Here is a 277,757-nt window from a genome sequence, read left to right as displayed (position 1 = left end):
CCTACCTGCTTTGTGGGATATTGTTTCAGTTAGTGCCTATGTGCGCGCTGTACTTCACGTTCGTTGGATGTTGTGTTGTTTTTGTTGTTTCACTGTGAATTAAAATTATGTGGAACTCAACTCACGCTGCACCTTGGTCTGCTCTGTACGACGATCGTGACAGAATATCCCACCTCACAAGGACCAAGCAGCGTGTGACGGAGGTAAGGGAGTTTTGGACCTGGGAAGAAATCATGGGAGGACACGAGACCCTTCCTTAGCGGGAGTCGCAGAGGACTCAGGAAGGACAGCGACGACGCCGGGGACCGCGGCCACAGAAACCCCAAGATGTTTTGAGGGGGGGGCACGAGGGGTGGTTGGCCGAGCCAAGGAGAGAGCCAGAGCCCACCTGGGAGTCGATGGAGCAGTGTGACGAGGGATATCGGAGAATGATGTTGGCTAGAAGCGTGTTATCAGTCCGGTGCCACCTGTGGCGGCTCCACGCACCAGGCCTCCAGTGCGCCTCCCCAGCCCGGTACGTCCTGTGCCGGCTCCCCGCACTCGTCCTGAAGAGCCAGAGACCGTCAGGGAGGCGATTGAGAAGATGGGAGAGAGAGAGAGGAGAGAGATGTTGTGCAGGTGTGTTCTGCACAACATTCGACCTGAAGAGCCTGTCAGCAGTCTGGTGAGTCCTGTGCCAGCTCCCCACACTCACCCTGAAGTGCGTGTCACCAGTCCGGTGCCATCTGTGCCGGCTCCACGCACCAGGCCTCCAGTGCGCCTCCCCAGCCCTGTATGTCCTGTGCCGGCTCCACGCACTCGACCTGAGGAGCATGTCATCAGTCTGGTGCAACCTGCGCCGATACCCAGTCCAGGCACGGTGTCCAGTCCCGCTCCCTGGCAGGAGCATACGTCTGCGCTGGTGCCCAGTCCAGGCACAGCGTCCAGTCCCGCTCCATGGCAGGAACTCTCCTCTGCGCCGGTGCTCAGTCCAGGCACGGTGTCCAGTCCCGCTCCATGGCTGGAGCCTTCCTCTGCACCAATGTCCAGTCCAGGCACGGTGTCCTGTCCAGCTCCAAGGCCGGAGCCTTCCTCTGCGCCAGTGCCCAGTCCAGGCACGGCGTCCAACCCAGCTCCATGGCCGGAGCCCTCCTCTGCACCGGTGCCCAGTCCAGGCACGGCGTCCAACCCAGCTCCATGGCCGGAGCCCTGCTCTGCACCGGTGCCCAGTCCAGGCACAGCATCCAGTCACACTCCATGGCCGGAGCCCTCCTCTGCGCCGGTGCCCAGTCCAGGCACGGCATCCAGTACCGCTCCAAGGCCGGAGCCTTCCTCTGCGCCGATGCCCAGCCCAGGCACAGCGTTCAGCCCGGCGCCATGGCCGGATCCGGGGTCTGGGCGGGGGCTACGACCCGCACCGGAGCCGCCACCGACACTAGTCACCCCCCCTACCCTCCCCATCTGGTTTCAGGTTTTGCGGCCTTAGTCCGCACCTTTGATGAGGACCGCCACAGGAAAAGAAGACCCAGAGTTACCTCTGCTGAAGAGGATAAGTTCATTGGAGTTATCTGCACCTCAGATTGCAGCCCAAATAAATGCTTCACAGAGTTCAAGTAACTGTCACACCCTGACCATAGAGAGCCCTTGGTTCTCTATGGTGTTTAGGTCAGAGCGTGACTAGGGGGGTGTTCTAGTCATTCTATTTCTATGTTGGTGAGTTGTATGGTTCCCAATTAGAGGCAGCTGGTAATCGTTGCCTCTAATTGGGGATCATATTTAGGAAGCCCTTTCTCCCACCTGCTTTGTGGGATATTGTTTCAGTTAGTGCCTATGTGCGCGCTGTACTTCACGTTCGTTGGAATTTTTGTTATTTTTGTTGTTTCACTGTGAATTAAAATTATGTGGAACTCAACTCATGCTGCGCCAAGGACCGCTCTGTACGACGATTGTGACAGTAACAGATACATCTCAATATCAACTGTTCAGAGGAGACTGCGTGAATCAGGCCTTCCTGGTTGACTTGCTGGAAAGAAACCACTTCTAAAGGACACCAATAAGAAGAAAAGACTTGCTTGGGCCAAGAAACACGATCAACGGACGTTAGACCAGTGGAAATCTGTCCTTTGGTCTGATGAGTCCAAATTTGAGATTATTGGTTCAAACCGCCGTGTCTTTGTGAGACGTAGAGTAAGTGAACAGATGATCTCCGCGTGTGTGGTTGCCACCGTGAGCATGGATGAGGTGTGATGGTGTGGGGGTGCTTTGCTTATGATACTGTCTGTGATTTATTTAGAATTCAAGGCACACTTAACCAGCATGGCTACCACAGCATTCTACAGCGATACGTTTAGCGGGACTATCAATTGTTTATCAACAGGACAATGACCCAACACACCTCCAGGCTGTGTAAGGGCTATTTGACCAAGGAGAGTGATGGAGTGCTGCATCAGATGACCTGGCCTCCACAATCACCCAACCTTCAACCAATTGAGATGGTTTGGGATGAGTTGGACTGCAGAGTGAAGGAAAAGCAGCCAACAAGTGCTCAGCATATGTGGGAACTCCTTCAACACTGTTGGAAAAGCATTCCAAGTGAAGCTGTTTGAGAGAATGCCAAGAGTTTGCAAAGCTGTCATCAAGGCAAAGGGTGGCTACTTTGAAGAATCTAAAATCTAAAATATATTTTGATTTGTTTAACACTTTTTTGGTTACTACATGATTCTATATGTGTTATTTCATAGTTTTGATGTCTTCACTATTATTCTACAATGTAGAATATAGCTAAAATAAAGAAAAAGCCTTGAATGAGTAGGTGTGTCCAGGTTTTTGACTGGTATTGTACATTACAAGTGCATTAAATGTCCTTGAAACCAAGATGGTTTGGAGCAGGAATTGAAGTCCATATGTTAAGGTACATTTATACAGTCTATACAGTCCTGTATACCCTATATTATCAAAAGACATAAAGTATATACTCACAGGTGTTGTTTTTCTCTGGAGAACATGTAGGAGAGATGCTTAATATTTTGTGTCCTGTTATCCTCCACGTTGGGATAGAGAGGTTCTGTCACTTTGTTTACCAATGTGTTGATCTTCGCCCCAACACCCGTACTCTGCTTCATTTCATATACCTAAAATATAAAGATATACCTTCAGTTTATATAACTACAATATCTAGATATACCTTCAGTTCATATACCAACAATATAAAGATATACCTTCAGTTTATATAACTACAATATCTAGATATACCTTCAGTTTATATGCCTACAATATAAAGATATACCTTCAGTTTATATAACTACAATATCTAGATATACCTTCAGTTTATATACCTACAATATATAGTTAAACCTTCAGTTAATATACGTACAAAATCTAGATATACCTTCAGTTTATATACCTACAATATAAAGATACACCTTCAGTTTATATAACTACAATATCTAGATATACCTTCAGTTTATATACCTACAATATATAGTTAAACCTTCAGTTAATATACGTACAATATCTAGATATACCTTCAGTTTATATACCTACAATATAAAGATACACCTTCAGTTTATATAACTACAATACATAGATATACCTTCAGTTCATATACCTACAATATATAGATATACACTACATGACCAAAAGTATGTGGATACCTGCTCGTCAAACATCTAATTCCAAAATCATGGGCATTAATATGGAGTTGGTCCCTCCTTTGCTGCTATAACAGCCTCCACTCTTCTGGGAAGGCTTTCCACTAGATGATGGAACATTGCCAAAGGTGTTCAATGGGTTTGATGTCAGTGCTCTGTGCAGGCCAGTGAAGTTCTTCCACACCGATCTTGACAAACCATTTCTGTATGGACCTCACTTTGTGCACAGGAGCATTGCATTGCTGAAACAGGAAAGGGCCTTCCCCAAACTGTTGCCACAAAGTTGGGAGCACAGAATCGTCTAGAATATCATTGTTGTTTTTGTCGCACTGCTTTGCTTTATCTTGGCCAGGTCACAGTTGTAAACTGGCCTACCTGGTTAAATAAAGGTGAAATACATTTATTTAACAGCCCCAGATCATAATCCCTCCTCCACCAAACTTCACAATTGGCACAATGCTATCGGGCAGGTAGCATACTCCTGGCATCCGCCAAACCCAGATTCATTTGTCGGACTGCCAGATGGTGAAGTGTGATTCATCACTCTAGAGAACACATTTCCACTGTTCCAGAGTTCAATGGCAGCAAGCTTTACACCACACCAGCCGATTATTCGCATTGTGCATGGTGATCTTAGGCTTGTGTGCGGCTGCTGGGCCATAGAAACCCATTTCATGAAGCTCCCGACGAATAGTTCTTGTGCTGACGTTACTTCCAGCACTCGCGGTTCAGTTCTGTGAGCTTCTGTGGCCTACCATTTCGCGGCTGAGCCGTTGTTGCTCCTAGACTTTTGATCGGAGCAGCTCTAGCAGGGCAGAAATTTGACAAATTTACTTGTTGGAAAGGTGGCATCATATGACGGTGCCATGTTGAATGTCACTGAGCTCTTCAGTAAGGCCATTCTACTGCCAATGTTTGTCTATGGAGATTGCATGGTTTTGTGCTCAATTTTATACACCTGTCAGCAATGGGTGTGGCTGAAATAGCCAAATCACTTCTATGCTCGCTTTGAGGCAAGCAACACTGAGGCATGCATGAGAGCATCAGCTGTTCCGGACGACTGTGTGATCACGCTCTCCATAGTCGACGTGAGTAAGACCTTTAAACAGGTCAACGTACACAAGATGCGGGGCCAGACGGATTTCCAGGATGTGTGCTCCGGGCATGTGCTGACCAACTGGCAGGTGTCTTTACTGATATTTTCAACATGTCCTTGATTGAGTCTGTAATACCAACATGTTTCAAGCAGACCACCATAGTCCCTGTGCCCAAGAACACAAAGGCAAGCTGCCTAAATGACTACAGACCCGTAGCACCCACCTCCGTAGCCATGAAGTGCTTTGAAAGGCTGGTATTGGCTCACATCAGAACCATTATCCCAGAAACCCTAGACCCACTCCAATTTGCATACCGCCCAAACAGATCCACAGATGATGCAATCTTTATTGCACTCCACACTGCCCTTTCCCACCTGGACAAAAGGAACACTTATGTGAGAATGCTATTCATTGACTACAGCTCAGCGTTCAACACCATAGTAACCTCAAAGCTCATCACTAAGCTAAGGATCCTGGGACTAAACACCTCCCTCTGCAACTGGATTCTGGATTCTGGACTTCCTGACGGGCCGCCCCCAGGTGGTGAGGGTAGGTAGCAACAGATCTGCCACGCTGATCCTCAACACTGGAGCCCCCCCAGGGGTGCATGCTCAGTCCCCTACTGTACTCCCTGTTCACCCACGACTGCATTGCCAGGCACGACTCCAACACCATCATTAAGATTGCAGATGACACAACAGTGGTAGACCTGATCAGCCAAAAAACGACGAGACAGCCTATAGGGAGGAGGTCAGAGACCTGGCCGGGTGGTGCCAGAATAACAACCTATCCCTCAACGTAACCAAGAGTAAGGAGATGACTGTGGACTACAGGAAAAGAAGGACGCCCCCATTCTCATTGACAGGGCTGTAGTGGAGCAGGTTGAGAGCTTCAAGTTCCTTGGTGTCCACATCACCAACAAAATAGAATGGTCCAAACACACCAAGACAGTCGTGAAGAGGGCAGGAAACTAAAAAGATTTGGCATGGGTCCTGAGATCCTCAACATGTTCTACAGCTGCAACATCGAGAGCTTCCAGACTGGTTGCATCACTGCCTGGTACGGCAATTGCTCGGCCTCCGACCGCAAGGCACTACAGAGGGTAGTGCGTACGACCCAGTACATCACTGGGGCTAAGCTGCCTGCCATCCAGGACTTCTACACCAGGCGGTGTCAGAGGAAGGCCCTAAAAATTGTCAAAGACCCCAGCCACCCCAGTCATAGACTGTTCTCTCTACTACCGCATGGCAAGCGGTACCGGAGCACCAAGTCTAGGACCAAAAGGCTTCTCAACAGTTTTTACCCCCAAGTCATAAGACTTCTGAACAGGTAATCAAATGGCTACCCGGACTATCTGCATTGTGTCCCGCCACCCACCACCCGCCAACCCATCTTTACACTACTGCTACTCTCTGTTCGTCATATATGCATAGTCACTTTAACCATATCTACATGTACTGTACATACTACCTCAATCAGCCTGACTAACCGGTGTCTGTATGTAGCCTCACTACTTTTATAGCCTCGCTACTGATTTTCACTGTCTTTTTGTTGTTGTTTTTATTTCTTTACTTACCTATTGTTCACCTAATACCTTTTTTTGCACTACTGGATGGAGCCTGTAAGTAAGCATTTCACTGTAATAAATAAAAACAGTGTCCTGTACAGGGAATAGGGTGCCATTTCAGATGCACCCCTCTGTCTTGTATGTAACATGATGATTCAGGACTCTGTCTATGTTTTCTTTTCTTGTTTTTAATGTGTTGGTATGTGGATCATTAATTTAAAACATTTCTTAGCGAGGTATGGACAATGAATGGGGGAGTCAAGTGTGTGTATGTGTGAGAGAGACTGTTTTAAAGGGAGTGTGTGCGAATGAAAAATGAATAACAAAACTTGTAGATTGTAATACAGTATGTGTTCACTTCCTTTGTGAAACCATATAATTGTATAATTTCTGTGTATACTCTGAATGATTTTGCTTTCAATGCAGTATTCAGATAAAGCAATAAATGTTCACATTTTTGTGTGGTCATGCTTTCTTACCTGTGAGGCATCTGTTGTATTTGGCACACGTGACAAATAAACTTTGATTTGATTTGAATCCACTAATTTGAAGGGGTGTCCAAAAACTTTTGTATATATAGTGTACCTACAATATATAGATATACATTCAGGTCTACTACATGCTTCCATATGTGTTATTGATATACATGTGTGTGCCCAGGAGGTTAACCAGGGCACAAACAGGTCAGAGAGAATGAGAATGGCCAGCATCAGGTCTGTGTCTGAAAAGGTTACTAGCTGTCAAAACCTTGATTCCTCTGTCCTTGCTTCCTCTTCCCTTGCTTCCTCTGTCCTTATTTCCTCTGTATTTGTTTCCTCTGTCCTTGCTACCTCTGTCCTTGCTTCCTCTGTTCTTGTTTCCTCTGGTTCCTTGCCTCCCTCTCAAAGCTCATTAGAGAAGCTTAGAACCTTTACATGTCATTCAACAGTTAACTTACTTTTTTCGTGGGCATCTTGAGCTTCATAAACTCCGCCTCTCGACAGAGCACATGCCATGGAGCATGAATCTTCACAAAGCCCACACCTGGAGTTTTAGTCTGAAATAAACAAAAAACAGATTCATTTCATAAAATAAACTTAATTTTCTGAACAATAAAATGGAAGTTTAAGGTTTGGTTGGCAAGTATTGAATGCCCAACCCTTTGGGTATTATGTCCCTTTTTATGCTAGACCAACAACAGTATATGACATGCAGCATCAACATTAGAGGTATGTATAAAGGCAACAAACGAAAAGAATGAAAGAAATGCATGTGTTTATCTCTTGTCTTTAAGGAAAGCAATACATTCATCTGGATGACAGTTGGGTAAACAACGGTCTCCAAACAAATCCCTCTTCTATAGTCAGTTCAATCAAAACAATGTCTGGGAACTGAAGGCTACTTACTGTATGGCACAGAGACAAAGAGACACCATGGGAAATCATGAGAAGAATCAGCTACCCTTCTATAGAAACACGTCATCATCATTACAATGATAACGTAAGCATTTGAATCTAGGACAATGCCAAAAAAGTTCAAACTAGTACCAACACAAATAGTATTCCACAGTACTGTATGTACGTTAAACAACATCAACACAGGAATGATTCACTGTGAAGGCTTTGATGCTGCTGTCACCCAGTTACCCAGATATGACCCCCATGATATCATTTACATGGAATCAGTGGTTACTGAGATGCTCATTCACCCACTGACATGGTACAGCACAGAACATCTGTTCCAATGTGCAGCTCCTCCTGTGCGAAGACAAGCATGGCTAGCAGGGGATGGCCTCTAACGTGATCTCAAATTCTAAACAACCAACTGTTACACGCTATCTCAGTTTGTATTGTCTTCAATAGAGCTAAGACAAGCATCATTAGCAACAAGGGACGCAGAATCTTAAACAAAACACAGTCTCTAACTTTGATCTCAAACCCTTGAACAACCGACTGTCTTAACAGCCTTTGTCACTTTCTATCATCTATCAGCCAGCATCATGTTTGTTGTTGACACAGATCATCAGTCTTTGCATAACATCTTATAAAAGTACCTTGGACTTGACATGCCTCTGTACTGCGTACTGTATGTCAAGCGACAAATGTCACCATGTCTGAAACATTAGGAGTGACATTTTCAACAACTCAAGACGCGATGGTGTCAGTGCTATCTATAGGCTGAATCAGTTTGAGTACTCAGAGCTGCATTTAATCAGAAGTGATTTAGGAATGCAACAGCTCGTTTGTGAGAATGTGTCACGTATCCTGTTCCCACCATCACATTGTAAAACACACAGACCCCTCATGGACACAGTTAGAGGTTTTGATAGAGCCAGTCTTGGATCAAAATGTGGTTGTGTAACTAGCCTGATTAAAGGTGCGCGGTGGAGCAACCGTGTGTGCAGGTCCTACTTCCTTTATACTAGTTTTCTTCGGCCCAACAAACCTTAATAACAAGTGATGCTGCAACAAGTATTGAATTTAGCCGTGCAGATCTAAAAGACATCCAGTCAACTATAATGTAGTCTCGCACTGACAGACATCACATTGCATTCTTGTTCGAGAATCAGAGACAACTAGAATGTTCTAGAAACATAGAGGGTCAAGGTTAGTTCATATGGGTTTCCTAGCAGAATTTTCCATTAATCCCATCACTGTTTGAATCCCAAACATTGGCACTCATCCACATCCCATCACCACCTCTGCTTCCTTCCTTCCCACTTCAGTCCCGTCCCAGTGTCCCTCCCTCTATTAGATACAGATGTGAATTACTCCCACTTAAATGTCCTCTATAGACAGATTAGTGTAGTCAACAGCACTTTAATCATCTATAATATTTAGGGCGCCTATTTTAATCACCTAACTCCACAATGGACGGACGATGAGAGGAAATGATAAAATACCTAAACATTACTCCCCTCTCTCCGCTAAGATCATAGAACAGAGATTATTCTGTATGTCTTCCCCCACAGTGAACAGTCTGACACAATAACCACATGGGAAACACTTTGGTAATAGAATGATGGCTTGAATGCAATTTAGGGACAAAATGGAAAATTATACCCAGATGATTTATAACACAGTGAGTGTATGGCACCCAGAACCAAATATCGCGTGTACCCTGCCTTGTAACAAAAGTCCACAAAAATACTTGACATATGACATAATTTATATATCTCTTTCTCACACACTTCATTGAAAACATGAAAACACTCTGTATGTGTGAGAGTATGTGAGAGTGTGTGAGAGTTTGTACTGCTCTTAAAGAGTACAGTCAAGGTATTCTGAGTGATCTTCCAGCTGGCATTGCCACACATTGGTTGTACTGTCCGGGGGTATCGTCGGATGGGGCCACAGTGTCTCCTGACCCCTCCTGTCTCAGCCTCCAGTATTTATGCTGCAGTAGCTTATGTGTCGGGGGGCTAGGGCCAGTCTGCTATATCTGGAGTATTTCTCCTGTCTTATCCGGTGTCCTGGGTGAATTTATGTATGCTCTCTCTAATTCTCTCTTTCTCTCTTTCTTTCTTTCTCTCTCTCGGAGGACCTGAGCCCTAGGACCATGCCTCAGATCTACCTGACAAGATGACTCCTTGCTGTCCCCAGTCCACCTGGCCGTGCTGCTGCTCCAGTTTCAACTGTTCTGCCTGCGGCTATGGAACCCTGACCTGTTCACCGGACGTGCTACCTGTCCCAGACCTGCTGTTTTCAACTCTCTAGAGACAGCAGGAGCGGTAGAGATACTCTCAATGATCGGCTATGAAAAGCCAACTGACATTTACTCTTGAGGTGCTGACTTGTTGCACCCTCGACAACTGTGATTATTATTATTTGACCATGCTGGTAATTTATGAACATTTCAACATCTTGGCCATGTTCTGTCATAATCTCCACCCGGCACAGCCAGAAGAGGACTGGCCACCCCTCAAAGCCTGGTTCCTCTCTAGGTTTCTTCCTAGGTTTTGGCCTTTCTAGGGAGTTTTTCCTAGCCACCGTGCTTCTACACCTGCATTGCTTGCTGTTTGGGGTTTTAGGCTGGGTTTCTGTACAGCACTTTGAGATATCAGCTGATGTAAGAAGGGCTATATAAATACATTTGATTTGATTTTGGTTCGATTTCATTTGATTGGTTGCCTGGTGCTGTGTGTGTGATTGTGCGTGTGTGTTTGTGTGCGTGTGTGTTTGTGTGTGTCTGTGCATGGTGTGATCCTTCCACAGAGCCCTGCCCTGTCTATCCCTGACTTGGTAAAGAGATCTACCATGGCAGCTGTCATCTTGCCATCCTCAGCACTTGGACCGACTTAGTCTTATATTACTGGACTTCACCCTCATGACATCCTCAGGTCCTGTCCATGACAGGTTACTGTTGGTCAACGCACCAGACTACTACTAGAACTACATAGGGTTTCCTTATTTCATTCACTCTCATGACATCTAATCCAACAAGTTGATTCAATGCCTGCCATACTTTCTTCTTTTTTTTTTACAAGAGACTCGTCTTTTGATCCTGATCAGTGATTTTGAATTCAAAATGCATTGACTTTGAACAAGAAAAATAAAGCATAACACAGATACTACTTATGTAATGTTTAAAGGGGCAGTGCAGTTAAAAACGAGATTTTCCAATTTTGTTATGATATTTTCACACTATGAGGTCGAAATGACACTCTAAAACTATGAAAATTTGGATAATGGCCCAGATCATGACATCACAATCTGATCTGATTATTGTAACCGATGACCAGTCAGCTTTTATTTGCATATGTATCCTCCTATTTTGAAGGGTAGTCTCTAGAGTCTAAACCAGTGGTTCTCAAAAGGTTTTTCCTCTGGACCCAAATTGGCTTGCTAAAGTATTCACCCCCTTGGCATTTTTCCTATTTTGTTGCCTTACAGGAATTGAAAAGGACTTTTGGGGGGTTTGGATCATTTGATTTACAAAACATGCCTACCACCTTGAAGATGCAAAATATTTCTTATTGTGAAACAAACAAGAAATAAGACAAAAACTGAAAACTTGAGCGTGCATAACTATTCACCCCCCAAGTCAATACTTTGTAGAGCCACCATTTGCAGCAATTGCAGCTGCAAGTCTCTTGGGGTATGTCTCTATAAGCTTGGCACATCTAGCCACTGGGATTGTTGCCCATTCTTCAAGGCAAAACTGCTCCAGCTCCTTCAAGTTGGATGGGTTCCGCTGGTGTACAGCAAACTTTAAGTTATACCGCAGATTCTCTATTGGATTGAGCTCTGGGCTTTGACTAGGCCATTCCAAGACATTTAAATGTTTCCCCTTAAACCACTCAAGTGTTGCTTTACCAGTATGCTTAGGGTCATTGTCCTCCTGGAAGGTGAACCTCCGTCCCAGTCTCAAATCTCTGGAAGACTGAAACAGGTTTCCCTCAAGAATTTCCCTTTATTTATCGCCATCCATCATTCCTTCAATTCTGACCAGTTTCCCAGTCCCTGCCGAGGAAAACCATCCCCACAGCATGACGTTGCCACCACCATGCCTCACTGTGGGGATGGTGTCCTCGGGGTGATGAGAGGTGTTGGGTATGTGCCAGAAATAACGTTTTCTTGATTTTAGTCTCATCTGACCACAGTACCTTCTTTCATATGTTTGGGGAGTCTCCCACATGCCTTTCGGCAAACACCAAATGTGTTTGCTTATTTTTTTCGTTAAGCAATGGCTTTTTTCTGGCCACACTTCAGTAAAGCCCAGCTCTGTGGAGTGTACGGCTTAAAGTGGTCCTATGGACAGATACTCCAATCTCTGCTGTGGAGCATTGCAGCTACTTCAGGGTTATCTTTGGTCTCTTTTTTGCCTCTCTGATTAATGCCCTCCTTGCCTGGTCCGTGAGTTTCGGTGGGCGGCCCTCTGTTGGCAGGTTTGTTGTGGTGCCATATTCTTTAAAAAAATTTAATAATGGATTTAATGGTGCTCTGTGGGATGTTCAAAGTTTCTGATATTTTTTATAACCAAACCCTGATCTGTACTTCTCCACAACTTTGTCCTTGACCTGTTTGGAGAGCTCCTTGGTCTTCATGGTGCCGCTTGCTTGGTGGTGCCCCTTGCTTAGTGGGGTTGCAGACTCTGGGGCCTTTCAGAACAGGTGAATATATATTGAGATCATATGACAGATCATGTGACACTTAGATTGCACACAGGTGGACTTTATTTAACTCATTATGTGACTTCTGAAGGTAATTGGTTGCATCAGATCTTATTTAGGGGCTTCATAGCAAAGGGGGTGATTTTACATTTTTTGACATTTTTTGAAACAAGTTATTTTTTTCATTTCACTTCACCAATTTGGACTATTTTGTGTATGTCAATTACATGAAATCCAAATAAAAATCTATTTAAATTACAGGTTGTAATGCAACAAAATAGGAAAACGCCAAGGGGGATGAAAACTATTGCAAGGCACTGTATATCCAACAAACAAACAAACCAATGACAGTAGCCAGGCAGGTTAAAAGGTACCCCGGGTTACCCCAGTTACCCTGGTTACTGCTGCAAGTCCTGCTAGCCTTCTATAGGCCGGTTTCAGCTGGTGCTGTACCAAAGTACAATGTATCTTTTGTATACTGTTACATGGTGGGGGCTCCAAGCAAACTGGCTGACCTAAGCCCAAAGACAAAAATACCCCTGATCCACCAGCCAGCTGGAAAACAAAGACTGTAGAGTTGCAGCGGTGTTGGTTGTGTGGAATACTGTCCCCTCTCTGCCCTAAGCTAACTCACAGCTAACGCTAGACCTGGCTGGACATTGCTGATAATATCGTGTGGGTTTGGTCAAAAAGAACAGAACAGAGAAGCTGTAGAGAAGCAACTCACATCCTCATCCTTCTCCAGCTCCATGCCCATATCCCTCAGGTTGCCCTCAAACTCCTCCCGGTGAAGGCGCTTGTCGTCCACGTGGTAGTCCATGCTGTGGTCTTGGGAGGCCACCTCCGGGTCACCTCTGGGTTGAGGGGGTGGCGCTCGTCCCAGCCTGGCTGTCCCACGGCGGAGGCTCCGTGTGAAGGCGTTGTCAGTGAAGCGGGAGGACTGTCGGTTGGAGCGCGAGCTGCTGGGCTTTTTGATGTGGTAGGTGAGGATGTAGTCCACCCGTCTCTCTCCATCCTGGAAGTACAGGCCATGCTGACATCCTGTGTTCTCCTCAGGTGTCAGGCAGTTCAGGAGCTGGGGAGAGAGGGGAGGGCTATGCATTAGAGGGCTGCTTGGGCTAGTTGCCTAGCTGAATCATGTGCATGTGTGTATGTGTGTGTGCTGTGCAGCTTTTGCCATTTGTCGTGAGAGGCACAGCATGGTTAATGGGCCAGTTAGACTACAGGGGTCAAGGTGGGGTCAAGCTAGTCCCAATAGGGCTCCTAAGGAATTGTGTTCCCCTTGGGGAAGTGATCAGTCTCAGTGACTTAGAACCCGAATGCTGATTTGCAAGGCAAGCAGTATTGATAATTATTTGGTTAACTATTTACTTAAAAACATGTATTTCACATTTTTCTATCCAAAAAAAGGCTTGTGTTGCTACTCTGTGTGTGTACAAACGATTAAACAAATATTCCTGGTGCTATATTTTATGACATATCATTCATTTATATGAATACTGTCTATAGGTATAATGTTCAAATATATTATTGTACAAAATTTGATAGGATTTTCCTGAACATATATCACAGCAGAGAAGGTAGAAATACATTTTATAATCATAACAATCTGAGAACAAATGGAGAATAAAATATTGAAAAAATAAATGTAGGATTTTGACAATACTGTAATATAAGATTTGTCATCTACTGTCTCCCTGCAAACCAGAAAATACTAGACCAATGAGAGAAAGCTCTTCTTCACAAAGAATCCAATCTTATACTGTGGCTTGTTTAAAAGAAGGCGTCTTATATGGCCATTATAACATTGAACATTTTTACACGAAAAATCTAAATTCCTATATATCCACTTGGATATTTGTGTCATGATTATAACAAAATGTATGACATATTCATGGTTGATCCGGTTTCAGTTGGATATGTACAGTATATGGCTCGTTTTCAGAGGGATATAACAAACGCTGAAATCCAAGCTTGTTTGACCATTCATGTTTGAGTGACCAAAACTCTTTGCTTATTCCTGACCTGGTGGTCCAATATTGTTGCAATAGTCAGCATTATCATTATCATCACATCCAACAGTGTCATCTCTGCAACAGCACCTACAAAATTATAGATTTTTATTTTTTATTTTATGTGTTATAGGCTGATGAAGAAGTGCATATAACCCAATCTGCCACTATCAACATATTGTATTATTTACCCAAATGGCAGTTACATGGAGCAATGTCAAGGCCTTCCTGAACTACAGTAGCTCATTTCAGGTAAGAGTGCCAAAATTATTGATGGATGTTTGTGTGTGTGCAGACATGTGGGTGTTTCTTGTGTTTGGGTGAGCAAGGCTGACTGACAATGATCTTTAGCAATCTGGGTTGGTCTTATGACTTATCAGTTGTAATAATATTGTCCAATATTCCTGCAGACTATTTTGATAGCACTGACTGACCCAACAGATTTTCTATTTTTAATCACAATATGTAAGAAGTGGATTGTGGCCCGCCCCACATTAATACAATCACTTAATTCAATGACCTAATTTGACAATTCTACCCAATTCCATACTCTACCTCACATGCTCCCGAGTGGCGCAGCGGTCTAAGGCATGGCATCTCAGTGCTAGAGGTATCACTACAGACCCTGGTTTGATTCCAGGCTGTATCACAACCGGCCGTGATTGGAAGTCCCATAGGGCAGTGCACAATTGGCCCAGTGTCGTCTGGGTTAGGGTTTGGCCGGGGTAGGCCGTCATTGTAAATAAGAATTTGTTCTTAACTGACTTGCCTAGTTAAATAAAGGTCAAATAAATGATGAAATTCTAAGACACTGTTCCATTTGTACCACTGACTGGGAAGATTTTAGGAGGCACTTACTACTGATGTGGGTTATGTGAGGCTATGGGGAGAGTGGAGTAAGTTGAGACATTCAGTATCAATCCGTCAAGGGAAATATAGTATTCTTTCTAACAAAGACATTACACAAAAAATAAAAAAATGGCGGCGAAAGAGAGGGCTGCCTCGCTTCTAGCTCTTAGGAAACTTAGTTTTTTCACAAGCATTTCGCTACACCCGCAATAACATCTGATAAACAGATGCATGTGACCAAATTTTGTTTATTTGATACACTGAGAATAGAAAATATTAGGAACACCTTCCTCATATTGAGTTGCAACCCCAATTGCCCTCAGAACAGCCTCAAGTCGTCGGGGCATGGACTCTACAAGGTGTTGAAAGCATTCCACAGGGATGCTGGCCCATTTTGACTCTAATGCTTTCCACTGTTTCAAGTTGGCTGGATGTCCTTTGGGTGTGGTGGACAATTCTTAATACACACGGAAACTGTTGAGCATGAAAAACCCAGCAGTGTTGCAGTTCTTGACACACTCAAACCGGTGTGCTTGGCACCTACTGCCATACCCCATTCAAAGGCACTTAAATATTTTGTCTTGCCCATTCACTCTCTGAATGGTACAAATACACAATCCATGCCTCAATTGTCTCAAGGCTTAAAAATCCTATAATTAAAATCTCTCCTCCCCTTCATCTACACTGATTGAAGTGGATTTAAACAAGTGACATCAATAAGGGATCATAGCTTTCACCTGGATTCACCTGGTCAGTCTATGTCATTGAAAGAGCAGGTGTTCCTAATGTTTTGTCCACTCAGTGCATATTTCAGGATGTTGTGTGTCCCTGGAAATAATCAGAATTCATGTAAATATTACAGTTTTGTATTTTAATAATTTTAAGCATCTTTTAACATAGGCTTAACACCTAACAAACACTTTGTACGTTTTTAAAACACTTTTAACATAGGCCAGGCCCTGTTGTGACCTAATATCCCAGTGATAATGGCTTGCATTACGCATGGGAAGAAAACACTTCATTATGTACAACTTGACATTGGCTCAACTTACTCTATGGTCATTGGCTCAACTTACCCCAAGGCAAACATTTTGACTATATTAGTCCACACAGCTACAAGGATGCACTTTCTTGCTAGGTTTAGGACCTCATATTGAAGGTTATAGAGACTCCAACGGAAGTATAGAACAATATTAAAATGCTCTACTTTGGTTTAGATACAAGCATTACGAAACCTCTAACACAATAAATGTATTTGACTTGGTGAAAATTATTTTTGGGGACCTAACTTGCTTACCACTTTTTCCATGTGGTTTCTTCCTTCACATTCGCCATGACCTCTACCTAAATATTTGGTAAAATAATAGATTTTGTGTATGGTTTCCTAAAAACAAGGGGGCTCAACGTACCCCTTTGGCTCAAATTACCCCACTCTACTCTATCGCTGCTTTCATGACCAATTAGTTAAGTTGTCTGTGGCAGCTAGCCCGCCAGATGTAGAGTAGGGCTGCGTGTCATAAATTAGTTTGTTTTTGTTTACGTTCCCAAAAAGGTCCACTTTTCACAAACACACCTCTCTTTTGCATAGTTCAATTCTTCACAGAGCTGCATGTGTAACGTGGGACAAGCAGAAGCAGAGCTAGCATAGGGCAGGCCATGGGTGCAGCCATGGATGTAAGATCCTGCAGATTTTTTGAAAAACAAAAATGTCTATGGTCAGGTTTTGGCTATAGGCTACTTTGAAGCAAGGTAAGACATGCCTCGTAATAGGCTATGAAGTAAAACTTCCAGGTTTCAAACTATTAAGTAGGCCTACAGTATATGTTTTCAACATGCAGACTGCCTCCAGCAGTCCAGCATATGCCTGCACTCAAATGGCAGTTGCTTAATATTAAGAGGAGTTGAGAAATAAATAGCCTCTTTTTAACAGTGGATATCTGTTGCGTGTAGAAATGTTGCGCAGTGAGTGGGCTTATCAGAACACATGTTTGATCCTCAATACGGGGACCCCTCAGGGGTGCGTTCTTAGTCCCCTCCTGTTCACCCACGACTGCGTGGCCAAGCACGACTCCAACACCATCATTAAGTTGGCTGACGACACAACGATGAGACAGCCTATAGGGAGGAGGTCAGAGATCTGCCACTTTTCCCCCACAGGAGACTGAAAATATTTGTCATGGGTCCCCAGATCCTCAAAAGATTTACAGCCGCACCACGTGGTATGGCAACCACCTGGTATGGCAACTACTTGGCATCTGACCGTAAGGTGCTACAAAGGATAGTGTGTATGGCCCAGTACATCACTGGGATCAAGCTTCCTGCCATCCAGGGCCTATAAACTAGGCGGTGTCAGAGGAAAGCCCCAAAAATTGTCAAAGACTCCAGTCACCCAAGCCATAGACTGTTCTCTCTGCTATCGCATGGCAAGCGGTACCGGAGCGCCAAGTCTAGGTCCAAAAGGCTCCTTAACAGCTTCTACCCCCAAGCCATAAGACTGCTGAACAATTAATCAAATGGCCACCTGGACTATTTACATAGACATTTTACATTTGTTTTTACACTGCTGCTACTCGCTGTTTATTATCTATGCATAGTCACTTTACCCCTACCTACATGTACAAATTACCTCGACTAACCTGTACCCCCGCACATTGACTCAGTACCGGTACCCCCTGTATATAGCCTCATTACTAACCTGTACCCCCGCACATTGACTCGGTACCGGTACCCCCCTGTATATAACCCCGGTATTGTTATTTTATTGTGCTACTTTTTATACATTTTTTTACTTAAGTTTATTTTGTAAATATTTTCTTAACTCTATTTCTTGAACTGCATTGTTGGTGTTGGGCTCGTAAGTAAGCATTTCACGGTAAGGTCTACACCTGTTGTATTCCGCACATGTGACAAATAACATTTGATTTGATGTGCTGTGAGAGTGATCTCTCACTGTGCAACAGGTTATATTTCGCTCAAACTGGGCTCTGTATGAAAATACACACCAGCCAATTTAATTCCCAATAGACTGATGAGCATGACTGGTCACATTTATTTTTAGCGGCTGACTGCCTAACATGCTAATTTGCAATTTGCATTTATGATAGGCCGGATCAGCAATTCATTTGGTCAGACGGGCCCCTGGAGAACGCCCCGCCCCCTCTGTGCTGAGAGTAACTCCACGCCTGGGAACAAGACAGTACAGCGTGTCAGACGTCTACAGTAGATACTTGTTCTGTAATTAGCCTACATGATAATTATCTCTCTACACACTGCCAAACCAGGTCAAGCTATTTCTCAACTATATTGAGATAAAAACCTTACACAAAAGTTATAAAGAATGGATTAACATTAGGCAAAATAGTGTAAATGTAGTTGAAAAACATATTCAGGTTATTACTTAACCCACTTGATGTGTAAGTAGGTTTTTCAACTACATTTACACTAAACAAACATAAGTCAGACTTCCACCTATTATTTTCCAACAAATCAATCAAATCAAAATTGAAATAACTGCCAAACTTATCTTTACTATAAAAACATATAGCAAACTGTTATGTGATGAAGGTTTTCCCCCTGAGATAGTCTCAGTCTCCTAATATGTAAACACATTATGTAAATCCATACATACTGTATATCTTTGTCATTCTACTCACTTGAAATTTGCCATGAAAAATCACATCCTTTAAGAAGTGCCTGGGCTTGCTAGCTGTAGCCGCTGCGTCATGAAGCAGTGAAGTCCCTGAGCTCTCTGATGTTTCTCCAGCCATCTTCCCATCACTAGGCGAGCGCTGCCACATACTACTGCTATCAAACACAGCTCTCTCTCTCTTTCTCTCTCCCGCTCTCTCTGTCACCGTCCACAGCGTTGAACCAAGCCCAAAGTCTCCCTGCTACAAGACCTAGTACTTGTTACTTGAGAAGAGTCTGAGATGCCAAGTAGCTAATATTAGACTTGATCTGAATGCGACAAGGTGCCCTCTCATTTCCCAATCTCTCATTACATATCATAGGTATAAGAGATATTCTCATCTTCTTCAGGGTCTGCTAGTCATTCCGAGGCCAAGGTTAAGCTGCGTTACATTTCATTAGAATGTAAACATTGGCCCAACCAATACAAACATTCCCCTGAGAAGGTCCTCAGTGAGAGATTGTGTCAGCGCAACACAGCGACGGTGTACCACTTCAGATGTGGCACTGGATACGCGCTGTTGAACAAGGGGGGATTAAACACTTCTAATGCTGTGTATATTCACAAGATCAGTTGGAATAATAGAACCAACTACACAAAATATTACAGTGATTAACGATGTCAATTGGTACTTGTGTTATCAAGTGAAATTTTAAGTAAATTCCAACAGGTGGCGGGGACGGCCCCCACAATAAGTAGGGATTGATTGATGCTCAATGTTAAATTCAAATCTTCCTACCATCACATCTAAGCCAATACAACACCAATGTCAATGCTGTCATATTGTTTAACTCCAATAACTCTCTATTGGAGTAACACAACACACTCCCCGCATCTCGCCATGATCCGTTCAGCTGGTACCGAGAACCTATACAGGATTTTTGTCAGGGTCGATAGGAAAAAATAAAATGTCTTGCAACCAGCTAGCTCAAATTCTTGGCGTATGATTAAAACGAGTCTATAGCATCCATACCATTGGACTTACCATTTGTCGGACTGAATACGTTTGTAGGTACAACAGTTTTGATTAAATGTATAATTTATCGCTCTCATGTGCCAATAGAGAATCAGCGTTGCGCTAACTTTTTGTAGCATTTCTGTCAATGCTAACATCTTTTTCAGCCTAATCTCAGAGTTCTTAAACCCGGTCCAAATTACTTAAGTTGCTGTGCAACTGGTAGCTAGCTGGTAGCAGGTTTACTCTCAAGAACCCAAGGCAACCGAAAGCATTTTGTCTTATCCCAAGGGTTTTCAGCCATGTGAACTACAATGTTTTTAGAAATTTGTATAAATTAATAAAACATGAAAAGCTGAAATATCTTGAGTCAATAAGTATTCGACCCCTTTGTTATGGTAAGCCTAAAGTTCAAGAGTAAAAATCTGCCTAACAAATCAAATAATAATTTGCATGGACTGACTCTGTGTGCAATAATAGTGTTTAACATGATTTTTGAATGACTACATCAATCTCTATACCCCACACATACAGACCAATTATCTGTTAGGTCCCTCAGTCGAGCCGTGAATTTCAAACACAGATTCAACCACAAAGACCAGGGAAGTTTTCCAATGCCTCGCAGAGAAGGGCATCTATTGGTAGATTCATGTTTTTTTTTTAAAGCAGACATTGAAAATTCCCTTGAACATGGTTAAGTAATTCATTATACTTTGGATGGTGTGTTAATACACCCACTCACTACAAAGATACAGGCCTCCTTCCTAATTCAGTTGCCGGAGACGAAGGAAACCACTCAGGGAATTCACCATGAGGCCAATGGTGACTTTAAAAGTTACATAGTTTAATGGCTGTGATAGGAGAAAACTGAGGATGGATCAACAACATTGTAGTTACTCCACAATACTAACCTAAATGACAGAGTGAAGAGAAGGAAGCCTGTACATACAAAAACATATTCCAAAAGATGCATCCTGTTTGCAATAAAGCACTAAATTAAAACTGCAAAAAGAATGTGGCAAAAAAAAGCTATATGTCCTGAATACAGAATGTTATGTTTGGGGCAAATCCAACACAACACGTCACTGAGTACCACTCTTCATATTTTCAAGCATGGTGGTGGCTGCATCATGTTATGGGTATGATTGTCATCATAAAAAGAAACGGCATAGAGCTAAGCACAGGCAAAATCCTAGAGGAAAACCAGCTTCAGTCTACTTTCCAACAGACACTGGGAGACAAATTCACCTTTCAGCAGGACAATAACCTAAAACACAAAGCCAAATATAGACTGGGGTTGCTTACCAAGATGACATTGAATGTTCCTGAGTGGCATAGTTACAGTTTTGATTTAAATCTGCTTGAAAATCTATGGCAACACTTGAAAATGGTTGTCTAGCAATGATCAACAACCAATTTGACAGAGCTTGAAGAAGTAAAAAAATAATCATGTGCAAATATTGTACAATCCAGCTGTTCAAAGCTCTTTGAGACTTATCCAGAAAGACTCACAGCTGCCAAAGGTGATTCTAACATGTATTTACTCAGGGGTGTGAATACTTATGTTAACAAGATATATCTCTATTTCATTTTCAATACATTTGCAAACATTTCTAAAAACATGTTTTCACTTTGTCATTATGGGCTATTGTGTGTAGATAGGTGAGGATAAAAAATTAATTTTATCAATTTTGATATCAGGCTGTAACACAACAAAATATGGAATAAGTCAAGGGGTAAGAATACTTTCTGACGGCACTGTAAACATAAAGTATTGATCATTATGATCATATTACAGAATCAAAACGTACTGTAACAATAAACATAGTATGCAAAGGAAAATAAACAAAAAGAAGTGAGCCTCCACAGCCAACCTTCCACCTCATTCCCCCAACACCACCCATCCAACATGTCTCCATCAAACCACCCAACTCCTGCCCCCCACATGTCTATCACCACATCTCACCCCCCTAGCAACCAGGGCTCCTTGTGAGTTACTACCCCCCCCCTCCCGCCACACCGAACCCCCCCACCCCCCCATGTCCCAAAGGGCAAAGAAAATAAAAAATATATGGTACCGTTTGGACACATCTACTCATTCAAGGTTTTTCTTTATTTTTACTATTAAATACATTGTAGAATAATAGTGAAGACATCAACACTATGAAAGAACACATATAGAATCATGAAGCAACCAAAAAAAGTGTTCAACAAAACAAAATATATTTTTGATTTTAGATTCTTCAAAGTAGCCACCCTTTGCCTTGATGACAGCTTTGCACACTCTTGGCATTCTCTCAACCAGTTTCATGAGGAATGCTTTTCCGACTGTCTTGAAGAAGTTCCCACATATGCTTAGCACTTGTTGGCTGCTTTTCCTTCACTCTGCGGTCCAACTCATCCTAAAACCATCTCATTTGGGTTGAGGTCGGGTGATTGTGGAGGCCAGGTAATCTAATGCAGCACTCTCCTTGGTTAAATAGCCCATACACAGCCTGGAGGTGTGTTTTGGTTCATTGTTCTGTTAAAAAACAAATGATAGTCCCACTAAGCGCTAACCAGATGGGATGGCGTATCGTTGCAGAATGCTGTGGTAGCCATGCTGGTTAAGTGTGCCTTGAATTCGAAATAAATCAAAGACAGTGTCACCACAAATTGACTTTTAACAAGGCACACCCGTTAATTGAAATGCAATCCAGGTGACTACCTCAGGAAGCTTGTTGAGAGAATGCCAAGAGTGTGCAAAGCTGTCATCAAGGCAAAGGGTGGCTACTTTGAAGAATCTCAAATATAAAATATATTTTGATTTGTTTAATACTTTTTTGGTTACTACATGATTCCATATGTGTTATGTCACAGTTTTGATGTCTTCACTATTATTCTACAATGTAGAGAATTGTAAAAATAAAGAAAAACCCTTGAATGAGTAGGTGTGTCCAAACTTTTGACTGGTACTGTATATATACAGTATTTGTTTATTTGTATGTGTTGGGCTTTAGTTGAGATTATTCTTTACAGTGTGAAGTGTATTTGTTCAGGCCTCAATTGTTCCTTAACTAGCACTATTAATTCTCGTTGTCGATAATTCTAACGTTATAACTCTAATAGGAACTGTGTTTCCACTGGCAAATTGGGAGAGAGTGAGGCCGTATAAGAGGCAACATATTTTTTTGCAGCAGAATCGTGAAAAAATATTTCAAATAAAAAACTATACACTTACTGTAGCAGGCTTGCACAGATCCATACAGCTGTGTGCCTCCAGCCAACAAACTACACTTCCACTACACTTCCTCCCCAGTTATGCTTACGCACAGGTGTTAGAGCATGCTAGATAGCTAATTATTACAGGTGGTCGCCTCTGTCTATCTGTCTTCCGTAAACAAGTGCTGTAACATGGAGATATGGCCTTGTGGGAACATTAACTCTAACCCTATAAAGGTGTGTAGTAATTTAGCCTTTTGATTTTTGAAAATAATTTCTTGCTGATATGACAGTAAATAGTGGGCAGGGCACATCATTCTGGTCCACGGAAATTTTACATTGCGTAATTGTTTGTTTGTTTTGCAGGCGATCTAATCATTTGGTAAAAATGTTTATGAACATGCATATCACAATCTTGCATAATGGTCACCTACATTTTGGGATTTACATTAGAGATTAGTAATATTTTCATGGTTCTAGGTCAATTTTCAAGTATTATGAATGAAAGGCCTTTTGGGAGCCAAAAAATGCGACTCTTTTACGTGAACGGAGCCAAATGATGTTGCTCACCGAAAATACACAGTATGCCCATCATTACAGCAAATTCCAGCCATTACCTTATGATGCATTAATTCAGTACGCTCCTCTTCTATCAATGCAATTTTATTCATGACATTTTAAACCAAATTTGCTTTGACTGATCAACCGTGTCAAGTTATCTTTCAGTGTGTTCCCGAAAATCTGAAATAAAAAAAAATATTTCCTAATGCTTACTCAGCTAAATTATTCAGTACTTTGAGAGTCAATTACAGGAATTATTTTGCTTAACCCTAAAATTGCCAACATATTTTTATCTTAAAAGTACTAACTGGGGTAATGTTTACCGCAAAGGCAGCGCTGCTCTCAGATCAGCTTTCTCCATTCAAATCTTGCCTTAACATTATAACTATTTCACAGTACTGATGAAGGATCAGATATTAGAGAGATATTATGACCTATAGCTGCAAATATTGAGCAGGCTTATTCTAATGCTTACCCAATAATGCACTAAATGTTGTTACACATAATGAAATATATTGAGGCAAAAATTACAGATAGTAGCCTACAACTAGCAAAATAGAACTCAATTGCTTTTCATTTCAAGCATATTTTTTATAATTTGCTTGTTTGTCACAATTGCAAAGACATTGGCAACTTTGTATTTGTAGTTAACTTTGTTATGAAGTTATTGGCGGTCATAGAGAGACAGATAATCATTTTGATTCTATGTATAAAGTGTATTGTGAAGGCCAAAAAAGTATGTAACGACACACTTAGCTGTTCTACAAGTGGTCTGAGGCAGTCTGTAAATAGCAACCATTTTCAAGTGCAACTTTACTAACGCTAGTTTTGGGAAACCGGGTTTGGACAATAAATTATGTGAAACAAAAGCTGAAATTACATTTTTAAAAGGCACCGTTTGCATGTGGAAATGACAAATGTTTTATAATCATCTTCTGGTGTGAAAACCTTGGAAATTAGAAACAAAAAAATATATGTTTTAAATGAGAAGGAGGCATTGGTCTGAGGCCAAAAACAAAAGGAAATTCACATGAGCACCACAATGCCTACTTCACCCATGCTCGACTAAGGTTTTCCAGCACACAGCTTTGACCAACTACAGTAGCTATGTTGGTCTATTGTACTTCAAACATTGTGTAGGAAGGTTGCTTAGGATTTTAACCTTCTCAAATAGCCTAACTCATACTCTTAGAGGAGGTGCTCCCACAATAAGGTGATTTGTTAAAGTATTGGATTCTCCACACGACACTAAGACAACATCCCATTTCACTACATTTTCATGTTTTTTTAATTATTATTTAAAGCAAGTTTTGCTTTTATACTTACAATAGCATCAGGCTGGATTGAGTGAGCTGTTTTGTCCTGTAGTAATGTGGTGCCTACCTGTAATCAAATTTGATTTGATTTGCTTAAACCTTTATTTTAGCACTATCTTTTTTTGGTCAGTCGATGCTCAGCATAACAGGTGGTGGTGTGTTGGAAACAGTCAATTGCTGTGCAAATAAATAGACAGTTTATTACCAATGTCAAATTAATATGTAGTTTAAAGTTATGTTCGAAGTTGTATATATTTTTGCAATAAAGATGGTGATGTGACAATAATACACATTTACAATAGGCCTATATCTAAAAAATACATACAAAGGTTATTGGTCACACACATATTTAGCAGATGTTATTGGTCACAGACATATTTAGCAGATGTTATTGGTCACATACACATATTTAGCAGATGTTATTGCGGGTGTAGCGAAATGCTTCTATTCCTACAGTGGCTTGTGAAAGTATTTACCCCCCTTGGAATTTTTCCTACTTTGTTGTCTTACAACCTGGAATTAAAATGGATTTTTGAGGGGGGTTGTATCATTTGATTTACACAACATGTCAACCACTTTGAAGATGCAAAATATTTTTATTTATAGTGGTCCTATGGATAGATACCCAAATCTCTGTTGTGGAGCTTTGCAGTTCCTTCAGGGTTATCTTTGGTCTCTTTGTTGCCTCTCTGATTAATGCCCTCCTTGCCTGGTGCATGAGTTTTGGTGGGCAGCCCTCTCTTCGCAGGTTTATTGTTGTATCATATTCTTTCCATTTTTTATAATGGATGTAATGGTGCTCCGTGGGATGTTCAAAGTTTCAGATATTTGTTTATAACCCAACCCTAATCTGTACTTCTCCACAACTTTGTCCCTGACCTGTTTGGAGAACTCCTTGGTCTTCATGGTGCTGCTTGCTTGGTGGTGCCCCTTGCTTAGTGGGGTTGGAGACTCTGGGGCCTTTCAGAACAGGTGTTTATATACTGGGATCATGTGACAGATCATGTGACACTTAGATTGCACACAGGTGGTCTTTGTTTAACTCATTATGTGACTTCTGAAGGTAATTGGTTGCACCAGATCTTATTTAGGGGCTTCATAGCAAAGGGGATGAATACATATGCACCCACCACTTTTCCGTTTAGAATTTTTTTGAATTTTTTTAAACAAGTGATTTTTTTTCATTTCACTTCACCAATTTGGACTATTTTGTGTTTGTCCATCACATGGAATCCAAATAAAAATCTATTTAAATTACCGGTTGTAATGCAACAAAATAGGAAAAACGCCAAGAGGGATGAATACTTTTGCAAGGCACTGCACGTAGCTCCAACAGTGCAGTAGTATCTAACAATACACAACAATACACACAAATCTAAAAGTAAAATAATGGAATTAAGAAATATATTAATATTAGACCGAGTAATGTTGGAGTGGCATTAACTAAAATACAGTAGAATAGAATACAGTATGTACATATGAGATGAGTAAAGCAGTATGTAAACATAATTTAAACATTGTTAAAGTGACTAGGGTTTCATTATTAAAGTGGCCAGTGATTCCAAGTCTATCTATGTGGGGCAGCAGCCTCTAAGGTGCAGGGTTGCGTAACCGGGAGGAAGATGGCTAGTGATGGCTATTTAACAGTCTGATGGCCTTAAATAGAAGCTGTTTTTCAGTCTCTCGGTCCCAGCTTTGATGCACCTGTACTGACCTTGCCTTCTGGATGATAGAGGGGTGAACAGGCCGTGGATCGGGTGGTTGATGTCCTTGATGATCTTTTTGAACTTCCTGTGACATCGGGTGCTGTAGGAGTCCTGGAGGGCAGGTAGTTGATGCGTTGGGCAGACCGCACCACCCTCTGGAGAGCCCTGCGGTTGCGGGCGGTGCAGTTGCCTACCAGACGGTGATACAGCCTGATAGGAGGCTAACAAATGTGCATCTGTAAAAGTTTGTGAGGGTTTTAGGGGCCAAGCCAAATTTCTTCAGCCTCTCGAGGTTGAAGAGGCGCTGTTGCACCTTCTTCACCACACTGTTTGTGTGGGTGGACCATTTCAGATCGTCAGAGATTTGTACGCCGAGGAACTTGAAGCTTTCCACCTTTTCCACTGCAGTCCCGTCGATGTGGATAGGGGAGTGAACCCTCTGCTGTTTCCTGAAATCCACAATCAGCTTCTTTGTTTTGTTGACGTTGATTGAGAGGTTACTTTCCTGGCACCACTCTCCCAGGGCCCTCACCTCCTCCCTTAGGCTGTTTTGTCATTTTTGGTAATCAGGCCTACTAGCGTTGTGTCGTCTGCAAACTTGATGATTGAGTTAGAGGCGTGCATGGCCACTCAGTCATGGGTGAACAGGGAGTACAGGAGGGGGCTGAGCACGCAACCTTGAAGGGGCCCCTGTGTTGAGAATCAGCGAAGTGGAGGTGTTGTTTCCTAGCTTCACCACCTGGGGGCGGCCCATCAGGATGTCCAGGACCCAGTTCCACAGGGCAGGGTTCAGATCCAAGGCTCCAAGCTTAATAATGAGCTTGGAGGGTGCTATGGTGTTGAAGGCTGAGCTATAGTCAATGAACAGCATTCTTACATAGGTATTCCTCTTGTCCAGATGGGATAGGGAAGTGTGCAGTGTGATGGCGATTGCATCATCTGTGGATCTATTAGGGCGGTAAGCAAATAGAAGTGGGTCTTGTGTGTCAGGTAAGGTAGAGGTGATAGGATCCTTAACTAGCCTCTCAAAGCACTTCATGATGACAGAAGTGAGTGCTACAGGGCGATAGTGATTTAGTTCAGTTACCTTTGCTTTATTGGGTACAGGAACAGTGGTGGACATCTTGAAGCAAGTGGGGACAGCAGACTGGGATAGGGAGAGATTGAATATGTCCGTAAACACTCCAGCCAGCTGGTCTGCGCATGCTTTGAGGATGCCGTCTGGCTAGGGATGCCGTCTGAGCCGGCAGACGTCTTACTCGCGTCGGCCATGAGAAGGAGAGCCCACAGTCCTTGGTAGCAGGCCCCGTCGGTGGCACTGTGTTATCCTCAAAGTGGGCGAAGAAGGTGTTTAGCTTGTCCGGAAGCAAGATGTTGGTGTCCGCTATGTGGCTGGTTTTCCCTTTGTAATCTGTGATTGTCTGTAGACCCTGCCACATGTCTTGTGTCTGAGCCATTGCATTGCAACTCCACTTTCTCTCTGTACTGATGTTTTGCCTGTTTGATTGGTTTACAGAGGGGATAACTACACTGTTTGTATTCGGCCATATTCCCTATGTCATGACGTTGCCCTCTTTGAGTACAGGGAGGACAGTTGACCCCCTCCCCCTTGCACCATCCCCCAACCCACCCAGGCCCTGTGTGAAGGGGTGGTAAAATTCTAGAGGAGAATCTCCTGCCACATGGCCCAGTTGAGACACAGAGGGGTTTCATAGAGAGACACAGGCAATTCTTTCAACTCACAGAATTGGGGAACCGAACGTCATTTATGTTCTGGAGAAGGTATAAAAGATTGGTGAAGAATCCAGCTACGAACTGGTCCGCTTGGTACAATTTTGTGATACTCAGAAGAGACAATATAGCCATATTAACATAAAACTGTTTATATAATAGCCTCAGCTATGGGACTTGCATCTAAATGGTTGTATAAAATGTATTAATAAGGATAAAGCTATTTGTAATACGTTGAGATGCTATGTACTGATGTTAATGTGATAGAATGTATTTCTGTTCAAAGCTTAAATCAGTCATCGGCACGCCCCCCAGGGACACAGACAGGACCAGGTGTCATGTGACAAGCCTGTTCTATGTGACAAGCCTGTTCTCACCTATAAAACCCCACCCTGATTTACTTTCTTCAGACCAGCTTACCTCAGAAGAGAGAGCCAAGGTTTGACCATCCAATTCCTCTACTGAAAGTTACCTATACCACGTGGGTAAACTTTTAGACTATCGAGACCGACAGAATAATAACAAGTCTTTGATATTAATTAATAGTCTGCAGCTAGAAATTATATCATTGAACGCAAAGACCGACGAAACATCCATTCTATAACGACATTAATGAATGTCGCTTTGAAAGATCCATTCTAACCGAGAGAGAGAGAGAGAGAGAGAGAGAGAGAGCGAGAGAGAGAGAGAGAGAGAGAGAAAACTCTCCAACAGAACGACTCTCCAACAAGGATCCCGACGACACACTGAGCATAAATATATATTGATTGCAATTGTTCCCGAATGAGTGAGCGTTCATGTGCAAAGGATTAGCATATCAATTGTTAATATTAATGAACTCTGTGTGCCTCCTTCGCTGCCCTTTATGACCGTTTGTTTAACAAGACACCAGCCATGCCTGTTTAGCCCACTAGGGCACATTACTCTACCATTTCTTTGTAACTATAACTACTGTTTGCATGCTTTCTGTGAATTACTTAGTTTAGTAAATAAATGATTCTAAGACAATTGATGTATGGATGACTTTAGTAAAGGCTGGATTCGTGCAGATACAACAATTTACAACGTTTGGAATGAGACTGGATGCGAGGTAAAATACACCATTTAAACCAGAAGATAATCGGCCTATACTATAATATAATATAATATAATGTTATAATATAGGAAAGTTATATTAGGAAAATTATAACTTTGTAATCTGAATATTTTCCTTGGTGCCCCGATCTCCTAGTTAATTACAATTAAACGATTAATCAGTTTAATCGCGTGATAATAATTACAGGGAGTTATTTTGATAAACATGTCTTCAGTTTAATGGTGCCCCAAAGACACGACACCAGTTAACTTGCCATGGTTAAATGAGGTGGTTTGCGCTTTCAGTTTTGCGCGAATGCTGCCATCTATCCACAGTTTCTGGTTTGGGTAGGTTTTAAAAGTCACAGTGGGTACAACATCTCCTATACACTTGCTGATGAACTCAGTCACCGTATCCGCCAATGTTATTCTCAGAGGCTACCCAGAACATATCCCAGTCCGCGTGATCAAAACAATCTTGAAGCATTGATTCAGATTGGTCAGACTAGCATTGAATAGACCTTAGTATGGGTACTTCCTGTTTGAGTTTCTTCCTATAGAAAGGGAGGAGCAAAATGGAGTTGTGATCAGATTTTCCAAAGGGAGGGCGGGGGAGTGCCTTGTAGGCATTTTGAACAGTTGAGTAGCAGTGGTCCAATGTTTTACCAGTGCGAGTACTACAGTCAATGTGTTGGTAGAATTTCGGTAGCGTTTTCCTCAAATTTGCTTTGTTAAAATCCCCAGCTACAATAAATGCAGCCTCGGGATATGTGGTTTCCAGTTTGCATAAAGTCCAGTGTATATACAGGTAACTGCCTAAATAAATCAAACACTTGAGTAAATGATAAATGACACAAAGTGTATTGAAAGCAGGCGCTTCCACACAGTTGTGATTCCTGTGTTAATTAAGCAATTAACATCCCTGCATGCTTAGGGTCATGTATAAAAATGCTGTGCATGCCATTATTTTGGCTATGCCCCCATAGGATGACAATGCCCCCATCCACAGTGCACGAGTGGTCACTGAATGGTTTGATGAGCATGAAAACAATGTTAACCATATGCCATGGACGTCTCAGTCACCAGAGCGCAACCCAATTGAATATTTATGGAAAATTCTGGAGTGGCGCCAGAGACATCGTTTTCCACCACCATCAACAAAACATCAAATTATGGATTTTCTCATGGAAGAACGGTGACGCATTCATCCAATAGAGTTCCAGACACATAACACTGTGAATTTCATTATCCCTCTGAAGCAGTGGAGGCTCCTCAGAGGAGGAAGGGGAGGATCATCCTCCTCAGTGAATTTCATGAAATAAAATAAAAAGTAAAACATTTAAAAACGTATCCTTTCAAGATAAAACTAAATAAAATACATTCACATCACCAAATAATTGATTAAGACACACTTTTTTGCAATGAAGGTCTACAGTAGCCTCAACAGCACTCTGTAGGGTAGCACCATGGTGTAGCCGGAATACAGCTAGCTTCCATCCCCCTCTGGGTACATGACTTCAATACAAAACCTAGGAGACTTATAGTTCTCACCCCCTTCCATAGACTTACACAGTAAGTATAACTAGGGCTGTTGTGGTGACCGTTTTACCGCCACACCGGCGGTCATGAGTCATGAAGGCAGTCACATGACCGTTTAGTCAAGGTAATTAGGCTTCTCCAAGCTCTGATGCTGCTACTGGTCATTAGAACTCTATTGTCCCTCTAATTACTCTGAAATCAATTCAAATGTTTTGAAAATCTAATCAAACACTTCATGAGAGCCCATGAGCTCATGTTGCGCCACATTTCTATAGGCTATGCAATTGTGTGAGAAAACAGAGTGATGGCCGCTAATAAAAAGATGAGGATCTCAATAGCTTTCAATAGGCTAGGGCTACTATATTTATTTCTCAACTTTCCTAATGTTAAGCACATTACTTATATTTTCAACAGGAGTATAGCCTACCTGGCTGGCATGAAACAAAAACACTGGGAAAAGCGTCCTCCATTCGCTATTTAAGTGCATATATGACATGTATTTTTTCCCGCTGCCCCTGTTTTGATACAGGTGCATGATAATGGTCCATTCTAAATCAAAACAAATGTCACACATATATTATTTAGTATATGTGTCACGTCCTGACCATTGTAAGATGTTATTTTCTATGGTAGAGTAGGTCAGGGCGTGACAGGCGGTGTTTTGTGTTTTTCTATGTTTTCTATTTCTATGTTCTTAGGTTCTAGTTTTTGTATTTCTATGTTGGTTTGTTTGGGATGATCTTCAATTGGAGGCAGCTGGTCCTCGTTGTCTCTAATTGGAGATCATATGTAAGTAGGGGTTTTTCTTCCTGGGTTTTGTGGGTGATTATTTTTGAGTAGTGTTTGTTTCTCCTCTGCGTCACGGTTTGTTGTTTTGTCAATTCAGTTTATTTATGTATTGCAAAGTTTCACAGATTAAATAAAATGTGGAACTACACCTTGGTCCTCTCCTTTTGACAGCCGTGACACTATGTAAAGACAACGTTAACTCAAGAATAGTCTGATGGGTTTACAATATTAGCCTATTCCATGTGAATTATATATTATCACTTGTGAATGATGCCCAGCACAAGAAACAATGCCTTTTTTTGCAACTTTTTCAAATCATAGTCGCACACCTCACGTAGCCTAGCCCATAGGCCTATATGTTTCAATAAGGTTTGTAACACAACTAAAGTAGCCAAATAACCTCTTAAAATTAAGCACATTAATCCGCTTTACAAGGGGTGTAGAGCCTTCTAAGCAGCGTGTGACTTTCAGGTGCACCTTTATAATAAAAGCATTACATGTATAATCGCACTTGCGGTCACTTTTGATAATAGTGTCTTCTGCTAATGGAACATTCGGGCTTATAGCCTACTACCATGTGTGCATTGCTGCGCTTATAATGTGAAGAAATAGCCTAATAGTTTATCAACATATTTTAAGCTAAATGTTTTGATCTGTTGCATCATCCACATTGCATAAAATGTTTTTTTGATGCTAGTGGTTGTATTCATTTAGGATCTATTGCATCCCACAACTGTCCCAGACGATGTCTGGAATATTTATTTCTCACACAGAATAGAATAGGTGAACTTTTGTACTATGGGAGATAGTAGATTGACATAGGCTAGTCCTTTTGTTGTTCGTTGTGCCTACTCTTGTTGGCTTGTTGGCTTGATGGCTGATGAAAAGTAAATGTGGACAGTTCTTCCAATATCTTCAATATACACATCGGAATTGGTGCACCTCGGAATTGGATAAGGACGCGCACAGTTGCGTCCCCGATGTGTCTGTCTTCACTTGTAGCCATGTGACAGAGAGCCATGTGAGTGAGAGAAGCTTCGGATTGCACAGCATACTCAGGGAGAAGGGCACAATGCAGATCTCCGGGCCGCAAAAGGGTACATTAAGGTCACAAAGGGAATGCCGTTGTGAAATTCGAGGCATTATCAAGTACTTGTCAAATTGTGAATGAGAGACTATTGAAGTGTGTACAGCCTGCGCAAAAAAACAAAGCAGAGCTCATGTCTTTCAAGCAACTTTTTCAAATCATCATTAGAGTCGCATCATGCAGCCTTACAGTGTAATAAAAATCAAAACATATAGCCCAATGTTTGTAGAACAACTAAAGTTACATTAATTACTCTAAATTAAGCATATAGAAGAAGCTATTTCTTTGTTAACCGCTTAACATAGAATAGCCGCATGTGCGCACTCCCTCAAATCATTTGGAGAAAATATTTATATTTTATTCAGCTTTGTTCAATTGTAATTCTTCATACTATAAAATAATGCCACGGAATTAAAAGCAAATCTTGTCTGCTAAATGAACTAGTGTAGCCCGCAGCCATTTGGCATAGCCACATCAGGGCCTAACATGAGGACAACTCAGAGTATGTTATTATTTTCTTCTGAAATAGACAACATTTTCATCATATCATGCTTCTTTAGACCTGCCTAAAATAATTAATGGATTTATTGTGAAGGTGTAGGATATATTACATGGATTTTTCAAATGGCCTGTAGGCCATTTTGTGTGGCAGCCAGGAGATGCTAAATGTGTTTATGTTAATTAACGGTCAATTACCGTGAGACCGACGGTTATTTGCTTGACAATCACCGGCTGACGAAATTTTGTGACCTCCACAGCCCTAATTATGACAACTTCCGATAGACATCCAAACATCCTATCAGAGCTCTTGCAGCATGAACTGACATGTTGTCCACCCAATCAAAGGATCAGAGAATTAATCAAGTACTGAAAGCATAAAATACAGCTAGCTAACACTGCAGTGCATAAAATGTGGTGAGTAGTTGACTCAGACAGAGAAAGACTATAGTTGAACAATTTCTTCCAAAATGAAGGAGAAGCAAGAGAGCGATAGAAAGAGATTTCATAGTTTTTTACACTTTCAGTTTCGCTTAGCTAGCAAATTCAGCTAGCTAGTTTAGCCTACTCAAACACCCTGTTCAAACAGAGGGATGCTATGTTAGCTAGCTGGTTATATTCAACACAACATTAGAACTCTTCCAAGTCAAGGTAAGCTTTTGGTTTTAGTAATTAACTGCCATTGGGCCTGCCAGTGTAACTGCTAAACTGCTTACTGACTGTACACTGTAACGTTACTGCATGATTATAGCGGGTTTACTAACTCATTAGTTCTATTAGCTATGTTGACTATGATGTTACTTTAGCTAATATGGTGACAATGATGTAGGCTGTGTGTAGTAGTTATGATATGGTCTGGCTTGGAAAGTTTTTTTTCCTGGTCACATTCAGCTGATGTGTTCTGCATTGAAGTCCAAAAGTGAAGGGAAAAGTTGAGTAGAGGAGAATGCATATATGCGAGAAGGAATACAATGTGGCTGCTTTGAAAGTAAACTGTGTTTACGTGAGATCAGGGGTGCATTCATTCCGACGATTCTGTTGAAAAACGTTTCTTAAACAAAGGCAAACGGAACTAAATGGGGATAAACATACCTGAATTTGTCCAATAAAAACTATTGTTTGCAACAGTTGGACTAATGATTACACCCTAGATCAGCTAGACGCAGGCAAGAGTGTGCAAGGCTGTATTGAATGTGTCACTGTCTGTCCATGTGTCACTGTCTGTCGCCTCAAATTTTTATTTCGACCTATTTGCACCTATGTTGTAAACTTTCATTCATAGGCTAGGTTGTAGCAACCTCATGATGGGTATAAGGAAAATGTGAGTATCATGTAGTAGCCTAAACCTATCGCTGTTACATTGACCTGGGTGAATGGAATATGAATGACAGTCATCCAATATGCTGTAATAGAAAAAATAGGCCATGCTCATAAAAAAGAATGATCCTCCCTCATCTTAAATGGCACCGACCGACACCGCTCTGAAGAGTATGAATTAGGCTTTTTGAGAAGGTTTGAATCCTATGCAACCTGCCTACACAATGTTTGAAGTACAATAGACGAAGACAGCTACTGTAACAGGTCAAAGCTGTGTGCTGGAAATCCTTGATAGAGCATGGGAAAAGTAGGCAATGTGGTGCTCGTGAATGTCCTTACTTTTTCAGTTTCAGACCAAAGCGCACCTCTCACTCAAAACATATTTTTGTTTGTTTCTAATTTAACCTTTATTTTGACAGGGAGTCATGCTGAGACCAAGAATATTTTACAGATGAGCCCTGTTATTACAAAAACTAATTAAGGTTAGTAATTGAAGATAGCCAACAAAAGTAAAACTATATTTGTTAACTACTAGTTAATAGCCACAACAACAACAAAAATTCTGGACAGAATGTTAAAATGTTGTGACGTTGCATAACTCTGACAAATAGCCTCCAGGGACAGTTTATTTTTAGCTACTAAAAAAGTAAAATAAATACACAACTAACTAATAAACATAACAAGAGCAGCCTTGTAAACCAGCGAGTGGTCCCAGAGGAAAACATGTCTCAGTCTGCTCCACACAGGAAGCTGAGGCAAAGTTCACTTCTCACAGGTCTAGGGAACATAAGGATGTGGTCAGATCACCCCAATGCTTAGTGTTACTGTATACAGCTAGCCTAGGATACTCCCCATTTTTATTTATTTATTTTCCCAGGTATGTTGACTGAGAACACATTCTCATTTACAGCCACGACCTGGGGAATAGTTACAGCGGAGAGGAGGGGGGATGAATGAGCCAATTGTAAACTGGGGATGATTAGGTTGCCACAATAGTATGAAGGCCAGATTGGGAATTTAGCCAGGACATCAGGGTTAACACTCCTACTCTTACGAAAAGGGCCATGGGATCTTTAGTGACCACAGAGAGTCAGGACACCCGTTTAATGTCTCATCCAAAAGACGGCACCCTACACAGGGCAATGTCCCCAATCACTGCCCTGGGGTATTGGGATATTTTTTTTAGACCAGAGGAAAGGGTGCCTCCTACTGGCTCTCCAACACCACAGCATCTGGTCACCCATCCAGGGACTGACCAGAACCAACCCTACTTTGCGTCAGAAGCGAGCCAGCAGTGGGATGCAGGGTGTTATGCTGCTGGCAATGACCCAAGTGCTGTATACAGCTAGGAAAGTCCTTACAGCTACCTTAGGAAATTACTGTATACAGCTAGCCTATGACATTACTGTATACAGCTATCATAGGACATAATATGATTACAATCTTTTTTGCTGGTAACGTAACTGATTACCGTTTTTTTGTAATCAGATTACATGTAGCATGTAATCAGGTACTCCCCAACCCTGCCAATACATTTTCTCAATAATGACCGTAAAATGTCTAGCAAACCACCTGTAGGCCAAACAACTAATTAACTTCGGCCAGCATTTCCCAAAAGGCTTGTTACAGAACTGTTCCATGTCTACATCAACCCAAAATATCCAACACCTAGCAGACATCGTTTCATGTTATCAGTCAGTCAAGAGTTATAGACTTGTCACGGTGCGGAGTGTTACGTATGCAGACAGAGTAGAGAAATAGAGTACCAGTCAAAAGTGTGTGATTGGAAGACATACTGTATATAGTGATGTATATAATTCTTCAGAACAACGTATATGCCTTCAGCTATTTTTCTTGCCTGTCCTTAATGTGAGCGAACAGGCATATGCCACCACATGCCATATCATATGCCACTAGACATTTACAGTACCAGTCAAAAGTTTGGACACACCTACTCAGTCAAGGGTTTTTCTTTATTTTTACATCATTCTACATTGTAGAATAATAGTGAAGACATCAAAACTATGAAATAACACATCTGGAATCATGTAGTAAGCAAAAAAGTGTTAAACAAATCAAAATATATTTATATTTCTGTCACGTCCTGACCATGGTAAGCTGTTATTTTCTATGGTAGAGTAGGTCAGGGCGTGACAGGGGGGTTTTCTAGTTTTGTTTTTTCTATGTTGTTATGTTCTAGTTTTGTATTTCTATGTTGGGTTGTTCTAGTTTTTGTATTTCTATGTTGGGCTTTGTTTGAGATGATCTCCAATTAGAGGCAGCTGGTCATCATTGTCTCTAATTGGAGGTCATATTTAAGTTGGTGTTTGTCCCACCTGGGTTTGTGGGAGATTAATTTTGAGTAGTGTATGTTTCATCTCTGCGTCACGGTTTGTTGTTTTGTCATTCAGTTTATTTATGTATTGCATAGTTTCACAGAATAAATAAAATGTGGAACGACACACACGCTGCACTTTGGTCCGCTTCTCCTTTCGACAACCGTGACAATTTCAGTTTCTTCAAAATAGCCACCCTGTGCTGCTACGTTTTTTTCCAAAAACCACATGCTTTGCATGATGCTACAGTTTGCTATGTGCTTTGGGCTTTTATTTGTAAGTTGCTGAAAACTAAAGGTGACCGACTTACTATGGAATCCGGCTGAACATAGCCTATGTCCTCGATGCCCTTGATATTGATGATATCCACCTCTTTCTCTTTGCCAGGGACGGGGGTGGACCTCTCATTCCTCTCCATGGCTTCTCCAGACTACTGACCAGGCTCTTGGAGAGGGTCTTCTGATGGGTCTGGGTCGTGGGTCAGGTGGGCTCTACCTGGGGAGACAAACAGTAAGGTGCACCTCTCAAGTCTCAACACATCCATTCTGGGTTGGTTGAAAAGTACCGTAGATTATGAAAAAGCTATTCCGTAGGCTATAAAATAGGCCTATATGAGATCAAATGTATAGGCACATATAATATAGAGTATGTGTCTATTAAATGTTTCCGGTGCATATCTTTTATATATTGTATATCTTAAACTTGCCTTGACTGTGGTAAACCAATGGTATTCAAACTATTTCAGCGGGGACCCCATTTATTGCACCAGAACTCCTGGGGACCCCCAACCCACACACAACCTTAAAATTGATACATTTAGATTTTCACATCAACAAATAACCTTCAATGTATTACATTTTCATCTCTCTTAACAAAAATAAGAGAACTAATAAATACATTTACTCAATGAAAGTGTCTTTTTCTAAATATTTTTCTCAAAAACATTTGTATATTGTCCCATAAAATACAGTGCCTTGCAAAAGTATTCATCCCCCTTGGCGTTTTTCCTATTGTGTTGCATTACAACCTGTAATTTAAATTGATTTTTATTTGGATTTCATGTAATGGACATACACAAAATAGTCCATCTTGGTGAAGTGAAATTAAAAAAATCACTTGTTTCAAAAAATGTAACAAAAAAAACGGAAAAGTTGTGCGTGCATATGTATTCACACCCTTTGATATGAAGCCCCTAAATAAGATCTGGTGCAACCAATTAACTTCAGAAGTCACATAATGAGTTAAATAAAGTCCACCTGTGTGCAATCTAAGTGTCACATGATCTGTCACATGGTCTCAGTATATATACACCTGTTCTGAAAGGCCCCAGAGTCTGCAACACCACTAAGCAACAGGCACCACCAAGCAAGGGGCACCATGAAGACCAAGGAGCTCTCCAAACAGGTCAGGGACAAAGTTGTGGATAAGTATAAATCAGGTTTGGGTTATAAAAAAATATCTGAAACTTTGAACATCCCACAGAGCATCATTAAATCCATTATAATTTTTTTTAAAGAATATGGTACAACAATAAACCTGCCAAGAGAGGGCTGCCCACCAAAACTCATGCACCAGGCAAGGAGGGCATTAATCAGAGAGGCAACAAAGAGACAAAAGATAACCCTGAAGGCGCTGCAAAGCTTCACAGCAGAGATTGGAGTATCTGTCCATAGGACCACTTTAATCCGTACACTCCACAGAGCTGGGCTTTACGGAAGAGTGGCCAGAAAAAAGCCATTCTTTAAAGAAAAAAATAAGCAAACACATTTGGGGGGACTCCACAAACATATGGAAGAAGGTACTCTGGTCAGGTGAGACTAAAATTGAGCTTTTTGGCCATCAAGGAAAACGCTATGTCTGGGGCAAACCCAACACCTCTCATCACCCCGAGAACACAGTGAAGCATGGTGGTGGCAGCATCATGCTCTGGGGATGTTTTTCATCGGCAGGGACTTTGAAACTGTTCAGAATTGAAGGAATGATGGATGGCGCTAAATACAGGGAAATTCTTGAGGGAAACCTGTTTCAGTCTTCCAGAGATTTGAGACTGGGACGGAGGTTCACCTTCCAGCAGGACAATAACCGTAAGCATACTGCTAAAGCAACACTTGAATGGTTTAAGGGGAAACATTTAAATGTCTTGGAATGGCCTAGTCAAAGCCCAGACCTCAATCAAATTGATAATCTGTGGTATGACTTAAAGATTGCTGTACACCAGCGGAACCCATCCAACTTGAAGGAGCTGGAGCAGTTATGCCTTGAAAAATATTGACTTTGGTGGGGGTGAAAAGTTATGCACGCTCAAGATCTGTTTTTTGTCTTATTTCTTGTTTGTTGTACAATAAAAAATATTTTTTATCTTCAAAGTGGTAGGCATGTTGTGTTAATCAAATTATACACACCACGCCAAAAATCTATTTTAATATCAGGTTGTAAGGCTACAAAATAGGAAAAATGCCAAGGGGGTGTATACTTCGCACGCCACTGTATATGAAAATATTAAATAATGAATATTTACAATCACAGAAAATCTACATCTTGATGATTTTGTTAAGGTTGACCTAATTTATTACCATGTGGGGGAGTCAGAGAATACCTTCATGCAACATATCACATAAATAATTTTGTACATTAATATGCATGAATATCAAATAATGATTTACTGGCAAAATAATATAAATGAGCAAATTCTGGAAAACCATCTTCATCTTCAAGAAAGGTCTTTAATCCCCCTTTACACTTGTGTAATCCACATCTATGTAATAACAGAATGTTTAAAAGTGTTGCGTTTGTTTTCCATAGTCATCCAACTAAAGCTTCTAAAAGCAACATTTGTATCTGTGAGATCATCCCTCTTGGTCTTCCCGCTAGCTGCCCAGGCAGGCCAGGGTCTGAGGGAGATGACATCTGAGAGTTGTTTATTTTTTAGACATACTGCATGTGAATTGCTCCTTGGACTCTGTTGAACCTAACCCGGATGGTGCTTGTCCTCCACTCAAAGGAAAGATGTGCGTGCATCTTCACTAACATAAGCTACTGTCCAGCTGGTCTCCATCTAGTCCCTAACTATCTCTGACTCGGGGCTCACTTCTGTGCAACTTGAATTCCCTGTTAGCTTTAAAACATCGGGCTTCCATCCAGTTGTGTGTTTGGCAGTTTAAATAAGCAGACCCAAGTATTAGAAGGAGTCTCCGTGGGAATCATTGGTAAAAAAAAAAAAAAAGATAAGTTAAGCGGAAAAGAAAAAAGAAAAAAATTGACTTCCTCTTCTTCTAATATTAGAATGGTGTCTGTGGAATTTGGACACACTACACTTCAGTTAATATCAAGTTGCCCGTAGGTCAATATATCTACACAGGATACTACAAACTGCCTATCGGTCAAAATATATACACAGGATACTACAAAACGTTCTATAGGTCAATACATCATCACAGGATACTACAAAACTGTCTATAGGTCAATATATCAATATAAACTAAAATGGCGCCGAAGAAGAAGGCAGACGTTTTACCTGACCCCAACCGATTGTGCTTTTTTGCTCATTTATTTGCGTTGTTTGTAACTTTTTTTAACTTATTTTGTACATATTGTTGCCGCTACCGTCTCTTATGACCGAAAATAACTTCTGTACATCAGGACTGCGATTACTCACCACGGACTGGCAGAATCCTTTTTTTTCATCTAACGAGTCTGACGAGCCCGACGCTTTCTCGGGAACAGGCCCAGATCTACGTGATTTGCGTGAAGAGGAGGCGGAGAAAAAGGGGCAGGCTTCCTTCTGAGAATTTGTAGGCAATCGAATAAACCCCCATTCTGCTAGAAAATTAGCAATCTTTGGACAATAAAATAGATGACCTACGCGGAAGATTAAACTACCAACGGGACATTCAAAACTGTAATATCTTATGCTTCACGGAGTCGTGACTGAACTACGACACTATCATCAGACAGCTGGCTGGTTATACGCTGCACCGGCAGGATAGAACAGCGGCGTCTGGTAAGACAAAGGGCGGCAGACTATGTATTTTTGTAAATAACAGCTGGTGCACGATATCTAAGGAAGTCTTGAGCTATTGCTCGCCTGAGGTAGAGTATCTCATGATAAGCTGTAGACCACACTATCTACCTAGGGAGTTTTCATCTGTATTTTTCATAGCTGTTTACATACCATCACAGTCAGAGGCTGGCACTAAGATAGCATTGAATGAGCTGTATTCCGCCATAAGCAAACAAGAAAACGTTAAACCAGAGGCGGCGGTCCTAGTAGCCGGGGACTTTAATGCAGGGAAACTATAAATCCGTTTTACCAAATTTCTATCAGGATGTTAAATGTGCAACCAGAGGAAAAAAACTATGGACCACCTTTACTCCACACACAGAGAAGCATACAAAGCTCTCCCTCGTCCTCCATTTGGCAAATCTGACCATAATTCTATTCTCCTGATTCCTGCTTACAAGCAAAAATTAAAGCAGGAACCACGAGATCAGTAAAAAAGCGGTCAGATGAAGCAGATGCTAAGCTACAGGACTGTTTTGCTAGCACAGACTGAATATGTTCCGGGATTCCTCTGATGGCATTGGAGTACACCACATCGGTCATTGGCTTCATCAATAAGTGCATTGATGACGTCGTCCCCACAGTGACTGTACATACATACCCCAACCAGAAGCCATGGATTACAGGCAACGTCCGCACTGAGCTAAAGGCTAGAGCTGCCGCTTTCAAGGAGTGGAACTCTAACCCGGAAGCTTATGAGAAATCCCGCTATGCCCTCCGATGAACCATCAAACAGGCAAAGCCTCAATACAGGACTAAGATCGAATCGTACTACACCATCTCTGACGCTCGTCAGATGTGTCAGGCCTTGTAAAGCATTACAGACTACAAAGGGAAGCACAGCCGAGAGCTGCCCAGTGACACGAGCCTACCAGACGAGTTAAACTACTTCTATCCTCGCTTCGAGGCAAATAACACTGAAACATGCATGAGAGCATCAGCTGTTCCGGAAGACTGTGTGAATACGCTCTCCGCAGCCGATGTGAGTAAGACCTTTAAACCGGTGAACATTCACAAGGCCACAGGGTCAGACGGATTACCAGGACATGTACTGCGAGCTTGCGCTGACCATCTGGCAAGTGTCTTTACTGACATTTTCAACCTCTCCTTGTCCGAGTCTGTAATACCAACATGTTTCAAGCAGACCACCATAGTCTGTGCCCAAGAACACTAAGGTAACCTGCCTAAATGACTACCGACCCGTAGCACTCACGTGCTAGGCTGGTCATGGCTCACATCAACACCATTATCCCAGAAACCCTGGACCAACTCCAATTTCCATACCGCCCCAACAGATCCACAGAAGATGCAATCTCTATTGCACTCCACACTGCCCTTCCCACCTGGTAAAAAGGAACACCTATGTGAGAATGCTATTCATTGACTACAGCTCAGCGTTCAACACCATATTGCCCTCAAGGCTCATCAATATGCTAAGGACCCTGGGACATCTTCCTCTGCAAAACATCTTCCTCTGCAACTGGATCCTGGACTTCCTGACGGGCCACCCCCAAGTGGTAAGGGTAGGTAACAACACATGCGCCACGCTGATCCTCAACACAGGGGCCCCTCAGGGGTGAGTGCTCAGTCACCTCCTGTACTCCTTGTTCACTCATGACTGCACGGCCAGGCACGACTCCAACACCATCATTAAGTTTTCAGATGACACAACAGTGGTAGGCCTGATCACCAACAACTACGAGACAGCCTATAGGGAGGAAGTCAGAGACCTGGCCGTGTGGTGCCAGGACAACAAGCTCTCCCTCAACGGGATCAAGACAAAGGAGATGATTGTGGACTACAGGAAAAGGAGGACCGAGCACACACGACAAAACCTATTCCCCCTCAGGGGACTGAAAATATTTGCCATGGGTCCTCAGATCCTCAAAAGGTTCTACAGCTGCACCATCAAGTGTCACGCCCTGATCTCTTTCACCTGTCCATGTGCTTGTCTCCACCCCCTACAGGTGTCGCCCATCTTCCCTATCATCCCGTGTATTTATACCTGTGTTCTCTGTCTGTTTGTTGCCAGTTCGTCTTGTTCGTTCAAGCTAACCAGCGTTTTTCCAGTCAGCTCCTATCGTTTCCCAGCCTCTCTTTCCTCGTCCTCCTGGTTTTTGACCTTTGCCTGTCCTGAACCTGTACCTGCCTGACCTTGAGCCTGCCTGCCGTCCTGTACCTTTGCTCCACCTCTGGATTACTGAACTCTGCCTGTCCCTGACCCAGAGTCCGCCTGCCGTCCTGTACCTTTGCCTTACCCTGGATGTTCGACCCCTGCCTGCCTTGACCTGTCTTTGCCTGCCCCTGTGCTACAATAAACATTGTTACTTCGACAGTCTGGATCTGGGTCTTACCTTGATTCCTGATATCGAGAGCATCCTGACTGGTTGCATCACTGCCTGGTATGGCAACTGCTTGGCCTCCGACTCCAAGGCACTACAGAGGATAGTGCGAACGGCCCAGTACATCACAGGGGCCAAGCTTCCCGCCATCCAGGACCTCTATACCAGGCGGTGTCAGAGGAAGGCCCTAAATATTGTCAAAGACTCCAGCCACCGTAGTCATAGACTGTTCTCTCTGCTCCCGCATGGCAAGCGGTACCGGAGCGCCAAGTCTAGGTCCAAGAGGCTTCTAAACAGCTTCTACCCCCAAGCCTTATGACTCCTGAACACCTAATCAAATGGCTACCCAGACTATTTGTATTGCCCCCCCCCACCACCACCACCTTCATGTACATATTACCTCATCTAACCGATGCCCCAGCCATTGACTCTGTACCGGTACCCCCATGTATATAGTCTCTTTATTGTTATTTTACTGCTGCTCTTTAATTACTTGTATTTTTTTAAACTGCATTGTTGGTTAGGGGCTCGTAAGTAAGCATTTCACTGTAAGGTGAAATACAACACCTGTTGTATTCGGCGCATGTGACTAATACAATTAGATTTGATTTGATATATCTACAGAGGATACTACAAAACTGTCTGTAGGTCAATATATCTACACAGGATACTACACAGGATACTATATATCTACACAGGATTCCACTAAACAGTCTATAGGTCAATATATCTACACAGGATACCACTAAACTCTTTATAGGTAAATATATCTACACAGGATACCACTAAACTCTTTATAGGTAAATATATCTACACAGGATACCACTAAACTCTTTATAGGTAAATATATCTACACAGGATACCACTAAACTCTTTATAGGTAAATATATCTACACAGGATACCACTAAACTGTTGCATATAAGAGAAACCAAAGTAGCGTAAATTCATGATAAATGTTCAATCACCTAATGAAAATAAAATACATGTAATATTGAATTTATAAATCAGTATAAAGGAGAAAAAAATTATAAATATAATGGGTCCACAAAAATAGACACACACACACACACACACACACACACACACACACACACACACACACACACACACACACACACACACACACATAAATGCCTAAATATAGTACATTTTGGTGTTGTTTTGACAATGTAATTATGTTATAGGTTAACTATAAAATATTCAATATGATTTTACATAGACAATAAACTACATTGACAAATATTCTTAGTAATAAAATTAGTAAATTAATTGTCGTCATTGATTCTTTCTATTTATTTTGTTGTTGTGCCTGGCCCCATTCTCATCCATTCTGTGCTTCCTGAACTCTGAATCTACTCAACTCTAAAGTAAAGTTCTAAAACTCACACAGTCCTAAAACGACACCAGTTTTCTTGTTTTACCTGCTTTGAAAAAGTTTGACACTAACTTACTCAGAGGGAGAGAAAAAAGGATGAAAATAAATAAAATAAGGTTAAAAAATTGTTAAAAACCCCAAACATGCTTATTCAGCAGAAATCAGTATTACACTCAAAAGAGGTGTGCTGTTAGATCTCCCAGACCAGACCCGATGGGACTCCAATTAGAACTACCTTGCAAAGTCAACAGACCACAACAATCTTTGTGGACAGAGTCAGGTCTTTCCTCTCAAAACCCAAATTGTAATCCCACACCAAACTCAGTCCTACTCATAGTGATTGACTAGCTACTGGCTACATAAGTCTCTATAAGACAAGGGGAGGCGATATAGGAACAATTACATCGGACTAGAGATGACGTTTCAGTGGCCCTTAGTGTGATGGTCAGATATAGTGTACTGTTAACCTCTATCCAGTACAGTCGGAATCTGATAGACCACCACACTGCACCTTGTCCGAAAACTGCACCTTGTCTGATCACTAATCCTTGTCTGATCACTGCACCTTGTCCTATCTCTGCACCTTGTCCGATCACTGCACCTTGTCTGTTGACTGCACTTTGTCCTATCTCTGCACTTTGTCCTATCTCTGCACTTTGTCCTATCTCTGCACTTTGTCCTATCTCTGCACCTTGTCCGATCTCTGCACCTTGTCCGATCTCTGCACCTTGTCCGATCTCTGCACCTTGTCCGATCACTGCACCTTGTCCGGTCACTGCACCTTGTCCTATCTCTGCACCTTGTCCTAGCTCTGCACCTTGTCCGATCACTGCACCTTGTCCGGTCACTGCACCTTGTCCGGTCACTGCACCTTGTCCGATCACTGCACTTTGCCATCAACTCCCTTTTATTCTAATAACGGCACTATACTGCATTTACACTATGGACATCACTGTACCTGTATATGCTGTATTTGTCATGGCAGCATCCCTTCCTCTTCATGTATCGATATTTTCGCTCTGTAAATTGGACATCATCACCGTAAATCAGCTTTACTTCAGAGTTTTGTTTTAAGTTTTCTGTATTTATATAGTATATGCTGTATGTTGACTATGTTGACCTTGTGTCTTTATTATGTCTGTACATTGACTATTGCTGGCAGCACTTATTCACTAAGTATAATTCCAGGTATGTGCAAATGTACTTGGTGAATAAAGTGATTCTGAGCCTGGTTCCTCTCTAGGTTTCTTCCTTCTAGGAAGCACAATATTTTGGGTCTAGGTTACTGTAAAAGCACTTTGTGACAACTGCTGATGGAAAAAGGGCATTATACATTTGATTCATTGACTCAATGGGACTGCATATAGGTCATAGGACAACCTTGCAAGTGAATGTGACCCCAATGTGTTGACACTGTGTTGACATTCTACATCCCAAAAAGCATCTACCACATGACGGCCCCCAAGGCAGAGAGTGGAAGGGTGGTGTAGCAGTGAATCCTTCTAGGGACCCAGAGCTAATGACATTGCAGATTTCAGGGGCCCTACAGGTAAAGTAGTATGTGATGTGCGTAAACACCTAGTAATTCCATAGCAGATATTGACTTAAGGAATCTGACTGAACTTACGCAGTGTAACCATACCAAATTGTTTCAAATGCACTTTGACAGCACATGCATGTAGGACCCAGACCTAATGACACTTCAGATTTCAGGGGGCCCTTGAGCTTTAGAAAATGTCTAATGTGTGAGCAAATACATTATTAGCCAAACTGCACAGTCATTATTAAAGTAACTGTCCAGTGTTTCAATATTTCTATGAAATATAATCTATAATTACTTACAATGTGGGTGAAATAGTTTTCCTTTACACATTTTTTAATTAAGTGTTAAAAAGCAGTTTTTTTCTGTGTTGGAATGGTGTGGGCGTGCCTCAACAACAGAAGGTGTGGGTATATAACGGTCATTAAAAATAATGTGAGTAGATGATGATTTGCCGGCTCATCCTCTGCAGGAGTATGACATCATCCCCTATGAGGAAATAGCAAGAATTGTGGAAACTGTATGTGTAAGATACAACTTTTTGGTGTTTTTTTTAATTGTTTTTCGCCAGTTAATGCTTTCTCCACAAATACGGGTATACAGTAGGATGAGTCAGCAACATTATTTAGGTATGCGTTAACAGAATATTAACTTTTAAAATTGAGCTTTTCTATGGACAGTTACATTAACACAGCGTTCCCAAACCAAGGGTCGTCTGATATGAAAATTGGGTTGCCGGATAATTAACAAAATGTGGAGAAAAAATATATATACATACAAATATATATATATTATAATATAGTCGTTGTATCAAAATCACTGTAATGTGGTTAACCTTAACATTCTAAATGAAAATGATTTAAATCTAAAATATACAATTCAACCAGAGATCATGGAAAAAGTCTGCACTTGACCATTGCACTTGAATCATTCTTTGTCAGATAACACTGTTAAACGAATAATTTATGCTATTGCTAGCAATCAAAACGAAACTCTAACTGCTGAACGATTCAAAAACTCCCCAGTTTATGCTCTCCAAATTGACATTAGCTGTGAGGACCGAGATGCCCATGCATTGCATGTTGTTCGCTATACATGTCGGGGGATGCTATTCACGAGGACATCTTTTTCTGTCTCACGATTCCCGAGCATTCAACTGCACATGGGGATGTTCAGTGTGCTGCGTGGCCATATTGACCAAAAACAGATTCCATGGGATCGAATGGTGGGCTTTTGCACAGATGGGGCTCCATCTATGGCGGGACGGCGCGCGGGCATATGCTCTCTAGTTATGAATGTGTCTCCCTCTGTCATGTAGACGCATTGTATGGTTCACCGAGAGCAAATGTCCTCAAAATAGCTGAGCACAGAAGTCAGAGATATGCTACAGCAGGTAACTTTGATTGTAAACTACATCAAACCACATCCACTGCGCGCCCGCCTGTTCGCAAAACTATGTGAAGACACGGGATCAGAGCATGACAATGTTCTACTTCACACGGAGGCTTGGTGGTATCGAGGAGCGTTGGAAAGATTTTTCACATTGAGAGAGGAACTGCTGTCATTCACAATGGATATATAAATTAGACTTGGTTGACTTTATGTGTAATGAAAAAAATATATATCCTTGAACACAAGCATGCAGGAGACATAGAAAACGTTATACAGATTCAGAGGAAAGAATTCTTATTGGAAAGTCTTTCAAAAGCGAACCATGCCCCTTCCCTCGGCTGTGCATGTTTCTAACAGAAAACAGCATCTGTAAGTGTCCCACAGGAGTGATGACTGATCACCTTCAAGGCTTGGAAGAGCACATTAGGAACAAATTCCCAATCCGTTTGACTGTGCCCCTGGTTCAATTGACATGCCGGTAAGTGAAATCCAACAGCTGAACGAGCTGTCATGTGACCGAATGCATTCACTGGTCATACGGAGGAGTTTTGGTTGCTGACTCAACTGGAAGAATACCCTGCCGTCTCCCTCTGAGCATTAATGCCGCGTTCAAAACAACTGGGAACTCGGAAATCTCCGACTTCCAACTTCAGTGCGTTCAAGACAACTGGGAACTCTTTTTTTTTTGTTTTGTTTTTTTACTGTCAACCAACTCGGAATTCCAAACTCAGGAAATTGGGCCTCTTTCTAGAGCTTCCGACTTTCCGAACTGAACATCACGGACGTCATGATTTGACCTCGTATTTTTCCGAGTTCCCAGTTGTCTTGAAAGAACCATCAGCGCTCTCGTCTGTATTAAAACCAAATATCGATACAGGTTGGATGTGACAGCAGAGATAAGGTGCGCACTGTCGACCACGCCCCCTGACTTGAGACCTCTGACGCGACATGCATCAAGTACACCCATCTCATTAGTGGTGGTGAGATAAGACACATTATGTCAGACTAATTTCAAATTGACTGTCATAGCCCCACATTAAAAGTATGTGATGGGGAGTTGAGAAGACAATCATAAATACTTTTAGAATGTTTTTCAATTCACTGCCATAGCCCCAAATAAAAAAGTGAATTACATAATTATTTTCACATGGTTGGCATCGCAATAATTCAAATATCAAAATGGGGTCGTGGGCCTAACATGTTTGGAAACCCATGCATTAACAAGAATAATTAGTGCAAACCAAACAAAATTGCAAACCAAAATGCTATCAAACAACAGTTCACAAAAGGGGGTCTTGTCATTAGATAAACCCAATACATTTATCAGTTACAAGTCACACAAGTCTCACACTTACAGGGTGGATAGCCTCGGCCCACAATAACAACTCGATAGACCGAACACAACGCATGCAGCATTGACAAGATTACCTTCTGACAGCCGTGCAAAGTGCACACAGACCTGACTGACAAAGACAGGTGAGGGTTCCACGACAGGGAAAACTCTTCTGTCGCTCCTCGATTAGTACACATGACACCCTAGAATCAGAATGGGTTCCCCTCCTCAAACTCGGCTCTCATCACTAAATGATATCCGACAATAGGAAAGGTAAACGGGACGTTGTGGTCACTCTGCTATCAGGCATCGCTTCGGACAGAAACAATGCGCTCAGAGTCAGTCAGTGTAACTTAGAACTGACCTTTGTAGCTCCCTATTTTAAACTGTCAACGGATAGCTTAATGTTTGTCTACCAAATAATATACTCACATTTTGTACAGTTGCACTGTAACGGAAAACGGTATATTATACGGTAATTTGGGAGTATTAATAACAATACTCTGAAACGTTTTATTGCAGAATACTGTCATTTATGGTGCATTGTGGGAAAATTGTGAGGCCAGGGAAAGAATCCTGTCTCTCAAATAGGACTGTAATTCCATCCCACAGAATATAGTACCTATCTTTGGAACGCCAGAAACCTTTTGACCCCTAATGAGTGCATGTTATTGTTGTTTCTGGCTTATTACCATTTCTTTTAGGTGTGCCTTGTAAGATGCTTTATTTGTTACACCTGTGAGTGAGAATGCTGTACCAATTATTTTCCAATGTGCCTTGATTGGTTGAGCATCTTGCCATGTCCTTTTTGTCTGTTTTTCCCTGTAATCGCTGCCAGTTTGGAAGCCTTTGTTAAGGCCTCTAGATGTGCAAATGATATAAAACACAAACTATTCATTAATATACTGTAATGAGTAAACACTTTACCTAGCAGCCAACCTGCTTGCACCAATACCTTGTAATTACAGCATAATAGTCAATGTAACGGTATTGTACTGTGTGCCATTACACAAGTACTTGCTTCGATATCGTATTTATATTACAGTTAGGTGTACTGTAATATGAAATACAGAATTGTACTTGCCACCGAGCTGTCTGTAAACTTAAACTACTGTCTAATTCACTTTAACCATTTGTGTAGCTAGTTTCATGTCTGTACAGTACAACACAACTTTGTTAACGCTGGCTCAGACTCAAAACTATAACGTTATCAGCAGCTCTCTGAATTGCCTCTCACCTTGCCGGGTCCAACCAGTCCACATCACTGCAGCATGTAAACATGCTCTCTTTACACTTTAAGTTAAAGAAGCAAGAAACAAAGTAAAGAACTAGTTCACAACATTTTATATCAGAATCCAAATTTAAAACGTATATTTATTCACAAAACTTTCGAGAAAGAGATACACATCTCGTTTAATGTTTATTACATCGTTATTAAGCATGCATATTAAAGGGTTTTATTGTCCTACGTGAGAAATTGAGATGGCATGTATCATTTTGAAATATGCATTTAAACATACAAAATAATAGTTTACTGTGACAAGGCTAGTCATTGTTTCAACATCCCCACCGAGCCACAGACATGTACACTGAACAACATAATACAGAGATGTATCAGCCACTTTTTACCTGCAATGGATGAAATAGTGTAAGGATGTCCTGTCCAACCTGCTGATCCTGCTTACAGGTCATTTAAATCCATAACGACTAAGCAGTCAGCCTCTCGTTGTTTTGAGGACAGTCAGCGCACTGCGCTCTTGTCAACCAATTGCACAAGCCCTCCTTCCTCGAGTCGCGTAGAAAGTGTTCAGGCAGAGGTATGCATGAACATCTATGGCTGAGGCAGTCCCTGTGCGGTTGACGTCTCAGTCATATTTCTAATGGTGTACAACAAATTTAATTAACGTACCAAACAAGCCCAACTCAATAATTCAAGTTTGCCAATATATTTACGCAGGCCATCTGGGTTTTGATCCGTATGCAAGAGACATCCTACTTCACTTTGATGTGTAGGCGGGCATTATTCTCTGTTCCACAAATAATGCAACTAACTATAATAGCCTAACCAATCCACCTAAAAGCTAGGTACTCCACCATGTAAAATGGTGCACTGCAAGCAAATATGAACAGTGCCTGTGGTTTTTAGATATAAAATATATCTTAATCTGTAGTAGACATTGTGCAACCTACAAGAGAACCCAGACATACCGCAACCCTCACCTTTTGCTTTGATACCTCAACCTTTGTTGTGATAGAATCAACTACTTGCAATAACACTTTTAGTCATACATAATGATAACAATCAGATGGTAGCCTAATCATCATATGCTATGGCTTTAAGGTTGTCCTGTTTGGAGAGAATCTCGCTTGTTTACTGCTTGACACTAGTTACTATGTGAGATCACATCAAATGCTAAGCCAGAGCTTTTCTTTACATGACCAGGTAAAACTCTACCTGAGTATTTGAGTTGTTGTTGAACTCGCATGACTTCAAGCTGAAAAATAAGGGAGATTTCCTCCCAAAAATGTAATCCAAAGGTGAATGAAGCACAAGACATTATAGGCTTAAGATTTGGCCAACATTCTTACAATTAAATGCCAATTGAATAATTGGATTTGCCATCACATACGCAGTTCAAGCAAACAACAAACTCAAGTCACAAGTAAAATCAAATCAAATCACATTTTATTTGTCACATGCTTCATAAACAACAGGCGAAGACTAATGTAACAGTGTAGGTTCCGTCCCTCTCTTCGCCACAACCTGGGCTCGAACCAGGGACCCTTGCACACATCAACAACTGACACCCCACGAAGCATCGTTACCCATCGCTAACTAACTAGCCATTTCACATCGGTTACACTAACAGTGAAATGCTTCCTTACAGGTCCTTTTCAAACAATGCAGCATTGAAGATAAATATAAACAAATTATAATTAAACTACAAACAGTGACATGAGGAATAAATACACAGTAAATAATGAATAACAAAATTGAGTAAAAAATAACATGGCTATATAAAGGAACTACCAGTATCGAGTCAATGTGCAAGGTTACGAGGTCATTGAGGTAACTATGTACTGTAGGTATTCCTTTTGTCCAGGTGGGTGAGGGCAGTGTGGAGTGCAATAGAGATTGTGTCATCTGTGGATCTGTTGGGGCGGTAGGCAAATTGGATTAGGTCCAGGGTGTCTGGGATGATGGTGTTGATGTGAGCCATGACCAGCCTTTCAAAGCCCTTCATGGCCACCGATGTAAGTGCTACGGGGTGATAGTCATTTAGGCAGGCAGGCTACCTTGGCGTTCTTGGGCACAGGGACTATGGTGGTCTGCTTGAAACAAGTTGGTATTACAGATAGGGTCAGGGATAGCTTGAAAATGTTAGTGACGACACTTGCCAGCTAGTCAGCGCATGCTCTGAGTACATGTCCTAGTATTCCGTCTGGCCCTGTGGCTTTGCAAATGTTAACCTGTTTAAAGGTGTTACTCACATCGGCTATGGAGAGCGAGATGACATAGTCATCCGGAACAGCTGGTGCTCTCGTGCATGGTTCAGTGTTGCTTGCCTCAAAGCGAGCATAGAAGGCATTTATCTTGTCTGGTAGGCTGGGCAGCTTGTGGCTGGGTATCCCTTTGTAATCCGTGATAGTTTGCAAGCCATGCCACATCCATCGAGTGTCAGAGCCGGCGTGGTAGGATTCCATCTTAGTCCGGTATTGACGCTTTGCCTGTTTGATGTCTCATCTTAGGTCGTAGTGGGATTTCTTATTAGCATCGAGATAGGTGTCCCGTTCCTTGAAAGTGGTAGCTCTAGCCTTTAGCTCAGCACGGATGTTGCCAATGGCAACATGGCTCTGGTTGGGGTATGTACGTACGGTCACTGTGGGGACAACTTTGTCAATGAATTTATTAATGAAGCCGGTGACTGATGTTGTAAACTCCTCAATGTTATCAGCTGAATCCCAGAACATATTCCAAGTGAGCCATTAGAACAAGAACTCAGTGGCCATGCCACTTCAATATTATTAAAGACCATCCTGGATCTTTAATACTTGAGAGTGAAACAAACCCATTGTTTTTTTGTTCTTTAGTGCAATATTAAATAAGTGGTAATCAAATCAAGAGCCTAAGACTTTGAATTTAAAGCATTTCATTCCATTACAGAAAACTCTTTGGGTTGGTTGGTTTATGTAACCATCTAGCTTCTTGTGAGCTGATTTCCAGATAAGTTTCCTTTTCCTGCCTGCCTGCCTGCCTGCCTGCCTGCCTGCCTGCCTGCCTGCCTGCACAATTAAACGTCACACAGCAAGGCTCAAACGTCACACTGAGTGGCACAGTTGCGGATTGTTTCACAGCAGTTGAAAGTAAGAGCAATGCTATCAATTCATCCACATCCAGCATTCTATTTGACATTCATTCTTCTTTGAATCCCATGAGTGAGTTATGACAGACACACACACACCAGTGGAAGCTCCTTGGAGGACCATCCTACTCAGTGAATTTCAGAAAAATAAAAACAGTGAAACACTTAGTTATAATTTTTAGATAAAACTATACTAAATATATTCACGTCACCAAATAACTGATTAAAACAGACTGTTACAATGAAGGTCTACAGTTGCATCAACAACACTTTCTGGGGTAGCACCCTGGTTCAGCCGGAGGACAGCTATTTTTCATCCTCCTCTGGGTACATTGACTTCAATACAAAACCTAGGAGGCCCCTTCCATAGACTTACATATTAATTATGACGACTTCAGGAGGACATCCTCCAACCTATCAGAACTCAGCATGAACTGCATGAACTGACAATCACTGGCTGTGTAACGGCCGTCAAAGGGAGTAGACCAAGGCGCAGCGGGTGGAGTGCTCATTTTAACGTTTATTTTAATAAACTTGAACACGTAACAAAAACAAGAAAACAAATGACAGCTAAACAGTTTTGCAGGCTAACCCTAGTAGTGCAAAAACAACTTCCCACAAAACCCATTACAAAAACACCCCTCTATATAGGACCTTCAATCAGAGGCAACGAAGAACAGCTGCCTCCAATTGAAGGTCAAACCAATAACCCTAAACATAGAACTAGAAAGACTAGACCAGAACATAGAAATATACTAACATAGAACATAACCAAAAAACCCCAGAACACTTTAAACAAATACCCCCTGCCACGTCCTGACCAAACTACAATAACAAATAACCCCTTATACTGGTCAGGACGTGACAGGCTGACAATCACTGGCTGACGGAATTTCGTGACCGCCACAGCCCTAATTATGACAACTTCTGGTAGACATGCTCCAACCTATCAGAGCTCTTGCAGCATGTTGTCCACCCAATCAAAGGATCAGAGAATTAATCTAGTACTGGAAGCAGAAGCTACAGCTAGCTAGCACTGCAGTGCACTACGTGGCGAGTAGTTGACTCACAGAGAGAGAAAGCCAATTGTTGAACAGTTTTGAACAAATTAATTTCTTCCAAAATCAATGAGAAGCAGCAACGAGAGCTAACTATATTTCGCTTAAGTTTTTTCACTTTCACTTACTTAGCTAGCTAATGCAGCTAGCTAATTTAGCCTACTCAAACACCCAGCTCAAACACAGAGGAATGGTATTTATGTTATCTAGCTGGCTAAAGCTATCCAACACTGGAAATCTTCCAAGTCAAGGTACGCTTTCGGTTTTATTGCCAATGGGGCCCACCTGTGTAACTGCTAAACTACTTGCTGTACACTGTACTGCATGATTGTGTTGGGTTTACTAACACGGTAGTTCTAGTATCTATGTTGTTGACTATTACATTAGCTAACATGGTGACAATGATGTAGGCTGTGTGTAGCGGTTAGGGAAAGGTAAAGGGGATACCTAGTCAGTTGTACAACTGAATGCATTCAACTGAAATGTGACTTCCGCATTTAACCCAACCCCTCTAAATAAGAGAGGTGCAGGGGCCTGCCTTAATCGACATCCACATCATCGGCGCCCGGGGTTAGCAGTTATGGTTTGAAGGTTTGGCTTGGAGAGAGTGTGCAAGGTGGTATTGAATGTGTCACTGTCTGTCACCTTGATTACTCCAATTTGTCTTTCGACGAACATGTGCACCTACGTTATAAACTTTCATTTGTAAGCTAGGTTGTAGCAATGGGTATAGGGAAAATGTTTGTAACATGTATTAGCCTAATATCGAGCTTGAGCTGGGTGAATGGAATATGAATGACAGTCATCCAATATGCTGTGATAGAAATAAGGCCGTGCTCATTAAAAATATTAGCATCCTCCCTCATCTTAAACGGCACCGACCGCCACTGACACACAGAGAGGAAGAGACACACAGCAGCATCTGCTAAGCCAGAGGAAGAATGACATCGTGGGAAGTGGTGTCGGGGCGATGGTTTCCCATCCATATCTGTGGCAGTTCAGAACCACAGCTCCCCATGCAACAGAGCAGCAACAGCTCCCAGAAGGACCCTGTAGGCCTGTAGACCATTTCCTGCTTCTAATCAACAACACCTCATTGGATCGTTGTAGTCAAGGCCGTAAGGAAGTTAGATACATGATATATGGAAAAGAGTGACACTTAATTACATGATAGATACACTACCAAAATGGATGCAGTGTAAAGGAAATTAGACAATAAGGCAATCATTGGATCATTGTAGTCAAAGTTAGATACATGATTTATGGATAAGACTATAGGCTTTATAATAAATATGCTGCGTTCGTCTTTGAAGTTTAACAAAAATGTGAAATTAGACCAGCTAGGACTAGCAGGCAGGCACTTGTGTGTGAAGATATTCTCTTTAATCATAATCATCCTTCATATTTTAGTTGAGGAAGAACAGTGTAAGAACCACACATTGCTCTTTTCATGCAGTATATTTTGGACTTGTTTCTTAATTAATAAAATATTCCACCTTACCAAAATACTACCCAACACATTATTCTCCTCAATTCACCTCATGATATTGTAATAAATATTGTTTCCTGGGAAATGTAAAACATAGACTGAAAAGGGCTGAATGAGTCATCTGAATCAGGGGAGCATCATGACTGAGTATTTATCCTGTCTGATTGTTTACCACCAGTCTTTATTTCACTGCATGGGAATAGAAACACAGGATGCTATACATAAATGACTAATTACCCGTTTTCTTTTTTTACAGATAATAAAAAAACATCTGTTGTCTGAACTTGTGGCGTGGGATCACGTTTACCCCTGGTAGAGTATGTTCGGTTCAGCAATTTGTTTTAGAGATAGGTGAATATGACCCATATATTTCAATGTATATTTCAATGTACAGTATACTGAACAAAAATATAAATGCAACATACAACAATTTAAAATATTTTACTGAGTTACCGTTCATATAAGGAAATCTCTCAATTGAAATTAATTCATTAGGCCCTAATCTATGGATTTTCAATTTTACAGAGCGAATGTGATTGTTCCAAACGTATATCTACAATCAATCAATCAAATGTATTTATGAAGCCCTTCTTACATCAGCTGATGGCACAAAGTGCTGTACAGAAACCCAGCCTAAAACCCCAAACAGCAAGCAATGCAGGTGTAGAAGCACGGTGGCTAGGAAAAACTCCCTAGAAAGGCCAGAACCTAGGAAGAAACCTAGAGAGGAACCAGGCTATGAGGTGTGGCCAGTCCTCTTCTGGCTGTGCTGGGTGGAGATTATAACAGAACATGGCCAAGATGTTCAAATGTTCATAGATGACCAGCAGGGTGAAATAATAATAATCACAGTGGTTGTTGAGGGTGCAACAGGTCAGCACCTCAGGAGTAAATGTCTGTTGGCTTTTCATAGCCGATCATTCAGAGTATCTCTACCGCTCCTGCTGTCTCTAGAGAGTTGAAAACAGCAGGGCTGGGATAGGTAGCACGTCCGGTGAACAATTCAGAGTTCCATAGCCGCAGGCAGAACAGTTGAAACTGGAGCAGCAGCACGGCCAGGTGGACTGGGGACAGCAAGGAGTCATCAGGCCAGGTAGTCCTGAGGCATGGTCCTAGGGCTCAGGTCCTCCGAGAGAGAAAGAAAGAGAGAAAGAGAGATAGAAAAGAGAGAAGGAGAGAGAATTAGAGAGAGCATACTTAAATTCACACAGGACACCACACTTTATTGTTGGTGGGTGGGAATGTGCGAAGGGAGGGGGTGGGGGAGTTTTGGGGGCTGATATAACAAACAGGAAATGGAATCACAAGGAAGTTGCTCTAGTCACATTACTTTTCCTGATAATATTCATTTTTTGACTTATAGATCAATTTAGCCATGTTAGTCTTCAAGTAGTGTACATCTCAATGAACTCCCTGTTTACAGCCTACAGCCTTTTAAAGGCTTCTATGTTCCTGTCCTTGTCCCCAGGGGACCTCTGGGGAGGATGAGTTAGTGATGAAGATAGACCTTTGAAGCAGCTGGATGTGGATGCAAGAACACACAGAGTGATCTGGCAGAGTTCAGCCAGCCTCCAGAGACCGCCGGCCCAGCCTGGTCAAAGGTCACTGAGAATGACCAACGCTAGCATGACTCTGCGACCACGTCCTCATGCACATCATGGGCTGTGTTTTGACCAGGGCTCTTAGGGTGGAATAGTGTGCCATGTAGGGTGCCATATGTAGGGAACAGGGTGCCATGTAGGGTCCCATATGTGGGGAATAGGGTGCCATGTAGGGTGCCATATGTAGGGATTAGGGTGACATTTGGGACAAAGAACATGATAGGCTACAGCTCGCTCACCAAAACAAACCGAATGCGTTTTGCTATTTTTGTCCTGTCTATGGATCCTACAGTCAAACAGACTTTGCTTTCATGGAGTATAACATACCAGTAAAAGTCTTAACTGAATTTAAACCCATTGCTTTAAGGTGGAGGCTGCATCAGTAGCTTCTTTTAAATCAAAAATTGGACCACTGCTGTGTAATGCAGGTTCAAATTGGTTTTCCCTCCTCTTGTGTACAAACACATTACAGATTAGCCTTGCTAATAGGTTTCCTTTCCTCATCTGCAGTGTGTTTGTGTGGGTGTGTGTGCACCCCATCGGGTATATAAAGGCACTTTCTCACCATATCACAATGGGCGTCCAGTTTAATGATCCCCAGCTGGATGTGCAGCAGCAGTCCTTAGAGGCCTGAGGACCACTGAGGGACGCCTGGCCTGTAGGGTGTGTATGTGTGTGTGTGTGTGCCTCGCATACAGGGCAGGAGCCTGCAGCCGGCAGTGCCACTGACCAAGGACACTCCGGAACCTGCCCGGAACCCTTCTCGGAACCTTCCAATGGCCAAAGATGTTCTAACCAAAATACATTCATACTATAGGTTATAACTGTGTAATTACTATTTTACTAGATTGTACTTTCTAAATAAATACCTTGTGAGGAAATACATTATCCAATTCTTCAGTGTAGCTTACTGGCGACATCTTTCGGTAGGAGTGAGTCCATCGCTCCTATTTTGAGCAAAAATGGAATGATGTAAAAAGGACATTTAGAGCCATTGCTCAGAAACATGATAACCAGTAGAGGTCAGCATTCCCCAAATACAGTGCATTCGGAAAATATTCAGACCCTTTGACTTTTTCCAAATGTTGTTACTTACAGCCTTATTCTAAAATTGATTAAATCGTTTTTTCCACTCATCAATCTACAATAAATACCCCATAATGACAAAGGAAAAACAGATTTTTAGAAATGTTTGCAAAATTCTTAAAAATAAAAATTGGAAAAATCACATTTACATAAGTATTCAGACCCGTTACTCAGTACTTTGTTGAAGCACCTTTGACCACAATTATAGCCTCAAGTCTTCTTGGGTATTATGCTACAAGATTGGCACAACTGTATTTAAGGAGATTCTCCCATTTTTTCTGCAGATCCACTCAAGCTCTGTCAGGTTGGATGGGGAGTGTCGCTGCACAGATATTTTCAGGTCTCTCCAGAGATGTTTGATCAGGTTCATGTCCGGCCTCGGCCTGGGCCACTCAAGGACATTCAAAGACTTTTCCCAAAGCCACTCCTGTGTTGTCTTGGCTGTGTGCTTAGGGTCATTGTCCTGTCGGAAGGTGAACCTTCACCCCAGTCAGTTCCTGAGCGCTCTGGAGCAGGATCTCTGTACTTTGCACCGTTCATCTTTCCCTCGATCCTGACTAGTGTCCCCGTCCCTGCCGCTGAAAAACATCCCCACAGCATGATGCTGCCACCAGCATGCTTCACGGTAAGGATGGTGCCAGGTTTCATCCAGACGTGATGCTTGGCATTCAGGCCAAGGAGTTTCATCAGACCAGAGAATCTTGTTTCTCATGGTTGAGAGTCCTTTAGGTGCCTTTTGGCAAACGCCAAGCAGGCTGTCATGTACCTTTTACAGAGGAGTGGCTTCCGTCTGGCCATTCTACCATAAAGGCCTGATTGGTAGAGTGCTGCAGAGATGGTTGTCCTTCTGGAAGGTTCTCCCATCTCCACAGAGAAACTCTGGCGCTCTGCCAGATTGACCATCGGGTTCTTGGTCACCTCATAAGCTAGGCCCTGTAGTCCCCAATTGCTCAGTTTGGCTCTAGGAAGAGTCTTGGTGGTTCCAAACTTCTTCCATTTAAGAATAATGGAGGCCACTGTGTTATTGGGGACCTTCAATGCTGCAGAAATAATTTGGTACCCTTCCCCAAATCTGTGCCTCGACACAATCCTATCTTGAACCTCATGGCTTTGTTTATAGCTCTGACATGCACTGTCTACTGTGTGACCTTATATAGACAGGTGTGTGCCTTTCCAAATCATGTCCAATCAATTGAATTTACCACAGGTGGACTCCAATCAAGTTGTAGAAACATCTCAAGGATGATAAATGAAAAAAGGATGCACCTGAGCTCAATTTCAAGTCTCATAGCAAAGGGTCTGAATACTTATATGAATAAGGTATTTCTGTTTTTAATACATTTGCAAACATTTCTAAAATCCTGTTTTCAGATGGTTGTCTAGGTGCTCACTCACAGTAGTTATTGTTCTATAAAAATTACTATAAATCAACAAATAATATACCATCATGTCTAATACAGCTGAACAATATCAGATAACACACACACACACACACACACCTGCTGCCAAACTCTAGCTCAATATTGCATCAGAGAGTAATCCAGAGATTATTCAAAAAGAGATAAAGTCTTGTCTGGCAGAACCCTTGCTACAAATGCATTACATTTTTCATTGGTTGCTAGGGTTGTTGCTTCTGGTAAAATGTCCACCCCTGACACCCTCAACAATACCAGGAGGTGCTTGACCTCGCTATACCAGTCTGAGCTCAGAATATCTTTATTGGTACAGGACTTTGGGTCAGTGCTGTATATTGCACCTTTGATCAAGCGGTAAGGGTAGTGGAGATGACGACGTACAGTACCAGTCAAAAGTTTGGACACACCTACTCATTCCAGGGTTTGTCTTTATTTTTACTATTTTCTACATTGTAAAATAATAGTGAAGACATTAAAACTATGAAATAACACATATGGAATCATGTAGTAATCCACAAAGTTTTAAACAAATAACAATAATCACAAACTCCTTCAAGTTTGAGATTTTTGGTTCCAACAGCTGTGTCTTTGTGAGACACGGAGTAGGTGAACGGATGATCTCCGCATGTGTGGTCCCTGCCATGAAGCATGGAGGAGGAGGTGTGATGGTATGGGGGTGCTTTGCTCATCCCCACATTCTGCAGGGATACGACATCCCATCTGGTTTGCGCTTAGTGGGACTATAATTGTTTTTCAACAAGACAATGACTCAACACACCTCCAGGCTGTGTAAGGGCTATTTGACCAAGGAGAGTGCTGCATCAGATGACCTGGCCTCCACAATCACCCGACCTCAACCCAATTGAGATGGTTTGGGATGAGTTGGACCGCAGAGTGAAGGAAAAGCAGCCAGGAAGTGCTCAGCATGTGTGTGAACTCCTTCAAGACTGTTGGGAAAGCATTCCTCATGAAGCTGGTTGAGAGAATGCCAAGAGTGTGCAAAGCTGTCATCAAGGCAAAGGGTGGCTACTTTGAAGAATCTCAATTATAAAATATATTTAGATTTGTTTCACACTTTTTTGGTTACTACATTCCATATGTGTTATTTCATAGTTTTGATGTCTTCACTATTATTCTACAATGTAGAAAATTTTAAAAATAAATAAAAACCCTGGAATGAGTAGGTGTGTCCAAACTGTTGACTGATACTGTAGTCCAGACCTCCTGTGGATTGCATCATCATAAATTAATGGATAATTGGTATTCCCAGAACTCCGTTATTGAACACATCCATAGATCTCAATTATTAAACACGAGCCTGGTCCCAGATCTGTTTGTGCTTTCTTGCCAACTCCCATAATAATTTTCAAGCCAAACATTGAGGGATGCAAGAGGCCATAGGAGTCGCCGTGCGGGTTGGCAAGACAGCACAAACAGATCTTGAACCAGGCACATTCAACACATCTGTATAACTCTGGGCAACACCCAGTGCTATAGCTGTCAATGAAACATTGCCATTGGAAAACTCTTTACAAGACAAAAAAGGCAATATGACATCAATGTCATCAAATATTGTGTAATATATTTATTAACCTGCATAAAATGTTGTTTTCCATACAAGTATTGTGGATTTACAAATACTTTTCTTCCTGTGATCTCAATAATAATATTTTCATCTAAAAGTTAAATTAAACGATTCGTAGCACAAAATTACAGCAACATAGAAAGCATGAAAAGGAAGTTGACAAAAAAGGAGAGTGATTCTTTATCTGTGAAGAATAAAACAAGAGGACAAACATTTCGGATCTGACACCTGTTAACTGGAATTTACTGCATCTTAGCATGTCCCATGTAGCCTGGAATTCCAGACAGCATCATACTACAGTTCACTATTGTTTCACACTGAAACCTGAAATAGAGTTGTATTCATCCAGGATTTGTAGGCTATGTTCGATTGGAACCCTACGGGGCAAAGTAGCTTTTAAAACTTTGCCCATTAGGGGCCACGGTACAGTAGCACAGCCCAATCTGCTGATGAATTAACTTTCCTTCAAACTCTCTGCACTTCAGATGCCTTAGTATATAGGTCTAGTCAGCTTCACTATAATAGGTCTAGTCAGCTTCACTATAATAGACCTAGTCAGCTTCACTTCATAGGTCTGGTCAGCTTCACTACTAGGTTTAGTCAGCTTCACTACTAGGTCTAGTCAGCTTCACTACTAGGTCTAGTCAGCTTCACTAGATAGGTCTAGTCAGCTTCACTAGATAGGTCTAGTCAGCTTCACTAGATAGGTCTAGTCAGCTTCACTAGATAGGTCTAGTCAGCTTCACTAGATAGGTCTAGTCAGCTTCACTAGATAGGTCTAGTCAGCTTCACTACTAGGTCTAGTCAGCTTCACTACTAGGTCTAGTCAGCTTCACTACTAGGTCTAGTCAGCTTCACTAGATAGGTCTAGTCAGCTTCACTAGATAGGTCTAGTCAGCTTCACTAGATAGGTCTAGTCAGCTTCACTACTAGGTCTAGTCAGCTTCACTAGATAGGTCTAGTCAGCTTCAATATATGGGTCTAAGCTTCACTACTACGTCTAGTCAGCTTCCCGATATAGGTCTGGTCAGCTTCACTATATGTCTAGTCAGCTTCACTACAAGGTCTAGTCAGCTTCACTACTAAGTCTAGCCAGCTTCACTACTAGGTCTAGTCAGCTTCACTATACATGTCTAGTCATCTTCACTACTATGTCTAGTCAGCTTCACTACTATGTCTAGTCAGCTTCACTACTATGTCTAGTCAGCTTCACTATATATGTCTAGTCAGCTTCGCTACTAAGTCTAGTCAGCTTCGCTACTAAGTCTAGTCAGCTTCGCTACTAAGTCTAGTCAGCTTCGCTACTAAGTCTAGTCAGCTTCACTACTAAGTCTAGTCAGCTTCACTACTAGGTCTAGTCAGCTTCACTACTAGGTCTAGTCAGCTTCACTACTAGGTCTAGTCAGTTTCACTATATATCTAGTCAGCTTCACTATATGTCTAGTCAGCTTCACTTCTATGTCTAGTCAGCTTCACTTCTATGTCTAGTCAGCTTCACTACTATGTCTAGTCAGCTTCACTATATATGTCTAGTCAGCTTCACTATATGTCTAGTCAGCTTCACTACTATGTCTAGTCAGCTTCACTATATATGTCTAGTCAGCTTCACTACTAAGTCTAGTCAGCTTCACTACTATGTCTAGTCAGCTTCACTTCTATGTCTAGTCAGCTTCACTACTATGTCTAGTCAGCTTCACTTCTATGTCTAGTCAGCTTCACTACTAAGTCTTGTCAGCTTCACTATATATGTCTAGTCAGCTTCACTATATATGTCTAGTCAGCTTCACTATATATGTCTAGTCAGCTTCACTATAATAGGTCTGTGCATGGCCTCAGTGCAATGTGCAGCCATCAAATCTACTGTACATCAGCAGTCCCATTCAGTGGTGTGTTTTTCTCTTGGTCAAGTAACGTTTCCTATAGCAAATAGTGAAGACATGTACAGCCTGAGTATCTTCATAGTATACATACATGATGCACAAACTATGCAAATATCAATTTATATCAGCTTTTAATAATTAATAATTACAGAGGCTTAGTCAAAACGTGACTATCAATTGCTAAAAGATTTCAAATATGCTCTATAGGAATATGGATTATAACACAATTATTTATATCAATTTTAAAAATAGAGACTTGAAATCCTGTTACATGTATAATTATTCACCTGGAAAATAAAAATAACATCTACTTGAAACAGAATGTATATTATATTGCTTCTTAACCATATTTCGCTGCTTTTCGGAAAACCTAACCACACGTCAGGGTTGATATGGCGACTACACAGATAGGAATATACCCTCATGATAAATATCTCTACATCATCAAAAATACTGTGTTCCTTCCTGTTCCTGTGGTTCTTAACATAAGATCTCATCTCAAAGTGTGCCCTCAAGTCGACAGAGAGTACTGTCAAAGATGGTCGTAGTCATTACCATAGAAATATAATGAATTCTATTTCTACGGTTTCTGTGGACTATTTCTACGGACAAGAACTTTAATGCTGTGATGTCATGCATATCAGTCATCAGACATATCAAGGTCAGTTTTCCCCCTCTCAAACCAATAGATCCCACGCACATGTAGATCCAAAATAACCTTCCATAAATACTGTCATTGGGATTTTAGCTAGCACCCACATTTTGTTACTCGGGAAATTCAAATATCAAGAAGTTTAAACTGTTAAGGTCCGGAATATAAACCCAACGCAAACTGAGTGGAAAATACAACTTCAGCCCGTTTCAGACAAACTCAGTGGAAAGTGTAATAAACTACATTTTAAACTCATCCACGTTGTGATGAGTGAATCTCTGGCTTTATGGACTTACTGGTGATAGTATGAAGAGACCCTGTCTTGAAAACATGGAGGAAATTATGCTCAACTCAACCAAATGTAAAGTTTTGATTTACATTTGGTTGAGTTATCAACTAACATGAATTCAAATGTGAAAGTAAACATTCTTATCAAATTTATTCCTAGTGGTATCTGCGTCTCTCTTTGCTTGCCAAACCAGTTGAACTCTGCTCCTTCTGATACCAGGTTTAGTGTTTGTTCACCTACTTTTTCCCATATAGTGCATACACTTCTCTGATATCTGTCTTCAAAAGCATGCTTACTCTGCAGTGTTGGGGTAAATTCCTTTTCAATTCAGGAAGTAAACTGAAATTCCATTTCCAATTTTACACAATGCTTCACGTTGCAAAAATTGTAGAATTAGAAATTTAGTTTACTTCCAGAGTCCGCAAAATGACGTTGAGTGAGCAGCACCGCAGATATTGCAATGAGCAAGATGCAAGACTTCGCTCTCACACAGTATCTGTACATGTGCTCTGGTTCGATTCATGCACTTACAACGTGGTAGCCACAGGACCAAAACAGCAGAGAAGCTGAGCATCGCAATCTAACGCTCTAAGTTGTCGCATACAATTGACCCACTATGCTGTTTACTTTGTGCATCTATGTCATATCGCTGACTCTACCTTTAATTGAAATGGAATTGACCCAACCCTGTAACTCTGGGTCATTCATTCCTGATAGTGTCTTCAATCCTAAAGTCCTAAACATCAGTTCAGGGTATACAGTAATAACCTAATGTGATAATGTTTGTATTATTCCTCTCAGAGGACATAGAAGACTGAAAGAAAGGATGACGGTTGATGATAACGATTGGAAAGCCCTGACTGCCAGTGCCAAGCACTCTGCCATGTCATGTTCAGGAGACTACAGTAGGGGGAGCTGTTGGCACACAGTTCAGCTTCCTGTGGAAGACAGTATAATGATTTATGAACAATTTAATTTACATTTTCAATACTGTGTTTAAAACTCTCAAGTAAACATGACCAGTAGTAAAACAGCTATTGAAATAAGGTTGAAGGGCAACAACTTTGCTACTGTACCAATTTAGAAATTAATTTAATCTTTGATTTCCTTTCTGGGTATAAATGTCTGTGTCTGAGAATACACTGTACGCTCTCTCAAATTAACCTACAACCCAGTGAAAAGGGCGAGAGAGAAAGCTTAATTTCACAGGCAGAAGTGCACATACATACTGTAAATGTTTTCCACTTTTTCCTAAAAAGATATTCACCGCATCATTTCTAAATGAGAAACAGTAGGAAATGAAACCCCTACGAAGCTGGTTCTAGTTATGCATTTAAATGAGGTTGATTTCAGAAGTCCGTAAATCCCATAGCGATTAAGCTGCTGTGTTTGATAGTGTAGTATATTCCATATCACAGCCACATCCCGTGTATCTACTTTCTTCCTTCCTTCCTACTGACAGAGCAGCTCTGTCTCACCTGGGACCACTCTATCCCACTCTGGGGGGACCTTCTTGTTTATTCAGGAAACTGCAGTGCTGTTTCAAGTTGCAATTTCTTCAGGATACATGAGGATATTCCTAAATTTCAACAAAACAAGCATCATCATAGCAATTATACAGTAAGTATAGTTTAAATAAGTCAACATAAATAAAAATGATTGTTATGGACATAATTGATCATTAACTTCGCCTGTTGTGAAGTTGTAGTGTTGGAGACTCAGAGACCTCATCACCCTCCTCACTTCTCACCTGTCCATCAGAAGTTTCAAAGCTCTCTCTATGTTCATCCGATGTCCGACCCTGGTCACCCCTAGGTCTATGAGGTCGTCCTTCTGTAGGCTAGGCAGGTGGCTGCCCTCGATGTCGTTGTCCATGAAGGTGTCTCTGTGCTCAGCCAGGTTTAGGCTTTCCAGCCAGTCGGCCACGTCGTGTTTGCTCCACATCAGAACCGGCTTGGTGGCAAAAGGCTTGTTGGAGACGGCCTGGATGAGGGTGAGGGGGGAGGGTGAGCGGCTGCTCCCCGTGCCCAGGCTGAGAGGGGGGGTGGGCAGGCCGAACACGTCTGAAAGGGTGGGAGAGGTGGCAGGGAGTGAGGAGGCACAGCCGAGGCCTGAGTCTGGGGGAGAGAGGATGGGGCTGGGGGCTCTGTGGTGGGAGGGGCTCTCTGTCTGTTGGTTTGGAGATGGGGCAGGCACGTTCGGGGGGAGCTGGGCAGCAAAAGAGACTGTGGTATTCCGCTGTGTACCTGAGGAGAGGGACCCACTGTCCGGACCCCTACAGAAAGTACAGAACACATTAGGTTTGATGACAAGAGAGAGAGAGAGAGAGAGAAAAGAGAGAGTAGAGAACACACTAGGTTAGAGGACAAGAGAGAAAGAGGTGTTGCTTATCAGAAAAGAATGAGCTGAAACATTAGTCAGAGACCCTGAGTTAGCATGACAAACAAACTGAAATATTCCACAACTACACCTGGATGCAGTATAGACTCATCAACTAATCCAATGACTGTTCTAACTGGGCCAGTAAGAGACGGACACGTTGATGTCTCTCCTCCTGTGAGGAAAAGAAGAAGTAGTCCACCTGACCTGACAGACCTACTGGAGGATTAATACACTGACCTGACAAACCTACTGGAGGATTAATACACTGACCTGACAGACCTACTGGAGGATTAATACACTGACCTGACAGACCTACTGGAGGATTAATACACTGACCTGACAAACCTACTGGAGGATTAATACACTGACCTGACAGACCTACTGGAGGATTAATACACTGACCTGACAGATCTACTGGAGGATTAATACACTGACCTGACAGACCTACTGGAGGATTAATACACTGACCTGACAGAATATTAACTGACCTGACAGATCTACTGGAGGATTAATACACTGACCTGACAGATCTACTGGAGGATTAATACACTGACCTGACAGATCTACTGGAGGATTAATACACTGACCTGACAGATCTACTGGAGGATTAATACACTGACCTGACAAACCTACTGGAGGATTAATACACTGACCTGACAGACCTACTGGAGGATTAATACACTGACCTGACAGACCTACTGGAGGATTAATACACTGACCTGACAGACCTACTGGAGGATTATGACACTGACCTGACAGACCTACTGGAGGATTATGACACTGACCTGACAGACCTACTGGAGGATTAATCCACTGACCTGACAGATCTACTGGAGGATTAATACACTGACCTGACAGATCTACTGGAGGATTAATATACTCACCTGCCAGTCTTCCCTAAACAACACAAACTCCTTCAAAACTGCAGACTGGAAGGGGGCTTCCGTGTGTGTGCGTGTGTCCATGAGTGTGTATGTCCATGTGTGTGTGTGTCCGTGTGTCTGTGTGTGATTATGTTTGTGTGTACCTGTGGGTGTGTGTGTACCCGTGTGTGTGTGAGTGTGTGTCCTTGTGTGTGTGTGTTTATGTCCATGTGTGTGTGTGTCCGTGTGTGTGTGTCCGTGCGTGCATGTGTCCCTGTGTGTGTGTTTGTGTCCGTGTGTGTGTGTGTGTGTTTGTGTCAGATGAGAGTGAAGAATAAGAACAAGTATAAAAAGGATCTATTCTTTCCATTGGAAGTTAGAATTTGGAAGTGGGGAATTCATTCTAAATACAAAGAAACTAACAGTGTTTTCCTTCCCATAGAAACTAACAGTGTTTTCCTTCCCATAAAAAGTGACAGCCATTTCTTTGAAAGTGTCAGAAGATCTCTATTCATTTATTTATGTATCAGGTTGAATCAGGTTAACCTAATATCTCATTCTGATTAGGTTTGTTCTGTGCTCTGCAGTATATTCAGCGTGAACAACACTGGTAGCAGAGCTTTGGTGGTACAGCCATGACTTTTAGAGTTAGCCTCATCTGGTCTGCTCTGTAAATAACCACAGCTTTCCATAATAAATGAGTTTGTTGCTATCCCAGAGGACTGCTGTAGGGTGGAACGCACAGTGTCTGTAAGAAATGCCATGCCGGCTTACGTAGCCTGCTGTACAAACAAGATATCTGCCAGTTACACAAATAGACATACCGTACGAGCAGCGATAAACAAACGTTCAGACAGTGACCTGCATACACAAAAGTGTTCTAAATACACACAAATATGCATTCATACCTGCAAAAACCAACTACACAATAACAGCCTACAATCATACATCCCACACATACACCACTCCATAGCCTACATCTGTTGGAGCCTCAATGTATACACACACATTCATATCTAGTCTACGATGACAATCTACTTCCAGTGGTTTGCGGTGACTGGTAGAGGAATGAAGAGGAGAGTTAACTGACCAGAGAGGCCCATTGATATTTGACCAACTCTGGGTTTGTTCAAATGACAGACAATTGAGAGACAGGTTACACACACACCATCCACCCCTGTTAAAACAAAGTGTGTATGCATCTCAAATGGCACACTATTCCCTATTCCCCTATGGGCCCTGGTGCACTAAGTAGGGAATAGGGTGCCATTTGGCACGCAGCCTCTGTGCTATTTTGAACCGTGCTGCTAGCGACACACAGTGACACACCACTCACCCCTTCCTTCGGAGGAAAGCTCTGTGGCGGTTTGGTCTCTATGATAATCAGACTGGCATGACGTTGTTGCTCATCTACTCCTCAAGGCTGCTGCTCTCATTATTAGGTTGCTAGGCAACTCCTTCTGCTCTCCGGCAGAACACACACACACATACACACGGCGTAGCCTACCTTGATCCAAAAACAGTCCTACATCCTGAGGAAGAAGAGTCTATCCCCTCTCCTGGCTTTGGTGTCCTGTCCTTGTTCTGCATGTCCTGGGGGTTAGAGCCTGGAGGGTCTCCCCATAGCTTGGAGGTTCTTTGAGTTGGTGTTCTGGGAGGCTCTGAAGAGACGCTGGCCCCGGGGGGAGGCGGTGGGACGGAGGAAGGTGCGGCGAAAGTTCTTATGTTCTCCTCTCTATCCATCAAGGCAGGGTCCTTGTAAAGTGCGTTGCTCTTGTTTGCGGCAGGTTGCCTGGTTCTTGACTTTGAAGTCCGGTCCACCAGAAAGGCCTGTCTGTCTGCATAGACTGTACATGTGTTGTCCAGCACCTCGCCACCCTCGGACGACAGCGTGGAGATACTGGATACGGTGGACATAGTGCTTGTAGTCTCCAGCTGGGGGTCTCCAATACTGCGGCTGTCCGGCTCCACATCAATGCCCGAGTCACTGATAGGATCGTAGCTCTCCAAGAGGGCATGGGGGAAACAGGGGGGCGTACAGTTGGTGAGCACCGCAGGCCGTTTGATCATGGTCTGGTCAGGGTGGCCTGGGGTGTTACCGTGATAGGGATAGAAGGGGGCTAGAGACGATGGTGCCCTGCCAGCGTTTCGTTGCTGTTTCAGGAGCTCAGCGATCGCCCCCTTTTGGTCCTCTGGGATGTCGAAGCTGTTGGCGAACTCGAGCGGCGGTGGCAGTGGGTCAGCAAAGAACTCATCGTCGATGTCCACGGAGGGAACACAGGGTGGAGGGGGGATACCGAAGGGTAGTTTGACCGGCTCGTCCACTGAGGTGACGGTGATCATGGTCTTACTACCTCTGGGTCCAGGGCCCATAGAGTGGGGGTTGTGGGGGTTAGGGGAGGCCATTTTGGGGGTGTTAGGTTGGTTGGGGTCCCGGAGCTCACTGGGGGTGCTGTCTGGACTGACCGCCCCGTCCCTCTCCCCCTCAGACAGGTTGTTCTCGTCAGTGGTGTGGACCATCAGCAACCCAGCTGACTTCTGCTGAGACGTGTCACCAATGTCTATCAACATGTTCTTCTTCTCCTCTTCTCTCTGAGGACGGGAGAGACTCTTGTCCTTGTCTTTGGCCAACGGGTGGTCGTATTTGGACTCTGTCTCGTACTTTGCCTCTGTCATCTGCCTACGAAGCCCCGCCCTGCCCGGTCGACCCATGGTGGCGGTCGAGGAGAAATTTGCGCCCATGCCGGTCCTCAGCTTGGTGTCGATGAACAGAGGCTTGTTCAGGTCAGGTTTAGGCAGTTCGGTCTTCAGCGGGAGTGGCTGGGACTGCTCTCTCATGGCCCGGTCCCGTGCAGCCAGAGCCAGGGCCAGAGGAGAGTTGGGGTCCAGAGGCTTCCCTGTGACTGGGTGGACGTAGCGCCCACTACTGGAGGTATAGGTCTTGGCGGGCAGACTGACCGGGCTGTGGTGGCCAGTGCGCGTGTGGAGCGGCTCTCTCACAACAGTGGGCTCCGGGGTGTTGAAGACCGCCACGTTACTCCCTCTTCTGGGGATGCTGAGTAGTGAGGCCGGTGGGGCCATGAGGCGACGCAGGCGCTCGTCACTACTGAACATTCCCTCGTCGATGGACTTGGAGTGGCGGAGGCGAGGCGCGGGCGCGGGAGGCGAGTCTTCTTCACCCTGGTCGGTGAACCTGTAGGATGGGGAGTTCTGGTGAGAATCCACCATCCTCATCTCACGTTCCCGCACTGCGCCCGCCATGGCCGTGGCAAAGGGACTGCTGGGGTTGTGTCCGTCATCCGGCCGGAGTTGTCCTGGGTGGTCATGGGATCCAGTCTCTATCTCCATGCTGCTGCCCTGGCTGCTCTTCCCACTGCTAGATGTAGAGGGTTCTTTGATGATGATGGTTGGGATTTTTATGGTGCAGGTCTTCTCTGGGCTGTCCTCAATCTTGTTCTGCTTCATCAGCATGCCCTTCCTCCTCTGAGGTTTGTTGGGGGCAAACAGGCCCAGGTTGCCCATCTTCCCCAGGTCTGAGTATGGGTTCTCTGGGATCTGGGCCCTGCGGTTCAGGAAGCTCTGCTGGGCTGTGAGCCCTTGGCCTGGACTCTGGCTACCCTGGTGGTGGTGGTGGTCCTCAGACTGATACTGTTCCGACTGGGGCTCTGTGTAGTACATACCCCCCTGTTCCCTCCATCCGTCCCTGCCGCCCGTGTTGGGGTCCCCCCCTCGCTCAGGGGCGGTGCCTTTGGGAACAGTGTGTCTGATAGTGCCGTAGCCTCTGCCCTGGGGGTTGGGGTCGTTGTTGTAAGGGGGAGATGGAGGGGAGATAGCGGGCGGGGGTGGGATGTCCTCTGATGTGTCCGGCATTGATAGGCTCCTGGTGAATTTCAACATGGGAGGGGTCAGGAACTGAGGGGCGTCCTCTTCTGTTATTCCTGAAGAAAAAGCAACATACATTGACTATTACTTTACATTAACGGCAATTATAGAATTGAAACCTTCAAGGGTGTGTGTACGGGAAAAAAGGTAATTGAATACAGATGTCTGTGTGTGTGTGTGTGTGAGTGTGCATGCCTGTGCACGCATGTGTACTGTATATAAGTGTGTGCTGTACAGTATGTATGCAGGTTAAATATTTAGCATGGACAGAAACATGTTGAGATGTAGTTACCAGATGTTCCTATGGACTTTTGTCGTCTCATGGTCCCCTGTCTGTTTGGCACCCCCAGGAAGGGGCCTCGACCTCTGGGGCTGCCTGGCTCTCTGGGCTGGGTCTGGGTCTGCATCGACACGTCCTGGCTCTCACACATGGACTGTAACAAAGAGAGGAGAAGAGACTGAGCCTGCATGGGAAACAGTCTATCAGTTTATAGATCAGTTAGAATGATTGTTGATGTACATTTCCTTTCATTTTATTTGTCATTTATTTCATAGCCCTTTACACTCGTACCCATATACGGGTTGAAAATGGCAGATTTCAAATCAAATAAAATTGTATTCACATTTCCATGTCATAAAACTGATGTAATATACACTATCAATGTTTATGATGACTATGTTAGATGTACAGTTACAAGATGACCTGGTGTTATACCCTGGGTTGTTCTGAACAGAATGAGCCTGTTTGTTGTATTGTGAAGAACATTTGCAGTGGACCACACACCTGAATGCACTCATGACTCCATTCTATGCACACCAAAATTATGAAAAAGTCCATAGGAACATCTGGTAACTACATCTCAACATGTTTCTGTCCATGCTAAATATTTAACCTGCATACATACTGTACAGCACACTCATGACTCCATTCTATGCACACCAAAATGATGATCTGCTTCTCTGAATTGCCTTGTGAAAGCCTAACGCTATAGTTTCTAATTTAGCTCGTCATGTTGGCAATAGAGCAAGATTAAAAATGATGATCTGCTTCTCTGAATTGCCTTGTGAAAGCCTAACGCTATAGTTTCTAATTTAGCTCGTCATGTTGGCAATAGAGCAAGATTAAAAATGATGCTTACCTGACCCAGATTTCGAATTTATAATGGCCCATTTATGGATTGAGTAAACAACAACAATAATTGTGTAAAGGCGGGGATGCAGGGCTATATTCCAAACAAAACAACTACAAGTGTGCTTGCTCTAGTTCCTCAATGGCATAGCTAGGAGTCATAAAAATGCATTGAAATGCATTATGAACTGTGCACACTTTGGAGAGGTGTGTGGCCACTTGGAAACACCAGTTAGACCTCTCACTTTTATGTTGCACCTACTGTACCCCAAATTTTCCAAGAATATTATTACCATGTTACTGAATGTATCCAGATATTTTTTTTATTTTGTTATCAACAAATGCGGCAAAAAGTACAATACATGTAAAATGCACATACAATCAACTGTGTAATGTTTGGATTCAGTCTTGTGTCAGGTGAACTGTTGTGTCCTCAACTTTGGACTAATCATTTTCCCATAATCGCCAAACTGTTCCCTTTTAATTGCTACCATGGTTACGCATACGCTTTAAATATTTATTCCTTAAGAAACATTTCAATTTAGCCCTATCCATATTGGGCAATTCCCACAAGTGTAAGAGGTTATTAACCAAACACATTTATTTGTCCTCTGCTGCAGGTCAACTTGTGAAAGATCTAATGGAAAAGTAAGAACATGAAGCTGTTTAAACCTAAACACTAGTTGAGAAGCAGGTCAGGACCATGAACACCTCCTACCAGATAAAATCCATCAGGACCATGAACACCTCCTAACAGATAAAATCCATCAGGACCATGAACACCTCCTAACAGATAAAATCCATCAGGACCATAAACACCTCGTAACAGATGAAGTCCATCAGGACCATGAACACCTCCTAACAGATAAAATCCATCAGGACCATAAACACCTCCTAACAGATAACATCCATCAGGACCATGAACACCTCCTAACAGATAAAATCCATCAGGACCATGAACACCTCCTAACAGATAACATCCATCAGGACCATAAACACCTCCTAACAGATAACATCCATCAGGACCATAAACACCTCCTAACAGATAAAATCCATCAGGACCATGAACACCTCCTAACAGATAAAATCCATCAGGACCATGAACACCTCCTAACAGATAACATCCATCAGGACCATAAACACCTCGTAACAGATGAAGTCCATCAGGACCATGAACACCTCCTAACAGATAAAATCCATCAGGACCATGAACACCTCCTACCAGATAAAATCCATCAGGACCATGAACACCTCCTACCAGATAAAATCCATCAGGACCATGAACACCTCCTAACAGATAAAATCCATCAGGACCATAAACACCTCGTAACAGATGAAGTCCATCATGTACTTCCTTATCCAGCCAGCTTAGAACAGTAAATTGCAACAGGCAATGGTGCACCCATCAGCATTCTCGCAGCATAGATCTCTATGGTCTTGCTCCAGTGTCACATAGCAACAAACTACACACTCAATAATGAAATACATACGCATACCTCACAACAGAGTAGTGTAGATAGTAGTAGAGTAAAGCCTGGTTAGTGGTTATACTTACGTTCATCTCTGGGTTCATGGCCAAGCACCTGCTGTTGGGCCGCGTTTTGACCGTGTTTGCGACCCTTATGTCAGTGTTAGAGTTGTCCCATATGGGCTTCTGAGGAGGCATGTTCTCTTCCACTTTATCTGGAACACAAAGACAGACAGACAGACAGACACCGCTCCACTGTGAGTATAGGATACCATAGCCTACACTCTATATCTGTCTCCAAGCAATGACAATCCATTCCGTCAGTCAGAATGGGAAATCAAACCGAGCATAAAGGAAAAGGGAACAGAAATAGTCACACTGACATTGGTCAAAGTCAAAGCCGTGCAAGCTAGCTATCACTTTCTTTTGGTTCTATGATTTAGCTGTTTTGGTCTGTTTTTAACTCCTTGGTTGCGTCCTAAATGGAATCCTATTCCCTATCCAGTCCACTACTTTTGACCAGGGCCCATAGGGCTCTGTTTAAAAGTAGTGGACTATATGAGTTAGGGTGTCATTTAAGACGCAACCCTTAAAAAATTGACAATGAGTGACAAGAATTTGGTAAGACGGCACAAACTGATCTGGACCAGGCTATATGGTTCAGCGGCAACTGCACAACCAACATGCTAGTCTTTTTTTTCTTTTTGAGCGCTCCCATGCATGGGACGATTACTTAGAGTGACTGAGAATACAATCCTCTTCTTTAGACGCTCATTATCTGAAGACTGATCATCTAGAACAGGAAGAAAAGGCAGTTCAGATAGGGACATCCATACGGTATCTCTAGTTATTCTGATTACACATTCAAAAACCCTTCTCCCTCACTGCTGTCAAAAACCTGTGAACTGAGGAGAGAGGGCTATAGGCTACATCCTACTGTCTTCATGAAATACATTATTACTGAATTAAATCTAACCAAGAGCAGGTTGACATTTAGTGTCATGAGTTTTGTCCTGAAGGTAGAACTGAGTAATTTCCCTTTAGATAGGCCAGCTGCAAAGTTAAAATTGGCTATATTGTAAAAATTCATGACAATAAGGTTAGGGTTAAGCATTAAGGTTAGCAGTGTGGTTAAGGTTAGGGTTATGTTTAAAATGAGATTTTATGACTTTGTGGCTGTGCTAGCTAGTGACTACTCTGCAGAGCTGCCCCCAGAACAAGATTCATGATGAAAAAGGCTAACCTGCTAAGCAAGAGCTGTTTATGTTTGATGCACATTGTCTGCTATTAGTGTATTAATAACCTTTATCGAAAGACACAGTGTATGACAAATGATAAACATGACTGTTATCTCTGTTTAAACCCCTGTGGAAAAAACAGCTTCATACAGTAATACTCTGATCCTTCTGTCTGCATACTAATACAGACATGACCATATGTGTACTGTATAATTAAGATGGAGAAGATTCCAGTGCTGTCTAAAAACATTCTCACCATCACTGGCCACCCAGCTATATCTGTCTCTTTCTCTGTCACATCTGCTGATACAGTAACAAAGCAGTATTTATGGCAGTAAGGAACCCTGGTGGATTGATGTGAAGAAGCCACACATTCTAAGACACCTTAGTGTCTGGTGTGACCATGCATTCTAGAATTCTAGAAGCATTGCTGCAAATCTCCAGTGTTCTGGTGTGAAGTAGTGAACACAGAGCGAGGCCGTTACAGCTGAATAATGTGCCTACGACTAGGCAGCAGCAGAACTGTACACTCTTAGAAAAAAAGGTGCTATCTAGAATCTAAAAGGGTTCTTTGGCTGTACCCATAGGAGAACCCTTTTTGGTTCCAGGTAGAACCTTTTTGGGTTCCATGTAGAACCCTTTTCAAGGGAAAAGGTGTTCCTATGGGGTCTGCCAAAGAACCCTTTTGGAACCCCTTTTTCTAAGTGTATATAATATTTTTTGCAGGTAGAATGCTCTCCTGCTATAGTTGACAATGCACTGTACTCTATGCAGCATTATTGCCATGGCAACATCTTGTTTCTGTATGAGTCAAATGCCTATTTGTAATGGGCCCATTGTATAACAGCGTTGTGCCGTTAAAGTTAAGTCTGTAGTGTATTCTGAGAAGGCAGCTACCTACTCTTTGATATACGCAGCTGACTGTTGTGCATTAACTCTAGGTCTTTCAGTTATTATCCCATAAAGGTGTTTCAGATCATTTTATCATTACAGAAAACACTACAACCATTTTAGAAGGTTACAAATCTGTGGTAGAGGGATGCAAATCTAAAGTAGAGGGATGCATCCTAATCCCTAATGATACCCTATTCCCTTTAAAGTGCACTACTTTTGACCAGAGCCCATAGGGTTTTGGTCAAAAGTAGTGGAAAATATAGAGAAAAGAGTGCACGTTTGGACACATCCAAGATCTCTGCTGTTGCTTTTTCCTGATCTTGCATAACTGTGTCTAAAAGAGGGCCAGAACCATGAATAATGCATGAGAATAGCACTGCGCTCTCACACCGAACTGAAGTACGTAGGCATTGCTGTGAAAAGTTAGTTTTTAAACAGGTTCTTGTTCAGAAGGGCATTTTCATATGTTCTTAATTTTTACGACACCCCTGTTTAGGTTACAACCCCTAGACAACAAACACTAGTTCACCTTCATACCCACTAAATGCCCTCTAAAGTCCAGTGAGCATGTATAGTACACTGAGTATACCAAACATTAGGAACACCTTCCTAATATTGAGTTATACCCCCTTCTGCCCTCAGAACAGCCTCAATTCGTCGGGTGCACGGATTCTAGAAGGTGTCGAAAGCGTTCCACAGGGATGCTGGCCCATGTTGACTCCAATGCTTCCCACATTTGTGTCAAGTTGGCTGGACGTCCTTTGGGTGGTGAACCATTCTTGATACACATGGGAAACTGTTGCAGTTCTTGACACAAATCGGTACACCTGGCACCTACTACCATGCCCTTTCAAAGGAACTTTCACCTTTTGTCTTGCCCATTCACCCTCTGAATGGCACACATACACAATCCATGTCTCAATTGTCTCAAGGTTTAAACATTAGCCTGTCGTCTCACCTTCATCTATATGATTGAAGTGGATTTAACAAGTGACATCAATAAGGGATCATAGCTTTCACCTGGTCAGTCTATGTCAAGGAAGGAGCAGGTGTTCTTAATGTTTTGTCCACTCAGTGTCTAGCTAAGGATCTAGTGAGTGAGAGAACATATCATCAAGTATATAGCATTCATTCTAATTGAACACAATCGTAAACAAATAGGGATCTAGTAAATAAAGTCAAAAGAACATCAGTTGTTTTGTACATGTACTGTATAAAGCATGCCGATCACACTTACCACCCATCTTTTTCCTCAAAGTGGCTTACAAATAAGAAAATAGAAAGAACTTATATAGCAGATGATCAAAAGTAATCAACAAAATAATCTCTTACCATCAACACAGGCTATTATGCAAAGATAGTGTAATATTGTCATTTAAAGCTGAATTATATTATAACCACTACTGACCACTATAGGCCTAGTTATATTTTCATTAAGCAATTGTATTCAAGCTTCCAAACATGCCACTTGCCCAATAGACAAAGACATATAATGACCAGTAATCCCATAGACAAAGACATAGAATGACCAGTAACCCCATAGACAAAGACATAGAATGACCAGTAACCCCATAGACAAAGACATAGAATGACCAGTAACCCCATAGACAAAGACATAGAATGACCAGTAACCCCATAGACATAGAATGATCGGTCCAATCATGATATTTCTATGACCGGCCCTTCAAAAGACATCTACTGCAGAACAGTTGTAAGCGACAGATGAGTCAGCAATAAGGTAAAAGCTTTTCAAAAGGTGAGTCAAATCAAAGCTATTTACATACAGCATACAGCTCTGAGGTAAATCAATCAATTAAATGTCTAAGTAAATTAATAATATTGTTTTTTAAAGCGTATTAAATTCAATTTATGATGACATGGCGTGGAATTATGCAACTGTTATGATGGTTCAAAACAGTTCAAAATTATCAGTCATGCTGGCTAATGATCCCTTTATCACTTTAGATGATTCAGCACAGTCCTTCAAATGTTCTCTCCAGCTCTCTTCAGATCAAACCCTACAGAGCAGAATAGCTTTGTGCCTTTTTACAAAGTACATCATTGTTCAAGCCCCCTCAAAGAAGAATAAATATAGTCATCTCTTAAATGACGTGAGATGCGTGCAGCTGTGACCAAACACTAGCTACGGTATACTGCATACCTTTGTCCACTGTAGAGGCAGGTATTGAAAAAAAAAATCAGGAGTGCACAGTTACTTTTAAAAATGTTTTCCAGATAATCAAATCACTAAACAAACACACAGAGAACAAACCACAAGCATACAAAATGCATTTGATCTCTTGGAATTCTATTCTCACAGGTCCACATTGCTGATTCCTACCTAGCTCCTCCAGCTCTGAGGTCATGGATTTGGAGCGCATGGCCATGGACAGGGCAGCGGGAGGAGTCCTACGTGGAGGTGTGGCCACTGCAATGACACAGCACACAAAAGAACATCAAGGATGTGATAGAATAGAGTTAGCTCTATCACAAACTATGTGACAGAAAATAATTTCTGTTCTACATTCTACATTTCTATCTGAGAGTTCTGTAATGTTACATCATCCTGTACAGGCCCCAAGTGTGAGATTTCTAATAGACAGAACAGGAGTTTGGTGACTCCTTAATTGAGGAGGATGGACTCATGGTAATGGCTGGAGTGGAATGAGTGGAATGGTATCAATGTGGTTGATGCCATTCCATTTGCTCCGTTCCAGCCATTATTATACGCCGTCCTCCCCTCAGTAGCCTCCAGTGGTAGATAGGGATGTTAAAAAGCAGGCAAACTTTTTTTAAATGCCTGTGCTGCAGCAAAGCTGGATTGTTCATGTGACAACATCACAAGTCTCGCAGGGTGACGCCAAGCAAGTAGAGTGACGCCATGCAAGCGCCAAGTTCAGTAGCAATCATCTAACAAAAACATTTAAAAATGTATTTCCCAAATATGCCCCTGACAGTGCAGTTACATTCACTTTGAATTGGACCTGTGCTGCAGTACAGGTTCACTTTTGAATGCCCCAACTGTAAAACCACAGTCTCAACTTCAAGGCTGAAAAGCACCAGTCATCAATGTTCTTCTAGCGGTCAGCTTCTAGCTTCCTGATACATTACAGTACAGTACAAGGATGGGCCACGACGGTTTACAACCACCTGGATTCAAATACTATTTGAAATATTGAAAAAAACTTTGAGCGTTTGCTCTAGCCTGCCTGGAGTATGGGGTTTGACGTTTTAGGTCTATCTATTGGTCCATTAAGCCAGGCAAGCTAAATCGAGGACAGATGAAGTATTTAAAATGATTTCAAATAGTATTTGAACCCAGCTCTGGTTTGAGGACCAGCTGGGACCCTCACTGTGGATTCATCCCAACCGATCAGTCATTGATCCCACTGGCCAGGTGGTGTAGGGCAGAGCAGCAAGGTGAGAAACAGAGAGGATAAGAGGCTTACCTTTCTTCCTGGCCGTGTCATCAGGGTCCAGATTCCTGCTAACTGTCACCACTTTGATGATGAGCCGGTTGCCCCCGTGTCGGATTGTATTGACCACCTGTTTGTGGCCCACCTTCACAACATTTTCCTGGTTCACCTGCAAAACAGAGGACAATACACCTGAGAGTCAGTACAACATGAACCTTCAGGACTCGATGACTGGACTCAATGTAACATCGCAACCCTAAAATACAGCTGTAACAGAACGTATTCCATCAGATGTTACATCTCTCAATAACAACTCACTATCAAGCTGATATGAACTCGGCAAAGTCAACATCACTTCAGGACTCAATCACTGGACAGAAATATAACATTACAACCCTAAAATATAGTTGTAACAAATCCTTATCCCCATGGAAACAACTCTCCATCATGAAGCTGATCTGAAATGCAGCATATCTTCATCACTCCATGACTTAACTTAAATGTAAAACCACAACCCTTAAAATAGAAATGCAACAACCCGGCAAAACTTGGCAAAGTATTGAGGTTTGACTGAGATTGACGGTGATTATATATCTTCAGTCGTTTTTTTGGTATTTCCTGCTCAGAGTTCTCTTGTGGTGTTTCAACCAGGTTTTATGGACTGATTCCAGCACAGCATTTCCTGCTTGGAGGTCTCTGGTGGTATTTCAACCAGGTTTTATGGACTGATTCCAGCACAGTATTTCCTGCTTGGAGGTCTCTGGTGGTATTTCAACCAGGTTTTATGGACTGATTCCAGCACAGTATTTCCTGCTTGGAGGTCTCTGGTGGTATTCCAACCATCCTGTATAACAGATGTACTGTACACTCTTAGAAAAAAGGGTGCTATTTATAACCTATATAACCTTTATAATACATAATCTATAACCTGCCTTGGAACCTTTTTTGTTCCAGGCAGAACCCTTTTGGGTTCCATCTACAACCCCATCCATGGAATGCTTCTGAAGCTTGTAATTTCCACTGAGAAATGTCATACCTAATTTTCCTTTACAAAACACTGATCAACCCCTACAAAAATATCCATTAATTATAATCCACATAATAAGTCACATTTCTTGTTGCTCAAATGAAGCCCCTACATCTGTACACTGTGCTGCAATCTAATAAACTGTTTATGGACTGTTCTCATTCCTGTATTTCCTGGCCAGAGGTGGTCTCTGAGGTGTTCAACCAGCCTGTGCTGCTGTCTAATGGATCATTGTTTCCAGCCACTCAATCAGGTCCTCAATAAGGCCCAGGTAACTTTAACCACCGCTAGCTAAAAATGAATGGAAGAAATATGGCATGTGATCCCCTGTGACCAAAATCACCTGAAATCTCCTCAAATCAACTCCATATTTGGTTTGATGTTACGTGAAAATGATTTGGCCTTTTAAATAAATTCCATAGATTTTAAACTAACTGTGGCTCTAGTTAGCTGAAGTTTGTAGGGGCTGTTTAAAGAAAACCGAACCATGGATTACAATTTCTCCTGGCCCATGGACTACTTTCTGGGTGATGAACCATCTAACATCATGTTGTAAAATAGTGAACTACTCCTTTAAAAATACAGATTTTACTGACTGTCCCACTCTTGAATACAAACATAAAGAACTGCTGCACAGTACAGTATGATATCATCCTGTTCTAATAACACAGTACAGTATGATATCATCCTGTTCTAATAACACAGTACAGTATGATATCATCCTGTTCTAATAACACAGTACAGTATGATATCATCCTGTTCTAATAACACAGTACAGTATGATATCATCCTGTTCTAATAACACAGTACAGTATGACATCATCCTGTTCTAATAACACAGTACAGTATGACACCATCCTGTTCTAATAACACAGTACAGTATGACATCATCCTGTTCTAATAACACAGTACAGTATGACATCATCCTGTTCTAATAACACAGTACAGTATGACTAAATCCTCTTCTAATAACACAGTACAGTATGACATCATCAGTACAGTATGATATCATCCTCTTCTAATAACACAGTACAGTATGATATCATCCTGTTCTAATAACACAGTACAGTATGACATCATCCTGTTCTAATAACACAGTACAGTATGACACCATCCTGTTCTAATAACACAGTACAGTATGACATCATCCTGTTCTAATAACACAGTACAGTATGACTAAATCCTCTTCTAATAACACAGTACAGTATGACATCATCACTACAGTATGATATCATCCTCTTCTAATAACACAGTACAGTATGACATCATCCTGTTCTAATAACACAGTACAGTATGACATCATCCTGTTCTAATAACACAGTACAGTATGATATCATCCTGTTCTAATAACACAGTACAGTATGATATCATCCTCTTCTAATAACACAGTACAGTATGATATCATCCTGTTCTAATAACACAGTACAGTATGACATCATCCTGTTCTAATAACACAGTACAGTATGATATCATCCTGTTCTAATAACACAGTACAGTATGATATCATCCTGTTCTAATAACACAGTACAGTATGACATCATCCTCTTCTAATAACACAGTACAGTATGACATCATCCTGTTCTAATAACACAGTACAGTATGACATCATCCTCTTCTAATAACACAGTACAGTATGACATCATCCTCTTCTAATAACATACAATAACATTACAGTAGATCTGTTCTGGGTGACACAGACAAAGACAGAATCAGCATATGCTTTGGGAGCTAGAGCCAACAATCACTCTCAAAACGGGGTTCCTGTCATAAACAACTCTATCATATCAAACAGTCTCTCCACTTTTACTCATCATAAAGGTCTTCATCATTATAGGGACAGTATTGTATTGATCCAAGCCTAAAGCCAGTGGAGTGTCTTCATCATTATAGGGACAGTATTGTGTTGATCCAAGCCTAAAGCCAGGGGAGTGTCTTCATCATTATAGGGACAGTATTGTATTGATCCAAGCCTAAAGCCAGTGGAGTGTCTTCATCATTATAGGGACAGTATTGTATTGATCCAAGCCTAAAGCCAGTGGAGTGTCTTCATCATTATAGGGACAGTATTGTATTGAGCCGCTAAAGCCAGTGGAGTGTCTTCATCATTATAGGGACAGTATTGTATTGATCCAAGCCTAAAGCCAGTGGAGTGTCTTCATCATTATACGACAGTATTGTATTGAGCCAAGCCTAAAGCCAGTGGAGTGTCTTCATCATTATAGGGACAGTATTGTATTGATCCAAGCCTAAAGCCAGTGGAGTGTCTTCATCATTACACGGACAGTATTGTATTGATCCAAGCCTAAAGCCAGTGGAGTGTCTTCATCATTATAGGGACAGTATTGTATTGATCCAAGCCTAAAGCCAGTGGAGTGTCTTCATCATTATAGGGACAGTATTGTATTGATCCAAGCCTAAAGCCAGTGGAATGTCTTCATCATTATAGGGACAGTATTGTATTGATCCAAGCCTAAAGCCAGTGGAGTGTCTTCATCATTATAGGGACAGTATTGTACTGAGCCAAGCCTAAAGCCAGTGGAGTGTCTTCATCATTATAGGGACAGTATTGTACTGAGCCAAGCCTAAAGCCAGTGGAGTGTCTTCATCATTATAGGGACAGTATTGTACTGAGCCAAGCCTAAAGCCAGTGGAGTGTCTTCATCATTATAGGGACAGTATTGTACTGAGCCAAGCCTAAAGCCAGGGGAATGTCTTCATCATACTACACACAGTATTGTACTGAGCCAAGCCTAAAGCCAGTGGAGTGTCTTCATCATACTACACACAGTATTGTATTGATCCAAGCCTAAAGCCAGTGGAGTGTCTTCATCATTATAGGGACAGTATTGTATTGATCCAAGCCTAAAGCCAGTGGAGTGTCTTCATCATACTACACACAGTATTGTATTGATCCAAGCCTAAAGCCAGTGGAGTGTCTTCATCATTATAGGGACAGTATTGTATTGATCCAAGCCTAAAGCCAGTGGAGTGTCTTCATCATACTACACACAGTATTGTATTGAGCCAAGCCTAAAGCCAGTGGAGTGTCTTCATCATTATAGGGACAGTATTGTATTGATCCAAGCCTAAAGCCAGTGGAATGTCTTCATCATACTACACACAGTATTGTATTGAGCCAAGCCTAAAGCCAGTGGAGTGTCTTCATCATACTACACACAGTATTGTACTGAGCCAAGCCTAAAGCCAGTGGAGTGTCTTCATCATACTACACACAGTATTGTACTGAGCCAAGCCTAAAGCCAGTGGAGTGTCTTCATCATACTACACACAGTATTGTACTGAGCCAAGCCTAAAGCCAGTGGAGTGTCTTCATCATTATAGGGACAGTATTGTATTGATCCAAGCCTAAAGCCAGTGGAGTGTCTTCATCATACTACACACAGTATTGTACTGAGCCAAGTACACTGCTTGCACAATTATTAGGCAAATTGTATTCCTCTGGATTAATTTTATTGTTGAACAACCACAATGCTCTCAGTCAATCCAAAATGTTATTGAACCTCAAACCTGAATGTTTAACAAAGGAAAAGTGAGTTTTGTCTTTCTCAGGGAAATATATAAGTGTGCAGAATTATTAGGCAACTATTAGTGTGCAGAATTATTAGGCAACTAAATTACAAAAATAATTTCTCTCAACTCACTTGTTTATTCTCAATTTTTAGAGTAAGTGTAAGAGATAAGTAATACAAAATGACAATTATATAACATTTTTGGCCTTTCAAAAATATTTTGTGACCAATATAGCCACCCTTATTTTCAATAACTGCCATGAGCCTTCCATCCATGGAGTCTGTCAGTTTCTTGATCTGTTCACGATCAATTTTCGCTGAAGCAGCAACCACATCCTCCCAAATGCTGTTCAAAAAGGTGTATTGTCTTCCATCACTGTAAATCTCACGTTTGAGAAGGGCCCACAAGTTCTCAATAGGATTTGAGTCAGGTGAGGAAGGGGGCCAGGTCATTATTCAGGCATCTTTGAGGCCCTTGCTGAATAGCCAAGCAGTGGAGTACTTGGATGCATGTGATGGAGCATTGTCCTGCATAAAGATCATGGCCTTCTGGAATGCTGAGGACTTCTTCCTGTACTACTGTTTGACAAAATAATCTTCCAGAAACTGGCAGTAGGTTTGGGAGTTGAGTTTCAGTCCATCTTCAACCCGAAAAAGTCCAACTACCTCATCCTCAATGATAGCAGCCCATACCAGTACCCCTCCTTCACCTTGCTGGCACCTGACTCAAAGTGGTGCCCTGTGTCCATTACTGATCCAGCCACGGGCCCATCCATTTGGTCCATCAAGAGTCACTTTCATTTCACCTGTTCATAAAACCTTTGAAAAATCTGTCTTCAGGTATTTCTTTGCCCAATCTTGACACTTCAACTTGTGAATCTTATTCAGTGGTGGTCTTGTTTCAGTCTTCTTGAGCTTGACCATGTCTCTGAGCACTTGACACCTTGTACTTCTGAACACTCCAGGTAGGTTGCAGTTCTGGAATACGGTGGCACTGGAGGATAATGGGTTCCTGGTAGTTTGACATTTAATTATTCTCAAGTCTTTTGCAGTTAATTTGCGCCTTTTCTTCCCCATGCGTTTTTTTGCGCCCCAGTTGACTATTCGCAACAAAACGTTTGAATGTCCGGTGATCACACCTCAATAGTTTAGCTATTTAAAGAGTGTCGCATCCGTCTGAAAGGCATTTTACATTTTTGGCTTTTCAGTGTCAGTTAAATGTATTTTTTGGCCCATTTTACCTGAGGTAATGAGGCTTCCTAATAATTATGCACACCTTGATATAAGGTGTTATTCACCTTCGCCACACCCTCCCTCATTACACAAATACATATCACCTGAAAATGATTAAATCCAATAAGCATTCAAGTTTATATGGTTTTGAGTTCAAAAATGTGAATAGAAACAATGATAACATCAGAATACTCACTTGCCTAATAATTGTGCACGCAGTGTAAGTGTCATCATAACCCCCATCTGCCAGAGAAGTGTCCAAATGGCCAAAAGGCTGGTCACATATGGTGTTGATGATCGATGGTCAGTTAGGCCCTCTACACTGCCTGATCTCAACCCTCTACACACGTCCAGAGAAGAGGACTAAGCTAGTTAGACCCCAGGTCTATCAAACACAAACACTTCAACCTGGCCCCCTGTCCTCTTCAGATACAAATCCGAAGTACAGAAAACCTACTGTAATAATACACCAGAAAAATGTGACATTTGCCCTGAGAAGGATACTCGAAAGTAGTTTGAATCGTTGAAATCATTATTGAAAACATGAATAGTGGTTCTGCGAGCCTAATAGAATGCTGATGCTTGTATAATACCACTCCCAGAGAGTCCCAGGGTGACAGGGAAGATGCTGAAACTTGTATAATACCACTCCCAGAGAGTCCCAGGGTGACAGGGAAGATGCTGAAACTTGTATAATACCACTCCCAGAGAGTCCCAGGGTGACAGGGAAGATGCTGAAACTTTGGGGAAGGTGAGTCTCATCACCATCTCTGACCTCCATTAAAGTGTACAGTAAGAGAGACTACAACAGTAAGCCATGTATTTCAAAATGATGATGATAGTCCCAGACTGGCAGGAACATCCCCCGGGGGAGGTGAAATACTCCTCGCACTCTATGACCGTCGCCACAGTCACAACCCCCTAAAGACACAACCCCCAAAGACTAAACCCCTTAGTGAAAGTCTCCTCACCCTCTGTGACCTACTATATCTAATTAAGTGCATAGATGACATGTATTTTTCCCCCTGCTCCTGTTCCGAGGTAAGTGCATGATAATGGTCCATACTAAATCAAAACTAATTTCACACATATATTATTTAGTATATGTAAAGACAAGATTAAATCAAATCAAATTTGATTACAATACAACCTTACATTGAAATGCTTACAAGCAAACAGAGAGCAGCAGCAGCCTAAAAATGGGTGTGGGGAGGTCAATGCAAATAGTCCGGACAGCCATTTAATTAGCTGTTCAGGAGTCTTATGGCTTGGGGGTAGAAGCTGTTAAAAAGCCTGTTGGACCTAGACTTGGGTGGCTGTCTCATTGTCGTCGGTGATCAGGCCTACCACTGTTGTGTCATCTGCAAACCTAATGATGGTGTTGGAGTTATGCCTGGCCATGCAGTCATTGGTGAACAGGGAGTACAGGAGGGGACTAAGCACACACCACTGAGGGGCCCCCGTGTTGAGGATCAGCGTGGCAGATGTGTTGCTACCTGTTGTGGTTCCACCTGTCACCAGAGGGCAGCAGAGACCGTCCTATTACTCATTACGATTTCCCTGTTAAAAGAGGTGTGTTTTCTGGTTTATTTTCAGAAGCTTGAATTGTTTACCTTGTGCGTTTGTTTCCTGATGAGTTTTCGTCACTTAGTGTTTGTTGTTTTTTCCAGTGTACTGTGATCCTGGGGCTACTGTTTATCAGTAAAGTATTTATGTTTATCCTTAACCACTGATTCCTCGTCTGGTCTCTTCTCTGCACCTAGGTCCAAACTCACCACGTCACAGTTACCTACCCTTACCACCTGGGGGCGGCCCCCGTCAGGTAGTTCATGATCGAGTTGCAATAGGAGGTGTTTAGTCCCAGGCCCTTAGCTTAGTGAATAGTCTGATGGGTAACAATATTACCCTATCCCTTGTGAATGATATATTATCACTTGTGAATGATGCCTAGCTTGTGTGTAGGCAGGCAAGAAACAGCGCATGCCTTTTATTTGCGACTTTTTCAAATCATAGTCCCACACCTCATGTAGCCTAGCCCATGGGCCTATGTGTTTTGATAAGGTTCGGACATGTATCACAACTAAACTGGCCAAATAACTTCTTAAAATTAAGCACATGAATCCACTTTACAACTGGTGTAGAGCCTAACGTGCATACTGTACATAGGCAGCGTGTGAGTTTGGGGAAGATAATTTCCCCCATAAATATGCACCTTTATAATAAAGCGTTACATGCATAATCACATTTGTAGTCTTTTACACTAATTGATTGCATTTTGGAACACTCGTGCTTATAGCCTACTGTCGTGTGTGCATTGCTGCGCTTATTATGTGAAGAAATAGCCTAATATTTGATCAACATTTTAAGCTAAACGTTCTCATCTGTTGCATCAGCCTCATTGCTTTTAAACTGTTTTTTGATGCAAGTGGTTGTATTAATTTGGGATCCATCGCATCCCACAACTGTCCCAGACTATGTTTTGAATATTTATTTCTCGCACAGAAGGAAAGTTGACCAATAGAATAGGTCAACTTTAGTACTACGGGGGATAGTAGATTGCCATAGGCTCGTGCATTTGCTGTTCGTTAGGCTTACTCATCTTGTTGGCTGACGAAAAGTAAATGTGGACAGGTTTTCTATCTTCAATATGCGCCTCGGAATTCGATAAGAAGGAAGTGCGCAGTTGCGTCCTGTCGATGTGTCTGTCTTCACTTGTAGCCTAATTCGCAGCTGAGATAGATGCCTGTGAGAAGAACCCGATCACGTGATGGGCAATGGCTAATTTGAATTGAGATATCTGAGAGAGCCATGTGAGTGAGAGGTGCTTCGGAACACGCAGCCGGGAGAAGGGAATTATAATTATTTGTCACACCCTGATCTGTTTCACCTGTCTTCGTGATTGTCTCCACCCCCCTCTAGGTGTCTCCCATCTTCCCCATTATCCCCTGTGTATTTTTACCTGTGTTCTCTGTTTGTCTGTTGCCAGTTTGTTTTGTTCGTAAAACCTACCAGCATTTGTTTCCCTGGTCCTGTCTGTTTTCCTGCTCTTTTCTAGTCCTTCCTGTTTTTGACCGTTCTGCCTGCCCTGACCCTGAGACTGCCAGCCGTTTTGTACCTTACCCCACCATTCTGGATTACTGACCCCTGCCTGCCCTGACCCTGAGACTGCTTGCCATTCTGGACCCGTTTCACCCTTTCTGGATTACTGACCCCTGCTTGCCTTGACCTGTCGTTTGCCTGCCCTTGTGGTTGTGATAAACTCTTGTTACTTCTACACTGTCTGCATCTGTGTCTTACCTAAACGTGATATTATCATATTCAGCCCAAGGGCACAACGGCCACTGACCGGAAAAGGCATGGATTTTTTTAGGGGGCACTCGGAGGATGCTGCCGGGAAATTCGAGGCATTATCAAGTGCTTGTCAAATGATAAATGAGAGACTGATAAAGTGTGTGCAGCCTGTGCAAGAAGCAAATCAGAGCCAATGCCTTTCATGCAACTTTTTTCAAATTATCATTAGAGTTGCACCATGCAGACTTATAATGTATATATTTTTTTAACATATAGCCCAACGTTTGTATCACAACTAAAGTTGCAAAACAACTCTAAATTAAGCATATAGGAGAACCAGTTTATTTGCCAACTGTTCAACACAGAATAGCGCACTCCCTCAGAAATTGTTTGGAGAAAAGATCCTTTCTACTTTATTCAGCTATGTTCAATTGTATTCTTCATACTATAAACTCCCCAAACATATGGAAGAAGGTACTCTGTTCAGATTAGACTAAAATTGAGCTTTTTGGCCATCAAGGAAAACGTTATGTCTGGCACAAACCCAACACCTCCCATCACCCCGAGAACACCATTATTCTGGCCATCATGCTGTGGGGATGTTTTTCATCGGCAGGGACTGATCAAAATTGAAGGAATGATGGATGGCGCTAAATACAGGGAAATTCTTCCAGAGATTTGAGAGGACAAGCAAGATGATGACCCTAAGCATACTGCTAAAGCAACACTCAAGTGTTTAAGGGGAAACATTTAAATGTCTTGTAATGGCCTAGTCAAAGCCCAGACCTCAATCCAATTGAGAATTTGTGGTATGACTTAAAGATTGCTGTACACCAGCGGAACCCACCCAACTTGAAGGAGCTGGAGCAGTTTTGCCTTGAAGAATGGGCAAAAATCCCAGTGGCTAGATGTGCCTAGTTTATAGAGACATACCCCAAGAGACTTGCAGCTGTAATTGCTGCGAATGGTGGCTCTACAAAGTATTGAACTTGGGGGGGGGGGTGAATAGTTATGCACGCTCAAGTTTTCTGTTTTTTTCTCTTATTTCTTGTTTGTTTCACAATAAAAAATATTTTGCATCTTCAAAGTGGTAGGCATGTTGTGTAAATCAAATGATACAAACCCCCCCAAAATCCATTTTAATTCCAGGTTGTAAGGCAACAAAATAGGAAAAATGCCAAGGGGGGTGAATACTTTCGCAAGCCACTGTAACGAGGGCTCAGGACTGGAGGGGGCGTGACGAGATCCATGTCAACCCCCCAAACAGGAAATCTCACCCTTGTCTTTTAATCTGGTTAATCTAGTTACATTTGGACTACAGCGAGTCTGAGACAGAGAGGGCACTACACCCACACACACCCGCTCACATGCACGCACCAACACACACACACACACGCACACACGCAAAAGAAAACATGGGGGAGGGGAACCAGATGCTTAACTTAACAAAATAACATTTCGCACAAAATCAGATCCCAAAATTCGGCTTACTGTAATGCTTTATACTGAATGACCCTGCATGCACGGCTTACACACACACACACACACACACACACACACACACACACACACACACACACACACACACACACACACACACACACACACACACACACACACACACACACACACACATTAATTAAGGGAAAAGTGTTGCTCTGTGGTCAACATCCCAATGCGTCATTAAAGCCTGATGAAATTAATGACTTTGTCCCTGATCAGCCAACATGGACTCTACAACACACAGAATGGATTAGAAGATGCTGAGCCCTCCATTTTACTCCTCTTATCTGTTCACTAACGGTTGCTTTTGTCTTTGGCTGTGTCCCAAGAAAATATTGACACCCTGGATAAATATGAGCAAAAATTACTGTTTAAAATAAATAATTCAAATACTGAGCTACACTACATGACCAAAAGTATGTGGACACCTGCTCGTCGAACATCTCAATCCAAAATCATGGGTATTAATATGGAGTTGGTCCCCCCTTTGCTGCTAGATGTTGAAATATTGTTGCAGGGACTTGCTTCCATTCAGCCACAACAGCATTAGTGAGGTTAGCACTGATGTTGGGCGATTAGGCCTGACTCGCAGTTGGCGTTCCAATTCATCCCAAAGGTGTTCAATGGGGTTGAGGTCAGGGCTCTGTGCAGGCCAGTCAAGTTATTCCACACCAAAATCGACAACCATTTCTGTATGGACTTCGCTTTGTGCACGGGGCATTGTCATGCTGAAACAGGAAAAGGGCCTTCCCCAAACTGCTGTCACAAAGTTGGAAGCACAGAATAGTCTGTATGCTGTAACGTGAAGATTTCCCTTCACTGGAACTAAGGGACCTAGCCCAAACCATGAAAAACAGCCCCAGTCCATTATTCCTCCTCCTCCAAACTTTTCAGTTGGCACTGTTCATTCGGGCAGTTAGCATTCTCCTGGCATCCGCCAAACCCAGATTCGTCCATCTGACTGCCAGATGGTGAAGTGTCATTCATAACTTCAGAGAACGTGTTCCCACTGCTCCAGAGTCCAATGGTGGCGAGCTTTACACCACTCCAGCCGACACTTGGCATTGTGCATGGTGAACCTAGGCTTGTGTGCTTCTGCTCGGCCATGGAAACCCATTTCATGAAGCTCCCGACAAACAGTTATTGTGCTGACATTGCTTCCAGAGGCAGCTTGGAATTCAATAGTGAGTGTTGCAACCGAGGACAGACAATTTTTGGATGATTTTCAGCGGTCCCGTTCTGTGAGCTTGTGTGGCCTACCACTTTCCGGCTGAGCCGTTGTTGCTCATAGATGTTTTCATTTCACAATACCAGCACTTACAGTTGACCGGGGCAGCTCTAGCAGGGAAGAAATTTGATTATCTGACTTGTTGGAAAGGTGGCATCCTATGACGGAAGGTCACTGAGCTCTTCAGTAAGGTTATTCTACTGCAAACGTTTGTCTATGGAGATTGCATGGCTGTGTGTTCGATTTTATACACCTGTCAGCAATGGGTGTGGCTGAAATTGCAGTGGACATTGTATGCTCATACAATTGCTTAGAGAAAGAGATTTTGTTTAACAAGTGATATATAATTTTTTCTTGGTAGGTAGGGGTAAAGGTTGTTGGCACCCATGTTTTCAATGCCTTTCAATACCTCACCTTGTGAGGATAACAACACTGAGCATTTTCTAAAATGTTTGATGAGTTGGAGGACACACTGGGAGGGACCTTAGACCATTCCTCCATACAGAATCCTTCCAGATCCTTGATATGCTTTGTCTGCGCTTATGGACTGCCCTCTTCAATTCAAACCACAGGTTTTCAATGGGTTTTAAATCCGGAGACTGAGATGGCCATTTCAAAATGTTGATATTATTAACTATTTCCCTTCGGATTTTTATATGTGCTTGGGGTTATTGTCTTGCTGGAAAATCCACTTGCGGGCAAGTTTCAGCCTCCTGGAAGAGGCAACCAGGTTTTTGGCTAAAATATCCCGGTACTGGGTCATGATGCCGTTGACCATAACAAGGACCAGTGGAAGCAAAATAGCCCCATAACATCAAAGATCCACCACCATATTTTATAGCAGGTCCAGTGCCTTGCAAAAGTATTCACCCCCTTGTCGTTTTTTTCCTATTATGTTGCATTACAACCTGTAACTTAAATGGATTTTTATTTGGATTTCATGTAATGGACATGCACAAAATAGTCCAAATTGGTGAAGTGAAATGAAAAAAATTACTTGTTAAAAAAAATTTACAAAAAATTTAAAACGGAAAAGAGGTGCCTGCATATGTATTAACCCCCTTTGCTATGAAGCCCCTAAATAAGATCTGGTGCAACCAATTACCTTCAGAAGTCACATAATTAGTTAAATAAAGTCCACCTGTGTGCAATCTAAGTGTCACATGATCTGTCACATGATCTCAGTAGGCCCCAGAGTCTGCAGCACCACTAAGCAAGGGACACCACCAAGAAAGCAGCACTATGAAGACCAAGGAGCTCTCCAAACAGATCAGGGACAAAGCTGTGGAGAAGTACAGATCAGGGTTGGGTTATGAAAAAATATCAGAAGCTTTGAACATCCCACGGAGCACCATGAAATCCATTATAGATTTTTTTTAAGAATATTGCACCACAACAAACCTGTCAAGACAGGGCCGCCCACCAAAACTCACAGACCAGGCAAGGAGGGCATTAATCAGAGGGGCAACAAGGAGACCAAAGATAACCCTGAAGGAGCTGCAAAGCTCCACAGCGGAGATTGGAGTAATTGTCCATAGGACCACTTTAAGCCGTACACTCCACAGAGCTGGGCTTTACGGAAGAGTGGCCAGAAAAAAATAAACAAACATGGAGACTTCCCAAACAAATGGAAGAAGGTACTCTGGTCAGATGAGACTAGAATTGAGCTTTTTGGCCATTAAGGAAAACGTTATGTCTGGCACAAACCCAACACTTCTCATCACCCCGAGAACAACATCCCCACAGTGAAGCATGGTGGTGGCAGCATCATGCTGTGGGATATTTTTCATCGGCAGGGACTGGGAAACTGGTCAGAATTGAAGGAATGATGGATTGAGCTAAATACAGGGAAATTCTTGAGGGAAACCTGTTTCAGTCTTCCAGAGATTTGAGACTGGGACGGAGGTTCACCTTCCAGGAGGACAACGACCCTAAGCATACTGCTAAAGCAACACTCGAGTGGTTCAAGGGGAAACATTTAAATGTCTTGGAATGGCCTAGTCAAAGCCCAGACCTCAATCCAATAGAGAATATGTGGTATGACTTAAAGATTGCTGTACACCAGCGGAACCCATCCAACTTGAAGGAGCTGGAGCAGTTTTGCCTTGAAGAATGGGCAACAATCCCAGTGGCTAGATGTGCCAACCTTATAGAGGCATACCCCAAGAGACTTGCAGCTGTAATTGCTGCAAAAGGTGGCTCTACAAAATATTGAACTTGGGGGGGTGAATAGTTATGCATGCTCAAGTTTTCTGTTTTTTTGTCTTATTTCTTGTTTGTTTCACAATAAAAAATATTTTGCTTATTCAAAGTGGTAGGCATGTTGTGTAAATCAAATGATACAATTTTAATTCCAGGTTGTAAGGCAACAAAATAGGAAAAATGCCAAGGAGGTGAATACTTTCGCAAGCCACTGTATGGGGTTATTTTTGTGCCAAAGCACTGCTTTTGCCCAGGGCCGGATTACCGAACGTTGTTTTTGGAGATCGGGGGGCATATGATAACAAAATATGAATATTATCTCAGTCTCATGGCAAAATGTGTAGAATAGCAGGAAATTAGCTTTAAAACTGTAAAATCTTCTCAGCCTCATGGAAAAATGTGAACAAAGGCATGAGATGAGCTATAAAACAGCACTATTTTTTCCCCTGCCCCATGGCAAAAAGACAAGCAATGTTATATAATGACTGTATGTGTCTGTGTATGTGTGTGTCAAATAAATTAAAATGTTATTGGTCACATACACGTGATTAGCAGATGTTATTGCGGGTGTAGCGAAATGCTTGTGCTTCTCGTTCCGACAGTGCAGTAATATCTAACGAGTAGTATCTAACAATTCCCCAACAACTACCTAATACACTCAAATCTAAGTAAAGGAATGGAATTAAGAATATATAAATATATGGATGACCAATGTCAGAGCGGCATAGACTGAGATACAATAGATGGTATAGAATACAGTACACACATATATATTAGTGTGTGTGTGCAGATGTGTGTGTGTGTACAGTGCATTCGGAAAGTATTCAGACCCCTTGACTTTTTCCACATTTTGATATGCTACAGCCTTACTCTAAAATTGATTAAATTAAATGTTTTCCTCATCAATCTACACATAATACCCCATAATGAAAAATTAACCAAAAAAAGAATAAGAAATACCTTATTTACAAAGTATTCAGACCCTTGACTATGAGATTCGAAATTGAGCTCAGGTACATCCTGTTTCCATTGATCATCCTTGAGATGTTTCTACAAGTTGATTGGAGTCCACCTGTGGTAAATTCTATTGATTGGACATGATTTGGAAAGGCACACACCTGTCTATATTACGTCCCACAGTTGACAGTGCATGTCAGAGCAAAAATCAAGCCATGAGGTCAAAAGAATTGTCCGTCGAGCTCTGAGACAGAATTGTGTCGAGGCACAGATCTGGGGAAGCGTAACAAAAAATGTCTGTAGCATTGAAAGTCCCCAAGAACACAATGGCCTCCATCATTCTTAAATGGAAGAAGTTTGGAACCACAAAGACTCTTCCTAGAGCTGGCAGCCCGGCCAAACTGAGCAATCGGGGGAGAAGGGCCTTGGTCAGTGAGGTGACCAAGAACCCGATGGTCATTCTGGAGGATCTCCAGAGTTCCTCTGTGGAGATGGGAGAACCTTCCAGAAGGACAACCATCGCTGCAGCATTCCACCAATCAGGCCTTTATTGTAGAGTTGCTAGACAGAAGCCACTCCTCAGTAAAAGGCACATGACAGCCCACTTGGAGTTTGCCAAAAGGCATCTAAAGGACTCTCAGACCATGAGAAACAAGATTCTCTGGTCTGATGAAATCAAGATTGAACTCTTTGTCCTGAATGCCAAGCATCATGTCTGGAGGAAACCTGGCACCATTCCTATGGTGAAGCATGGCGATGGCAGCATCATGCTGTGGGGATGTTTTTTAGCAGCAGGGACTGGGAGACTAGTCAGGATCAAGGCACAGATGAACGGAGCAAAGTACAGAGAGATCCTTGATGAAAACCTGCTCCAGAGCGCTCAGGACCTCAGACTGGGGCGAAGGTTCACCTTACAACAGGATAACGACCCTAAGCACACAGCCAAGACAACGCAGGAGTGGCTTCGGGACAAGTCTCTGAATGTCCTTGAGTGGTCCAGCCAGAGCCCGGACTTGAACCCGATCTATCATTTCTGGAGAGACTTGAAAATAGCTGTGCAGCGACGCTCTCCATCCAATCTGACAGAGTTTAAGAGGATCTGCAGAGAATAATGGGAAAAACTCCCCAAATGCAGGTGTGCCAATCTTGTAGCGTTATACCCAAGAAGACTTGAGGCTGTAATCGCTACCAAAGGTGCTTCAACAAAGTACTGAGTAATGGGTCAGGATACTTATGTAAATGTGATATTTCCGTTTTTTTAAATAAATTTGCAACAATTTCAAAAAATCTGTTTTTGCTTTACCATTGTGGGGTATTCTATGTCGATTTAATACATTTTTGAATAAGGCTGTAATGTAACAAAATGTGGAAAAACTCCAGGGGTCTAAAAACTATGCACTTCATGTGTGTGTCGAAAGGATAGGGGGGGTGGGGGCAGTATTTTCTGCTCATGCATTCTCATTTCGATGCCAAATCCACCACTAGTGTGCATGGCCAAAGAGCTCTATTTTAATGTTATCCAACAAATGTAAATGCCTGGAGTTTGCTAAATGGCATCCTTCCCAATGTGTTCTCCAACTCATAAAACATTTTAGAAAAACATTCAGTGCCATTATCCTCACAAGGTGAGGTATTGAAAGGTATTTAAAACAGGGGTGTCAATAATTTTGACCCATACTTAAACTTTTTTATTTTTATTACTTGTTAAACAAAATCGCTTTGTCTGAGCAATTGTATTATTAAAATAATATAATTTCCCCCCAAAATGTGAGCGTACAATGTAGCTCAGTATTTGAATTATTTATTTTATACAGTCATTTTTGCTCATCTATATCAAGGATGTCAATCATTTCAGACCCAACTATAAAAAGTACTCCAGAGTGACGCAGCGGTCTAAGACACTGCATCTCAGTGCTAGAGGCGTCACTACAGACACCCTGGTTTGAATCCAGGCTGTATCACAACCGGCCGTGATTGGGAGTTCCATAGGGCGGCGCACAATTGGCTCAGCGTCGTCGGGGTTTGCCCGGTGTAGGCCGTCATTGTAAATAAGAATTTGTTCTTAACTGACTTGCCTAGTTAAATAAAAGGTTAAAAAAATATTAATAATAATTGTGCACTACTTTTTGATCACAACCCGACTCTGGTCAAAAGCAGTGTACACTATAAAGAGAATAGGGTGCCATTTCAGATGCAGCCTCATTTTCACAGAGTCTTGTCTACTCTGCTCAGGGTCGCTGCTCTGTCTCACAAACTCTCGTCTACTCTGCTCAGGGTTGCTGCTCTGTCTCACAGAGTCTTGTCTGCTCGCTGCTCTGTCTCAGAGGTTCTGACCCAATCCATCCAGTGAAAAAAAGGAAAACACCAATGTTTCGCATCCTACATCATAGTAGCCCAGTACATCTCAGTGATGTGAAATACAGACAGCAACGAATGCAGCGAGTGATTTACCAGGGAGGGAGGGAAGGAGGTTGTGTGCCTGTGTCTACAAGGCCCTTTCATAGTTCGGAAATAGGATTTTGTGTCACTTCTGGTTATATCCAGCAGAATTAACATGTGCAATTTACTAAAAGGGTGTGCACCCACTTGCATAGTGACACACACACACACACACACACACACACACACACACACACACACACACACACACACACACACACACACACACACACACACACACACACACACACACACACACACACACACACACACACACACACACACACACACACATTATATAACATTGAATGTCTATGTTCGGCGGCCCAAGCATTACATAACACTGCTCAGTGAACCAGGAGACCCTTGGGCACCTCTGACCAGTCCACAGAGATAAAGAGATGAGCCATTTAATAACACTAAAAAGAAAAAAAAAGATTCTGTCCCCAGACTCCCTAAAATTCCTAATTCTGTGAGAAAAACAAACCAATCAATACACAGACAATTAAAGGAAGGACAGAGACAGACATCCAGATTCAGCCTTTAACCAGTATGTACAAGAGACAACAATAATGATTTATTGCTTCCTTGATTCATCCACTTCACTGGATGAAATGCACGAAAACTACACACACCAAAACAAGAAGCACATACTACACACACTCAAAGAGTCACATGACACACTAAAATATGTATTCGAATCATGGGCAAAAAGCCTTCTGAGACACAGCATTTTTACCTGGTCAGCTCAGGGATTTTACCTTGTCAGCTCGGTTACTGGCCCAACGCTCTAACCACTAGGCTACTGGTCAATAATAGTGCACTACGTAGGGAATGGGATGCCATTCGGCACCACCAAGTGTTTTCTTCCCTCTTGGACAGGGATGTTATCGCGTAAGAGGGAAAAGGCCAGTGGCTGGCAATCAATGGAGTAAAGACTGTCTCACTGTGGTTTCACTGAGCCACTTCAGAGAGGGAGGGTTAACAGAGGCCAATCACCCACAGTCCCATTGCAATTCCATGATCAAATGCAATCTCCTCGCTAGCTATTCTGCTCTTCAGTCTTCAGGGCAGGTGGAACCCTTTTGAGTAGTCTAATTACCAAGTACACAGAGGAGCTGCTGGATGAGATGACCCATCTATCGTTCTTCCCTTTTACAGCCTTTTCTGGGTGGCCTGAATTGGAACCGCTTCAGCACAAAGCCCATGTATTAAGAGTAGTGGTATCATACGTTAGGCATACGCAGATGAAACACTATTGAAGAGAGGGATCCCCACACACTGATGACATTCAAGAGAGAGATAAACCACAGGAGATACTATGTGATGTCATGGTTGAAGAGTAAGCATATGAAAAGTATATAAGAAAAATGTCAAGAAACACAATCAATGTATATATCAAAAAACATCTGATTTGATGTGTTACTGTATGTTATAAACCAATGGTATTCCAAAGAGCTGAAATGTAAACACTACAAGCCATTATATACTGTATCCCACGCTGTGGTGTAATCAGAGTACATTTGAGATGACCTTGAAGTGAATGCCACATTTAGCTAATCAGCTAATTTAGGAATAGCAATAGTATAGAGGTTGTATTATACAGTTGGCAATATAATATATTAATAACACAATAAAGCACATTTTCTGTCTTGGGACACACAGCTACATAGCTCACACCTCCGTCACCCCAGCCACTTGCTGACGTTTTCACACACGTTTATATTAGAGTAGGCAGACCGTCAGCGACAGACAAAGAGGGTGCTGCTGGGAAATCTCTTACAGCTGTCTTCCTCCCTTTCATCCATCCCAGCGAGCTTAGGGACACAATGTGAAGCTGGTTGCTAGGTGACCACTGAGCCGTATTACGACATGCGTGAGCCCTGGACATCCAGCAGCATGTGCGATGAACCAACAGGTCCCCACCATGGCTAATGAGATTGTATTTACAAGAATCCCCATTAGCCAGTGAATGGGAAGTATAATGATTCTACTGTCTATTCATTGGGTAATAATGGGGATTCTTGTAAATACATTGTCCTTTTTTTCAGACTCAACATCCCATGTTGTCCCTTCAGGGAGAATAGGGCCATTGTAACACTGAACAAGGTCATCAGTTCAAAGCCTGGATTGAATTATTTACTACAATATCGACAAATAAACAATTAAGAGACAGTTAAGCCTGTTAGTACATTGCTACCGTACGTATCCACACAATTTACTTTCCTCCTATCCTCAAAGTAGGTTACACCACCAAGCAGAGTTCTTTATTTTAGTGACAGGTTGTGTTGTTATTAGGCCATGAGGTAGCTCCAAGGCATGCTCTGCAGTGTCTCTTGGCGGCCGTCCACACAGAACAACTCACTGTCTATGAGATAGTCACAGAGATGAGCAGAACAACTCACTCTCTATGAGATAGTCACAGAGATGAGTAGAACAACTCACTCTCTATGAGATAGTCACAGAGATGAGCAGAACAACTCACTGTCCATGAGATAGTCACAGAGATGAGCAGAACAACTCACTGTCTATGAGATAGTCACAGAGATGAGTAAACAATCTCTAGATATCACAGAGATGAGCAGAACAACTCACTGTCCATGAGATAGTCACAGAGATGAGCAGAACAACTCACTGTCCATGAGATAGTCACAGAGATGAGCAGAACAACTCACTGTCTATGAGATAGTCACAGAGATGAGCAGAACAACTCATTGTCTATGAGATAGTCACAGAGATGAGCAGAACAACTCACTGTCTATGAGATAGTCACAGACATGAGCAGAACAACTCACTGTCCATGAGATAGTCAAAGAGATGAGCAGAACAACTCACTGTCTATGAGATAGTCACAGAGATGAGCAGAACAACTCACTGTCCATGAGATAGTCACAGAGATGAGCAGAACAACTCACTGTCCATGAGATAGTCACAGAGATGAGCAGAGCACTGCAGTAAGGACTGGCGAGGGCAGGCTTAGTCCAACATCAATACAAGCTCCACAGTACCAGGCAAAGAGAGAGAAGGGTGTTTGGAAACAACAGTCATTGATGAGAGGGCAGCACTAGTTTAAATATACCTATCAGTTGCAATGAAGCTTTGATTCTTTCTCCTATAGCAACATTTCTTACCTAGTGATGGGGGGGGGTCTATATAGAAGAGTATTGCAGTATTATTTTTGATGATATCATTTATTGTATGACTCTGAGTAGCGATTCTCTCCAACAACAATTTTTTTGTTAAAGTTATCCAGCGCTAGTCAGCTCTTCCTGTACCAAAATTCTAGCTCGTTCTCCATGTTCTTCTCTAGCTCGTTCTCCATGTTCTTCTCTAGCTCGTTCTCCATGTTCTTCTCTAGCTCGTTCTCCATGTTCTTCTCTAGCTCGTTCTCCATGTTCTTCTCTAGCTCGTTCTCCATGTTCTTCTCTAGCTCGTTCTCCATGTTCTTCTCTAGCTCGTTCTCCATGTTCTTCTCTAGCTCGTTCTCCATGTTCTTTTTCAATAGTGAGCCAACATGTTTTCAGCACTTTTAAATCCACAAATGATCAAAACTCGTTTTCTCATGCGCTCTCTTGTCCCACTGCAGCGAATCCCAATAACATCACAGTATAGAAACTACAATACATATCATATCAGCACCTAAGTATTGTGTTAATATCGTATCGTGAGGTGCCTGGCAATCCCCAGCCCTAGTCCTCATAGACCACACTGACAAATGTTTTGGCTAGCACCTTCCTCAATGCGTTTGTGGTCACAGTACCACACCAGTGCTCTGTATGTAGAACAAACCCAGACTGTGACAAACTGGCTCCGCTGGAGGACAACGACTTAGGAGAGTGCTGACATCTATGATGTAGGGCAGCATCGCACCTTGCCAGTTCATCACACACACACACATAAAACAGAATGAAAAACACGCACACGCTGCACTTACACACTGAAAATATGTTTCTTCTCCACACACACACACACACACACACACACACACACACACACACACACACACACACACACACACACACACACACACACACACACACCTTCACCCACCTCCCACATACATACACACCTTCACCCACACACCTTCACCCACACACACACATTGCCCTTTCACACTGGAATCTGTTCCTGTGAGGAACATAACATCAGTGCTAAACATATGCTTGATTATAGGTTATTTCAAGCAGCTGCTGTTGTTCTCTGTGAAAGGACAGGAAGCTACACAGACAGATAAGAGAATTAGACGTCCACTGCTAAGAGATTCTGTATTGTTGGCAGGATACACTGAGGCTGCTGCATCCCAAACTGCCCCGTGTTCCATATCCCTATACAGGGCATTATTTTTCAACAGGGCCCATTCATGGTAGGTTACTATTTCCTTAGCTATTAGGGGAAAGGGGACTAGGTTTCCCCCTTTCCCTATACAACTGACTAGGTATCCCCCTTTCCCTATACAACTGACTAGGTATCCCCCTTTCCCTATACAACTGACTAGGTACCCCCCTTTCCCTATACAACTGACTAGGTGCCCCCTTTCCCTATACAACTGACTAGGTATCCCCTTTCCCTATACAACTGACTAGGTATCCCCCTTTCCCTATACAACCGACTAGGTATCCCCCTTTCCCTATACAACTGACTAGGTACCCCCTTTCCCTATACAACTGACTAGGTGCCCCCTTTCCCTATACAACTGACTAGGTATCCCCCTTTCTCTATACAACCGACTAGGTATCCCCCTTTCCCTATACAACTGACTAGGTATCCCCCTTTCCCTATACAACTGACTAGGTATCCCCCTTTCCCTATACAACTGACTAGGTATCCCCCTTTCCCTATACAACTGACTAGGTATCCCCTTTCCCTATACAACTGACTAGGTATCCCCTTTCCCTATACAACTGACTAGGTACCCCTTTCCCTATACAACTGACTAGGTATCCCCCTTTCCCTATACAGGTCAGTATAGGAAAGGGGGATACCTAGTCAGTTGTATAGGGAAAGGGGGGTACCTAGTCAGTTGTATAGGGAAAGGGGGATACCTAGTCAGTTCTACAACTGAATGCATTCAACTGAAATGTGTCTTCCGCATTTAACCCAACCCCTCTGAATCAGAGTGTGTTTTCGAAAGGTTGCCTTAAATCAACATCCATGTCTTCTTTGCCCTTGCTCAGGGGCAGAACGACAGATTTTTACCTTGTCAGGGGATTCGATCCAGCAACCTTTCGGTTACTGGCCCAACGCTCCTACCCGCCAGGCTACCTGCCGCCCCCCAGGCTACCTATACTTTCAATTGGTTAAATTGGAGCCTGAATACATTGTATTGTGTATGTAAGATACAGAATATGTGGAGGTCCGTTTGGCCATGGCCATTCAGACCAGCAATATTGTCATATTATATCCACTACCAGAGCCATGCATACATATTTATGTCAATACACATCTACTAAGTGCATTAACAAACCATATCACAACCTGCTATGTGACCCTAAGGGCTTCCTACAAGCTGCTATGTGACCCTAAGAGCTTCCTACAACCTGCTATGTGACCCTAAGAGCATCCTACAACCTGCTATGTGACCCTAAGAGCTTCCTATAACCTGCTATGTGACCCTAAGAGCTTCCTACAACCTGCTATGTGACCCTAAGAGCTTCCTACAACCTGCTATGTGACCCTAAGAGCTTCCTACAACCTGCTATGTGACCCTAAGAGCTTCCTACAACCTGCTATGTGACCCTAACATGCTGACCACACCGCTCGCGTAGCGTGCATGCTCGTTGCAAAATAAATGTACACATAGATGTTATTCAATCATTGCACCCACACTGCTTGCGAGCGTCTGTGTTGCTAGGCGCTAAAATAGAAGTCAGTTCTACTTGGGACGCTGAACGCAGTGCAAGTCCTGCCTCTCCCATCTTCTCATTGGTTTATATCCACGTGGGTGATTGAAAGATGAACCGAGGTCAGTCGGGCGTGGTAATACACCTTATTATGAAAGTTAGTTGCCAATCGCCATATAAAGACCAAAGAAGAAAAAGCCTGGAAGAAGGAGAGATGACTAGAAATTATTCGGTTGACCGTTTTTCTGTGTGGATTAATTGTCGGAGTAGAGGACCTTGTGCATTTCAGGTAAAATAACACCTCAACGTTTATCTCCCAGGACAAATTAGCTAGCAACAGCAAGCTAGCTAAATAGGACAAATTAGCTAGCAACAGCAAGCTAGCTAAATAGGACAAATTAGCTAGCAAATGCAAGCTAGCTAGCTAAATTGCCATAAATGTTTAATGCTTTCTGACCTGTCCCCAAATTAATATAATTGGTTCAGAGTTTGTTTTGATATTTCAACCTAAGTGTCGTGACCACGCTTGGTGTTCGGGGACAAAATCAATTTGCGCACGATGGCGCATGCGCGCGTCTGGTCTGGGCATGGTGTAAGGGCTTCCCATGTCCATTAATCTACAGCAGTGCATCAGTAATTCGTTCAGCAATCAGCATTCGCCTAAATACATACAGCCACTTCATTTTTACTGCTGTGTGTGTACCTCCTGGACAGGTTTGTGTTTATGCAGACTGAAAGCTCATTTGGACCAAATGCTGAATAATTCCATGAGCATAGAAGAAGAGCTAACACAAGCTCGCTACAGAACTCTACTTACAGGGCTTTGACAAAACGCAGTGCTGTCTGAGTGTATCTGCAAAGACAACGGAGAGAAAAAGTACAACCAGGAGAGGAAAGTATGGGGAGACGTAAGAGAGGAGATGCAGTATCCTGAATGGTTTGTATTCCATATATATATATATATATATAAAATCAGCAGCATGTGGTGTGGATAATTTCTTCCCAGAATGCAGCCACGCTATGGTGCTAAAGTAAACCAACAAGTTGTAATACAGAGCATCTGCACTTCAGCACCAACGAAGCAGACAGCAACATAATGTGAATCAGAATTCTGAACTTCAGCACCACATGAGTGGAAAACATCTACAACTTGGTATTGGTATTTTATTAGGTTCCCCATTAGCTGTTGCGAAAACAGCAACTACAGTACTCTTCCTGGGGTCCACAAAAAAACATGAAACATGACATAATACAGAACATTAACAGACAAGAACAGCTCAAAGACAGAACTACTGTCAAAGAGGATACTGGTGGATCATCACAATAACCTGGGATAAAGACAACAGGTTATTGGGCTATATGCCTAGAACAACCAATTACATATCAGGTTATTGGGCTATATGCCTGGAACAACCAATTACATATCAGGTTATTGGGCTATATGCCTGGAACAACCAATTACATATCATTGTTCTGCTTCTTTAGAGGACGTCCTGGCTGGCTCACATCTGTAATAAAAGGAGCTGACAGAACCAGCGCTACCAGAACCAGAGTTGACAGAACCTTGAGTTGACAGAACCTTGAGCTGACAGAACCAGAGCTGACAGAACCAGAGCTGACAGAACCAGAGTTGACAGAACCTTGAGCTGACAGAACCTTGAGCTGACAGAACCAGAGCTGACAGAACCAGAGTTGACAGAACCTTGAGCTGACAGAACCTTGAGCTGACAGAACCAGAGCTGACAGAACCAGAGTTGACAGAACCAGAGCTGACAGAACCAGAGCTGACAGAACCAGAGGCCACCCAAAGAAAACAACACGGCAGGGAATAGGCTCCAGCTAGCTCACTGCTAACAGTGAAAATAACAAGAGATAGTAACATCACTGCTAACAGTGAAAATAACAAGAGATAGTAACACATCACTGCTAACAGTGAAAATAACAAGAGATAGTAACATCACTACTAACAGTGAAAAGAACAAGAGATAGTAACATCACTACTAACAGTGAAAATAACAAGAGATAGTAACATCACTACTAACAGTGAAAAGAACAAGAGATAGTAACATCACTGCTAACAGTGAAAATAACAAGAGATAGTAACATCACTGCTAACAGTGAAAATAACAAGAGATAGTAACACATCACTACTAACAGTGAAAATAACAAGAGATAGTAACATCACTACTAACAGTGAAAATAACAAGAGATAGTAACATCACTACTAACAGTGAAAATAACAAGAGATAGTAACACATCACTGCTAACAGTGAAAATAACAAGAGATAGTAACATCACTGCTAACAGTGAAAATAACAAGAGATAGTAACATCACTGAAAAGAACAAGAGGTATGATGACAGGTGATAAACATTCCCCTATATCCCCAGAGAAACACTCTCTCTCCCTGATGACAGGTGATAAACATTCCCCTATATCCCCAGAGAAACACTCTCTCTCCCTGATGACAGGTGATAAACATTCCCCTATATCCCCAGAGAAACACCCTCTCTCCCTGATGACAGGTGATAAACATTCCCCTATATCCCCAGAGAAGCACCCTCTCTCCCTGATGACAGGTGATAAACATTCCCCTATATCCCCAGAGAAACACCCTCTCTCCCTGATGACAGGTGATAAACATTCCCCTATATCCCCAGAGAAGCACCCTCTCTCCCTGATGACAGGTGATAAACATTCCCCTATATCCCCAGAGAAACACTCTCTCTCCCTGATGACAGGTGATAAACATTCCCCTATATCCCCAGAGAAGCACCCTCTCTCCCTGATGACAGGTGATAAACATTCCCCTATATCCCCAGAGAAACACCCTCTCTCCCTGATGACAGGTGATAAACATTCCCCTATATCCCCAGAGAAACACCCTCTCTCCCTGATGACAGGTGATAAACATTCCCCTATATCCCCAGAGAAGCACCCTCTCTCCCTGATGACAGGTGATAAACATTCCCCTATATCCCCAGAGAAGCACCCTCTCTCCCTGATGACAGGTGATAAACATTCCCCTATATCCCCAGAGAAACACCCTCTCTCCCTGATGACAGGTGATAAACATTCCCCTATATCCCCAGAGAAGCACCCTCTCTCCCTGATGACAGGTGATAAACATTCCCCTATATCCCCAGAGAAGCACCCTCTCTCCCTGATGACAGGTGATAAACATTCCCCTATATCCCCAGAGAAACACCCTCTCTCCCTGATGACAGGTGATAAACATTCCCCTATATACCCAGAGAAGCACCCTCTCTCCCTGATGACAGGTGATAAACATTCCCCTATATCCCCAGAGAAGCACCCTCTCTCCCTGATGACAGGTGATAAACCCTACATCCCCAAGGCCATCCACATCTCAAGCATTGAACCATTACACTGAGGGGTTTACTAACAGCCTGGAAGGTCATTGGAGGTGGTCTGTTCTGGTGGGGATGACTGAGCAGAGCAGAACAGAACACCAAACACACAAGACTAAACTGTTGATTCCCGCGATGGACTGCTTTTATTTTATTTTCTTAACAAGACTAAGGATCGGCTGGATTGCCAGGGAACACTTTCGGTCATGCCATCATTATAGTTGACAGCAACTCACTGCAGAGCTATATAATAGTTCATATGAAGTACTGTACACGCATGGTTAGTTAGATTAAATCAAATTAAGATCAAATCCTATTCTGAGGAATGATCACCAAATAGATTGTGAAGTGTGACCACTTTCCATAACTTATATAACAACGCAATAACAACTTCGAATTCAAAGGGACAATCACCTGGGACCATGTCTATCTCATCTATACAGCATTATGAAAAGTGGTAGAATGATATTAGTTTAGCTGCCACCCTTGTGCTCTCTTCTAGTTCATGTTTTGTTATTTTCCCTTTTTTGTGTTACATCATGGCCATGCTGCTCTAACAGTTGATTTTAAAAACACAAGCTGTCCACGGATTATCAGCACCTAACGAGTCCATGAACATTGTGTCAGCGTGCTGCATGAACACATAATGATTATCTACCCTCCTTTCTGTCTCATACTAAATGGCTTCAACCGATCCCTGTTGAAGTGACACTGAAGAACACTGACAGTGATGGAATCTTGGATGAGTATATAAAACACTCCCACAGCACACAGAGCGAGGCCTGAGTCTATGTTTATCATTTTGCAAACACAACCTGTTGTGGTCAAGTGTTAGACAATGAAGTAAAGAAATAAAGAATTTAGGTGAGGTGGTGCTGTACTGAAAAACGAAAGATAAATCCACAGCAAGAATAATATAAAATTTAGCAGCCGCTCTTATCCAGAGCGACTAGGGTTAATTGCCTTGCTCAACAGTCTTAACAGCAAGGCTACATGTTAGCTAATACGTGTTCAAGAGGAAATCTAACCCATAGTGGCTACTGCTTGGGTTACCCTGGAATTAAACTGATAAACCGATACGCTTTGTTATGTTTTGTGAAACAATGGTGAAACTGAGATTTCAGGCTATGCTTGGGTATGAACTCAATCACCTTACAACCAAAAAGACAGATGAATGGAACTGGACAGTGTATGGAAGAGACTCTAAACACAACTCTGAGGACAATACCATATCTAAGGGGAGTAGACAGAGCTTCAGCCATAAGACGAGGTGCAGTCCAAAACCTTCATCTCTTTCCACACAGTAGCTTAGTCGTCCTTATTTCAGCAATAACAGAACGCCAATTTTTCATTAGGTCAGTGCATTATGGAACCTTCTGGAGCTTATCCAGACTTTTATAACTAATTTTGCAGAAGTTCAGTTGATTTGGAGGCTCAGACAACTATGCCATAATGTGCTGTCCTAATGATTTTCTGGGTCAAACAAAACTCCCTCGATACTAAATGGAGAAAAAAAATGAAAACTTGGCGGGACCACATTCATATACGTATTCAGACAGACCTCCCATCCGATGACGTGGATGTTGATTATGGTAACCCCACGTACCTCTCAGATTCAGAGGGGTTGAGTTAAATGCGGAAGACACATTTCAGTTGAATGCATTCAGTTGTACAACTGACTAGGTATCCCCCTTTTCCCTTTATCCTTTCCATCCAGTTTTAAACAGATCATCACAAATCCTTCATTAGCATGCTCTTCACATTGAAAAGGATTATTCCACAGCTCAAGTCCAGGAAGGAACGTGTGATTCCTCACAACCATATCGGAGAAGATCCAAGGTCCCTCCCCTAACACCCTCTTCTCCAATGATTTTGACGAGGAGAAGGAGAAGGAGGAGAAGAAGATGCAAACAATAGAGGAAAAATGTGTTGAGAAAGAGCCTCTGTTGCCTTACCTCGATGAGGAAGTCTCCGTTGCGAAGCCCCGCCCGCCATGCAACCCCTCCCTCGTCCACAGACTCCAGGTACTGCAGGGCGGGGAAGGCGGGTGTAGGGGTGAACTCCTCGATGGGCGTGTCCGCTGGAGGGGTGGGTGAGCAGGTGCAGACAACGGCCCAGGTAAAGACAGAGACAGAGAAAGGGTGAGAAAGGCAAGGTAGCAACATCACTGTCTGGGACAGTATCATTATTACACATATGTTATGAAGTTAATTCAACAACACATCACCCATGAACTTCAACACAGCAGTGTGATGTACAATAGACACCTTTGAATGTTAACGTTCAAAATTGACAGCATCAGGGAAATGGCGAACATATTTTACTGGACCACATATAATGAAGATGTTGCCAACTGTGTTGCATACACATGTACATGGAAGATACATGCAAATACAGTGCATTCGGAAAGTATTCAAACCCCTTGACTTTTTCCACATTTTGTTACGTTACAGCCTTATTCTATAATGGATTAAATTGTTTTTTCCCCTCATCAATCTACACACATAATGACAAAGCAAAAACAGGTTTTTAGACATTTTTGCAAATTTGTTAAAAATAAAAAATGGAAATATCACATTTACATTAGCATTCAGACCTTTTACTCAGTACTTTGTTGAAGCACCTTTGGCAGCAATTACAGCCTTGAGTCTTATTGGGTATGATGCTAGAAGCTTGGCACACCTGTATTTGGGGAGCTTCTCCCATTATTCTCTGCAGATACTCTCAAGCTCTGTCAGGTTGGATGGGGAGCGTCACTGCACAGCTATATTTAGGTCTCTCCAGATATGTTCGATCGGGTTCATGTCCGGGCTCTGGCTAGGCCACTTAAGGACATTCAGAGACTTATCCCGAAGCCACTTGTGCGTTGTCTTGGCTGTGTGCTTAGGGTCGTTGTCCTGTTGGAAGGTGAACCTTCGGCCTAGTCATAAAGGCCTGATTGGTGGAATGCTGCAGAGATGGGAGAACCTTCCAGAAGGACAACTCCCTGACCAAGGTCCTTCTCCCCCGATTGCTCAATTTGGCCGGGCAGCCAGATCTAGGAACAGTCTTGGTGGTTCAAAACGTCTTCCATTTAAGAATGATGGTGGCCACTGTGTTCTTGGGGACCTTCGCTGTTGCAAAAAAAAGTGGTATGGAAATAGGTTGCACTTGAGCTCAATTTCGAGTCTCATAGCAAAGGGTCTACTGTAAATACTTATGTAAATAAGGTATTCCAGTTTTTTTAATCTTTAATACATTTGCTAAAATGTAAAAAAAAAAAACTGTTTTCGCTTTGTCATTATGGGGTATTGTGTGTAGATTGAATAAGGCTGTAACTGTCAGGATTCACCTAACAGTCATGATTTGGGGCTGTACAAATTTTTGATGTATTACAATAATTGAATATGCTTACGTTATATTAATAGAAGGGGAGGGATTATAAGACCCCTCCCTCCTTACATTTATAGGGTCCTAGACTATATATTAACAATATATATATTGTGTGTGTGTGTGTGTGTGTGTGTGTGTGTGACAGAACTCTGCAGGGGAGTGAAGGAGATAAGACTAGGTAAACATTACATAATAAATCAACTTTGGGGGAAGGGGACATTTACTGCTAAGTGTTTAGCTAACAATAAAGGCCCTGTTTTGGTCCCAGGAGTAGAGGATGATGATGTAGCCAGTGACATCACCATGGCGCGACTTAGGGTTTAATAAAACCACTGGAGACCTTTTGTTGGATGCAGAACTTACTCGAAAACATGCGTGCTATGTTCCTGATTGTCAACTTCTGTCTGCAATTGCATTAATAAAGGTTTTGGAATTATTTAATTAAAGATATTGTCATAATGCTAATTTCACCAATGAGCCAATGCTGATTGTAAAGGAGGAAAGGAACAAACCCTAACATAACCTAACATAATGAAGAAAAAGTCAAGGGGTCTGAATACTTTCCGAATGTACTGTACATGCAGGAACAGAATTACAACAATGCTACGGTACCATTTGTACTTGGATGGATCATCATATGCAATGTAATTATCAGGACACTAAAAAAGCATGCATGTAGGAAAACAGAGGCCTAATCATGCTGTCTGGACAGAGTCAGAGACGGTGGCCAAGTGCTGGGGAAGGTGCTGGGCTGGGGAAGGTGCTGGGGAGGTGCTGGGCTGGGGCAGGTGCTGGGGAAGGTGCTGGGCTGGGGCAGGTGCTGGGGAAGGTGCTGGGCTGGGGCAGGTGCTGGCCTGGGGCAGGTGCTGGGCTGGGGTAGGTGCTGGGAAAGGTGCTGGCCTGGGGAAGGTACTGGGCTGGGGCAGGTGCTGGGCTGGGGAAGGTGCTGGGAAAGGTGCTGGGCTGGAGCAGGTGCTGGGCTGGAGCAGGTGCTGGGTAAGGTACTGGGGCAGGTGTTGGGACTGGTAGTGGGGCTGGGATGGGACAGGTGCTTGGGAGGGGTTAGGGCTGGTAGTGGGTCTTGGGACTGGTAGTGGGGCTGGGATGGGACAGGTGCTTGGGAGGGGTTAGGGCTGGTAGTGGGTCTGGGGCTGGTAGTGGGGCTGGGATGGGACAGGTGAAAAGGGAAGGTGTTAGGGCTGGTAGTGGGTCTGGGGCTGGTAGTGGGGCTGGGATGGGACAAGTAATGGGGCAGGTGTTGGGGCTGGTAGTAGGGCTGGGATGGGACAGGTACTGGGGCAGGTGTTGGGGCTGGTAGTGGGTCTGGGGCTGGTAGTGGGGCTGGGCTGGGACAGGTGATAGGGCTGGTAGTGGGTCTGGGGCTGGAAGTGGGGCTGGGTTGGGACAGGTAGTGGGGCTGGTAGTGGGTCTGGGGCTGGTTGTGGGGCTGGGATGGGACAGATGTGGGACAGGTGTGGGGGCTGGTAGTGGGTCTGGGCTGGGGATGGTAGTGGGGCTGGGTTGGGACAGGTACTGGTGCTGGTAGTGGGTCTGGTGCTGGTAGTGGGGCTGGGCTGGGTCTGGTAGTGGGGCTGGGATGGGACAGGTGCTAGGGCAGGTTTTGGGTCTGGGGATGGTAGTGGGGCTGGGATGGGACAGGTGCTGGTAGTGGGTCTGGTGCTGGTAGTGGGGCTGGGCTGGGGCTGGTAGTGAGGATGGTAGTGGGGCTGGGATGGGACAGGTAAGGGGACAGGTGTTGGGGCTGGTAGTGGGGCTGGGATGGGACAGGTGCTGGGGCAGGTGTTGGGGCTGGGATGGGACAGGTGTGGGGCAGGTCTTGGGGCTGGTAGTTGGGCTGGGATGGGACCGGTGCTGGGGCAGGTCTTGGGGCTGGTAGTGGGGCTGGGACGGGACAGGTGCTGGGGCAGGTGTTGGGTCTAGGGCTGGTAGTGGGGCTGGGATGGGACATGTGCTGGGGCTGGTAGTGGGGCTACAGAGAGACGCATCACTAACCCCTCCACTCTGGTCCAAATAAACTCCCTGCATTGTATGGTTCATTAGTGTGTGTGTGTGTGTGTGTGTGTGTGTGTGTGTGTGTGTGTGTGTGTGTGTGTGTGTGTGTGTACGCATAGATCTGTCTAGGGGGTGTAAAACTGAACTGGCCATCTCTTCAAGCCAATAAAAGCATACAACTATCAGCAAAGCTGCATCAAAGTTAACTTTAGATGTTGCAGATTGTCACAGATGTTACAAGAATACTGTGTAGCATCTTTCTCCTGCAGAACTGGAGTAACAGCAGCTCAAACAAACCGCTGGTGACAAGTGACACTTGTAATAAATCAGCCATGTGCTTCAAGAAAACTCCACGGGCAGTTAGTCGTCTGCTCATTCAATACAGCTTACATGAATGTACATACAGTAGCTTACATGAATGTACATACAGTAGCTTACATGAATGTATATACAGTAGCTTACATGAATGTACATACAGTAGCTTACATGAATGTACATACAGTAGCTTACATGAATGTACATACAGTAGCTTACATGAATGTACATACAGTAGCTTACATGAATGTATATACAGTAGCTTACATGAATGTACATACAGTAGCTTACATGAATGTACATACAGTAGCTTACATGAATGTACACACAGTAGCTTACATGAATGTACACACAGTAGCTTAGATGAATGTACATACAGTAGCTTACATGAATGTACATACAGTAGCTTACATGAATGTATATACAGTAGCTTACATGAATGTACATACAGTAGCTTACATGAATGTATATACAGTAGCTTACATGAATGTATATACAGTAGCTTACATGAATGTATATACAGTAGCTTACATGAATGTATATTCTCTGGAGCGGAGGCACAGGCTCTGGGTATTAGATTTGAATGAACTGGATAAATAATGTCGTTGAGAGTTTGTGATGAAGAAGCTTTTTAAGTCAACAGAATATCATTAGGTGTTTGTTTATTCTAAGATCAGTCGGTTTATTATTGACTTCTATAATAAACTTATTAAGGTCACACAAAACATGACAAGGAGTAGAGATGACTACAACACAAAACAGTCACAGATATGAGATCTGTCTCCAACAGAAAAAAGTAATTTCTATTGAAGTAAGTGGGTGTACAAAGCAGCATGGGGTTGATAATAAGCAATATGAGCGTGATTCTCATCACTGACGCGACGGTGGACCGGCGATGCAACATGAACACAACAAGGGAGGTACAGACACTGACTGAGTGAGTGCGTCTCTTGGTCTGTCAGTCTCCTACCTTTCGCCCCTCGCAGCACAAACCCGAATCCCTCATTATCCTTCTTCTGTAGAACTACCGTCTTCTCGTCAATAACACAGTTGCTGTGGAGAAAATTGCGCGCAAATCGACCGTTATTATTACATCCTATCATCCTCATCATAGCCACTGCTGCTCGCCCAGAGTGCTTCATTATGACAGTTCGTCCGTTGCACAACGAATTAATTAACTATAATGAAGAGTGCTGCACGCGATGTGACAGCGACACACCGTCACCGTGAACCTCCAAAGAACGAGTCAGCCTCGGCAGAAAACGTTGCAGTTGTTGCACTGGAAAACATAAACTAACGGCAGGAGCCGGCGACAAAGCTAGGTTGTCCATCACGAGAAACATTTCCACCCAAAGAGGAAACCCACAAGCGGCAAACATGAGAGAGGAAAAAACATAGCTGGGGAAGCGAGGTCAGGGAAGGAGGGAGGGAGGTAGGGATGAGGGCACCCTATAGGGTGCAAGGCTGACTAGATGAATGAAAGAACGAATGAATGGATAAACGAATGTAGGAAATAAGCAATCATTTAATTCAATTTAATGGGAGTGACCACCCTTAGCCTATCAAAATGTTCGTTCCTCGGCCAGCAGTAAATCCTATAGGCTGTGGCGCGCGCAGCAACATCTGGATGCTGGATGACAACCGCATCATTCTTATGCTGTGGTGTCATTTCTGAAAGATGAAAAAAAGTTATATTCCTATAGACAATTTTGCAATAATGTGATTGGATTTGGCCTAATATCAATATCAACTAAACGAAACCATCAGAAAATGGAAGCATACAGTGCCAGTGCCACAAATAAAAGCATAAAATGGTGAAATGTTTTTATTTATTTTTTACTTAAAAGGAATCACTCATATTTTTCAGTAATCATTTGCTGGGTTTCAAACCCCCAAAAATCTCTAAAAGAATAGCTTACGTGAATCTTTTAAGATGCATGGCATTCTTTCAATTTAGTATGCTTGGATGCAAACAGTAGGTCAGACTAATTTTCATAAACTAGGCTACACAAGTAGACAGCATTCCAGAATTAGTATTGCATTGCAAGCCTTGGTTGGGTTCCAAGGAGGAATTTGAAGGGGAGAGCAGCAGAGGTAGCAGCAGCATGATGCTGGTGCTGGTGGTGGGATGTCTGGTTGCCATGGTAACACACTACTTTGAGCTGGTAGTCAGAATGGTGTTAGTCCTAGTATTCCAGGGACAAAGTGGACCTGCAGGTCCTCATAGTGCGACCATGTTTTGGTAGATTCTGGCGAACCGATGGTGGCCTTTGATCGAAACAGGGGGATGAGGTCACTATATATAATGATAATGATGATCAAATCAAAGTTTATTGGTCGCGTACACAGATTTCCAGAAGTTATCGCAGGTGCAGTGAAATGCTTGTGTTTCTAGCTCCAACAGTGCAGTAATACCTAGCAATACAAAACTATTATGATGATAAGGATGATGATGGAGATGATGATGACGGTGGTGATGACGATGGTGATGATGACGATATGGTGATAAGGAAGATAATTCTGATGACAGTGGTGACGATGGTGATGATGACGATGGTGATAATGGTGACGACGATGGTGATAAGGAAGATGATGGTGGTGATGACGATGATGGTGATAAGGATGATGATGGTGATGATGATGGTAATTATGATGGTGACTATTATTTTCCTCCTGCAGGTCAATGTAGCATCCAGACAGGCATTTACATGTAATACATGGCTTACAGAGACCTTCAGGAAACAGAATCAAGTCATGCCTATTCCAATGTTGAAGTATGAACCCAAAAGGCAGCCTATGGCTATCCCAATGCAAACAGGCTCTGCTCAGCTAATCAGTAGTATTAGTCCCCTTTCTGCTTCATGTATCGCCTGTACATCTAAGTAGGACTACACACTTTGAAGTGATTATAACGTGAACCTATTGAAGAGATCCAACTGGTCAAAAGGATAAAATGGAAATCCCCCTAATATAGAACAATCCCCAGGTTGATATTTATTGGGATGAATCTTGTCCTGTAGGCAGAGCTGAGTGGTTTTCGCTAGCTAGGCCAGCTACAAAGTCAAAATGTTCTATGTCGTAAAAAATTCATGATTTTTTTGTTGTTGCTTTTTGGTCTTAATGTAAGGTTAGGCATAAGGTTAGCAGTGTGGTTTAGGTTAGGTTTAAGGTTAAGGTTAGATTTAAAATCAGATGTTATGACTTTGTGGCTAGGCCAGCTAGTAACCACTCTGCAGAGATCTCGATAAATACCAACCTGCTAGATGTCCCTTGTTCAGCAAACCAGAATCCTGGCAAAGTTTACCCAAAAGCTCTGTCCCTATACTGTAGCCTGGTCCCCAGATCTGTTTGTGTCTTGCTCAGTTGGCTAGACCCAGATCTGCTACACTATGCCGAGTTTGGCAAGACAGCAGCAACAGATCTGGGACCAGGCTAGAGGGACCAGGCTAGAGTCCTTCACCTCTGTCGCCTATGATGCCAGAGCAGATGAGCGGAGCAGCATGCAGCAAGCCTTCACAGCACTGCTACCAGGACTTTGTCTGCATCTCCATGACAACATGCTCTGCTCTTGTACTGGTTGTACTGGGGGGTGGGTATATGAGCACAGTTGGATGGATCTCTCTCTCTCTCTCTCTCTCTCTCTCTCTCTCTCTCTTTGCTCATGGAGGATCTGTAGAGGCTTTGTATGTGTTTTAAAACTAATAGATTTCATTGGGATGTTCATCAGCAAAACCGTGTAGTGAACGTATGATTTCTCATCTGGACAGATCCCTGAGAAGAAGCTGAGGACATTCCTGGGTAGAGTTTTTGAGTTCGGTGCTGTTTGCGTAACATTCACAGCAACGACTGCCCAGGAATGAACAAGCAAGGTCCTGCTCAAGTATTTCTTACATCACCATCCATCTGACAGAGAGAGTTTTCACACACACTCTCACTCAGCCCATCTCCTTTCCTGTGGACACATACACGCGCACACACACACACACACACAACAGACACTCACACACACACTCTCGCTCAGCCCATCTCCTTTCCTGTGGACACATACACACGCACACACACACACACACACACACACACACACACACACACACACACACACACACACACACACACACACACACACACACACACACCCATTTACACACACACACACACACACACTCTCGCTCAGCTCATCTCCTTTCCTGTGGACACATACACGCGCACACACACACACGCACATACACGCATTTACACACACACAACAGACACACACACAAATACCCATGCTGGGTAGAACCTTGTCACCCTCTCAGTACTACTTTTAGTGCTGTAATCAGTGGTGTCACAGATTAGAGTACAGTACTACTAATGAATGAGTTGAAATGTATGAATAAACTGAAATATGCATATGAACATCAGGTAAAAGGTTATCATGCAATGTCCCATGCATGCTATTCCCAAATGAAAGACAATACATTACATAAACCATGTGCTAGCTGTGTAAGGTTGAGTTCACAAGTCACATGAACTCCTCTCTTCGTCATCTGGGAGCATTCTCTGATGAATAGCTTACTGTGCATAGTTGTTTGGTCCATTCTCCTTAGATTGAATTAGGCTAGTGATGCTATTTTATCAGTCTCGACACAGTTCATAAAGATCTATAGTCTGAAGTCAGACACCAAACGTGAGGTGTATCTTCACTACCGTTCAAAAGTTTGGGGTGACTTAGAAATGTCCCTGTTTTTGACAGAAAAGCAATTTTTTTTGTCAATTAAAATAACATAAAATTGATCAGAAATACAGTGTAGACATTGTTACTGTTGTAAATGACTATTGTAGCTGGAAACAGCTGATTTTTTTATGGAATATCTACATATGCGTACAGAGGCCCATTATCAGCAACCATCACTCCTGTGTTCCAATGGCACGTTGTGTTAGCTAATCCAAGTTGATCATTTTAAAAGGCTAATTGATCATTAGAAAACCCTTTTGCAATTATGTTACCACAGCTGAAAACTGTTGTCCTGATTAAAGAAGCAATAATGCTGGCCTTCTTTAGACTAGTTGAGTATCTGGAGCCTCAGCATTTGTGGGTTCGATTACAGGCTCAAAACGGCCAGAAACAAAGCACTTTCTTCTGAAACTTGTCAGTCTATTCTTGTTCTGAGAAACTAAGGCTATTCCATGCGAGAAATTGCCAAGAAACTGAAGATCTCGTACAACGCTGTGTACTACTCCCTTCACAGAACAGAGCAAACTGGCTCTAACCAGAATAGAAAGAGAAGTGGCCCCGGTGCACAAATGAGCAAGAGGACAAGTACATTAGAGTGTCTGATTTTAAAAACAGACGCCTCACAAGTCCTCAACTGGCAGCTTCATTAAATAGTACCAGCAAAACACAAGTCTCAATGTCAACAGTGAAGAGGCGTCTCCGGGATGCTGACCTTCTAAGCAGAGTTGCAAAGAAAAAGCCATATCTCAGGCTGGCTAATAAAAAGAAAAGATTAAGATGGGCAAAAGAACACAGACACTGGATAGAGGAAGATTGGAAAAAAGTGTTATGGACAAACGAATCTAAGTTTGAGGTGTTCGGATCACAAAAAACATTTGGGAGACGTAGAATACATGAAAAGATGCTAGAGGAGTAATTGACGCCGTCTGTCAAGCATGATGGAGGCAATGTGCTGGCCTGGGGGTGCTTTGGTGGTGGTAAAGTGGAAGATTTGTACAGGGGAAAAGGGATCTTGAAGAAGGAAGGCTATCACTCCATTTTGCAACGCCATGCCATACCCTGTGAAAGGCGCTTAATTGGAGCCAATTTCCTCCTACAACAGGACAATGACCCAAAGCACAGCTCCAAACTATGCAATAACTATTTAGGGAAGAAGCAGTCAGCTGGTATTCTGTCTATAATGGAGTGACCAGCACAGTCACCGGATCTCAACCCTATTGAGTTGTTGTGGAGCAGCTTGACCGTATGGTACGTAAGAAGTGCCCATCAAGCCAATCCAGCTTGTGGGAGGTGCTTCAGGAAGCATGGGGTGAAATCTCTTCAGATAACCTCAACAAATGGACAACTAGAATGCCAAAGGTCTGCAAGGCTGTAATTTCTGCAAATGGAGGATTCTTTGACAAAAGCAAAGTCTGAAGGACGCAATTATTATTTCAATCAAAAATCATTATTTATAACCTTGTCAACGTCTTGACTATATTTCCTATTCATTTTGCAACTCATTTCATGTATGTTTTCATGGAAAACAAGGACATTTCTAAGTTACCCCAAACTTTTGAACTGTATTGTTTGTACAAACTATCTAAAACGTGTCATTTATTATAGCAGATCAGGTCGTATAACACACTGTATAATACTATGATTTCACCATGATTCTTTTGAACATCCCCTTGAATAGGCTTTTTTCTTCTTTTTTTTCCGGAGGAATGAAAGAAACCAATGCTTACCTTGATGCATCAAAGCTGTCGTAGGACCCCACGGTGTAGTGCCTGAAGAGCTTCCTCCTCTCAGCCCTGTCTGCTCGGGCATCTAAAGACAGAACAATCAGTAAAAAAGGGGGTGACCAATTCATTAAAGGGGTGACCAATTCATTAAAGGGGTGACCAATTCATTACAGGGGTGACCAATTCATTAAAGGGGTGACCAATTCATTAAAGGGGTGACCAATTCATTAAAGGGGAGACCAATTCATTAAAGGGGTGACCACGACTGTACCCTAAATGGCACCCTATTCCCCATATAGTGCACTGCTTTTGACCATGGTCCTTAGGGTGCCTTTTGGGACGCATAATATCAATAAACCAATAAAAAAATAAACAAAGGCCCTTTTAAAACAGCAAACATTTCGTCGTCAAATAGCCATCCAAATAGCTATTTAGACAATAGCATACGTCATGCATTCATAGAATGTGGAGATGTTGAAGATGTTGTTGAAGACCACAGTGAGCGTTATTTTAGTATTGTTCTGTTCTCCATGTTGATGATATGTGCTGATATCTTGACTGCGTGGGACTCAACACTTTCACTTTCCCCTCCAGCCTACTCACTGGTTGTCATAGTCACTGATTTATTTTCTAAGCACAGCCTCTTTGATAGCAGGGTGAGTTATATGGCTTATATTACATAGCCATATAATGTATGTAGTAGGTAGATGTGTACTCATACAGGGTAGGTCTACTCTAGTCAAGGGCCCTTCTGTTTCTCTGTAAACATACATCAAACACCTCAATTCCTTCTGCTTTTCCATCAAAGTCCACGATTACATTTCATTTACATAAGAGATGTACATTATAGCTTATTAATCACCATGTTTGGTTTCGAATGTTTGTTTTACTCCATGTGTAACTCTGTGTTGTTGTATGTGTCAAACTGCTTGCTTTATCTTGGCAAGGTCGCAATTGTAAATGAGAACTTGTTCTCAACTTGCCTACCTGGTTAAATAAAGGTGAAATAAAAATAAATAAATAAAGTTCAAATTTGAAGACTCATAGGTAACTGCTAAGCTATTATGTTCTGAGAAGCTATGGAGTGACAAAGGTGTTACGCACCTTTTACATTTACATTTCAGTCATTTAGCAGACGCTCTTATCCAGAGCGACTTACAGTAGTGATTGCATACATTTCATTTCATGCATTTGTTTTTTGTACTAGCCCCCCAGGGTTGTGGGAATCAAACCCACAACCGTGGCATTGCACACACCGTGCTCTACCAACTGAGCCACAGGGAAGCATGGGTGAAAGCACCCAGCCAGCCACAGTACTAATGAAACTCCCTGTCAGTGGTGTCTCTCCGGCTACGTCCCAAATTGCACCCTTCATAGTTTATGGTGTACAACTTTTTACCAGGGCCCATACACTATTAAAACCTCTTTGGGCTAGGGGACAGTATTTTGACGTCCGGATGAAAAGCGTGCCCAAAAGTAAACTGCCTGTTACTCAGGCCCAGAAGCTAGGATATGCATATAATTGGTAGAGTTGAATAGAAAACACTCTAAAGTTTCTAAAACTGTTAAAATAATGTCTGTGAGTATAACAGAACTGATATGGCAGGTGAAACCCCGAGGACAAGCCATCCAAAAAAGAACAATTTCAGCCTACCACTGATTTCAATGGCTGTCATGTTTATTATGAGGCGACATCCTCCCAGATTGCAGTTCCTAGGGCTTCCACTAGATGTCAACAGTCTTTAGAAAGAGTTTCAGGCTTGTTTTTGGAAAAATTAGATAGAATTTGTAGTTTTTCTAAGTGGCTCCCATTTTAGCTGTAGTGTTTTCATGCGCGTGGATGAGAGCACGTTCTTTATTGTTTATCTCCGGTAAAGACAATAACAATTCTCCATCTTAAATTGTATCGTTTATTTACGTATTAGGGGGTTTGATTATAAACGTTGTTTGACTTGTTTGGAGAAGTTTATTAGTAACGTTTGGGATTAATTTTGTATGCATTTTGATGGAGGGAAACCGGTGGATTATTGACTGAAGCGCGTCAGCTAACTTTAAACAGAGTTTTTGGGGATATAAAGAAGGACATTATCAAACAAAAAGACCATTTGTGATGTATCTGGGACCTTTTGGAGTGCCAACAGAAGGAAGATCATCAAAGGTAAGGCATTTATTATATCGCTATTTCTGACTTTCGTGGCGCACCTGCCTGGTTGAAATATGTTTTTCATGCTTTTGTATGCGGGGCACTGTCCTCAGATAATCGCATGGTGTGCTTTCACCGTAAAGCCTTTTTGAAATCTGACACAGCGGCTGGATTAACAAGAAGTTAAGCTTTATTTTGATTTATAACACTTGTATTTTCATGAATGTTAAATACTTATATTTCTGACATTTGAATTTTGCGCTCTGCAATTTCACCAGATGTTGTCGAGGTGTGCCACTAGCGGGCCGCCTAGCCATAACAGTTAAAATAGGAATACTCAAAACACAATCATTGTGTAGTAAAACCATAAAAAGTAGTACACCTAATCTGAGATCTGGTGTTTGGAGGGTGAATGTAAACCCAATGTAACTCAAGGTATTTCTAAACAGAATGGAAAAACTTTAAAACATCCAAAGTGGTTCTTTGATCTGAATAATTATGTTTTTAAGAGAGTGTTGCAGCATCAAAACACATAAATAATGTTTTGGCATACTGTGTCTCTCATTCAATAAAATGGTTTTACATTTAAAATTTGTTTACAGCATAAATGTTGACTGATGATTTTGATTAAATAAAAAACAGAAATACCTTATTTAGATAAGTATTCAGACCCTTTGCTTTGAAATTCGAAATTGAGCTCAGGTGCATCCTGTTTCCATTGATCATCCTTGAGACGTTTCTACAACTTTATTGAAGTCCACCTGTGGTAAATTCTATTGATTGGACATGATTTGGAAAGGCACACACCTGTCTATATAACGTCCCACAGTTGACAGTGCATTTAAGAGCAAAAACCAAGCCATGAGGTTGAAGGAATTGACCGTAGAGCTCCGAGACAGGATTGTGTCGAGGAACAGATCTGGGGAAGGGTACCAAAAAATGTCTGCAGCATTGAAGGTCCCCAAGAACACAGTGGCCTCCATCCTTCTTAAATGGAAGAAGGTTGGAACCACCAAGACTGTTCCTAGAGCTGGCCGCCTGGCAAACTGAGCAATCGGGGAGAAGGGCCTTGGTCAGGGAGGTGACCAATAGCCTGATGGTCACTCTGACAGAGCTCCAGAGAACCTTCCAGAAAGACAACCATCTCTGCAGATCTCCACCAATCAGGCCGTTATGGTAGAGCGGCCAGACGGAAGACACTCCTCAGTAAAAGGCACATGACAGTCCACTTGGACCTAAAGACTCTCAAACCATGAGAAAAAATATTCTCTGGTCTGAAACCAAGATTGAACTCTTTAGCCTGAATGCCAAGCATCACGTCTGGAGGAAACCTGGCACCATCCCTACGGTGAAGCATGGTGGTGGCAGCATCATGATGTGGGGATGTTTTTCAGCGGTAGGGACTGGGTGACTAGTCAGGATCGAGGGAAAGATTAAGGGAGCAAAGTACAGAGAGATCTTCTCCAGAGCGCTCAGGACCTCAGACTGGGGCGAAGGTTCACCTTCCAACAAAACAACGACCCTAAGCAAACAGCCAAGACAATGCAGGAGTGGCTTCGGGACAAGTCTCTGAATGTCCTTTAGTGGCCCAGCCAGAGCCCGGACTTGAAACCGATCAAACATCTCTGGAGAGACCTGAAAATAGCTGTGCAGCGACACTCCCAATCCAACCTGACAGAGCTTGAGAGGATCTGCAGAGAAGAATGGGAGGAGCTCCTCAAATACAGGTGTGCCAAGCTTGTAGCATCATACCCAATAAGACCCAAGGCTGTAATCACTGGTGCTTCAACAAAGTACTGAGTAAAGGGTCTGAATACTTATGTAAATGTGATATTTCCAGTTTTTTTCCCCGTACATTTGCAAAATGTATCATTATGGGGAAATGTGAGTAGGTTGATGAGGAAAAAAACGATATTTCATAAACTTTAGAATAAGGCTGTATCGTAACAAAATGTGGAAAATGTCTGAATGCACTAAACCGAATAGCCCTAAAAATCTTGATTGTAACATAATTTATAATCTCACAATGGACCTGGCAACTGTAGCTTATAATAAGTGCCAAAGTTTACCCTAGGAAAAATATTCATTTCCCAGTGTCTTCTCTAAAATGTTAATCAAAATATTGACTGAAAATCATCAATCAATATTTATGCTATAAACAAATTTGAAATGTAAAACCATTTGATTGAATGAGAGACACAGTCTGCCAAAACATTATTTATGAGTTTTGATGCTGGAACACTCTCACGCAATTATTCAGATCAAGGAACCACTTTTTTTCCATTCTGTTTAGAAATACATTCAATTATATTGGATTTACATTCAAACACCCTCCAAACACCAGATCTCAGATTAGGTGTACTACTTTTCATGGTTTTACTACACAATGATTGTGTTATGAGTATTTCTATTTTAACAGTGTATGGGCCCTGGTCAAAAGTAGTACCAACCTGTCCCAATACCCTCACAACCTGGTCAAAAGTAGTATCAACCTGTCCCAATACCCTCACAACCTGGTCAAAAGTAGTTATAACCTGTCCCAATACCCTGCCAACCATGTGTTTCGATACTCTAGCAAAGTTAAGGTTTAATCTCCTTTAAGGTGGAGGCACTCGTTTAAGTATTCCAAAGAATTTGTACAGTGTATAGCAGTGTCGGGCTCTGGGCAGGCCCTGGCCAAAAGTAGGGAATATAGTGCTATTCAGGACCTGTCAGTAGTGTATGTTCTGTGCAGTAACCCAGCGTATCTCTCTCTCTCTCTCGCTCCCTCTCTCTGCTGCTGCTGGTCTCCAGTAAAAGTAGAGTGCAAACACACCTCCCTCCCTCCCCTCTCCTCCCCTTCTCAACGCACAGACAGCAGAATAAAAAAAGACTACTTGACCAGAGTGTGCACTGTGCTGACAGTTGCTGCTGGTGAATACTAAATCGCAATACCATGGGAGTACTGTAGCTAGCCTAGCATAGCCTAGCTCAATCAGTAGCTAGCATAGACTAGCTCAGTCAGTGGCTAGCCTATCGTAGCCTAGCACAATCAGTGGCTAGCTTGCTAAATCCAAGCTTCAACCTGACTCCTGCATTTCAAATGGATAGTGACACAGCCAGGCTAATGCTACTATGTGGATCGAATGCAAAACTAGCACAATAGGATAGATTCAACCATTAATAAATTCAACCACTGTACTGAACTGTACTGCATGTGTTATGTCTGATTAGACGTCTGCATCCCTTGAAATACTTCCCCTGAGGAAGATGAATACATACGTAGTGAGGAAGGTGTATACATACATAGTGAGGAAGATTAATATATACATAGTGAGGTACATGAATACATACACAGACAATAGGCTATACAGGACAGGTTATGAAAAACATAACATTATAATTGACTGTTACGGATTCTTCCACCCCCTTTATATAAGTTACACTACACTCAACCTGAAAATAAAATGTACACAATCCACTGTCCGCGTAAATAAACCCACACACACACTTCCAACTAAAACACTGATAATAACAAACAGAAATCCATATGTTCCTCTGTTTTCCAGGTGAAACACGTTCTGTTAAAAACACTATACAACCCTGTTTACAACCAGACTAACAGCTAAATATGGTCCTCGCTCGCTCGCTCTCACCCCTTTCCCTCCCCAACACTCACACAGTGCTGTACCTCCAAAATGAACCTTCTTCCTGGATTTGGCCGTCTCTTCCATTTGTGCCCTCTTCCTCCCCTCTCACGGAGTGCTTCCCGGAAACGCTCACACCTCCACCTCCAAGTTCCCTTCACAGTCAGAATAACCTCACCTCTCCACCTCTAGTCCTCAGGCTACAAAGCTTTTAAGAAACATCCCAAGAAAGTTTGACCAATCCCAGTATGTGAAGATACATTGGCCATAATCATCCCCATTGAGATAAAAAGAGCAACTCTATCTGGTAATGAACAAGTCCCACGTAAGCTCTGTTCTTAGTGCAGAGAGAGAGTGAGAGAGAGAAAAAAATCGTACAAAAAGAGAAAAAAATCTTGCCAAGGCCCACTCCTTAGCAACCGGGCTTGTACAGTGTACAGAGGACGTTTCCATGGAAATATATCAATCAGGAATGTACATGAGTGTTGCAGTGAAGGGTTTACGATTCTGGAACAACTGCATGATGTTAGTAACCAAGTAATCTCGCTTAACCAATAACTAAAATCTCGCATAATTTGGTACCAGTTGCGTTTACATAGTCGGTCTATGGGAGATTAGTAACCAAGCAGCAGCACAGATAGATAGCTACTACCAGACTACAGCATATATTCAGAAGGTATTTCAGCAGTTATAACAACATCTGAAATACTGTGTGTGCATTAGCTGTCCCTTCAAGCAAAGGGAAACAGATTTATTGGTGAAGAAGTCGACAGCCAACTGTAGCCCACATCGACATTGCAATGTCAAATCGTTCTTAATCCATCAATCATACCCCCTTCCCCAAACAGAGTGAATTATCATATCCTTCATAAATTGCATTTGTATAGCAACACTGGTTCCTATAATTGCCTTCCCTGTAGCTCAGTTGGTAGAGCGTGGTGTTTGCAACACCAGGGTTGTGGGTTCAATTCCCACGGGGGGCCAGCAAAAAAAAAGATGAAATTGTATGAAATGTATGCATTCACTACTGTAAGTTGCTCTGGATAAGAGCGTCTGCTAAATGACAAAAATGTAAATGTAAAATGTAAATGTAAAAATCCGGTCAAAATGTACTGATCGGGCCATTGTGGCACTGTCCAGTCACTCAGTACAACAAGTAGGTCTTTCAGGATTCACAAATAGATATGAGTATTACAAATATCATGAATCGGACATTAAAAACATCTTTGCCAATACATTTTGAGGGAGGGGTAAACACCAAAGCTAGCATTCACCTATATCAAGAGACCTCTCCTGTCACTGCACATTGTTCTAACACACAACACATTGGAACACACATGTTGGAATACACACGTTGAAACACACACATTGGAACACACACACACACAAGTGTCTGGAACATCCAATGGCATATTTGTGTTCTATCAGAGAGGAGTAACAGGCGGACTGACATTATACTGTCGTCATAATGACTCATAGTGTATTGCCACACACACACAACCCTCCCGGCCAATCACAGATGGCTTGCCATCACTTCTCGAGACTGCCTGCTAGTTTAAAACATTCATTTCTATCCACCACCATCCTGCATAGGATACAGTTCAAAGACGACCAATAACACTGTAATCTTGGCACCCAGAATCAAATCTCATGTGTTGTGCTATTGTTTGTCAGAAGGTGGCTAATAACATTGTGATGGTGACAGGGATAACGTTGATTTATTTTTTCAAATGTAACTTTTTTTCTATAAAAACACTCTCTAATGTACTTGAATGCAAGGTCTGAGCAACCTCCCCCCCCAAAATACAAACAGTGCCTTCAGAAAGTATTCAAACTGTACCTGTTGACTTATTCCACATTTTATTGTGTTACAGCCTGAATTCAAAAAAAAATTCTCACCCATCTACACACCAATACCCCATAATGATAAAGTGAAAACATGTTTTAATATTTTATTTACATTTATTGAAAATGAAACTGAATTATCAGTCAATACATGTTAGCATCACCTTCGGCAGCGATTACAACTGTGAGTCATTACAGGTAAGTCTCTAAGAGCTTTGCACACCTGGATTGTACAATATTTGCACATTATTATAAAAATAATTATTCATGCTCTGTCAAGTTGGTTGTTGATTGTTGCTACACAGCCATTTTCAAGTGTCTTTCAAGTGCCATTTTCAAAATCTATTCCCATAGATTTTCAAGCTAATTTAAGTGAAAACAATAATTAGGCCACTAAGGAACATTCAATGTCATCTTGGAAAGCAACTCTAGTGTATATTTGGCCTTGTATTTTAGGTTATTGTCCTGCTGAAAGGTGAATTAGTCTGACAGTGCCTGTTGGAACCGGGTGTCCTCTAGGATTTTACCTATTCTAAGCCCTTCCGTTTATTTTAATCCTAAAACCCCCCTAGTCCTTGCAGATGACAAGCATACCCATAACATGATGCAGCCACCACCATGCTTGAAAATATGAAGAGTGGTAACCAGTGGATTGTGTGGGATTTACCCCAAATATAACACTTTGTATTCAGGTCATAAAGTTAATTTCTTTGCCACATTATTTGCAGTTTTACTTTAGTGCCTTATTGCAAACAGGATGCATGTTTTGTAATATTTTTCTTCTGTACAGGCTTCCTTCTTTTCCCTCTGTCATTTAGGTTAGTATTGTGGAGTAACTGCAATGTTGTTCATCCTCAGTTTTCTCCTATCACAGCCATTAAACTCTGTAACTGTTTTAATGTCACAATTGGCCTCATGATGAAATCACTGAGCAGTTTCCTTACTCTCCGGGAACTAAATTAGGCAGGATGCCTGTATCTTTGTCATGACTGGGTGTATTGATGCACCATCCAAAGTGTAATTAATAACTTCACCGTGCTCAAAGGGATATTCAATGACTGCTTTTTAATATTTTACCCATCTACCAATAGGTGCCCTTCTTTGTGAGGCATTGGAAAACCTCCCTGTTATTTGTGGTTGAATCTGTGTTTGAAATTCACTGCTCGACTGAGGGACCTTATTGTATAGATAATTGTATGTGTGTGGTACAGAGATGAGGGAGTTGTTCATAAATTATGTTAAACACTATTATTGTACACAGAGTGAGTCGATGCAACTTATTATGTGAGTAGTTTAGCAAATATTTACTCCTGAACTTATTTAAGCTTGCCATAACAAAGGGGTTGACTACTTATTGACTCGACATTTCAGCTTCCTATTTTTAATTAATTTGTAAAAATGTCTAAAACATAATTCTACTTTAACATTATGCAGTTTTGTGTGGTGGCGGGTGACACATCTCAATTTAATCTATTGCAATTCAGGCTGTAACACAACAAAATGTGGAAAAAGTACTTTCTGAAGGCATTGTACGAGATCTTCAGTTTCTTGGCAATTTCTCGCACGGAATAGCCTTCATTTCTCAGAACAAGAATAGACTGACGAGTTTCAGAAGAAAGTGCTTTGTTTCTGGCCGTTTTGAACCTGTAATCGAACCCACAAATGCTGATGCTCCGGATACTCAACTAGTCTAAAGACGGACAGTTTTATTGCATCTTTAATCAGGACAACAGTTTTCAGCTGTGCTAACATAATTGCAAAATGGTTTTCGAATGATCAATTAGCCTTTTGAAATGATAAACTTGGATTAGCTAACACAACGTGCCATTGGAACACAGGAGTGATGGTTGCTGATAATGGGCCTCTACGCCGATGTAGATACTCCTTTAAAAATCAGCTGTTTCCAGCTACAATAGTCATTTACAACATTAACAATGTCTACACTGTATTTCTGATCAATTTGATGTTATTTTAATGGGCAAAAATGTGCTTTCTTTCAAAAACAGGGACATTTCTAAGTGACCCCAAACTTTTGAACGGTAGTGTATATATATTTTTTACAATGAGTATGAGATAAAATGTTTCTGTTTTAGAGCTCAGAGATTCTTGAAAGACAGGACAATCTCAGCTTTTTTTCCGCAAATATTTGTCTTAATACTAATGTGTAATATATATTTTGATAGACCAAAGTGTCAGCTATCACACCATGTAAAAAAAACACCAGATTTTTTTTGTTCTTCATAAAATGTAACTAACTGGATTTATGTCAACTCCGTCAGACACAATAAAAGACACTTCATTTTTGAAATTATTGTCCAACAAGTGTTTAAAGGCCTTGATTATTTAATTCTAACATTAGATTATTCAAATATTTAATACAAATCTCCAAACTTGTTTTTGTTTTGTTTTAAAGCACTGGTAAATGCTCCAGGGCTAATTGTGTTAGCATTTTGGCATGTTTTTCTAGATTTAGATCATAAAACAGGATTTATAAAGCAAATATTCCCCCTTAGGTCTAGCACAGCAAATACTTCACTTGTTTAAGCATCCATGCAGAACAGTGATTCAAATATTTTTTCAGAATCTTGACCCCCCAAAAATATTGACACAATCAGTGACAAAGTATATTCATTTAAAATGGGGATCCTTTGCTCTGGACAAGGGCATTTCCAGGCATAGAGTCGACATGTAAATGAATAAAATTTCAAGTATTTTGAAAATTCCCAAAACAAATAATTCCCCGAATGTACATTTTAAAACTCGTGGGCCCCCCTTGCGGGGGCTGCGGGGATGTGTGCTATGTCAGTGTGTGTTAGGATTACACGGAGCATTATAAATGACACAAGCTGGCTACATACAGTATAAATGGAATGCAAGTGACCTTTCAGATAGATAATGAGGCTAATATACAATTAATGAATCACATCAATTGCTTCACTTTTGGCTTATAAGTGCGCCATAGAGTATATCTTTAAAAATAATACACCTGCCACTTGTTATTAAGTGTTTCAATTGCTGGGTTATTATAATTACATCAGTACATCTGTGCAGCCAGAACATGCAAAGTGGTGTGCTTTTAACTCAAGAGATACCCTCGTCGCCTCTGGCCTGAGCAGAGCTACTGAATTAAGCTACTGAACACAGCTATTGAACACTGCTACTGAACACTGCTACTGAATTCAGCTGCTGAACACTGCTACTGAACACAGCTACTGAACACAGCTACTGAACACTGCTACTGAATTCAGCTACTGAACACTGCTACTGAACACTGCTACTGAACACTGCTACTGAATTCAGCTACTGAACACTGCTACTGAACACTGCTACTGAACACTGCTACTGAATTCAGCTACTGAACACTGCTACTGAACACTGGCTGTACTGATGTGGAAAGCATTTATTTGGACCAAAATAACTTTAAACAGAAGGTTACCCCCAGGAGCAAGGGGCAAGCACAAACACAAACACACATACAGACATTTTGAATAACCACTACAGTACTACAGCTGTCAGTCACGCCACTTTGTGCAATACACTGCATTGTAGTCTAGTCTAGTGCTGTGAAGTCTGTGAAGTCTCTGGTTTCAGCCCCTCTCTCTACTTTACACATCCTAATCCACCAGGATGCCATACTAGGAGAGGTTAGTGAACCAAGGGTGACACAGGTCAGGTTACACATCTTTACATGGGTGTACCCTGTGGCTTAACCTTTTACCAACCGAATGTATAGAATCAATGCATACACTGTGTTGTGAAGGATGCATGTGTAGGCTGGGTACTGTGTCCTTGCTGCTGAGTGTTAATTGCATTAACAGCCTGCCCATGGCCAGAAGGGACTTCTCCTATTCAGAGGGTTATCAGAGCATGAGAGAGCTAGGGCCGAGACCGAGCACAAGGTTCTCTCACAAGAATTAGAGGAACTGTATTATCCAATGGTTGGTGTTTGAATAGACAGCTGTAACGTTTTATGTAAAGGCCAATTTTGACAAAGGCCAAGGAGATTTAGAAGTGATTTTGAACGGTGAGGTGATTATTGGGACTAACAAGATTTCTCTATCTCTCTGTCTCTCTCTCTCAGAACTTACATGGTCTTTCCTCTTGGTTAGGGGTCTCCTCCACACACTCTGCTGGGAACCATCCCACTTTACCCCTGGCACTGCCCTCCCAGAAACCACCCTCACCTATGGAGAGCACTGAGAGGAGGGAGAGAGAGAGAGAGAGGGAGGAGGGAAGGAGAGACAGAGGGGGGAGAGAGAGACAGAGGGGGAGAGAGAGAGAGAGAGAGAGAGAGAGAGAGAGAGAGAGAGAGAGAGAGAGAGATAGGGGAGAGAGAGAAGGAGAAAAATACACAGTGTAAGACAAAGAGAGACAGTAGTATGTAAGGGAATAATTACTCCTGTACTTTTCCATGCAGACTGACTGCATAAATCATTATGAACCTAAAAAAAACCTAGTTCCACTCCAGTACTGTGGTCTCTTCTGCTCTACTCCAGTACTGTGGTCTCTTCAGCTCTACTCCAGTACCGTGCCCTTGGTCTCTTCAGCTCCACTCCAGTACTGTGGTCTCTTCTGCTCTACTCCAGTACTGTGGTCTCTTCAGCTCTACTCCAGTACCGTGCCCTTGGTCTCTTCAGCTCCACTCCAGTACTGTGGTCTCTTCTGCTCTACTCCAGTACTGTGGTCTCTTCAGCTCCACTCCAGTACTGTGCCCGTGAAGGTCTCTTCAGCTCCACTCCAGTACTGTGGTCTCGTCAGCTCCACTCCAGTACTGTGGTCTATTCAGCTCCACTCCAGTACTGTGGTCTATTCAGCTCCACTCCAGTACTGTGGTCTCTTCAGCTCCACTCCAGTACTGTGGTCTCTTCAGCTCCACTCCAGTACTGTGGTCTATTCAGCTCCACTCCAGTACTGTGGTCTCTTCAGTTCCACTACAGTACTGTGGTCTCTTCAGCTCCATTCCAGTAGTGGCTGTGGTCTCTTCAGCTCCACTCCAGTAGTGGCTGTGGTCTCTTCAGCTCCACTCCAGTAGTGGCTGTGGTCTCTTCAGCTCCACTCCAGTACTGTGGTATCTTTAGCTCCACTCCAGTACTGTGGTCTCTTTAGCTCCACTCCAGTAGTGTCTGTGGTCTCTTCAGCTCCACTCCAGTAGTGTCTGTGGTCTCTTCAGCTCCACTCCAGTACTGTGGTCTATTCAGCTCCACTCCAGTACTGTGGTCTCTTCAGCTCCACTCCAGTACTGTGGTCTCTTCAGCTCCACTCCAGTACTGTGGTCTATTCAGCTCCACTCCAGTACTGTGGTCTCTTCAGCTCCACTACAGTAGCGTCTGTGGTATCTTCAGCTCCACTCCAGTACTGTGGTCTCTTCAGCTCCATTCCAGTAGTGGCTGTGGTCTCTTCAGCTCCACTCCAGTAGTGGCTGTGGTCTCTTCAGCTCCACTCCAGTAGTGGCTGTGGTCTCTTCAGCTCCACTCCAGTACTGTGGTCTCTTCAGCTCCACTTCAGTAGTGTCTGTGGTCTCTTCAGCTCCACTCCAGTAGTGGCTGTGGTCTCTTCAGCTCCACTCCAGTACTGTGGTCTCTTTAGCTCCACTCCAGTAGTGTCTGTGGTCTCTTCAGCTCCACTCCAGTAGTGTCTGTGGTCTCTTCAGCTCCACTCCAGTAGTGGCTGTGGTCTCTTCAGCTCCACTCCAGTACTGTGGTATCTTTAGCTCCACTCCAGTAGTGGCTGTGGTCTATTCAGCTCCACTCCAGTACTGTGGTCTTTTCAGCTCCACTCCAGTAGTGGCTGTGGTCTCTTCAGCTCCACTCCAGTAGTGGCTGTGGTCTCTTCAGCTCCACTCCAGTACTGTGGTCTCTTCAGCTCCACTCCAGTAGTGGCTGTGGTCTCTTCAGCTCCACTCCAGTAGTGGCTGTGGTCTCTTCAGCTCCACTCCAGTAGTGGCTGTGGTCTCTTCAGCTCCACTCCAGTACTGTGGTCTCTTTAGCTCCACTCCAGTAGTGTCTGTGGTCTCTTCAGCTCCACTCCAGTAGTGGCTGTGGTCTCTTCAGCTCCACTCCAGTACTGTGGTCTCTTCAGCTCCACTCCAGTAGTGTCTGTGGTCTCTTCAGCTCCACTCCAGTAGTGGCTGTGGTCTCTTCAGCTCCACTCCAGTACTGTGGTCTCTTCAGCTCCACTCCAGTAGTGTCTGTGGTCTCTTCAGCTCCACTCCAGTAGTGTCTGTGGTCTCTTCAGCTCCACTCCAGTAGTGTCTGTGGTCTCTTCAGCTCCACTCCAGTAGTGGCTGTGGTCTCTTCAGCTCCACTCCAGTAGTGGCTGTGGTCTCTTCAGCTCCACTCCAGTACTGTGGTATCTTTAGCTCCACTTCAGTAGTGGCTGTGGTCTCTTTAGCTCCACTTCAGTAGTGGCTGTGGTCTCTTCAGCTCCACTCCAGTAGTGGCTGTGGTCTCTTCAGCTCCACTCCAGTAGTGGCTGTGGTCTCTTCAGCTCCACTCCAGTAGTGTCTGTGGTCTCTTCAGCTCCACTCCAGTAGTGTCTGTGGTCTCTTCAGCTCCACTCCAGTAGTGTGGTCTCTTCAGCTCCACTCCAGTAGTGGCTGTGGTCTCTTTAGCTCCACTCCAGTAGTGGCTGTGGTCTCTTCAGCTCCACTCCAGTAGTGGCTGTGGTCTCTTCAGCTCCACTCCAGTAGTGTGGTCTCTTCAGCTCCACTCCAGTACTGTGGTCTCTTCAGCTCCACTCCAGTAGTGTGGTCTCTTCAGGTCCACTCCAGTACTGTGGTCTCTTCAGCTCCACTCCAGTACTGTGGTCTCTTCAGCTCCACTCCAGTACTGTGGTCTCTTCAGCTCCACTCCAGTACTGTGGTCTCTTCAGCTCCACTCCAGTACTGTGGTCTCTTCAGCTCCACTCCAGTAGTGTCTGTGGTCTCTTCAGCTCCACTCCAGTAGTGTCTGTGGTCTCTTCAGCTCCACTCCAGTAGTGTCTGTGGTCTCTTCAGCTCCACTCCAGTAGTGTGGTCTCTTTAGCTCCACTCCAGTAGTGTCTGTGGTCTCTTTAGCTCCACTTCAGTAGTGGCTGTGGTCTCTTTAGCTCCACTCCAGTAGTGGCTGTGGTCTCTTCAGCTCCACTCCAGTAGTGGCTGTGGTCTCTTCAGCTCCACTCCAGTAGTGTGGTCTCTTCAGCTCCACTCCAGTACTGTGGTCTCTTCAGCTCCACTCCAGTAGTGTGGTCTCTTCAGCTCCACTCCAGTACTGTGGTCTCTTCAGCTCCACTCCAGTACTGTGGTCTCTTCAGCTCCACTCCAGTACTGTGGTCTCTTCAGCTCAACTCCAGTACTGTGGTCTCTTCAGCTCCACTCCAGCTTACACAACATAAGAGCTAGATAGGTCAATCATGTGGCTCAGTTGGTAGAGCATGGTGTTTGCATGGTGTTTGCAACGCCAGGGTTGTGGGTTTGATTCCCACGGGGGACCAGTACGGGAAAACATTTTTTCATGAAATGTATGCATTCCCTACTGTAAGTCGCTCTGGATAAGAGCGTCTGCTAAATGACTAAAATATAAATATTATGTAACCATAGAAAAGGCCCAATTTCATTTTAAAACTGAAAGTACTGAGGAAAACACATGTGTAAAATATATAGTAATTTTTCCTAAGAAATATAGCTACTACTGAAGAGAGAAATAACCAAGAGTAAATAAACTGCACTGCAGTCGTTTGTAGACAAATGTTGCTTATTACAGCTCACTCATTAGGAAAACACATAATGTCCTAGGAGATGAATGCTTCACTTCTGAACAACATCCCTCTGAGTGGCTACAAAGACTGTTCCCTCTAATATCTCTTCCCTCCAACATCCCTCTGAGTGGCTACAAAGACTGTTCCCTCTAATATCTCTTCCCTCCAACATCCCTCTGAGTGGCTACAAAGACTGTTCCCTCTAATATCTCTTCCCTCCAACATCCCTCTGAGTGGCTACAAAGACTGTTCCCTCTAATATCTCTTCCCTCCAACATCCCTCTGAGTGGCTACAAAGACTGTTCCCTCTAATATCTCTTCCCTCCAACATCCCTCTGAGTGGCTACAAAGACTGTTCCCTCTAATATCTCTTCCCTCCAGAGCTTGGAGTGGAATTAAAAAGGCTCATTTAAATGTCAAGATCAAATAAAATAAAATGTTATTTGTTACTTGCTTCATAAATAACCAAATCAAATCAAATTGTATTTGTCACATGTGCCGAATACAACCTTACCGTGAAATGCTTACTTACGAGCCCCTAACCAACAATGCAGTTTAAGAAATAGAGTTCAGAAAATGATTTACTAAATAAACTAAAGTAAAAAATAAAATAAAAGTAACACAATAAAATAATAATAATGAGGCTATTTACAGGGGGTTCCGAGTCTATTTGCGGGGGTACAATATAGTCAAGGTAATTTGTACATGTAGGTAGGGGTAAAGTTATTATGCATAGATAAGAAACAGAGAGTAGCAGCAGTGTAAAAATATAAATATAAATATACTCCGGGTGGCCATTTGATTAATTGTTCAGCAGTCTTATGTCTTGGGGATAGAAGCTGTTAAGGAGCCTTTTGGACCTAGACTTGGCACTCCGGTACCGCTTGCCATGCGATAGCAGAGAGAACAGTCTATGACTTGGGTGCCTGGAGTCTTTGACAATTTTTTGGGCCTTACTCTGGCAGGTGTAGACTAACAGTGAAATGCTTACTTACGGGCCCTTCCCAACAATGCAGAGAGAAAAAGAATAGAAAGATAATAACATGAGGAATAAATACGCAATGAGTAACGATGTTCATATTTCAGAGCAAATATAGAGGGGCGAGTACTTAAGCAGTAGAACATGTGACCCAATTCAAGCACTGCTTCCCTCTGGAAAAAAACAATGAGCAGTGGGCGGGATGTTCACCTTTGACCCTGTCGTTCTGGTACAGGGTGATCTCCCCTTCGGCCTGTGGCTGGTAGGACTTAGTCACCACAAAGTGCTTCCCTGCCACAGCACTGTACAGCTTACAATGGGGCCCCTGGCGGTCTGTGCCACCAGTGAACTCTTCCCGACCCCTGTGTGGGCTGGAGGGACAGAGGAGAGGAGAGGAGAGGAACAGAGAGTGGTGTAAGATGAAGGTTAGTCTATAGTCACAAAAATAGACTGATGACTTCCTGTGGTCACATACTCTGGTCCGTTAAAAGGAGCACAGTCTTTTGGCATAAGGCACACTTTTGCAGCATGTGACTCCCTGAAACATTGTACTGTGTGTTTAGAGGGGATATGCAGGACAAACAGGGAAGAGATATGGAACAAACATCTTTTCAGATAACATCTAAATGGTATGGTTATGATATGGGTATGTACTGTACTCAGTGAGCAACACACCACAGTAGCAGAGGCATGCGCCACTGGCCCCCTCTGCTGGACTGCTGTAAAACTGCCGGTCTACAATATGAGGTCATATCTGGAACTGGACACATCCATAATAATGAGTATGATCAAACCTGTGCTGATCTTCAAAACAAAGTTTATATGTTCCATTTCACACTCAAAAGTCTGACATCCAATAGCATGGACAAGTGAAATATGTAGCAATTGGGACACAGGAACAAATACATATTTACTAAAAAACATTGACCAATACTGCATAAATGTTTCTAAATCCAGAACACCAGCACAACTCATCACGTTATTGGAAAGTGCTTGGACAGTTCAATTACTATGAGGGTCCACTGGTATAAGGGTACAATCCTTTATAGTGAAGCCTGAGGCAGTGACAAATCGCTCCTCTGTTGGTACAACACACATGCTCCTTCTAGCTAATTAAAGCAGTGAACTCTCTCTGTCCAATGGTTGTGCGAAGTAGCTACACGGTGTGTCCCTCCACAGGGGCTTTATTGCCGGCCCTGGCTGTGGTCCAGACCTACTCTCTACACACATTATCTGTTCTACAACACAACAACAGGGAAACTAATTATCTACACAGCTCTTTACCTCTCTCTGATTTATAGAGAGACATGATACAGGGGAAGAGGGTGTAGATGGAATCATTAGAATGGCTTCTGCACTACAATGAGAAGTTAAGGGCCCCAATTTACGATTATCTTGTCTATTTTGCACAAGAGCCCTGCAAAGCAAGTGTTACAGATACAGGTATCCGTAGTGTGTATCCTGTGTGTATATTTATTTTCTCTCCTTCTCCCCTCACAGGTGGCAATCATCATTCCCCAATCAGTCATCAATCTGAAGACACACCTCCTCCTGTTTCCATTAACCAATCACAGCCCCTTTCCCTAGGTTTAAAAACCCAGTCAGAAGCTCAATCTCTCTGTCATTCAATTGCTCTCTCTCTCTTTGGAGATCTGTCTTTTGTTTTTTTCTCCTACATGTCACATTTGTCTGGTACCTATGAGTGTTGTTTTGTTAAAGTGTTGACTGTTTGTTTGATGGTGGGAAAAGGGGGTACCGAGACCAGTCGCCCATGGGCCTACACTACCAGTAGGAAAACAGTGTCTAAATACACTAGTTAGAACTGGGCGGACCACCCCCTGTATTTTTGGTTAGTTACTTAGCTGTATTGAAGTAGGCTAGTCTAGTTTAGGGGTGTTTTGGGATTATTGTATCTTTCCTTGGGTCCAACTCAGCCCCTTTTCCCACCCCCCTTTACCTTGTGTTTAAAAATAAACCCTGAGAGTTTGACGGTAGATTTAAGTTGTCTGTGGTTTTTGTTCTCATGGTTCCTTTTCACTATTATAATTTGCATGAGTTATGTTACGGGTCTCGTTTCCATCCTCCCTAGACTGCAGGGCCAAAGGGATTCGTAACAGCAAGACTATTTTTCACAGAAGCATAATGTGTGGACTTAGAGTGTTTAGACTTGAAATTCCTTCAATGTCACTCTGAGGGACACAGTGTAATAGAACAAGGTTTATACCGACAATAACACATTTTGAAGCTCCACAGATGACATGGGGTACTCAGAGATGGTGGCGATGGTGTACTGTACACATCTCTCACACAACCAAGGCAGCAGCAGCGCAGTGACAACCTGGTGAGTTCACTTCCTGTGATCGGCCCAGGGATGAGCACCGAGCCTCCTCCCCCAGCCCAGGTCCACAGTGTGACTGTGACTAGGTCATGGCAGCAAGTCAAATTCCACGTGACTGTTGAGTCACGGTAATCTCCTTTTATGCACATGCTTTGGTAGTGCCCAATTTGCAAAAGGCGAAAGAAACGCACACCTATTTAGGCGAGGCGCTGGCTAGCGGAGTGGAACACTTAAAAAAAATAAAGAAAAACAGCACACTATTATGTTCAACGTTTTACATTTTAGTCATTTAGCAGACACTCTTATCCAGAGCGACTTACAGTAGTGAATGCATACATTTCATACATGGCCCCCCGTGGGAATCGAACCCACAACCCTGGCATTGCAAACACCATGCGTTGCAAACACCATGCTCTACCAACTGAGCTACAGGGAAGGCTACAGGGAATACAGGGAAGGTTTTGACAGACAAGCTGTCTTCATCAGGGTATAGTTAGCAAATTGGGCAATACCATCAGGTCCTGATGGCCTGGTATTCAGGGCTCTATGGTCCTGCCGTCAGGTCCTGATGGCCTGGTATTCAGGGCTCTATGGTACTCAGGGCTCTATGGTCCTGCCGTCAGGTCCTGATGGCCTGGTATTCAGGGATCTATGGTACTCAGGGCTCTATTGTCCTGCCGTCAGGTCCTGATGGCCTGGTACTCAGGGCTCTATAGTCCCTCCATCAAGTTCTAATGGCCTGGTATTCAGGGCTCTATGGTCCCTCCACCAGGTCTTAATGGTTTGGTACTCAGGACTCTTGTTCCTCTAACCACTTGGACATCAATGCAAATGAAATTGAAAATCACATCAAACACTGATCATTAAAACAGTTCAACAGCAGGTTGAAACAGTGTAAAACATGGTTGTTGTGGATGTTGTTTCAAAGTCTAACACAACAAAATGGACAATGCTTTCTAAGGTGATGATTCATTCAAAACATGCATACACATATAAAAAAGCAACCTGAATAACAATTATGATTGCTCCTTCATACAATACATAGCCTATAGTGCATGGCAGAAAAACATTAAAAAAAAAATAATAATGTTTTCGGTACATACATGTTCTAGCCTTTGAGTGTGGATTGTATTATTGTGCATACTGGATGGACAGGTTACCTTATGCTACGCTCCCAAATGTGTATCCATGAGTCTGGGAGAGAACGTATAGCCCTAGGCGATGCTGTTGGTTCATTGATTGTGCAGGGCGTCTTACAGTTAGCCTACAATAGGTGAATTTGTATTTGATTTTGAATAGCCTAATAATAGGGAATGTTTTATATTTTCTGATAATTCATTGGGTGACATTACCTTTAGCTATAATTTACATAATATCTGACCACCAAGCGTTTCCATCTCCTCATCTCTCTCCTTTATTCATTTCTCATGCGCACAGACTGGCTGTCAACAGTTAAGGGAAATATGTTTTGTTGTGAAAACATGTTAGTTTCGATGTTACCGAACAGATTTCCCTTGGTTTTCCAAATGAACTTCTGGGTAGGTGCAGGACCAAGGTCGGAGAGCCCATGGCATACAGAGTCTGGGCGGACTATCACCTGTCGGGCAACGAAAGTATGCTCCACAAACAGTGGTTGATGGGTGTAGTGAAATAAGTGTTATATTTTTCCCATGCTCCGCTATAAAAACACATGCTGCACTATAAAAACACACGCTCTGATATAAAAACACACGCTCCGCTATAAAAACACACGCTCCGCTATAAAAACACACGCTCTGATATAAAAACACACGCTCTGATATAAAAACACACGCTCCGATATAAAAACACACGCTCCGATATAAAAACACACGCTCCGATATAAAAACACACGCTCTGATATAAAAACACACGCTCTGATATAAAAACACATGCTCTGTGTCATAATCTTCTCCTTCATCTGAAGATATCTCAAAATCACTGTCAGAAAATGTGGACCAATACGCAGCGGATTGCGTGCTCAACATCATTTTTATTAACTATGATGTACACGGAAAACAATAATCACGAAATGACAGCGTGACAGTTTCACAGGCTATACAAATACTTACAGCAGTGCGAAATAAACAACCCACAACCCCAAGAGAAAAACACACACCTAATATATGACTCCCAATCAGGAACAACGATATCCAGCTGTTCCTGATCGGGAGTCACACAGACTAACTGTTACGGATACAGGTATCCTGTATGTGTGTTTCTTTTCTCTCCTTCTCCCCTCACAGGTGACAATCATCACTCCCTGATCAGTCATCAACCAGTCCCCAATCAGAAGATACCTGCTCCCCTTTCTCACCCAATCACAGCCCCTTTCCCTTGGTTTAAAAACCCCAGTCAGTTGCTCTCTCTCTAGCTCATTATCACTCTGTGTTCAATCTCTCTCTGTGAGATCAATCGTTGTGTCATTCTCTCAATCTCTCTTTGTATGCTCTCTCTCTCACCCATCTCTTTTGTTTTTCTTACACCCCACATGTCCCATTTGTCCGGTACCTGTGAGTATTGTTTTGTTTGACTTGTTTGTTTGGTGGGAAAAGGGGGTACCAAGACCAGTCGCCCATGGGCCTACAGTACCAGTAGGAAAACAGTGTCTAAATACACTAGTTAGAACTGGGCGGACCACCCCCTGTATTTTTGGTTAGTTAGCTAGCTGTTGTTGAAATAGGCTAGTCTAGTTTAGGGGTGGTTTTGGATTATTGTTTCTTTGCTTGGGTCCCGCTCAGCCCCTTTTCTCACACCCCCCCTTACCATGTGTTTAAACAAACCTTTAGTGTTTGACGGTAGATTTCAGTTGTCTATGGTTTTTGTTCTCACTGTTACTTTTCACTATTATAATTTTCATGATTTATGTTACGGGTCTTAGTTCCATCTCCCCTAGACTGCAGGGCCAAAGGGATTCGTAACACTAACACAGAAACAGAACAACTAGAAACTACATACAACACAACTTCTGCCACGTCCTGACCAAATACTAAACAACTACTCCCTCTGCTGGTCAGGACGTGGCACTCTGGTATAAAAACACACGCTCTGGTATAAAAACACACGCTCTGGTAAAAAAACACACGCTCTGATATAAAAACACACGCTCTGATATAAAAACACATGCTCTGGTATAAAAACACACGCTCTGGTATAAAAACACACGCTCTGGTATAAAAACACACGCTCTGGTATAAAAACACACGCTCTGATATAAAAACACACGCTCTGATATAAAAACACACGCTCCACTATAAAAACACACGCTCCACTATAAAAACACACGCTCCACTATAAAAACACACGCTCTGATATAAAAACACACGCTCTGATATAAAAACACACGCTCTGATATAAAAACACACGCTCTGATATAAAAACACACGCTCCGATATAAAAACACACGCTCCACTATAAAAACACACGCTCTGATATAAAAACACATGCTCTGATATAAAAACACACGCTCCACTATAAAAACACACGCTCCACTATAAAAACACATGCTCCGATATAAAAACACATACTCCGATATAAAAACACATGCTCCGATATAAAAACACACGCTCTGATATTAAAACACATGCTCTGATAAAAACACACGCTCTGCTATAAAAACACATGCTCCGCTATAAAAACACATGCTCTGATATAAAAACACATGCTCCACTATTAAAACACATGCTCTGATATAAAAACACATGCTCTGATATAAAAACACATGCTCTGATATAAAAACACATGCTCTGATATAAAAACGCACACTCTGATATAAAAACACATGCTCTGATATAAAAACACATGCTCTGTCACGTCCTGACCAGTATAGGGGTTATTTGTTATTGTAGTTTGGTCAGGACGTGGCAGAGGGTATTTGTTTTATGTGGTTCGGGGTGGTGGTTTGTTTAGAAGGGTGTTTGATTTATTATTTCCGGGTTTTGGGTTATGTTCTATGTTTTTGTATTTTTTGTTCTTTCTAGTATTTTCTATGTAGGTAATTGGTGTTGGACTCTCCATTGAAGGCAGGTGTTTGTAGTTGCCTTTGATTGAGAGTCCCATATATAGGGATGTGTTTTGTTTGTTAATGGGGGTAGTTGTCTTTAGCACTGCTGTAGTAAGTATAGCCTGTGAAACTGTCGTCTGTAGTTCTTTTGTTTATTGTTTTTCTCGTGTTCACATTTATTTAATAAATCTATATGATGAGCACGCAACCCGCTGCGCCTTGGTCCTCTCTACCCGACGACAGCCGTTACATTCTCCACTATAAAAACACACGCTCTGATATAAAAATACACTCTCTGATATAAAAACACATGCTCTGATATAAAAACACATGCTCTGATATAAAAACACACGCTCTGATATAAAAACACACGCTCTGATATAAAAACACAAGCTCTGATATAAAAACACACGCTCTGATATAAAAACACACGCTCTGATATAAAAATACACTCTCTGATATAAAAACACATGCTCTGATATAAAACCACAGCTCTACACACGCTCTGATATAAAAACACATGCTCTGATATAAAAACACACGCTCTGATATAAAAACACATGCTCTGATATAAAAACACATGCTCCACTATAAAAACACATGCTCTGATATAAAAAAACACGCTCTGATATAAAAACACACGCTCCGCTATAAAAACACATGCTCTGATATAAAAACACATGCTCCACTATAAAAACACATGCTCTGATATAAAAAAACACGCTCTGATATAAAAACACACGCTCCGCTATAAAAACACATGCTCTGATATAAAAACACATGCTCTGATATAAAAACACATGCTCTGATATAAAAACACACGCTCTGATATAAAAACACACGCTCCACTATAAAAACACACGCTCTGATATAAAAACACACGCTCCACTATAAAAACACATGCTCCATTATAAAAACACATGCTCCACTATAAAAACACACGCTCTGATATAAAAACACATGCTCCACTATAAAAACACACGCTCTGATATAAAAACACACGCTCCGCTATAAAAACACATGCTCTGATATAAAAACACACGCTCTGATATAAAAAACACGCTCTGATATAAAAACACACGCTCCACTATAAAAACACATGCTCCACTATAAAAACACATGCTCTGATATAAAAACACATGCTCCACTATAAAAACACACGCTCTGATATAAAAACACACGCTCTGATATAAAAACACATGCTCTGATATAAAAACACATGCTCCACTATAAAAACACATGCTCCACTATAAAAACACACGCTCTGATATAAAAACACACGCTCTGATATAAAAACACACGCTCTGATATAAAAACACACGCTCCACTATAAAAACACATGCTCCACTATAAAAACACATGCTCTGATATAAAAACACATGCTCCGCTATAAAAACACACGCTCTGATATAAAAAACACGCTCTGATATAAAAACACACACTCTGATATAAAAAACACGCTCTGATATAAAAACACACGCTCTGATATAAAAACACACGCTCTGATATAAAAACACACGCTCTGATATAAAAACACACGCTCTGATATAAAAACACACGCTCCGATATAAAAACACACGCTCCACTATAAAAACACACGCTCCACTATAAAAACACACGCTCCACTATAAAAACACACGCTCTGATATAAAAACACATGCTCTGATATAAAAACACACGCTCCACTATAAAAACACACGCTCCACTATAAAAACACATGCTCCGATATAAAAACACATACTCCGATATAAAAACACATGCTCCGATATAAAAACACACGCTCTGATATTAAAACACATGCTCTGATAAAAACACACGCTCTGCTATAAAAACACATGCTCCGCTATAAAAACACATGCTCTGATATAAAAACACATGCTCCACTATTAAAACACATGCTCTGATATAAAAACACATGCTCTGATATAAAAACACATGCTCTGATATAAAAACACATGCTCTGATATAAAAACGCACACTCTGATATAAAAACACATGCTCTGATATAAAAACACATGCTCTGTCACGTCCTGACCAGTATAGGGGTTATTTGTTATTGTAGTTTGGTCAGGACGTGGCAGAGGGTATTTGTTTTATGTGGTTCGGGGTGGTGGTTTGTTTAGAAGGGTGTTTGATTTATTATTTCCGGGTTTTGGGTTATGTTCTATGTTTTTGTATTTTTTGTTCTTTCTAGTATTTTCTATGTAGGTAATTGGTGTTGGACTCTCCATTGAAGGCAGGTGTTTGTAGTTGCCTTTGATTGAGAGTCCCATATATAGGGATGTGTTTTGTTTGTTAATGGGGGTAGTTGTCTTTAGCACTGCTGTAGTAAGTATAGCCTGTGAAACTGTCGTCTGTAGTTCTTTTGTTTATTGTTTTTCTCGTGTTCACATTTATTTAATAAATCTATATGATGAGCAAGCAACCCGCTGCGCCTTGGTCCTCTCTACCCGACGACAGCCGTTACATTCTCCACTATAAAAACACACGCTCTGATATAAAAATACACTCTCTGATATAAAAACACATGCTCTGATATAAAAACACATGCTCTGATATAAAAACACACGCTCTGATATAAAAACACAAGCTCTGATATAAAAACACACGCTCTGATATAAAAACACACGCTCTGATATAAAAATACACTCTCTGATATAAAAACACATGCTCTGATATAAAACCACAGCTCTACACACGCTCTGATATAAAAACACATGCTCTGATATAAAAACACACGCTCTGATATAAAAACACATGCTCTGATATAAAAACACATGCTCCACTATAAAAACACATGCTCTGATATAAAAAAACACGCTCTGATATAAAAACACACGCTCCGCTATAAAAACACATGCTCTGATATAAAAACACATGCTCCACTATAAAAACACATGCTCTGATATAAAAACACACGCTCTGATATAAAAACACACGCTCCACTATAAAAACACACGCTCTGATATAAAAACACATGCTCCACTATAAAAACACATGCTCCATTATAAAAACACATGCTCCACTATAAAAACACACGCTCTGATATAAAAACACATGCTCCACTATAAAAACACACGCTCTGATATAAAAACACACGCTCCGCTATAAAAACACATGCTCTGATATAAAAACACACGCTCTGATATAAAAAACACGCTCTGATATAAAAACACACGCTCCACTATAAAAACACATGCTCCACTATAAAAACACATGCTCTGATATAAAAACACATGCTCCACTATAAAAACACACGCTCTGATATAAAAACACACGCTCTGATATAAAAACACATGCTCTGATATAAAAACACATGCTCCACTATAAAAACACATGCTCCACTATAAAAACACACGCTCTGATATAAAAACACACGCTCTGATATAAAAACACACGCTCTGATATAAAAACACACGCTCCACTATAAAAACACATGCTCCACTATAAAAACACATGCTCTGATATAAAAACACATGCTCCGCTATAAAAACACACGCTCTGATATAAAAAACACGCTCTGATATAAAAACACACGCTCTGATATAAAAACACATGCTCTGATATAAAAAACACGCTCTGATATAAAAACACACGCTCCGCTATAAAAACACATGCTCTGATATAAAAAACACGCTCTGATATAAAAACACACGCTCCGCTATAAAAACACATACTGCACTATAAAAACACATGCTCTGATATAAAAACACATGCTCCACTATAAAAACACATGCTCTGATATAAAAACACACGCTCTGATATAAAAACACACGCTCTGATATAAAAACACACGCTCTGATATAAAAAACACGCTCTGATATAAAAACACACGCTCTGATATAAAAACACATGCTCTGATATAAAAACACACGCTCTGATATAAAAACACACGCTCTGATATAAAAACACACGCTCTGATATAAAAACACACGCTCCACTATAAAAACACATGCTCTGATATAAAAACACATGCTCCACTATAAAAACACATGCTCTGATATCAAAACACATGCTCTGATATAAAAACACATGCTCTGATATAAAAACACACGCTCTGATATAAAAACACACGCTCTGATATAAAAACACATGCTCCGCTATAAAAACACATGCTCTGATATAAAAACACATGCTCCACTATAAAAACACATGCTCCACTATAAAAAACATGCTCCACTATAAAAACACATGCTCCACTATAAAAACACACGCTCCACTATAAAAACACATGCTCCATTATAAAAACACACGCTCCACTATAAAAACACACGCTCTGATATAAAAACACATGCTCCGCTATAAAAACACATGCTCCACTATAAAAACACATGCTCCACTATAAAAACACATGCTCCATTATAAAAACACATGCTCCACTATAAAAACACATGCTCTGATATAAAAACACATGCTCTGATATAAAAACACACGCTCCACTATAAAAACACATGCTCTGATATAAAAACACACGCTCTGATATAAAAACACACGCTCTGATATAAAAACACACGCTCCACTATAAAAACACATGCTCCACTATAAAAACACATGCTCTGATATAAAAACACATGCTCCGCTATAAAAACACACGCTCTGATATAAAAAACACGCTCTGATATAAAAACACACGCTCTGATATAAAAACACATGCTCTGATATAAAAACACACGCTCCGATATAAAAACACACGCTCTGATATAAAAAACACGCTCTGATATAAAAACACACGCTCCGCTATAAAAACACATGCTCTGATATAAAAAACACGCTCTGATATAAAAACACACGCTCCGCTATAAAAACACATACTGCACTATAAAAACACATGCTCTGATATAAAAACACATGCTCCACTATAAAAACACATGCTCTGATATAAAAACACACGCTCTGATATAAAAACACACGCTCTGATATAAAAACACACGCTCTGATATAAAAAACACGCTCTGATATAAAAACACACGCTCTGATATAAAAACACACGCTCTGATATAAAAACACATGCTCTGATATAAAAACACACGCTCTGATATAAAAACACACGCTCTGATATAAAAACACACGCTCTGATATAAAAACACACGCTCCACTATAAAAACACATGCTCTGATATAAAAACACATGCTCCACTATAAAAACACATGCTCTGATATCAAAACACATGCTCTGATATAAAAACACATGCTCTGATATAAAAACACATGCTCTGATATAAAAACACACGCTCTGATATAAAAACACATGCTCCGCTATAAAAACACATGCTCTGATATAAAAACACATGCTCCACTATAAAAACACATGCTCCACTATAAAAAAACATGCTCCACTATAAAAACACATGCTCCACTATAAAAACACACGCTCCACTATAAAAACACATGCTCCATTATAAAAACACACGCTCCACTATAAAAACACACGCTCTGATATAAAAACACATGCTCCGCTATAAAAACACATGCTCCACTATAAAAACACATGCTCCACTATAAAAACACATGCTCCATTATAAAAACACATGCTCCACTATAAAAACACATGCTCTGATATAAAAACACATGCTCTGATATAAAAACACACGCTCCACTATAAAAACACATGCTCTGATATAAAAACACATGCTCCACTATAAAAACTCATGCTCCACTATAAAAACACATGCTCCACTATAAAAACACATGCTCCATTATAAAAACACATGCTCCACTATAAAAACACATGCTCTGATATAAAAACACATGCTCTGATATAAAAACACACGCTCCACTATAAAAACACATGCTCTGATATAAAAACACACGCTCTGATATAAAAAACACGCTCTGATATAAAAACACACGCTCCACTATAAAAACACATGCTCCACTATAAAAACACATGCTCTGATATAAAAACACATGCTCCACTATAAAAACACACGCTCTGATATAAAAACACACGCTCTGATATAAAAACACATGCTCTGATATAAAAACACATGCTCCACTATAAAAACACATGCTCCACTATAAAAACACACGCTCTGATATAAAAACACACGCTCTGATATAAAAACACACGCTCTGATATAAAAACACACGCTCCACTATAAAAACACATGCTCCACTATAAAAACACATGCTCTGATATAAAAACACATGCTCCGCTATAAAAACACACGCTCTGATATAAAAAACACGCTCTGATATAAAAACACACGCTCTGATATAAAAACACATGCTCTGATATAAAAACACACGCTCCGATATAAAAACACACGCTCTGATATAAAAAACACGCTCTGATATAAAAACACACGCTCCGCTATAAAAACACATGCTCTGATATAAAAACACGCTCTGATATAAAAACACACGCTCCGCTATAAAAACACATACTGCACTATAAAAACACATGCTCTGATATAAAAACACATGCTCCACTATAAAAACACATGCTCTGATATAAAAACACACGCTCCGATATAAAAACACACGCTCTGATATAAAACACACGCTCTGATATAAAAAACACGCTCTGATATAAAAACACACGCTCTGATATAAAAACACACGCTCTGATATAAAAACACATGCTCTGATATAAAAACACACGCTCTGATATAAAAACACACGCTCTGATATAAAAACACACGCTCTGATATAAAAACACACGCTCCACTATAAAAACACATGCTCTGATATAAAAACACATGCTCCACTATAAAAACACATGCTCTGATATCAAAACACATGCTCTGATATAAAAACACATGCTCTGATATAAAAACACATGCTCTGATATAAAAACACACGCTCTGATATAAAAACACATGCTCCGCTATAAAAACACATGCTCTGATATAAAAACACATGCTCCACTATAAAAACACATGCTCCACTATAAAAAACATGCTCCACTATAAAAACACATGCTCCACTATAAAAACACACGCTCCACTATAAAAACACATGCTCCATTATAAAAACACACGCTCCACTATAAAAACACACGCTCTGATATAAAAACACATGCTCCGCTATAAAAACACATGCTCCACTATAAAAACACATGCTCCACTATAAAAACACATGCTCCATTATAAAAACACATGCTCCACTATAAAAACACATGCTCTGATATAAAAACACATGCTCTGATATAAAAACACACGCTCCACTATAAAAACACATGCTCTGATATAAAAACACATGCTCCACTATAAAAACTCATGCTCCACTATAAAAACACATGCTCCACTATAAAAACACATCCTCCACTATAAAAACACACGCTCTGATATAAAAACACACGCTCTGCTATAAAAACACACGCTCTGATATAAAAACACATGCTCTGATATAAAAACACACGCTCCACTATAAAAACACATGCTCCACTATAAAAACACATGCTCCACTATAAAAACACATGCTCTGATATAAAAACACATGCTCCACTATAAAAACACATGCTCCACTATAAAAACACATGCTCCATTATAAAAACACATGCTCCACTATAAAAACACACGCTCTGATATAAAAACACACGCTCCACTATAAAAACACATGCTCCGCTATAAAAACACATGCTCCACTATAAAAACACATGCTCCACTATAAAAACACATGCTCCATTATAAAAACACATGCTCCACTATAAAAACACATGCTCTGATATAAAAACACATGCTCCGCTATAAAAACACATGCTCCACTATAAAAACACATGCTCTGATATAAAAACACATGCTCCACTATAAAAACACATGCTCCACTATAAAAACACATGCTCCACTATAAAAACACGCTCCGCTATAAAAACACATGCTCCGATATAAAAACACACGCTCCGATATAAAAACACATGCTCTGATATAAAAACACACGCTCCACTATAAAAACACATGCCTCTGATATAAAAACACACGCTCCACTATAAAAACACATGCTCCACTATAAAAACACATGCTCTGATATAAAAACACATGCTCCACTATAAAAACACACGCTCTGATATAAAAACACACGCTCTGATATAAAAACACATGCTCTGATATAAAAACACATGCTCCACTATAAAAACACATGCTCCACTATAAAAACACACGCTCTGATATAAAAACACACGCTCTGATATAAAAACACACGCTCTGATATAAAAACACACGCTCCACTATAAAAACACATGCTCCACTATAAAAACACATGCTCTGATATAAAAACACATGCTCCGCTATAAAAACACACGCTCTGATATAAAAAACACGCTCTGATATAAAAACACACGCTCTGATATAAAAACACATGCTCTGATATAAAAACACACGCTCCGATATAAAAACACACGCTCTGATATAAAAAACACGCTCTGATATAAAAACACACGCTCCGCTATAAAAACACATGCTCTGATATAAAAACACGCTCTGATATAAAAACACACGCTCCGCTATAAAAACACATACTGCACTATAAAAACACATGCTCTGATATAAAAACACATGCTCCACTATAAAAACACATGCTCTGATATAAAAACACACGCTCTGATATAAAAACACACGCTCTGATATAAAAACACACGCTCTGATATAAAAAACACGCTCTGATATAAAAACACACGCTCTGATATAAAAACACACGCTCTGATATAAAAACACATGCTCTGATATAAAAACACACGCTCTGATATAAAAACACACGCTCTGATATAAAAACACACGCTCTGATATAAAAACACACGCTCCACTATAAAAACACATGCTCTGATATAAAAACACATGCTCCACTATAAAAACACATGCTCTGATATCAAAACACATGCTCTGATATAAAAACACATGCTCTGATATAAAAACACATGCTCTGATATAAAAACACACGCTCTGATATAAAAACACATGCTCCGCTATAAAAACACATGCTCTGATATAAAAACACATGCTCCACTATAAAAACACATGCTCCACTATAAAAAAACATGCTCCACTATAAAAACACATGCTCCACTATAAAAACACACGCTCCACTATAAAAACACATGCTCCATTATAAAAACACACGCTCCACTATAAAAACACACGCTCTGATATAAAAACACATGCTCCGCTATAAAAACACATGCTCCACTATAAAAACACATGCTCCACTATAAAAACACATGCTCCATTATAAAAACACATGCTCCACTATAAAAACACATGCTCTGATATAAAAACACATGCTCTGATATAAAAACACACGCTCCACTATAAAAACACATGCTCTGATATAAAAACACATGCTCCACTATAAAAACTCATGCTCCACTATAAAAACACATGCTCCACTATAAAAACACATCCTCCACTATAAAAACACACGCTCTGATATAAAAACACACGCTCTGCTATAAAAACACACGCTCTGATATAAAAACACATGCTCTGATATAAAAACACACGCTCCACTATAAAAACACATGCTCCACTATAAAAACACATGCTCCACTATAAAAACACATGCTCTGATATAAAAACACATGCTCCACTATAAAAACACATGCTCCACTATAAAAACACATGCTCCATTATAAAAACACATGCTCCACTATAAAAACACACGCTCTGATATAAAAACACACGCTCCACTATAAAACACTGCTCCACTTAAAACACATGCTCCACTATAAAAACACATGCTCCATTATAAAAACACATGCTCCACTATAAAAACACACGCTCTGATATAAAAACACACGCTCTGATATAAAAACACATGCTCCACTATAAAAACACACGCTCTGATATAAAAACACACGCTCCACTATAAAAACACATGCTCCATTATAAAAACACATGCTCCACTATAAAAACACATGCTCCATTATAAAAACACATGCTCCACTATAAAAACACATGCTCCACTATAAAAACACATGCTCTGATATAAAAACACATGCTCCACTATAAAAACACATGCTCTGATATAAAAACACACGCTCCGATATAAAAACACACGCTCTGATATAAAAAACACGCTCTGATATAAAAACACACGCTCCGCTATAAAAACACATGCTCTGATATAAAAAACACGCTCTGATATAAAAACACACGCTCCGCTATAAAAACACATACTGCACTATAAAAACACATGCTCTGATATAAAAACACATGCTCCACTATAAAAACACATGCTCTGATATAAAAACACACGCTCTGATATAAAAACACACGCTCTGATATAAAAACACACGCTCTGATATAAAAAACACGCTCTGATATAAAAACACACGCTCTGATATAAAAACACACGCTCTGATATAAAAACACACGCTCTGATATAAAAACACACGCTCTGATATAAAAACACACGCTCCACTATAAAAACACATGCTCTGATATAAAAACACATGCTCCACTATAAAAACACATGCTCTGATATCAAAACACATGCTCTGATATAAAAACACATGCTCTGATATAAAAACACATGCTCTGATATAAAAACACACGCTCTGATATAAAAACACATGCTCCGCTATAAAAACACATGCTCTGATATAAAAACACATGCTCCACTATAAAAACACATGCTCCACTATAAAAAACATGCTCCACTATAAAAACACATGCTCCACTATAAAAACACACGCTCCACTATAAAAACACATGCTCCATTATAAAAACACACGCTCCACTATAAAAACACACGCTCTGATATAAAAACACATGCTCCGCTATAAAAACACATGCTCCACTATAAAAACACATGCTCCACTATAAAAACACATGCTCCATTATAAAAACACATGCTCCACTATAAAAACACATGCTCTGATATAAAAACACATGCTCTGATATAAAAACACACGCTCCACTATAAAAACACATGCTCTGATATAAAAACACATGCTCCACTATAAAAACTCATGCTCCACTATAAAAACACATGCTCCACTATAAAAACACATCCTCCACTATAAAAACACACGCTCTGATATAAAAACACACGCTCTGCTATAAAAACACACGCTCTGATATAAAAACACATGCTCTGATATAAAAACACACGCTCCACTATAAAAACACATGCTCCACTATAAAAACACATGCTCCACTATAAAAACACATGCTCTGATATAAAAACACATGCTCCACTATAAAAACACATGCTCCACTATAAAAACACATGCTCCATTATAAAAACACATGCTCCACTATAAAAACACACGCTCTGATATAAAAACACACGCTCCACTATAAAAACACATGCTCCACTATAAAAACACATGCTCCACTATAAAAACACATGCTCCATTATAAAAACACATGCTCCACTATAAAAACACACGCTCTGATATAAAAACACACGCTCTGATATAAAAACACATGCTCCACTATAAAAACACACGCTCTGATATAAAAACACACGCTCCACTATAAAAACACATGCTCCATTATAAAAACACATGCTCCACTATAAAAACACATGCTCCATTATAAAAACACATGCTCCACTATAAAAACACATGCTCCACTATAAAAACACATGCTCTGATATAAAAACACATGCTCCACTATAAAAACACATGCTCCACTATAAAAACACATGCTCTGATATAAAAACACATGCTCCACTATTAAAAACACATGCTCTGATATAAAAACACATGCTCCACTATAAAAACACACGCTCTGATATAAAAACACATGCTCCACTATAAAAACACACGCTCCGCTATAAAAACACATGCTCTGATATAAAAACACATGCTCTGATATAAAAACACATGCTCTGATATAAAAACACATGCTCTGATATAAAAACACATGCTCCACTATAAAAACACACGCTCTGATATAAAAACACATGCTCTGATATAGAAACACATGCTCCACTATAAAAACACACGCTCTGATATAAAAACACATGCTCTGATATAAAAACACATGCTCCACTATAAAAACACACGCTCTGATATAAAAACACACGCTCTGATATAAAAACACATGCTCCACTATAAAAACACATGCTCCACTATAAAAACACACGCTCTGATATAAAAACACATGCTCTGATATAAAAACAGATGCTGCACTATAAAAACACATGCTCCACTATAAAAACACATGCTCTGATATAAAAACACATGCTCCACTATAAAAACCGAAGTAGCCTACAAAACGGACCTGCAGGAAGGCGCACGGCCTCCATTCGCTATTCGAGTGCAGACAGATGGCTTGTATTGTTCTCCCTGCCCCTGTTCCTGTTCCTGCCCATTTGATAATGGGCCAGTCTAAATCAAAATACAAGATTCAATTGAGAATATTTGATGTGTGAAAATATGATCACTTGATGAGAGAACATCTGTGCAGCCTGGGGCAAGGAACAGAGCCAAGCTTTTTTCGCAACTTTCTCAAATCATCAATAGCCTATAGTCACATCATGCAGCCCATATATGTTTTGATTTCTAAGACATTTTAAGGTTCATATTATTCACAACTAAAGTTGCCAAATTACTCTAAATCTAGCATATTGGACCTGTTTCAAATGATAACTTTTACGCTCAACATAGCCACGTCACATGCACACTCGCTCCATAATGGGAAGAATATCCTTTCTATTTTATTCAGCTAAGTTTAATTATATTCTTCTTACTATAAAATCATATAAAATAATGGCACAGGACTTACAAGAATATCGTGTCAGTTAAATGAACAAGCCTACAGCCTATTGCATAGAGCAGTGGTTCCCAAACTTGTTATAGTCCCGTACCCCTTCAAACATTCAACCTCCAGCTGTACCCCCTCTAGCACCAGGGTCAGCGCACTCTCAAATGTTGTTTTTTGCCATCATTGTAAGCCTGCCACACACACTATACGATACATTTATTAAACATAAGAATGAGGGTGTGTTTGTCACAACCTGGCTCGTGGGAAGTAACAAAGAGCTCTTACTGGACCAGGGCACAAATAATAAAATATTAATAATCAATAATTTTGCTATTTACTTAGCCATCTTACATATAAAACCTTACTTGTTCATAAAAAAATGTGAATAACTCACCACAGGTTAATGAGAAGGGTGTGCTTGAAAGGATGCACATAACTCTGCGGTGTTGGGTTGTATTGGAGAGAGTCTGTCTTTTTCCACACACAGTCTGTGCCTGTATTTAGTTTTCATGCTAATGAGAGCCGAGAATCCACTCTCACATAGGTACTGCTTGCACGAGCGTTACCACTCCACTATGTCTCCCTGTCATGGCTTTTGCGCCATCAGTTCAGATACCAACACATCTTGACCACCAAAGTCCATTTGATGTCACAAAGCTGTCCAGTACTTAAAAAATATCCTCTCATGTTGTCCTGGTTTCCAGTGGTTTGCAGAAGAGGATGTCTTCCTTAGTTGACCCCCCATTAACGTAACGGACATATACCAGGAGCTGTGCCAGGCCCGCCACGTCTGTTGACTCATCCAGCTGTAACGCATAGAATTCACTGGCTTGATTGCGAAGCAGTAATTGTTTCAAAACATCTCCTGCCATGTCACCGATGCTTTGTGAAACAGTGTTGTTTGATGAAGAAATTGACTGTATAGTTTTTTTTGGCCATATCCGCGGCAGCAGAAAGAATTAAGTCCTCCACAATAGTTTGGGGCTTGCCTGTCCTAGCCACACGGTAGCTCACCATATAAGACGTTTCTAGCCCCTTCTTATTAATGGTATCTGTTGCTTTTATACATGTCTTACTACTCAAAAGTAATCTTAATTCTCACTCCAAAAATTCCTGTGGCTTATTTTTCAAATTGCCATCTTTTGTTTCTAAATGTCTGTGCAAGAGTGAAGGTTTCATCGAGTTGTGAGATTGTACTTTTGCACATATAACACTGTGGCTGAGGAAAGGCACTACTCCCAATATAAGTGAACCCCAAATCAATGTAGTTCTCATCATATTTGCGTCTCTTCGATGGTCCAACATCCCTGTCTGTTGTTCGGTGCTTTCCCGGGTAAGGGGGCAGTAGCTCTTCGGCTGCATCAGATTCACAACTGTCAGTGTCCATGCTAGCTGGGCTAATAACAAATGTACAATTACTGATGCTAGCATTGGATGTGCTCGTGGAAGCAGAATAACTTGTGTCGTTGACAGGTGCAGGTGTAGTACTGCTGGTAGTAGCAGTACTACCAGTAGAGCTGATATGTGTCTCCATGGGCCTTACTTTTTTTTAACCATTTATCAATTTTCGAGCAAACAGAATGAGCAGCAGCTACGTTTGGCTACATACGGACCGTTAGTGGAATTCCCGCAAGAGAGTAACGGTTAATATGATTGGATGTTAATTATTTGACTAGGCTACCTGTATTTGACATTGTGTTATTTTGCTGAACACTGAATGGTTTAATTTTATTTTTGGCAGTGAAACGAGGCAAGTCAGGCGAGAAAAAAACCTCACCCAAATGTATAACCCAATTGGAAAATATAAATGTTGGACTGTTGGAAAATGTGAATAAAAATAAATACAATTTTAATTTTCTTTTTTAAATGTGAATCACATTTTCATTTGGTGTACCCCCGACGGCATTGCGCGTACCCCAGTTTGGGAATACCTGGCATAGAGCATGGCCAGATAACTAACATACAGTAGGCCAACTCATATTGTCACGACTTCCACCGGAGGTGGCTCCTCTCCCTGTTCGGGCGGTGCTCGGCGGTCATTGTCGCCGGCCTACTAGCTGCCACCGATCCCATTTTCCTTTTTCATTTAGCACTGTCTGGTTTGTCACACCTGTGTCTTGTTGTATCTGATTCTGTGGGTTTATATTTCCCCGCTGCAGGTTAGGCTGTGTGCGGGATTGTTACTAATTAGTACGGTAGGGGTGCGTGCCTGCACCACAGGATTGTTTTTAGTTTTTGTGCGGTATGTGTTTTACCGCGGACATTTGTGTTCGCTAGTATATTCGGAGTCGAGATTTCTCCTCTGTGTGAATTGAGTTCCTATCCCTGTGGTGGATGCTACATTTCGTGCGGTTACCCTTTGTGTTTGTGCTGTGCCTTTTGGGACCGCCTGTATTAAAACATTTGATTCCCTGGAACCCATCTGCTCTCCTCATCCTGATTCCACACACACCCCCCTCTTGCAAGAGGATTGTTACAGAATCCCGCACCATTTCATGGAGTCAGCAGGAGGTGACGCTCCCTCCACGTCCATGGAGGAGCGCGTGCTACATCACACCACCGTCCTCCACCGTCTCGGGACAGCCATGGATCAGGTGATGGCAACGATGGAGAGATGGGAGAGGGGTGGTCTGTCTACCCCTGCACCCACCGTGTACCACCCTACACTATCACCTGTGCCGGCACCATCCGGGCCCAGCGGTATTCGGCTCGCGCTCCCGAGGGAGTACGATGGGACGGCTGCCGGGTGCAAGGGTTTGCTGCTCCAGCTGGTGCTGTACCTGGCAACCGTTCACCCGGCTCCTTCGGGAGAGGAGAGCGTGAGTGCCCTTGTCTCCTGCCTGTCCGGTAAAGCTCTGGAGTGGGCCAACGCGGTCTGGGAGGGACCAGACTCTGTGAGGGACGACTACCCAGAGTTCACCCGCCGCTTCCGGACCGTGTTCGACCATCCCCCGGAGGGGCGAGCAACGGGTGAGCGTCTGTTCCATCTGCGGCAGGAGACAAGGAGTGCTGAAGACTTCGCGCTGGAGTTTCGGACCTTGGCCGCCGGCTCGGGTTGGAACGACAGGGCCCTGATTGACCACTATAGGTGTAGCCTACATGAGGACGTCCGCAGGGAGCTAGCCTACAGAGACGCTACCATCAACCTGGACCAGCTAGTGGATATGTCCATCAGGTTGGATAACCTGCTGGCTACCCGCGGGCGTCCGGATAGGGTCCTGTTGGTTCCACCCCCCAGCACCTCTGCTCCAACCCCCATGGAGTTAGGAGGAGCCTCCTCCTGCACCGGATGTGGTCGGAGAGGGCACACTGCCGACCGGTGTTGGAGGGGCTCGTCTGGGAATCGAGATGGCCGGCAGAGCACTGTTCGGACACCTCAGGTGAGTCAGCACCAGGCTCACCCAGAGCCCCCTGTTGGTCACATGTATGTTTTGATTTCTTTCCCTGAGTTTTCTCCTCATTCCCAGCATAAGGCGCTAGTCGATTCAGGCGCAGCAGGAAACTTTATGGATCGGGGTTTCGCACATAGGTTAGGGATTCCCCAGGTTCCGCTGGACAAACCTCTTCAGGTGCACTCCCTAGATAGTCGACCATTAGGGTCAGGGGTGGTCAGGGAGTCCACGGCTCCACTGGACATGGTTACGTGGGGGGATCATGAGGAGAGAATTCGTTTTTTCCTCATTGATTCTCCTGCGTTTCCGGTGGTGCTGGGGATTCCCTGGTTGGCCTTTCACAATCCTACCATTTCGTGGCAACAGAGGGCTCTAAAGGGGTGGTCAGAGGAGTGCTCAGGCAGGTGTGTGGGAATTTCCATCGGTGCAACAACGGTGGAGAGTCCAGACCAAGTCCCCACTGTGCACATTCCCCCCCGAGTATGCCGATTTGGCTATCGCCTTCTGTAAGAAGAGGGCGACCAAATTACCACCTCATCGACGAGGGGATAGTGTGATAAACCTCCAGGTAGACGCCGCACCCCCCAGGAGTCACGTGTATCCCCTGTCACAGGAGGAGACAGTGGCTATGGAAATATATGTCTATGAATCTCTGAGGCAGGGGTACATTCGGCCCTCCATGTCACCCGCCTCCGCGAGTTTCTTTTTTGTGAAGAAGAAAGGAGGAGGGTTGTGTCCGTGCATTGACTATAGAGGTCTAAATTTGATTACGGTGGGGTACAGTTACCCACTACCTCGCATCGCTACGGCGACGGAGTCATTCCACGCAGCACGCTTTTTCACAAAATTGGATCTCAGGAGCGCTTATAACTTGGTGCGGATCCGGGCGGGAGATGAGTGGAAGACAGCATTTAGTGCCACATCCGGCCATTATGAGTACCTCGTCATGCCGTATGGGTTGAAGAATGCTCCAGCCGTCTTCCAATCCTTTGTAGACGAGATTCTCAGGGATCTGCATGGGCAGGGTGTGGTGGCTTATATCGATGACATCCTGATATATTCCGCTACGTGCGTTGCGCATGTGTCTCTGGTGTGCAAAGTGCTTGGGCGACTGTCAAGGCTGAGAAATGCGTCTTCTTCAAACAGTCCGTCTCCTTCCTGGGGTATCGCATTTCCACATCAGGGGTGAAAAAGGAGTGTGACCGCATTTCGGCCGTGCGTAATTGGCCGACTCCCACCACGGTGAAGGAGGTGCAACAGTTTTTAGGGTTTGCCAATTACAACCGGAGGTTTATCCGGGGGTTTGGGAAGGTGGCTGCTCCCATTACCTCACTGCTGAAGTAAGGGCCGGTGCGTCTGCGGTGGTCGGCTGAGGCGGACAGAGCTTTTGACCGCTTGAAGTCGCTGTTCACCGAGGTTCCCGTATTGGCTCATCCGGATCCCTCTTTGGCATTCATAGTGGAGGTAGACGCGTCCGAGGCTGGGGTAGGAGCCGTGCTCTCACAGCGCTTGGCACACCACTGAAGCTCTGCCCCTGCGCTTTCTTTTCGAGGAAGCTCAGCCCGGCGGAGCAAAACTATGACGTGGGGGACCGGGAGCTGCTAGTGGTCGTAAAAGCGCTGGAAGTCTGGAGACATTGGCTCGAGGGGGCTAAACACCCTTTCCTCATCTGGACTGACCACCGTAATCTGCAGTACATCCGGGCGGCGAGGAGACTGAACCCTCGTCAGGCATGGTGGGCCATGTATTTCACCAGATTTAGATTTACCATCTCGTATAGACCAGGTTCCCAGAACACTAAGGCGGACGCACTGTCCCGTCTGTATGATACGGAGGAACGGCCCATCGATCCCACCCGCATACTTCCGGCCTCTTATCTGGTGGCACCGGTGGTGTGGGAGGTGGATGCGGACATGGACTGGGCATGTCGTTCGGAGCCTACTCCGCCTCAGTGTCCTGCGGGACGGAGGTATGTCCCGCTTGGTGTCCGCAATAGATTGATTCGGTGGGCGCATACGTTACCTGCCTCTGGTCACCCAGGCATAGATAGGACGGTGCGAAGCCTTAGGGGGAAGTACTGGTGGCCCACGCTAGCTAAGGACGTGAGGTTTTACGTCTCCTCCTGTTCGGTGAGCGCTCAGAGCAAGCCTCCTAGACACCCGCAAAGAGGGAAGTTACAACCCCTCCCCGTTCCACAGGGGCCTTGGACACACATATCAGGAGACTTCCTGACCGATCTCCCACCTTCCCAGGGGAACACCACGATCCTGGTCGTTGTGGATCGGTTTTCTAAGTCCTGTCATCTCATCCTTTTGCCCGGTCTCCCTACGGCCCTACAGACTGCGGAGGCCCTATTTACTCACGTCTTCCGGCACTACGGGGTGCCTGAGGACATGGTGTGGTGTGGTGTGGTGTGTGGGGGCTGTGCTTTGGCAAAGTGGGTGGGGTTATATCCTACCTGTTTGGCCCTGTCCGGGGGTTTCATCGGATGGGGCCACAGTGTCTCCTGACCCCTCCTGTCTCAGCCTCCAGTATTTATGCTGCAATAGTTTGTGTCGGGGGGCTAGGGTCAGTCTGTCACATCTGGGGTATTTCTCTTGTCTTTTCCGGTGTCCTGTGTGAATTTAAATATGCTCTCTCTAATTCTCTCTTTCTTTCTCTCTCTCGGAGGACCTGAGCCCTAGGACCATGCCTCGGGACTACCTGGCTTGATGACTCCTTGCTGTCCCCAGTTCACCTGGCCGTGCTGCTGCTCCAGTTCCAACTGTTCTGCCTGCAGCTATGGAACCCTGACCTGTTCACCGGACGTGCTACCTGTCCCAGACCTGCTGTTTTCAACTCTCATAGAGACAGCAGGAGCGGTAGAGATAATCTCATAGATCGGCTATGAAAAAGCCAACTGACACTTACTCTTGTGTTACTGACTTGTTGCACCCTCGACAACTACTATGATTATTATTATTTGACCATGCTGGTCATTTATGAACATTTGAACATCTTGGCCATGTGCTGTTATAATCTCCACCCGGCACAGCCAGAAGAGGACTGGCCACCCCTCATTGCCTGGTTCCTCTCTAGGTTTCTTCCTAGGTTTTGGCCTTTCTAGGGAGTTTTTCCTAGCCACCGTGCTTCTACACCTGCATTGCTTGCTGTTTGGGGTTTTAGGCTGGGTTTCTGTACAGCACTTTGAGATATCAGCTGATGTAAGAAGGGCTATATAAATAAATTTGATTTGATTTGACATAGTTTCTGATCGGGGTCCCCAGTTCACGTCCCGGGTGTGGAAGGCGTTCATGGAGCGTCTGGGGGTCTCAGTCAATCTGACCTCTGGTTTTCACCCCGAGAGTAATGGGCAGGTGGAGAGAGCGAACCAGGATGTGGGTAGGTTTCTGCGGTCGTATTGCCAGGACCGGCCAGGGAAGTGGGCGAGGTATGTTCCATGGGCAGAGATGGCCCAGAACTCGCTCCGCCACTCCTCAACGAACATTTCGCCTTTTCAGTGCGTGTTGGGGTACCAGCCGGTCCTGGTACCATGGCATCAGAGCAAGACAGAGGCTCCTGTGGTGGAGGAGTGGGTACAGCGCTCGAGGGAGACCTGGGAGGCCGTCCAGGAGCACCTAAACTGGGCCGAGGCCCGGCAGAAGACGAGCGCTGACCGCCACAGCAGTGAGGCCCCAGTGTTCACGCCTGGGGATCAGGTCTGGCTCTCGACCCGAAACCTGCCCCTCCGCCTGCCCTGCCGGAAGCTGGGTCCGCGGTTTGTGGGGCCATTTAAAGTCCTGAGGAGGATAAACGAGGTGTGTTATAGGTTACAGCTCCCCCGTTATTACCGTATTAACCCCTCGTTTCATGTGTCTCTCCTCAGGCCGGTGGTGGCTGGTCCGCTTCAAGAAGCTGAGGTACGGGAGGTCCCTCTGCCCCCCCTGGACATCGAGGGGGCCCCGGCATACACGGTACGATCCATTCTGGATTCCAGTTGTCGGGTGAGGGGCCTGCAGTACCTCGTGGATTGGGAAGGGTACGGTCCGGAGGAGAGATGCTGGGTGCCGGTGGGGGACGTCTTGGATCCTTCTCTGCTGAGTGAGTTTCACCGCCTCCATCCGGATCACCCTGCACCTCGTCCTTCGGGTCGTCCTCGAGGCCGGTGTCGGCGCGCGGCTCGGGGGGGGGGGGGGGTACTGTCACGACTTCCACCGAAGGTGGCTCCTCTCCCTGTTCGGGCAGTGCTCGGCGGTCGTCGTCGCGGCCTAATAGCTGCCACCGATCCCATTTTACTTTTTCGTTTAGCACTGTCTGGTTTGTCACACCTGTGTCTTGTTGTATCTGATTCGGTGGGTTTATATTTCCCCGCTGCAGGTTAGGCTGTGTGCGGGATTGTTACTAATTAGTACGGTAGGGGTGCGTGCCTGCACCACGGGATTTTGTTTCGTTTTTGTGCGGTATGTGTTTTACCGTGGACATTTGTGTTCGCTAGTATATTCGGAGTAGAGGTTTCTCCTCTGTGTGAATTGAGTTCCTATCCTGTGGATGGATGCTACATTTCGTGCGGTTACCCTTTGTGTTTGTGCTGTGCCTTTTGGGACCGCCTGTATTAAAACATTTGATTCCCTGGAACCCATCTGTTCTCCTGCTCCTGATTCCACACACACCCCCCTCTTGCAAGAGGCTTGTTACACATATTCTGTTCTTCTGAAATACATTGCAAGCAGGCAAGTAAGTACGTTGTGCAAATGGATGATATGACGACGCGCTTATTCATAAAAATAAAAAAAATTATAAAGGAAAACATAACTAACCGCCATTTGCAGTTAGTGAGAAAAGCAAAAATCTATGTATTTTGTTATTGGAATCTAAATTAATTAGACAATCTATTTTCTATTTATTTAACTTTCATTGCCATTGCAGAATAAGCTTCTCACCTTTTCATTCTGTGATGCATCCCTGAAGTTGTCATACAATAAATGACCATCTCTCATTTAATTGGGACTAGTACCCTAGTAAATAGATAGGCTATGCATTTACATTTTTGCTGTACACACAAAAAAAGAGGGTTCCCCAAGGATTGTTTGGGAAGGGTGATGGTTAAATATGGAACCATAATGACTCAAAGAACCCTTTGAGCCCTTTGTTGGAGTTCACAAAAGGGTTATTTACTCTTTTAGTGATAATTAAACTGTAGGAGTGGCCGCTCATTAGAATGTTTTGGGGTGTGGTTTGCTCACAGCTAATTTTATGCAACCGTGAGTGTCATTCCAGTTTATCTAATCTGTTGTGTTATGCCATTACAGTACATGTTATACTGTATATTATTATGGCCAGTGACGGTGTCTTGTGAAAGATGTATGACCTTGTGTCAATTGAAAAGTGGTTCTCAATTCTCACCTTAGGGACCCTCAGCTGTTCCGGAGCTAGCACACCTGATTCAACTAGTTAATGTCACGCCTTGATCTGTTTCACCTTGTCACCACCACCTCCAGGTGTTGACCATCTTCCCCACTTATACTCTGGGTATTTATACCTGTTTTTACTGTCTGTCTGTGCCAGTTCGTCTTGTTTGTTCAAGCCTACCAGCATTTTGTCTCAGCTACTGTTTTTTCCCCAGTCTCGCTTTTTCTCATCCTCCTGGTTTTTGACCCTTGCCTGTCCTAACCCTGTACCCACCCACCTGACCACTCTGCCTGTCCCTGAGCCTGCCTGCCATCCTGTACCTTTGTTCCACCTCTGGATTACAGACCTCTGCCTGACCTGACCCTGAGTTTGCCTGTCGTCCTGTACCTTGGCCTTTACTCTGGATTATCAACTCCTGCCTCCCTTGACCTGTCATTTGCCCGCCCCTGTTACAATAAACATTGTTACTTCACTCAGTCCGCATTTGGGTCTTACCTTGATTCCTGATAGTTAATAAACACAATAATAAAACCTATGGAATTTTAACAATATAATATGGCTAACCAATATAAAAAACATGTATGGTTCTTCAAAAGAATCTACAAAGAACCTTTGAGAATGAGAATGGTTTTGTAAATAACCTTTCTCCTGTAACGCCCTGGCCATAGAAAGTTTTTTTTTGTTCGTTATTTTGGTTAGGCCAGGGTGTTACATTGGGGGGGGCGTTCTATGTTCTTTTTTCTAGGTTGGTTTGTTTCGTTGATTTTGGCCGTGTGGCTTCCAATCAGGCACAGCTGTAGTTTGTTGTTGCTGATTGGGTGTCACACATAAGTAGCCTGTTTTTCCTTTGTTTTTTTGTGGTTGATTGTTTCTGTTTAGTGCTTCCGTTTCGTTGTTAGTACCTGACAGAACTGTCGGCTGTCATTTTGTTTATTTTGTCAAGTGTTCTCTTTTTGTATTAAAATTCATTCAAGATGAACACATCCTCTGCTGCACCTTGGTCTTTCTCTAACGACGGCCGTTACATCTCCATAAAGGTTCTACAAAGAGCCATAAAGGGTTCTATATAGGGTTATAAACAATAGCGGAACCCTTTTTTGGTGCTATAACTTTTATTTAATGCCTCTTTATAGAACCTTAAAGGGTTTTTATAGGATCATATAGGTTACATTTAGAAACTTATGAGAATGGTTCTTTATAGAACCTCGAAAAAAAGGTTAAAATAGATCCAAAAAGGGATCTGCTAGCCAAATAACCCTCAATTGGCACTATTTAGAACCCTTTGTTTTTAGTGTGTAGGCTAACCTATGAATCCCATAGGCAGCGTGGTTTATAACATAGCCTACAGTCACATTTAATAACAGGTGCACAGACAGTTGATCTTTTACATTGAATTATGCATGTAACTACTGTAGATAGCCTACTGTAATTTCATATTTTCAGTAGCCTTGACAATTGAATTCGCGGGCAGTCTAGCATATTTAGGTTGGGTGAAAAGTCAATACAAGACAATGTTGAATTCAAATGTTCTGCTGACACTGTCACAGTCCGTTACCAAATAGCTTACAGTAAAATATAAAAAACACCTCCAAAACCATTTGATCAAATTTGCCGTTGCTATTTCTTTGAGAAACTGCTGTGGCCTAATTCCAAAAGTTACAAATTATACAGCAAATAAAGGGCGTCATTTACACCATAAGCGTTTTACACGCGGAGTTATAATGCTTGTTCACACGCGCACAGTTTTACGATGGGTCTGATTTATAACGGGTTAACATTTTTCAATATTTTTATACGTACGCATTCTTTTCAGAAATGGCGCACGCAGATATTTAGTGTGACATTTTCGCTTATAAATGCGGCCCCAGCACAGCGGCAGAGAGCGAGAAAGTGGGCCAGAGGAGAGGAGAAGAGCAGCTCCACATGCCCTGAGTGGCTGCTGCCTCATTAAACCTCCATAGAGACTCTGTCAAAGTCACAGCCAAAGGCATCCCTAATGCTAACTACCTAGCATAGAATACTCTGCTTCCCTCATGCTAACTACCTAGCATAGCATACTCTGCTTCCCTCATGCTAACTACCTAGCATAGCATAATCTGCATCCCTCATGCTAACTACCTAGCATACTGTAGCATCACTGTAGGTACCTAGCTAGCATAGCGTAGCCTCCTCTGTTTAACTGTAGGTAGGTATTAGGTAGCCTACTATGGAAATCACTAGAGTTTATGTCAAAGTCACAGTCAAAGTCATCCCTCATGCTAACTACCTAGCATAACCTTGCATAGCATATATCCTCTGCTTTAGCTCCCACTGTGTGTGAAGCACTATAGGTTCTCATCCAACAATACTGGAATTTACGTTACATTATGTTTTTGTGTATCTATTTTTTTTATATGGCAGCAGTCAAACAAACCATTGACCTTTAAGTCATGACTACACACTTAATAACCGTGTGTATATGTATGTGTGCATGCGTGCGTGTGTCTGTGTGTGTCTGTGTGTGAGGGTGGCAGAGCCACGTGGCTTACTGACAGACAGACTGCTCCTTCCTGTTTAAAAGTCAAGCTGTCCACTGTCACACTAACTTATCCTCTAGATCAATATTTCTCTACCTTTTTTATACCAGGGACCTCTTGCATTTAAGCATTTGAGAAAGGCCTAAATCAGCTAACTGCTACAGTATGTTGGTGTAAGGCTGGAGTATTGAGGGGCTGGAGAATCTGCTTAAACAGTGGCCATAAAACTTTTGCAGTGTGGTGCAAACTAAAATGATGGATAAAAAAAAATCCTAGTTATGAGATTATGACAAATGAGCTGTTATTGTACCTTCAGACACTGGTTGTATTTCGTACAGTGCCAACTGTGGATTACATTGGGCCAACAGACAGGTCTAGGTAATATTGTATTAATTTGCCATTGCTGTGGTCTTGCGTTACCATACTCCAAAATAGAAGCCTGGACCCGATGTTAACATTGCTGCAACACTAGGGTATTGTACTGTGAACTTGTGCTGTGGAAGGTACTGTGTAACACATAAGAGATGCTTACAAACTGGAAGGAACAATACATACCAACATATGCGGACGGTATAAATACCCCAACAATAGTCATTACCAGCTGCACACTACAAAGAGCACATCGTTGTTTACCAACAAGATGACATGGCACCCTACTCTCCAAATCACCCCTAGGGTACTGGTCAGTGCACTATATATGGAATAGGGTATCATTTGGGACTCAGCCATGCAAAAACCAACCCCTCATACCCCAAAATAAAGAAAGTGATTACAGAAGCATGTTTAAATATGGAAGAGGAGTCGTGGGTTGAGGGGCAGTGGCTTGAGAAAGTACTCACCCCCCTTGGCACTTTTCCTATTTTGTAGCACCTGGAATTAAAATAAATTTTTTGGGGGTTTGTATCATTTGATTTACACAACATGCCTACCACTTTGAAGATGCTAAATATTTTTTATTGTGAAACAAACAAGAAATAAGACAAAAAAAACAGAAAACTTGAGCGTGCATAACTATTCACCCCCCCAAATTCTATATTTTGTAAAGCCACCTTTTGCAGCAATTACAGCTGCACGTCTCTTGGGGTATGTCTCTATAAGGTTGGCACATCTAGCCACTGGCATTTTTGGACATTCTTCAAGGCAAAACTTCTCCAGCTCCTTCAATTTGGATGGGTTCCGCTGGTGTACAGCAATCTTTAAGTCATACCACAGATTCTCAGTTGGATTGAGGTCTGGGCTTTGACTAGGCCATTCCAAGACATTTAAATGTTTTCCCTTAAATCACTCAAGTGTTGCTTTAGCAGTATGCTTAGGGTCATTGTCCTGCTGGAAGGTGAAACTCCATCCCAGACTCAAAACTCTGGAAGACTGAAACAAGTTTCCCTCAAGACTTTCCCTGTATTTAGCGCCATCCATCATTCCTTCAATTCTGACCAGTTTCCCAGTCCCTGCCGATGAAAAATAGCTCAATTTTAGACTCATCTGACCAGAGTACCTTCTCCCATATGTTTGGGGAGTCTCCCACATGCCTTTTGGCAAACACCAAATGTGTTTGCTTATTTTTTTGTTTAAGCAATGGCTTTTTTCTGACCACTCTTCCGTAAAGCCCAGCTCTGTGGAGTGTACGGCTTAAAGTGGACAGATAATCCAGTCTCTGCTGTGGAGCTTTGCAGCTCCTTCAGGGTTATCTTTGGTCTCTTTGTTGCCTCTCTGATTAATGCCCTCCTTGCCTGGTCCGTGAGTTTTGGTGGGCGGCCCTCTCTTGGCAGGTTTGTTGTGGTGCCATATTCTTTCCATTTTTTAATAATGGATTAATTGGTGCTCCGTGAGATGTTCAAAGTTACGGATATTTTTTAGAACCCAACCCTGATCTGTACTTCTCCACAACTTTGTTCCTGACCTGTTTGTAGAGCTCCTTGATCTTCATGGTGCTGCTTGCTTGGTGGTGCGCCTTGCTTAGTGGTGTTGCAGACTCTGGGGCCTTTCAGAACAGGTGTATATATACTGAGATCATGTGACAGGTCATGTGACACTTAGATTGCACACAGGTGGACTTTATTTAACTAATTGTGTAACTTCTGAAGGTAATTGGTTGCACCAGATGTTATTTAGGTGCTTCATTACAAAGGGGGTGAATACATATGCACGCACCACTTTTCCGTTTTTTATTCTTTTGCATTTTCTGAAATTATTATTTTTTTTCACTTAATTTCACCAAATTGGACAATTTTGTGTATGTCAATTACATGAAATCCAAATAAAAATCTATTCAAATTACAGGTTGTAATGCAACAAAATAGGTAAAATTGGCAAGGGGGATGAATACTTTTGCAAGGCACTGTATTTATGTGAAACAAGAACAGGATGAAAATAGGTCCTCCACAGCAGCTTGTATTTGAGTATTGTCATAATGAGCATTGTCATAATGAGCATTGTCATAATGAGTATTGTCATAATGAGTACATTTTTTTATCTACTGCCATGCTGAGGTAAAGAAAATATGAGCGTCCATCATCATCATCATCATCCTCCTCAGAGCGGATATGTAACACTCACTGTCATGTAAAATAATTTCTTATTTTTAGGATATATCCGCTTTCATGGAAATAGGTACAAAAAAACTATAGACTAAATGGCCTATACTTGTAAACTTTGTTTGATAGTTATGTATGTAAACCTTGAGAGGAGGTCTATTATCAAGTATATTTCTGAGACAGTATAAGCATTTATTTTCTATGGCCTTTGTCACGGTGTTCGGCGGAGTTCGGCGGTCGACGTCACCGACCTTCTAGCCATCGCTGATCCATTTTTCATTTTCCATTGGTTTTGTCTTGTCTTCCATCACACCTGGTTCCAATCCCATCAATTACATGTTGTGTATTTAACCCTCTGTTTCCCCTCATGTCCTTGTCGGTGATTGTTTATTGTAAGTGTATGTGTACGTCTGTACTGGTGTATGTCGGGTTTCCGGTGGGTTTTTGTAAATAAACTGCTACGTTGGAAACACAGTTATTTCTCTCCTGTGTCTGACTTCTCTGCCGCCAGTTAAACACCCTTACAGCCTTGATAGAGAGAGCAAGGTTGAATCGTGTTTGTCCATGCAGACAACAGTACTGTAATAGCAACCAACAATTATCACATCACATATGAAATACACTACAGCTGTTGGTCTGCAGTTAGAGGATATTATCTAATATACTTGGAGTAGGCTAGCTAGTAGCTGAAACACATATGCACCATACTGTAGTAATGGCCTTAGCAACCACTCCTGTAACTAGGGAGGAAATAGCAGTGTCCCATTTTAACTGCTGCACTCCAGTAACGGTGCCAGTAATAATGTATTAATACGCCAGTAACGGTGCCAGTAATAATGTATTCATATGCCAGTAAGCAGTAACGGTGCCAGTAATAATGTATTAATACGCCAGTAAGCAGTAACGGTGCCAGTAATAATGTATTCATATGCCAGTAAGCAGTAACGGTGTCAGTAATAATGTATTAATATGCCAGTAAGCAGTAACGGTGCCAGTAATAATGTATGCATACACCAATAAGGTGCCAGTAATAATGTATTCAAAAGCCAATAAGCAGTAACGGTGCCAGTAATAATGTATGCATACACCAATAAGGTGCCAGTAATAATGTATTCATAAGCCAATAAGCAGTAACGTGCCAGTAATAATCTATTAATACACCAGTAATGTGCCAGTAATAATGCATTTCATACGCCAGTAAGCAGTAATGGTGCCAGTAATAATGTATTCATATGCCAGTAAGCCGTAACGGTGCCAGTAATAATGTATTCATATGCCAGTAAGCAGTAACGGTGCCAGTAATAATGTATTCATATACCAGTAAGCAGTAACGGTGCCAGTAATAATGTATTCATATGCCAGTAAGGCTGCTCACCCGACTGAGAGGAGGCATGTGATGCAATCACAACTCATTATACGGGCTGAACACGGACTGAACACGGGCTGAACACGGACTGAACACGGGCTGAACAAGGGCTGAACAAGGGCTGAAAACGGGCTGAACATGGACTGAACAAGGGGTGAACACGGGCTGAACACGGGCTGAACACGGACTGAACAAGGGCTGAACAAGGGGTGAACACGGACTGAACAAGGGCTGAACACGGACTGAACAAGGGCGGGTGAACACGGACTGAACAAGGGGTGAACACGGACTGAACAAGGGGTGAACACGGACTGAACAAGGGCTGAACACGGACTGAACACGGGCTGAACACGGACTGAACACGGACTGAACAAGGGCTGAACACGGACTGAACAAGGGCTGAACAAGGGGTGAACACGGACTGAACAAGGGCTGAACACGGACTGAACAAGGGGTGAACACGGACTGAACACGGGGTGAACACGGACTGAACAAGGGGTGAACAAGGGCTGAACACGGACTGAACACGGGGTGAACACGGACTGAACAAGGGGTGAACACGGACTGAACACGGGAAAGCAAAGGGGAGAAAAGGTCAAATTTTCATAGGATCACTTGTGTGATTTCTGTCATTTTTAGATTCAATTTAGATTAATTTCCTTTTTCCTTTTATGTTAGCAGTGAGTAATTGGCATGGCCCACTTACTGAGCATGCTGTGCTCTCCATAGACCCCCCTGCTAGGTGAAGAGATTCACACACACACACACACACACACACACACACACACACACACACACACACACACACACACACACACACACACACACACACACACACACGGTCATTAACATGGACCAAAAATGATCTCTACTCAAATATGATGGTACATTAGGGTGACAATGACAGATGTGCACTATTCTAAAAGACATGAACACAACACAAAGCAGTTGCAGAATCCATACACATAAACCGAGACTGATTTGACCAGGGCCCTGGTCAAAACTAGTGCACTATTTAGGGATTAGGGTGCACAACCTCACTCATCCCAACACAACAAACCCTCCCCTTCCTCTCTTTCTCAATCCTCCAGACAACTGTCTAAAACACAAACGTCCACTCCATAGATCCCTTTCCTGCAATCAAAATACCTAGCGTTATTCATATTTTTCATAATTTCCTAATTAATAAACCAAATATGCCGAAAATCCGGTGTTTCTATGTCCAATGGTTTTGTTTTATTTCAGTCTTCTGTGATGTATATAAAGTGTAATATTGGGATGCAAACTCAGAATTGAATACACTTCAACTCTATATCTGACATGGAACAAGTGTCTTCTTTTTCTAAGCCCATAACCCTGTGTGTGAGGTGTATACTTTTGTTTCACAGTAGATTTGTTTAAGACTACCAAGAAACCCTGATTTAGCCCACTGCAGTAAAAAGGTTAAGAGAGACTGATTGGACCGATGGTTGAGCCCGTCTAGCATCTCATGGGTCAACATCCACACACATCCATCCATCCACATTTTCATGAAAGACGGATCAGACTTTCAGTGAGTGTGACAAATCTTCCATCTCTATTCCCCAAGCTGCCATGTACTCCAGGGACATTTGGGCCAGATTTTTGGGGCCAAAATACTCCTAATAGCAGGTTCTGTATTGAGGGCACTTTTTGAAAAGTGACACCCTATATCAGTGTATCCTAAAGTTGGTAACATGGTTCAAATAATAGGTTGGGCAGCTCCATAACAAACCAGGGCCCACCCATAAAAATTAACATGTCATTATGGACCCCCATAAAAAAATGCCATGATTTCAGTTTTGGGCACCCACAAGAGATGTTGGGGGCCCTCAAGAGACAATGTATAATTCAAATTCTGGTTGGTGACTAACCTGGGCTGGCGCTGGGGGATCTGTCTGGGTGTCTCCTCCCCCAGGCGCCCCAGGGAGGGCGAACGTGAACGGGGAGGGCGGGGAGCCCCCTTCCCCATGGTCCTGACTGTTCCATTGGGGCTGGGCATCTGCTGCTGCTGGGGCCGACGGGGTGACAAGCTATGAAGGGGAGAGTGGCTCGGCGAGGGCAGGGGTGACCAGTTGTTCACGTTCAGGTTGTTGTCGCTGTTGGAGCGTAGGAGCATAGACCGTGGAGCAGCTAGTGTACTCCGTGGGGCCTGCTGGCGCCGGGTGGGTTTTGCCGGCGCCTCCCTGAAAGGCACTGAAGGGAGGGATGGAGGGGGGGGGGGATTAGAACAAGTTTCAACACGGAGAAATATTACATAATTAGTCATTTCATAATTTCGTCATTGTTCCTCCAAAATAAGCTGGTTGAATAACAGAATAAGTGGTATTTCACGCTCTCTCTCTCGCACACGGACCCCCCCCCCACACACACACACACACACACTGCTTATTTGGGTTCAATAGAGAACCAAAGGTAGTCTCTAACCTCGAGGTATTAATAAGCATAATTGAGCCTTAGTGAAGATGCAATGAGAGCTCCTAACTAGCTGATCTCACAGGCTCAGAGCAGGCTGCCTGGCTGCCTGACGGAGGAGGAGAGAACTTCTATTCAACTCAAGCTATAATAAGAGCCTTGGTGGAATTCCCCTGCGTTTGATGCAATGCTCAGCTCACACAGCTGAAGCATGATTAATGATGATGTTTATTTCTCCGCTGCCTACTAAATACCAGGGAGGAATAAGAGGCTTGTATACAGCAATATAGGGTTTAACCCAGAGATGATTGGCCACTGTGTGAGAGAGATGACACTGCTTTGGAAAAGAAAACAACCGTACTGTCATAGGAGAAGGTTCTATAAAAAGGCCTCTCAAGAATACCTCTTCCAAAAGGCCTGAGTATGTGTGTAAGACTCTCAAAAGCACAATTTAAAGCGATAACCCCTCAAAACTGTGACTGTACCTATGGAATGCATTATAATATAGAGTAGGTCCATGCTGCATTGAGAGGAAAGGTCACATGTCCAACCCCCAATGGCAGGTCCCACCCCCTCTCCACCTGACTCTCCCACTAATGCTGATATCTGGATGGCCTATCATCAACAGCATAGGCGTAGCTAATTAAATATTGGTGATATGTATGGATCTACATCAGGGGTCTTCAACCTTTTCTTGCCCAGGGACCCCCTCTTTGGCAAACCGGCGACCCAGGAATCCACATCAAATGTTAGACAAAAATGTGTCTTATCATCAGGTGAATGATAATGGCAAGGAGAAGTAATCAACATTTTAAAATTAATAGATTTAGTAAATAGTATTTCATTATTTTGACAGCCAATTAGCTAGAAAAGTAACTACAAACACATTTTTGCTAAGAGCAGCTGTTTAGCTGATTGAACAAAGGTTAGCCATCTGTTGGCAAAAAATTATGTCCAAGTCAAGAAAGCTTACCAGTAGCCAGCAGCACTTGCCGCACTGGTAGACTACCGACTGGTAGACTATTGACTGGTAGACTATTGACTGGAAGACTATTGACTGGTGGACTATTGACTGGTAGCCTATTGACTGGTAGACTATTGACTGGTAGCCTATTGACTGATAGACTATTGACTGGTAGCCTATTGACTGATAGACTATTGACTGGTAGCCTATTGACTGATAGACTATTGACTGGTAGCCTATTGACTGATAGACTATTGACTGGTAGCCTATTGACTGGTAGACTTTGACTGGTAGACTATTGACTGGTAGCCTTTTGACTGGTAGTCTATTGACTGGTAGCCTTTTGACTGGTAGCCTTATGACTGGTAGCTATTGACTGGTAGCCTTATGACTGGTAGACTATTGACTGGTAAACTATTGACTTGTAGCCCTTGACTGGTACACTACTGACTGGTAGCCTATTGACTGGTACACTATTGACTGGTAGACTATTGACTGGTAGCCTTTGACTGGTAGACTATTGACTGGTAGCCTATTAACTGGTAAACTATTGACTGACAGACTATTGACTGGTAGCCTATTGACTGGTAGACTACTGACTGGTAGACTATTGACTGGTAGTCTATTGACTGGTAGACTATTGACTGGTAGCCTATTGACTGGTAGACTTTGACTGGTAGACTATTGACTGATAGACTATTGACTAGTAGCCTATTGACTGGTAGACTTTGACTTGTAGACTATTGACTGGTAGCCTATTGACTGGTAGACTTTGACTGGTAGACTATTGACTGGTAGACTATTGACTGGTAGTCTATTGACTGGTAGTCTATTGACTGGTAGACTTTGACTGGTAGACTATTGACTGATAGACTATTGACTGGTAGACTATTGACTGGTAGTCTATTGACTGGTAGACTTTGACTGGTAGACAATTGACTGGTAGACTACTGACTGGTAGCCTATTGACTGGTAGACTTTGACTGGTAGACTATTGACTGATAGACTATTGACTGGTAGACTATTGACTGGTAGACTATTGACTGGTAGACTTTGACTGGTAGTCTATTGACTGGTAGACTTTGACTGGTAGACAATTGACTGGTAGCCTTTTGACCGGTAGCCTTATGACTGGTAGACTATTGACTGGTAGCCTATTGACTGGTAGCTATTGACTGGTAGCCTTATGACTGGTAGCTATTGACTGGTAGCCTTTTGACTGGTAGACTATTGACTGGTAAACTATTGACTTGTAGCCTTTGACTGGTACACTACTGACTGGTAGCCTATTGACTGGTAAACTATTGACTGACAGACTATTGACTGGTAGCCTATTGACTGGTACACTATTGACTGGTAGACTATTGACTGGTAGACTTTTGACTGGTAGCCTATTGACTGGTAGACTTTTGACTGGTAGACTATTGACTGGTAGACTATTTACTGGTAAACTATTGACAGGTAGACTACAGACTGGCCACTGCTCTACTACCACATATCTACAATCTACTACCACATATCTACAATCCATATTGTGAGGTGAAACTTATTCTATTATTCTTAACTATCAACAAGTTAACAAGGTTTTAGATCTTTAGTGCATTATATCCTCGAACAACAGAAAATACTTTCCCAGGAAACAATAGTTAACAGTACCGTAGGCTTTACTCCCATATGTTCTCTGGTGTACAGTACAGTACAGTACAGTACAGTACAGTACAGTAGGCTCTACTCTCATATGTTCTCTGGTATACAGTACAGTACAGTACAGTACAGTACAGTACAGTACAGTACAGTAGGCTCTACTCTAATATGTTCTCTGGTGTACAGTACAGTACAGTACAGTAGGCTCTACTCATATGTTCTTTGGTGTACAGTACAGTACAGTACAGTACAGTACAGTACAGTACAGTACAGTACAGTACAGTAGGCTCTACTCTAATATGTTCTCTGGTATACAGTACAGTACAGTACAGTAGACTCTACTCTCATATGTTCTCTGGTATACAGTACAGTACAGTACAGTACAGTACAGTACAGTAGGCTCTACTCTCATATGTTCTCTGGTATACAGTACAGTACAGTACAGTACAGTACAGTACAGTACAGTACAGTAGGCTCTACTCTCATATGTTCTCTGGTTTACAGTAGAGTACAGTAGGCTCTACTCATATGTTCTTTGGTGTACAGTACAGTACAGTACAGTACAGTAGGCTCTACTCTAACATGTTCTCAGGTATACAGTACAGTACAGCACAGTACAGTACAGTACAGTATAGTAGGCTCTACTCTCATATGTTCTCTGGTATACAGTACAGTACAGTACAGTACAGTAGGCTCTTCTCTTATATGTTCTCTGGTATACAGTACAGTACAGTACAGTACAGTACAGTACAGTAGGCTCTACTCTCATATGTTCTCTGGTATACAGTACAGTACAGTACAGTACAGTAGGCTCTACTCTAATATGTTCTCTGGTGTACAGTACAGTACAGTACAGTAGGCTCTACTCATATGTTCTTTGGTGTACAGTACAGTACAGTACAGTACAGTACAGTACAGTACAGTAGGCTCTACTCTAATATGTTCTCTGGTATACAGTACAGTACAGTACAGTACAGTAGACTCTACTCTCATATGTTCTCTGGTATACAGTACAGTACAGTACAGTACAGTACAGTACAGTAGACTCTACTCTCATATGTTCTCTGGTATACAGTACAGTACAGTAGGCTCTACTCATATGTTATTTGGTGTACAGTACAGTACAGTACAGTAGGCTCTACTCTCATATGTTCTCTGGTATACAGTACAGTACAGTACAGTACAGTAGGCTCTTCTCTTATATGTTCTCTGGTATACAGTACAGTACAGTACAGTACAGTACAGTACAGTAGGCTCTACTCTCATATGTTCTCTGGTATACAGTACAGTACAGTACAGTACAGTACAGTACAGTACAGTACAGTAGGCTCTACTCTCATATGTTCTTTGGTATACAGTAGAGGTCGACCGATTTATCGGGCCGATTTCAAGTTTTCATAACAGTCGGTAATCGGTATTTTTGGCCACCAATTTGCCAATTTTTACACCTTTATTTAACTAGGCAAGTCAGATTAATAACACTTTCTTATTTTCAATGACGGCCTAGGAACGGGGGTTAACTGCCTTGTTCAGGGGGGATTCGGGGATTTGTTTTTGCAACCTTCTGGTTACTAGTCCAACGCTCTAACCACCGGCCTTACATTGCACTCCACGAGGAGCCTACATGGCAGGCTGACTACTGCTGTGAGGGCAGCAAGAAGCCAAGGTAAGTTGCTAGCTAGCCTTAAACTTATCTTATAAAAAACGATCAATCTTAACATAATCACTAGTTAACTACACATGGTTGATGATATTACTAGTTTATCTAACGTGTCCTGCGTTGCATATAATCGATGTGGTGCCTGTTAATTTCTCATTGAATCACAACCTACTTCGACAGATGGGTGTTGATTTAACAAGCGCATTTGCGAAAAAAGCACTGTCGTTGCACCAATGTACATAAACATCAATGCCTTTGTTTAAAATCAATACACAAGTATATATTTTTAAACCTGCATATTTAGTTAATATTGCCTGCTAACATGAAATTGTGTCACTTGTCTTGCGTTCATTGCACGCAGTCAAGGTATATGCAACAGTTTGGGCCGCCTGGCTCGTTGCGAACTAATTTGCCAGAATTTTACGTAATTATGACATAACATTGAAGGTTGTGCAATATAACAGGAATATTTAGACTTAGGGATGCCACCCGTTAGATAAAAGACGGAACAGTTCCGTATTTCACTGAAAGAAAAAATGAGATGATAGTTCCGGATTTGACCATATTAATGACCTAAGGCTCGTATTTCTGTGTGTTTATTATATTATAATTAGGTCTATGATTTGATAGAGCAGTCTGACTGAGCGGTGGTAGGCACCATCAGGCTTGTAAGCATTCATTCAAACAGCACTTTCGTGCGTTTTTCCAGCAGCTCTTCGCTGTGCTTCAAGCATTGCGCTGTTTATGACTTCAAGCCTATCAACTATAATTTAATATAATTTTTGGAACGTTCCAACAGGAATCTATTCCAAAAACCTCGTAAATAACAAGGTTGCCAAAAAACAACGCATACAAAGTTGTATAGCGGCAGAATAAGATACCGGGTAGGGAGTGGTCTATTTCATTGCGTTTTTCACTCATCACGTTTATTCTGAAAAATGTCTGTCCTCACTCTGGTTGCCTATGGACAAACATTAAGAATAAGCTACGTGGTGAGTTGCTAGTTAGCTAGGTTTGTATGCTTTGCTACTTTGTATGCGTTGTTGGTTGGCAACCTTTTACTTTACGTTTTTTGGAACAGATTCCTGTTGGAACGTTCCACAAATTATACCCACCCCTTCAAGCCTATCAACTCCCAAGATTAGGCTGCTGTAACCGATGTGAAATGGCTAGCTAGTTAGCGGTGTGCGCGCTAATAGCGTTTCAAACGTCACTCGCTCTGAGACTTGGAGTAGTTGTTCCCCTTCCTCTACATGGGTAATGCTGCTTCGAGGGTGGCTGCTGTCGATGGGTTCCTGGTTCGAGCCCAGGTAGGAGCGAGGAGAGGGACGGAAGCTATACTGTTACACTGGCAATACTAAAGTGCCTATAAGAACATCCAATAGTCAAAGGTATATGAAATACAAATCGTATAGAGAGAAATAGTACTATAATAACTACAACCTAAAACTTCTTACCTGGGAATATTGAAGACTCATGTTAAAAGGAACCACCAGCTTTCATATGTTCCCATGTTCTGAGCAAGGCACTTAAACGTTAGCTTTCTTACATGGCACATATTGCACTTTTACTTTCTTCTCCAACACTTTGTTTTGCATTATTTAAACCAAATTGAACGTTTCATTATTTATTTGAGGCTAAATTGATTTTATTGATGTATTATATTAAGTGAAAATAAGTGTTAATTCAGTATTGTTGTAATTGTCATTATTACAAATAAATACATGTGTAAAAAAATCGGCCGATTAATCGGCAGCGGCTTTTGTGGTCCTCCAATAATCAGTATCGGCGGTGAAAAATCATAATCGGTCGACCTCTAGTATACAGTACAGTACAGTACAGTACAGTACAGGAGGCTCTTCTCTCATATGTTCTCTGGTATACAGTACAGTAGGCTCTACTCATATGTTTTTTGGAGTACAGTACAGTACAGTACAGTACAGTAGGCTCTACTCTCATATGTTCTCTGGTATACAGTACAGTACAGTACAGTACAGTAGGCTCTACTCTCATATGTTCTCTGGTATACAGTACAGTACAGTACAGTACAGTACAGTAGGCTCTACTCTCATATTTTCTACAATGTGGGCCAAAATAGTTAACATTCTCTTGAGACTTTTTCAAGTGGTTATGAAAGCAGACATCAATATTTATAGAAACAAAAGGAGTTATGAAATGGTAACTAATACGGATTCAATCATTTACTTTTTAGTTCATTAGCAGTTGTTATTATACCAATAACAACAATCTCATAACCTGTAAGAAACAACAACACTATGATATCAGTGATTAACCTAAAGGTATAAACAATAGAACCCACTCTCTCAGTTTCTATACGCCACACAAAGTATCAGTAACCACTTAAAACACTGGAAGCCTTCAAAACCCATTAAAAAAACCTCTAGCTCAAGTATCACTGCTTACCTTCTTTCTTCAAGGCATTCAGAAAAGACTTCATTTTCCCCCTTTTCCTTATTGCTTAATTGTTCATGGGAAATGTGGAGATATAAATAAATAGAAAAAGAGAGAATATGAAATGTATCCGAGTTTTGTAGTGGGAAAAAGCAGCAGCGAGTCGTTCCAGTGGTAAAGCGCGTGACAATGGGAGGGAAAGAGATTGGCTGGGAAGGCAGTCAGGCAGAGGGACAAGGAGGGAAGGAAGAAAGGAGGGAGACAGGCAGGCAGGGAGACAGGCAGGGAGGGAGGGAGACACACAGACAGGCAGGGAGGGAAACAGATAGACAGACAGGCAGGGAGACAGTGAGATAGACAGGCAACCAGGGAGACAGACAGGCAGGCAGGGAGACAGGCTGGCAGGGAGACAGGCTGGCAGGGAGTCAGGCAGGCAGGAAGACATTCAGGGAGAAAGGCAGGCAGAGAGACAGGCAGGGAGACAGGGGGACAGGCAGGCAGGGAGAAAGGCAGGAAGGCAGGGGAAAAGGCAGGCAGGGAGACAGGTAGGCAGGGAGACAAGCAGGAAGACAGGAAGGCAGGGTGAAATGCAGGGAGACAGGCAGGGGGGAAAGACAGGCAGGGAGCAGGCAGGGAGAGGGAGACTGGCAGCCAGGGAGAAAGGCGGGGAAAAAGGCAGACAGGGAGACAGGCAGGGAGGCAGGGAGAAAGGCAGGCAGGCAGAGAGACAGGGAGACATGCAGGGAGACAGGGACAAAGACAGCCAGACAGGGGGAAAGGCAGGGGGACACACTGCTTGTCACTGACTATGAGAATGGGATCACAACGCACCAGTTCCACGCATCTCCATTTCCCTCTCGTCCTCTCACACTCAGTCTCTATTTCTCTCTCTCTCTCTCTCTCTCTCTCTATATATATACGTATATATGTCTCCCTCTCTCACTCTCTCTCTCTTGCTCTCTCTCTCTCTCTCTCTCTCTCTCTATGTCTCTCTCTATATATATCTCTCACACACAAACACACTCTAACAGATAGATGCACTGAAGAAGAAAAAACTCCCTAGATATAGCGTTGCTTCACCCAGGTTCAACATTCCAGAGACAAGCAGCACATGATCTCAGCAAGAATGTGTCATTTTTTAAAATCATTATGGATTGGGAGAATTCAACTAAACCACAGCCACTTTGATTACTATCATTAACACTGATTATAATATAAACCAGATTGCTAAACACTGTATTATCTAAAACTACTTCAATAATAATCCAAATTATTGATATTGCCATTGATGACAGGGCAGGACACATTCTCAATACGTGGCTGTCAAACACATGGTGGAGAGAGGTGTTGCTTGCAATCACATAACACCCAAATTAAACATGCATAAATCAATGTTCAGTGCAAACAGGTTTGGCGAGAGATTGGATTTTAACCCGTGCTTTTGCAGGAACAGCTGTATCGAAAACAAACCCTTTGTGTTGCTAGGCAACCTTAGCGAGGAAGTCTAAATTCGTTATTAGCAAGTTGCTTGTTGGTTGTGAAATTATGTGGGCGATTCCACGGCAGCATAGGCCGAAAATATTTCTGGTATCTCAGATTGTTCTGGAAATTCTCATAGTAACTTCATTGGGAGGAAAGATGTTTGACATGCCTTTTACATTTGTATCACAAACCATTTTCAAGAAAAGCATGATGAAAGTTTGAGATATTCATATTCATATTTATATTTATTCATTCATATTTAAATTCATATTCATATTATGTTGAATAAATGAATGTGAAAATGTGTATTTCAGAATCTAGATATAGTCCATATTTGAGAAAATACTATAAGGCATTTAATGACACCATGATGTTGTCTGTATCATGTATGTTCACAGATCATAGGGTCTTACAGGAGACATGTTCACGTCTAAATTGGCCACTTTCATGATGATTTAAAAAAAAATAATACATTGTAAAAATACAAGTGTGTCAAACATTCAGTTCAGTTTTTATGTGAGAATTGCCAGAACAATGTGAGATACCAAAGATATTTTTCGGGCTATGCTGGCATGGAATGGTTCATGCGTAATGTTATTACCAAGCATTTGTAACCAAGCACTGACAGAACAACACATTCCTAATCCTATTGGAATTTGATGAGAATTAAGATATGTTCTGATATTATGAAATGTTATTCCCTCTTGGGAATAACTTTAGGACTTTCATTGGGAAAACAACATATTTAATTCATATTGAATTGGCATTTGGAATTACTCCTTCCATCAACATTCCCTTAATTGCTCAGAAATAATCTCAAACCATTGGTATGGTCGTTAGTAGTCTAAATATACAATAACCAGTCCATTGAAAGCAATATGATAATGACCCTATACTAGATCCTGTGTAATGTACTGTCTATGATGAATTACAAAGCATCATGACTTCAAACCAGCCTAACATCTAACATCTAAATGACCACCTCTTCTCTTCTTTGGCACACAGATTGTTAGATAGCAACCTGACAAGCACCAACCTCCTCTTTCCTCTCCAAGGAATAGCATTAACATTTTAAACCTGAACCTCCTCGTTATAACACCAGCCACTCAATCAATCAAACACAATGAAAAGAAAGAGCAGCTTGTGGTAGATCAATCTCAAAGAGGTAAAATAGTGACGAACCATCTTGTTTGAGCACCACAAACCCTGAGTGATGGATCCATAGAGATAGAATGATAGAACAACACTTCTGTCACATTGATCCGTGATGCAGTAGATTATACAACGATGCAACAGTGATAATTGATCACAGGACAAGGATACTGAAGAAACAGCACTGATGAGTCTACATTTTCAGTAACAATCATGAAAAAAACAACCACCAATATATAGATATACGCCATATAAAGAGGCTACCTCCCTACCCATGGGTCTTCCATCGAGGAACCGACCAGATCTGAGATCCCTAAAGCCAATTATCACATGGATATGGGAACCATGGCAACCACGACTGGATTTATATGGGACAAGGATTTACATAGTTGACTGTAGAACAAGGCAGATGCTGTAGGTTTATGTGTCATGACTGCAGCCATGATGTTGAACTATATAATACAAATTCTGTTACACTCTTAGAAAAAAAGGGTTCCCAAAGGGTTCTTCGGCTGTCTCCATGGGAGAATCCTTTTTGGTTCCAGGTAGAACCGTTTCAGGTTCCATGTAGAAGCCTCTGTGGAAAGGGTTCTACCTGGAACCAAAAAGGGTTCTTCAAAGGTTTCTCCTATACAGACAGCCGAAGAACCATTTTAGGTTCTAAATAGTACCTTTTTTTTCTAAGCGTGTATAAACCAATGTAATGAGGTTAGCTGTCACAAAGACCTTCACTCTCAGACTGAAGCTAATCAGGACGACTATGACTCAAGGGGCAAATGCAAAACGACAATTAAATAATGAAATAATTGGTTTGCAGCACCCTTTCTATTTACAGAACAATGTGGTCACAAAACAGGACGGAGAAAAGCGACTGTTAGGGGTTGTAAATGCATGACAAAGGAGTTATGTGTCAGTGTCTATTTGGAGAGGAAGAGACAGAAATCCCCTGACACTTGTACGGTAAGATTGCAAGATTGTAAGACTGCTGGCACTAGCATTAAGTTGACTGTATGCCAGAAGGAGAGTTCATAATGTCATAGTCTTGGACCCTTGGCCTCAGGACACGGGAAAAAACGGATTCCATCAGATACAAAGTGGCATCAAGAGAAAGATGACAGAGAAGATTGTAATCCACATCCCATGCACCTTAGAGTCTACTGTACTGTACAGTCGTGGCCAAAAGTTTTGAGAATGACACAAATATTAATTTTCACAAAGTCTACTGCCTCAGTTTGTATGATGGCAATTTGCATATACTCCAGAATGTTATGAAGAGTGATCAGATGAATTGCAATTAATTGCAAAGTCCCTCTTTGCCATGCAAATGAACTGAATCCCACCCAAAAATTCCACTGCATTTCAGCCCTGCCACAAAAGGACCAGATGACATCATGTCAGTGATTCTCTCGTTAACACAGGTGTGAGTGTCGACGAGGACAAGGCTGGAGATCAATCTGTCATGCTGATTGAGTTCGAATAACAGACTGGATGCTTCAAAAGGAGGGTGGTGCTTGGAATCATTGTTCTTCGTCTATCAACCATGGTTACCTGCAAGGAAACACGTGCCGTCATCATTGCATTGCACAAAAAGGGCTTCACAGGCAACGATATTGCTGCCAGTAAGATTGCACCTAAATCAACCATTTATCGGATCATCAAGAACTTCAAGGAGAGCGGTTCAATTGTTGTGAAGAAGGCTTCAGGGCGCCCAAGAAAGTCCAGCAAGCGCCAGGACCGTCTCCTAAAGTTGATTCAGCTGCGGGATCGGGGCACCACCAGTACAGAGCTTGCTCAGGAATGGCAGCAGGCAGGCGTGAGTGCATCTGCACGCACAGTGAGGGGAAGACTTTTGGAGGATGGCCTGGTGTCAAGAAGGGCAGTAAAGAAGCCACTTCTCTCCAGGAAAAACATCAGGGACAGACTGATATTCTGCAAAAGGAACAGGGATTGGACTGCTGGGGACTGGGGTAAAGTCATTTTCTCTGATGAAACCCCTTTCCGATTGTTTGGGGCATCCGGAAGAAAGCTTGAAGAACCACTTGAAAAAGTCTCAAGAGAATGTTAACTATTTTGGCCCACATTGTAGATATTTGTATCAGATAACATATGAGAGTAGAGCCTACTGTACTGTACTGTACTGTACTGTACTGTAAACCAGAGAACATATGAGAGTAGAGCCTACTGTACTGTACTGTACTGTACTGTACTGTACTGTACTGTACTGTACTGTATACCAGAGAACATATGAGAGTGACAGAGAACAGTGTAGCAGACAGACAGATGGCATAACACAGCTGATCAATCCATGCCTATTAAAATCATAGTGGTCACCAACCCGGCAACAGTATTGTAAAGTATTTAGAGGATAGAAGAGGATGTGCCTTTTGTGAAGAACAGAGGGAGATTGTCCCATACAAATCACAGATAACTACTTGAATGCTGTCTGTTCTTCTCAAAGGTTTGCTGCTATCTTACTGAATGCATTCTATATATATGCTGCTATCTTAGTGAATGCATTGTTTATATATGCTGCTATCTTAGTGAATGCATTGTTTATATATGCTGCTATCTTAGTGAATGCATTCTATATATATGCTGCTATCTTAGTGAATGCATTGTTTATATATGCTGCTATCTTAGTGAATGCATTGTTTATATATGCTGCTATCTTAGTGAATGCATTTTATATATATGCTGCTATCTTAGTGAATGCATTGTTTATATATGCTGCTATCTTACTGAATGCATATACAGCACTATAGAGAGTATTCTACTAATTGTATGGGGTGGAATTTCCACTCATAAACAGTAAACAGTAAGCAGTATGTGTGTGTGTGTGTGCGTGCGTGCGTGTGTGCGTGTGTGTGTGTGTGTGTGTGTGTGTGTGTGTGTGTGTGTGTGTGTGTGTGTGTGTGTGTGTGTGTGTGTGTGTGTGTGTGTGTGTGTGTGTGTGTGTGTGTGTGTGTGTTCTCATCCCAGTCCCACTGTGTAGGCCAGCTCCATTGTGAACTGTGGCTAAGTGTGGATTGGAGCAGAACTGACTGTCTTTAGATGAGAGAGGAAGCACAGAGCAGGTCCATACACCGGGAAAGCTCTATGGTCTACAACGTACATCATTCATAAAGCAAGTGAATTGCACATGAATTGCACATGACTTAACTCACATTCAATACAACACATTTGCCAGCAACCCTTCCTAGCTTGGTAACCTGCTATGCTCAATGGTTTACCAGTCTTACTGTTTCCTATAATGCAATAGTTTTTTTCTGGTAAATAAACACAGTTTATACTACACAGAAACAAAGAAATGTTGAGTTCAGTAACTTACCAATATCAGTCTCTTTATGGTTCTTGATTAATTCTGCCAATTCAAAGTTTCCTGCGATGATGGCCACCTGGAACAGAATGGTAGATTTATAGTGAGGTATTTATAATAGTCACATTTGTAAATCAATCAAAATGGCTTTTAAAATCTCACCAACTTCAATGGTGGATATGGTATTCATAGCAAATTCCTGACTACCAGCTCTGATGGCCACAACATGCGGTGGCTCAGTTAAATTTGTCAGAAAATAACTTAATTCCCATTGTAAAATGACTCACTTTCATGAAATGCAACTTGAAATCCTTATAGGTACTAATAATAACACAATAAACAGAAGCCTGGTAAGGGTTGTAGTGTAGTGGGTGGAGGGCAGCAGAGCCACAGTCACAGTGGATGAGTCAACACATATCCAGCCAGTAGACCCTGCCAACTGATGCCACCTTTAGCCACTTTTACATAAGACAGGTCAGTGCGGAGTCATATACTGTATATAGAGAGTTTGGCCAATGTGGTTTCTGTCTGAACGTTCCGATAGAGCCACTTCCTCCTCCATAGCCATTGCTAAGTGATAATTGAAGCTTCCGTGTTGTGCTGTTTATTTCTGATGTTTTTTTTTTTTACTTATGAAGATGTACAATTTGTTGACACCACAAAACTGTAAAGACTTGAATACACATTATTCCAAATTATAATTAATAAAAACTTCTGTAAAATTCCCTGCTCTGTTTTTCTTGTTTACAGTGGGTCATTTCAGAGGGAACTGTCGGAGGCACTCTTGTATTGTTACATCGCTCTGTTAACATGGTTTCCGTTTTAAAATCTGACCGAAACGCTCTCTATATACGGCTCTGGGTCAGTGGAATAGGAGAGGTAATGGGAGGCTCAGGCTGCATCAAAGAAAGGTAGAGTCATAGAGACAGAACAAGTTTTATCTCTATGAGTACGGTATAGCCACTGAAAACTGTATGACTAGACTACCTCTCTCATGGAAATCCTGAATAAACTCAACCCTCCATCTCTATCCCAAATATGAAATTGGTTTCATGTGGAAAAACAAATACATTACCTGAAAATATGGAGCAATTTTCAATTACACTACTAAAATGAGTTAAATGAATTAACCTATTATTGTAATACAGTAATAACCCTACATAAGCTATTGGAATGGAGTAGTAGTGTTGCAGTATAATGCCTGCTAGAGTGGAGAATGAGGCTGTGCAATAAAAACATGAAAACATAACTCCTACTTCCCATCATCGTCTCCTCCCAGAAACAACATTCTGCTACACTGAAAAGCTGAAACGCTCTGCTCTGCTGTCTGTTTACCTTATTACACACCATATGGGGAGGTAGGCTAAGTTATGATGTTACAGTATAGCCATGTGGGTAACCTCTCTTAACCCTGCACAGTTCAACACAGCACACGCTCTGTTCCTCTGCTGTCTGCTCACCTAGTCCCATACCATATGTAGGTAAGTTATGATGGCTAGGCAGAGAGAGGGGGAGAGAGAAAGAGACGGACAGCAAAACTAGGGGACTGAGAAACAAAGAGTAGAGAGATAGTGAGAGAGAGAGAGAGAGAGAGAGAGAGAGAGAGATAGAGAGAGCGAGAAAGTCTTCTCATGATTTGTTGACTTCAAAAAAGCTTTTTACTCAATTTGGCATGAGGGTTTGCAATACAAATTGATGGAAAGTGGTGTTGGGGGAAAAGCAGACAACATTATACAATCCATGCTCACAAACAACAAGTGTGTGGTTAAAATTGGCAAAAAACACACATATGTTTTCCACAGGGCCGTGGGATGAGACAGGGATGCAGCTTAAGCCCCACACTCTTCAACATATATATCAACGGATTGGCGAGGGCACTAGAACAGTCTGCAGCACCCGGCTTCACCCTACTAGAATCTGAAGTCAAATATCTACTGTTCGCTGATGATCTGATGCTTCTGTCCCCCCAACCAAGGACGGCCTACAGCAGCACCTAGATCTTCTGCACAGATTCTGCCAGACCTGGGCCCTGACAGTAAATTTCAGTAAGACCAAATAATGGTGTTCCAAAAAAGGTCCAGTTGCCATGACCACACATACAAATTCCATCTAGACACCATTAAAAAATATATATATATATTTCACCTGTCACGTCCTGACCCTAGTAAGTTGTCATTCTCTATTGTAGAGTAGGTCAGGGCGTGACAGGGGGTGTTTTGGGTTTTTCCTATGTTTTCTATTTCTATGTTTAAGTTCTAGTTTTTCTATTTCTATGTTGGGATTGTTTGGGTTGATCTCTAATTGGAGGCAGCTGATCCTCGTTGCCTCTGTTTAGAGTTCATATTTAAGTAGGGGTTTTTCTCTTCCTGTTTGTGGGTTATTATCTTTTGAGTAGTTGTTTTCCTCTCTGCGTCACGGTTTGTTGTTTTTGTATATTCAAGTATTTAAGTGTATTGCATTCAGTTTCACGTTTAATAAATATTTGGAACTACGAACATGCTGCATTTTGGTCCGATCCTTCAAACAGCCGTGATATCACCTTTATTTAACCAGGTAGGCTAGTTGAGAACAAGTTCTCATTTACAACTGCGACCTGGCCAAGATAAAGCAAAGCAGTGCGCAAAAAACAACAGTTACACATGGGATGAACAAACGTACAGTCAATAATACAATAGAAAAAAATCTATATACAGTGTGTGCAAATGTAGTAAGATTAGCGAGGTAAGGCAATAAATAGGTGTGACGCCCTGGCCATAGAAAGGGTTTTTTTGTTCGTTATTTTGGTTAGGCCAGGGTGTTACATTGGGTGGGCGTTCTATGTTCTTTTTTCTAGGTTGGTATGTTTAGTTGATTTTGGCCGTGTGGCTTCCAATCAGGCACAGCTGTAGTTTGTTGTTGCTGATTGGGAGTCACACATAAGTAGCCTGTTTTTTCCTTTGGGGTTTGTGGGTGATTGTTTTCTGTTTCGTTCATTTTTGACCAGACAGGACTGTTTGCTGTCGTTGCTGTTTAGTGTTTTGTTTATAGTGGTTCATTTTATTAAATATTCAAAATGAATACACATCCTCCGCTGCACCTTGGTTTTATTACGACGACAGCCCTTACAATAGGCCATAGTGGCAAAATAATTACAATTTAGCATTAACACTGGAGTGATAGATGTGCAGATGTTGATGTGCAATTAGAGATACTGGGGTGCAAAAAAGCAAAAATAAAAACAGTATGGGGATGAGTGTCACGCGTGACTGGGGCGTGACTGGGGGGTATTCTAGTTTATTATTTCTATGTGGGGTTCCAGTTTATTTTTATGTTGGTGATTTGTATGATCCCAATTAGAGGCAGCTGGGAATCGTTGTCAATTATAGTGGATTTATCGGTGGTGACAGTGTTTCCTAGCCTCAGTGCAGTGGGCAATTGGGAGGTGCTCTTATTCTCCATGGACTTTACAGTGTCCCAGAACTTTTTTGAGTTTGTGCTACAGGATGCAAATTTCTGCTTGAAAAAGCTAGCCTTGGCTTTCCTAACTGCCTGTGTATATTGGTTCCTAACTTCCCTGAAAAGTTGCATATCACGGGGGCTATTCGATGCTAATACAGAACGCCACAGGATGTTTTTGCGCTGGTCAAGGGCAGTCAGGTCTGGAGAGAACCAAGGGCTATATCTATTCCTGGTTCTACATTATTTGAATGGGGCATGCTTATTTAAGATGGTGAGGAAGGCACTTTTAAAGAATAACCAGGCATGCTCTACTGACGGGATGAGGTCAATATCCTTCCAGGATACCCGGGCCAGGTTGATTAGAAAAGCCTGCTCGCAGAAGTGTTTTAGGGGGCATTTGACAGTGATGAAGGGTGGTCGTTTGACCGCAGACCCATTACGGATGCAGGCAATGAGGCAGTGATCGCTGAGATCTTGGTTGAAAACAGCAGAGGTGTATTTGGAGGGCAAGTTGGTTAGGATGATATTTGTGAGGGTGCCCGTGTTTACGGATTTGGGGTTGTACCTGGTGGATTCATTGATAATTTGTGTGAGATTGAGGTCATCAAGCTTAGATTGTAGGATGGCCGGGGTGTTAAGCATGTCACAGTTTAGGTCACCTAGCAGCACGAGCTCAGAAGATAGATGGGGGGCAATCAATTCACATATGGTGTCCAGGGCACATCTGGGGGCAGAGGGTGGTCTATTGCATGTGGCAATGGTGAGAGACTTGTTTCTGGATAGGTGTATTTTTAAAAGTAGAAGCTCGAATTGTTTGGGTACAGACCTGGATAGTAAGACAAAACTCTGCAGGCTATCTCTGCAGTAGATTGCAACACCGCCCCCTTTGGCAGTTCTATCTTGACGGAAAATTTTATAGTTAGGGATGGATATTTCAGGGCTTTTGGTGGTCTTCCTAAGCCAGGATTCAGACACGGCTAAGACATCCAGGTTGGCAGAGTGTGCTAAAGCAGTGAATAAAACAAACTTAGGGAGGAGGCTTCTAACATGCATGAAAACAAGGCTTTTACGATTACAGAAGTCAACAAATGAGAGCACCTGGGGAGTAGGAGTGGAGCTAGGCACTGCAGGGCCTGGATTAACCTCTACATCACCAAAGGAACAGAGGAGGAGTAGGATAAGGGTACGGATAAATGCTATCAGGACTGGTCGTCTAGTGCGTTCGGAGCAGAGAGTAAAAGGAGCAGGTTTCTGGGCGCGATAGAATAGATTCAATGTACAGTCAGATGTATGGTAGGATGTGAGTACATTGGAGGTAAACCTTGGCATTGAGTATGATGAGCGAGATATTGTCTCTAGAGACGTTTAAACCATGTGATGTAACTGCATTTGTGGGTGGTGGAACAAAATGGTAGGTTAAGGCATATTGAGCAGGGCTAGAGACTCTACAGTGAAATAAGACAGTAATCAATAACCAGGACAGTAATGGACAAGGCATATTGATATTAGGGAGATCAATAGGGGTCCAGTGAGTGGTTGGGCTGGCTGGGGACACAGCGATTCAGGCAGCTAACAGGGCGGGGATAGCAAGCTAGCAGAAGGGCCTTAGAGGGACGTCTCAATGGAGGAAAGTCTGTTTTAGCTTCCGCGTGTGGTGACGTCGATAGACCAGTCGTGATGGATTAGTAGGGTTCCGAGTAGCAGAGGGGTCCAAGTCTAATTGGCAAAATATGTATAGTGGCCCAAGAAATTGGCCGATGGATCTATACAGCTAACAGTCCAATATGCTCTAGACAGCTAGCGGGCTGCAGCAAGCAGCTAGCGGGCCGCGGCTAGCAGATGGGCATTCAGGGGATGTCGCGATGTAGAGGGCAGTTGAGTACCCCCTCGAGCAGATTACGTCGTAGTCCAGTCGTGAAGGATCGGCGGGGTTCCGTGCCCCGTACCGGCAGTAGAAGGGGTCCGGGTATTGTAGCCCAGGAGTGGCTGATGGGCCTCTTTAGCTAGCCGGGAGAATGGGCCTAGCATGGGCTAGCCCCATATACTACCCACCACTGCGACCTGTACGCTCTCGTTGGCTGGCCCTCGCTTCGTAATCATCACCAAACCCACTGGCTCCAGGTCATCTACAAGTCTCTGCTAGGTAAAGCCCCGCCTTATCTCAGCTCATTGATCACAATAGCAGCACCCACCCGTAGCACGCGCTCCAGCAGGTATATCTCACTGGTCACCCCCAAAGCCAATTCTTCCTTTGGCCGCCTCTCCGTCCAGTTCTCTGCTGCCAATGACTGGAACGAACTGCAAAAATCACTAAAGCTGGAGACTTATATCTCCCTCACTAGCTTTAAGCACCAGCTGTCAGAGCAGCTCACAGATCACTGCACCTGTACATAGCCCATCTGTAAATAGCCCATCTGTAAATAGCCCATCCAACTACCTCATCCCCATACTGTATTTATTTATTTATCTTGCTCCTTTGCACCCCAGTGTCTCTACTTGCACATTCATCTGCTGCACATGCTACCATTCCAGTGTTTAATTGCTATATTGTAATTACTTCGCCACCATGGCCTATTTATTGCCTTAACTCCCTTATCCTACCTCATTTGCACATGCTGTATTTAGACTTTTTCTACTGTATTATTGATTGTATGTTTGTTTATTCCATGTGTAACTCTGTGTTGTTGTATGTGTCGAACTGCTTTACTTTATCTTGGCCAGGTCGCTGTTGCAAATGAGAACTTGTTCTCAACTAGCCTACCTGGTTAAATAAAGGTGGAAAAGAAAAGAAAAAATCCACAAAGCCATGAATGACCTAAGAGACAAGGCAAGAAGGGCCTTCTATGCCATTAAAGGGAACATACAATTTGACATACCAATTAGGATCTGGCTAAAAATACTTGAATCTGTTATAGAACCCATTGCCCTTTATGGTTGTGAGGTCTGCGGTCCGATCACCAACCAAAATGGGACAAACACCAAATCATGAGAAAACAAAATGATAATTACTTGACACATTGGAAAGAGTAAACAAAAAAACTGAGCAAACTAGAATTATATTTGGCCCTAAACAGAGAATACACAGTAGCAGAATACCTGACCACTGTGACTGACCCAAAATTAACATAAGCTTTGACAGTGAGCATAGCCTTGCTATTGAGAAAGGTCACCTTAGGCAGACCTGGCTCTCAAGAGAAGACAGGCTATTTGCACAATGCCCACAAAATGAGATGGAAACTGAGCTGCACTTCCTAACCTCATGCTAACCATATTGGAGACACATATTTCCCTCAGATTACACAGACCCACAAAGAATTTGAAAACAAATACAAATCCGATTTTGATAAACTCACATATCTATTGGGTGAAATACCACAGTGTGCAATCACAGCAGCAATATTTGTGACCTGTTGCCACAAGAAAAGGGCAACCAGTGAAGAACAAACACCATTGTAAATACAACCCATATTTATGTTAATGTAAGAATATTCAAAGATAAATACCCAACGCGGGGAATTAACGATCAATGGAAATAGTTGTTTTATGAGTAATGGGGAACTGAAGATTAATGGGTCAGGGACATGGGTTGTTTTTCAGTTCAACATCTGTTTAGAATCTGTGTAGTTCCAGTCCTGGACTCACAGCTACATGTGGCAAGTTCTCATTGGACCAAATTGTCTATACATTGAGCCTGAAACAGGATACTTGGTATTCAACCATTGGCCTAATTTTGCTGCAAGGAATTCTAATTGGTCAACCACAGGCTAAGCTTGGGTATAAACTACATCCTTTCTCTTTGTTCAGCACAGAAAACACTGAGAACAGGGAAGAATAAACATCTACCATCTGCTTTCCAGCTCAACAACTATGATTTGTTTTCTATGAATTAATATATTTTTCTCCCCCTAATTTGCTTTGGGGTCTGTGTTATTGAAGAATAACATCAACTGCTTACATTTTATTTATTTTCCCTTTTTTACTTTACAACACTGTATATAGACATAATATGACATTTGAAATGTCTTTATTCTTTTTATTGTTTATTTCATTTTTGTTTATCCATTTCACTTGCTTTGGCAATGTAAACATATGTGACCCGTTTCAGGAAACTAGGCGTATGTCGCAAGTCACGACCTCACAGGAGAGCCATTTTAAAGTTTTTAAAGTTTTTAAAGTTTTTTAAATTATTTATTTTTTAAATTGTTTTTTGGCAGAAATGCCTTCTGGAACATGTGAACTTTCATGTGCCTTAATAACAAACTTGTATGCAATAAAATTGTTAAATTACAAGCCTTGTTCATTAAGCCACAGAAAAAGTCAGCAACCTTCCCACTGGCCATGATTGGCTGAGATAATGAGTGGGTTGGACATGCCGAGAGAGGAGTTCAGATTGATCTGCCATATAGAAGGCTTCTGTCTATTTCAGCTGGTCAATCCGTGTTGGTAATCCTGTCGAACGCGACTTTAAAAAAAATGCATTGTGTAGTGGAGCAGCATTAGTGTTACTCTCCACTTTCTGGAAGATCGAGTTTGGAAATCAGTGTAATTAGAGTATGATAGCTGAAGAGATGGAGAAAACTCCTGTCTCTGGATTACATCGTCAAACTAAGGGCAATCGTGGCAAGGCATCCATGACAGGGTGACGCGTCCATCATGCATGATGATGTATAAGGGTAAGATAGTCTAGCGTAAGCTAGCTACATTTTCAGATATTACACATTTCTAATTTTGACAGAAAGTGGATTTGATTTCAAGCTAAAATGTACTGTTAGCTAGCTAGCTAACGTTATGTGTATGAAGTTATTATTCGTATCCCAGAACCATTTGCTTTGCTAGTTAGAGCCTAATGTTAACTAACTAACATTGAACCTGGTTGGTTAGCGCGCAGCAGATTCATGCAGGGTAGTAATGACATGATTTGGTAATATGTTCATTGTTGTTTAACAAGCTAATGGTAGCTGGCTGGCTCATTAGCTAACGTTACATGACATGTGTGATCTTACACGTTGTTTACCTAGCTAGGTTCACTGTTTACCTAGCTAGCTAGCTACGTGTTTTAAGCTAAAGTGTACAACACCCGTTGAATATGGCTGGTGTCAATAAACGTTGGCAAAAAAGCGTAATGAAATTGTTGCCAGCAGAGCTGGTTAGGCTGTTTTCATGTTATCCAGAGGTAAACAAATCATTGGCCAGAGTGTCAAGTGTACCCTCTAAACGCTCAGAGAGCGAAACGAGATTGGTGGGGCTAAGGCTTAAGAGGGTGTGAACAATGCTGAATGGGTATAGACAAAGAAAAGCTCTTCACTAGATACCAACACATTCAAAGGCCTTTTTCTCAAAAGTGAGTTTACAAGTTTATCAACTTTCAAAGCAGAATTACTTTCCCATTGTTCCTCAAAAATGCAGTGTATACAATATCATTTTGCAGCTCTGAGTCTCTACTTTTATCCAACGTAAAAAACACAATTTCAAATTTTGCTACTTAAGACCGAATCCAGGTGGTGAGTCACAAATGTTTCCCATGCCAATAAAGCCCCTTGAATTGAAATTGAATTGAAAGAGAGGGAGAGAGCGAGAGAGAGAGGTAGAGAGTGGTATGAGGAAGGAAGGATTTGAGCGAGGGAAGGTTTACCTGGTCCCTAACCATACTGAGGTAAGGTGAAGTATGATGTCTGGGTGTACTAGAAGTGAGACAGGATGTGATGTTGGGATGAAAGTGGGTCAGGAAAGAGGAGCACGAAGTGAAGTGCTCCAATTTCCTCTGAATCAGTGTGTATATCCCAAATGGCACTCTATTCCCTCTATAGTGCACTACTTGTGACCAGGGCCCATAGTGCACTATATAGGGAATAGGGTGACATTTAGGGCGCAGTCTGAGTCTCAGCACTTAATTTTGCCACCATCAGTCAGCAGATGCCTGCCTAACTGGGAAAACTTAATCAGAATTTGATTGGACGAGGTGAATGCGGTTTATGGCCCACTTCAAATGAGCTGTAATTAAGGAGTCATTGAGGCAGGAAACATCATTTTATTTTAAGTATTTTAAGTGTGAAGGGATGGATGAATAATAGAGAGAATTAGAGGATGCATCAGCACTCAGCGGAAGTGTACATTATATAAACAGCATCACTCCACTGACTCCTACATAATGCAAGAGAAGACAGTTGGCTCAGCTGGGGATCAGACTAAAGCAAAGGAGTTTAGAGTAACTGAGGAGTTCAGACTAAAGCAGAGGAGTTTAGAGTAACTGAGGAGTTCAGACTAAAGCAGAGGAGTTTAGAGTAACTGAGGAGTTCAGACTAAAGCAGAGGAGTTTAGAGTAACTGAGGAGTTCAGACTAAAGCAGAGGAGTTTAGAGTAACTAAGGAGTTCAGACTAAAGCAGAGGAGTTTAGAGTAACTGAGGAGTTCAGACTAAAGCAGAGGAGTTTAGAGTAACTGAGGAGTTCAGACTAAAGCAGATGTGTTTAGAGTAACTGAGGAGTTAGACTAAAGCAGTGGAGTTTAGAGTAACTGAGGAGTTCAGACTAAAGCAGAGGAGTTTAGAGTAACTGAGGAGTTAGACTAAAGCAGAGGAGTTTAGAGTAACTGAGGAGTTCAGACTAAAGCAGAGGAGTTTAGAGTAACTGAGGAGTTCAGATTAAAGCAGAGGAGTTTAGAGTTCACACTGCTAAGGGAGCATGAGGAGGTAAAGAGGAGATTTGTTGGAAGATGTTCAACTTTGAACCATAAACATGTCACAAAGGGAGACTCTTTCACAGAATAAAAATGATTTATGTGCTTGATAATAATGAACCTCGTGCAGTAGTTGTTATTTTGCCATGTTATTTAAATGGCAGCTGTGTAGGCCTGCTGCCAATAAAAAATGGGTCAAAACAATTTGTGTGTGAATTCACAGTTTAATTATTTGTGGGATATGGAATTGTCTGCATTAAAAGATGATGGTAAACAGGGTAGGGATGATGAATAGGAAAAGGAGAAAATATAGTCAACAACAGCTAGGAAGCTATTCAGTATCCATATCCCTTTTTGACTTCAACCCCCTAAATGCATCACACCTACATTATGACTAATTGGTAGTTGGAGTTCAGAACACTGTGGAATGCTGACACATGCATATAAACAACAATTAAAACATGAACATTTCTCCCAGAACCATTGACTGTTTGTTCAGAGAGAGGGATGTCTTACATAAAAGACTGCCAAATAAGGAACCACTGACTCTTAAACAGCTTTGTTTAACAATCTAAAAATATGCTCATTATGTTAGTACCATCTTGCTTTTCCCTTTTAAAACCACACGTGAACAAAACTTGACTGAAAACACACAGATGGAGACTGATCTGCTTGCCAAAATACTACTGCAAAGAAACAAAAGGAAGGGTTGCAATGGTATGAAGCTTCACCACTACAAGCATCTAAAGGTATCACATACTACACTCCAGATGTAGGATCTCTTTTGTTGCTGAGAAATGCAAACTTGTAGTGTATTCAAGGTTTAAAAAGGCTTGTAAAGTTGGTCATTTCCACTTTAAAATGTCAGACTTGATTTGCCCCTAAAGAAAAATGTATCAACCCCTACAAAGAAAATGTCCATTAATTATAATCCACATAATAATTCACATTTCCTGTTGTTGCAGGATTATTTTCCTGCTGTAGAAAACTGGCTCAAATTAAAATCCTACACATGTAGCTCTCTACTGATGTAATTCATCTGAGAAGGTTAATGAATGATCATTATATACCATACCACTTTGAAGAACAAGGCAATGGATTGGGTATGCATTGCAAGTGGCATGCTAGTATGGAGAATGGAATGTAGTGATCTACGTTTTACAGCAAGCCTGTACTGTGAGCAGTAAATGTTAGAGGTGTGAGTCAGTCCATACCTGGAATGGTGTCTGGCTTCTGTAGTTCTTCACTTCCTTGTTGGCACCACGAACAAGCAGTACTCTGGCACAGTGTTCCTTAGGGATGACCAAAGGAAAAGAGAAGGGAGAACAGAGTAAGACCAGGACCTAATCTATTTCAACTCCATTGCTCTCTCTGTCTCCCTCCCTCTCTGTCAATTCAATTCAATTCAATTCAAGGGGCTTTATTGGCATGGGAAACATATGTTAACATTGCCAAAGCAAGTGAGGTAGATAATATACAAAAGTGAAATAAACAATCTCTGTCTCCCTCTCTCTCTCCCTTTCTCTCTCCCTCTCTGTCTCCCTCTCTCTCTCCCTCTCTGTCTCCTTTCTCTCTCTCTCTCTCTCTCTCTCTCTCTGCTGCCAGCTACTGTTTATTATTACTCTGTAATTATCTGAACCCCTTTAACGAGAGAGAAAACCATCTTGATCAAGCATTCCATTCCATCAACTGATCTAGCACCGATTCTAGAACATTCCAGAACTGAACAATCCATCAACTAATCTAGCACCGATTCTAGAGCATTCCAGAACTAAACATTCCATCAACAAATCCAGAACATTCTAGAACTTAAGTGATTCCAGAACATTCCAGAAAGTATCATTGCTGGAGCTAGAGCTCACCCTGTCCTGTGTGTCTGATGATGCCTTGTCTATGTTCCAGGTAAAGTTTGATGATGCCTTGTCTATGTTCCAGGTAAAGTTTGATGATGCCTTGTCTATGTTCAAGGTAAAGTCTGATGATGTCTTGTCTATGTTCCAGGTAAAGTTTGATGATGCCTTGTCTATGTTCCAGGTCAAGTTTGATGATGCCTTGTCTATGTTCCAGGTAAAGTCTGATGATGCCTTGTCTATGTTCCAGGTAAAGTCTGATGATGTCTTGTCTATGTTCCAGGTAAAGTCTGATGATGTCTTGTCTATGTTCCAGGTAAAGTCTGATGATGTCTTGTCTATGTTCCAGGTAAAGTCTGATGATGTCTTGTCTATGTTGCAGGTAAAGTCTGATGATGCCTTGTCTATGTTCCAGGTAAAGGCTGATGATGTCTTGTCTATGTTCCAGGTAAAGTCTGATGATGTCTTGTCTATGTTCCAGGTAAGCAAGGCCTCTCCCTCAGCTCTCCAGAAAGGATCTTAGTGCAGTGAAAACATATAGTGTGAAGCTCGGTGAGAAAATCAAGAGAGAATCAGCCTCTGGTAACTGTCTGTGGCACTGCAGCCCGCCTCAGCCTGCTGTTAGCTGGATTCAGCAGCCCACCCACGGAAACACCACTACAAACACACACACATTCACGTGCATGTGAACACACACATACAGGCGTGCGGGCCCACACACACACATACAGTCAGGCACACAAGCATGCACGCGCCCATGCACAATCAGTGCTTGCTCATACACACATCAATACACACAGTGCCTGCACACACACGCACACACACACACACACACACACACACACACACACACACACACACACACACACACACACACACACACACACACACACACACACACACACACACACACACACACCAATGTTCGAGCTCATTCTCCTCCTACTTGCTCTTATTAAATTATACTGCCACTAGTCATCAGATAAATAAAATATGGCAGATATCTACAATAATAATATTACGTGTACAAGCCCCAACCCACACAAATCAGACTGATATTCAAAAAGGTTAAATCAGTGAACTTCTTCCCTCCTAGTGGCTGTCATTATAGTCATTAGATCACACTAAAGCTGTCATGCAAAAGGGCATCTAATCAGAAAGCCAGGGAAATAAACCCAGCCTCTAGGAGCAGAGCAGTTGAGGGAAGAGATTACACAACAGCAAACCCAGAGAGAGGAAGTTATCAGTATCGCTCTCTCTCACACACACTCTCTCTCTGTCTCTCTCTCTTTTTCTCTCGCTCTCTCACACTCTGTCTCTCTCTCTCTTTTTCCCTCTCTCTCATCATCTCTCTCCCCCTTGCTCTCACACACTCTCTCTGTCTCTCTCTCTTTTTCTCTCTCTCTCATCATCTCCCTCTCCCTCTCACTCTCTCTCACACTCTCTCTGTCTCTCTCTCTTTTTCCCTCTCTCATCATCTCTCTCTCCCTCGCTCTCACACACTCTCTCTGTCTCTCTCTCTTTTACTCTCTCTTTCATCATCTATTTCTCTAACTATTTATCTCTCTCTTTTTCTCTCTCTCATCTCCCTCTCCCTCTCTCTCTCACACACTCTCTCTGTCTCTCTCTCTTTTTCTCTCTCTCATCATCTCCCTCTCGCTCTCACTCTCTCTCTCATTATCCCTCTCTATCTATCTATCTATCTCTTTCGCTCTCTATGAATAACGGCAGCAGAGAGAGCACAGCGTGTAGAAAGGCTTAATGATCTATGCCATAGCTAATGGGAGCAGTGACCCCTACAGACAACAGGAGAGATATCTCACACACACATCCCATGTTCAAACCACCATCTTAAAAAAGTGTGTGTGTATAATTATTATTATTATTTGGTGAGTGCTTGTATTTGTCCTGTTTCAAACATGTAGTGTGTATTACACCCATGTGTAGTCCAAGATGGCGTAGCAGTCAGACGTCTTTGTCATGTCGTGTCCCTTGTATATATCTTTTTACATATTTTTACATCTTTTACTTCGCATATCTTTTAAAAATATTTTCCTAAACCTCAATTTCGAAATACTCTCCTGCAACCCGCCTCACCCAATGTGGCGTGGATCTGTTTTTTTTTCTAAAGTATTTCTATTTACTTCGGATCTGGAATCCCTCAACTGAAGCTAGCCAGCTAACTACCTACCAGCTATTAGTCAGCAAACCATTGCTAGAGGTCATCAGCTAGCCTTTAGCTCAGAAAGCTCTCGCCAGTTCGAACAACATGACTCAAACCAGAGCATAACGGACCTATATATATATATATATATATATACAAAAATTCTCCATATCCCCGGATTCCTACCGCAAACTCTGTACATTTTCATCTGGATCTTCGCAACTAGCTAACCGCAATCCCGGGTGACTACACCTGGCTAGCGTTTCCATCCCGGAGCAAGCACCAATTAGCCTGAAGCTAGCCCGGCCAGGGCTCCTGTGCTACCACCGAAGCCCACTCCTGGGCTACAATATCCGGACCCCTTCTACTGCCGGTACGGGGCACGGAACCCCGCCGATCCTCTACGACTGGAATACCGACATAATCTGCCCGAGGATTCCAAAAGGCCCCTCAGGCCTCCGCTGAAGGCCCATTCTGCTAACCACGGCCTGCTAGCTACCTAGAGCTACTTGGAACCCTACTAATTCCACGACTGGTCTATCGACGTCACCGCACGAAGAGGCAAAAACAGACTTACCCCCATCGCGAAGTCCTCCAAAGGATAATTTGCAAGCCCGGGTCTGCTAACTGCTAGCTTGTTTAGCCCCGGCCTACTATCTGTTAGCATCGGCCTGCAAACTGTCTGAATCTCCGTGTCCCCAGTCAGCCCAACCACTCACTGGAACCATATGTTCACTTGGCTACACATGCCTCTCTCTAATATCAATATGCCTCATCCATTACTGTCCTGGTTAGTGATTACTGTCTTATTTCACTGTAGAGCCTCTAGCCCTGCTCAGTATGCCTTATCCAACCATGTTGTCCCACCTCCTACATATGCGATGACATCCTTTTTCATACTGGTCCCCCATGGTCCCCCATACTGCTCCCCCATCCTTTAGCCGTACCCTTATCCTACTTCTCCTCTGTTCCTCTGGTGATGTAGAGGTTAATCCAGGTCCTGCAGTGCCTAGCTCCACTCCCATTCCCCAGGTGCTCTCATTTGTTGACTTCTGTAACCGTAAAAGCCTTGGTTTCATGCATGTTAACATTAGAAGCCTACTCCCTAAGTTTGTTTTACTCACTGCTTTAGCACACTCTGCCAACTCAGATGTCTTAGCCGTGTCTGAATCCTGGCTTAGGAAAACCACCAAAAACCCTGAAATCTCCATCGCTAACTACAACATTTTCCGCCAAGATAGAACTGCCAAAATGGGCGGTGTTGCAATCTACCGCAAAGATAGCCTGCAGAGTTCTGTATTACTATCCAAGTCTGTAGCCAAACAATTCGAGCTTCTACTTTTAAAAATGAACCTTTCCAGAAACAAGTCTCTCAATGTTGCCACTTGCTATAGACCTCCCTCTGCCCCCAGCTGTGCCCTCGATACCATATGTGAATTGATTGCCCCCCAACTATCTTCTGAGCTCGTGCTACTAGGTGACCTAAACTGGGACATGCTTAACACCCCGGCCATCCTACAATCTAAGCTTGATGCCCTCAATCTCACACAAATTATCAATGAACCTACCAGGTACAACCCCAAATCCGTAAACACGGGCACCTTCATAGATGTCATCCTAACTAACTCGCCCTCCAAATACACCTCTGCTGATTTCAATCAAGATCTCAGCGATCACTGCCTCATTGCCTGCATCCGTAATGGGTCTGCGACCAAACGACCACCCCTCATCACTGTCAAACGCTCCCTAAAACACTTCTGCGAGCAGGCCTTTCTAATCGACCTGGCCGAGGTATCCTGGAATGACATTGACCTCATCCCGTCAGTAGATGATGCCTGGCTATTCTTTAAAAGTGCCTTCCTCACCATCTTAAATAAGCATGCCCCATTCAAAAAATGTAGAACTAGGAATAGATATAGTCCTTGGTTCACTCCAGACCTGTCTGCCCTTGACCAGCACAAAAACATCCTGTGGTGTTCTGCATTAGTATCGAATAGCCCCTGTGATATGCAACTTTTCAGGGAAGTTAGGGACAAATATACGCAGGCTGTTTGGAAAGCTAAGGCTAACTTTTTCAAACAGAAATTTGCATCCTGTAGTACCAACTCAAAAACATTCTGGAACACTGTAAAGGCCATGGAGAATAAGAGCACCTCCTCCCAGCTGCCCACTGCTCTGAGGCTAGGAAACACTGTTACCACCGATAAATCCACTATAATTGAGAATTTTAATAAGCATTTCTCTACGGCTGGCCATGCTTTCCACCTGGCTACCCCTACCCCAGTCAACTGCCCGGTACCCTCCACAGCAACCCGCCAAAGCCCCCACCATTTCTCCTTCACCCAAATCCAGATAGCTGATGTTCTGAAAGAGCTGCAAAATCTGGACCCCTACAAATCAGCCGGGCTAGACAATTTGGACCCTCTCTGTCTAAAATGGTCTGCCGAAATTGTTGCAACCCCTATTACTAGACTGTTCAACCTCTCTTTCGTATCGTCTGAGATTCCCAAAGATAGGAAAGCTGCCGTGGTCATCCCCCTCTTCAAAGGGGGTGACACTCTAGACCCAAACTGCTACAGAACTATATCTATCCTACCCTGTCTTTCTAAGGTCTTCGAAAGCCAAGTTAACAAACAGATTACCGACCATTTCGAATCCCACCATACCTTCTCCGCTATGTTTCAGAGCTGGTCATGGGTGCACCTCAGCCACGCTCAAGGTCCTAAATGACATCATAACCGCCATCGATAAGAGACATTACTGTGCAGCCGTATTCATCGACCTGGCCAAGGCTTTCGACTCTGTCAATCACCACATTCTTATTGGCAGACTCGACAGCCTTGGTTTCTCAAATGATTGCCTCGCCTGGTTTACCAACTACTTCTCTGATAGAGTTCAGTGTGTCAAATCGGAGGGCCTGTTGTCCGGACCTCTGGCAGTCTCTATGGGGGTGCCACAGGGTTAAATTCTCGGGCCGACTCTCTTCTCTGTATACATCAATGATGTTGCTCTTGCTGCTAGTGATTCTCTGAACCACCTCTACGCAGACGACACCATTCTGTATACCTCTGGCCCTTCTTTGGACACTGTGTTAACTAACCTCCAGACGAGATTCAATGCCATACAACTCTCCTTCAGTGGCCTTCAACTGCTCTTAAATGCAAGTAAAACTAAATGCATGCTATTCAATCGATCACTGCCCGCACCTGCTCGCCCGTCCAGCATCCCTATTCTGTACGGCTCTGACTTAGAATACGTGGACAACTACAAATATCTAGGTGTCTGGTTAGACTGTAAACTCTCCTTCCAGACTCACATTAAGCATCTCCAATCCAAAATTAAATCTAGAATCGGCTTCCTATATCGCAACAAAGCATCCTTCACTCATGCTGCCAAACATACCCTCTGGGGTTCATATGACAGTGGATAGATTAACATTTAAACTACATAGAGCCGTCTAAATATTGATCACTGTGGTTTTAAACTAGATACCATAGCCATTGATGTTAAGACCATATTGTCTTGTGTTCCGCCAGGATGTGTTCCCTCGGGATGTGTTCCCTCGGGATATATTCCCTCGGGATGTGTTCCCTCGGGATATGTTCCCTCGGGATATGTTCCCTCGGGATGTGTTCCCCCAGGATGTGTTCCCTCGGGATGTATTCCCCCGGGATGTGTTCCCTCGGGATATGTTCCCTCGGGATGTGTTCCCTCGGGATGTGTTCCCCCAGGATGTGTTCCCTCGGGATGTATTCCCCCGGGATGTGTTCCCTCGGGATGTGTTCCCTCGGGATGTATTCCCCCGGGATGTGTTCCCCCGGGATGTGTTCCCCCAGGATGTATTCCCCCAGGATGTGTTCCCTCGGGATGTGTTCCCTCGGGATGTATTCCCCCGGGATGTGTTCCCCCAGGATGTGTTCCCTCAGGATGTGTTCCCTCGGGATGTATTCCCCCGGGATGTGTTCCCCCAGGATGTGTTCCCTCAGGATGTGTTCCCTCGGGATGGATTCCCCCGGGATGTATTCCCCCGGGATGTGTTCCCCCAGGATGTGTTCCCTCAGGATGTGTTCCCCCAGGATGTGTTCCCCAAGGAAGTGTTCCCTCAGGATGTGTCCATCTCAGATCGGTTCTCATCAGTGTATCCAGTCAATCTTTACCCATGTGAAGAATCAACAGGATATTTATTCATCCTAATTGCCCCCTTGCTAATAACATAATCAAGATTGGGGTCAATTACATTTCAATTCAGTCAATCGGTTTACTTCCTGAATTGACCAAATTGAAACGGAATTGACCCCAGCCCTGTTTACTATGGGCCTAATGTACTAGTATACCAATATAATGTACTAGTACACCAATACAATGTACTAGTATACCAATACAATGTACTAGTACACCAATACAATGTACTCACTACCATTATAATGTACTAGTGGTATAATAAAAGCAATGTACAGTAGATGGTACAATATAAGCCCCTCTGTACAGTAGATGGTGCAATATAAAGCCCCTCTGTACAGTAGATGTTGCAATATAAAGCCTCTCTGTACAGTAGATGGTACAATATAAAGCCCCTCTGTGCAGTAGATGGTAGAATATAAGCCCCTCTGTACAGTAGATGTTGCAATATAATGCCTCTCTGTGCAGTAGATGTTGCAATATAAAGCCCCTCTGTACAGTAGATGGTACAATATAAAGCCCCTCTGTACAGTAGATGTTGCAATATAAAGCCTCTCTGTGCAGTAGATGTTGCAATATAAAGCCTCTCTGTGCAGTAGATGTTGCAATATAAAGCCCCTCTGCACAGTAGATGGTACAATATAAGCCCCTCTGTACAGTAGATGTTGCAATATAAAGCCTCTCTGTGCAGTAGATGTTGCAATATAAAGCCCCTCTGTATAGTAGATGGTACAATATAAAGCCCCTCTGGACAGTAGATGGACTGCTGATTATATTACATACACCAGATATATGCAGTGAAATTAGTTGTTTTACAGGGTCAGGCATAGCAGTATGGCGCGCCCTGGAGCAAATTAGAGTTAAGTGCCTTGCTCGAGGGCACATCGACAGATGTTTCACCTTGGGTAGTCGAACCAGCAACCTTTCGGGTTACTGGCCCAAGGCTACATGCCGCCCTAGTGGTTTGTGCTCTGGTGCTCTGATGATTTGAACTCTGGTCTCTTACCTCTTTGTATAGAGCACAGACGTGTAGAGCCGTGTTTCCAGAGGCGTTCATGACACCCATATCTGCTCCATAGAACAACAGCTGCTCCAGGTGGTGGACATGTCCATATCTACACGCCTGACACACAAACACAGAGACCAAGTCAAATAATGTCCATATCTACACGCCTGACACACAAACACAGAGACCAAGTCAAATAATGTCCATATCTACACGCCTGACACACAAACACCAAGTCAAATAATGTCCATATCTACACGCCTGACACACAAACACCAAGTCAAATAATGTCCATATCTACACGCCTGACACACAAACACCAAGTCAAATAATGTCCATATCTACACGCCTGACACACAAACACCAAGTCAAATAATGTCCATATCTACACGCCTGACACACAAACACCAAGTCAAATAATGTCCATATCTACACGCCTGACACACAAACACAGAGACCAAGTCAAATAATGTCCATATCTACACGCCTGACACACAAACACAGAAGACATCACAAAGACCAGGTCAAAACAAAAGAAAATGAAACAATCCATACAGTAACTTACATAAGGCAAACCGGGACTATCATAGGAAAATATGACCAACCAAACATTTAGAAAGTCATTGATTGGCAAGAGAAGTCTATTCTGGTTTGTGTTCACGTGGATGATATATAGACCAGGTATTCTCAAACTGGGGTACGCGTTCCCCCAGGGGTAAGCACAATGCCGTCGGGGGTACGCCAAATCAAAATGCTATTCAAATAAAAATGTCATTATAATAATAATAATTTCTTTACTTTTTCAAACAGTACATTTATATTTTCCAACAAGGCTATACATTTGGTTGAGGTTTTATTCTCGCCTGAGTAGCCTTGTTTCACTGCCAAAAATAAAATTAAACCATCTAGTGTTCAGCGAAATTAACAACACAATGTCAAATACAGGTAGCCTAGTCAAATAATTAACAGCCAATCACATTAACCATTACTCTCTCGCAGGAAACCTTCAGTATTGCGCAGACATTTAGAAACGAAAAATGACCATTTGAAAAATAAGCCACAGGAGTTTTTGAGCAAGAATAAAGACTACTTTTGAGTAGTAAGACATTAAAAGCAACAGATACCATTAATAAGAAGGGGCTAGAAGCATCTTATATGGTGAGCTACCAAGTGGCTAGGACAGGCAAGCCCCATACTATTGTGGAGGTCTTAATTCTTCCTGCTGCCACAGATATGACTGGGACAATTCTGGGGGAAAAGGGCAAAAAAAACTATACAGACAATTTCTTCATCAAACAACACTGTTTCACGATGCATCAGTTTTTTTATTTTACCGTTATTTAACTAGGCAAGTCAGTTAAGAACAAATTCTTATTTACAATGACGGCCTAGGAACAGTGGGTTAACTGCCTTGTTCAGGGGCAGAACGACAGATGTTTTACCTTGTCAGCTCAGGGATTCAATCTTGCAACCTTCCCGTTACTAGTCCAACGCTCTAACCACTAAGCTACCTGCCGCCCAGTGACACGGTAGGAGATGTTTTGAAACAATTACTGCTTCGCATACAAGCCAGTGAATTCTATGCGTTACAGCTGGATGAGTCAACAGACGTGGCGGGCCTGGCCCAGCTCCTGGTATATGTCCGTTACGTTAATGGGGGGTCAACTAAGGAAGACATCCTCTTCTGCAAACCACTGGAAACCAGGACAACATGAGAGGATATTTTTTAAGTACTGGACAGCTTTGTGACATCAAATGGACTTTGGTGGTCAAGATGTGTTGGTATCTGAACTGATGGCGCAAAAGCCATGACAGGGAGACATAGTGGAGTGGTAAGGCGTGTGCAAGCAGTTGCTCCTGACGCCACTTTGGTACACTGCATCATCCACCGAGAGGCTCTTGCTGCCAAGTGAATGCCTGACAGCTTGAAAGACGTTTTGGACACTACAGTGAAAATGGTTAATTTTGTTAAAGCAAGGCCTCTGAACTCTTGTGTATTTTCTGCATTATGCAATGATATGGGCAGCGACCATGTAACGCTTTACAACATACAGAAGTGCGCTGGTTATCAAGGGGCAAAGTATTGACACTTTAAAAAAAAATTGATATACGAGCTTAAAGTTTTATTTACTGAGCATAATTTTCACTTGTCTGACCGCTGGCATGATGATGAGTTTCTCACACGACTGGCCTATCTGGGTGATGTTTTTTCTCGCCTGAATGATCTGAATCTATGATTACAGGGACTCTACGCAACTATATTCAATGTGCGGGACAAAATTGAGGCTATGATTAAGAAGTTGGAGCTCTTCTCTGTCTGCATTAACAAGGACAACACACAGGTCTTTCCATCATTGTATGATTTTTTGTGTACCAATGAACTCAAGCTTACAGACAATGTCAAATGTGATATAGCGAAGCACCTGAGTGAGCTGGGTGCGCAATTACACAGGCACTTCCCGAAACGGACGATACAAACAACTGGATTCGTTATCCCTTTCATGCCCTGCCTCCAGTCCACTTACCGATATCTGAACAAGAGAGCCTCATCGAAATAGCAACAAGCGGTTCTGTGAAAATTGAATTTAATCAGAAGACACTGGCAGATTTCTGGATAGGGCTGCGCTCGCGCTGTTAAGACACTGATGCCCTTTGCAACCACGTACCTATATGAGAGTGGATTCTCGGCTCTCACTAGCATGAAAAATAAATAAAGGCACAAACTGTGTGTGTAAAATTATTTAAGACTGAGACTCTCTCCAACACAACCCAACAGCGCAGAGTTATGTGCATCCTTTCAAGCACACCCTTCTCATTAACCTGTGGTGAGTTATTCACATTTTTTATGAACAAATAAGGTTTTATATGTAAGATGGCTAAATAAAGAGCAAAATTATTGAGTATTATTATTATTTGTGCCCTGGTCCTATAAGAGCTCTTTGTGACTTCCCACGAGCCAGGTTGTGACAAAAACTCCCACTCATTCCTATGTTTAAAAAATGTATCGTATAGTGTGTGTGGCAGGCTTACAATGATGTCAAAAAACATTTGAGAGTGTGCTGACCCTGGTGCTAGAGGGGGTACGCAGCTGGAGGTTGAATGTTTGAAGGGGTACGGGAATATAAAAAGTTTGGGAACTACTGAATAGACTACCCACTCAGGAGTCATACACATATTCCATGCAGTGTCTTGATCTGCACACTAGATGTCAGTCAGAGTACCATCTGTGCTGAGCTTTAAAATATACTGCATCTTACTGTTGTTATGCCCCTGATGATCTAGGAAAGCTTGTTTCTCCAAGGTCTATCAAAAGGCTAACATCTATAATCAACTAGAAGATAGCTTATTCAAGAGAGTCCATATAGCGATGGCTTGGGTTAAAATGTGGTTTTATAAAGTGTGATGGCTACTTAAACGTGGGTCTCCTCTAAACCACTGAGAAGACCACATTGGTGGCAGATGAACTGACGCTCTTCGCTTTAATTAAGCAAGAAGGCACAAGGAGTGTGGTATATGGCCAATATACCACGGCTAAGGACTGTTCTTATGCACAAAGCATCGCGGAGTGCTTGGATACTGCCCTTAACCATGGTATATTGGCCATATACCACAAACCCCCGAGGTGCCTTATTGCTATTATAAACTGGTTACCAACGTAATTAAAATAAATATTTTGTCATACCCGTGGTACACGGTCTGATATACCACGGCTGTCAGCCAATCAGCATTCAGGGCTCGAACCACCCAGCTTATAATACCATATATAACATTGAGCCTTTGGAAAAGCCCTATATACATCCAATCAATCATTAGTATTATAATTATTAGACACAACAGCAACACCTGGTGTATCTCATGCCAGCCATTCTCATCGTGGCAGGAGACGGTGGCGCGGGCCCTCAGCAGGAGCTCACAGCAACCTGAGTCTCCTCCCACCAGGACTGTGTGGTAGAGGGGGGTCAGACTTTGGCTGTCCTTGTAGTCTGGGGAGGCGCCTAGTTCCAGTAGAGCCTGAGGAGAGACAGCGAGGGTAGGTGAGAAAGAAGTTGCCACTAGATGCTGACCTTAGGTAAGTTTAGCATTTCCCCCACTGATAGATAAGGTTAGGATTGGGGAAGGGGAAGCTGATCCTTCATATGTACGTAGGGGAAACTTCACCCGGAGAAACACTTTACTTAAAGCCTGCAGGTATAATGGTTTATAACTTGTTGTAAACATGTATGAACCTATATATTGCTTTACAATATGTTATGTCTGTCTATGTAGGGCGTTTTCAACTATCACACCTAACTGTGGGGTGTTATGGGATAGATTGTTCATAACATCTAAGAGTATCAGTCGATCACAATTCTTTCTCTATCTCATCCCTTGGCCCTAACACATCCATGTTTGCAGACCTGAAGGGTGCAGATGAAGCGGTATTGGTGGAGCTTCCACTATATTGCTTCCACCTTACAGATCTGCACACATCAAAGGGTAAGCCCGAGGGGAAGGAGTGGAGAGTGAATTGGGGCCAACTTATTATATAAGCTATAAAAAATAATAGAGGTGCTGGATAACCTTCAGTGTGACCTGATTCTTGGCCCTGACTGCTTTGTGGAGAGCGGTCATCCCATCTTGTGATCTGAAGTCAAGATGTGCTCCACCGTGTTTCAGTACAACGACGACCTGCGCCACATTGTCCAGGTGGGCTGCGAAGGTCAGTGGAGTTTCTACAATACAAACACACAACATGCTGTTTACTGTTATAGAGCTTTTTTTTAAACAGAAACTTTTGTTTATTGTATTAACATCAACTATGGGTACTTTTCCTGGACATAGTTTAATCCTTGTCTGGACTACACGGCATGTTCAATGAAGAATGGCCATCAAAATATATTTTTAGTGCAGGACTAGGCTTTGTCTGTGAAACCCGCCCTATATACGTCCAACAGAATGAGGTGCACAAAAACACAAGAAATTGTACTGTAGCCATAAACTTTCATCTGAGGAGAGCTGATCTCTAATTTCTCTCGTCAGTAAACTAAGACATTCATAATTGACCTGACATTGTTTACTCCTTAGCAGCAGATGCTGTATAAAACAAAACACATCACATTGAATCATTGTCTGTGTGTGTGTGTGTGTGTGTGTGTGTGTGTGTGTGTGTGTGTGTGTGTGTGTGTGTGTGTGTGTAGCGTACCACCAGTGTCTGGGTCGTGGTAGTTGGGATCGAGGCCTTTCTCCAGCATTTTTGCTAGTTTATCCAGCTGGTGATGCTGAATGTGATCCATTAATTTCCTGTAGTTGGCCTAGGGGTAGGAGGGAGCATGTAGAGAGAGGGATGGAGAGAGAGACGGACAGGTGAACACCAGAGTCATATTCATTGGTGTACAACGTAGCAAAACAAGAAAAACTAAAATGAGCGTTTCTTATTGGACAAGTTCAGGTTCAGGTTCCCTTCCTCAATTTTCTTTTGTGACTAATGAACATTACCCAGTGGACTGAGAATCAGATGAGAGAGAGAGAGAGACAGAGAGAGAGAGAGAGAGAGAGAAGAGAGAGAGAGAGAGAGAGACAGAGAGAAAATTAGAATGAGAAAGAGAGAAAGAAAGAGAGATATAGAGAGAGAGAGAGAAAATGAGAACGAGAAAGAGAGAAAGAAAGAGAGAGAGAGGAAAAAACAGAAAAAACATATACATGATCAATTACAAATCTTAGAGTCAGCTATTAAAAACTACCAGAACCCACTGGATTCTCCAATTATATTGAATGAACTACAGGACAAAATACAAAAAGGCCTGTGGTATTTATGTATCCTAAAAGTCCACAGAAGTGGAGAAAAATTTTACACAAATAACTATCGTGGGATATGTGTCAACACCAACCTTGGGAAAATCAGCAAACTCGTACATTTCCTCAGTGAAAACAATGTACTGAGCAAATGTCAAATTGTCTTTTTGACAAATTACCGTACAAATCACCCTGCACACCCTAATTGACAAACAAACCAAAACGAAGCCAAAGACTTCTCATTATTTGCTGATTTCAAAAAAGCTTTTGACTCAATTTGGCATGAGGGTCAGCAATACAAATTGATGGAAAGCAGCTTTGGGGGAAAAACTTACGACAATAGAAAATCCATGTACACAAACAACAAGTGTGTGGTTAAAATTGGCAAAAACACACATTTCTTTCCACAGGGCCGTGGGGTGAGACAGGGATTCAGCTTAAGCTCGACCCTCTTCAACATATATATCAACAAATTGGCGAGGGCACTAGAACAGTCTGCAGCACCTGGCCTCACCCTACTAGAATCTGAAGTCAAATGTCTACTGTACCAAGGAGGGCCTACAGCAGCACCTAGATCTTCTGCACAGATTCTGTCAGACCTGGGCCCTGACAGTAAATCTCAGTAAGACAAAAATAATAGTGTTCCAAAAAATGTCCAGTTGCAAGGACCATAAATACAAATTCCACCTAGACACTGTTGCCCTAGAGCACACAAAAAACTACACCTACCTTGGTCTAAATATCAGCACCACAGGTATCTTCCACAAAGCTGTGAACGATCTTAGTCAAGGCAAGAAGGGCCTTCTATGCCATAAAAAGGAACATAACTTTTGACATCCCAATTAGGATCTGGCAAAAAATACTTCAATCAGTTATAGAACCCATTGCCCTCTATGGTTGTGAGGTCTAGCGTCTACTCACCAACCAAGAATTCACAAAATGGGACAAACATCAAATTGAGAGTGCATGCAGAATTCTACAAAAACATCCTTTGTGTACAAAGTAAAACACCAAAACAATGCATGCAGATCAGAATAAGGATGAATCCTGATAATTATAAAAATCCAGAAAATAGCAATTCAATTCTACAACCACCTAAAAAGAAGCGATTCTCAAACATTCCAACCTTCTCTCCCTAGCCCAGGCCTCTATACCCACCTGCTTCAATATGTCCACCATCATCCTTGTACCCAGGAAAGGCAAAGTAACTGAACTCACTTCCGTCATAATGAAGTGCTTCGAGAGGCTAGTCAAAGACCATGTCACCTCCTCCCTCCCAACACCCTTGACCCTCTACAATTCGCCTACCGCCCTGACAGATCCTCAGATGATGCAATCGCCATTGCACTGCACACTGCCCTTACCCACTTGGACAAAAGGAATGTATATGTGAGGATGCTTTTCATCGACTACAGCTCGGCCTTCAATACCATAGTGTCCTATCAGCTCATTACAAAGCTCACTGCCCTGGGTCGGAACTCCTCCCTATGCAACTGGGTCCTGGACTTCCTGACGGGCCGCCCCACAGGTGGTGAAGTTAGGCAACATTACCTCCTCGGCACTGATCCTCAACACGGGGACCCCACAAGGATGCGTCCTCAGTCCCCTCCTGTATTCCCTGTATACCCACGACTGCGTGCCCTCACACAGTTCCAACTCCATCATCAAGTTCGCTGATGACACAACAGTAGAAGGCCTGATCACCAACAATGACGAGACAGCCTACAGGGAGGAGGTAGGCACTCTGACAGTGTGGTACCAGGTAAACAACCTCTCTCACAATGTTAGCAAATCAAAGGAGCTGATTGTGGACTTCAGGAGGAACCAGGCTGGACACATCCCCATCCTCGTCAACGGGGCTGCCATTGAGACAGTCAATAATTTCAAATTCCTCGGCGTACACGTCTCAGAGAAGCTGAAATGGTCTAGCCACAAGGACACCGTAGTGAAGAAGGTACGACAGCGACTCTTCAACCTCAGGATGCTGAAGAAATTTGGCCTGTCCTAGAGGGCCCATCACAGTGTTCTAAAGGAGCACCATCGAGAGCATACTGTCAGGCTGTATCAAGCCGTGGACCGCAAGGCTCTTCAGAGGGGGATACGTGCAGCCAAACGCACCATTGGGTGCACACTTCCTACACTACAGGACACCTACAACAACAGGTGTCACAGGAAGTCCAAGAAGATCATCAGGGATCCCAGCCACCCAAGCCATGCCCTGTTCTCCCCGCTTCAGTCACTCAGATACAGGCAGTACAGGAGCATCATGGCAAAAACTGAAAGACTGGCCAATAGTTTCTACTTTCAGACCATCAGGCTGCTGAACAGCCAGCACTAGTCAGGTACCTGCTCCCCTCTCCCCCTATGGACCCCCCCCCCCCTCCCATGTATTTATTCATCACTGCTACAGTTGTTGTTATTATATAGTGCTATTGTTGTTTTTTATTACCATTTTCATTATTTTATTTCACTTGGTCCTGCATGTTGGAGCTCAGAGTCTAAGAGTTTCACTGTACCCTGCAATCACACCTGAGACCCTGTTCATATGACTATTAAACAATCTGAATCTGAATAATAACTAAGCCCTCAACTACAGAGAGGTGAACCTGGAGAAAATGATCCTCAGCCAGCTGGTACAGGGACTCTGTTCACAAACACAAACAGACAACACAGAGACCCAAGACAGCAACACAATTAGACCCAACCAAATCATGAGAAAACAAAAACATAATTACTTGAAGCATTGTAAAGAATCAACAAAAAAACAGAGCAAACTGGAATGTTATTTGGCCCTAAACAGAGAGTACACAGAGGCAGAATACCAGACCACTGTGACTGACCCAAAATTAAGGAAAGCTTTGACTATGTACAGACTCAGTGAGCATGGCCTTGATATTGATAGAGGACGCCATTGGCAGATCTGGCTCTCAAGAGAAGACAAGCTATGAGAGAGAGAGATTAAATCAGATCAGAGACAGAGACAGAGAGAGATCAGATCAGATCAGATCAGAGAGAGAGAGAGAGAGAGAGCGATCTCCTGCCAAATGTATGTGTCACGTGATGACGCTGGAGAGACAAAGCAGGTATGGGGTGTCAAACATTTAATAAGGAACGGACATGGAACGAGACAGGAACACCGTCAGCATACAAGAAAACAAAGACAAAAAACAATCAATGCATCAGCAGGGAACAGAGCAGGGAAACTGACAAATATAAGGGAGGTAATAAACAGATGATAAGTCCAGGTGAGTCCAATATCGTTGAAGCGCGTGATGAGGGAAGGCAGGTGTGCGTAATTGATGGCAGTAGTGCGTGATGCAGGGCAGCCTGGCGCCCTCAAGCGCCAGGGGAGGGAAGAGCGGGAGCAGACATGACAGTACCCCCCCTCTAGGGGCGCCACCTGGCGTCCCACCTGGGCGAACCGACCGAGATATGGGCGCGAGGAAAGCCGGTTGGGGCGTGGGAGCACAACGAACCGGCAGGCATGTGAGAACCTGGCGAGCCGGCTGTGGCATGGAAGCCAGACAATCCGACTGAGGCAAGACGCCTGTCGATCCTGCTGCAGCGAGGGAGCCCGATGATCCGATGGAGAGTGACATGGGATGGGAAGCCGCCGAGCCAACCGAGGCAAGGAAACCTCTCGAGCCAGCCAGGGCGTGAAAGCCCGACTGTCTGGCTTAGGCATCCCCGGTTCCATCGGTGGTGACCCAGAGCCGATGCCACCACACTACCCGGAACGCCAGCCGTCCCCGATGCTTCGTGTGATGGCTGATGCATTCTGTCACGTGATAACGCTGGAGAGACGAAGCAGGTACGGGGAGTCAAACATTTAATAAGGAACGGACATGGAACGAAACAGGAACAGCATCAACATACAAGAAAACAAAGACAAAAAACAATCAATGCATCAGCAGGGAACAGAGCAGGGAAACTGACAAATATAGGGGAGGTAATAAACAGACGATAAGTGAGTCCAGGTGAGTCCAATATCGTTGAAGCGCGTGACGAGGGATGGCAGGTGTGCATAATTGATGGCAGGAATGTGTGATGCAGGGCAGCCTGGCGCCCTCAAGCGCCAGGGGAGGGAAGAGTGGGAGCAGACATGACAGTATGACCATATTAGACACATATTTCCCTCAGATTACACAGATCCACAAAGAATTTGAAAACAAACCCGATTTTGATAAACTCCCATATCTACTGGGTGAAATACCACAGTGTGCCATCACAGCAGCAATATTTGTGACCTGTTGCACAAGAAAAGGGCAACCAGTGAAGAAGGAACACCATTGTAAATACAACCCATATTTATGTTTATTTATTTTCCCTTTTGTTCTTTAACCATTTGCACATCGTTACAACACTTTATATATACATAATATGACATTTGTAATGTCTTTATTCATATGGAACTTCTGTGAGTGTAATGTTTACTGTTCATTTATATAGTTTATTTCACTTTTGTATAATATCTACTTCACTTGCTTTGGCAATGTTAGCGTATGTTTCCCATGCCAATAAAGCCCCATGAATTGAATTGAATTGAGAGAGAAAGCAGAGAGAGGGAGGGAGGAAGGGAGGGATGTGTAAGTGACAGATGACTGCTGAGGCAAATGGTACCGAAGCATCTGCTCTCGGACCAACAGGCTCCGTGACAGCTTCTGCTCCCAAGCCATAAGTCTGCTAAATAGCCAAACTGCTAAATAGTCAACTAATAGTACCCAAACTATCTGCACTGACTCTATCTTGCACTGACCCTACATACACTCACTAGACTATATATCTAAACCATATACACACTCACTCACATACAGTACATTGACACTCCCACAGAAACCCCACACATTTTCACATACATGTATACTACATACGCACACAAACACACATAACACACACATGCAGATCGACACAACACAAACACAGATACATACACATTTACACACGCACACATTTACACTCATCATATGTGCTGCTACATGGTCTTTATTTTACAACTATTATTAATTATCCTGATGTCAAGTCACTTTACCCTGCCTTCATGTACATATCTCCCTCAAATACCGTATTATTATCTACCCTGATGCCTAGTCACTTTACCCTGCCTTCACATACATATCTACCTCAAATACCTAATTATTATCTATCCTGATGCCTAGTCACTTTACCCTGCCTTCATGTACATATCTCCCTCAAATACCTTATTATTATCTACCCTGATGCCTAGTCACTTTACCCTGCCTTCATGTACATATCTACCATAAATACCTTATTATCTATCCTGATGCCTAGTCACTTTACCCTGCCTTCATGTACATATCTACCTCAAATACCTTATTATCTATCCTGATGCCTAGTCACTTTACCCTGCCTTCATGTACATATCTACCTCAAATACCTTATTATTATCTATCCTGATGCCTAGTCACTTTACCCTGCCTTCATGTACATATCTACCTCAAATACCGTATTATTATCTATCCTGATGCCTAGTCACTTTACCCTGCCTTCATGTACATACAGTGCCTTGCAAAAGGAGCTCTACAAACAGGTCAGGGACAAAGTTGTGGAGAAGTACAGATCAGGGTTGGGTTAAAAAAAATCATCCCTATCATTGAACATCCCACGGAGCACCATTAAATCCAATATTAAAAAATGGAAAGAATATGACACCACAACAAACCTGCCAATAGAGTGCTGCTCACCAAAACTCACAGACCAGGCAAGGAGGGCATTAATCAGAGAGGCAACAAAGAGACCAAAAATAGCCCTGAAGGAGCTGCAAAGCTCCACAGAGGAGATTGGAGTATCTGTCCATAAGACCACTTTAAGCCGTACACTCTACAGAGCTGGGCTTTACTGAAGTGTGGCCAGAAAAAAGCCATTGTTTAAAGAAAAAAATAAGCCAACACGCTTGGTGTTCGCCAAAAGGCACTTGGGAGACTCCCCAAACATATAGAAGAAGGTAATCTGGTCAGATGAGACTAAAATTTAGCTTTTTGGCCATCAAGGAAAACGCTATGTCTGGCGCAAACCAAACACCTCTCATCACCCTGAGAACACCATCCCCACAGTGAAGCATGGTGGTGGCAGCATCATGCTGTGGGGATGTTTTTTATCGGCAGGGACTGGGAAACTGGTCAGAATTTAAGGAATGATGGATGGCGCTAAATACAGGGAAATTCTTGAGGGAAACCTGTTTCAGTCTTCCAGAGATTTGAGACTGGGACGGAGGTCCACCTTCCAGCAGGACAATGACCCTAAGTATACTGCTAAAGCCATACTTGAGTGGTTTAAGGGGAAACATTTGAATGTCTTGGAATGGCCTAGTCAAAGCCCAGACCTCAATCCAATTGAGAATCTGTGGTATGACTTAAAGATTGCTGTACACCTGCGGAACCCATCCAACTTGAAGGAGATGGAGCAGTTTTGCCTTGAAGAATGGGCAAAAATCCCAGTGGCTAGATGTGCCAACCTTATAGAGACATACCCCAAGAGACTTGCAGCTGTAATTGCTGCAAAAGGGGGCTCTACAAAGTATTGCATTTGGGGGGGTGAATACTTATGTACGCTCAAGTTTTCTGTTTTTTTTGTCTTATTTCTTGTTTGTTTCACAATAAACAATATTTTGCATCATCAAAGTTGTAGGCATGTGATGGAAATCAAATGATACAACCCCCCAAAAAATCTATTTTAATTCCAGGTTGTAAGGCAACAAAATAGGAAAAATGCCAAGGGGGTGAATACTTTCGCAAAGCCACTGTATCTACCTCAAATACCTAATTATTATCTAACCTCATGCCTAGTCACTTTACCCTGCCTTCATGTACATATCTCCCTCAAATACCTTATTATTATCTATCCTGATGCCTAGTCACTTTAAACCTGCCTTCATGTACATATCTACCTCAAATAACTTATTATTATCTATCCTGATGCCTAGTCACTTTACCCTGCCTTCATGTACATATCTCCCTCAATCACCTTATTATTATCTATCCTGATGCCTAGTCACTTTACCCTGCCTTCATGTACATATCTCCCTCAAATACCTTATTATTATCTATCCTGATGTCTAGTCACTTTACGCTGCCTTCACGTACATATCTACCTCAAATACCTTATAATTATCTATCCTGATGCCAAGTCACTTTACCCTGCCTTCACATACATATCTACCTCAAATACATTATTATTAACTATCCTGATGCCTAGTCACTTTACCCTGCCTTCACATACATATCTACCTCAAATACCTTATTATCTATGCTGATGCTTAGTCACTTTACCCTGCCTTCATCTACATATCTACTTCAAATACCTCGTACCTCTGCACACTGATCTGATACTGATACTCTCTGTATATAGCTCCACATTGATCTGGTACTGGTACTCCCTGTATATAGCTCCACATTGATCTGGTACTGGTACTCCCTGTATATAGCTCCACATTGATCTGGTACTGTTACTCCCTGTATATAGCTCCACATTGATCTGGTACTGGTACTCCCTGTATATAGCTCCACATTGGTCTGGTACTGGTACTCCCTGTATATAGCTCCACATTGATCTGGTACTGGTACTGCCTGTATATAGCTCCACATTGATCTGGTACTTCCTGTGAATAGCTCCACATTGATCTGGTACTCCCTGTATATAGCTCCACATTGATCTGGTACTCCCTGTATATAGCTCCACATTGATCTGGTACTCCCTGTATATAGCTCCACATTGATCTGGTACTCCCTGTATATAGCTCCACAGTGATCTGGTACTCCCTGTATATAGCTCCACATTGATCTGGTACTGGTACTCCCTGTATATAGCTCCACATTGATCTGGTACTGGTACTGCCTGTATATAGCTCCACATTGATCTGGTACTTCCTGTGAATAGCTCCACATTGATCTGGTACTCCCTGTATATAGCTCCACATTGATCTGGTACTCCCTGTATATAGCTCCACATTGATCTGGTACTCCCTGTATATAGCTCCACATTGATCTGGTACTCCCTGTATATAGCTCCACAGTGATCTGGTACTCCCTGTATATAGCTCCACATTGATCTGGTACTCCCTGTATATAGCTCCACATTGATCTGGTACTGGTACTCCCTGTATATAGCTCCACATTGATCTGGTACTGGTACTCCCTGTATATAGCTCCACATTGATCTGGTACTGGTACTCCCTGTATATAGCTCCACATTGATCTGGTACTGGTACTGCCTGTATATAGCTCCACATTGATCTGGTACTGGTACTCCCTGTATTTAGCTCCACATTGATCTGGTACTGGTACTCCCTGTATTTAGCTCCACATTGATCTGGTACTGGTACTGCCTGTATATAGCTCCACATTGATCTGGTACTGGTACTCCCTGTATATAGCTCCACATTGATCTGGTACTCCCTGTATATAGCTCCACATTGATCTGGTACTGGTACTCCCTGTATATAGCTCCACATTGATCTGGTACTCCCTGTATATAGCTCCACATTGATCTGGTACTCCCTGTATATAGCTCCACATTGATCTGGTACTGGTACTCCCTGTATATAGCTCCACATTGATCTGGTACTGGTACTCCCTGTATTTAGCTCCACATTGATCTGGTACTGGTACTCCCTGTATTTAGCTCCACATTGATCTGGTACTGGTACTGCCTGTATATAGCTCCACATTGATCTGGTACTGGTACTCCCTGTATTTAGCTCCACACTGATATTGTACTCCCTGTGTATAGCTCCATTCTTGTGTATTTGATTTTGTTCCTCTTCTGTTACTATTTTATTTATATGTTTTAACTCTGCATTGTTGGTTATGGGCTCGTATGCAAGTATTTCATGGTAAAGTCTACACCAGTTGTATTCGGCAGATGGACAAAAAACATTTGATTTGATTTGAGGTATGGGTGTCACGTGATGGTTCCTCAGGTCTCTCCACTGCTGTTCCTCTCATGGTGCTTTCCCAAGGACTGATCCAGGGACACATGCTGCTTTTGAGGCCACTTATAAATAGTTAAGAGAGCAGGTCCCAGAGCTGAGCTGAACAGCAGCAGGCAGTGAGGGAGAAAGGCTTGTCTGCAGCCTTCAGGCAGGACAGAGACACTGCAGGGGGACTTACGCCAGCCAGTGCACATACTGTATAAGCAGTTCACACACACACAGTGAACTTGAAAGACCAGGGAAAACAGTGTGAAGGGAATTCGATGGGTAAATGATTTAGTATGGCATTCCTGTTTGATCCAGAAGGAGGACATTGATGGGAATTGTCCTGGACTCAGCTGTCTGTCTGTCTCAATCAAATACTGAATCATGTTAAATACATACCTGCTGAATAGTGAGCCCATGGAAATTCTACACTTCAATAATTCACACTTTATATTCAGCTTGTAGATTAATAGGGCATTAATTCTATCAGCATTACAGGGAGAGGACCTGAAATGTTCTTTCACTCATAATATAATGAATATATCAAAGACAAGCTCCCTTAATAATATCTTTTTCCACACGACTGTAATAACTCTACTGGCCTTGACATTTCCTTTTCACATTGACCTTTTCAACATGGTTACAGAAATGTTGGATACAGGGTATAACTGTCCAAGGTATAGCTTTCACCCGTTCCAATACAAGAACTTACACCAGCCATTGATATTCACATTCATTTAAATGAATATAATGAATCTATTGTACATCCTGAAAGAAGCGAAAATAAATAGAATGTATTTTTCTCACCTGCGTGTGGATTTTGGCGATCTGCTTCTCATTCACATTGGGCTGTTGATAGACCCGGCTCTTGTAACGGAACTGCAAATGGAAGAAGAAACGTTCCTTCAACACTTTACTTAAAGCCAAAAAAGTATAATACATTATGATGTAGTGTAAGACTTGTCAAGACTTCTGTCACGACGTAGCCCTTTTGGGTGTATATCGTGTCTCCACCCCCTCTCACTTATTCTCCCACATCAGGTTTTACAACGGTCATAAATTCCTGGTAGAAACTCTCAGTATGGCGGGAGAGAGCCTATGGAGAACAAAGGCATTCTCCTTGCCAAAACACCTAATCCCCAAAATGGGAGAATTAAACAATATTTATATTTTTGAGAATGTGGGAATGGTCCGTGGACACTAAAGGGACAGTCATGTCGAGTGTGTTTCATTTGGTGATCTCATGAAGGACAGGAAACACACATTACTGTGTCTTTGGTTGTGTGCACTTCTCAATTATGAGGTTTACATCTAAATAGTGTGAAATGTACGTACAACTCTACCAAAGGACAAGACCAGAGAACGTGGAGATCATTCCCACGTTGAAATGGCAAAGACATCTACAAAGTAAAGAACAATTATTCAGACTGCAGCTGTTTAAATACTTTAGTCTGGTAAACGCATCCAATCTAAGAACATTTCCATCCAGCAGACAGACCGGCAATCACTGAGAGGGAAAACAAAGGCAGACACTCGTAAATATGTCAATTGCAATTTCTTTTCGAATGAGCGGTTGTTCATGTTCAAAGTATTAGCAATTTCTATGAGTGTAGTAATCCTCTATGAGTTTCCCGCACTTGGTCCCCATTCCTTTTCCTTTGTCTACCAAGCCATCATATCGGTTTCGTCCGCTAGGGACTTTTTCTTTGTATCATGTAGTAACCAATATATTAACTATTTGTGTGTGTTTATGTAATTTTGTGATTGATTAAGTTAGTTAGTAAATAAATAATTAAGCCAATTTATATATCGCTGATTCATGATTCTATGCTAGGGTTCGTGTAGATATCCAAGGGTTTGCGACGTTCAGTAATGAGACTGATGAGGTAAAATTCATTAAGAAGCAACTGTTTTGAGTTATATTCGGAAAATTGAAAGTCTATAAACAACATGTTCCCGTGGTGCCCCGACTTCCTAGTTAATTAAAGTTACATGATTAGTTTAATCACGTAATTGAATTACACACAGAGAATTGATTTGATAATATACAGTCTTCACATTTAATGATAGTCAACGACACAACACTTCTAATCATCTCCCAATGACCCTGATTAAACAACCAGTCACTATCATACCCATCTGGCAGCACTGCTGATGATGATCTATATATTTAATACTACCAGAGAAGATCGCGCAGGCAGCCAGTAATTAAAACTTCAGTCAAGTACTAGCGATACCAGGGGACCCCCCTGACTGAGGAGATATAGAACAAAGAACAGAGCCAGGGAGAGCCATGAGGGAGTTTCCAGCTATGCTGCCTCATCACAATTCAGCTGAGCTGTTTGGAAAACAAAGACTTGTTATAGTGATGCAGTCCCTTGATCATTCATTAAGTGGCTGAATTCTTCCAGATGAGATTCTTTTATAATGATCAAACAGGAGAAGTGCTTCTGTAGGATGGGGTGGGCTACAGCAGCCCAGGGTGGGCTACAGCAGCCCAGGGTGGGCTACAGCAGCCCTGGGTGGTATACAGCACCCCTGGGTGGGCTACAGCAGCCCTGGGTGGTATACATCAGCATGTCCAGTGCTGTGTTAGGACTGGATCCCAGGGATTGAACAGTGCTTAAGAAATGAAGTAGACAGGGCCTGCACACACAATCCACAGCAACGTTGTGCTAGCCTAATAAGGTATATTTTTGAACAATCAGTAACGTATGTTTGACAATACAGCAGGACTGGTCCTGCGTGATGGAGCAGTACTGGAGAAATTAAGTAGGGCATGCGATGCACAAACGATTTCTCCACCACATACTTTATGGGCTAGTATAACATTTTGAGCCAAGAATACCTCTCTGTGACGTGACGAAGATCCACTCTTGGATCAAAATGTGCTAGTCTGACGAAGGTACTGTGTGTTGTGGAGAAATCAGTGATTTGACCATACAGACTTATGGAGCAGAACTGTTACTGCACCACCAGGGATCACTTTGCTGGTGGTGGGTGGGGTAGTCTCAGGGTTAGGGTTAGGGTACGGTGGGTTAGGTCTAGGGTTCGGACTAAGGTTAGGGTTAGTGCTGGACCTGGGGGATGGAGAACTGAATGGTTCCTGTACCTCCAGAGTGGGGACCCCCTTAGTGTTGGTGGGAGTGGGGTAGTCTTTAAGGGGACACTCCTCATCCAGGAAGCCGGACTCTCGGCCCTCCACAGCGGGCTGGAAGAGGCCGTAGTTCAGCACATCCCTCAAAGTCTGGGTCAGTGTACACAGGATCTGCTGCTTAGCAACCCACACCGTGGCCTCGGGCTTAAACCTCATACGTTTCTGCTCCAAAACACACACACACAATCAGGGATACATACAGATAGAAAATACCATAAAGATCAGTGTATCAAAATAATCTTGTATTCTGTAAAGTATTTAATTAAAATACATGCATTTAGTATTTCAAATTAAAAATTACTCCTGCAAGTAGACAGCCTGAATAGCAACAACGTTCTCAGTACCGGTTACAAAAATGACTGTAATATGGTGTTGTTTATCTACTTTAGTTGAGCAAGTCACTCTGGATAAGAGTGTCTGCTAAATGATCAAAATGTAAATGTATATGTGAAAATGAACAAACCCAAATTAACTGCAAAGCACAATGGGTATTATTATTGGCCTTGTTTCGGGGCAGAGCTCATTAGAATAATACTCAGCATGCTTTGCAATTGTTCATTTTTACATTTACATTTTACTTATTTAGCAGACATTCTTATCCAGAGCGACTTACAATTAGTGCATTCATATCACAACCAAATCAAGTACATTATTTATCAACATTTTCACATATATATTTATATTTTGTTCATTTAGCAGACACTCTATCACACCATAGTGCTATTAGACTTCTGATACTAATGCAGGGTGAAAGGGGGGCACAAAATCTGAACTGCTATAAAACATTGAATGGAAAAGTATTTTGAAAACACAAATGACAGTATTTTGAAAATACAAAATACATTGGACTATAGTTCAACCCAGTGTAATTCAAATGACAAAATACTCAGAAGTAATTAAAATATGTATTTCAAATACATGTAAAATAAATACTGCACATCTCTGCACACAGTGGTGTCAGTTTTAAACCTTCTGTTGCAACACAAATACAAAACATTCAGAGATTATACAAACCTGGAGTTTGATATGTTTTGCTCCAAAACATTAGACGACACATTTAGCTTTGGGTTTAAAACATACATTTCTGCTCCAAAACAAACAAACACAAAACACACATGCAGATTTAACATTCTGGCAGCAGGTGCTAACAGATGGAGAAACAATAGCTCACGTCTCCTTGCCAAGCTACCAGTGTCTGTGAATAAATAGGCTTTTATTTACAGTAGAAAAGATTAGGAATCACAGTATAAAACAGCATGGAAATGTCTCCTAGCAGTATTCTGTTTCAGTAATTAGCTATGCCTTTCCTCTACAGAAGCAGGACATTTCATATTCATAAAGTTGTTTGGCAGAGGTGCCCGTTACACAGTATTGGTGGTGGAAAAACAATAACTGGAATTAGTTCAATCAATTAGTAAGGATTATAGCAGAGCGTTACGCCTGTTATCCAGAAAATCATTTTTCTTATTGGTTTATTTGAGGGTGCATGTTCTTTTGTGATAAGGCATTTGAAAACAGCAGCACTCAACTTGCAAGTGTGTATTTCTGTGGCAGAATAACCTCGCCACCGATTTCCAATAGCTGTTTTTTCTCCCTCATTCATGTCTATCAAACTGCTTGGCTGAGAACAGTGTGACATTTAGCTTATACAACATACAGTGCATAGCTATTGTAGCTCACTCTTTCACATTGACTTTATGCTGCTAGGCTGGGGCAAACATCCCACATATTCCACAATTGCTATGATCTCTTTTTTTTTTTTTTTTTACAGCTTTTTGCTTTACAGTCTTTCACATCAGCAACATGCAGTGACAAACTGCAGTAACCATGTTGTAATTCCAACCAGCGCGCAGCACCCCAATTATTTTCAGTGCAGTAGAACTACTGGTTTTGGAGCCTAGAGCAAAGCAGTGGGTAAACTATGTTGTAGCCCAGACTATTGTACTTGTCTTTTCATCTACTCTCACTAGCATTGATTCTGCAGATAGCAGCTATTTTAGCCGAATTCACTGAGTGTATGTCGTTCTAGATAAGAGCTTCTGCTAAATGACTAATATGTTTTAAAAAAGGTTCAGGAATGACCACACAGTTGAAAAGTGAAAGGTAGTTATGGTTTGACTTTACAGTGGATTTAGATGCAAGGTAAAAAATGTTTTATAAACTTTGAGTTATTTCAACTAATTATTATTAAGTAACTGGTTCAACAGCCTTATTTTAGTTAATCAACATAGGCAAAAATTCAGTCAACTTAAAATGATGTGTTTGCTCAAATTGTCTCATAAATTAATCCACCTAAAAGGTTGTTGAACTAGTTAGAGTGCTTTATACATACAATGTTTTCAGCATACATATTTGGCACACATTGCACATGATCATTTACACAGTAATTCATATGTCTTCACCTGGGATTTGAACTCACAGTTTCTTGGTTCACAGCATTCCAATCTTGCTGCTACCCCACCATGTCTGTGTCAATGTCTGATTTCACCTGTATTTCTACACTTTGGACTTGAAAGTAAATCTCAGCTGTTAAAAATACACTCAAGAAAAATGATGTTTTTTATCATAGTGATCAAGAAGTAACATTAAAACAGAGTTAGATGCCCCACCAACAGACAACAATACAGATTTTTTTTTTTCTGAAATAAGTGAATCATATCAATTATGAGAGAATAGTAAGATTAACTGATAATTGAGACAGACATAGTGGCATAGCAGGAACATTGGAATGCCATGAGACCAGGAGGTTGTGAGGACACGTTGAAAATGAATTACTGTGTAAATGCTCAACGTGTGTTAAATACGTATGTTGGAAACATTGTATGTTAAAAGCTGTGTGTGCGTAACTAGTTCCACAGCTTTTTTTTAGGTAAGATGACCAAATAATAATTATGGTTGAATAAACATATGAGTTAAGCAAACACATCATTTAAAATTGACTGAATTTATGCCTAAGTTTCTCAAGTTTTATCTAAGTTTGGCCAACTATATTTTTTGGGTTCAGGTAATACTTGGATCGAAAAGTTGAGTAACCCCCAAAAAAAGGCTATGGAACCAATTACTTAATAATAATTAGTTGAAACAATACATTATTTTTTACAGTGTAGCATACTCCTGCAGTATGATAAGAAAACAGTGTACAACGAGATAAGTGTGTACTCACAGACTGCTGCAGGTCAGGGATGACCACACAGAATTCCAGTGACTCCCTACGGGCAGCCCTGTCCCTCTCTGCCCTCCTGTCTGTCCTCCTGCTAGCCCTTTCCCCTCCAGGTCCTCCATGGCCAGGCTCCTCCTTTGAGCTGTCTGTCTCAAAACCTCCAGAGCCGTCAGAGAAACTTTGGGCCATCTCCTCCTCACTGGATGTAGGACTCCGAGGCATGATACTGGAGAGAGAGAGGAGACAGCGTTATACATACCGTGTACAACTAACACACACAAGTTCTGGAGGCATGCTGGACTCTACTGTGGCCTGACCACGGGGAGAGGACACAGTGTTATCAGGCTTCATCATACAGTTAAGGTGTCCTCAGAACTCTGCTAGGCAAAGCGACTGTCTGTGCTCTCATACCCCCTAAAGATGTTCGTTGAAAAACGTGAAAAAAAGCATACATTTTACTGCTGTTTGTCCCGCTTGGCTACCCTAGCAACAACACAGACAGAAACACTTCCTCAAAATAGTCAAATAAATCAATAAGTCAGTCATACATTTTGACCTTTTTGCCGAGGAAGTCTTAGTTGTGCAATTTTACATCTAGCTTAGATTATTGGTGCAGTATTTCTCGAGTGAAACAATTTGCATGAAAACTAGTCATCTCTCGTTGAATGACAACAAACACTTCATGTTCTCACTCGTACTAGGAGCACTGGTGTAGCACACAACCCCACAGCCCCTGCAGGGTGTGGCTTGGGGTCACCCGGAGCTCGGGCCCCATAGATAGCATATGAAGATGTTATAAGTCATGAAAAACATGTTTAGAATTACAGGAAATTAGCTTTAAAACTGCAACATTTTCTCTCAGCCTCATGTCAAAATGTGTAGAATTGCAGGAAATTAACTCAGGTATTCTTGAAAGTTGGGACAATCCTTGTCCCACAGAGAAACGTTATTTTTATAGTTGAAGAAGATTTTGTTGCATTATTTGAACTTAAACTTTACATTGAGGGGAATTTTATAAGTATACTTTCAATATTATTCATCTCTGCCATAAAAAAGCCAGACTACGGTTTGCAACTGCACATGGGGACAAAGATCGTACTTTTTGGAGAAATGTCCTCTGGTCTGATGAAACAAAAATAGAACTGTTTGGCCATAATGACCATCGTTATGTTTGGAGGAAAAAGGGGGAGGCTTGCAAGCCGAAGAACACCATCCCAACCGTAAAGCACGGGGGTGGCAGCATTATGTTGTGCTTTGCTGCAGGAGGGACTGGTGCACTTCACAAAATAGATGGCATCATGTGGAAGGAAAATGATGTGGATATATTGAAGTAACATCTCAAGACATCAGTCAGGTAGTTAAATCTTGGTCGCAAATGGGCAATGACCCCAAGCATACTTGCAAAGTTGTGGCAAAATGGCTTAAGGACAACAAAGTCAAGGTATTGGAGTGGCCATCACAAAGCCCTGACCTCAATCCTATAGAAAATGTGTGGGCAGAACTGAAAAAGTGTGTGCGAGCAAGGAGGCCTATAAACCTGACTCAGTTACACCAGCTCTGTCAGGCGGAATGGGTCAAAATTCACCCAACTTATTGTGGGAAGCTTGTGGAAGGCTACCCGAAACGTTGACCCAAGTTAAACAATTTAAAGGCAATGCTACCGAATACTAATTGAGTGTATGTAAACTTCTGACCCACTGAGAATGTAATGAAAGAAATAAAATCTGAAATAAATAATTCTCTCTACTATTATTCTGACATTTCACATTCTTAAAATAAAGTGGTGATCCTAACTAACCTAAGACAGGGAATTTGTACTAGGATTAAATGTCAGGAATTGTGAAAAACTGAGTTTAAATGTATTTGGCTAATGTGTATGTAAACTTCCGACTTCAACTGTATTAAGAACCCTTTTACAGGGTTCTTTGATCAGAACCCTGCAAGTTTGGACTCCCACATGGTGCAGCGGTCTTAGACATTGCTTCTCAGTGCTAGAGGCGTCACTACAGACACCCTGGTTCGAATACAGGCTGTGTTGCAACTGGCCGTGATTGGGAGTCCCATAGGGTGGTGCACAATTGGCCAAGCATCGTCCGGGTTTGGCTGGTGTAGGCAGTCATTGTGAACAAAAGGGGGGGTGCATGGTGCCATGTATTAGTTGTGGCTACTACTATTAAATAGTAATATTTTTGAGCTAAGAATATTATTTAATCAATAATTAAATAATGACCAAACGAATTCCAGCATAGTTTTGAGAATTTATTTTCATTACATGCAAACATAGTTTGGAAAGATGCACTGGTGGCCAGGGAGGCATCTCTTTGCTTGAATGATGACCCACATCAACTCTGGCTGACTTCTTTACAATACAATACAATACAATACAATACAATACAATATCCATTAGTTACAGTGAACCACAAAAATGTGTCTTCTGCTCCGTTCTCAACCACCCCAAACAGCAGACCTCACACATACAGTTGATACAAGCACAGGTTTAAGCAGCAGCCTTGGATGAAGAGCATGTTGTGGGTTAAGGGCCTTGCTCAACGATGTGAACCCAGCAGCCCTACAGGTGTCAGGTCAATTCCGCCCATTTTTTGCCAGGATTCTGAACCGGCCACCTTTCGGCCACAGGCCCAACCCCTGCCACAGGTCAAACTCTTTAGCTGCTGGGCTACCTGCTTGACATGTTTCAGAGAAGAAGAGGAAAAGGAGTGTTGTGGAAAAGTTCTTACACAGGGACGGCTATACACAGACAATACAAAGACAAGTTATATTTGCATGATTTAGCATAATTAATTAATCATTACCGTTTTGTTTCATTCATGTGACCGACAAATACTGTTTCATAACATGTGACAGACCAACACCTCACGAGGCTTCTCCTCCATAAGCTGAGACCTTGAAACTGAGATATCGTTCGTTCGTTCTCAAAACAACGTCTGGGTGTACTGCCACGGAACTTTGCTTATAGAACAGCACATAAATAGAACACAGAAATGAGTTATAAGAAAAGCACAATCATTAAAATTCGCATTCCATTCCATCTTCTTAACACTATGTGTGATACTAATAATCACACGTTATAACAGTGAAGACAAAATGCTATGTAGACACATAATTATTATGATGTAGAAGAACAACTTACATGCAGTTGTTGTCAGCAGAAGCCAGAAGAGAGATCCTATGCCTCTGATAGTGCTACTTGCAAGTTGGTTCAAACACCATCCCATTGATTAGTCATGCTGGAATGGATTGGAAGTTGGTTTTTGAATCGGAATGGCAGTTCAATTTTGAAATGACCAAAAGGTTCTATATTGAACCCCATTTTTATCTAAGACTGTATGATTTTATTAAACACAGTATTTCCTCTTGCTTCTAGCTAGCATTTAGTTTGCAACAACACAGGTTTGTATGAACCTTGCTGTTTGCCACTCAGACCTTGGCAACAATGTTACAAAATATAAATGTGATCTTCCCCTTGCCTATAGAGCGAACGATGTGGACGTCAGCTAACCATTTTTCTGACCAGGCGAAATTATGCAGCAGCATCATTAATATGGATAAAAATGTCAAAAGAAAATGCCTAAAACAAATTAAAAGGGAACGTTAGCTGTCATTTCAGATTTCGAGGTGACTGAGTTAGCTTTGTTATCTGATGATTTCTAAAATCCTCCATTACACTCTGGGGTAGGGCTAGAACCCTCAAGGCTCTTTACCTTCACTGGGTATAGAGTGTATATAGAACCTTTTTTTAGTAAAGGGTTCTATAATCTCTTCCAAAGAACCTAAAGGTTCTATATACAGTCACCCCAAATAACCCTTTTTTTCTAAGAGTGCAGTATAAACCAATAGACAAATTCTACAGCACAAAGGCGGAGTCATGTCTTAAGTGTAAAACAAACAATGACTCAATAATTCATGCCTTCTGGGAGTGGTATAAAGTCCAAAAGTTATGGCTGGAGTTAGAAAAGCTGACTATCAGAAGTTTGCCATGTAAACGTACTTTTAATTCGTCTATCTGCATATTTCAAGACATGGCGTGTGAGGATGCGGTGAGATACCCAATGGGTTGGACCATTATTTTCTTGGACCATTCTTTTACTTATGAACTGGAAATCAAATGATGCTCCATCGTCAAGACAGTGGATGAATTAAATGCATAATCATTTAAATGTTGAAAAAATGCCGGCTACAGATAGAAAAAAAACAGAACAATTTGAAGCCATATGGCATAAAGTATTACAAGTTCTAGAAATGTCCAAAGGATGTAACATTTGAAAAAATGTGAGAACAAACAGGATGGGTATGGATACTGTGGGAACATGTAGGTTTGAGCAAGTATGATAAAATAGCAACATTTTCTCTTAGCCTCATGGTAAAAGGTGTAAAATAGCATGAGATTAGCTATAAAAATGAAAATGTTTCTCTCTGTCCCATGGCAAAAAATGTTTTGCAGAAAAACAAATGCGGGGCGAAACTGTGCTATGCCACTGACTATGAGTAGTACAGTTGCTGACTGACAAAAGAGCTGAAAAACAAAACCTGCTGAAGACCAAAACGAACAAAAACGTCAAAAATAAATGTCATAATATATGCACAAACTGTTTAGACTGGGAAGCATACAGTAAGCTTTACCCACCCCAGATACACACACACACACACACACACACACACACACACACACACACACACACACACACACACACACACACACACACACACACACACACACACACACACACACAGGTGTGTACTTCCCACATATAAGACACACACACACCATGCAGCCTTTTCTATATCATTGCCCTAGTTTAGAGCTCTGGATGACACAGACAACGACCAGTACCCTTAATTCAAACAGGCACTGCTTTAAATTTTGATATTGATGGTGCTTCAAACGAAATGTAACAATAATACTTTGTCAAACCCTCGATTCTGTCCAACAGGGATGTTTTTCAAATAGAAAACCCTGTATATAGGCTAGACTTTATACTGGTTATATGTGACTGATACCAGGTGTGTGCACAGTCCTGTAACTGAGACCCAACCCATTATACGTTTAAAATGGTTCTACTGTTCTTCCTTTCATTCATTTCCAGCCCATTTTTCTCATAGTGTGATGTCTGGTTCTCATTGTTCTAAGCATCCCTTTTAAAGATCTGTGCTGAGAGTTTCTCAATCACTGCTCACCAATGTAATTTAAGACTGACCTGTGAAGTAAAGGAAGCAGACCAGAGGCTCACCTTTTCTACATGTTGTTTTTCAGACAGTCAAGAAACTGACGGAGCGCATGAAATCAACTGCCATGGATAGTGTCAGTTAGAGAATCCCTCCAGACGACCTTGACAGTACCAAGTGGAGTGATCCATCCTGTAACCAGAGAATAGCGGTGTGAGAATCTTAAACCACAAAATCCACCACGTATAACATTACATTTTACCACTGCCATGACGCCACAGAAATCTGAACCTGTATGGCTGATTTTATTTTGTAATAAAATTGAAACACCCCGAGAGGTCCCTAATCTCAGGGTCCCTCCTTCCCCTAATAACCGTCCAGAAAAACAACAGTATGATAGAGAGCATTTGACTTCATCCAGTAAACACGCTACATTGTGTCTCTCCCTCGGTCCAATCTCAGATGAGGCCACAGACACAGTCATAAATGACTAGCTCCATAAAAAGTGCTCCAGCAGCACATAACCTCCCCAGAGCCACTTCTCCAGACAACCACATCCTTCATCATGGCTGTCTGTCACCTCCACTTCCTCCTTCCTCCAGCCAGACCCCTCCAATCACCACTGAGACACACTAGACCCAAAAGGCAGTTAGTATCATATCAGCTTGTTTAACACTTGTTTAGCCTATAGGGTTCAGGAGGCAATTAAAAAAATGCTTGGCTGGCATAGGTCTGATATGCCTCTGATATTACATGGGTGTTACAGCATACAGTAAAAGCATGCTGGGCCCAGAAATAATCTCTGCAGTCAGCCAGACAGAACAATTGTCAAAATGTAAAACCCAAGGTAGCTAAATGTATGACAAACCCAAGGTAGATTAATGTATGACAAACCCAAGTTAGCGTGATGTATGACAAACCCAAAGTAGATTAATGTATGACAAACCCAATGTAGCTTGATGTATGACATATCCAAGGTAACTTAATGTATGACAAACCCAAGGTAGATTAATGTATGACAAACCCAAGGTAGCTTGATGTATGACAAACCCAAGGTAGCTTAATGTATGACAAGCCCAAGGCAGATAAATGTATGACAAACCCAAGGTACCTAAATGTATGACCTACCCAAGGTAGCTTGATGTATGACAAACCCAAGGTAGATTAATGTATGACAAACCCAAGGTAGATAAATGTATGACAAGGCAAGGTAGGATTGAGTATGACAAACCCAAGGTAACTTAATGTATAACAAACCCAAGGTAGGTTACTGTATGACACACCCAAGGTAGGGTGGAGTATGACAAACCCAAGGTAACTTGATGTATGACAAACCCAAGGTAGATTAATGTATGACAAACCCAAGGTAGTTAAATGTATGACAAACCCAAGGTAACTTAATGTATGACAAACCCAAGGTAGATTAATGTATGACAAACCCAAGGTAGATAAATGTATGACAAAGCCAAGGTAGGGTGGAGTATGACAAACCGAAGGTAACTTAATGTATAACAAACCCAAGGTAGCTTACTGTATGACAAACCCAAGGTAGTTAAATGAATGACAAACCCAAGGTAGATTAATTTCTGACAAACTCAAGGTAGCTTAATGTATGACAAACCCAAGGTAACTGAATGTATGACAAAGCGAATGTAGCTTAATGTATGACAAACCCAAGGTAACTTAATGTATGACAAACCCAAGATAGCTTAATGTATGAAAAACTCATGGTAGCTTAATGTATGACAAACCCAAGGTAGCTTAATGTATTACAAAGCCAAGGTAGATTCATGTATGACAAACCCAAGGTAGTTCAATGTATGACAAACCCAAGGTAGATTAATGTATGGAAACCCAAGGTAGCTAAATATATGACAAGTGTGAGGTAAGAGGATTTCAGCTTTGAAGTGGATTTGGACAGCACCGTAGGCAGACCCTTTATTCTAAATCTCTAACATTCTATTCATGCAGTATGATATGATCACAATGTTCTGTTCTGTAAGACACGTGGACACTATAACCAAACCCTGTACTGTACTGTAAGACACGTGGACACTATAACCAAACCCTGTCCTGTACTGTAAGACACGTGGGCACTATAACCAAACCCTGTACTGTTCTGTTCTGTAAGACACGTGGACACTATAACCAAACCCTGTACTGTACTGTACTGTAAGACACGTGGACACTATAACCAAACCCTGTCCTGTTCTGTAAGACACGTGGACACTATAACCAAACCCTGTACTGTTCTGTAAGACACGTAGACACTATAACCAAACCCTGTACTGTTCTGTAAGACACGTGGACACTATAACTAAACCCTGTACTGTACTGTAAGACACGTGGACACTATAACCAAACCCTGTACTGTACTGTTCTGTAAGACACGTGGGCACTATAACCAAACCCTGTTCTGTTCTGTAAGACACGTGGACACTATAACCAAACCCTGTCCTGTACTGTTCTGTAAGACACGTGGACACTATAACCAAACCCTGTACTGTTCTGTACTATAAGACACGTGGACACTATAACCAAACCCTGTACTGTTCTGTAAGACACGTGGACACTATAACCAAACCCTGTACTGTTCTGTAAGACACGTGGACACTATAACCAAACCCTGTACTGTACTGTACTGTAAGACACGTGGACACTATAACCAAACCCTGTATTGTTCTGTAAGACACTATAACCAAACCCTGTTCTGTTCTGTTCTGTAAGACACGTGGGCACTATAACCAAACCCTGTTCTGTTCTGTAAGACACGTGGACACTATAACCAAACCCTGTACTGTTCTGTAAGACACGTGGACACTATAACCAAACCCTGTACTGTTCTGTAAGACACGTGGACACTATAACCAAACCCTGTACTGTACTGTTCTGTAAGACACGTGGACACTATAACCAAACCCTGTACTGTTCTGTAAGACACGTGGGCACTATAACCAAACCCTGTACTGTTCTGTACGACACGTGGACACTATAACCAAACCCTGTACTGTACTGTAAGACACGTGGGCACTATAACCAATCCCTGTACTGTTCTGTAAGACACGTGGACACTATAACCAAACCCTGTACTGTTCTGTAAGACACGTGGACACTATAACCAAACCCTGTACTGTACTGTTCTGTAAGACACGTGGACACTATAACCAAACCCTGTACTGTTCTGTAAGACACGTGGACACTATAACCAAACCCTGTCTGTACTGTTCTGTAAGACACGTGGACACTATAACCAAACCCTGTACTGTTCTGTAAGACACGTGGGCACTATAACCAATCCCTGTACTGTCTGTACTGTAAGACACGTGGACACTATAACCAAACCCTGTACTGTTCTGTAAGACACGTGGACACTATAACCAAACCCTGTACTGTTCTGTAAGACACGTGGACACTATAACCAAACCCTGTACTGTACTGTAAGACACTATAACCAAACCCTGTACTGTACTGTTCTGTAAGACACGTGGGCACTATAACCAAACCCTGTACTGTACTGTAAGACACGTGGACACTATAACCAAACCCTGTACTGTACTGTACTGTAAGACACGTGGACACTATAACCAAACCCTGTACTGTTCTGTAAGACACGTGGACACTATAACCAAACCCTGTACTGTACTGTCTGTAAGACACGTGGGCACTATAACCAAACCCTGTACTGTACTGTTCTGTAAGACACGTGGGCACTATAACCAAACCCTGTACTGTACTGTAAGACTCGTGGGCACTATAACCAAACCCTGTACTGTTCTGTAAGACACGTGGACACTATAACCAAACCCTGTACTGTTCTGTAAGACACGTGGACACTATAACCAAACCCTGTACTGTACTGTTCTGTAAGACACGTGGGCACTATAACCAAACCCTGTACTGTTCTGTAAGACACGTGGACACTATAACCAAACCCTGTACTGTACTGTTCTGTAAGACACGTGGGCACTATAACCAAACCCTGTACTGTTCTGTAAGACACGTGGACACTATAACCAAACCCTGTTCTGTTCTGTACTGTAAGACACGTGGGCACTATAACCAAACCCTGTCCTGTACTATAAGACACGTGGACACTATAACCAAACCCTGCACTGTACTGTTCTGTAAGACACGTGGGCACTATAACCAAACCCTGTACTGTACTGTAAGACACGTGGGCACTATAACCAAACCCTGTACTGTTCTGTAAGACACGTGGACACTATAACCAAACCCTGTCCTGTACTATAAGACACGTGGACACTATAACCAAACCCTGTTGTCGTGTCTTTGGCATCATTAAAATTGAAGACTGTTATTTTATCAAATCAATTCTCTGTAATTATTATTACTTGATTAAACTAATCATGTAAATGTAATTAACTAGGAAGTCGGGGCACCAAGGAAAATCTTCAGATTACAAAGTTATAATTTTCCTAATATAACTCTTCAGATATTTTAATATCTGATCAATTAGTCTTCTTATTAATGAATTATTATTTACCTCACATCAGTCTCATTCCAAACATCTATCTAACTAAACAATCACAGAAATGCATAAACAAACAAACAGTAGATATGGTTACAAGGAAATGATAAGGGAGGTTCCCTAGTGGGCTAAGCCGATATGACGGCTTGGTGGACAAAGGGAAGTGGGTGTGGACTGAGAACATGCGGGAAAGACAAAAGGGATCACTACACAGTTGATAATTATATTAATTGAAATGCTAATCCTTTGCACATGAATGCTCACTCATTCGGGAATAATTGCAATCAATATATATTTACGCCCAGTGTGTCATTGTGATCTCTGTTGGAATTGTCAGTCCGTCTGTTGGAGAGTTCATCCAAGTCCCTTTCTCTCTCTCTGCTTCCCTGAAGATCAAAGTCTTTCGTGGTTAGAATGGATACTTCAGAATACCATTCAGAAATGTTCTCATAGTACAAATGTTTTGGTGGTTGTCGGTAATAGCATCCCAGGTTTACATCATTTCTAGCTGCAGACTAGTAATTAGTATCTAAGATTTGCTCTTGTTCTGTCGGGATCGATAGTCTCAGAGTTTAACCATTTCCAGTCGTGTAGCTAATGTTCCACGTGGTATGGTTAGGAATTCAACAACCATTGCAACCTTAGCTTACACTGAGGTTTTTGTGGTCTGAAGAGGATTTCCCTAGGAGGGGGTTTTATTAACAATAGAGAAGGCGGGTCTATGATGCCAGATCATGTCTGTACTCACGGGGGCAGGCCAATGACTTAGTTAAACTTTAAAGGGAATACAATTCTCTCACATTAAAGGTTTAACATCACATTACATCATTTCACAAATAGTTTCATCTTTACTAATTCATTTTATACAAGAATCAGATGCAAACCCCATAACTGAGAAATGTACACATTCAGAGATATAGTAATGTGTGTTTCCTGTCCTCTCTGAGGTCACCAAATGAAACACACTCGTCATGCCCGTCCCTTAAGTGTCCGTGGACCATTCCCACCTTCTCACAAGTGGACATTTTGTTTCAAATTCCCATTTTGGGGATTTAGGAGTTTGCCATGTGAAATCCTTTGTTCTCTCTTTGTCTTTCTTTCTGCATGGCCAGGGGGAGAGTCTCCTCCAGGAATTTACAACCTGAGATAACAGAACCTGGGTGTAGGAGAGAGTGAGAGAGAGGGGGAAGCCACTATATATACCCAGAAAGGGCCACGTCATGACACTGTACTGTACTGTAAGTCACGTGGACACTATAACCAAACCCTGTACTGTTCTGTAAGTCACGTGGACACTATAACCAAACCCTGTCCTGTACTGTAAGTCACGTGGACACTATAACCAAACCCTGTACTGTACTGTACTGTAAGACACGTGGACACTATAACCAAACCCTGTCCTGTTCTGTAAGACACGTGGGCACTATAACCAAACCCTGTCCTGTTCTGTAAGACATGTGGACACTATAACCAAACCCTGTACTGTTCTGTAAGACACGTGGACACTATAACCAAACCCTGTACTGTACTGTACTGTAAGACACGTGGACACTATAACCAAACCCTGTACTGTTCTGTAAGACACTATAACCAAACCCTGTACTGTTCTGTAAGACACGTGGGCACTATAACCAAACCCTGTACTGTACTGTTCTGTAAGACACGTGGGCACTATAACCAAACCCTGTACTGTTCTGTAAGACACGTGGACACTATAACCAAACCCTGTACTGTTCTGTAAGACACTATAACCAAACCCTGTACTGTTCTGTAAGACACGTGGACACTATAACCAAACCCTGTACTGTTCTGTAAGACACGTGGACACTATAACCAAACCCTCTTCTGTTCTGTAAGACACGTGGACACTATAACCAAACCCTGTACTGTTCTGTAAGACACGTGGACACTATAACCAAACCCTGTACTGTACTGTACTGTAAGACACGTGGACACTATAACCAAACCCTGTACTGTACTGTAAGACACGTGGGCACTATAACCAAACCCTGTACTGTTCTGTAAGACACGTGGGCACTATAACCAAACCTTGTTCTGTTCTGTTCTGTAAGACACGTGGACACTATAACCAAACCCTGTACTGTACTGTACTGTAAGACACGTGGACACTATAACCAAACCCTGTACTGTTCTGTAAGACACTATAACCAAACCCTGTACTGTTCTGTAAGACACGTGGGCACTATAACCAAACCCTGTACTGTACTGTTCTGTAAGACACGTGGGCACTATAACCAAACCCTGTACTGTTCTGTAAGACACGTGGACACTATAACCACACCCTGTACTGTTCTGTAAGACACTATAACCAAACCCTGTACTGTTCTGTAAGACACGTGGACACTATAACCAAACCCTGTACTGTTCTGTAAGACACGTGGACACTATAACCAAACCCTGTTCTGTTCTGTAAGACACGTGGACACTATAACCAAACCCTGTACTGTTCTGTAAGACACGTGGACACTATAACCAAACCCTGTACTGTACTGTACTGTAAGACACGTGGACACTATAACCAAACCCTGTACTGTACTGTAAGACACGTGGGCACTATAACCAAACCCTGTACTGTTCTGTAAGACACGTGGGCACTATAACCAAACCCTGTTCTGTTCTGTTCTGTAAGACACGTGGACACTATAACCAAACCCTGTACTGTTCTGTAAGACACGTGGACACTATAACCAAACCCTGTACTGTTCTGTTCTGTAAGACACGTGGACACTATAACCAAACCCTGTCCTTTTCTGTAAGACAGGTGGGCACTATAACCAAACCCTGTACTGTTCTGTAAGACAAGTGGACACTATAACCAAACCCTGTACTGTACTATAAGACACGTGGGCACTATAACCAAACCCTGTACTGTTCTGTAAGTCTATCCCATTTACTATGTCCTGAGCTCTAATGAGAACCCCAGTGGACGGGACAGGGATCAGCTGGCACTCAGTAATTAACTTTGTCATGGTAGAGAGGACTTAACACTACAGAAGAGCAATCTGACATGGTCAGGGACCATTGCTGGCCATCCCTGGGTCAGGATTCAGGGACAAGTTTCACCTCTCAGTGATTTTACACCCTTAGAAAAAAGGGGTTCCAAAAGTTTTTTGGGGCTGTCCTCAGAGGAGAACCCTTTTTGGTTCCAGGTAGAATGCTTTTAGCTTCCAGGTAGAACCCTTTCTGGTTCCATGTAGAACCCGTTTGGGTTCCATGAAGAAACCTCTGTGGAAAGGGTTCTACATGGAACCCAAAAGGGTTCTTCAAAGGGTTCTGCTATTGCCGAAGAACCCCTTCAGGTTCAAGACAGCACCTTTTTTTCTAAGAGTGTACGACACACCATGCCTGTTGAATAGCACTGTAACTGTTCTACAACAGTGTACTGTTGTTTCTGCTGTGTCCCTGTTGGTGTCATTAACCTGGACTCTGGTCGACATTGAGGGACCTCACTGACACACGGGGGTCACATTGTGGCCATGAATGCTCTCTAGGGGCAGGGCCAGGGGCAGGGCCAGAGGGAGAAAATAAATCAAATTAGGGTGAACCAACCTCCAGCAGAAGAACACAATCCAGGGTGGAATTGGGAAGAAACCCATGGGAGTTCCCAATGTGAAATTATTTTGCCATGTCAAAATTTGTAGTTGCTTTTTTTTTAAGGAGAATTCTACCATTTTGCATTCCCAGAGTGACATGTTGTTCAATCAACAACTGAACACAACACCTTGACTCTAGATGATGTGCCATATTGCCTTAGCGTCCAGCATCCGTCTGCCTGAATCAGGGCAGAGATGACAAGGACCTACTGTAAACGATTCAGTAATTCATATAGGTGGGCGGTATAAAATACATTTTATATCACGGTATATTCCAGATTTCTTCACTATTTCACTGAAGAAAGAAATTAAGAAAATTGCAGACATGTGTGACGCTATCGAGGTGCAAATCACCCACCCTTAGGGGATACATGGCCATACAGTAGCACCACGACTAGGACAGCAATGGGTCCAGCCACTGAAACAGTCAAATCAGAGAGGAAAATGCTTTCTCACCATGGACCATTAGCAATAGAGACTGCTGTGATACCAGCACCACGGATTGGACAGCGACATTTGGAGATCCATCTCTCTTTAACAGCAATACTGCGCCACAGCGTTAGGCCAGAGTTTTGGGGGATTTTGTTATAGAAATCTGTTCCCAAGTATTCCCACACATAAATAAACAGGCATATGTGATCGTATCCCAAAGAAAATCGAGGTTAGAAATGATTCCGTTTTTCAGAAATATGTCTGGGATTCTTCGGTCAATTTGAAGTGTACAAATTATTTATAACTATGTTCCGGCCTCCCGACCACCCACTCAAGGAAAATGTCATTGGGGACCGCCGGCTGAATGTAATTGAGGACCACTGGTGAAGACATATATCCTGGGCTAATTTTCCAACACGCATCCCTAAAAACTACTGTACAAATATATGTTTTCTTAAACTCAATATTAGCATGGAACAGACATAAATAACAAAGAGGAAATGGTCCTTCAAGGAGTACAACCCCAAATACTGCACCACTTCTCCATGCTCCATGGTGGCAGGTACAGTAGCCTAGTGGTTAGAGTGTTGGGCCAGTAGCCAAAAGGTTGCTGGATTGAATCCCCGAGCTGACAAGGTAAAAATCTGTGGTTCTGCCCCTGAGCAAGGCTAGGTATCCCCCTTTCCCTGTACAACTGACTAGGTATCCTCCTTTCCCTATACCACTGACTAGGTATTTCCATAACAATATTGAGTGGATTTGATCTAGGCCAATTCTGGATGAAGCAGACAGACATAGTCAGTCCACACACTGTAACATATGAGGTATTATCAAGAGTAAAAAAAACGTTGAAATGTGTAACATGGTGTACTGTGGGAAAATTGCTGTATTTCGATTGGTACTCACAAAATACCGTACTGTATCTTTGTTGCGCCAAAAACCTTTTGACCACTAGTGGGTGCACGGTATTGGCTCGTTAACATATTTTGAGAAGTGCCTTGTAAGAGGCCGTATTTGTTGAACCCGTGAGTGAGAATTCTGTACCAATTGAACTCATATGTGGTTATAGTGCCCCATGAAATGCTTCACTTTAGCTAACCAGTCACCACCAGCCTTCTAGTTAGCTATCATTTGCATGGTTAAGAAACACAAGCTGCTTTACAAAATTAAAAACAATAGCAGAATTGAGTTTAATAGTAAAACAAACAGTCTAGCTATATTTTTCTCTCACTTGAGCAGGCTCCAGAAAAATAGGCTGTCTTTGAATTTCCTGCTTGCTCAATCCTACCACTTTTCCCACTGCATTTCATATAAAGGTGCTGTAGACAACGTGGTCAAGTTTCCCTCTTTTCCTCTGAGAAAACAGCTTTTTTTTCTCCTATCGTACATAGGCAGGCCGCTTTTTACGTTCACAAAGCATATCGATGGCCGTTCTAAAACTACGCTAGTTGAGCACTTGGACCAGGACTCGAGCACTGGGACTCGGACTTCAGCAATAGGGACTGGGGACTTGGACTCGAACTCAAGCACAGGGGACTTGGGACTCGATTCGGACTCGAGGTTTAGTGACTCGACTACATCACTGGGTGAAACAGTCATTAGCTCCCGTTCAACTTGTGGACATTAATGTGTCTGTGGCGTCTGTGGAACTTTGATAACAATGGCAATGATGCGACCGAGTGACAGAGGTGCAACCCATACTACTTTGCCAGTACTTTGAAGCACCATCTGGTGATTGTGCTTCTCTTTCTTTTTCTTTCTTTCTTTCTTTCTTTCTTTCTTTCTTTCTTTCTTTCTTTCTTTCTCTCTCTGTCTTTCTCTCTGCTTGTGCCTGTTCGTTCTGTATGTAATGTGCAGTATCTATGTAGGCTGAATTAGGAATTTACATGGCCAGATAATTCTTATACAATATAATATTTTTCTCATATGTTTGTCATATTTCTGCTGTTGGGAAGAGAATAGGATGTTAGGCAAAACAAATTATGATTTCAGTAAAATGAAGGTGTATTTAGTTGACTAAAATGGTCCACTGTTTTTGTCATTTTGACAATAACTAGACTAAATCATTATTCAAATTACAAAAAATTTAGATATTTTTGTCAAAATGACTAAGACTAGACTAAATAAAAAAATGAGAGCCAAAATCAACACTGCATTTGGGTTCTCAGTGGATGGATGCCCACTGATCTAGCTTAGTCCAGTTCGTCTCCTCTGGGTGAGTTGAAAGCATCGTTAGCTACAACACAGTAAATAGGGCAACAGACATATGACAGGCAGTTAAGCAGGCCAAAAGGTCTTGGTCTCAGATGTGTGTGTAAAATGGAAATACTGTAGGTTTAACAGTTCAACGCATCACTGGCGGAACAAATCAATTATCTCGTGGGCTGGAAAAGGATGTCCATCCATCAAGTGTAACACCTAGGGCTTATACTGCACAGTGGGCTGCGACACTCAGTAGAGCTGAAACAACACCTTCCACAACATAGGGTGATGTCCAGATCAACACAGAACAACATCTACATCTGAACACTCTGAGACCTTCTAGCCTGGTCCCAAATCTGCTTGTGCTGTCTTGCCATGGCAATGACCATTGGAGTTGGCAAGACAGCACAAACAGATAATGGTACCAGGCTGGTGATGTTCCACTCTCCTGAGTAAATCCCTGGTGTCCAGAGAAACACATTTGATCTCATCTCCATTCCTGTCAATCTCAGTATCAGATCCAACAGCCTCTTATCTTACTAAAGTTAACTGAAATGCGACCCATGTCCATGAGTCAATATTTAGACACACGGGTCAGAGACAGTCAATATTTAGACACACGGGTCAGAAACAGTCAATATTTAGACACACGGGTCAGAGACAGTCTATATTTAGACACACGGGTCAGAGACAGTCAATATTTAGACACACGGGTCAGAAACAGTCAATATTTAGACACACGGGTCAGAGACAGTCTATATTTAGACACACGGGTCAGAGACAGTCAATATTTAGACACACGGGTCAGAAACAGTCAATATTTAGACACACGGGTCAGAGAGTCAATATTTAGACACATGGGTCAGAGACAGTCAATATTTAGACACACGGGTCAGAGACAGTCAATATTTAGACACACGGGTCAGAGACAGTCAATATTTAGACACACGGGTCAGAGACAGTCAATATTTAGACACACGGGTCAGAAACAGTCAATATTTAGACACACGGGTCAGAAACAGTCAATATTTAGACACACGGGTCAGAGACTGTCAATATCTAGACACACGGGTCAGAGACTGTCAATATTTAGACACACGGGTCAGAGACAGTCAATATTTAGACACACGGGTCAGAAACGGTCAATATTTAGACACACGGGTCAGAAACAGTCAATATTTAGACACACGGGTCAGAGACTGTCAATATCTAGACACACGGGTCAGAGACAGTTAATATTTAGACACACGGGTCAGAGACAGTCAATATTTAGACACACGGGTCAGAAACGGTCAATATTTAGACACACGGGTCAGAAACAGTCAATATTTAGACACACGGGTCAGAGACTGTCAATATCCAGACACACGGGTCAGAGACAGTTAATATTTAGACACACGGGTCAGAGACAGTCAATATTTAGACACACGGGTCAGAGACAGTCAATATTTAGACACACGGGTCAGAAACAGTCAATATTTAGACACACGGGTCAGAGACAGTCAATATTTAGACACACGGGTCAGAGACACCGAGACACTAAAAATACAAATTAACTTTCCTATGGATACAAAAGGGTAATGAATTCTTTATAAACCTCTCTCAGTGTAAGGGAATTGCCAGAGCCAGGAAGCCAGTGTCTCTCGAGGAGATGAGAGAAATTTCAAACACAGAGTTTCTTGTGCCTCACTGGTTATGCTTCATATTATATACCCTCTATTTATCTGCCTTTACATTACACTCTCTTCACTAACTTTCAAACTCTGTTATATGCTCTTATCTGGAGCCCAAAACAGATGACAGACTGCTCCCTGTGAACACGGCTTTTATATTTACCACTTTGGAGAAAGCCTGGGTCCAAACACTGTTTGAAACCTTTCAGCGTTTGCATTAGCCTGCCTGGAGTGCCGGATAGGTTGACAGTTACTGCGACTCTTCTATTTGCCCAGATTCCGTTTTTGAAATGATTTCCAATCATATTTGAACTCAGGTCTGCTATGGCGCATGATGAGCAACCTACCCTGCCAGGCCTAGAATCCAGCTGAAAGAGCCAAACCAAGCCTGTACCGCTATGGCCTGGTTCCACAGTCTCTGTAGTTGCTGGAACTGTGCTAGAAAGGGCAACATGAAAATAAAACTTCACAGCCAGCCCTGCCCATGGGAGGCACAGTTCTATCCAGATGATATATGTATCTGTGAATCTGCCCTGCTATCTTGCATTATTGATAAGGAGTGTGGTGAATGTGATCATTAATAGATTTAAATATTGATTTAGCTCTTTCCTTCATTAGTAACATTACAGTACCCTTCTGTGTCAAAGGAAGCCTTGTAGGATGGAAATTATAGTTTAACTGACAGCTACATTGCATGACTATATTGTTTATATTAAAAGCCTGTCGTCTGTGTGGTGGGTCTGGGTAGGGTACTGAACTGTGACAGCAAAAATAACAACAATTCCATTGTCTCTGTATAATGAAGCAACAAAGATGTATTGTATTTGTATGACAGAAAGGAGATATCCAGTTGAGTGCAGGTAAAAACGTATGCTCTCTGAGAACATCTAGGTGAGCTGTGGAGGACCTACAGTAGGTCTATGCGGAAGATGAACTAGATTGTTCGACTGTATAGTAGAAAGCATCCAGTGAGTGAAAAACTCTTAGATGCTCCGTTATTGTGTAATACATTTTTTTTTTACATATCTTTATTTATGAAGTTCAAAAAGTAAAAAGAAAAGAAGTTATAGAACACCATGTGAACCTCGACGTCATGCTCTGTTTTTAGAGGACAAAGGAAAGAGCGCCAGAAAAACAAACAAAATAAACATGAAATTAAGTCATTTCTTTAAAAAGAAAACATCCCTAAAAGGACCAAGATAAGAAATAATACTAAGAATTACAGGATTCATAAAATGAAGGGATTTATTCCACACACCCCCACGTACGTCCCTCTTTTTGTCTATACAGTTATTGGGCAAGGTACAATCTGATGGGAGTCCATTTGGACAAAAAAGTAGCCATCTTTAGTTGCAACCTGGTTGTCATATTTTCCATTGCATACACATTTTTCAGTCGTTGAGTCCATTGACTTACGGCTGTGGTTTGAGCCAATTGACCGTAATAATTTTTTGTGCAATTATTAACAGTACCCGTAACATGCACATTTGGTTTGTATCTTCCAGGTTGCAAGTTATGTGTAATACATTGTAAGTGAGCTGTGAGGAGTATAGGAGTGGACTAACTTGCCAACTGACCTGCAGAGGTCACTGGGTGGTGTGACATCCAGCCATTTGTCACAGTGATGCAGAGCCACCAGGATCTCTTCCAGATTAAAGGTGCCACCGCAAAAACCCTCTCATCTCTGTCTCCGTTGCTATGGAGGCCCTGCTTGGAAACCCCATGGGACCCTCAGCCACCGGTATAACAATGAAGAGGGGAGAGAACAAACTGCTTGCCTGCATAATATTGCATGCTTGAACAATGCTGCTGTCCTAAAAGCTCACTGAAGAAACAAATCAATTAGAGCCGTACTGTAAACTCCTGGTAGGCTGCATAGTCTGCTGGGGATATTGACTGAAGATATTCACTGAAGAAACAAATCAATTAGAGCCGTACTGTAAACTCCTGGTAGGCTGCATAGTCTGCTGGGGATATTGACTGAAGATATTCACTGAAGAAACAAATCAAGTAGAGCGGTACTGTAAACTCCTGGTAGGCTGCATAGTCTGCTGGGGATATTGACTGAAGATATTCACTGAAGAAACAAATCAAGTAGAGCGGTACTGTAAACTCCTGGTAGGCTGCATAGTCTGCTGGGGATATTGGACTTAGTAAAACCATTTTTTTTTAAATCAACCAGATCTCAAAGGAGAAACACACCTTGAGGGAACGTGTCTAACAGAGGAGGAATGTTCATAGAACACCAGGTACTGCTCTGCTGCCTGCCAGCGCTTTTACTGCACTGCACCCTACCTTAACTGCAGGTCATGATCAAATGTGACAACATTAACGATGTACAGGATATGTACAGGGTTAAGTTTCTGAAGTTAAGGGTGGTGTTGGTATACAGTTGTCCCTTCTGTACTTAAATAATGAAATGTGGTATTGCATTTCTCAATGATGGTCCTCAGATCCCTTCAGTAGATCTGTACCTGACTGGTGCCTGATAATTCAAACAGATGTCACCATCTACTACTGTAGGTCTACAATGGAACTATTATTATTGGGAAATATACCATTGGGAAATGAACCATCGGGAAATGAACTTCACATCTGCTAATCATTGTAGTCTTGTGAAAATGGGCATAAAATAAATGAAAGTGTTCTATTTAACTCTATGGCTCTGGCAAACAAACAGCTTCCAGCCTTGAAGCTAGCCCAGTGACTTTGAAAGGACACAGATAAATGTGTCAGAAAGCTTTAAGTCGTGAGTTCCTCATTACCCTGCCTGCTTGCCAGCCAGCTAGCCACGCCATCTCTCTCTCTCTCTCTCTCTCTCTCTCTCTCTCTCTCTCTCTCTCTCTCTCTCTCTCTCTCTCTCCACACACTCTCCCCCACCCCAACTCCCCCCTCTCTTGTAGCCAAGATCGATTATTCATCATCCAGACAGAGTAACAAAACACCTCTCTGTCCTCCTCACCTTCATGTAAGAGTAGCAACGAGTGAGTGAATGAATCGCCAAAATAAAGTTGTTAAAGGGAGGAGAAATGGCCAGCTGTTTTGACCAAAGGTCAAAAAAACAATGTACACAGTGCCTTAGTCTCAAATGGCACCCCATCCCCTATATAGTGCACTTCTTCTGACAATGGCCCATAGTGTCCAGGTCAAATATGGGGTGCCAGGTAGCCTAGCGGTTAAGAGTGTTGGTCCAATAACTGAAAGATCGCTGTTTCAAATCCTTGAGCTGACAAGGTCAAAAATCTCTTGATGTGGCCTTCAGTGAGGCATTTACTGCAACTCTAGTTTCTCTGGATCAGAGCATCTGCTAAATGACAAAAATGTAAATGGTGCCATTTGGAATGCAAAACAGTATCTCAGGGTGAGCAAGTTTTCTGTCAAGAGAGATTATGTTCAAGAAGTTTCAGCAGCATTGACTGGATGGTAGGTGGTAACTGATTTCATATTTCTGACAATAATCATTTTTAAGTAGGCTAATATTTGACTTATTTATATCTGAGGACAAAAGTATTGCACTTGCCAGACTCCACTAATTTCATTGTACTATTGTGAAGTATAGTCTTGTTAGGAACAGCACAGTCTGGCGTTCCTAGCTTGCCAAGAGACATAAACATTTTTCCGGCTACATTGATCAATTGATTACTCTAAAATGTTAACCATTAAGACTGATCTCCTTTTTGAATGCAGACCTTTGAAATTGTGCCAAGCAACGGCATTGAAAACAGAGAACATGGAATTGTCTTATAGCAGCTCCCCAACTGGCAATCCACAGCCGAATTTGGTCTGTGGGTGATTAGGCCCGCCAAGTTTTCTGAAATACCTATTTACATATATATATATATATATATATATATATATCACGGTACCAGTCAAAAGTTTGGACACACCTACTCATTCAATGGTTTTTCTTTATTTTAACTTTTTTCTTCATTGTAAAAGAATAGTGAGGACATCAAAACTAGTAAACAACACATATGGAATCATGTAGTAACCAAAAAAGTGTTAAACAAATCAAATATAGATTTTAGATTTTAGATTCTTCAAAGTAGCCACCCTTTGCCTTGATAACAGCTTTGCACACTCTTATCATTCTCTCAACCAGCTTCACCTGGAATGGTTTTCCAACAGTCTTGAAGGAGTTCCCACATATGCTGAGCACTTGTTGGCTGCCTTTCCTTCACTCTGCAGTCCAACTTCTCCCAAACAATATGAGGTCAGGTGACTGTGGAGGCCAGGTCATCTCATGCAGCAGTCCATCACTCTCCTTCTTGGTCAAATAGCCCTTACAAAGACTGGAGGTGTGTTGGGTCATTATCCTGTCGAAAAACAAATGATAGTCCCACTAAGCGCAAACCAGATGGGATGGAGTATCGCTGCAGAACGCTGTGGTAGCTGTGGATGTGTCTGTTACTTGAACTCTATGAAGCATTTATTTGTGCTGCAATCTCCGGTGCAGTTAACTCTAATGAACTTATCCTCTGCAGCAGAGGTAACTCTGGGTCTTCCTTTCCTGTGGCGGTCCTCATGACAGCCAGTTTCATCATAGTGCTTGATGGTTTTTGCGACTGCACAGTTCTTGAAATTTTCCGGATTGACTGACCTTCATGTATGATGGACTGTCGTTTCTCTTTGCTTATTTGAGCTGTTCTTGCCATAATATGGATTTGGTCTTTTACCAAATAGGGCTATCTTCTGTATACCACCCCCACCTTGTCACAACACAACTGATTGGCTCAAACACATTAAGAAGGAAAGAAATTCCACAAATTAACTTTTAACAAGGTACACCTGTTAATTGAAATGCATTCCAGGTGACTACCTCATGAAGCTGGTTAAGATAAGGATAAGAGTGTGCAAAGCTGTCAACAAGACAAAGGGTGGCTACTTTGAAGAATCTGAAATATAAAATATATTTTGATTTGTTTAACACTTTTTTGGTTACTACATGATTCCATATGTGTTATTTCATATTGTTGATGTCCTCACTATTATTCTACAATGTAGTAAGTAGTAAAAATAATGAAAAGGCCTGGAATGAGTAGGTGTGTCCAAACTTTTGACTGGCACTATATATATATATATATATATATATATATATATATATTGTGTGTGATGTGTGGAAATACTTTGATGGAAATCTGTATATATATATATAAACAACATATATCTGTATATATATACAGATTTCCATCAAAGTATTTCCACACATATATATATATATATATATATATATATATATATATATATATATATATATATATATATATATATATATATATATATATATATATATATACAGATTTCCATCAAAGTATTTCCACACATAATAGGGAGATACTGTATATGTGATCGTATACAAATGTAAACAAGGTTTGAAATGATTATGTTTTAGTCAAATGCTATACCCATCTGTCTGGGTCCTTGCAGTCAATTTGCATTCTTCAAATTATTTGAAATGATGTTCTGGTCCCCTGACCATCCACTTAAGAAGAAATCGTCCCGAGGCTGAATCTAGTTGATGATCCCTGTCTTATTGCCCAAATGAAACCACACATTTTATACATATCACTGTAGTTTTTCAAGTGACCATGATTTTGAAGTGAGACAGGGAAAACGGTATATTATTCAAATCAGTAATAGGCTAGTCTATAGGCTATACAAAATGTAAATATAAATGTACTTATTCTGTACTTGAACTTCGATTCCATATACCAGATCCGTATTCTTTAGTTGTTGTTGTTGTTTTAACATATAGCGATGAGAGAATAAAACAATAGTCTACCACTTACCTTGAGAAATTGGAGCAGTGGGTACGCGACTTCTCCTTTTCTCCTCCTCTAGCCTACGTCTTCACCTTCGTTTGGAGTGAAACCAAAACTGCCAAAACTTTGAAGGCTTCGTGGACTGGGTAAAACGATTGTAATGTTATTTTTCTCTCTGTTTTAAGTATCGTTTTCTGAAATGGAACGTGGTGTGTGCGCTACATCTGCTGAGCTCGCGCGCCCGGGGTATCGCAGGGAATGATGGGAGTTAGAAACAGGCGGCTGATAAACCGAGCAGAGTAGAGTGGAGGAGAGGGGAGCAGAGAGAGAGAGAGAGGGCTTCACGATGGAGGAGGGGTCGTTATTGCAACTGTCTTAACACCACAGCTAAGCTACAGTATGGACCCCAGGGGGAAATATTTCCCCCCTAATAATTCTGTTTTGTAATAGTTATATTCCCACATATTTTGTTTTACACACATAGACAAATAAAACAACATCATTAGATATTTACCAGGAACCTGCTGGGAATAGTATTAATTAAGTATAATAAATGGTAATGAATATTACCTGTAACTTTATCTTTTCAACTCAAATCAATACAAATACAGCTTTATTTCTTAGTCTAGGCCTATAACATAGTTGTAAACATTGGTCAATATTTAAGTGATGCTTGAATTATAGAACCAAACATATGAAGATAATTCCCTGTAAGCATATGTTTTTAAATCTACAGTATAACATATTTGTAAACAATTCTAAATATTCAAAACAACATTTTAATCATATACAGCATAGAACTACATACAGTATAATTTTATTTGAATGGGGATCGACCATTAATATGTAGACTACTGTACACCCAACCCGATTGGAAAGGTGTCATCTTCTGAAGCATACATCCACCTCTGTGGTCCCTTTCTCTTCCTGTTTGATTCCTTCCTTCCTTCCTGTGAGAGAGATGTGGTCGGGGAAAATAAATCACCCCCCCATCCCTGATACCTCCACCTTAATTTATCTTTAACTCCTCTACCCAGCCTGGAGAGGAGAGGCGAGAGAGAAGTGGGTCAGAGGCTGCTGGGCTGGCTGGCTGCAGAACTAAGTTTGGCATCATAACCTTATGTTACAGTAGCTCGCTCCATGAGAAATCACAACCACTCACAGAGCAAGAAACTGAGAAGTAACCCTGGGATGTATTATAACCAAGCATGCAGGTGAAGGAAGTTCATGTCTGTCTGGCTGCTCAAAGAAAGACAAACAGCTAAATATGTTGTTTCCCCATTCTTCTATTGTGTCTGAATTTTCTGGTCAGTTGTGCCCATAATCACGACATTGTGGCCCTTGTCAACCGCACAAATATATAGAAGTCAATGGATTTGTCTAGAGATATTAGGGTACAGAAGCCCATTCAATACAAAACTTAACTGTTATTTATTCAAAAAGTACATGGTACCTACACAGTAATAACAAATGAATTGCATTTTTGTACTGTGAAATGTGAAATGAGGTGCAGCAACTTACAGGGTGGGATTAGTCTTATTTGTCATTTTCTCTTTCAGACAGCTTGCTAGACCAATCAAACCATTTACATAACAGTCAAATAAAATGTTATTGGTCGCATACACATATTTAGTTATTGCGGGTGTAGTAACATTCTGTTTTCAACACAGAATTGCAAATGTATTCATGTCTATAAATTAAAAATCTCTGTGGAAGATAGTTTTTTTCCAGGTGAAGTGCAAATTCACTGTAGTGCACTACTTTTGACTAGGGCGCTGCTCAAAAGTAGTGCACTAAGCTACTGTCGAAAGTGTTGCACTGTACAGGGAACAGGATTTCAGAAGTAACCCAAGTCAGATAATCAAGACGCTCTCGTGTTCCCTGGACAGTAGTACTGCAATCTCCCTCTGATTGGTACCACGTGAAGAAGCAGACGAGACATTCCCTTTTCAGCAGGGAATACAGCATGTAGCAGAGTGTCGTTAGAAAGAAACGTCCATGGTACACACCGCTTCTGTCCTAGATTGTAATTACATGTCTTCTTCTCATGTTGGGAGGATGGAGACAACAGTGCATGTCTACACTGCTACTACATTTGGCTGTGGCTCTAAATATTATCTAACCTGTTGTACAGATTAAATAATATTCTCTGTATGTTGATGTATCTGTTGCCTGCAACATATTTGACTGTTTGTCATCATATAGCTAGTGTGCAAACAACACCCAAGAGCTTACTAAACGGGTCGTGGCGAGTGACTTCACCGCCCTGAAAAGACTAACTTCTGCCACCCAGTGGGCTTTGCGTCACATTACAGTATATTTCAACTGGGACCTCATCTACATCAAACTAAACATCAAACCCAAACCACTTCATTTGATGTGTAGTTGTAATGTAAATGTATGGAGTCCACTCAGATAATAATGGAAGTATATTAGCATTTTTTTTCTATGTTTGAGAAAGCTTTCAACAGAAAATGTCAAATGTCATATGTGTAAATAATATATAAGCATATCCCAGAATGTCTAATTAGTGGAATGGAAATGCAGTTACTCTCCATGCTCTGTGACATCTGTTAACACTGTAGACTTGTGATTGTGCAAAATTGTCCTGGAAGAAGTCATTTTTGTCAAACTACTTTTGATGAACCTGATTATATTACGTTTCATAAGGTCACATGGGCAACTGCATAACAACTAACAGGTCATAAGGTCACATGGGCAACTGCATAACAACTAACAGGTCATAAGGTCACATGGGCAACTGCATAACAACTAACAGGTCATAAGGTCACATGGGCAACTGCACAGGGAAGTCAAAAGGCAGAATTCATTTATTTAGCAATATCAAATCAAATCAAATTTTATTGGTCACATACACGTGTTTAGCAGATGTTATTGCGGGTGTAGCGAAATTCTTGTAAATATCCTGATAGTCCGATGACCCATAATACAGATTGCACAAATAGTAAACAAATACAATGGGTCGTTTGTGGGGATTAGAGACACATGAGAAAAACAGAGAGCAATGATTTTAGGGCAGGAAGAGAGTCGAGATAAGAGGTGAGTGTAATTTAGAAGCACTTCCTGTGGACGATTGAGGGCCCGGCCTCCTCATACTCGTCTTTGCTGATCCACATGGCCTGGAAGGTGGACAGGGAGGCCAGGATGGAGCCGCCGATCCAGACAGAGTATTTACGCTCAGGGGGGGCAATCATCTACAGGGAGCGATAGTCAGCGGTTAGGACCGAGTCAAGTTGGGGTTTTATGCAAAGTCAAGTGTCTATACTAATCAAACTTTGCTTCACCAAGGGTACTTTGAAACTTTTTCTTCAAAGTACTTTTAGGTTCATCACTGTTAAATAATTGACTCACAGTAATTGGATGGTGGTAAGGTTAGGTGGATGTAATTATCAAAGAGAATAAGATGCATATATTATACATACCTTGATTTTCATAGTGCTGGGGGCCAGGGCTGTGATCTCCTTCTGCATGCGGTCACCGATACCAGGGTACATGGTGGTACCGCCGGACAAGACGTTGTTGGCGTACAGGTCCTTACGGATGTCAATGTCGCACTTCATGATGCCGTTGTATGTGGTCTCATGGATACCAGCAGACTCCATACCTATGGGGATAACAAATAACAGTCTTTACACCAATATTCTGAACTGCATACCTATGGGGATAACAAATAACAGTCTTTACACCAATATTCTGAACTGCATACCTATGGGGATAACAAATAACAGTCTTTACACCAATATTCTGAACTGCATACCTATGGGGATAACAAATAACAGTCTTTACACCCATTTTCATACCTATGGGGATAACAAATAACAGTCTTTACACCCATATTGTGAACTGCATACCTATGGGGATAACAAATAACAGTCTTTACACCAATATTCTGAACTGCATACCTATGGGGATAACAAATAACAGTCTTTACACCCATATTCTGAACTGCATACCTATGGGGATAACAAATAACAGTCTTTACACCCATATTCTGAACTGCATACCTATGGGGATAACAAATAACAGTCTTTACACCCATATTCTGAACTGCATACCTATGGGGATAACAAATAACAGTCTTTACACCCATATTCTGAACTGCATACCTATGGGGATAACAAATAACAGTCTTTACACCCATATTCTGAACTGCATACCTATGGGGATAACAAATAACAGTCTTTACACCCATATTCTGAACTGCATACCTATGGGGATAACAAATAACAGTCTTTACACCCATATTCTGAACTGCATACGTATGGGACAAACAGTCTTGGGCAAGAGAATAGAGCAACAGAGCAATGGATTCTGAGCCTTGTCATGTGTAGTGAAGCCTCCGTTGGAAAAGAGAGGATAAAACCAAACCACAAACTTCATAAGCAAGATATAATAGACAATGAAATAATGACACATAGAGTACTCTCGTGAAAATGATATCAATAAATAAATAAATAATAAATATCCTTCATGAATGACCCATATGGTGACTTTTACTTCCTCTTATCCTGCATGATCTTGTATGCATTACTTGTGCTACAGCACAGAATATCTAGCCTGGTCCCAGATCTAACAGCCATATTGGCTGACAACAGCCATATAGGAGTTGACAAGACAAACTGATCTGGGACCAGGCTATAGAACATTGTGAAGTTGTAAGATTTTGTACTGACCGATGAAGGAGGGCTGGAAGAGGGTCTCTGGGCAACGGAACCTCTCGTTACCGATGGTGATGACCTGTCCATCGGGCAACTCGTAGGACTTCTCCAGAGAGGAGGAGGAGGCAGCGGTGGCCATCTCATTCTCAAAGTCTAGGGCCACGTAACACAGCTTCTCCTTGATGTCACGGACAATCTCTCTCTCAGCTGTGGGATTCAAGTATAGCATTGAGTTTGTGAGATCATGTTGCCAACCGTGGACAGGCATAAAGGAAGAAACGGTAACTGTAGGGGGGACCTTAACCTATGTGTCAATTCTAACTACACTGATTAGGCTCTTCTACAGGCACAGTCACTACACTAGGAAAATAAAGAAGGATTGCAGTTACTCTATTTTGCCAATAGGATACACTGTAAGATAATGAGAGATCAACAAAGGTGACAAGATGCAATTAAACAAAAAAGTCAGGTGTTGACACATCATATAAACTGGGTGAAAGGTGACATTTTTTATGATACTGTTAGAAGGTACAAAATAAACATTTCTGTCAATATTGATATAGTTGTAGATGAGTTTGGTTGTATCGAAAAGGTCTCCATGGTTACCGGTGGTAACGAAAGAGTATCCTCTCTCAGTGAGGATCTTCATCAGATAATCAGTCAGGTCTCTGCCAGCCAAGTCCAGTCTCATGATGGCGTGGGGCAAGGCGTAACCCTCATACACGGGCACGTTGTGGGTCACACCATCACCAGCGTCCAGCACAATACCTGCACAGGTGAGACACATTAGTACAAACACACTGACGAGCATCATAGTGGTCAATGCCAGGGTTGTGGGTTTTTCATTCCTGCTGGTGCCAAATATTCTAAAATGTATGCATTCGCTGTACCGTAAGTCACTTTTTTACAGTAGTCAGTTTTGGGTTAGGAGGCGCACTCACCTGTTGTACGACCAGAGGCATACAGAGACAGCACAGCCTGGATGGCCACATACATAGCTGGCACATTGAAGGTCTCAAACATGATCTGCCAGGAAGAAAACAGGCTCATAAATCCATTATTTGGCAATGCAAATAATAATAATATAACGCAAATATATAACGCAAATATAATAATATCATCAATCAACATTAGTTATGTTGTAATGCTCAACAGCATAAGATTACCAGCCAGGTAATTGGATTAATTAAGGCAGGTGACCCACCTGGGTCATCTTCTCCCTGTTGGCCTTGGGGTTGAGGGGGGCCTCAGTGAGCAGGACGGGGTGCTCTTCAGGGGCCACACGCAGCTCATTGTAGAAGGTGTGATGCCAGATCTTCTCCATGTCGTCCCAGTTAGTGATGATGCCATGCTCAATGGGGTACTTGAGGGTCAGGATACCTCTCTTGCTCTGGGCCTCGTCTCCAACATAGGAGTCCTTCTGACCCATACCCACCATCACACCCTGCAGGGGAATCGAGAGACAGGCAAGGCTCATTCATGTGTACAGTAGGTACAGGTCACAGCAGGGAGGACGGGTTTGTGGTAGTGACTGGAGTGGAATTAGTGGAATGGTATCAAATACATCAAACACATGGTCTCCAGCTGTTTGATGCCATTCCATTTAATCCATTCCGGCCATTATAATGAGCCGTTCTCCCCTCAGCAGCCTCCTGTGGTCCAGATGTGAACGTGAACAGCAACAGACACATATTGATCTGCAAATGACACACACACGGTCTGGTTTCCCAGACCCAGGTTAAACCTACTAAACTAAAAAGCATGCTCAATAGAGAATCTCCATTGAATGTTTTTTTTTTGCCCAGGTCTAGGCTTCATCTGGCTTCAGGAAACGTGCCCGTACTGTAGTCTGAGTGCCAGTCTGTTTGTGCCATCATGCCAACTCCTTTTCACTCGTCGTCATGCCATGTTTGGCTTGGTAATGACAGCAATGTAGTTGGCAAGAGCACAAACAGATCTGAGCCCAGGTTAGCCATACTGTAGAAGCAATGACAGACTAACAATAGTGTTGCGGCTCTATTTCAGGAATGACCCTCTGATTGACATGGAAGGGTAGTAGAGGAGAGTAAGATGGGGTCTGACCTGATGACGGGGGCGCCCCACAATAGAGGGGAACACTGCCCTGGGGGCATCATCACCGGCAAAGCCAGCCTTCACCAGTCCTGAGCCGTTGTCGCATACCAAGGCTGTTGTCTCTTCCTCGTCACACATGGTTGAGTCTGGTTACTGTGGGCCTACACACACACACACACACACACACACACACACACACACACACACACACACACACACACACACACACACACACACACACACACACACACACACACACACACACACACACACACACACACACACACACACACACCAAACAGACCAGTTGTCAGGTGTATCAGAGTGCAATGTGTTTCACACACAGCATATGGTAGTAACAAAATAAGGTATTACCGCATTAGAGTTTACTTTTTAGCCAGTAGTTCTGAAAGTAGCGCTCACGAGTGGTCCCTGAAAATTACTACGTCACATATGTGCAGATATGTGCACCATGTCATTGCTTTCTCTCTCTGCTGTGTGTGCATGATGTGACTCTTGCTAGCTGTCACTCAAGTGGCGAGGGACTGAAGCTCATTGGTTTACATTTAATTACTAGGTTGCTGGCTCACATGGGGGAAAATGGAGGGAAAATGGAGAAGCACAGCTTCCAGAAAAACAGTCACTTCAAACTAGGGATTTTGTGGCTAATTGATGTAAAACAGTAATTCTGCTCATAGATTATGGATGTATGAACTACACATTGACACATCCAGCCCAAAGCGGAAGGTTTAAAAAAGGCTTAATAGTTGCCAAAGTTCCAGAGCATGTCTTTAACAGTAGCTGCCCTTCCCATTGTGGTCTCATTCTGTCTGTCTGTCTGTCTGTCTGTCTGTCTGTCTGTCTGTCTGTCTGTCTGTCTGTCTGTCTGTCTGTCTGTCTGTCTGTCTGTCTGTCTGTCTGTCTGTCTGTCTGTCTGTCTGTCTGTCTGTCTGTCTGTGCTGACTGTCTGTGCTGACTGTCTGTGCTGACTGTCTGTGCTGACTGTCTGTGCTGACTGTCTGTGCTGTTCTCATATGCCATGCTGGACCCATAACTCACTTTTAGTTGACTGACCAATGATTTGATTGACTAACTGTTATGTTATTGTAATGTACAAAACAGAGGCTAGTGTTACATTTTAATCGCTTTAAGTGCTTAAAAGGTATTTCTGTGTTGGTCTTAACCAACAGCCTAAAACACAACCAAAAGAAGTTCTTAAAAATCTATTAAAGCAAGGACTTGTATTGCATTTCCTACCCATATTAGCAGGGTGGTTGTGAGATCACTTATATAGTAACATAATCTGTCAGAAAATGCTTGAATGGCTCTTTTTCTCTCATATTTGGTATTTGGTATTTATTAATAAGATCCCCAGTAGCTGTTGCAAAAGCAGCAGCTACTCTTCCTGGGGTCCACACATGCCTGTAACATACTGTGTGTTCTGTGTTTAAGTATAAATGATACGTATAGATTACATGGTCATGTGTGGTAATTATGATAAAGCCACTGGTCGTAAGTTGCCACTGAGAGAATAGTTGTCACTGAGAGAATAGCATCTGCCAAATGACTAGCGTAAATGTAATACTATGAGATAAATTACTATTACGGTAATCCCATAATCCCATTGAAACAGAGTATTGCATGTGTGCAGGACTTACCCTGGAGAGCTGGACAGGAGGCGATGTGTTACAGTCCCTTGAAAGAGAGAGAGACGAGAGGAGAGTGCGCCTGGCTCACCTGCTCTCTGAATTTAAATAGGAATAGGCAGGACCCATGCCATCACATACCTTCAAAACCTCAGGCCTTTTTAGGAGACATTGTCACCCTTACAAACCAATGCGGAACTGAAAAGCACATACACACACACACACACGTGCACACACACTCACTCAAGAGTCTCATTTGGCCTCTGATAATTTATAGCTGGTTGGCGGAGCCCTGGTCTATAGTTGGACAACTGGAAGACAGGTTGATGATGCGTCTGCAGAGAAAGGCATGTTGGAGGCCACTATTAATAAGGTCTGGTGCATCAGTCATAATGGAGATATGGCCCTTTGTCTGTCTGTCTGTATGTCTGTCTGTAATTCATAACACAGTGTTACAGCCAACCAACCAGAGACAAGTGACAACGCAAAGCCTTTATGGAACCTCCGCCAGGCCTTCAAAGGACGTTTCAGAGACTCAGTAGCAATGGGAGTGGACAAAAGTCATATAAAGACATACAATGACAAGACTGTTTTAATCAATATAAATGTAGGACATACTTTAACAAACCAAAATAAACATCTATGGTGACTGTGTAACCGATGTGAAATGGCTAGCTAGTTAGCGGTGCGCGTTAGTAGTGTTGAATCGGAGACATCACTCACTCTGAGACCTTGAAGTGGTTGTATCCCTTGCTCTGCAAGGGTTGTGGCTTTTGTGGAGCGATGGTTGTTGATGTGTTCAGAGGGTTCCTGGTTCGATCCCAGGTTGGGCCAAGGAGAGGGACGGGAGCAACACTGTAATATTAATGTTATTGACCCGGATCACTCTGTTAGGCTCTGTCCAGCTGCTAGGATTGCTGCTGTGGAGGAGGAAGTCAAAGGGAGGTGAGTGTAACCTACGTGAAATGCATAGCTAATTAGCGGTGCACGCTAGTAGTGGTCAATCGGTGACGTCACTCACTCTGAGACCATGAAGTGATTGTTTCCCTTGCTTTTGTGGAGCGATGGTTGTTGATGTGTTTAGAGGGTCCCTGTTTCGAGTCCAGGTTGGGACAAGGAGAGGGAAGGAAGCAACACAGTTACAACTGCTCAGTGTTCAATGACCAGAGAATGTGTCCCTCAGGCTTGGGCTTGACTCCTTCCAATTAAGTTAATTGAATTCTGTCATGTCAATGTCAATGACCCCTATTACTAGCCTGTTCAACCTCTCTTTCATATTGTCTGAGATTCCCATAGATTGGAAAGCTGCCGCGGTCATCCCCCTCTTCAAAGTGGGAGACACTCTAGACCCAAACTGCTACAGACCTATATCTATTCTACCCTGCCTTTCTAAGGTCTTTGAAAGCCAAGTTAACAAACAGATTACCGACCATTTCGAATCTCACCATACCTTCTCCGCTATGCAATCTGGTTTCAGAGCTGGTCAAGGGTGCACCTCAGCCACGCTCAAGGTCCTAAATGATATCACAACCACCATCGATAAGAGACATTACTGTGCAGCCGTATTCATCTACCTGGCCAAGGCTTTCGACTCTGTCAATCACAACATTCTTATTGGCAGATTCAACAGCCTTGGTTTATCAAATGATTGCCTCGCCTGGTTTACCAACTACTTCTCTGATAGAGTTCAGTGTGTCAAATCGGAGGGCCTGTTGACCTCTGGCAGTCTCTATGGGGGTGCCACAGGGTTCAAATCTCGGGCCGACTCTCTTCTCTGTATACATCAATGATGTCGCTCTCGCTGGTGGTGATTCTTTGATCCACCTCTACGCAGACGACACCATTCTGTATACCTCTGGCCCTTCGTTGGACATTGTGTTAACTAACCTCCAGATGAGCTTCAATGATATACAACTCTCCTTCCGTGGCCTCCAACTGCTCTTAAATGCAAGTAAAACTAAATGCATGCTCTTCAACCGATCGCTCCCGCACCTTCCCGCCCATCCAGCATCACTACTCTGGACGGTTCTGACTTAGAATATGTGGACAACTACAAATACCTAGGTGTCTGGTTAGACTGTAAACTCTCCTTCCAGACTCACATTAAACATCTCCAATCCAAAATTAAATCTAGAATCGGCTTCCTATTTCGCAACAAAGCATCCTTCACTCATGCTACCAAACATTCCCTTGTAAAACTGACCATCCTACTGATCCTCGTCTTCGGCGATGTCATTTACAAAATAGCTCAAAATAGCTTTACTCAACAAATTGGATGCAGTCTATCACAGTGCCATCCGTTTTGTCACCAAAGCCCCATATACTACCCACCACTGCGACCTGTATGATCTCGTTGGCTGGCCCTCGCTTCATACTCATCGCCAAACCCACTGGCTCCAGGTCATCTACAAGTCTCTGCTAGGTAAAGCCCCGCCTTATCTCAGCTCACTGGTCACCATAGCAGCACCCAACCATAGCACGCGCTCCAGCAGGTATATCTCACTGGTCACCCCCAAAGCCAATTCTTCCTTTGGCCGCCTCTCCTTCTAGTTCTCTGCTGCCAATGACTGGAACGAACTGCGAAAATCTCTGAAGCTGGAGACTCTTACTTCCCTCACTAGCTTTAAGCACCAGCTGTCAGAGCAGCTCACAGATCACTGCACCTGTACATAGCTCATCTGTAAATAGCCCATCCAATCTACCTCATCCCCATACTGTATTAATTAATTTATTTATTTATCTTGCTCCTTTGTACCCCAGTATCTCAACTTGCACATTCATCTTCTGCACATCCTACCATTCCAGTGTTTAATTGCTATATTGTAATTACTTTGCCACCATGGCCTATTTATTGCCTTACCTCTCTTATCCTACCTCATTTGCACATGCTGTATATAGATTTTTCTACTTTATTATTGATTGTATGTTTGTTTGTTTATTCCATGTGTAACTCTGTGTTGTTGTATGTGTCGAACTGCTTTGCTTTATCTTGGCCAGGTCGCAGTTGCAAATGAGAACTTGTTCTCAACTAGCCTACCTGGTTAAATAAAGGTGAAATAAAAAAATAAAAAAACAATTGGGAAATTGGAATTTCAATTTACTGTTTGAATTGATCCCAACCCTGATGTTCCTACAGTAAAACTATTGTCCTCAATCAATGAAGTAATCTTTACACAGTGGTAAACCACAGTGACAGCAGACTCTATTCCATACTGACCCTCGTTGACCATAGTTACTGTAACCTGGTTACCAGGTCTCATTGTCAACCACAGACCAGAGGAAGTTGTTCAGGAGATGACCAAAAAAGGAATTGATGGTTTGAATGGTGTTGAAGGAGGGGCATCCACAGCACTTCTACTGAATGGGGTGGTTGAAACATCCCTAGATGTCCCCCAGTGGCCATTCAATTACTGACAAGAAGACAAGATTCAGAATCAGATGATAGTCTCTCTTTCCAGCCATGCACATGGAACAGTAGCCTATTTCACCCACAGTCGACAAGGTTGCTGGTGGAAAAAGAGACTATTCAAATTATAACAAGTAAAGGGAGAAATTCTGATCTTTATCCACTAATTGGTCTTTTGACAGATCAGATCACCTCTTTTGCCAATAATTGGGTAAAATATAAGAATTGGGCTGCCTGTGTAAACGCAGCCATTAAGTCACACTAACACACTAACTAATCGGTTGGCCTAGGATAAGACTGTTAGCGTAGCAAGGTCATTAAATTATGCTGCAGTTAAGTAGTAAGGTTCATGTTATTTTAGAATTAAATCAATCAAATGTAATTAGTCAAATGCTTCGTAGAGTAACAGTGAAATGCTTACGGGTTCTTTTCCAACAATGCAGATTTAAAGACACAGATGTTTATTTTATATAATAGAAATAGGGATACGAGGAATAAATACACAGTGAATAATAAATAACAATAAGGAGTAAATGATAACATGGCTAATTACAGGGAGTACCAGTACTGAGTCGTTGTTCAGGGGTATGAGGTAATAACATGGCTATATACAGGGTGTACCAGTACTGAGTCGTTGTTCAGGGGTATGAGGTAATAACATGGCTATATACAGGGAGTACCAGTACTGAGTCGTTGTTCAGGGGGATGAGGTAATAACATGGCTATATACAGGGAGTACCAGTACTGAGTCAATGTGCAGGGGTACGAGGTAATAACATGACTATATACAGGGAGTACCAGTACTGAGTCGTTGTTCAGGGGTATGAGGTAATAACATGGCTATATACAGGGAGTACCAGTACTGAGTCGTTGTTCAGGGATACGAGGTATTAACATGGCTATATACAGGGAGTACCAGTACTGAGTCAATGTGCAGGGGTTCGAGGTAATAACATGGCTATATACAGGGAGTACCAGTACTGAGTCGTTGTTCAGGGGTATGAGGTAATAACATGGCTATATACAGGGAGTACCAGTACTGAGTTGTTGTTCAGGGGTATGAGGTAATAACATGGCTATATACAGGGAGTACCAGTACTGAGTCGTTGTTCAGGGGTATGAGGTAATAACATGGCTATATGCAGGGAGTACCAGTACTGAGTCAATGTGCAGGGATATGAGGTAATAACATGGCTATATACAGGGAGTACCAGTACTGAGTTGTTGTTCAGGGGTACGAGGTATTAACATGGCTATATGCAGGGAGTACCAGTATTGAGTCTTGTTTACCAGTCTTGTTTAGCAGTCTTATGGCTTGGGGTTAGAAGCTGTTCAGGTTCCTGTTGGTTACAGACTTGGTGCACTGGTACCGCTTACCGTGCGGTAGCAGAGAGAACAGTCTATGGCTTGAGTGGCTATAGTCTTTGACAATTTTTTGGGGCTTCCTCAGACACCGTCTGGTATAAAGGTCCTTGATGGCAGGGAGCTCGGCCCAAGTTATGTACTGGGCCATACTCATCACCCTCTGTAGCGCCTTGCAGTCGGGTGCCTTCCAGTTTCCGAACCAAGCGGTGATGCAGCCAGTCAAGATGCTCTCATTGGTGTAGCTGTAGAACTTTTTGAGGATCTGAGGGCCCACGCCAAATCTTTTCAGCCTCTTGAGGAGGAAGAGGTGATGTCGTGCCCTCTTCACAACTGTGTAGGTGTGTGTGGACCATGTTAATTCCTTAGTGATGTGGACACCGAGGAACCTGAAGCTCTCGACCCACTCCACTACAGACCCATCGATGTGGATGGGGGCGTGCTCGGCACTCCATTTCTTCTAGTCGTCAGCAAACTTGAAGGCCAGAGAATGTTATCAAGCCAAGGTAATAACACTTTAGGATTATTTGTGTCAGTGTCTTTGGCAGCCAGGGGTAGCAGAGGAGAGGAGGAGGAGAGGAAGAGGAGAGGAGGGGGAGGTTATGTGAGCTTATGGAACGTTGGCCTCCTTCCCGTCTTTTAACTCTGTCCTTCGCTAATCTTACAGCCTCATTGACCCCCTTACTTTAGTTTATATTACATTACTGAACTGCTTTACTGCACAGCTGGTCACAAATCAGCTGGATGAACATGAACTCGAACACTGCAAAACATGAACATGAACACTGATAAACATGAACATGAACACTGCTAAACATGAACATGAACACTGCTAAACATGAACATGAACACTGCTAAACATTAACATGAACACTGCTAAACATGAACATGAACACTGCTAAACCTGCAGCCCAACAGCAGTTTGCTATGTTAACTGGATAAACCTGCGGCCCAACAGCAGTTTGCTATGTTAACTGGATAAACCTGCAGCCCAACAGTAGTTTGCTATGTTAACTGAATAAACCTGCAGTTTGCTATGTTAACTGGATAAACCTGCAGCCCAACAGTAGTTTGCTATGTTAACTGGATAAACCTGCAGTTTGCTATGTTAACTGGATAAACCTGCAGTTTGCTATGTTAACTGGATAAACCTGCAGTTTGCTATGTTAACTGGATACACCTGCAGTTTGCTATGTTAACTGGATAAACCTGCAGTTTGCTATGTTAACTGGATAAACCTGCAGTTTGCTATGTTAACTGGATAAACCTGCAGTTTGCTATGTTAACTGGATAAACCTGCAGTTTGCTATGTTAACTGGATAAACCTGCAGTTTGCTATGTTAACTGGATAAACCTGCGGCCCAACAGCAGTTTGCTATGTTAACTGGATAAACCTGCAGTTTGCTATGTTAACTGGATAAACCTGCGGCCCAACAGCAGTTTGCTATGTTAACTGGATAAACCTGCAGTTTGCTATGTTAACTGGATAAACCTGCGGCCCAACAGCAGTTTGCTATGTTAACTGGATAAACCTGCAGTTTGCTATGTTAACTGGATAAACCTGCGGCCCAACAGCAGTTTGCTATGTTAACTGGATAAACCTGCAGCCCAACAGCAGTTTGCTATGTTAACTGGATAAACCTGCAGCCCAACAGCAGTTTGCCATGTTAACTGGATAAACCTGCAGTTTGCTATGTTAAGTGGATAAACCTGCAGTTTGCTATGTTAACTGGATAAACCTGCAGCCCAACAGCAGTTTGCTATGTTAACTGGATAAACCTGCAGCCCAACAGCAGTTTGCTATGTTAACTGGATAAACCTGCAGCCCAACAGCAGTTTGCTATGTTAACTGGATAAACCTGCAGTTTGCTATGTTAACTGGATAAAACTGCGGCCCAACAGCAGTTTGCTATGTTAACTGGATAAACCTGCAGTTTGCTATGTTAACTGGATAAACCTGCGGCCCAACAGCAGGTTGCTATGTTAACTGGATAAACCTGCAGTTTGCTATGTTAACTGGATAAACCTGCAGCCCAACAGCAGTTTGCTATGTTAACTGAATAAACCTGCAGTTTGCTATGTTAACTGGATAAACCTGCAGCCCACGCAGTTTGCTATGTTAACTGGATAAACCTGCAGTTTGCTATGTTAACTGGATAAACCTGCAGCAGCAGTTTGCTATGTTAACTGGATAAACCTGCGGCCCAACAGCAGTTTGCTATGTTAACTGGATAAACCTGCAGAATTTGCTATGTTAACTGAATAAACCTGCGCCCAACAGCAGTTTGCTATGTTAACTGGATAAACCTGCAGTTTGCTATGTTAACTGGATAAACCTGCGGCCCAACAGCAGTTTGCTATGTTAACTGGATAAACCTGCAGTTTGCTATGTTAACTGGATAAACCTGCGGCCCAACAGCAGTTTGCTATGTTAACTGGATAAACCTGCAGTTTGCTATGTTAACTGGATAAACCTGCGGCCCAACAGCAGTTTGCTATGTTAACTGGATAAACCTGCAGTTTGCTATGTTAACTGGATAAACCTGCGGCCCAACAGCAGTTTGCTATGTTAACTGGATAAACCTGCAGCCGTTTGCTATGTTAACTGGATAAACCTGCGGCCCAACAGCAGTTTGCCATGTTAACTGGATAAACCTGCAGCCCAACAGCAGTTTGCTATGTTAACTGGATAAACCTGCAGTTTGCTATGTTAACTGGATAAACCTGCAGCCCAACAGCAGTTTGCTATGTTAACTGGATAAACCTGCAGTTTGCTATGTTAACTGGATAAACCTGCAGCCCAACAGCAGTTTGCTATGTTAACTGGATAAACCTGCGGCCCAACAGCAGTTTGCTATGTTAACTGGATAAACCTGCAGCCCAACAGTAGTTTGCTATGTTAACTGAATAAACCTGCAGTTTGCTATGTTAACTGGATAAACCTGCAGTTTGCTATGTTAACTGGATAAACCTGCAGTTTGCTATGTTAACTGGATAAACCTGCAGTTTGCTATGTTAACTGGATAAACCTGCGGCCCAACAGCAGTTTGCTATGTTAACTGGATAAACCTGCAGTTTGCTATGTTAACTGGATAAACCTGCGGCCCAACAGCAGTTTGCTATGTTAACTGGATAAACCTGCAGTTTGCTATGTTAACTGGATAAACCTGCGGCCCAACAGCAGTTTGCTATGTTAACTGGATAAACCTGCAGTTTGCTATGTTAACTGGATAAACCTGCGGCCCAACAGCAGTTTGCTATGTTAACTGGATAAACCTGCAGCCCAACAGCAGTTTGCTATGTTAACTGGATAAACCTGCAGCCCAACAGCAGTTTGCCATGTTAACTGGATAAACCTGCAGTTTGCTATGTTAACTGGATAAACCTGCAGTTTGCTATGTTAAGTGGATAAACCTGCAGTTTGCTATGTTAACTGGATAAACCTGCAGCCCAACAGCAGTTTGCTATGTTAACTGGATAAACCTGCAGCCCAACAGCAGTTTGCTATGTTAACTGGATAAACCTGCAGCCCAACAGCAGTTTGCTATGTTAACTGGATAAACCTGCAGTTTGCTATGTTAACTGGATAAACCTGCGGCCCAACAGCAGTTTGCTATGTTAACTGGATAAACCTGCAGTTTGCTATGTTAACTGGATAAACCTGCGGCCCAACAGCAGGTTGCTATGTTAACTGGATAAACCTGCAGTTTGCTATGTTAACTGGATAAACCTGCAGCCCAACAGCAGTTTGCTATGTTAACTGGATAAACCTGCAGTTTGCTATGTTAACTGGATAAACCTGCAGCCCAACAGCAGTTTGCTATGTTAACTGGATAAACCTGCAGTTTGCTATGTTAACTGGATAAACCTGCAGCCCAACAGCAGTTTGCTATGTTAACTGGATAAACCTGCGGCCCAACAGCAGTTTGCTATGTTAACTGGATAAACCTGCAGCCCAACAGTAGTTTGCTATGTTAACTGAATAAACCTGCAGTTTGCTATGTTAACTGGATAAACCTGCAGCCCAACAGTAGTTTGCTATGTTAACTGGATACACCTGCAGTTTGCTATGTTAACTGGATAAACCTGCAGTTTGCTATGTTAACTGGATAAACCTGCAGTTTGCTATGTTAACTGGATACACCTGCAGTTTGCTATGTTAACTGGATAAACCTGCAGTTTGCTATGTTAACTGGATAAACCTGCAGTTTGCTATGTTAACTGGATAAACCTGCAGTTTGTAATGTTAACTGGATAAACCTGCAGTTTGCTATGTTAACTGGATAAACCTGCAGTTTGCTATGTGAACTGGATAAACCTGCGGCCCAACAGCAGTTTGCTATGTTAACTGGATAAACCTGCAGTTTGCTATGTTAACTGGATAAACCTGCAGTTTGCTATGTTAACTGGATAAACCTGCAGTTTGCTATGTTAACTCGATAAACCCGCAGTTTGCTATGTTAACTGGATAAACCTGCGGCCCAACAGCAGTTTGCTATGTTAACTGGATAAACCTGCAGTTTGCTATGTTAACTGGATAAACCTGCAGTTTGCTATGTTAACTGGATAAACCTGCAGTTTGCTATGTTAACTGGATAAACCTGCAGCCCAACAGCAGGTTGCTATGTTAACTGGATAAACCTGCAGGTTGCTATGTTAACTGGATAAACCTGCAGTTTGCTATGTTAACTGGATAAACCTGCAGCCCAACAGCAGTTTGCTATGTTAACTGGATAAACCTGCAGCCCAACAGCAGTTTGCTATGTTAACTGGATAAACCTGCAGCCAAACAGCAGTTTGCTATGTTAACTGGATAAACCTGCAGTTTGCTATGTTAACTGGATAAACCTGCAGTTTGCTATGTTAACTGGATAAAGCTGCAGCCCAACAGCAGTTTGCTATGTTAACTGGATAAACCTGCGGCCCAACAGCAGTTTGCTATGTTAACTGGATAAACCTGCGCCCAACAGCAGTTTGCTATGTTAACTGGATAAACCTGCGGCCCAACTGCAGTTTGCTATGTTAACTGGATAAACCTGCAGTTTGCTATGTTAACTGGAAAACCTGCAGTTTGCTATGTTAACTGGATAAACCTGCGGCCCAACAGCAGTTTGCTATGTTAACTGGATAAACCTGCAGTTTGCTATGTTAACTGGATAAACCTGCAGCCCACGCAGTTTGCTATGTTAACTGGATAAACCTGCAGTTTGCTATGTTAACTGGATAAACCTGCAGTTTGCTATGTTAACTGGATAAACCTGCGGCCCAACAGCAGTTTGCTATGTTAACTGGATAAACCTGCAGTTTGCTATGTTAACTGGATAAACCTGCGGCCCAACAGCAGTTTGCTATGTTAACTGGATAAACCTGCAGTTTGCTATGTTAACTGGATAAACCTGCAGCCCAACAGCAGTTTGCTATGTTAACTGGATAAACCTGCAGTTTGCTATGTTAACTGGATAAACCTGCAGCCCAACAGCAGTTTGCTATGTTAACTGGATAAACCTGCAGTTTGCTATGTTAACTGGATAAACCTGCAGTTTGCTATGTTAACTGGATAAACCTGCAGCCCAACAGCAGTTTGCTATGTTAACTGGATAAACCTGCAGCCCAACAGCAGTTTGCTATGTTAACTGGATAAACCTGCAGTTTGCTATGTTAACTGGATAAACCTGCAGTTTGCTATGTTAACTGGATAAACCTGCAGTTTGCTATGTTAACTGGATAAACCTGCGGCCCAACAGCAGGTTGCTATGTTAACTGGATAAACCTGCAGTTTGCTATGTTAACTGGATAAACCTGCAGCCCAACAGCAGTTTGCTATGTTAACTGGATAAACCTGCAGTTTGCTATGTTAACTGGATAAACCTGCGGCCCAACAGCAGTTTGCTATGTTAACTGGATAAACCTGCAGTTTGCTATGTTAACTGGATAAACCTGCAGCCCAACAGCAGGTTGCTATGTTAACTGGATAAACCTGCAGTTTGCTATGTTAACTGGATAAACCTGCGGCCCAACAGCAGTTTGCTATGTTAACTGGATAAACCTGCGCCCAACAGCAGTTTGCTATGTTAACTGGATAAACCTGCGGCCCAACTGCAGTTTGCTATGTTAACTGGATAAACCTGCAGTTTGCTATGTTAACTGGAAAACCTGCAGTTTGCTATGTTAACTGGATAAACCTGCGGCCCAACAGCAGTTTGCTATGTTAACTGGATAAACCTGCAGTTTGCTATGTTAACTGGATAAACCTGCAGCCCAACAGCAGTTTGCTATGTTAACTGGATAAACCTGCAGTTTGCTATGTTAACTGGATAAACCTGCGGCCCAACAGCAGTTTGCTATGTTAACTGGATAAACCTGCAGTTTGCTATGTTAACTGGATAAACCTGCGGCCCAACAGCAGTTTGCTATGTTAACTGGATAAACCTGCAGTTTGCTATGTTAACTGGATAAACCTGCAGCCCAACAGCAGTTTGCTATGTTAACTGGATAAACCTGCAGTTTGCTATGTTAACTGGATAAACCTGCAGCCAACAGAGTTTGCTATGTTAACTGGATAAACCTGCAGCCCAACTAACTGCAGTTTGCTATGTTAACTGGATAAACCTGCAGCCCAACAGCAGTTTGCTATGTTAACTGGATAAACCTGCAGCCCAACAGCAGTTTGCTATGTTAACTGGATAAACCTGCAGTTTGCTATGTTAACTGGATAAACCTGCAGTTTGCTATGTTAACTGGATAAACCTGCAGTTTGCTATGTTAACTGGATAAACCTGCGGCCCAACAGCAGGTTGCTATGTTAACTGGATAAACCTGCAGTTTGCTATGTTAACTGGATAAACCTGCAGCCCAACAGCAGTTTGCTATGTTAACTGGATAAACCTGCAGTTTGCTATGTTAACTGGATAAACCTGCAGCCCAACAGCAGGTTGCTATGTTAACTGGATAAACCTGCAGTTTGCTATGTTAACTGGATAAACCTGCAGCCCAACAGCAGTTTGCTATGTTAACTGGATAAACCTGAATCAGAGAGGTGCGTCTTCGGCACCCGGGGAACAGTGGGTTAAGTGCCTTGCTCAGGGGCAGAAAGACAGATTTTTTACCTTGTTAGCACAGGGATTCGATCCAGCAACCTTACGGTTACTGGCCCAACGCTCTAACCACTAGGCTACCTGCCGCCCCAGAAGGTGCATCAGATAGACAAACGGACAAACTCAGTCTGAGAACCACTTTAAACCCAGAGACACAGATACAGACACAACGTTTTAACGCCACAAAAGTAGAAGCATAAATGCTTTGCATTGTCTTCCTTACAGAAGCTCTAACATTAGATTATTTTGACATGGAGGTTGTTAGCCTCGTAAACCAGTCTAACCTCTAACCTCACCTTTGTTTTATATCAGGCTAGGAGATCATTACCTCGTTCATGACTTTCTTACTCAGGGCCCATTGGACATAAAGCATATAAAAGAAGTACATAAAGCCTTGACCTCTTGTATTAGAGGGCGACAACTGGCCACATGCGATGCATGGTATTTGTTTATGGTTAAGGGTCTGGGGTGTGTTTTGACCTTGTAAACTAGGCCTTCATGTTGGTGCCCTGCAAAACACACACACACACACACACACACACACACACACACACACACACACACACACACACACACACACACACACACACACACGGTAGCCTATTGTTTTATGAGAAGTCCTGTTGCCATGAGATCATGTGACTAAGGTCCTACTTGTGACCCCCCCAGCATTCTCCCATCACTAGAAATAGCACCACCTCCCCCACATCTATGACCAGGTGGGGGTAGACCTAGTCATTATTTCCTCAAATGGTTTCCCTGGATAGGAGCAGCTCAGTGGTGTGAGCACTGGGCACCATAGTAGGCATTTGTAGACGGCCTTTGTTATTGGATTTAATATCTACTTGGTAAAGGCACTATTTTATCAAATAGAAAATAAAGGGAGCATTCATTTCTGGCATCAGGCCAGTATGGGGTGGGCTTTTGGGTCTGATTCAAAAGTAGCCCATGTACCAAAACAATTAACGCAATGCAACAGACAACCTGTCAATCATCATATATCTGTCACTCTGAAATGTTGATTTACTGTGACGACAGCCACAGACACTCAGTCACAATACAGTGTGTGGTTAAAAACCAGTAAAACCAGACAAAACCAGTCAAAACCAGTCAAAACCAGACATATATATATATATACTGTACCAGTCAAAAGTTCAAGGGTTTTTCTTTATTTTTTACTATTTTCTACATTGTAGAACACTAGTGAAGACATCAAAACAATTAAATAACACATACGGAATCATATAGTAAACAAAAAAGCATTAAACAAATCAAAATATATTTTATATTTGAGATTTTTCAAAGTAGCCACCCTTTGCCTTGATGACAGGTTTGCACACTCTTGGCGTTCTCTCAACCAGCTTCACCCGGAATGCTTTTCCAACTGTCTTGAAGGAGTTCCCACATATGCTGAGCACTTGTTGGCTGCTTTTCCTTCAGTTTGCGGTCCAACTCATCCAAAACCATCTCAATTGGATTGAGGTCGGGTGACTGTGGAGGCCAGGTCATCTGATGCAGCACTCCATCACTCTCCTTCTTGGTCAAATAGGCCTTACACAGCCTGGAGGTGTGTTGGGTCATTGTCCTGTTGAAAAACAAATGATAGTCCCACTAAGCGCAAACCAGATGGGATGGCGTATCGCAGCAGAATGCTGTGGTAGCCATGCTGTTTAAGTGTGCCTTGAATTCTAAATAAATCACTGACAGTGTCACCAGCAAAGCACCCCCACACCATCACACCTCCTCCTTATTGCTTCACGGTGGGAACCACACATTGTGTTTCTTGGCCCAAGCAAGTATCTTCTTCTTATTGGTGTCCTTTAGTAGTGGTTTCTTTGCAGCAATTTGACCATGAAGGCCTGATTCACGCAGTCTCCTCTGAACAGTTGATGTTGAGATGTGTCTGTTACTTGAACTCTGTGAAGCATTTACTTGGGCTGCAATTTCTGAGGCTGGTAACTCTAATGAACCCTCTGCAGCAACGGTAACTCTGGGTCTTCCTTTCCTGTGGCGGTCCTCATGAGATCCAGTTTCATCATGGCGCTTGATGGTTTTTGCGACTGCACTTGAAGAAACTTTCAAAGTTCTTGAAATTTTCCGGATTGACTGACCTTCATGTCTTAAAGTAATGATGGACTGTCGTTTCTCTTTGCTTATTTGAGATATTCTTGCAATAATATGAACTTGGTATTTTACCAAATAGGGCTATCTTCTGTATACCACCCCCAGCTTGTCACAACACAACTGATTGGCTCAAACGAATTAAGAAGGAAAGAAATTCAACAAATTAACTTTTAACAAGGCACATCTGTTAATTGAAATGCATTCCAGGTGACTACCTTATGAAGCTGGTTGAGAGAATGGCAAGAGTGTGCAAAGCTGTCATCAAGGCAAAGGGTGGCTACTTTGAAGAATCTCAAATATAAAATATATTTTGATTTGTAAAACACTTTTTTGGTTAATACATGATTCCATATGTGTTATTTCATAGTTTTGATGTCTTCACTATTATTCTACAATGTAGAAAAAAGTTAATATAAAGAAAAACCCTTGAATGAGTAGGTGTGTCCAAACTTTTGAATGGTACTGTACATCATTGTTTAAGACCCACACTAGCATGCATGCCTCTTGATGTATAAATAACCTTTTACATATCAACACGGGAGACAGCTACAGAAGAAACTCGTCTCATTGGCTGACCTTTCACCTTTGGACTAGTGACCTCGCAAGGACAACAAGACAGACCACTGAGTGGGCTGATCCTTAGATTGTAATATGTGTGTTATCACGTGTATTTCTGAGAAGTATACAACTGTAACATGTTAGCCGAGAAGGAGCAAGGGTGCACGGATAAAAACATGGCTAGCCAAACATGACCATTCTCAAAAAAAAAAACATTTTCGGTTATCATTTCATTATCTCCTCTCCATTCTCCATATTGTTTAACTCGCAGTGAGCATATAGTACATGGTTACAAGGCAGGAGTTGGCCTTACTCATGTGTCCCAGTGCCACTATTCACAGTCACCCATGTTACAGTAAAAATCTGTCGTAGACAGGTCGAGTAATCCAATAAATTGATTATCCTGAGAGAAATGAACAGCACGCTCATTAAGCTAAATTACACCTAAAGGACTGGACTGCTAATTCACAACATTGTGAAAGGAAGAGCATGTCCATAAAACACATAATATACAGTGCCTTTGGAAAGTATTCACACCCCTAGACTTTTTCCACATTTTGTTATGTTACAGCCTTATTCTAAAATGGATTTTAAAAAAGAAATCCTCAGCCATCTATACACAATACCCCATAATGACAAAGCGAAAACAGTTTTTTTTACATTTTTGCAAATGTATTAAAAATAAAAAACAAAAATACATTATTTACATAAGTATTCAGACTCTTTGCTATGAGACTTGATTGGAGTCCACCTGTGGTAAATTCAATGGATTGGGCATGATTTGGAAAGGCACACAACTGTCTATAAGGTCCCACAGTTGACAGTGCATGTCAGAGCAAAAATCTAGCCATGAGGTCGAAGGAATTGTTCGTAGAGCTCCGAGACTGTCAGGTATGTGCGTACTGGTAGCGAAGTCAAGTGCAGGAGAGCAGAGAGTTGCGAACAGGCGTACACTTTATTGAGGCAGGAGAAACCAACAGACGGACGCAACTGCGTCAAAACCTCCAGCCAATAGGCAAAAGTGCAAAACGCGCAAAACAGTCATAATAATTTATGTTTAACAATAAACATCTTCGTGAACAACACGGTATAAGCAAACCAGTCTGGCGCGTCAACAATTAACACGTAACACAAACAATTCCACACAAAGACATGAGGGGGAACAGAGGAATAAATACATGCAGTGTGATTGGGGAATGAAAACCAGATGTGCAGGGAACAAGACAAAACAAATGGATCAATGAAAAATGGAGCGGCGATGGCTAGAAAGCCGGTGACGTTGACCGCCGAACGCCGCCCGAACAAGGAGAGGAGCCGACTTTGGCGGAAGTCGTGACAGAGACAGGATTGTGTCGAGGCACAGATCTGGGGAAGGGTACCAAGAACACAGTGGTGTCCATCAATCTTAAATGGAAGAAGATTGGAACCACCAAGACTCATCCTAGAGCTGGCCGCCCGGTGAAACTGAGCAATCGGGGGAGAAGGGCCTTGGTCAGGGGAGGTGACCAAGAACCCGATGGTCACTCTGACAAAGCTCTAGAGTTCCTCTGTGGAGATGGGAGAACCTTCCAGAAGGACAACCATCTCTTTAGTACTCCACCATTCAGGCCTTTATGGTAGAGTGGCCAGACGGAAGCCACTCCTCGGTAAAAGGCACAAGACAGCCCACTTGGAGTTTTACAAAAAACACCTAAAGACTCTCAGACCATGAGAAACAACATTCTTTGGCCTGAATTCCAAGTGTCAGGTCTGGAGGAAACCTGGCACCATCCCTACGGTGAAGCATGGTGGTGCCAGCATCATAATATTTACATTTTTTAAAATGTTTAATACATTTGCAAAAATGTCTAAAAACCTGTTTTGTCATTATGGGGTATTATGTCTAGATTGATTACCAAAAAAAAGGCAATTTAATCCATTTTAGAATATGGCTGTAACATAACAAAATGTGGAAAAAGTGAAGGGGTCTGAATACTTTCCACAGACACTGTATACAGAAGAAAGACAGAAAATTATTATGACTATGAGGGGCTTAAACTAGTAATTAGTGTTGTGTGTTAGAGGGGTTACCAGTCGATCAGTCTTTACTTATTGTGGGGGGTTGACTTCTCTTAATTAAGCTTGTGGGGCTATAGGTCACGAGAGATTAGGTGCTCAGGTCTCTCTAAGAGTTTATAGAATGATGGGTAAAGAACCATGGGGAGATTCTTATTATTTCCACTATACACTATTGACAGTAGTCTCGTTCACCCGCTGGCTCACTCTCTCCCCGTCACAATTAGCCTGGCAACGAGGTACTATTCACAGTGGTAGAAGAAAAAAAAATAGTACCCCACTTGTTACTGTTTATATATTTGATATATACATACTGGTATTGAACATGTACACATTCATGAAGATATACATAATGATATTTATCATAAGAGTGATTATATAATTTTAATGTGTAAGAGTGAAAGGATAAGAGGTTACATTTCTGCAAATTCTTTTCATGACATACACAACTTTCAATGTCACTTCATCATGTATTCATCAATGCAATATGCAGTAAAATAGAAGTGAAGGATACACTGAATTAGCATAAAACACTGAATACAGTCACAGGTTGAGATGAAATGACTGTCAGATTAAATGGACTGAACTTGAAAACCAAGGCCCAGGGGGAAAATTGTAGAATAATTGATTCAATTTGAACTCAAAATTAGTCAACACAATTTGCATATAAATGTACTTCTAGAAATGGAGATATCAAATTGAATCCACTCAAATCCTGGCAGAAAGGCAAGTCATGGCAAGCAATATGGCAAGGAAAATATACAGATACTCTTATGTACAGCTTAACATTTGAATACGGTATGTTACACATACTTTCTGTAGAATGATCCAGCACCTCATCAGTTGGTTCATTCAGTCTCTTATCTATGATACGAGTTTCAATTCCAGGAGCTCTTTCATATGAAGAAAGAAGGAATAAGTAGGCCAGGTGAGGTCAACCTTCAAATGCACAATGTGTATTTAAATGTAACTGGGATCTGGACACAAACCACTTCATGAGTATCACAGGTGCGATCTGAACCCTGATCCACCGTTGGAGAAACCAACGTCTTATCCAATAGCCCAATAAGAAAGTCCCTCTACTTCAACACGAGACCGGCTCACCTAAATGAGTAAGAGTCCAGCCGTGATGTATAGGTCTTTCACAACTTAGGCATGCATGTCAAGTATACAGTATATCCCAACCCTATACTGTAGAGGGCTCTGACACCGACCACAGGCAATTACTATTTGCAGTCATCACATCATAGTTGTCAACAAGTGAATGTAGTTTTAAAAAAAACATATATATATATATATATATATATATATATATATATATATATATATATATATATATATATATATAATATAATATAACGATGGCGGAAACATTAAGTACAAAAATGTGTAAGATCAGCGAAAAAAAAGCGCACACAAAACAGCACTTGGTCAGGAGTGTGTAAAACGGCTGCTATTCCCTCCAACGCCAATCTACATTGTTTTTACAATCAGATTGTTTGTTTTGGCTTATAGGCCAAGAAGAATGTACAGTAGCTCTTGGCTTATCCTATGTTGCTTGTATAGGCCTACATAGTACTTTTTAAAAGAAAATATTGCATTTTCATTCTACATTCAAGTATTACATTCTGAGAGCATTATATTATCTTCAATATTGAATGTCACTGAGCGAAAATGATATAGATATTCAACATTTTTATTTCCAAATGAATTCATGGGTTAAAATTACTGGTGATAAAATCATGGCCATGTCACCTGGTATTGGTCAATCTAATGTAAAGTGTAATAATTTCCTCTGTAGTGTGATTATCTCTAACCTATATCGAATACCTTGTAATGGTTTCTGAAGTGTGATTGTCACTAGCCTATATCGAATACCTTGTAATGGTTTCTGAAGTGTGATTGTCACTAGCCTATATCGAATACCTTGTCATGGTTTCTGAAGTGTGATTGTTACTAGCCTATATCAAATACCTTGTTATGGTTTCTGTAGTGTGATTATCTCTAACCTATATCGAATACCTTGTAATGGTTTCTGAAGTGTGATTGTCACTAGCCTATATCGAATACCTTGTTATGGTTTCTGAAGTGTGATTGTTACTAGCCTATATCAAATACCTTGTTATGGTTTCTGAAGTATGATTGTTACTAGCCTATATCGAATACCTTGTTATGGTTTCTGAAGTGTGATTGTTACTAGCCTATATCGAATACCTTGTAATGGTTTCTGAAGTATGATTGTTACTAGCCTATATCAAATACCTTGTTATCGTTTATGCCAGGTCAGGGAAAGTCCTTTTGGGATGTCCGACCCCAACTCTCGAGAACCCAAGGCGACCTACAGAACCCTCTTGGGTTCTCAGCTGATGGTAAGGACAACAGACGGCTCCATGTGAACTAAATCAAATCAAATCAAATTGTATTAGTCACATTGCGCCGAATACAACAGGTGTAGACCTTACAGTGAAATGCTTACTTACGAGCCCCTAGTCAACAATGCAGTTTTAAAAAATACGGATAAGAATAAGAAATAAAAGTAACAAGTAATTAAAGAGCAGCAGTAAAATAACAATAGCGAGCCTATATACAGGGGGGTACCGGTACAGAGTCAATGTGCGAGGGCACCAGTTAGTTGAGGTAATATGTACATGTAGGTAGAGTTATTAAAGTGACTATGCATAGATGATAACAGAGAGTAGCAGCGGTGTAAAAGAGGGGGTGCAGTGCAAAAGCGCTCCGGTACCGCTTGCCGTGCGGTAGCAGAGAGAACAGTCTATGACTAGGGTGGCTGGAGTCTGACATTTTTAATGGCCTTCCTCTGACACCGCCTGGTATAGAGTTCCTGGATGGCAGGAAGCTTGGCCCCAGTGATGTACTGGGCCGTTCGCACTACCCTCTGTAGTGCCTTGCGGTCGGAGGCCGAGCAGTTGCCGTACCAGGCAGTGATGCAACCAGTCACGATGCCCTCGATGGTGCAGCTGTAGAACCTTTTAAGGATCTGAGGACCCATGCCAAATATTTTCAGTCTCCTGAGGGAGAATAGCTTTTGTCGTACTTAATGGCAACTTAATGGCCTGCCGATGTATAGAAAAAACAGCTAAATTTATATTTTCCATGACGTTGTTCCTGAGGGGGAATAGGTTTTGGCATGCCTTCTTCACGACTGTCTTAGTGTGCTTGGACCATGTTAGTTTGTTGGTGATGTGGACACCAAGGAACTTGAAGCTCTCAACTTGCCCCACTACAGCCCCGTCAATGAGAATGGGGGTGTGCTCGGTCAGCTTTTTCTTGTAGTCCACAATCATCTCCTTTGTCTTGATCACGTTGAACTACAATCTGACACTGTTTTAGCATTTACTGTAGAAACGTTTTGGAAAAATAAAGCCCTCTACTTTCACATCACACAAACGCAAAATAAACAATTACTGTTTAAACAGTTTTAACACAAATTGCAGCCGACAGTATTTTTCAGTTACAGCACGATGCTGGGGTCCTTCTTCCAGGGGTTAGGAGACGCTCCAATAGCTAATTAGATCACATGGTCACCTCTGTCTTCTGTAAACATGTGCTGTTACATGGAAATATGGCCCTGTAATAACCATAATCCTTTAAAGGTGTGTAGTAATTTAACCTTTCATTTTTTAATTGATGATGTGAAAGTTAAGTTCCAAATGTTTCTAAAACCGTATCGCAAGTGACGTGTATTGACATTTAGAGTAAGCTTTGGGACAGCATTGGTGCATTTGCCCCAGGCAGCAGACAGGTTCATGAATAGATGTTATATGTTTAACATTACTGTCTATGAATTGGCAAGTCTGACACGTGCTCCTTATTCAAGGAGAGCTGCTTTTGAGATAACATGGGCTATATTTACAAAGGTACCCATGTCACGCTTGTCGTCGGTGAAGGAGGACCAAAACGCAGCAGGTAAGTGCAGGCTCATCTTGACGTTTATTTATTTTCAAAATGAATACCAAAATAACAAAACACTAGAATGAACAACAACAACAACAACAACAACAACAACAACAACAACAACAACAACAACAACAACAACAACAACAACAACAACAACAACAAACAACAGACAGTCTTGCAAAGCATAAGGCTCAACACAGAACAATCACCCACAAATAACAAACACAAACACACCCTAATATATGGGACTCTCAATCAAAGGCAGATAGACAACACCTGCCTTCAACTGAGAGTCCCAACCCCAATAAACCAAACATAGAAACAGACATACTAGACTAAACATAGAATACCTGAAAACCAAACAGTGCCCAAAAACCCCAGAATACTTAAACCAAATGCCCCTTCAACAAAACACACCACCCCGAACCACATAAAACGAATACCCTCTGCCACGTCCTGACCAAACTACAATACTAATTAACCTTTATACTGGCCAGGACGTGACAACCCAATTCTGATATATTGCCCAATTATTAACAAAATAGCTGATCTGATTGGCCAAAATACCAATTAGTTGGAAAAAGAATTAGGGTGCCTTTGTAAACGCAGCCATGGGGTTACAGAGGTCTAGGCCTACCTTAGGGTGGCTTCCACTGGGAAGTGGAAAGTCATAAGTCCGACATGAATGTGTTGAGGTGCCTTGGAACAATTCATCTTGCTAAAATTGCTAATAATAAAGTTAGCTAGTTTGCTTAACATTGAAATATGGTCAAATAAATTAACTACATTCTCCATATTGATAAGGTTATAATTGTCAAACATGTATTTGTTGTCATCTTTTGGTTTAAAAGGTTAAAGGTCAGTGGTGAAACGTAGTGCTTTCAAGACAACTAGGGAACTCTGGAAAAAAATGTGGTCAAATCATGACGTCAGTGATTTTCAGGTCTGAAAGTCAGAGCTCTAAGAAAGTGTTGGAAAGGTGGCATCCTATGACGATGCCACGTTGAAAGTCACTGCACTCT

At 42.2% G+C, this 277,757-nt stretch overlaps 3 protein-coding genes across 13 annotated transcripts in view; all 3 read right to left on the bottom strand.

Moving 5' to 3' along the window:
• Positions 1–50,939, bottom strand: part of LOC106561616 (anoctamin-1) — a 101,257-nt gene extending 50,318 nt beyond the window's left edge. For 3 of the 6 annotated variants that reach the window (XM_014125736.2, XM_014125741.2, XM_014125737.2), the window contains exons 1-4: positions 18,899–19,113; positions 13,112–13,459; positions 7,231–7,329; positions 2,959–3,110 (exon numbers count right to left, since the gene is read on the bottom strand). In XM_014125736.2, coding sequence (XP_013981211.1) covers positions 2,959–3,110; positions 7,231–7,329; positions 13,112–13,459; positions 18,899–19,042 — 743 coding nt within the window. In that variant the 5' untranslated portion in view covers positions 19,043–19,113. Of the gene's footprint in view, positions 1–2,958; positions 3,111–7,230; positions 7,330–13,111; positions 13,460–18,898; positions 19,114–37,353; positions 37,539–50,323; positions 50,380–50,715 lie in introns of those variants that run through there. The other 3 variants (XM_014125740.2, XM_014125739.2, XM_014125742.2) reach the window with 3 other exon arrangements.
• Positions 50,940–61,661: 10,722 nt separating this feature from the next.
• Positions 61,662–224,686, bottom strand: LOC106561615 (SH3 and multiple ankyrin repeat domains protein 2). Of its 6 annotated transcripts, XM_045688461.1 has the most exons (21): positions 224,468–224,686; positions 221,260–221,466; positions 218,955–219,026; positions 208,626–208,734; positions 208,004–208,155; positions 207,287–207,454; positions 203,444–203,560; positions 195,459–195,536; positions 184,145–184,211; positions 170,962–171,283; positions 135,076–135,236; positions 130,241–130,348; positions 118,542–118,623; positions 113,068–113,150; positions 108,353–108,477; positions 79,811–79,946; positions 78,703–78,789; positions 74,317–74,444; positions 71,925–72,066; positions 69,258–71,688; positions 61,662–66,780 (listed from the first exon to the last, which is right to left on the bottom strand). In XM_045688461.1, exons 1-21 carry the CDS (start codon positions 224,684–224,686, stop codon positions 66,252–66,254), a joined length of 5,523 nt encoding a protein of 1,840 aa, XP_045544417.1. In that variant the 3' UTR covers positions 61,662–66,251. The 6 variants fall into 6 exon arrangements, 5 of the variants coding, with proteins under 5 accessions (XP_045544417.1, XP_013981210.2, XP_045544415.1 ...); XR_006757097.1 differs by lacking the exons at positions 184,145–184,211; positions 195,459–195,536; positions 203,444–203,560; ... (4 more) ...; positions 221,260–221,466; positions 224,468–224,686 and adding exons at positions 74,963–75,022; positions 77,599–77,622; positions 78,523–78,531; positions 178,195–178,396 and having other exon boundaries at positions 61,662–65,443; positions 65,984–66,084; positions 66,256–66,780; XM_014125735.2 differs by lacking the exons at positions 184,145–184,211; positions 195,459–195,536; positions 203,444–203,560; ... (4 more) ...; positions 221,260–221,466; positions 224,468–224,686 and adding exons at positions 74,963–75,022; positions 77,599–77,622; positions 78,523–78,531; positions 178,195–178,396 and having other exon boundaries at positions 61,662–66,084; positions 66,256–66,780.
• A 25,947-nt stretch (positions 224,687–250,633) lies between these two features.
• LOC106561611 (actin, alpha cardiac muscle 1) lies at positions 250,634–256,449 on the bottom strand. The gene is made up of 8 exons (XM_014125732.2): positions 256,231–256,449; positions 254,582–254,733; positions 253,704–253,943; positions 253,441–253,525; positions 253,106–253,267; positions 252,515–252,706; positions 251,264–251,445; positions 250,634–251,035 (listed from the first exon to the last, which is right to left on the bottom strand). The coding sequence occupies exons 2-8, from the start codon at positions 254,708–254,710 to the stop codon at positions 250,892–250,894; spliced, it is 1,134 nt and encodes a 377-aa protein (XP_013981207.1). The 5' UTR covers positions 254,711–254,733; positions 256,231–256,449; the 3' UTR covers positions 250,634–250,891.
• Positions 256,450–277,757: the final 21,308 nt, after the last annotated feature.

The sequence above is a fragment of the Salmo salar genome, chromosome ssa10 (genome assembly GCF_905237065.1).
Source record: "Salmo salar chromosome ssa10, Ssal_v3.1, whole genome shotgun sequence".
NCBI classification, from domain to species: Eukaryota; Metazoa; Chordata; class Actinopteri; order Salmoniformes; family Salmonidae; genus Salmo; species Salmo salar.
The sequence above is the reverse complement of the archived record's forward strand: the minus strand, read 5'-3'. Positions and strand labels throughout refer to the sequence as shown.

Coding starts and splice junctions, on each gene's coding strand:
- LOC106561615 (XM_045688461.1), bottom strand. CDS start 224,686: ATGCCTCGGAGTCCTACATCCAGTGAGGAGGAGATGGCCCAAAGTTTC. Junction 207,455..208,003: donor AGAATCAGGTCACACTGAAG/GTTATCCAGCAC, acceptor GTCTCTCCTCAG/GCTCTACTGGAACTAGGCGC. Junction 66,781..69,257: donor AGGACTGTTTTTGGATCAAG/GTAGGCTACGCC, acceptor TACTTTCTGTAG/GGGTCCGGACAGTGGGTCCC.
- LOC106561611 (XM_014125732.2), bottom strand. CDS start 254,710: ATGTGTGACGAGGAAGAGACAACAGCCTTGGTATGCGACAACGGCTCA. Junction 253,944..254,581: donor TGGGGCGCCCCCGTCATCAG/GTCAGACCCCAT, acceptor ATTCCCCTGCAG/GGTGTGATGGTGGGTATGGG. Junction 251,036..251,263: donor CCAGCACTATGAAAATCAAG/GTATGTATAATA, acceptor CGCTCCCTGTAG/ATGATTGCCCCCCCTGAGCG.